The sequence below is a fragment of the Oryzias latipes genome, chromosome 23 (assembly GCF_053564925.1).
Source record: "Oryzias latipes strain Hd-rR chromosome 23, Olatipes_Hd-rR_3.1".
NCBI lineage: Eukaryota > Metazoa > Chordata > Actinopteri > Beloniformes > Adrianichthyidae > Oryzias > Oryzias latipes.
In genome coordinates, this window is record NC_136259.1 from 14,844,362 (window position 1) to 15,132,719 (window position 288,358).

Consider the following 288,358-nt stretch of genomic DNA (forward strand, 5'->3'; position numbering starts at 1 on the left):
CTCCCAGGTATGCCTCTGTTTAAGAATCGACACACACAAGTGGGATCAGGTGTTTAAAAGTAGAAGAAAAGGACAGACAACTCACTTTTCATACTCTGACAATGCCATTGTGCACTTTGTGACATACTATACACACCAGTTTCAAGAACTTGTATGTGTAGATGTTTAAATGTAGAGCTGGGTTGGAGAAAAAACAATTTAATTGATCTTTATTTTCCTTATATTTATTAATCTTAAAGCAATTATTGCATAATATCTGGCAAAACATGCGTTAGTCTGTTTTTTTTAATCTAAAAATGATGAATTTTAATCTTTAAAATTGAATCTTAAAGTGACACCATCTGGGTGGGATGTTTTATAAGGATTCCTATTGTTTTTGATTGACAGATGAGCACTACATTATTTGTATGTGTTCAAATACCCCTTTATACCCGTGCATGCATGCAGTCCTCCCCATAGAGCTCTGCAAACAAGCACACCATCCTCATCTGCACAAATATGCAAACAAATCGCAGACCACTTGGCTTTGTATCCGTCTTCTAGGTTGCTTCACTGGATCGAGCTGCAAAGTTTCTTGGAAAACTCTGTTTGTTTGAATCTATTTCATGTGGATGTGAGGTCAGATTAGAGAGAAATAAACACAACATACAAAAATATACAAACAGAAAGCTGGAAAAGAGGACAATAATGGTTGAAAACACACAAAAAAAAACTGTCAGTAAACCTTGCGCCCACAATGTGTTTGGCCTCTTCCATGCCCGGATCCTGGGTGTCCGAGTGTGAGCTCGCATACACACTGATGACTCCACACTAGCTTCTCCAGCTCTGACTCAGTGTCACTGATGTACCAAGCTGATGGCAACTCAGTCAGCCGCCATGGCGGCAAACCTCCCACAGAGTGAGCTGTGAGGGTATAGAAGGACAGATTCCCGAGGCAAGTGTCACTTGTTCACTTTTAAGATCCTTTTAGGCGAAACATTTGATGCAGCTAATGCCAGGAAACAAGATTAAATCTGCTGAGATGAATGGGTCCCTGAGGATTTAAACCACCAGTGGGTGCTTGGGTGAATAAGCCCCCAATTTTCCCCTTTAATGCTTGAAAAACTGTTTACTTAAGTCTACAAGGTTTCCTTCATTTCCTAAAAAGTAAATCTTGAGAGGGAGATCTTCCAACAGTCTCTTAAGCTACGTTCACTCGCCCTCAGCAACACATGTTCAAGCACCTACTTTTAAGGATAAGTCTGTGTAAGAATGTTTCAGGCTTCTGTGTTCAAAACTCTAGCCTTCAAGCTTAGCCATCCAAGTTTCTGCAACCATTCTTGGGCTCTACGACCATTGCACAGGCGTTAAAAGTTTAGCGCCGACCGCTAAATTGACACCCCCAAGCTAGCAAAGTTAGCAAAAAACAAAATTATTTAGAAAGTTTCATTTGAAGAAGCGACCCCTTCGAATAAAAAGTCTGTGTAAATGAGTGTATATGTGCGTTTCAGACTTCTAAGTTCAAGACTCTTGTGTTCATGCGTCGCTACTCAAGTTTCCGCAACAGTTTTTGGGTTCTAGATACTCAACACACAGCCACTGAATGCACGTTGAAAGCTAAATCAGTTAAACTTTGACCAGTCAATGATTTGGGGTTGGTAGTGGCGTCAGGATGGCGTCCATTTTAATTTATGGAAATGCCAACCGTTGGAACATTGATCACGAAGGAGAAATTACTAATTGCATTTTGTGCCTTGCTGGAATACTATGACACCAAGTCTTTCACGTATCGGAGCAGAGCTGTGACAGAAAAAAACCTGGAGAAAAATTCACGAGATTCGTATCATTTTGACATTCCACACCAAACCTCTTCAAACTGTTGGACATTGGACATGTGCTAGCAATGTCCTAACAATAGAAAAAGAAGGAGAAGGTGTCACTGCTTCTCCAATGTGAACTAAATGTGCGTTCTTGAACGTGCTAAATACGTGTTCTTGGGTGGGTCTGTATCTTTTTTGTTATCAGATAATCTGAAATTAGCCTCTAATCTCATCCTCAACACTTTTTTGGTTAATTTCTGAACGTTTTACGATTTTTATTACACAGGAGAAAACATTGGAAGAAAAACAAAAAAAACGTAATACTTATTCCAGAGATGGTTCAGTGCAGCAGAAGGACTTGATGAGCAATTCACCAACAGATGAGAAGCCTGCAGGAAGTGCACAGACTGTTGCATAATGTTTGGGAACCCAAGGCTGGTGGAAAATGCAAACTACGATATGGAGATGTGCAGAGTTAATTGGCTGCTTTGTTTTTGGGCTGTGATACAGAGAATCTGTGTGTGTGTTGTGGTTTTTTTTGACCATTGGGTTAGGGATGCCAACAGTGGAAAATAAATCCAAGATGTTCCTGTTAACAGAAGAATGTACAAAAGCTTGTTATTTTCTAATAACAAAGTACTTAAGTGAAAGTTGGATGTGTGTGAAGTCATTTTTGATGGATATGGTGACATTTAGAAAAAAAAGTCAGTCGGTAAAAGGAAACGATAATGCCCTTAAACTGTTGCACATAAGTGTTTTATTTAGCAAAAAAAGTCAATACTCGGCTTGTAGATAGTCACGGCTGCATCTTAAAGGGAGTACAGACGTGTCTTGCTGTTCCTTTGATTCTTGTGCAACCACCCTAAAGGACGTCATGAAAATGGAAAGTACCATTGTTGTGTGTGGCAAGTGTGTCGTGAAGTAATAATAAAGATAAAGTAAGTTACATGCACTTCTCACCTATGATGCTATCGTATTGGGGCATTGCGGCACACTTTAGTAAGGTGTGACTGATGACCCCTTAATTATTGTGCGCAACTGCTACTAGCACGGTGTGTAAATGAGATACATAAGTAGAAAAAATGAATACCTGTGTCTTGCGTACTTCACCCTTACCCTTGTATGAGCAAGTGTACACTACTACCTGGTGCTTGATCACTGAGCGGTCCACGATCGTGATATTTTGTTTGGGGCACCTTCGTGCCCTGTACGGGTTTGTCGATTTCCCCCCGCAGACAGACCGTATCCACCAGTAAAGGCTGATTTCCACTTCTCTGTCTGTGGCGCGTCTCCATTGCATTGACGCAAAAAAAATATATGAATAAAAAAAGAATGTTCATTATCTTAACCAGATTATTTGCATCACCTCCACCATGTCTGACATCCGTTTCTCCTCACTGCAGGCTTTAAACAGGTCAGAGTTTCAAAATAAAAGCTTCTTTTGTACTTTCAAAATAAAACTTTATAAAAGATTATTTTATCTTTAAGGTGGCATGCTCACGCGATAAAACACATTGACGCCACGGATGACACCGTGGACAAATAAATAGGAATAAAGGCAAGTCTGACTTACTGGCGGACTTATGTCTGACTCTCATCTTGCTTAATGCACCTTATAGTTCGCTGTGCCTTATTTACTGCAAGTTCAAATATAGACCGGTCATTGACGTTGTGCCTTACAATCCTAGATTGCCAAAAATACTGTAATATGCAAAGACCCAAGAAATTAAGAAAAGAAACGGGGGATCATTCCGAGAAAAATAAAGTACAACAAACAAATAAGATTTAAAAAAATCCTATAATTTATGAATTAGCTTGCATGCTGGATCAAATCAAAGTATCGTATCTACTGAGTATTCATCAGTTCATCTCACTACATTGTTACCCCAGTGTCCACAAACACGCTAAAGGAGGCCAGTCTGACGGTGGCTGAGGGCAAAAATCCATTTGGTAACTGAGTCATGCAAAACAGAAGGGCAACACATCAGTTTAAAGGCCGGCAACGCGGAGCCACAAACACAGAAATATGCTTTCACTCAGAAACACACACTTACATAAACGTGCACAACCAACACAGCCAATCCCACTTCATTCTTAATGAATGCTTTCATTATGCCTCTATGGCCACTACTTAGAGGGTCTTGTAGACTAATGATACCCCATTTGCACTGTTCTAAACTCTGACACCAAAGACGGTGGCAGTAAATCTCTGCTGCATGTTGCGCTAATTAATAAAGCAGCGCCAGACTTTGTGTCTCTGGAGAAATTCAATGATGTCAAAAGACAAACCTTCAAAGTCAAAGTTGATAGTTGTAACAAAGACGTCTGGGAGTGGGTTTTTTGCTGACTGAGCAGCAGAGCTCAGTGGGTATTTTGGATGTGTTTATGCTTGTGAATGCATGCACACTTCAATCTTGAATGCGTGTGCTTGTTGCCTCGGGCTTCCAAAGCCTCCAGCACCCCTCAGTGGGAATCCAGCCTCGTAACTGCCGAGGTCAAAGCTTGATGACCTCCAGACTACCAGGGGGTTAAAGGTCCTCCATCCTTTAGGGAATCGGCTGCAACACCCGGGACCTACAGGCTTGAGTCAACAGACGTTGACTTTAATAAACCAAAGTTTAGACTCCAAAAAATGACATTCCTGTTGGTTTCTAGTGGCTAACACTGATTGCACAATATGCAGCACGAGGGATGGGATCAGACTCTGAAATCAGGCTTTTTTTTGTAACTCTTCAGGTTAATTTAGGTTGGTTTTTACCTTCAAATGCCAAATGGAAATAGCTGAGCTGACCAAATTGAAAACAGACGTTCACATGTTTGTCATGTTTGTTGGCAAAATGCTAATCAATGATCAGTACTTTCAAATAATCTTGAAGAACTGCGTATCATTTCCAGGAAAATGTTGATCACTACTTGTGTGCACTGCATGTGAAATCTTTCATAGGACGAATTTGAATTCCTCCTCTACTCCTTCAGCTGCTCCCTATTCCTACATTTATCCCACCAAGCAGAGAGATTTGGAAAGATAGTGTTTTCAAATTCGGACCACTCAATGACGTCATGAATAGTCGCCGGTCGCACATGTCTAGCGCATAGCTGCCAGCGCTCGGAAAATACACAACATCGGTTTTACAACTCTAAAAAGGGGAAAACGAAAAGTCAACACTTAGATTTAAATATAAACTTCTGTGCTGTTCTCCTCCCTGTGCAACACGGAGGAGCCAGAGCAGTAGGGGCTGAAATCGGATTCTACAGACCAGAATTAACGAATTGGTTTTATTGGTTAAAAATACTAAAACTTTTCCCATGGTACTTGTGCGTTAGCATCCTGGTGCTATACTCTGCCACTTATTGATAGCATTAAAAAGTAAAAGATAAAAATAATTTTAATTTTTTAAAATGATTGTTACTTTGTAAAAGTTTTAAGAAGGGCCGCCAAATATTACCAAAAAGTGTTCTTTTACTATCAGATTCTTTTTTCTCTACTTAAGCCACAAACACTGTTTGTAAGATGCACTAAATATCCTTTTCAAATAATGAAAAACGGAAAGTGCATCTGACGCATGAATTCTTGTCATTTCTACTGCCCTGGTACTAACTTTCTGTGAAACACAAGGCTCCAAAATCTGTCCAGATGTTTTAGTACAGCTTTGGTACGAAGCCACGTGGTTTGATGAATTGTTGGAGCATTATGGGTACTGTAGTCAGGAGCCTGGAGGGGTGAGATATTCTGTGCTTCAACATAATGAAGTGAAAAGGAAAAGTTTTGTATTTTATCTGTTTCAACTTTATTCATTATTTTTGTGAATACAGTTTGACTTATCTGTTGTTTTCCTTCTCTGCAAAGACTGATTATGCAGATAAAAGACATGAACACAGTTCACTATAAAACTTCCCATCAATTCTTCTGACCAATCACCTGTCTCTTGGTCCCTAAAGGTATTTTGGGTACTGTAGTCATACGGCATTATATTACTGTTTTGTTTTGATTAATAGACTCCATATTCCTTTTTTTGGTATAACAAAATACATCTTTCATACTCAGTTTTTTTATTTTTTTTATTTTGTGCTTTATGATCTTATGACGGATTTCCACCCAAAAAAAAGTAATATTACAAGATTTAAATTTGTAAATATACGATTTTCTTTTTGTAAATGTAAAAATTTAAAGTCCTAAAACTGCTACTTTTTTCTTGTAAATATGTAAATTTAGTAAATGAAAAGGGCAGAATAAAGTATCCCAAACGTGTCTCTGAACTTCGTATTTTACATATGAAACTTGAGTCGCCAAAAGGTTCAGAATTTCTTTATTTTTGAAACCTATCCAGAAATAAGACTTCACATATTGCTCCACATCCTTCATCTTAAAGCAAGGCTTGATGAAACTTTAGTGTTTTTTTCTCATTAATTTATTACTTTTTTCTCGTAAATCTGCGTGTTTTTTAAAGTCGCAAAATTTACAAAGTGAATTTTTACGTGAATTTGGTTTTGAGCTGTTTAAAATTTTTGGTCAGTTGAGAATCATACAGTTTATGCGTATTTTTCGTGGCTTATAGGCAAAGTACGCAAATCTTACGCAATTGTGCGTTTGATTTTTGCTAGATACGACCGTACCATGTATGTCTAACGGACATTCCACGTATGTTCCACTGATGTATAACTTTTATATTGCGAGTAGAAAGCACTTATCATGTTAAAATTATGTAAATGACTAATGAATTGCATACAAAGAGTGCAATAATCATGCACGGTTCCTGTTCTACATTGAAGCCATACATCACCCCTGATTATGTCGTACTGTTGTGCGTCCTGAAGCTCTGATACTTCCACCAGTTAAACTGATTGGCAGGGAGAAGCATCAAAGACAGATGCAGCTTTTAGAGCATGGATGCAATTGACCAGCTTCATGCTCTGCGTTGATTTATGTGTTCTTCGCGGGGTTTATTCGTACTACTTTCATGGTTTTAATGTGGTGATATATCTGGGAAAATTTCACCTAAAGACCACAAGTTTTCAAACTTTTTCCACTTATTTTCACATACCACCAATTTCCATCAGTGAAATATGCACAAAATGTGCCAAGTGGGTGTGTGACACGGCATTTTGTCGGTGTGCGTTCACACTGTTGCAGAGCAGCACCAGAGTTCACTTGCAATTGGGACTAAGACCCTTGCATTCAAGCCATTTCGGGTTGTTCAAATGTCTTGAACGACCTTCAGCTGTCACAGTCCTGACACATGAAATGCAACCGTTTAAAAGGCACCCCTTGCAGTTTTACTTTTGCCCAATTCAATTAAATTAAGCACAATTTCAATATTTAGTCAGACACTAAATGGGTTGGCTGTTGGTTTGATGGATGGGCGCCTCTTGCCAACAAGCTCCCGCTCTCACATAAGGCCATACATCACGCCTGATTACGTCTCACTGTTGTGCTCCCCGAAGCTCTGACACCTTCACCAGTTAAACTGATTTCCAGTGAGAAGCATTACAGACGTTGTCCTTCAGCTTTTAGAGCTCGGAAGCGATTGAACAGCTTTCTGCCAATCCTATTATGGCCTTTTAATGTTGTTACCACTTCTCTTAAAAACCACACTCGCAACCGGTTAAAACACTTTTGTTTTCTCCTGTAGAAGCAATCTGTCACTGAGGAGTTGGAAAACTTATGTTTCAATTTGCACTTGAACTAAGACCACCCTGGAGATGTTTTTGAGTAGCCGCTTGATGCAGCCATCCAAGCGGAATAAAGACACCATTCACCGACTTTCTGGCCCGATTACTGTTGACTTAGGGATGGGAAGGGGGCGAAAACATATGCTGATTTGGATGCAACCTTCGGCCCTGCCTGAACGCATTTAAATGCACCTTCTGAGTAATTCAAAATAACCCGATTTAGAAATGCTATCCATTCCATACGAATCTGATTAAAGCACATAATAGAATTCACCAAATCTCTATTAGGAAGACAGAGATGAATGGCCTCATTTGATCTTTGAGCTGACTTCTCTAAAACTCGATCGTGTCTGTTCGCATACATATACCTGTGTGAATTAGTCTCTCACCCCTCCTTTTTTCCCCCTTCCCTGAACGCTAAAAGGTGGAGCTTATGGCCTGTTTTACACACACCTTTGAGTCACAATAGATACAGAGCAAATCTAATCATATTTGGACAAAAAGGGAGTTTTTTTAATTGAAAACCAACATAAATAGTAAATAATCAAAAAAACCTGAAAAAAGTTTTATATTGGAAAACTGCTGGTTTCTCCCCAACAAATCCAACTTAATCTCGATGCACATCAAGTTGCCCGGTCACATGTCGAAAATACATCTGGTACTAGTCTACAGTGACACCTTCAAGCTAGCAAAATTAACAAAAAAACAATGTATTTGGAAAATTTGGGTTTGGAGAAGCAACCGCTTTCATTGAAAAGTTTATGTAAACCTGTGTATATGCGCTTTTTGAGCTTCTGTGTTCAAAACTTCTTTTCAAATCTTCCAACTCAAATTTCCATGACCATTTTTGGGTTCACACTTTGACAAATCAAAGATTTTGGATTTGCAAGTACGTAAGGATGGCGTCTCTCTCAATTCACGGAAGTTCCAAACGTTTGAAAATGGATCATGGAGGAAGAATTTAACAGTTGCAGTTTCTGCCTGGCTGGAATTCTTTGACACCAAGTCGTTCATATTTGGGAATAGAGCTGTGAAAGAAAAAGCCTGGAGCGAGATTTGCAAGATTTGTATCGCTTCAACATTTCACACCAAGCCTCGTTTCAACTGTAGGTGGCGGACATGCGCTAGTAACCAGTAGAAAAAGAAGCAAAAGATGCCCCTCCCTGGTTGTCCCGTGTTTACAAAGCATTACTCGAAATAAATATTTATTGGGACATTTGATCCCACACATACCAATAATAATGCATAATATTCAGCACCAGCTGTCCAACCTTTAAGGATACTACTTAAAAAAGTTGATCAAATGGTGAATTTTTGTTTATGTTTATACTTAGAAAATACCAGTTTTATAGACCATTTACCTATAAAAATTGAATAGTTCCTAAACTAAATTTAGGGAAAAATTCAAGCTTAAACCAGCTGCAGATATTATACAGAGTATGAATATAAACACTACTGTGCAGCTACAGTCTAAATCTAGTTTTATCAATTGAACTTTTATCTTACAAGGGTTGGACATAAACAAAGGGTTAACATTCACTTGAGCATGATTGGTCAGTTGAAACAGGTGTGCTAATTGATAAAGAGCCACACCTGATGAGCCTGAAGACGAAAAACAAAGAAAGATGGTCACTAGAGATTTGTGACAGATAAAAATGTAAACACAAAAGTTAAACAACGTGAGCATGCACGACATTGGTTATATCCGAATTCCCACACTAATCGCTAAACCCTAGAAGACTATTTGCGGCGGAAATATGTAGTTCTCTGGATTTTAACGCAATTCAGACACCATGCTCACTACTTTTTTTACTTTTAAATATGGTAAATTATGATGTCATCCATATTTACGAAGACTTTTTATAAAATCCACTGTGTTGTAAATAGTTGATGAATAGTTAGTAGAAAATACATGTAAATGCCTTTTTTTCAATTTAAAAATTGTTCACCAAACGTAATGCATTGTAGATTTTATTCACCAATCTAGTGTGCATCGATGCACACTGGTTTTCTTGTAGAGACTTCCGGGAAATTCTAGGGAACTCGATTTTGGAATTGTAGATTCCCCGAAAAAAAGGCAAACCCCTTATAGTGTGCATTGAGAAGTGAAGAAATTTGGACACAACCAGGCATTTTAAATTTGGCTGACGAGAAGTCAAACACTAAATGAGGTGGCTGTTGGTTTAATTTATTAATTCATTTCCTTTTTAAGTAAATTTCTTAAGGAAATCTTACGCAACTTGCATGATGCATGTGCAAGTTTTTGACTCACAAATCACTAATGAATTGACAGCACAGCACAATAATCATGCACGGTACGTTCTACGTTGATTTACGTGTTCTTTGCGTGGTTTATCTGTGATACATCTATGCAAATTTCATGTAAACAACTTTTCTCACTTTTTCTATTCATATTCACGTGTGACCAATTTTCATCCGTGCTACATGGCTATGTTCAAAATGTATGTAGTGCCTTAATTTAGTTTTTTTTTTTTTTTTAACTTGTCCTGTCCAACAGTTAGGCAGGCAGGTGAGAGCTGAGGGCCTCTTGTGTTGGACATATTTTACTTTAACAAGAGGGGTTATTAATCTTCAGACAAGCCAAAGGCCTGACTGAATAAACCCCTTTTGTAATTGAGGCCAAACTTTATTAATTTCAACCATGTTTGTAAATCTTTGGTGTTGGACCGGACGGAAAATGAAAGAAGGGAAGAAGAGAGAGGGATGTTAGGGGGGGGGGGGGTAAGACCATGAAGCAGCATTGAGCAGACAGGTTTACTGGTTGTTTATCATTGCGGTAAGGTTCAAATGTAGTACAAAAAGGGCGGGGCCTGTTCACACACACTCAAATGTTATCAACACACCTGCTAGCTGCAAAAATGTCCACATGTCAACATGTACACAAAACAGATAGTGTTCACACGCATACTTATGCCTTTAAACCAACTAGTGTGAAATCTTTCATTCATTCAATCATGCAAACTATTAGTGCAAAGGCGAGCTAACACCTGTGCTCAGGTGAGTGTTTATGTTCTTCTAAAATGGATGGTGATAAATAATAGACATTTTCTGAAAACTAAAAGGTTTGAAATATTTTACCTATATATCCCAATCCTTTTACATTAAAAGTTGCTTTTAATGAGAAAATGTATCTCGCTTAATGTTTATATTTGGTTCCATTTTAAAGCCAATCTGTCACGCAACTTTATTTTAGGTCAAATGGCTTTAAAAACCCATTTGACTTATTATAAGGACTTTAAAAGTTATTTGGATAATTTTATTAGTTTTAAATCATAAAACACTGTATGTTCGCATCAACAGAGGTTTTCACACCATGATTAAAGAGCAACTTGTTTTTAGATTCAAATATGACAAGAACCTTTGCTTAATGTTGCTTAATCTTTGGGTCAAAGTTGTACTTTAAATTTTCAAGAAACAGCCGTTAAATCTGGTCAACATCCATGTGGGTCACACTAAAAAACGGGGGCTAATCCTGGAGCTCAGCGGGATGTGGAGTATCAATTGTTGCCGCTGTAGGTACCATAACCGTTCGGCCTGGTTCGGGGTCCTTGGACTAATGCTGACGTATCATTATGTGATTGGCTGTACGTTGGTCCGATGACGTGTCAGATAGTGATTGGTCTGGACAAATAAGAAAATATTATGGTCTGTTGTAAACAGAGCTCCGACATAGAGTGAGGTTGTCTTCTTTATTATGCCTTTATTATTGTTATGATTATTATTGAATGCATGTTCGCTTATAGTTTTTTAAATCCGTGCGCCCAGTGCTTTATTATTGGCAGAACAGACCCGGGAGAACAACATTTTGTCCTGCTAACAACATTTTCAGGCACGGCTGAACTTAAACTGGAATAACAAGCGGATTGTGGCAAAATGTCTTTATAAAAATGACAAAGAATATTGTCAGACACAATTTATGAGGGAAAATAACTTTAGGTTACAAAAGGGAACGTGAAATGAAAATTTGTAGATCCCGAGCAGATCTCGACGCTACGTAGTTTGTCCAAGTGGGGTAACCGTAGTGTGACATTTCCTTCAGTTGTAAGGACCCCGAACGGAAGTTCCAGGCCGAATGGTTATGGTACCTACACCGCCTAACAACTCTTTGTCACTCAGCCTACCTCACCTTTTTTTAAAATTCTTTTTATTTTTCACAAACGTTCCCTCACGTTCCCATTGGCTCACACCGTCCCCCTCTGGCAGCAGAATGATGTCCTCATCTCCACAGACAAGCCCGTCATTAACCTGCATATTTAGAAAAGACACTTTATAAATAAATCAAACACTGCGTGACCTGTTGTATGTGACGTTAACTCCGGCGTTTGGAGGCCAGCAGAATTCATTTCAGGGCTTCAGTATTTATTTACTTGAGCCGTGAGGAGCCACGTCATTGGTAATTTGTGATGAAGATTGCTTCTCAGGCAGCCAGTAGAGTATGTAAACACAGCAGTCTGCGCTGAAGAAAGCATATAGAATAAATTAGTGAGCATGAGATCACACGGATGCGTGTTTACTCTTCCAAATTAGGTTAAATCTTTCCATGCTAACTCCCAACTTTTTACCAACGTACTGTAATAAAAAAAAAACCACTTTCTTCATGAATTAGATTCCCGACTTTTTTTGTGTAGGAACCTAAAATGTGAAAAAGATTTCCCCCCCAATCCACAACTGTTAAAGTGAATGGTAAAAAATTGAGGCCAACTTCAGCCTCGTTCGACTTTTAAGGCACTACGGATAAATACAAAAACAAAAAGGTCACTAAAACTGGTATTTTCTAAATATAATATCAACTGTGAATGTACTGTAAATTTATTAGCACTACATACACAAGTGCTAATACATTTTTTAAAATTTGAGAAAAATGTTAAAATTTCGTCCGTCGAGGGTTTCAGCCGATGGGTCTATACATGAATTCGGTTTACGTGGTTTATACGCAACTAGTATGTAAAACTTACGCAACCATTCATGTCTGACAGATTTTTCAGGAATGTACCACTGATGTATAACTTTTATGTTGCATTTATGGCGCACAAATCAGAGTAAAATTACATAATAGACGCACAAATCACTAACCAATTGCATATAATCAGTGCAATAATCCACAACATTTTACATATATTCATGTATGACCAATTTTAATGATGTACGACGCACATGTCCCATTAAAATGACATAATTGACTGATGAAATGCGCACAACAATCATGCACGGTTCATGTTCTATGTAAATTTACGTGTTCTTTGCGTGTTTTTTACCCCGTACTTCTGTCATAGTTTTAACGTTGCTCATTCGTGATACATCGGTAAATGATTTCATGTAAACAACTTTACTCACTTTTTCCTCACATATTCACATTTGACCAATTTTCATCTGCGCATTATACCTATGTGCAAAATCTATGTAGTGGCTGTGTGCATTATTATTATTATGGCGTGTGGGAACAACTGGCACAATCCGTCCATATTCGACTAAAGACACTTTTTGTCAGCTTAATGCAGATTTCTTTTATTTTGAAATTGAACGCTTTCATTCTGTTTCTCACTGACTCTTTCCTGCAAAAAGAAACTTTCCAAATTTGTTTGTTTTTTGTTAACTTTGCTAGCTTGGTTAGTTTCAATCTAGTGGTTGGCGCAGCCGTTTTAAGAAAGTATTTTCGACACGTGGCACAGGCTTTACCAAATCCTAGTCCCTGATTGGTCAAAGTTTCACCATGTTAAACTTGAAACGTGCGTTCAATGGATGCGCATTTTTTACGTAGAGCCGGAATACTATCGTAGAAACAAACTTAGTGATGCAAAAACACGTGGATTTACATTTTACCTTTATGCACCGTGTCTCTGAGTCTCATTCAAGCTGCATTTAGATAAAGCTTTGCAATTTTTTCAATTCCCCAGCAGTTTTTTTCCCCTCTATTTTTATCCACTAATGTTTTTAAAAAGTAGTTTGCCTGTAGCCTGAAGAAAAACAAAAACCTAATCATTTTTTGCAGGTTGATGTTAAACTGTGAGGATTGTGCTGAATTGTTTCAACTGTTTTTCTTGATTTTTTTTCTGTTTTCAGGCTCATTCTTCTGCTGTGAGTCTCACCTGCTTTCATTTGCTAATTATCCACAGCTGTCCCAACACGCACTGATCATCCTCAGTGTATTTAAGAGTCTGGTTTTCAGTTCACCTGCTTTGTCTCCCTTTTAGCTTTACGTTTGAGTCAAAAAACTTTCCTGATTTCTGCCAGTATTATGAGATCAGATGATGGAATCATTCTTGAGTTGGAAAGAATGGAAAAGTTGACACTTTTGGTGAACAAAAAATGTAACGTAGTATTTTAGGATCCTTTTTGACTCATGTAAGTCAAAGGCGCCTGAATTACTGAACATTTTCTTACAAAACAAATATATACAACATAGAAAATAAATCCACTAGATGAAGGATGTGCTCCTTCTTTTCATTTCTCTTTTGGAGGATTTGCACATTCATCCATGTACAAAGCCTTTTTGCGTGCACTGCTGCATGACTGCACCCAGGATGTGGCAATTTAAGCCTGACTGCTTCTGCATTGTCTCAGCAAGAAGTGAATCTGCAACACATACTGTATAGGTACACATCATTCAGAGCAATACTGTATCCAGGAAATGCCCTGTTCTTCAAATGTGGCGTGCCAGCTACATGTGAGGGGGATCCTAATGAGCAAAACAACAAGAAGCTCATGAGTCATTAAAGACCCACACTGATAATTGGGTTTTTGGGGTTTAACATGTTCTTGTGCCAAAGTTTATATGATCCATCTGGATATAGTTTACTATAAAAGGCTTAAGAAAAGCATGACATAGTCTCTTTTAAGCTTAATTTTCCTTTTTGAATTCATTTCCATTTTTAAATGGACAAATATAATGGATATAAAGGATTTGACAAAATAGTTGAAAATCCTTTAGAGAGACATCCAGCTTTTGAATACAGCATGGAGTCTTCTAACCCCAGGGCCTGTTTTTATGAATCTTTCTTGACAGCTTTGGCTGCTGCAGCCTCGCTCTTTATTTATCTCTTCGGTGTCTTGTCTGGTCATTTTCTAACTTTACCAAAAGTATGAATAAAATAACTGAATCTATCAAGTTAGTCATAACTAGGTCGAAACTAAACGTCAACTAAACACAAATACACTTGCATGAATTCTGATGTCTCTCATGGCAGCAGACAGAGGCCGGGGGATTCCGACTTTCTTCTCATAACTCCTACAGCTCTACGTCACCATGGAGACGATGGTGATGTAGAGCTGAGTCAGCTATGTATGTGGGCTAGCATGCAGCTGACACTTATGCAGCTCGACAGAGAAGCACAGCCCCTGCAGCTAGCATCAGATGTGATGCCGGAGATATGAAGGTAATTACTGGTTTATGTTAACTCGCACTAGTCCTGCACGATCTAAACCTCCCACTTCACTATTACTCACTCATTAAAATGTGAAAAACTTTGGTTAAGAATATCATTTGAATGAACAATAAGGAGGTTGGGTTGCTTGTCTAAAGCGACAAACTCAACATATTATAAAATTTTAAAATAAAAGCTTAAAATATTAACAAATTTGAAAACTGTTAACATTTCGAAAGAAGTTGGAGCCTGTAGGAGATTGAGAAGAATTAATTTTTCTGATGACCTGCTTGGGTTGGGTCTGAAAATAGATGTGAACTCTGGTATGAAGGACAATTTAAAAATAATTTTTCTTCAAAATAAAAGTTTGGGAACAAACATTGACTGTATGAGAACCGGACTGAGTGACTCCTCCCCCCAGGTGTTCCAAACAGGAAGTAACCGTTGTTTCCAAGAAGCCAAGGTTCTGTAGACTTCTATTGAGAAATAAACAGTTGTTCTCAGCCATTCCATTTGTCACAATAACTACTCTTGCTTTGGTACAGTTTTAATAACATTTTCTTGATAATCGTAGTTGTTTTTTCCCTCACAAGTTATAGACTGCCTTAAAGTATGTGGCCTCATGTTGAACATTTGAAATGTTTGACAGATTCTCCCGAGCCCGCTTTCAAGTGGTAAGGATGTTGACACCCAACAAGCTCACTGCTGATTGGCAACAGTAGTTGCCATAGAATTGATGACTCCAACCAACGATGTCTGGGTGATATGACACCTACTCTGTCCAGTTCTCTTATACAGTCAATTGTAGCCACATAGAAGCCTGAAGCGTGCGTATCTAATATGTGTGTTTACATAGACTTTTTATTGGAAGTGTCCTATTAAACACGCATTTGTGAGTCTGATGTGAATGCAACATCTCGGGTTTTGGTAAAACGCTAACGTGGCTAATGTGTGGCGTGTTACACTACTCATAATGATACTGTCAGCGCAGTTAATAAAGTTTGACTGACTGATAGACTTGCCTCTGACTCTTGTGTCTCCCCTAATGTGCCCTATAGTTCAGTGCACCTTATATATAACATCAGTTGGAAAATAGACAATTCATTGATATTGCGCATTATATTCCTTATAGTGCGGCAATACGGTACCCAAAGCCTTGATGTGCAATACAGCCAAAGATACTAAGAGACTTCAAGTGACTTCCTTGAAACTGCTTTTTTTTAACTGAAAAAAAAATAAATAAAATAAGTTCACCAACTGATGACACTGTCATTTTAGATTTAAACATTTGTTTCACAAGAAAAGAAGTTTCAAAGTCTTTATTTTAATGAGCCACAGTCCTCATTAAAGGCTCATTCTTATCCAGCTATGAAGCTAAATGGACATGATGAACTCCCTTTCTACTTTACCACATCATTATCACAGATTATGAGCAAATCAGAACAATTACTGTGTGAATGACCAACTGCCCATTTTCTGAAACTAAAGCGACCTCATTATTTGTCTTCCATCCCCCACAAACTGCGACAAATCTCACCTGTAAATGTGTCGTACGTTAAAAGAAGCAAAAAAGTAACAGACTACATAAAGTGCTGCCTATTTAATTTTTTCACTTTGAGTGTGAAATTGCACGTTGACATGAGTATTCCTTGTTGGTTATCTTTAATTATATTTATTTTCTTTGAATGTGCAGACAGGCATTTAACCCCAATTTGAACCCAAACGCAGACCCCCACCCCCGGTCTCAATGTCCATATGATGCGGGGCAGCCTGGGAAACAAAAGAGAAGCTTGCAAAGCCTGTCTGAGCCGTCCCTTTGTTTATATCCCTGCAAAGTTCCGATGTAAAGATCGTATCTTTGCGTCAAGGCAAATTAATACCCCCCAGGCGGTGGTCACAGATCTGACAGGTCTCACAAGGATGGACTCATGAAGCTGATCCAAAGCCATGAGCTCATTTTTAAAAGTGATTTGTTTCAATGCTTTGAAGGTACATGTAAAACCACATATTTAGGCCACTTCTTTGGCTATGAGCTTGAAAGATTTATTCAAACGTGGTCATTGTGGTCACATCATACGATCACCGCAGAGGTTATAGGAACTTGGCTCAAATAAGATCTGATGCAACATATCTCATCCACAGAAATTATCTGGATAGCTTTTCATGCTATTGTCAAGCCAAATTAAAAAGAATCTGTATGTTATGTGAGATGAATTCATCACATTACGTCCCTATTAAGCCTTACTCACAACTGTCCTTGCGGGTGGATATAGGATGTCTGTGGTAGAAAAACAGGCAATCCTGTACACACTAAATATTAAGGTCGTTGACCACCTGGTAAGCGGTGGGATAGCTCAGTTCACTGAAAACTGATTTGCTGTGGTGACCCCTGACATATGTGCCAAAAAGACAACTTGGTAAGCCTACGGGCATGCTGCCAGCAACAGGTCCTACAGGACACCTAAACAAGCAAAAGTGAAATAGGTGAGATGCAGGTGTGTCGAATCTTTCATTTTTTTAAAACCCCCTACATCCTGCACTAGGAGCCAGTTAGTGCTATTCACGAGATAAGTGTACGTTTCTAATGTGCAGCCTGACAGCCAGAATTGAGGATCTTAGACAATCTGAGTGTAGTTTGTGCGGATGACCTACAGGCGTCCTATGAGCACTCAGGTATTACCTGCACACCCTGTGTGCGCAGCATTTGCGCTGTCAGTAAGGAGCGGGAGTGGGAGTAACTTCCATTATCCCTACAAATACTTCACAATACACTTACCACAGGCACTCGTTCCACTTTCATGACATACCTTGAGATGGCCGTATGAGCCTCGAGATCTGCAAAACAAATCTGCACTCCCCTTAACCCACGTGCTATCCTATGCACTTTAACGTTGGGAGTTGGGTCATCTAGACCCACTAGACAGTGCTCTGGACCTTTTTTCTTTATTGATTTGTGATCTTTACTGGTGTCCATGGATTACATGAAATCTTTCCACCTTTATCCACCTTTGTCATGGTAGGGAGAACACGTCAATGTAAGGGTGGGGTCATCTAAGATGGCACAAGGGTTACGATGCGGCCGCTCGTCTAGGGGGGGGCTGTGTTCCAGAGGTAGAGTGGGGAACGGAGGATTGCTGGTTTGATTCCCACCTTGCCCGCCCATGTGTTGAAGAATCCTTGGGGAAGACACTGAACTCCATCTTGCTCCTGGTGGTAATAGGTTATTGTTTGATTTTCTTTAGTTCGCAAGGTGCTTTATAAATAAAGTTTGATTTGATGATCTGGTATTTTTGATAATATACCAGTGTTGGAATCCAACATTTTTATTTAATAGTTTTATACAAGTTTATGCAATTCTGCCACCAAACGAGCAGTTTTTGATGCCACGTCACTATTCTATTCAGTATACTCCACTCAAGTAAAGCAAAGTGAACCAAAGGAGGGTGGGAAGCATTCCTCTCCCATTACATTTGTTTACACTCCCAAAAAGCCTATAAAATATGATTAGATTATCTGTTGTCGTCTAGGTTTTTTAATTTTAGACAAAAAAGTCCAGATTTATTGTATTTGGACATCAATCTGTCACTTTTTTTAATCATAACAGTACAATATTCTGACGGATTGCTTCATTTCAAACAAATAGCTTGGTGTCCCACTGTTTGACGGCAATTCTGACCAGCTTGCACACGTTTATGCAACGCAGAAAGGCCTCTCTGAGGAATGCAGATTAACGAGGAGAGAGGCTGGGTTGCAGTGGCTTTGGCGACAGGGTTCTCTATCTCTGTCCCCCTCTCCTCAACCCCCTGGAGTCCCACAAAACTCAGTCAGGGCCCCACTTGGAAGCAGAGCCCTGGTCTTAATTCATACCACACGCATGAAATGGGCATGCAAACACTCTTCTTTTTCGTTTTTACCGTGTCAAAGACACAGTCCTCTCGAGGCAAGTACATAAAACCTTTTAAGTGCAAGCCTGTCCATGCATGGGGATAATCCCTGATAGTTTCCGAGCAGCAGGGACGTATTTCGTGGACAGCTGGGGGATGAATCACCAAAAGAGAGAAGCACTAATAGGACTAGATGAGAGGTGGTAAAACACTAGAAAACGCAGGAAAAAGAGCTTTAATATTTGTGAATAAGAGGTTTAGCAGTGGAAGTGCCCTGGAGCTTAATGGGTTCTTCATGTCAATTACTATTTGTTACCAGAACATACAAAAGTAGGATTTGGGAAAGCTTAGCTCAGGTGAGTGTTTCTGCTCCAGAAATAATGGAATACATGTAGATATTTGAATTTATTAACAATTTAATTTCAAAATAAGACTTGATTTTAATGCTGTAAAGCCCACAACATCTAATAAAGCACATAGAATTCAACATTTTTTTTAAATTAATATACCTTTTAATTAAATACGCACCCTAAAAAAGCTATTTTGTTTTCAAATGAGACATAGAGGGTATCAATTATGCTATGTTGTGTGATTTAAGTTTTTGCTCACAAGTTAGTTTAAAATGCAAAAATATTGACATGAGTGTTCAGAAACAAGACTGTCTCACATTTGATCCACACGTTCTTTAACATGGTGTAAATGTTTTATAAAGAATTCTTTATCAACAAATGTTGCATTATTTCCATATAGCAAGAAGTCATTCAAAGAAATGAATAGTATGAGCATTCTTACTGTAAAGTTGTGAAAATTAGCTAAACCTTTTCCCGCCAAAAGTGTTTTTGAGATTTCATGGAGGCAGCCATTTTGAAATGAGCGGGAAACAAACTTCTGCTGCCCCTAAAGGAATGATGAAGAACAACGGGGAACAAAATTTTATTAAAGTTCTAGAAATGTAAAAAACAAAACACAATTTTGCAATTATATTGTCTCCATTAAATCATAATTATACAAATGGACACAAACCAAATCAAGTGATAAGTCATACAAAAACACAGCGACAGAAAAATACTTTGATTTACAGCAGATACACGGCTCTGGCACTCATCATCTATCAAAGGAGACGTCGGCGTCTTATTCAGGCTATGGAGCGGCGAGCTCCTTACGCGGGAAGTGGCTACGGATTGTCGTGTTTCCATTAAGCAAATTTATTATCGCATATACAATTTGCGTATTTTAATAGTTAATTGAAATGCAGCTTTTTACGTTTTTAAGGAAAGTTTGATTTGTCATCATGAGATATGGGTCTCAGAAATGTATCAAATTCAAAACAAATGGTTATATAGCGTTAAGACTCTGCCTTAAGTGTCTAAAAAAGTGGGGTGGCATCCTAAAGTAATGAGAAGTGAATAAGGGAAATAGAGGTAATGTTGGAACATGGTTTACCAGTACCCATGACCGCTGGGTCCCCGGTTCCATTGAGGCTTTTCTTAGGCCCTCCATCCCTCCTCATTCCTCAGCAAGCCCACATGTGTTTTATTAGCAGGCAAGCTCGTTGGACTGTAAATTCCAGTGAAGGGCTGGCCTGAGGAGAAGCACAGCCCAAGTTTTAAGAAAAGATCAGGGCATTTTTCACAGGAACCAGTTATTCATTCCCCCCTTTTTTTTTTCGTTTTTTTTTTCGTTTTTTACTTTATATTTTGCGTAAAATTTCAGTCTTGTGTGTAAATCGTTCCTTTATTTTTTTTGATTTACCCATCCGGTTTTTCTTAGACTCTCATAATTCCTGGTTTGTCCGTTCTCCAAACTTTTTTTTTCATTCGTCTGACTTTCACCCCCTCTTCACTACATTCCGGTGACGGTCGTACCGTGTTCTTGCCTCCATGACTCCAAAAAACCGCCGCATTCCCACAAGGGCAAACATTAGACAAGAGCTGCGGCTTAAACAATGGTTTCTGTTTGCCTCAGGACAAAATAACTCTACCCCCCCCCCCCCCCCACACACATACACACACAACTGCCAGCCCTCCCCTTCCTGATGCAAGCATGCACACACTCCTACACAAGCACTCAGACACACACTCACGCCTCGCTACCTATCGCCAAATTTATGTTGGCTTGCTAATTTTCCAGCCTTTCTCCCCACCATCAACATGACAATCATGATTAAGGCGTAACATGGCAGGTCATGGCCTGAGCTGCCCCCTCTACCGCCCCCTTAAAGAAAAAGAAAAACCCTGTCACCCTTCTCAGGGTGATAACACAAACTGAAGGAGCCTTTAAGGGGGAATAATGTGATTAAATTTGATGTTGTTGCAACTCTTCAGCAGACAAAATGACATTTGAAGTCTCTCCTTTGAGTTTCCTTATCAGTCACTTTCCTTTTTCAAGATATTTTTTGTGTTGTTTTTTTTTGCTGTTTTTAACATGTTCTTGTTGTCATTTTTCTAATGATGGAGGACATTTCTAAAGACAATTAAGCTCAAAAGTTCATTTCTGAGTATTTTACTTCAAATCACTTTGAATCAGGAGCAGATGAAAAAATGCAGTTTGAAAGAAGTCAAATTTTTGGTGTAGAACAGTGTTTTTCAACCTTTTTTGAGCCATGGCACACTTTAACCTTAAAAAAAATCCCGCGGCACACCGGCATCCAAAAAAATAGATAAAAAAAAAAGCTCAGTCTGTATTGATCTACAGCCGCTCCGCAATTTCACATGCATTTTTGTGATAATTGTTGCAGAAAACCCTGGAAGCTGCAGCTGTTTTTTCTAAAAGATTTATTAAAAATTCAGTCAAAAGATTCAAAAACTGTTTGATGTGTGTTCGTTGTTTTAAGACGTTAAGAGGAGAGACTCATTGTGCGCTAAAACAGTCACTTTACTGTATCATGGGAGATGTAGTGCCCGTAATCCGCCGACCGCAGAAAGACCAGCGTCTTTGAGCTTCATGGTTTTGTTCACTTGTTCCAGTCTGATACCAGATTCTGTGGAAAGCTACACCGCTAAAGACGTGCTTTAGCTGGTATTTTTGTTAGAACAGAGACTTTTTTGCGCTAAATCGAAACAAGGAAGTGAATACTTTAACCACTTCTGATTGGTCAGACTGATGACATGTGATTAAGCCTTCAAGAATGGTTGGTGGAGACAGTTAAAGGGGCGGGACTTTTCCTTACACACTTATAGCTGCAGCTAAATCGCGGTATCCTGTTATTCTTATCAAAATATCTTTAATAGAATCATATAAACACAAAAAAAAATATTTTATGATATTTCATATTCTTAACTTCTCAGTGTTTTATCAGGGCCTGTTTGGATGAACAAAGAGCTGATTTCCTGGAGATGGTAATTGCTTTTAGATCAAATAATGAGGGCAATTTCTCACGGCACACTTGACCATCTCCCACGGCACACTAGTGTGCCGCGGCACACTGGTCTAAAAACACTGGTGTAGAACATATGGTGGACGGGTCACGACCTCCAGGCTCTGCTGCATTCTGAATCATGCACTTGCAGACTAGGATTCAGATTCATGTATGTATTTGTTTTCCTCATCTGAGCTGGTATCTGACTGAAAACTGTACGGCTGGAGAACTCCAATATTGCTCCCCATTTTTGTTGCCCCGGTAATGTTAGGTTGGGTTTGTGAGAGGGCTGTAATCTAGCGAGAGTGCATGTAAACAAAGGGATCTTGGGAAATAAGCACAGGCTTACTCCACACCAACTCAGAGGTAAATTTCTAATGAACTACTGCCGCTCCACAGAGACTGTCCTCGGAACAGATTTTTGGATTTGGGCTAAAAACGGCAAAATCCTAATTATAAGACCTCCGGGAACGCTTTTAAAATGGATCAGAAGATAATCGGAGTGGGATTCTTAAAAAGAAAAAAATTACCGATGATTTCATGCTAAATTAATGATTATTTTGGCTCACCTGTCAGTTTAGACCCTAAATCCGGCATGACCCTACAGGACGTCAATTTTCTGGAGCAAACCATCAAACCATTTCTAGAAGTGAAATCAACTCAATTATATTTCTTTAGCACAATATTACAACAATAGTAATCTCAATGGGCTTCATAATTGCATAAGAATATGAAATCTGTCATAAAATTCAATAGGTAATTGCTAAACCTAGCTACACTGGGCATCCCTGCCCTTAGACCCTCCTTCTTGGTAAGGAAAAATCCCAAAAAAGGGACCAGACGGATAGATGGACACATGGTCCTGGTCATCTGTTGCCAAAAATAGTACCTGAGTTGTCCCATTTTTGGTTATCAGCATAATAAAACATTTAACCTGGAGGCACACTTTTGTTTCACAAACCAGGCATTAGGTTAAAAGGCAGAATAATTTGGGGTTACTTAGACCTTACTGGAATTCCTTTTACTGTAATGGCCTTACTTTTTTAAGTGCATGGAAGGGAAAAAAAGTGGCAGAACCTTCAGCAATTTGTTGCAGTTTAAGAACAATTAGTTACAAAACTGGATTATAGCCCCCCCCCCCCATCAATTTAAATGACATTAAAAGTAAATTCTGTCACCAGATTGGGCAGGTTGACCTTTTTCACAGCTGGTATTCATGGAAAAAAGGCTGTGGAGAATGGAACATGTCTTAAAGAGTTTATGAGTGGTGACGGCATGGTGTTCTGCAGTTTCATCACCTTTCTATCAGTAGGCCTGTTTCCCATTATAGCCCAGCTCTCCTTTTTGCCGCTTTGTCCTCAGCTGGCATGTCTTTTACCACAGAAAAACAAAATCTTCAGATTTAACCCATTGCTTTAGCTCAAAAATGAAATAAAAAACCATTAACATTCTTGCTAAATAACTTTTATTTTTTATTTTCTTTTGTTTCTTTGAGGAATGGTGCTTTCCACATTAAAAAGTTGGCAATGGGAAAAGGGCACGCATGCAGATGTAAAGGTAGGAAATCCGCTGGCAAATTCCTTCAAGTGCTTCCAAGTTGAACTAAAAGGTAAAAAAATGTTATGCACAAGAACCTTTTTTTCTCTCTTTTACTGTATATCAGAATTCCTATAGGAGTAAAAGTCATATATCAGTAAAGTATCATTTTATTTGTAAAAGCATTTGTAATGCGTTCTCAAAGTATTGTAATGTGAGGTTTATATCGTTTTAACTCACTTTAGCAATTTAGGTTCTGGTGGTCAAAATATATCTTACTTTTTAAGAAAACGTCTAACTCAGGGGTCGGGAACCTATGGCTCTTTGGATGGTCAAAGGTGGCTCGCAGACAAATCTTTATTTATACTTTTTTTTACTTAGACCAGTCCTTCTCAGGTGCGATGCGATGCCAAGGGGGGCGGGTGGTAGTAGTGGTGCTTGGAAAAAAAATAAATCTGCACCGCTATCAATTAACTATCATCTATTATTTCACAGAGTTTATAACAGCCTAAAACCTGCGATCCGCCGTCTCTTCAACTGTGCGTCCCCGTCTCTGAGAAAGAGCGAGAAGGTGCAGCGGGATGTGTGAGGACGAAAGGGGAGGGGGGGGAGGCACAGACAGCAAGGTGAATAGCGCAGGGATTGTCAAAATTTAAAACACGCTGCCCGTCAGATACTGCAGCGTGGGAGTATATGTTTGGCTCCACGTCTGCATGTGAGCAGTCTCTCACATCTACAGAACATTCAGACCAACCTAAGATCACGTTTAAAGTCTCCACGCCTGCATGAAGCTGAAACTCACCACGTATCAACCAGACTAGACCATCAGCAAAACCACGCAGCACCAGAATTTGTAATGATGGTAAGAAATACTCATCATTTATTAGTAACAGCATAAAATGTTATTAAAAAAGAATCCACAGACTTATTGTACTTTAAAAGTGTTGAAATTACATCAAATGCACACATTCACTTGTATATTTAGTTTTAAACATATTGTAGCGGACCGAGTTAAACTGGTGGCTGTTGGGTTATGTCCTAAATTCCGGAGTTCATTGAATGCACCAAGCAGAGATCTGATTGGCCCTCAGTTCTGTCACTCAGCCTGTCTTTAAGGACTTTGGACCAATGGGGCTCAGCTATGGGCCAAATAAGGTATATGGGAGGGCTGTGGCGGCAGTGAAGAAATATAAATTTGGGAGAAGCGCTCTCGTCCCGGTGGGAGAGATTCAAGAGTTGCTGATTTAATTGTACGGCGTTTGTTGCGCTCTACAGTAACCAGAATAAAGAACCCTAAATGAGGTTATGTCTCAGTGTGGGAAAGAGACAATTCATTATTGTATGGCTCTTTCGAAATTACATTTAAAAATATGTGTCGTTTATGGCTCTCTCGGCCAAAAAGGTTCCCGACCCCTGGTCTAACTGATCAGATCTTTTCAATGTTTTTCTTCACATGTTTCTGTTGGGAGCTTTTGTGACACTTTTTGTCAATTTACTGTACAGTGATCCCTTGCTATAACGCGGTTTACTTTTCACGGTTTGGCTACTTCACGGATTTGCATCGTGCATTGTGTTCTGCATTCTAATTGGCTAAAAAGTCACTCCGCTTCTTCTCTACCTGTGCGTCAATATGTACTGTAATGTAATGTACAGGTACGTAAAACAGCTTGCCAAATTTACAACACGTACGTGAAAATTCTCTTGCAATTTCGAGTTTCTCTAAAACCCATAGAAAAAGAGCAACAACAACTGCCTATCACTATGTTCTTCTCCGCAGAGCGGAGTCAGGATACAGTGGCTCAGTCTGTAGAGCAGTGAAATACACCTGAGTCACTATTTGTCCGACTGTACTTTGTATTTTTTTCATAATCATTTTAAATTTTCTCCCGTTTAATCCAATTACTCCGGTCGCGGTGGGCGGGGCTAATCTCCGCAATTTGAAGCCGTCTGTTCACATTGATGATTAAAATTATTATTTGACAGTACAGTACAGAAGATATTTGTTAAAAAAAAAACGTTTCTAAAGTACCTTTATTTGTGAAAAAAATGCTTGAGCCTGTAAAATGGTCTGTTCTTTCTTTTCAATGTATAATGAGTATTTAATTGTATATTAATTGTAAGAAAAAAATAAAGGTTTCTACTTCACTGATTTTGCATATCACTGGTTCTTTTTGGAATGTAACCCCCACGAAAAACAATGGTTTACTGTATTTTCCACATTTAAAAACTGTGGAAAATACACAATAAAAACTGCCCTACGAGCTGCAAAGAAAGTCTAGGGTTATTGTGATTATGCTAATGCAGTCAACGTGTAACGGTGCGGGCAATGTTTTTGACGTGTTACTAGGGCCAAAACACATATATATATATATATATATATATATATATATATATATATATATATATATATATATACTTTTTTTTTTTTTTTTTTTTTACTGCTCCTCGTTGAGCAAACTCGCCTTTGTTTGCAGCCATTTTCACATCTGCACTTTGCGAGAAACAGGCAGGCTGACCTTTCTCCCAACAACCGAGAAAGCAGACAGATAGGGCAAATATCCAGATTTTCATAAAAATAGATCGGCTAAAACAACAAATTGAAATTAATTGATACAATGAATTTATCGCCCAGCTCTACGTGTTACTACCTAGGTTGGGTGTTGTCAAAAATAAGATAACGTGTAGCAGTGTCGGGCAGTGTTTTCTCATGTGTTACTAACATGGTTGGGAGCTACAGGTGTTATGATTACGCTTACGTGGCTAACATGTACCGTGTTACAAACGGGTCTAGGAGTTTTAATAAAGTCTGACTCTTTTGTCTCGCTTATTGCGCCGTGTGTCCAAAAGCGGAACATTCGTTGACAGTGTACCTAATAAACCAGTGTGCCCTATAGTGCGGAAAATGAGAAATTGAAATTCTAACACCTAGCTTCTGCTGTCGGATGGAGTATACTCAACTTCATTAAACGTAGCTTTTTAATTTTTGTCTCTCTGGAAGTCCAAAGCCGTTGGTACCAAATGCATAAGTGGATATGTTGAGTCCCCTCTCAGCCCTTTAGTGCTCTCTCGGATAATTTAACACGTGAACCAGCAAACCCACCAAACCGACGCTCAAGCTGAGAATCAATCGATCGCATGTTTTTAGTTCATACCAGACTGCTGCTCGCGGCACTTCTGTGCCAACAGTATCTGGGCTTTCCACACGCTAAGTTGACTAACAGTAAGTAAATAATTACACAGTTAATAATGGGATTTATACACTGAAATAACACACAATACAGCCACAAAAAAAAGTTAAACTTTACCAGTTGGAATTTTTTTTTGCAAACCAGAGTGCATCTCACACATTTGGGTCACCGGTTACAGCAAGAGGGCTGAGTGTGTGCGTCTCCCTTAGAGCTAGATTTCTAACAGCTTGTGTGTAACAGACACTATTTCCCATCAGTCACAGTTTTCTTTCATAGGTCAGTAACTCCTCACAAAGTTTTCTCACAGCTTGACTCAGAAAACACTGTGAGAACAGTTAAAAATGGAATTGTGTCACTTTAGATGACTCTCTGACTTTTTTGAAAGATGATTTTTTTTTAAGTTCAAACGTCTACGGATAAAGCCTGAAGTTAGCAATCCTCTCATTGGGATTTAATAAAAAAAATATAAATGACAATAAAAAATACAGGTAGTTGGGAATCAAAAGAAGAGGAAATCATGAAGCAGCTTAAGCTTCCTGTTAGAACAGGGGTCGGGAACCTATGGCTCGCGAGCCATATATGGCTCTTTTGATGATCACATGTGGCTCGCAGACAAATCTTTAATTATACTTTTTTTTTCATTAGACCAGTCCTTCTCGGGCGCGATGCGATGCCAGAGGCGCGCAGTAGTAGCGGTGCTTGGAGAGAAAAATCTGCGCCAGCGCTATAAGTTTACAATTATCTATAATTTCACAGAGTTTGTACCAACTGGAAACCTGTGAATTGCCGTGCCTAAAAGTGCGCGCTCCCGTCTCTGAGAAAGGGCGCGCAGTTGCGGGGACGGGATGTGTGAGGAAGAAAGCAGGGGGGTGGGGCTGAGGTGTTGTGGGGACAGGCAGCAGGTGAATCGCGCAGGGATTGTAAAAACGTAAAACCCGCTGCCCGTCACTCACTGCGGCGTGTGAGTGTGTGTTTGGCTCCCCGTCTGCATGTGAGCAGTCTGTCTCACATCTACAGAACATTCAGACCTAAGATCACGTTAAAGTCTCAACGCCTGCATGAAGCAGAAACTCACCACGTATCAACCAGACTAGACCATCAGCAAAACTACCACGAGAAATACTCATCATTTATTAGCAATAGCATAACAATGTTATTAAAAAGAATCCACAGACTTATTGTACTTTAAAAATTTTGAAATTAAATCAAATGCACACATTCACTTGTATATTTAGTTTTAAACATATTGTCGCGGACTGAGTTTAACTTTGCTGTTGGGCCGCGTTAAAAGTTCTGGAGTTCATTGACCGCATCAAGCAGAGATCTGATTGGCTCTCAGTTCTGTCGCTCAGCCTGTTGTTAGGTAGTTTGGACCAATGGGGTTCAGCTATGGGCCGAATAAGGGAAATGGGAGGGCTGACGCGGCAGTGAGAGAATATAAAGTTGGTAGAAGCGCTCTCATCTCAGCGGGAGAGATTCAGGAGCTGCTGAATTAATTGTACGGCGTTTGTTGCGGTCTGCAGTAACCAGAATTAAGAACCTTAAAAGAGGTTAAGTCTCCGTGCCTCAGTGTGGGAAAGGGACGCTACATTATTGTATGGCTCTTTCGAAATTACATTTAAAAATATGTGGCGTTTATGGCTCTCTTGGCCAAAAAGGTTCCCGACCCCTGTGTTAGAAGCACATTTCAAAACAAAATTGGTGTTGGTTCAGTTCACTAGTGAACCATTAGGGGGCTTGCTGGAAAAGCAAGTATGGTTCTATTTAATGCATTGGTTTATATGAGAAGTGGACCAGGTGATTGTGATGTCACCCATGGAAAATGGCTCCAGTTCCGAAGTCAAATCCAATGTCACCATGTTAAAGCTTAACTTTAGTAAGCAGTGATTGGTCCAAGTCGGTTTGAATTTCTATGGCAACCACTCTCACCAATCAGGAGGGAGTTTGTTAGAAGTCCACACCCCTACCACTTAGAAGCGGGTTTGGGGGAATCTGTCGAACGTTTCGACTGTTTAAGGTGAGACCACATATTTTAGAGGCCTCTGATATGTCACTTTAAAACTTGAATAACTTGCGGTAAAGAAGAAAATATGAAAAAAAATAAAGAAATAGCAAGAAGATGTTAAAAAGGTAGCGGAGCAACAACGTTTATTCCGACAAAAAGAATGACTGACTGAGAAGTAGCTGTTTATTTCTCGATAGAAGTCTATGGCATTTTGGCTTCTTGGAGCCAGCGAGTACTTCCTGTTTGGAACGTGAAAGTGCAGGGGGCACTCAGTCCAGTTCTCCTCTACAGTCTACGATTCAACTCAATGATTAATGGCACAATTTTACAATGGGTGTGAAAATCTTGGCTCCCAAAAAAATCAACACAACTTTTCAAAAATTCATATTGACAGTGAAATTGCTGACAAATAAGGGTGAGGACTTTTTGATTGACAACTTAAAAGATTACAGTTGACCAAGATGGCGATAAACACAGAGCTAAAGAAATGCACAGGCCTAAAGCAAACTAGTGGCTCATGAGACAACAGTTTGTCCATATATATGTAAATAAACCACATGTACCACTGTATCCGCTGGATAACTCAGTTGGGCTGGCACCTATAAAATTGGGGGTTCAATTCCTGTGCGCAATGGGCTTCATCCAGTGTGGGTCCTTGGGCAAGATCCTTTGCGCTACTGCCAGGTATGTAGCAATAAGGGGGTCCAAGTCTGGGTCTCCCTCTGCCAGTCCCTAGCCTGGATAAAATGCAAAGTAAGACATCCTGAGACAAGCTGATTCACTGTGACGACCCCTGATGAGATATGCCAAAAGGTGAACAACAACCATAAGTACCCCAACCTCAATGTGGTGGAGGGGTGTGAGAGCTCCAGTGATCCCAGGAGCTAAGCTGTCCTGGGCTTATGCACCTGATAGGCTCTCCCATGACAGACAGGTCCTAAGTGAAGAGCAGTTCAGATCCCCTTTTATATGACGTTCCCTGGGTTGGTGTCACCAGGGCCCCACTCTGAGGCTAGGTCTGGGATTGGGGGGCTCACTGGCTCTTCTCACAGACCGCGGTTGGGTCCATCTTGAAGAGATGAAATGGGATACTTCCCCATGGGTCTTACAGTTTAACCCTGGAGCACCATCGCTGGGTGATTTTTTTCACCCGAGCAAAACTATTTACATGAATTTCAATATGTCGCGTGTCAAATAGTCTTTTAGGATTTTTTTTGTTCTCAAATTCCTAATTTTTCAGTAAATTTTGAGGCATGTTATTAGGAACTTCCTATGTGTTTCTTTTTCATTTCGTTACAAATACCACAGTTGAAAATTAAAGAAAACCACTGTAATTTATCATGTGTGGTCATGTTTTGATCTATTTTTTTATGATGAGTACTTTTTGTTGGGTACATTATATCGGGTAAAAACTACCCGGCAAACATGATGGTGTAACTTTTTATAGAGAGAGTATTCTTGGGTTAAAAGGAGCCGGTGCAACGCTGTGGCGGAGAGGGCGTGTCTCACTGGGCGGAGGCCTCGGAAGACTCAGGACTCGATGGAGAGACGACGGCCAGGGAAATCCTCGGGGTCCCACCAGAGGAGCTGGAGGAAGTGGCCAAGGGGAGAAAAGTCTGGGCATCTTTGCTTACAGTACTACTGCACAACTCAGTCAAGGATAAGTGGGAAAAAATGAATGGATACAAAACGTTTTCTTTTTTTAAATGTCCTATTTTGTCCATTTTATTTATGCATATTAAATAAACAGATCAAGTTAAGGTCAAAATACTGTCTAAAATGCACATTTTCTGCAAAGATCTAGTCAATAACTGTATTATTGATGTGATTTTGCCTAAATGAGATGACAAATACCAGTTTTTTTCGACTTGTTGCAGAAACGTTTTCCCATTGACTCACATGAAACGTGCATAACAGTGGTTGAACGTTAAGTGGTCTTTTAATAACACGCTGTGCTTCACAGCCATTTTCTCAAATACAAATTAGTGATGCTCTACATGACAAATTATTATGTACTAACATGTGAACCCTCTTCAAATGACATTTAGCACTTGATTCCCACGGATGTCCGCTAATGTCTTCTTTCACTCCCCCCTGTAACAGATATTCCCACTCCCTCCTATGACCCGCCACCTTATTATCTGTAGGGCTTTGAGGTGAGGAGGATGTGGTCCGCTTAAGTGGGATTTACCAATGCTTTCCCCAAAACAAAGCATGTAAACTCCAGAATTAAAGCCTCGCACCGTCACATATCTATGCATATATGTCCAACAGATTGAGTTTGTTGGCAGACATGAGGAATCGAACTTTAATTTCATTTTTGAAGGTTGACACTTTATGAAAGATCCACTTCTCATCTTTTGATCTATTTTAAAAGAATTTCCCAGTGGTCTTTTAATTATGATTATGCCGTTTTTAGCGTCACACTTGCACGTTTTTTTCCAACTGCATTTTTTTCAATCTGCTCGAAACAAATAGGCTGAATTGCAAATTTTAGATGAATTTTCTTCATACGAGTCCTCCATGAGAATAATTGCCTCGAACATGTGGAAAAAATGCCATAAAAAACGTTTTTTATTTGGAGTGGGTCTTGAAACGGGACATGAAAAGCCAAGAAAACACCAAATCAAAGCTAAACGTGTATAATAGGTGTGTATATGAAAACAGAAGGGCAGTGTGTAGAAATGACTTTGGGAAAAATCTCATTATCTGAAGGGGTGCCACATTCCAGTCAACTGCAGCAGCCGTGTGTCTCCTGTTGTGTGTTTAAGGTGCTGCTAAAGTAGCCATTATCTGCGGTTTTGCTGATAGTAGACGTCCAGTGAAGCTAATTACAGGCTGGCCAGGTCCAAGTGAGTCAGCAAGCTTTGTTGAACTAAAGTGAAATGGAAAAAATAAAAGGTGAATGATAGTTGAATTCTCTTTGAAATCAAAATGATTTCATGTTGATGATATTTTTCCAAAACCAAGGTGAAAATGGTTTAACACATTCAGAAAGCCATCACTCACTCCCACTAGGGGAAGTTCAGCCGTGGGCAGAAGGACCCGTTTGACCTCCTGGTCGACTAAACGATGGCAGGAGTGAAAAATGTCCTGAAATGGACAGATGTGCAGACACCAAAAGGAACAAATCATCCTAAAATACCATGAGAGATGGATTTACAGACAGAATATGAGGCGGAGGAAGGTGGGGAGCTAAATGGGCGAGGATGTCCCCCGTAATGACGAGTCAGGTAAAAGGGGCTGTTACAGACTCCCTGTGAGGCATTTTCCTCACCACGATGGATTCTCAATCACTCCTGCTGACTCAAAATGGCCTGAGGACGGCCTTTCACGGATACCAAATATTTGTTAGTGTGTCATGAATGATTCTGAAAGTAAAGGTTTTGACAGGAGAACTTCCCACAAACATTAACAGTAGACGATAAGAAATAAAAAAAAGTTTAAAGACTCAAAAAAACGTGTTACGGGTAAAGCCTACAGGTGAATATGGGCTGTCTGGTCGAAAAATGGGCAGAGCTGCAAGTGGTCTACAAAAAATATCAAGTCTCGATGAGTGCATTAATGTTTTATTTACATCAATACACTGCAGGCGGCAGTCATATTGATTGCATATACAACACACTAGGGTAAAGTTAGGGTTCTTGGCGTGACTAGCCTGACTCTTGGAGTTTAGAGTATGGTTTGTGTTGGCGTCCTATGGCCACTTAATCTATGTCTATCTATGTCTATGGCAATGGCGACAGTAGTTGCGATAGATACGATGACTCAGAGAGACTCGGACCATTCATTGTCGACTGGTTTCAACATGGCGGCGCCCGTATCAGGAAGCAATGGTACTTCCTATTTGGGAGCACGTCCATTGTTTTTACGGTCAATGGCTTTAACTTGGTTAATTTGTGACATAGCTGTGAAAATATCACAGAAAGACCACAACGTTTCTCACTCTTACCACGTATATTTACTTATGATCGATTTTCATCTGTGCAAAATATGCAAAATGTACATAGTGGCGGTATGACATCAGGAATTGTACGTTCAGTTTTATCTCCACAATAGAGACAAAAAAGGAATTGGAATAGCAAGTGTCCACTTTGTTTTTCTATTTATACATTTTGGATCATGCTCTATTTAGCAGGAACCCGTGGGAAGTGTTAGCTTTATTGTTATGTGACAACTGGAAGTCTGTCTCAGTTCTCTCTACATTTCATACATGACTTACAATAATAGGGACTGTCTAGGAGGGAAACCATACATATCTGAATTTCTGCCCTGAAGAAGCGGCGGTTTTTCCGAGTTCATCCCACCGCACGAATCTGGCTCAGAACCAGCTCTAATTGTTAAACAGATATGAATAAGGATACAGCTGAATGACCAACATAAATGAGCCTTTGCCTACTTTTTCTTTTTTCTTCTACCCTCTCTTCTGTCATGACTTGGACAGAAGAGTTGTGAAAATGATTATTTTTTCCCCCTTGGCTCAAGGCTCCTGCTGCGTCTCTGAGTAAGTGTTGTAAACTGCAGTTTTTGCAGAATCCTTCGGAGAGCAGTAATTCTTGCTTCCAGTGGACTGTGAACACTCCGTCTCGGCCCAGAAGAGCAGTTTGGTAAGACTAAGGAAAACAAAAACACCAGAGAAAAAATACTTAGCAAAGTCAAGAGACATAAAAAAGGAGAAGAAAGGTATGAAATGTCAAAAATGAAGGAAGAAAGTTTTTTTTTCATAGCTTAACATTTAGTAGTCAAAGTATAAGGCGGAAGAGTAATCATCTTCAGATCAATAATGACCCTCCTGCTGATGCAGATGAGATCATCTCCTTGATTAGGAAAGCAGCTCTGACTGATAGCAGATCAGACTTCACAGGTACAGCCTGTTCTGATAACAAACGACACTGCAGTGATGCAAACTAAAACACGTTGGGGTTTTTTCTTCTTGTGTTTTTAAACTGTAACGGCTTAAATTCCTCAACACAAGCTGCGATGCTCAAACCCTATTCTGCTCAGGGCTGATGAAACGATTATAAATAGCTTAGTTGGGGAAAACACATGGGTCATATTTAACCTTTAGAGTGCTATTTTATAACACATAAAACTTTATTTATGTTGGACTATTTATCCAAACAAAGTACTGAGTGTTGAACCGAAATTATACCATGGTCCGGGTGAATTCTTTATTCTGATTGGCTGGTGCATTAAAAAGTGATAATGCACAACTAAAAAAGAAGTTCTGGTCACAAAGTTTAAATGTTCTATACCACTGCTCTGGCTTCTTTAAAACAACCTTTAGCTTCATCATCTGGACAAAAACAAGCAGTAAGAGGTGAACTTTCTCTCTGAACTGATGCTTTATTCAACCCATCGTGACGATCAGCATGAATATATCGCGTTGCTTTGCCGCGTTGCTTTGCCGCGTTGCTTTGCCGCGTTGCTTTGCCGCGTTGCTTTGCCGCGTTGCTTTGCCGCGTTACTTTGCCGCGTTGCTTTGTGCCGGACCACGAAACAAATTAGTCAGCTTTTTGTGAAAAAAGTGATCCAAACAGAAAAAAAAACCAAGACTAAAGTACCAAAAACTGATTTTGAAGTGTGCATTATCAGAATTAATGCAGTTTGCTGGAATAACATTAATTGCGTAAATCGGGTAAAGAACGTTACACTGGAGCCATGGCTCTGGTGTCAAAGGGCTAATCACTCCTAAAGTTCAAACTTTTGTAGAAAAAAAACAAGTCCAGTCTTATAGAACAAAAACAAAGATCTACTTGCAATCAAAGATTGTGCGTAGATTTGAAGTGACTATTCACAGGTAATTTGGGCGGGGTTTAGGGTTAGGGTTCAAATACGCACTGCAGCATTTTGGCCTCACAGATTAAGGGGCTAACATGAATTCCCATCAGTTTTTCTGCTTGGTCACACGTAAATACGTGCGAATAACGTAACTGTCAAGCTAATTGCATTCCATACAAGGGGGCACAGAGGAGATGGATCGACAACAGTCTAAAGCCAAACAGGATGCACTCCACAATCCGCTGTTTAAGAAAAAAAATTGCACGGAAAAAGTCAGCGAAATAATGAGACCCTGAAAGATGAACTGCGATACAATGAAGGACCACTGTAATCCGCTCATAGGTTACTGTACTACCAAAGCCACGCCTCCTTATAACGCCTCCTCATAGTGTTTGGAGAAAAAGAACGGTAGGCCTAAAATTGACCCTTCCATTTAATTCTGTAGATTCCAGAATGTCTGAAGTGCAGAGATACAGTGGTTGACCGCTGATCGGAAGGTTGCAAGTTCAATTCCTGCCTCACCGGCCCGTGTATCAAAGTGTCACATGGGTAAGACACTGAACCACCCACCTTGCTCCTCTGGGTGCATTGGAGCAGTGCCACCAACTAGATTTGAACCAGGGCCTTCTTGCTGAGAGGTCAGAGTACAAACTACTGCACCACCATGCAGTCTCACAGTATAGGGGAATTCCCATAGACCACTATATTCATTTAAAATGCTACACCTGATAACAAGAGTGCGTATATTTGCTGTAAATTGAGCCAGTCAACATAGAATCAAACCCTGATGGATCGGTTTTCCAAAGGTTTCAAGCAGTGAAGTGTACTTAGAAGTTCAGTGTGACTATTGCTCTTTTTTTTTCATTTTCACATTTGTTTTTTCATTTTCACATTTCGAGAAATTTGAGAAGATGAAAGCTTTTGGGCTGTTTGAACACACTTGTGACTTTCGCCTTGGGGGCTGATCTTTCGCTGTCTTTTTTTTTTTTTTCCCTTCGTCTGTGTCGCCCCCAGTCTGCGTGATCGTCTGGAATGGCAGGAATGTCACACATCACCCTCGCAGCCGCGGCAACCACCACGGTAGCCACGCACTCTGGACTTTATGATTTGTCGACAAGTGGATCGTCAGATTTGAAAGCACCGAGACGTCATAAAGGTTTTCGGTTACGATTGTAAGATAAAACTAAAAAAGAAAGAAATGGTGAGGTTTTGATAAGTATCTCACTTTGAGAGCACTTTCTTTGGCTCCATGTTACAACCAAGACTCTTGGACTGGGGTCAGCAGACGAAGGTCAGATGTCAGTCTGTTTATCTAATGAGAGATAAAGACCGATGGAGTTACAACCTCAGAGTGTGATAATCCGTGTGGTTATGGCATCAAAGAAATGGGTTTTCCATGTTTTAATGCTTAGCGGAAATGGCAACCCATGTGTGGAACCACATCTGCTTGTGTTTAAATCCCTTTGGCACAATCTTTATATCATTTTAACTATATTTGCTGTAAACAAAAATGGATCCAAAGGTTTCTGCTACAATCACACACTTGGCTAAGAAACCTCTCGATTTATTTTTTTTCAGATGTTTCTTTCTTTGATATGACCAAAGAGGCCACCCAGCGTCTGTGAGTTGTTAATCTTGGAATCGTGCAGAGGAAATGTAGTTGTTTTTTTTTATCATTCTGCCTCCCATCTGAGAGGACTGAGAGAATCATTGGGATTTCAAGGACCACTTTAATATTAGAGGTGTGGACAGAAGGCTCACGTCTCCTTGACGGAGTCAAAAGAAGCACAGATGGGAGATAAAAATTTGGACGGAAAGATCCTAATTACAAAAGGAAGAGGTCTTTGGGGAATGTGGAAAAAGAATCAAGTGACATGTAGTTATTTCAGAGGAAGAAAGACAGACTGCGCGGGACAAAAAAAAAGGAAACCAAGGGTGTATTTGACATTTACTACCTGTGAAAATGCTTTACACATTCAGCTCTGCCTTTTTATTTTAAGTTTTTCCTTGCTGTCCGTCCTTGTGTTTTTCGCATTAGTTGTCTGTTTTTATGCTGTAAAAGCATCAGTTGCCATGACAGATGAAGAAACTGCAATCAAGCTCAACTCAAGCAGATGAAGAGTCTTTTTATATTTTGTTAACAAATTCGATGAAACCCAAAAGAGTTTAATGTTGCATTTCCTCAAAAGACCACTGAGAGGTTGGTTTTTAGTCAGTGGCTGTATATGAGAACTGGACTGAGTGACGCTTCCCTCCCTCGCGTTTCAAACAGGAAGTACCTGCTGGCTCCAAGAAGCCAAAATCCAATAGACTTCTATTGAGAAATTAACATCCGTTACTCATTCTGTTTATTAGAATCACCAATCTCACTCTGTAAGATGTTCTCCAGAATCCAAACTTTTTTCTGTAAAAATATTTTCAGCAGCAATTCAAATTATGAACTGTCCAACTGCCCAGACTTCCAAAAAGCTCACTCCATTATTGCTGAGTGGTTGCTATAGAAATGTTGACTTGGACCAATCACTGCTTACTGACTATTTCTGGTTCTAACATGGCGGCGTCTGTAAAGCAAAAAGACTGACCACTGATATGGTATCAGTTCACTGGAGCCGGAAGTCAACCATTTCTACAGACGACATCACACTCACTCAGCCCAGTTCTTATAGTCTATGGTTTCATTCAGGAGAATTATTTTTAACCCTATTTTCCACATTATAAAGCACATTTACATTAACAATCTTGATTCTTAAAAAAGAAAAAAAAGCAACAGTGCGCCTTGATATCTGGTGTACCTCATTTAAAATCTATTCTGGTTCTGTTTAATGATGTCGAAGCAATTTTGAGAAAATCACTCCGCCAAAATGTCAGGCATTACTAACAAGGTTTTGGTTGTTTACGACAAGATTTAACGTCAACGTTGTCCCAGTATTGTTTATTTTAGCAATATCTGGTTTTTACTACTACTAATACTAAGACGCTTTGAGAATTACAGATATTGTGAATAATGTGCTAACGTGGCTAATATGTAGCAGTGTTTTATTTTCTTATGTCTTAATAACGAGGTTGGGAGCTACAGATAGTAAAAACGCCAATGAGGCTAACACTTCTAATGCCTCTTATGATATATTACAAACAAGTTCTAGAATTACTGTGAACACAGTTAATGTCTGACTGACTGATGGTTTTATCTCTGACTCTTTCGTTTCGCTAAATGTGCCTTATAGTTTGATGTGTTTTATACCTTACATAAGTTCAAAAATGAACCTTTCATTGATGATGCATCTTTTAGTGCAGAAAATGGTAAATGGCGTATACTTATATAGCGCTTTCTACCTTCTTACGAAGGCCCAAAGCGCTTTACAGTCACAGTCCCATTCACCCATGCACACACACATTCACACACTGATGGCGGCTCCGCTGCCGAACACTGGCGCCAAACTCCCACCAGAGGCAAGGTGGGGTTCAGTGTCTTGCCCGAGGACACTTCGACACATGGGCGTGCAAGGCGGGAATCGAACCTGCAATCTTACGATCATGAGTCGACCGCCCTACCGCTGCCCCAACCTAAAATACAGTACTTGGATCGTGTGCACTGACAGGAATAGCCACACAATCGGGCCTTGTTTATGGAGATCCCAGCAGTCTTTGTGTCAGCGCAGAATGAGTTTTAGATGAATGAATGAGGAAGAGGGATATCCGTATGACTGCAGAGGAGTCGCACAGGGAGACATCAGAAAGGTAAAGTTAGAAGAAGCCGAGGAGGAACAGCCTTTGGGTGTTCCTCAACTATCTATCAAGACAGCCAGAGCTTTGCCAAGAATGTCCTCCACGTTAAAGAGAGCGCTCGCCAAGGAGCGACACTGACAGGCTGGAGAGCGAAAACGGACCGCAGATTTTCTGATGTGTGCGAGAGTTCATCTTGCAGACTCTGAGACACAAGTGGGTTGAAAGACATGATGAGTGGCAGCACTTAACAGTCGTACTGACAGGTAGAGCAGTCAGGTAAACACAATGTGACAGGCAAGGGAGGGGATTTCAGAATGACTTCTAGTGAGCTGAAATCAGAAACGATGACTTTGTGAGAAGATGTTTACATAAGTTTGTATTTCCCACGCTTGTAATACAGTACAGCCAAATCGAATTTTTAAAAATTAATTTGTATAAAATTTAAAGCACTTAATTTTATTAAAATGGCATCATTTGCGGGGGGAAAAAGTAATTCAAAACAGTTTTTATTGTCTTTTACGGAAATTAATTTTTGCAAAATATGACAATGTCTTCTACTGACGTTTTTTTGTCTGAGATAAGAACTTGACTGGTTATAAAGAAATAATAAGTCATTATAACCACGTTATATAAGTAAGTTAAGTAAGTAATATAAATGAGATGAATAAAGTTTAGCCTAAATTATAAAAGGGGTTTATTCAAATATACAGCTATTGTTTTAAAAGAATTATAACCCCTGTTGTAAACGTAAAATATGTTCAACAGCTCTCATCTGTTTACTCAGCTGTTGGACAGGACAAGTAAAAAAAAAAAAAAAGACTGTTAACGCTAAAACAAACATGGCGTATGGCGTATACTTATATAGCGCCTTTCTTCCTACAAGGACAAAGCGCTTTACAGTCACAGACCCATTCACCCAGTCACACGCCCATTCACACACACATTCACACACTGGTGGCGGCTCCGCTGCCAAACACAGGCGCCCGCCTACCCCCAGAGGCAAGGTGGGGTTCAGTGTCTTGCCCAAGGACACTTCGACTCATGGGCGTGCAAGGCGGGAATCGAACCTGCAATCTTACGATCATGGGTCGACCGCCCTACCGCTGCACCACGGCCGCCCTACATTCAACATTAGTCAACATTACTGTGACTATGCTGACCTTATAACATGGAAAAGAAAAATGACATTTTGACACTGCTACATGTTGGATGCATGTAAAACTGATACCCCTGATAACAGATTGTTGTGACTATGCTAACGTCCAACTTTGTTGGTAACCAGTAAAAAAACAAAAACACAGTCTGACACCGCTACACGCTAGCCATGTTGGCATATTCACAATGACACCCAACCAAACATTTTGAAATGTACCTTTCTAAATTGCTTTGACATCAGTAAACCCAACCAGAATGTATCTATATTTAAGGAATTTCAGATTATAAGACACACTGTCATATATATTTTTTCTTTTATTAAGGCTTTTAAGTTCACCTTATGGTGCGGAAAATACAGTACTAAAATCTGACATTTACCGTTGATTGTGAAGAATAGAATTACTGCATTCCAAAAAGGAGATTTATTATTGTAATAAAAGTGTACAAACATTTATCACTTCATGTTAGACTCTTGAGGCCTTTTTTTAAGGCCATGCCTTCGCTGTGGACTGTATTTCACAAACCTCTGCACATCTCATTTTTAAGTTTACCATTTTTTTTATGCTTCAAACGGCTAACGGAGAGGACGAAAGTGGAAGTTTAATAAAGAACAAAAGAGAGGAAACACAAGAAGCTCAAGCGAACAGCCAGCAGAACATGCTGAAATGATCAGATAGACCTTTCGGCAGACATCTTATCAATCAGAGACAGAAGACCGCAGCATCCGCGAGTGGGTGGGAGTGTTTGTGCGTCTCTGCCAAAGACGGAGGAGCGTGCGATGTGATGTGCTGAAAGTTGTTTGTCCTCAGGCTGAGGGCGAACGCTGCGGCGTTCACCCAGGACAAGACGCAGATGTGGTCGCTGGGACCTCGGGAGTTCGGCACTCGTGCGTTCAGGGGTTTGCAGGTCTGCAAATTTGATAAAGATCTGGCAGATTCAGGGCAGCTCTAAACCTTGGCAGCCGAACAGAGAGTGCGATTGCATCTGTGTGTCTGCCTCCGAGTATGCGAGCCGTCTTGCTGAAGACGGTCTTCAGACCGAGAAGGAAAAAACAAAAGAGAAACAATGATCTTTATACATCTGGAAACACACATGCGGCCGAGGTTAAGCTGGCTACATATTTCATTTTTCCCCAAAAAAGACCTTTTAGGTAAAAATGATGGACTCAATGCATTGTTTTCGATTGCATCTCTCAAAAGACACATCAAAGTGCACGACTCTCATGATCAGACAAATTCATCAATCATCCAGATCCTGCCAGATACTCCTGGAACCCCTTTGGAAGTAGATCACCTTGATAGTAAAAGAGATGTTTTATCTAAGAGGTTTAGGCTCCATTTCAGAATTTATGGTTTTATTTACGACACAACATGAACCACATTTTGGCAAAGTCAGATTTTCATAGGGATGAATTATTGAAGAGAATGGTTGGGGGGTGGGGTAAATTATCTTGAGAAAGTCAAGTATGCTGAATATATTTATAAATTCTGGACGCTTCAGCTTTAATGAATGCGCCTCATCTTTAAATTTAAATGTTTTACATCAGTAGACATTGAAGCATCATTATATATGTGCTAAAAAGCTGAGTCAGGATTTCTGGAGCTCATTTTAGCTGTCATTCCAAAAAAAGGGACGCCATGAAAAAAACTAAATAAAGCCTCCTAATATCACCAGTCATCTCAAGATAAAACTTCACATGTCAAGTTGGTTTAATGGTGTTTTGTTTTAAAACCTGTCTTAGCATGTGGTGGCTGCAAGTTTGGAACTTGTCTGCTGAGGTGGCTTCTTCTTGCCTCATTAATATCTGCCTTGTTGGAACTAAAGCTGGTTGAGAAAGGCTTGAAAGAGCTACATTTGACCTTTAAACGCAATATGTACAGGCGTAATGGATAAATAACACCCTTAATGACAAAATTAGATGAATAAATCTTTGATTTGAAGTGGGAAAATATTGACGGTAATGACTGTGAAGTGATAAATGTGCTAAAAAATTCAGCTGGGATGCCGCAGTTTGAGCATATGGAGGTAGCCCCATAGGATTCTGCGAGTTTTTGGGTTGTTTACGATGGGAACGGTCGCATCTTAACCCCTTATATCGCATTTGGGTCAAAATGGACCCATTTTCCACATTCAAAGACAGGTCCATTTTGGCCTGAACACAATGTAAAGGGCCCGTACACACCGGGACGAATATTCGCCAGACGTTATTCGCCAGCATTTTTCGCCACGTTTTTTGTGTTCACACTCAGGCGATTTTCGCTGACGATGAGCCGAGCGAACATGCAATTTCATTTCCTGACATTAGATGGCGCTTAACGTAAAACAGAAATACTCCTGTACACAAGGTGGCGCTGCACAACTTTACGCTTCTTAAAGTCGCTTTTCACTCAGAAGAAGAGAGCAAGTATTTACGCGCTTGTCAGAATCATACAATGAAAACATGAATATTTCAAGCACCATTAGCTCCAACTGGTGCTTGGTTCGGGGATATTTTAGAATGTCCGTCATTATTTCTTCGCTGCTGTGTAGACGCCACTTGGCGTTTATCTTCTTCGCTGGTATGTGTGCTCAGAAAGGCAGTTTGATGTTTGGGCGCCCCCAAGTTGTGTTTTACTGTGACTTCAGAAGCTCCACAAATGTGCAAAAGCGCCGTTCTCATTGGTCGTATAGTTTTCGAAGCGACGCGTCAAACCAAAAAAACGAACCGAGGCGTTTTTTAAAAACTGACGCTTTGACGCGTTTCGTTTTTTCGCGTCGGTGTGCACACTCACATTGGTGCCCTTTGTTTAGTCACGAGGCGTTAAACGTCGGCGAATATCGAGGGCGAAATTCGTCCCGGTGTGAACAGGCCTTAAGGGTTAAAGGGAGAACAGGGGTGTCTTGGAGTTCCCTTGAGGCTTGTACGGCCACCTTCAGGAATGTTGATGGAAAAAGGAACATACCAGTAGATGCTAAATGTATCGTGAAGGATTTGTAAGTGTGTCTGTATAACATTACACGTTCAGCAAGCGGTCTATGATCTTAAGATTTCGTGTGGGCCACCTGTGTGCCCTGTACGGGTCTGCAAATGTTCCCGCCGCAGACATGGGGTGCTTAAGGCATTAGGTTTGGGTTGTTCGGGCAGATGAAGGGTCGTAGACAGAAGTGGCAGCATCTATTGCTTCGTACACACCGGGTATGTTTGGCTTGTTCGAGAACGCGCTGAACATGGGTTTTTAAACACGCTCTTAGCATACAGTGTTCACACTGGACGGTCACTACCCAATATTAGCGCATGCACTTACAGAAGAGTCTTGGTGTTAAATGTCAAAGCAGTGCGAATCTCATGAATCTTGCTCCAGGTTATTTTTCCCCGATCTATGAAAGATCAGTATCGTATGGTTCCGGCCAGGCACAATCCGCAATTATTAATGTCACTACCAAATCTGAGTCCCTGATTGGACAAAGTTCAACTGGTTTGACGCACGGTCAATACCGTTTTTTTTGCACGTAGGCCATGAACGTGATGGTTTGTAACGCCAAAGCCTAAAATAGGTCTTATACGTTTGTTTGCATAGACTTTTCTTTAAAAGGGATTGCTTGAACACTCGTTCCCGAGCCCGATGTGAACGTACCATAAGACGGTTGTGTCTTGCAGTTTCCCTGAGGCTCGAGCGGCCATCGCAAGAAACGTCGTGAAAATGGAACAGACCATTGTCGTGCGTATTGTAATTGTATCAACAAGTATTCGTAAGGCTCAAGTTGCACATGTTGCCTTTAGTCGAATGCCGCCTGTGTCCCCCATACAGGTTTGCCCATCTTTTGCAGTTGTGTCTAAGGCTTTACCATTGTCTGCTGGTCCGTCTACATATGAGTTTGATTTTTTTTGGCATTCCCACTTAGATAAGTGCAACCTCCTGTTGCCCCAAAGCCGAACAAGCTAGGACATCTGCGTTTCCCTTTTTTTTTCCGTGTCTCTCTTGCACTTAGAATTCAAAAATTGCAGTCACATGTGCGACGGAGACCCTTTGCTTTCAGGAACAGACACCTTCAGGAACAAAACTATTATCCACGATTGACTAAATTCGAAAAAGAATGTGTATAAAAGAAAAGAAGCAAGTAAGTGATCGCTGCAGATGGGGGATGGAGTTTAAAAAAAAAGAATGACAGACAGGGTTAAGAGAGGTGAGCTCCCCATGTATTTGTTTGCATGTGGACGTATGAGTGTCTGTGCATGCATGAATCTGTTTGGCCCCTGAAGATTGATTGCTTTCCGAGGATAATCTGTCCCAGACACTTTCAAGCCCCCCCCCCCCCCCCCCCCCTTTTTTTTAGCTCGTTCTTCATGGTGCTCCTCACCCCCTGGGTGTCTCCTCTTTCTCAACCCCATGCTCTCCATTAAGGACTTTACCTTACATTTTTTATTTTCTCCTCTTATTTTGAGCAAACACGTGTTTCTAAAGAATAAAAATAAAAGCTCCAGACAGTTTGCAGGTAAATCCGATTGGTTTTTCATCTAGACTTCAACATCGTCTCGTGAATTTATGACGGCTAACGTGGCGGACCATCTGTACTGACCATGGAAAAACGAAGAAAAAAAAACATCTAATAGACGGAAAGAGAGGCGTTTTCTCCTCCTTTCTTCATCTTCTTTGCCCTTTTCACCCTCTCAGCAATGAAGGCATAAAGAAGACAAGAAAGCGGATTAGAGAGCTCCATCAGCTCTGGCAGGTCCGTACATCAAGTGGTTATTTCTTCATCATTGTGGAGCCCCTCTGTCTGTCGTAACTTCTAGATTTTCTTCTTCTTCTTTTTTTTTTTTAAAGGTAAACAGTAAAGCAGAACTGCAGACTAAAAGATGACGCTTTGGGGAAAACTCAGGTAAATATGATATTAAACTTACCAAAATTGTGGTTAAGATGAGATTTTCATGCAGTCATAAAATCACAAAAGAAGTTTTCATTATAATTTCTGGAAGAAAGATGTTTTTTTTGGGGGGCACTTATTTCATTCAAGTAAGATAATTGATCATTTTTTTGTTGCTTTTTTTTACTTTGGGGAATTTACCACAAGTTTGAATATTCTGATTGATCTGAGTGGTTTATTTAAGAAGACTTTTACACATACTGTTCTCATTGTCCTCACATTATGCAAAATTATCCTGTTCCCCACTATGTGTTATTTGTTCTATACAATGGAATGGAAATGGATTCTTGAAATGGATTCTACAACGCTGAATGTTCCTGATAGTTCTGTACAGAAAAGACAATGGGAAGTGGGAATTTTTTTTCTTTAAGGTTTGTTGTTTGAATAAGGCCTGTTAATATCATTAGCCAGCTAGCTTACAGCCCCTCACACCCCCAACCCAACATTTGCGGTGCAAAAAAGTCCAACAACGTTGGATTTTTCATCGACGTCCCAAATAAGGTCTTTTTCCAGTTGCATTTTTTTCATCTGCTCCTGATTCACAACAATTTGAATAAAGAAGTTTATTTTTCTTCATATATGTCTACCTTCATGACAAAAATGCTACAAAAACCTGTTAAAAACACCATTTTCATCACATTTCATCACCTTAAAAATACATAAAAGTGTTTTTAGACAAATAAAAATGATTTGACTTTTTTTTTGCTTCTGAAATAGTTAATTTTTTTAATTGAGCTTTACTTAAACATAAAATAATGCAAATATGGATAGTGCTGGCTTAATTTACCAGTAGGGTCAGTCAACTCCGGGTTATTGTTAAAGTTCCTTTAAGACCGGGACTAACCACTGACTGTAAATGAGAACTGGACCGAGTTCATGTGATGCCACTTATAAAAAATGACTTACTTTCTGTTCCAACAAAATTAATTCAATTTAGTCGCCACTTTTTTCCGATACGGACGCCATCATGTTGGAGCCAGATGTCATCAACAAGCAATGATTGGGGCAAGTCAACATTTCTATGGCAACCAGTCTGGTCAATCAGGAGAGAACTTTTTTAAGTCCCTGCTTAAACAGAGGCTTGGGAAAATCTGTCAACGTATTGTTGTTTATCAATAGAAGTCAATGGGATATTGGCATTTGGTACCAGTGGGTACTTCCTGTTTGAAACGTCACGGGAGGGGTCACTCAGTCCTGTTCTCATAAACAGTCAATGATTCTAAACTAACTGTGGTCCGCCAGAACTACCAGTTTGCTTGTTTCCTGCATTTCCTGCATGGACTTAGGTCAATGAGAAATGAGTGAGGGACAGTAGGCTAGCAGGAGAGCATGTCAACAGAGAGCTCTCAGCAACTGAAAGGGTAAGGGGGGTGGGGCTGCTCTGCTTCAACAGGCCCGCCCACAACTCAGAGGTAAATTTCTTACGAACTACTGCCGCTCTGCAGAAACTAGAAAAATGACACAGGTTTTTTTGTTTTGGTTAAAAACGGCACAAAAGATCAAAAATTGATCGGAGTGGGATGTCAATGCTCATTTGTTAACCCAAACCATATTGGTGACCATATCTTTCTCCCTGCTGGACTTGTCCAAACCTGATTGGACCCAAGGAGGGAAAAACCTCATCCCACGCTTAATTTGGACAAATTTGAATAAATCTTGCAGCACAAGGGCTCAGTCTGGGTCATTTTTCAGGCTCTTTCAAGGAGAGTTAATCCAGGTTGAAGGTGATGGCCTGCGACACTAAGAAGCAGCCACCCAGTGACACGGACCACCGCACAAGTAGAAAATACCCATGTCAAATTTCAAAATAAACGTCCTGGCGGCTGTGTGGTGTGAAACTTTAAAATGTTTTTTGTAAGAAATCCGGAAAAGGCACCGTTCAAGTTGGAGCCATAAAATGAGATGAGCTGTCAATGCATGTGTGGTGGATAGAAATGTGAATATAATATAATATCTACTTCATGTGAGGAATGTTTACTCATGAGCTGGACCTGCAGGACGGTTTTAATCAGTGAAAAAAATCAGAAACATGGAGAATAAGCCTCTCAGCTTTCAAACCACTGTGTTCTCCATCTTGGATCTGGTCTATTGTTTCTAAAGAATCTGTCACTAATCAGCGTTGAGCTTCAAGCCTCGGTTCAGCCATTCTTCCCCATGCTGGATGGTAAAACTTCAAGTCAAAAGCGATAAACATCACAAACACTTTTGTTTACTTTCCAAAGCAGATCTCAAACATATGGATGTAGTGCAGTGAATCCACTGACATGCAGAGCTGGGGGCCTATGGGAAATAGATGACTTTCAGATTTAGACTTTCTTTTAAATCAATGACCATGAAAGGTGTGTGTGAAGTTTTTCAATCCCTGCTGTCAGGCTTCCTCACATTAAGTAGAGACTGTGGATAAATATCACATTTCTTTCCACCACTCATGCATGGATTGCCCGTCTCTCTCCACTTTTGGCTCCATCTACATCTTGTTACCATGGGAACAGCCTGACAACCAATTCAGAATGACTTGATTGAGGCTCTATAAAAGGAACCCCGTGAAAATGTTTTTAATTTTTTTAGAACAAAGTGATGATGTAACACAAATACGACCAAAGCTGTAACGTCTTCTTTAATACAGTTTTAAATTTTGTGTGATGGTCCTAAAAAAAAAACCAAATCTCTCACATGGTAAAACAATCTTTCTTGCCCTTATTGTGACTTTGCCGGTGATGCCCCACCTCCAAATTATTTTATTTTTTGCAGTAACTTATTAAAATCAAATACCCTAAACGTTTTACTTACATTTGGTTGCATTTTAATAACGTTAATGGAGCTACTGCCTTTTACCATGCACAAAAACGCAGACATAAAGGGGGAGGTTTGTAAAAAATAGGACTAAGGAATAGTTTTGGTGTTCCAAATCAAGCTTTTCCCACTTTTTAAACACAAAAAGCATTCAACATAATGTACATTAGGTATACAAACAAAACCCCTCACTACCGATATTCTGTTTGATAACAAACTGCATCCACTGCTTCCTGGTGAACATACCGTATGGTGACAAAAGAACAATTCCATTCCAAAAAGTACTTTGAGGAATGATCTACATTGAAACAAAGTCACATTCTGAGGTGTGGAGGAGGTAGAAACAGTTTCAAATTACGCATGATGATGCGTGCATGATCAGAAAACACTAAAAACGCAACCACTTCACCTCCTTGGCCTTCCGTAAGGTGGGAGTATTTGAACAGGTTTAAGCGCAGGAACCTCCAAGACAAGTATTTAACAAAATAGAATTGCACCTAAAATGAAAGGATTGGCTCTCAACACAAAGAGTCCAAACACCCGTTGGCCATGCCCACGGTGGGCGACGCCCTTCCATTGTGGGTGGAGTTTCGGACTCAGATAACAGTCTAGTGACCCAGGGAAGCGAGAAGAGGAGGGGCAACAAACAGGTGCTTCCCAAAGTCCATAGTCGCGCCATGTCACATCGATGGACGGCGAGCAACTGATTCACAGCGGCGCGACGAAACAGCAAAACCACAACTAAAGGTTAAACTGGTAGTAAACATCGGTGCTACAACTACGACACTCAAAACAGCGCTCCTCCCTGGACCAACCGTGGGCCGGGTGGGTGGCTGCCTGGAGTGCGGAGCGGGTCTCCCTTGGGGGGTCCTGGCTCGTACCTGGGGTTGGGGCGGGGGGATGCCCGGAACTCCTGGGTGGTGATGGGGTGCTCGTCTGGGGCTGTGGGCGTCCTTCTCCGGTGGGGCCCTGCGTTGGGCTCTCCCGGCGCAACGGGGGGGCTGATTTCCTGGTTGGGCTGGGGCGGCGCTCTCTTTCCCTCTGCGCCTCCCTGCTCTCTGGCTCTGGGGGCCTCGCGGCGGTCCTGCTGGCCCTGGCCTGGGTGGCGGTCTTGGTCGCCCGGGGGGCGGTTGTTCCCTGCCTGTTCCCGTGTGGCGTTGGGGGGATTCCGGCTGCCGCTGCTGTTGCGGCGGGGGTCTGGGGGGTGGCTGGGCGCTCCTCCTTCTTTTCACATTCCACCATCCATTTTAGAAGAACTTAAACACTCACCTGAACACAGGTGTTAGCTCACCTTTGCACTGATAGTTTGCATGATTGAATGAATGAAAGATTTCACACTTGTTGGTTTAAAGGCATAGGTATGCGTTTGTGAACACTATCTGTTTTGTGTACATGTTGACATGTGGACATTTTTGCAGCTAGCAGGTGTGTTGATAACATTTGAGTGTGTGTGGACAGGCCCCGCCCTTTTTGTACTACATTTGAACCGTACCGTAATGATAAACAACCAGTAAGCCTGTCTGCTCTATGCTGCTTCATGGTCTTACCCCCCCCCTCTCACTATCACCCCCCCTCTCTAACATCCCTCTCTCTTCTTCCCTTCTTTCCTTTTCCGTCCGGTCCAACACCAAAGATTTCCAAACATGGTTGAAATTAATAAAGTTTGGCCTCAATTACAAAAGGGGTTTATTCAGTCATACCTTTGGTTTGTCTGAAGATTAATAACCCCTGTTGTTAAAGTAAAATATGTCCAACACAAGAGGCCCTCAGCTCTCATAAAAAAAAAAAAACAGCGATGCAAAACGGTGGCGCCAAAAATATGGGCACCAAAAAAGCGGCACCGGTTGAAGCAGCTTCACAAGGCGAGAAAAAGGATTCAGTCGAGAAAACGGTTAGGACCAAGACACACCGCGCTAAATTTTAATGTGCCTTTTGTACTTTATACTAAAAAACAGACTGAACTTTGATTTTAAGCTTTAATTTATGTTTCTTCAACATTTATGGCATTAAAGCAACTATTTTTGGCTAAAAAACAAAGATCATAGTAAATTTTCCTCTTTTTTGACTGATCTGATCATTGTTTTATAGCCTGGACTTGGATTCTGTCCTATATCTTGGGTTTGGTTCATGCTTTTTCCCTTCTTGTGTATAATTTTTTATCAACTCTTAGTTAGAGTAACACATACAGAATAGCTGTGTGCGCTTATGTCTATGGGTCAGAGGGAGGTAAGGCCAGACAGTGCCGTCCCACCTGTATCGCTCTCCCATTGCTTGACTGCAAGTTGGGGAATGTGTCGTCTGATATTTTGTCCTCAGCACAACCTGTGAGGACGCAGAAAGTAATCCAGCAAGCAGAGAGGGCGAGTCCTGATCTGATCAACTCGGATATCCAAATGGGAGGAACCCTTAAAGAGAGGGTACTGCCACTTGCTCCCATCTCATAGGTGTGTAATTTGCAAGGCAGAAGTGGCGTTTGGTGTCAAAGTGGGCTCCGACAACGGATTCCCAGCAGATGCAGGAAATGGGCATTAGTTAAAATTTCGGCTCTGTGCTTCCTCTCAGGGATTTCATCTGCAGCTTAGAGTGCATCTGCTGTTTAGCTGTCGACTTCAAAGCTTGAATGAAAATCTGTAAATCTTTTTAGTAAATTGCACTATTTAAAGTTTGTTTTCTGCTCTTTTTTCATTCTTTGGGAACAACGATGAGCTGCAACCATAGTTACACGCTTGGGAACCATTTAGTGGTTTAAGCCCGACCCAATCCAACACCTGAGTCCCGTCCAAGTCTTCCCAGTAATCTTTTAATTCTGATAATGTCGGTCTTAGCCAAAATTTAAGATACCTGTGTTGTTTTCTAGGACTGTGGTTCTGCAGAGTTCATCAAAAATTTCCCTCTGAGTTGTGTGTAGCGGTTGGGCAACTCCGCTCTCCTTCCTCTCCCCTTTGGTGAGAGCTTGGAGCAGGGGGCGCATTTTCTGCATCACAAATAAGCTTTTTATCATTATTTCATTTTTTCATCTCCTCTTAAATCATAGTGATTTGAATAAAGAAATACTCAGAAATGACATTTTACGCTACTTTTTTCTTAATATATGTCCATCATCAGAAAAGTGCCGCAAGAACATGTTAACCCTATCTTGGATGACCCCACCCTTACTTTGACGTGTTTTCCCTACCATGACAAAGGTGGATAAAGGTGAAAAGATTTCATGTAATCCATGGAAACCAGTGAAGATCACAAATCATTGAAGAAAAAAGGTTCAGAGCACTGTCTAGTGGGTATAGATGACTCAACTCCCAATGTTAAAGTGCCTAGGATACCACAAGGGTTAAAAAACACCCGATTTTCACCAGTGTTGGTAAAAACTCTATCTCAGATTGAAATCCATAACCTCCCAGTCTCAGGGTGAAGACTCCACCACTAGGCCACTTGAGACGTAACTAATCACTGGAGCCATTCAACGCTAACTGCTCTATCGCTTCTCTTTTGTTGTTGAAGGGAAAAATAGTAATTGGCAGTGTGAAGCGCAAATTCAGTTTTTCCTTCCAGTCACATCTGTTTTTTATTTTGGGGGTGGGGGTGGCTTCAAACTTTGAAAACTTTGCTTCTTATTCCCAAACTAGTAGATTTTATTTTGAAAATTAGTTTAGCAAATTACCTAACATCTTTTTTGTTAAATATAGAGCAGTTGCAACCTTGGCAACAAGACGATTATTATTTTTTCCCTCACAACAATTTTCACAGTGACTGCTAAAGTTGCCCGTCCCTGACCCCCTTCCCTTTCAACGAATTAGAGGACCTTCTTATATTTCAAGCCAAAACCCTAGAATGAGCAGCATTTTGAAATAAATTTCAAATATCCTCTCATTAAATAACCTACTTGACGTCAACCAGGCTGAATTTAGAAGTGTCTCCACAGAGACGGCTTCTGTCTTTGTTGTTAAATCCTCTGTCTTTGTTCTCCTTCATCTTTCTGCAGCTCTTGACACCATAAATCACCTCAGCGCTTCATCAACTGGACGTCCTGGACAAGCTTTAATCCTACTGACCTCGGCAAACTTTTAAAGCATCTTGGCAAGAGTACAAGTCCAGCTCACTGCATCTCCACCAACGTTCCACAGGGAACTGTTCTTGATCCCCCTCTGTTCTTGACTTATGTCAGCTCTCCAACTTCCATCATTCTTTCAGATGGTTTTTAATTTTTTGGGCATTTTTGTGTTGTTTTCTGACTTTTTTTCTTGCTTTTTTAACTTCTTGGGATCTTGAGTGATCATTCCACAAACTTCTGGAAAAAAAAACAAACAAAAAAAAAAAAAACTCCAATCTCCTTCACTTCAAACCTGCTAACTTTTCTTCCCAAAAGATTAAAAGAATCTGAGATTTAAAATTTGTCTAGCCCAACTCTTTGTACAGACACCTAGAGCTGCGTTCACATGTGGGCATATAGCGTATGCTCTCAGCTCTATTCTGATGTGGGTTGTACACAAACTGCAATTATTAATCATAAGAAAATGTTATTTTTATTTTTTAAACAGTTGACACTGCCAGAAATGAAAAGGGACACCATCCATACGTCGCTACCAAATCCGAGTCCCTGATTGGTCAAAGTTCAACTGGTTGAACTTTTAATGTTCAGTGGGCGCGGGTTTTGTACGTAGAGCACAAAAACAGTCGTAGAAACTTCCAACTTGTGAACGGGAACATTTTGAACGCGGAAGCCAAAAATGCGCATTTACGCATGTTTTGCATCAGAAGTGGTCGCTTGAACTTGCCGAAGGCAGTGTGAACAACTCTGACTGACATTTCTAGCAGGAACACCAGCTTGTAGAGTCAAGCCTTTGCACATTATGAGAAATTGTGTTATGTATCTGATTTATAAAAGTTACTCTTAACATGAAACATTGTTTTGTCATTTTATCCTTTTTTAGGCTTCCTTCAGCTGTTGTTTGTTTACAAACATCCCATTAAACCACACTGACAGAAAAAGAAGAAGAAAAAAACTGCAGTTTATTGACCAAAGTTGACAATTCACAAAACGGTTTAAGCCTCACAATCGGTTGTTTCTTCAGTGTTTGGCCTCAGCTTGTAAAGACTTGAAATGAATAATCACCAATTTGACTTCACCTTTTTTCTCTCTGAACGACACAAGAGAAATTGGAATTTCCCGTATTTGATTGGCTAAATAGTTCTGTCATTCCTCATTTTCCTGTCATTTAACCACTCGGTTATTATTGTTGTTTAGATAATGTCTCTAGAAGTGAATGACTTAGGTGAGGCGATTACTATATGTATAATATATAGAAAAACTTTTTTTAAAGAAAAAAACACAAATATGATGAAAAAACGAAAAAATATTTTGGGGGAAAAAACATCTTGAATCGGTTTTGTGAAATAAATTAAGGAAAAATCCATTTACTGAAATTAGTTTTTTAGATTTCTCATTTGCATAAATTGGGATTTTACTTTTGATTTAATTTTTAAATTTGGTTGAGTAAAATGTGATTATCACACTTGCTTTCTGTTAACAGTCACAACCACTATTTCAAATTTACTCAAATATAAATGTTTTATTATTATTATTTGCTGAAATTTAAAAAGAATTCTGTACACAAGAATATTATTTAAGCTCCTTTTTATTTGATCGTTTTATCACTTTCTTTGTTTTTTCTATCATGATTCTATTCTCCAACATTTCTCACTTCCTTACTTCTTTTTTTCTTTTTCTTCAAGCTAATATTTTTAGCTTCCTCTAACTCGCCTCTAGTCTTCTAATTTATTTTTTACCTTGACTACTAACCCTGTTAATTTTCATCTCACATATTAACTGGTTATTATCTGCATTTTTTTTTATTCCCTATTTGTGTAGTTTATATTAATCCTTGTGCTATCCTAGGCACTTTAACATTAAGAATTGGGTCATCTAGACCCCACAAGACAGTGCGCTAAACCTTTTTTCTTCATTGATTTGTAATCTTCACCTTTATCTACCTTTTCCATGGTAGGAATAACATGTTAATGTGAGGATCGGGTCATCTGGACCCCATAGGATAGCACAAGGGTTATAAGAAAAAATAAAAACTACAAAAATAATGGCAGGCTGTGAAAGATGAAGGAACTTTTGATTAAATGGCACTTACAGTTCAATCAACTTGGCCAGTAGTTACTTGACATCATTGCTTGACCATCAATAATGGCCTGAAAAAAGATGCCTGAAAAATTCTGGGGAGCAAAAATCCAGCAAAACCAAAAGCGGGTTGATAAAAAACAGGTGAAATTTTAAAAAGCAATTTAAAGCCCAACATGGATTTGGCTCCAGGACAGACAAGCACAAGTTCAGCTGGGAAAACGTGTTGCAACAAGTGATACTCCTGAAAAAAACAAACAAAAAAAAAAAACACACACAGAAAGGTAGCACGGTTTCTGCATCACTAAAGCACCATGCTCTGCAGAACAATTCTCTTCTGAGATTTTAAAGTTAATTTGAAAATTTAGTTTTTTGCTTGTTCACCATTAGTAGCAGAAATTGACAACAGCAATATACATCCATGCATCTTCCTCCACTCATCCGGGACCGGGTCGCGGGGACAGCAGTCTAAGCAAAGATGCTCAGACTTCCCTTCTCCCCGGCCACTTCCTTCTGCTCCTCTGGGGGGACCCCTCTGCATTCCCAGACCAGCCGAGAGACGTAGTCTCTCCAGCTTGTCCTGAGTCTTCCCCAGAGGCCTCCGTCCAGTGGGACATGCCCATAACACCTCCTCAGGGAGGCGTCCAGGAGGCTTCTGGACCAGACACCTCAACTGGCTCCTCTCAATGTAGGGGACAAGCGGCTCTACTCAAAGCTTTCTGTGGGTAACCGAGCTTTTTACCCTATCTCTAAGGGAGGGCCCTGCCAGCCCACCACTTGCATTCTGCACAGGATCTCCTCTCTGTGGTTTGCAGCCGAGTGTGAAGCATGATGAGGGTCAGCACCGATAAATCTGAGGCCATGGTACTTGGCCGGAGAGAGGAAGTTTGTCCTCTCTGGGTGGGTGGAGTGCACCTGCCCCAGGTGGAGGAGCTTAAATATCTTGGCGTCTTGCTCACAAGTGAGGGAAACAATTTATAATAAAATAAACAAGAAATTAAAATTTTTTTAAAAATTTGTAGTCAAATTATTCCCTGTGAGTTCTCCTGAGTTAAAGCAGTTCCTAAGCCTGGATTTAATAATTTTGAACCCCAAAGCTGCACTATCCTTAGGAACCCAAGTGTTAGTTTCTCATGAACTGGTCTTAAAAAACCTCCACATCTGACTGTAAAAGCTTCAAAGTAAAAGTCTGTTTATTTATAGTCATTTTATAGTTTGAGTGACTAATTTGGGAATATAAACCACAGTATCATCAGCAAAGAATGCTTTTACTTAATACTCTTATTTCTTGTAGCTTAATGATTAAAATGTTGGGTTAAGGATTTATTTTTAAATCTCTTGGAAGTACACAAATACACATTAGATTTATTAAATCATGAAAGCTTGACGCCTTGATCCTCATGTGAAATAAAATGTATGGTTCAATCTATTTTTGCTGGTGAGGCATATGTTTTGTTTTGTTTCCTGGCTGGGTTTGGGGTTTTGTCCAGGCAAAATTAGGTTCTCAAGGTAATGTATAGATGGCACGATGTAATTTTAAACCAAGAGTAGTCAAAGGTCAATAGATGAGCATGGAAGTCACACAATTCCTTCAACCTTGAGAGTTTTTTGGTAACATATCAGAACAGGAAGCCACTCTATCAATCACCGCCAAAATAACTCTTTTTCTTCCTCGGGCGCTGAGGCCGACCCAAGCCGTGGTGCAGCTGCTGCAAAGTGGCGTGCTCATATTTTCATTCCTCTCTTTCCATGAACGCACATCCTCTGCAAAAGTGTGTGCAGCTGGGATTTAGTCGTAAAGGTAATTACAGGACTCAGGTCCGGTTTCAAACACTTTTAAAGAGAGGGGCTGATGAGGATGAAAAGGTGGACACAGGATGTATAATCTCCAACAATTTGCTCCACTTGAAAAAATATGTGTGCTTATGTTTTTTATGGAAATTTGAGACCCCCTCAAACTTTAAATAAGGGTGCTGTCTGCAATACAGCTTTTTATTTTATACTTTCTACTCTTTTCAGAATCTTATTTTAGGGCAAAAGCATTAAGTTTACGCCTTAAGGTTAGAGGAACTCAAAACTACCTTTTTTGAAGCACTGTTCCAAAGTCCTACTTTGTTCTTTAACTTTGATTTAACCTTTTCAGGTTTTTTTGAGATGGTATAGTTGGAAAAAAATCACTTGCCGTTTCTGTTTGTTTGGCTGCTGTAAAATCCTACAACAGTTTTTTTTAAGACTGCCTCATTTAAATTTTTGACTTTCACATTTTTGTCACCAAGTTTTTATTTCTAAAACTGAGGAAAGATTTTGAACGAGAATCAAACGGTCAACATTCTGAGTGTTGTGTTTTTGTAACAATGTAGACCCAAAAAAGCATCAAACCTGGTGTCTGAGGCACGAAAACCTATGAAAAACAATTAAGCCAATTAGGTTTTTCATATTTCTTTGTCCCAAAAATGGAACGTACCATTGTTGAGTGCGTGGTAAGTGTAGCATGAACTATTGGTGAGAATAATGTAAGTTACACACACTTATGGCGTATGGGTGACGCTGTTGTACCGTGCCCTTATGCTGCGCTCTATGCATTGGTAAGGTGCACGGACATTACCAGCTCCTCCCTGACTGGGGTGTTCACTTGATATATAAGTGCACACAAACTACACAAACCACGCTCTGACTGTCTTCTTAGTTTCTAACAGTGTTCATGTCGTTCACTGCACGCTCATTGAAGAAAATGTTAAGAAACATTTTCTCTCTAGTGGCTCACTGAGTCTCAAAATTTTTGTGCGGTCCACCTGCATGTCCCGAACAAGTTTGCCCATTTTGTTATCTGCAGACAGCCCTTATCCACCCATAAGAGAGGTTGTGACTAAGAATGTATTCAGAGTGGACATATTTGGTTCACTTAGGTTGAAACAGAGTTAATTTCACCGATAATCAGGAACAACTTTTCAGTTTGAATACCCCCAAGAGGACCCTGGTCCAGGACCAGGAACCGCTCTCTGGATCATTTTTAGAGATGGTCTTGGTTGGTTTCCAGTCGGAGTGAGCTTCGCTTCGATTTGAATTTTATCAGTCTGAATAGGCTCTGTGCTCAGAGTGGAACAGCTGGTCCAAACAGCCACCATAGCCGGGTATTATGAGATATAAACACAGTAGCGGAGAAACAATGAGGCACGGTAACTCATTGAAAGTTAATCGGATGAATGCTAGCTCATTAAAACAACCTTCAACATGAAGCACTTTGTTTCTCACACTGATATGTCACACTTATCAGCGTACCTTCTTAGCAGTCGTCTCCTCGGTAACCGCCTTGCAGCCTTCCACCGTCATTCCAGAGAGACATACAGACATTGAAGCATGGTCAGTGAAATATAAAGTCTGAGTAACCCTGGTGCTATCCTAGGCACTTTAACATTGGGAGTTGGGTCATCTAGACCCACTAGACAGTGCGCTGAACCATTTTTCTTCAATGATTTGTGATCTTCACTGGTGTCCATGGATTACATGAAATCCTCTTCACCTTTATCCACCTTTGTCATGGTAGGGAGAACACGTCAATGTAAGGGTGGGGTCATGGGATAGCATAAGGGTTAAGTGAGCAATCTCGATAAGATTTGCAAAGCGTAGGACTTCCATTACCATAATCTGTCTCTCTTTTCTTCGCCCCGCCCGCATAATGTTTGGCCAAGTGCTCAAGACATCTTTAGTGCTTTTTTTTTAATGAGTCCGTTTGACAACAGTCTGAATACAGACCAGGCGCAAGGTTCAAGATTCGATCCGGACTACCAGACTTTTCTAGTCTGAATACATCCCAAGGCTTTACTATTGCACAGTGTTGCATGTTGGTGTCAAACCCATATGAAAAGCCGCCAATCTCCGCCTAAAACCAGCTGATTCCCAATGGTCGAGTAAACAGTCGCAGACTTACAGTACGTCGTAGAGCCTCTGACTTTTGTGCAAGCAACATTGTCGGTTATGGAGGATAAAAGGAAATGATTCAAAGTTTAATTTCACTTTTACTAACCAATGTAGGATTTCTGTTTGAAAGTGTGATTAATATTTCTTAAAGTTTGCTTTGTATTTCCAATCAACATGAATGGATTGCTGGTAAACATAGTCCGGCGCTCCCTGAGCAGCAGAGAAAACGCCGTTAAAAATAATGAGCCATCGCTCCTCTCTGCGAGCTGCCACTCGACGGGCTGTTGTAGTACAGAGCCCTCAGTGTACCTAGGCGGGGGTTTAACAGTTTTTCTTCCCCCCCCCCCACCTTCCACCCCTCCTCACTTTTACAGTGTGAGAAAAATTCCCAGTTGAAGCAAATAAGCTGTAAAAGCTGGTGTGCAGTAGTTAGCCATGATCCTGCTCCTCCTGTCCCGGAGAGTGTTAAAACTATTCGGAGGGTCACAAACGGGCCAGGAAATTAACTCTTTCCACGGAAGGACGGCATCCAACAGCCGTCAACAATCGGTCCTCTTGTACTTTAGCAGCCAGATGTCTCATGACTTATTTATTTTATTTTGAAAAGAAAGAAAGATGAAAAAAAAGAAGAAAAAAAAGCTGTTTTCAATTTGTGTTTTGTGCGCAGGCCAGAAGTGGAATTTGCCTTCTAGTTACAACCATCATGTTCTAATTTAGACCCAACCAAAACAAGTTATGGTTGGTTTAATGAACTAACCTAAAGAAAGAGAGTGCATTCAATCTTTACAGCTTTAGCTGGCAGATGACCCAAATTCTGTTTCTGCGAACGCATCACTCCGACATGAATGCAGCTGTCGATCAACTCCGTTGCACACGGACATCCCCCCCCCCGCCCCTTTTTCTTTCCCCTTTCCACTCGTCAATAAAACTGCAGGGATCAGGTCAGTGTGTGTTCCACATGCAGGCTTCTCACATGTGGAACACTAACCGGGGCACGGAGAAACCTCTAGGCTGCAGAGAGGTCCAGCACTGAATGACAAAAAAAGAAAGAAAATTTGCAAAAAGACAAAAAACTTTAGTAGAACTAGAGAAAATAAAACATTTAAAAACTCTTCTAGTATATATTACTCCCTCGAACCCCTCCTAAACTCAATGTGCAATTCCAAAGTGTTAACAGAATAAGTCCTGTAAGCTCTCATACACTGGAATCTGTAGCCACACATACATGTCAGCAACACATTCATGAAAAGTACTTTGCTGTTGAAAGCTGTTAGTGTCACATTTTTTCCTGAAGGTGATAAAAATGTATCACGACAAGCAGTCTGTACACAGAGACTGCGATTTCTGAGCAATGCTTGGCCACGCCCCCTGCAGCAAGATGGCTGAGTGAACTGAAGAACAACAAACACACTGCTGACCCATCAGCCTACTTCCATCTTTTATTATGGTCCTTGTAGTCCTGATCTGCAGGGGCCATCACGTTCTCGCAACTCTTTTGTACTGCGCCTGTGCATGTACATTTTGCGCCATCCACATACTCAAAAACTCACCAATGAATTTTGGGCATAGTGAACAACTCCACCCCCAAAAATGATGACATGGCGGATCAAACTTGTTCAAACGATCTTCATTTCACACATGTCACAAGGTTAACCACAACCGAAGGTTTGTTGACCTTTGACATAAGGAAGAGGACACCATCTTGAACAAAAACACACCTTTAATACCAGTTACAAATTTAAGCTCCTCCGACGGAATTCAAAGCTACTTGGGGAAAAGAAGGTTGGTTTTAAATGATGTAGATATTGAACAGCATTAGCATGGCTAGTTTGGAAAAGTGGCGTTTCCCCGCTACGCGCACATTTTTTATCGGAATATTGTGAAAATGTAGTCATGGATCCCTGGCTCAAGCTAGGCGAAATAAAGACATACGGTGTGAACGTGTTAGGAATGTGGCCGTGGTAAACAAAAAAACCTCTGTTGTCAAGGAAATCCAAAAATCTGCTTTCAACGATTCTTCTAAAAATTACATAAATCTGCTTGTCACCCTCAGGCAACAGATAAATGTAATGGTTGCTATGGAGTTCAAACTAACAGAAAAGCTGCCATTTTGAAAAAAGGCGTGTTGTCATGGACAGAGTAGTAAGTGTGGCAGGGGTGGATAGAAAGGGTGAGGCGTGTGAAGCAGCTGACATTTCTGGTTTAATTCTTTAATTTAATTCTTTTTAACTTCAAGAATTTGTCACTTTTAAACTTCATACAAATGACTGTCTTTCAAAGTGCTTGATAAGGAGCTCGTCTTCTAAAACTAAAATCAATGAAACCACATATCCACCACAAATCAGGCACGAACACTCCAAAAAACAAATAAAAAAACAAACATTTTGAGAAAGAATAAACCCTTCCTGCTTTATTTTCTGTATTTTCCTCAGTAACTCACAGACTCTGAGCTAAAGTAGCTGAAAAGAAATCATATTTTAACACCTTCTGCAATATTTTAATGCCACGTTTGAACCTGTACAAAATCAGACTTCATGCATTTTACAGCAGCGAAGCATGCCTAAGGTTTGCCAGCTGACTTCCTTATGCAAATACATTATTTTTTATGCAGGGGTTGCTCAGGATAACATGAAAACCTTGGTTCAAAAAGGTTTGCAGTTCCTAACAACAATAATTTATTCACCTTTTCAGATTTTCACAATAAAATACACATCAGCCAAAGTTCCTAACATGTCTCTTCTCCATCTTGTGATCAACTGATGGTAAACTTACTTATGGCCCTTGACCTATTTATTTATTTTTGTGTTCAGTGTTTACTTTAAGCCTTTCAGCTGCAGAGATGTCAAATAATATGTCCCATTTGCCGCTGAAGTGGGTCGGCGTTTCTCCACAGCCGGCCGGAGCACGAATCAGAGGCGAGATCTTTCGCAGCGACGTGTCTGTGTGAGAAATTGATTTCTGATGCATAAACAGCCTCTCAGCTGCCGTGTGGAGTCATATCAATTATCCTCAAGCCACACGTGTTCCTGAAAACAAAAAGGTATCAACATTTTCATCTAGTTACATTTAATGTTAGTCTGAAAATACATGTAATCTTTACATTTTTTAGCAGAAGTGACTGATTTTCTGCCTGCATACTAAAGTCATTTTTAACTGGATTTCAACATAGCAAACACCAATATCCAACTTCCGTTTGTCTAGGAGCAAAATAGTTTGAGGAATGTGTCTAACTATTTTTGTATGATTTTTGGTTCACCTTTACCTTCCAGATAGGATGACAGAATACATGAATTCCAGTCCAGCAATCAATATCTGACTGATGTCCCCACCTAGTGGTAGCTTTTTTGCTTTACATTATCATCATTAACTCGGGCTGGCAAACCTTGCCTGGTTTCCTGCTCCTTGCACTGCTTGCTGCTGAATTACCTGGATCACATATCAGTTAGGATGTGGAATCACTTGAGCTGGCAAATCAGCAGCAAGGAGTACAGGAAGAGTTGGGTAAAATGGGCGGGGTTGTGGCTCTTGAGGACCCCGTCCAATTTGTGCTCCATGACGTTTAATGAGATTTTTGAACGTCTTTTGCAGCACTTAGAATTTAAGGGATCAAGCTCAGCTCCTGGAAAACAGCCCAACTCAAAAACACCCCTGTTCTCTGCCGAACCCGGACACGTCATTCAGATTGCCAGCGTGTTCCTCATTCCAGAGAAGGCATTTGTTCTAGCTTTGAATCACTTCAATTCAATTCAATTTTATTTGTATAGCCCAAAATCACAACAACAGTCGTCTCGAAAAAAAACAACAAAAGAAAACGGCGTTTGTTTCTTTTGTGGATCACTGCATCCGACACTGCTGCAATGCTAATGTGAGGCGTAGGTGCAGCTGCTCTTTGCACCGTTTCATCCAACCATTATCCAAACCCACTTAATTGCTTAGCAACAGAGTTGCTAGAGCCTATCACAAACTGTTGGGCGAAGGCGGGGTACACCCTGGACAGGTTGCTGTGCTACATAATTACTTGCACTTAGATGGAGCATGTTTTTGGACTGTAGGAAGAAGCTGGAGTGCCCACAGACAAGCCACGCCTGCACAAGGAGCGCATGCAAACTCCACACAGAAATGTGGGATTTGAACCAGGGTCACACTCTTAACACTTCATCTACAAATATTCGCTTCATCTTTTGTTGGTCTCTGGATCCGCTTTAGCAAAAAATTGTGTCACTAAAACCAAACATACATCTAGTTTTATTGATGTTTAAAATGTTTTCTTTCAAGAAAACCTTTTCTCCTTTTTTACTTTTAGAGGAAAATCTGTGCATAGCAAATCAGAAAATTTAAGAACTTTCTTTTTGTTTTGTTTTTCAATTGTGTTTAATAGAAACTGGATTGAGCTTACATTTATTTCCATGTGTGTTTTGCTTTAACTCCTGATGTCTAGATTCAGAAAGATGAGTCTGCACTACAATAATGTAGTGAAAAACACTTATTGCTAATTGATTGGCAAAGTACCATTTAATCCAGGGCTTCCCCTAATTTAGCATAATCTCAGATGGAAAAAGGACTAAAGAATATTTTTCATATATATTTTTTAATGGGATATAAAATCTGGCAGAAAGGGGTTAATTTTTACCTATTCATTATTTTCTTTTTAAGTTTTACACCGATTTGGTTGTGGCTATATATTTTGTCTTACCTAAACCTTCTCCTGTTTTACTGTGATTATAAGGGAACTATTGTACTTTGTGTACTATTATTTTTTTTATTCCAACTTCTTTTAAACTCCAGCGTCTCCTGCAGCAAGACTGCATTTTTATTGTTGTTTTTTTTTTTTAACATTTTTTTTTTACCATGTTTAAGCTTTGTGTTTGAAAATCAATTGTGGAGTCCCACAAGGCTCGATACTAGGGTATTTTGCAAATTCATAGATATACAAACAAATTCATTTGCCATGAACCCCAGTATTGAGCCTTGTGGGACTCCATGATTGTTTTTTTTAGATCAATGACTATTATCTCATACATTTATATAATATATTTATAAAAAAAACAAGTGTTTTTCAACGAGTTCTTATTAAGCACTTTGAGATACAACATTGTATAAAAAGTGTAAAACAAACTAAGTTGATTTTATAGTGTTGCACATGTTCACAAAACCCACAGAGAAACAAGGTTCCTGACTTTTATAATTATTGTTTTTAAAAAAAATTTTTTTTAATACATATTAGATGGATTTGTGCAGTTATTGTCATACTTTCATTAAGAAAGAATACAAATAAATTAAAAACAAACTAAATCATAGATTTAAATGGAAAATTAAAGATCTTTTAATGCCTTTTACATTTTAAGGAACACTTCAGTTTAAAGTGTCGGCCTTCATGATCTCTCTGAGGCAGACGGTGGCGTAACAGGCCGGGTTCAGGTCAAAGTTTAGGGTCAGAGTGAGCGCTCCATCCTGGCTGCCGTCTGCCCTCCGCAGCTCATACTGGAGGTTGTGTGGGACTGCCAGCAGGGGGCGGTAGCAGCCAGGTAAGTTCAGTTTCAGGCTGCTGACTCGGAATCGGCAGTCTGTCAGGCCGTCTCGCGCCAATCTTTCCTGATACCACGTTGCCATGGCATTTTCAGGGTATTTCACAGTGTTTCCTGGCATCGGCAATAAAAGCTGGCAGGAGAGGAGGCAGACACTTTAGCAAAAAAGTTAAACAAATTCAGTCAAAGGATAGCCCAAAAGCATCCCTACTTGTTCCAGAGTAAATATGCCCCCTTGCTCCTCCTGGGCTGTCACCACGTGGATCTGCAGAAGCCGAGACAAAGAAAAAAAGGTCAACACTCTAATTTATGGGAGCATGCAGGAAGGGCTTCACCCCCCACCCATCCACCCAGAGGGATAAAAGGGTTAAAAGCAGCAGATAAACTTCTCCCTTTGCAGCCTGTTGGACACAAGGGCTGTAAATTTGGGTTCAGATGACACACGGACGCGTGACGAGGCTCCGGAGAGACTGCCATGACATCACACCGCCCTCCTCCTGCTGGAAGCAGCGCTTAATGCCAAACATCTGCACTCGATCTTTCTCTCTTCTGCCTAATATGACACGATGCAGGAAAACAAATGCTAGAAATAACTAGTACAGTCTGTTCACATCCAAAATAAAATCATTCATCAGTGATGGATAAAAAGGTGGTCATCATGCTAACGCCAGTAATGGAAGGAATCCATTTCTTGTAGTCCAGGTAAGATTTGTGGTTAAAATTTACTCCAAAATGAAATATTTCATTTACTTTTCTTCATATTTTTCATAATTCCCTCTTATTTCCACTTAACCGACGTAAGAAATAAAATACATAAAGGTATTTTACATTTAGATAAGTTAATTTTGCATACATTATAGAAATATTTTGTCGTTATTATCCTGATGCCTAGAAATGTCCATTTTCAAAGCTGTTAAAAATGTTTTTAACATGTTCTTAATAATCAAATGTGTCTGAAATTTGTTTGAAAATAGTTAAAGCAGTAGAAGCCAACAATAATTTTAGTTCTCTTATTAATATATATACCGTAATATATAAATGAATGAGACTTTAGAGTCATTGGTTAGAAAATATCCATCATGGAGTCCCGCAAGGCTCAATACTGGGGTCCATTGTCAATTAATCATTTTGTATATACAGTAAACCCTTGTTTTTCGCGGGGGTTACGTTCCAAAAAGACCCCGTGATAGACAAAATCCGTGAAGTAGAAACCTCTATTTTTTATGCAATTATTATACAATTGAATACTCTATTATACGTTGAAAAGAAAGAACAAACAGGCTCAAGCATTTGTTTCACAAATAAAAGTACTTTAGAAATGTTTTTTCAGCGAATAACTTCTGTACTGTACTGTCAAATAATAATTTTAATCATCAATGTGAACAGAAGGCTTCAAATCGTGGAGATTAGCCCCGCCCACCACGACCCGAGTATTGGATTAAACGGGAGAAAATTTAAAATGATTATGAAAAAATACAAAGTACAGTGGGACAAATAGTGACTCAGGTGTATTTCACCACTCTTCAGACTGAGCCGCTGCATCCTGACTCCGCTCTGCAGTGTTTTCTTCTTCTGAAGCCCACGGTGCAGCTGTGTTTGTTCAGGAGAAGAACATATTGATTGGCAGTTGTTGTCGCTCTTTTTTCTGCTTTGCAAAAAGATCCTTATACACTGACATGCTACCATCAACAGAATTTGCACGAACGTAATGTAAATTTGGCAAGCTGTTTTACGTACGTGAACATATATTAAACTGCAACGTTATTGACGCACAGGTAGAGAAGAAGCAGAGTGACTTTTTAGCCAATCAGAATGCAGAACACAATGCACGATGCAAATCCGTGAAGTAGCGAAACCGTGAAAAGTAAACCGCGTTATAGCAAGGGATGACTGTATACCAACTTGCAATGGACCCCAGTATTGAGCCTTGTGGGACTAAACAGTTAATTTCTTTTTTGTAAGATTCCTCTAATGTTTTTAATTACAAGCGTATTTGTTACTGAGGTAATTATTGAACCCTGTACGTCAATTTTCTCCACTCGACACTCATCATTAGTGTTTTAATAACAGTCTGTATGGTCCTTTTTATTTAAGGGAAAGTCAGAAAGAAGGAATAAAGGAATAAATACAGTTTTAGTTGTTGTGATTGAAACAAATTTTGCAGTAAATCCAAACTGTCTATTGTTTCTTTAGTGGAAGCTGATATAAGTAGGGACTCTCAGGTCTTACTTTTGGTGAGGTAGCGTCTCCAGATTCCTTTATTTCCTTCTCTTCTGTCCACACCAGGTCTCCCTGTTTGACTCTGTGACCCAGAGTAGACAGCCTATGTGCCACTGCTTCATTCCACACCCTGAAAACCACATATCCCCATAGTTATTGCAACTAAATAAGTAATGAGTGACTAACACAAACTGGAGCTATTATTGCACGTCGTGTCACTAAAAGTAGTCATTTGGGCAAAAATTGGATTAATTCTGTGACTAGAAAGAGCGTTGCAGTGCTGACTGAAGCTGACCTGCTGCAGTAGGCATGAGGGTAGAACACTCTCATGCCGTGGGGCAGGCTGAGCCACGCCTGAGCACAACCATCCGGACCGGTTCCGTACCGGTTCATGGCCCGAAGCATCAAGCGCTCCCGGGGTTTGGATGAAGGCATCAGCGCCAGAGCCTCTTTTGCGTTATCTAGGGAGGGTGGAAGCAACGGCAAACAGCATTAATGATATAAATGTAACATTCGCATCAACTTCATCCATTTCCGACTGAAAAATGTATTATTGGTATCATATTGTGAAATGTTTGAGCAATCCACTATAGGAAATAACATAAGATCTAACCGGGGGGGAAAAAACAAAAATTTCAACCCCAACTGAAACAAATGTGACTTTATGTGATTTTTTTTTTTTTAATTTTAATTTTTTTTTTTTTTATCAGAGAGGTGGGCGTGGCTTGTCCCCAAAAAACCTGGTTATTAAGAAAACCCCATTCTTAGACATAATCAGTAAAAAAACGTCTTTGTTTAACCCTTGTGCTATCCTAGGCACTTTAACATTGGGAGTTGGGTCATCTAGACCCACTAGACAGTGCGCTGAACCTTTTTTCTTCAATGATTTGTGATCTTCACTGGTGTCCATGGATTACATGAAATCTTTCCACCTTTATCCACCTTTGTCATGGTAGGGAGAACACGTCAATGAAAGGGTGGGGTCATAGGATAGCACAAGGGTTAAAAAGTACGTTTCAGTTTGACAACTTTATTAAATCATTTTCAGATTAATAAAAAAAAAACGATTCTCACTTGTTTGGAGGAAGAGTCGCTTTGCCTGGTTTGGAGGATCCATGGCGTCCTCTGGAGTGAAGAAGAGACGCACGGCATTCACCTGACACACAACAAGGCACACTGTTGAAGGCCGAGCTGTTTACCAGCAGCTTGAGTCAAAGGCCGAATCCGAATTCTTCCCCTAACCTTGTAGGGAGGGCTCTGTCTCCCTCCCTACAAGGTTAACTTAGAAACCATTTCTTCATGTGGGTGTGCTCTGAAGAACAGATGCTTATATCTAAATGTAAGTGATAACTTTTTGCTTTAGTGTGACTTTTTAAAGTTTTAGAACCGATGTCATGGATTTTCCGAGCTATGTTAGTGCGTAGCTGACTGGCCACTATTGATGACATCATCGAGTGGGAGTGGCGTCCGAATTCGAAGAGACTATTTTTCTAAGGGGGGTGTCCAAATTCGAGGGCTGCATCTTTCAATGACTGCGGCCTTCCCAGGGGACGTTGGCCGCGGCCTTCGGGTAGGCCGGATGTTAACAGCTGGGAATTTGGACGAATCCCGCCTTTAGATTATTCCAGTAAATTGGTAAATGTTCTGTCGCCTAGCAACAGAGAAGAGTAGTGAACCAGGTATGAAGCTGAAAATTTTCCAACTTTTAATCTTGGAGGTGTAAATATAAAAAGGTCTAATTATCTCCAACTCCGGGTTCCGCTTCACAGTCCGCCATTGTTGTTAGAAAATCTCCGGGTTCGGCCGCAATGCATCTTGGGATATGGACAGCATAGAAGGATACACCATACCAATCCTTGAAATCAGAAAAAGAAGGCGTGTTCGTTGGCCGCATTTGAAGGAGTCGCTGAATTTGGACAGTCTTGTGGCGGCGCTCTGATGTAAGCGGCCTACAAATGGAGCCCAGGAAGAACGCAGCCTTCAAATTTGGACACAGTCAGTAAATCTCTGTATGGAGGGCTACATGTAGGGCTAGGGAGAAGAATTCGGATTCGGCCAAAGTCTCTTACCATGTCTTCCTTCAGCAGAGCCAGTCCTACTTGATCGGACTGAACCGTCTGGCAGCTGCCAAACCTCTGCGGTCCGTAGTAATTGACGAAGCCTGTGGTCTGAAAGCACAAGACGTGTAGCATTAGCTTATCAATGTTATGGAACTGAGGACTTTAAATTTAATAATAAATTGTAATGTTATATTGATTGATTTTCTATAAATCAGTGTCATTATTAATTTCTTTATAGACAAAAATGACTCATTAGGTATTAGTCTTTGTCTTGAATTGATATTAGTCATTTAAAAATATAACATATATTTGAAACTAAAAGATGCACTTTGAACCATTTAATTTCTCAAAAATAAACTGTGCCCTTCCTAATCCGGTGCTGCGTTTGTGTGAGTTTTGATTCCTACTGACCTGAAACAGATTTGTATGATGCAACACAATTTGCTTGGAAAACTTCACATCAACTCCTCCGACCAATCGTCTGCCTCTTGGTCCCTTAGAGCATTCTGGGTAGTGTAGTCAAACCACATTGTCTGACTTGTTTTTTTTGCTTTATGTACCCTATAAATATAATCTGGTGCCTCTCATGCATGAAAATAAACCATTCATTCTCCATTTCTTAATATTGCGCCGTATAGTCATTCAAAAATCTGAATTGTACGATACTTGTAAACATCAAAAGCTGCACTTTTACTTCTTTTTTGTTTATTTCTTTTGAGTTTTTTTTTAAACTAATATCAGATTTAGTTTGTAACATCACCCCTTTTAACTCCTCAAACCTAGCCTTAAGCTGTAAATGCATATCAGCTGATTCTGTTGCGGAGAAAAGCAACTTCGTGCCATTATGCTACACTTTACGTTAGTAATGTGTTGCATATCCGTCAAAATCAGTCACAATCCGCTGATTCATGTTGACTGTATAATCGGTTGAAGAGTTACGGTGTGTAATTTCTGCGACATTTCCTGTGTTAAAGGGTTAAAGAAAACAGTTGTGAAGGAGGTTGTACCTTGACGTTCTCCACCGCTTCCTTCACCAGCCCTTCCAAGTGTGCATCTGCAAAGCTGGCGGTCCGGTGCGGCTTGATGTTCCGGACCACCAGGTCAAAGTGGTTCCCCCGCAGTCGTCCCAGTTTGAGGGGTTCACCCACTTTGTGCACGTGTGACACTTTCATCCCCCGCATCTCGAATTCTATTGACTTTTCTTTCAACCTAATGACACATGACACCTACATTTGGGTTTTGGTTCATCAATTCCGGCACTCGGACCGTCGCCTGAAGGACCGCTACCTTTCTGGCGAGACCTTCTTGACCACCATGGACTGGTAGGTGACAGCTCGCTTGTCCTTGATCCCCGCGTAGGTAAAATCGGAGGGAAGGACCCCCAGAGCAGCCGCCATGTGGCTGATGGCCTCCAGGGTCTCCAGGTTTACCTTACGAAGTGTGAACGCTGAGTGAACAGTCAGGAGAGAAAAATTGGACTTTCAGTTACGCCAACACAAAAAACAAAACAAAAAAAAGCTGCTCCTTCCCTGACACAAAGAAAAAATAAACAAATATATACCAGAATAAAGTTTTGAAATTCTGAGAAAATTACAAGATTAAAATCTTGGAATTGGGACAAAAGAAAAGTCAAAATTTTACAAAAAAATAAAAATAAAAATTATCAGAAATGTTTCAATTTTACCAAAATAAAAACAACTAATTATTTAAAAAAAAAAATCAATATGATGACGGTGCTGGTGTAAAAGTAGTTTTAAAAATTAACATTTTTATGAGAATAAAGTCATAAAAAAAGAAGTCAACATTTATAAAAATAAAAACATGAGAAAACTTAAATATTATGAAAATAAAAACAAAAAATGTTCACAAAATTTATGACGAGGTCTTAAAAGTATTTTATTCTCAAATTTATATGAGAACTAAGTCCTAAAATTAAGAGAAAAGTCAAAATTTTACAAAAATAAAAAGTCATTCATGGTCAAATTTAATAATAAAATAAAAGTATGAGCACCAAGTCACAATTTTGTGACAATATAGCCATAAAGAGCTTTAAAAAAAAAAAAAAAAAAATCACATTTTTATGAGACTAAAAATTCCTCACTGTGCCAATTGAGGAAGCACTGGGCATGTGAAAAAAGTCGTATATAAGGAAAAAAATAAAATTTCTATTGAGAATAAATTCTTAAATTTATGAGCAGGAAGTCAAGATTTTATGGAGGGGGAAAAAAAATCAAAATTTTACAAGAATAATGTTGTGAATTCATACTTTAAAGATTCTCAATTTTACAAAGAAAAAGTAATTCCTTTTAATAATAAAATCTTACATTTGGATTTCAAATTGTTTCAAATAGAAATAGAAGATTAACCGTTTATTTTATTTAGCAGACAATTTAGAGAGAAGATGAGAGTCACAAAACCAAGAATCCCACTGAATCAGATTTTTTTGTAAATGTAAAACTTTTTTTTTTTAATCGGGAATTTACAATTTTATTCTCATATTATTCTATTCTCTTATTTATTTATTTTTACTTTTAAAGCAAAAACAAACTTCTTTTATATTTTGTGCAATAATTTTGATCAAACAATAGTTAAATAAAAGACTATTTTAATGATGGATGTATAGGTTTAAACCTTGTGGATTCTGAAACCATCTACCAATGGGTGGGTTGAGAGTCCGACGCTTTACTGTCCTTTTGGCCATGAGCAAGACATCCCCCCCTAAACCTCTAGGTCACTTTGGATACAAGTAACTGCTAAATCTAAAATTAATACTTTATTAAGATCAGAAGCCACCAAATATCTGGTAATACAGCACAGATTCATCCCATCTTTGGATGTTGGAACCCAGTTGAAGTCATTTTTGAACTTGGATTTCTTTGGATTCATGAAGAGTCGGATTATTTGATTGAAATAAAACATTTTTAATCTTTTTTTTGCATGTTTTCAGTGCAAAAAACCAACCTCTTACCGGTATAAATGTCCTCTGGTTCCTCTGCCGTCCTCTTCCTGGGCCTCCCATGCTCTCTCAGTCGAACAGAGATGGATGTCCTCTGATCCTCACTGAAGCTCTTCGTCTCCACCAGTTTTCCAAACCTCCGGTTCAGGAAGCGGTGGACCTCCGTCCTGTGCTCCTTGTCGTTGTCCACTTCAAACCTGTGGGTCGATCCCGGCACTTTGGCATCGATGAACCTGAAGAACTCCTCTGCGTCCTCCTCCCCGGTCAGCCGGGAGAGCTCCCTGTAGTCCGGATCCTCCTGGACCCTGATTTCCTGCCGGCTGCTGATGGTCATGAGGAAGGGGAAGCGCTGCCTGACAGCTCGGTGGACGTTTGCTCTGTGCTGTTTGTCCTGGAAGGATCCCAGTGACAGCTCCAGCAGGGCGGCTGGGTTCTGACCTCTGAGGGCTGCAGCAAACCGCTCAAGTTCTCCACTGACAGATGGACCGAGAACATCATCTAAAGCAAAACTGTGTGAACCTGGGGAGGGGGTTCCTGGTGGAACTCCAGGGTCACGTGAGCAAAGGTTCCCCTTTAGATCTGAACTGGGTTTGCTGTCAACTGCGCATGCTCGAGCCGCTGATGCTGTTTTGACGTTCAGGCCGTTGACGTCGATCTCAGACACCTCGAAGTCTTCGATCAAGGTCTTGATGCTCCCGAGGAATCCCGCGTGGGTTGAGATGAAGCACGTGGGAACCTTCACGTCACCGCTGCTTTCATTCATTCTCTCCTCCTTGTGAGTTTATATGCAGCGAAAATCTAACAGGAAATAAAACCGAACTCAACATGTGAAGGACGGGTCCAAATGACACCGAATTAATAATTATGCCGAAGAAATGGACCCAAAGACCCGATAAACGGATAGTGGAGAAACTTACCTTCACTTTGGGTAAAAAGAGTCAATTCTGTTTGAATTAATTGCATAACTATTTTCAAATTGTAGGAATAAAACAAAACAAGAAAGATAAAGTCTTCAGGATAGAAAGGGAATAGTGTAATTGCGCGCCTGATAAACGTGCTGCTTGTAAACATTCGGATCGCTTCCGCGTCATGTGACTTACCACGTGACATGCCTTAAAGAGGCCGCATCCCTTTTTGTTTCAATTATTGTTATTGTTAATGATTTTTATTATTTTTGTGGTTATTTGACAAACTTTATCTAAAACTAAATTGATAAAACATTTTTAACAAGTCAAATTTTATTTGTTATTTATTTATTTTCTAATTTAATTGATTTCTTGTTCACTTTTTTATTTTTTTGGGCATTGTTGATTGCTGCTAATCCAAATAATAAACTAAAATGATAGATAGATAGATAGATAGATAGATAGATAGATAGATAGATAGATAGATAGATAGATAGATAGATAGATAGATAGATAGATAGATAGATAGATAGATAGATAGATAGATAGATAGATAGATAGATAGATAGAAAATTATGATCCAAATAGGGTTTTAGAAAGACACATCCATCCACCCAGCGGTCACAGGGTTGCAGGGGTCAACTACTGTTGAGTTAAAGGTGGGATACATCCTGAACAGGTCACCAATCTGTTGGAGGGCCACACAATCACAGTCACACATGTCAACAATGGACCCATGACCTGTGTTTTTGGACTGTGGGAGGAAGCTGGAGTGCCAGGAGAAAACCCACACATTCACAGGAAGAACATGAAAACTCCTTATAGGAAGGTTCCCGCTGGGATTCAAACCACTGTCTCCCCACTGTGAGGCAAGAACTCCCCAAATGAAAATTTAGCCTCCTTTTTCTTTCCACGTATCTGACGAGAAGATTAACTGAATAGAAAAAAAAATCTTGTTAGCAAAAGTGATTTGATGCTGCTAAGAAAAACTCCTGTGAACCCAAAACTCAGCTGTAAAAGTTTTTATGTGAGGATTGTGACAGTTTAGGGGCCTGTTTCAGAAAGGAGGTTCAACGAACTCTGAGGTTAAACTTGAACTCTGAGTTGGTCAATCGAGAGATTAACAACTCTGAGTTTTCTGTTTCAGAGAAGCTGATCCGAGTTAGGTCAATCAATTCTGAGTGGACTGATTCGGAGGTAAGCGTCCGCACCGCGACTATAAGAAGCCATTATCAATGGAGCGCAGATATTACGAGTCACCATGGCAACCGTGGAAAAAAAGAGGTCTGCGTATTTTTCGCCAGCTGAACTTGACGTGCTGCTGCAGAGTTACAGTGAATATGAGCACATATTCCAGAAGACAAGCAACACCACTGCATCTGCAAAACAGAGACAGTTAGCGTGGGAAAACATAGCTGCTCAAGTTAATGCATAAGTTTGCATTTAAATAATTGTTATAAAATATTGGCTGCAATAACTTTTTAAATAGCGTAAGGTGTGAAATAAAAATGGAGATATTTAGGTGTACTTTTGAAGTGTTATTCCTGGTGTAAATGCATGAAATGCTGCATAGTGTACAGAACCAATCTGGGGGAAAAATGCATTTAACGTCGGTAATGTTTAGAGGACTTTTTTTTATTAACCTTCCCCTCTTGCAAACGTTAGTCAGTTTAATATTAATACATGCAATTGTGTTTTTAAAAGTGAACTTTTGTCTACCCTTGTATTGATCAAGGTTTATATGGGATTAAGAAATTAAGCAGTACTAGCAAATTGTGTTTCCAAAAAGTAATTGTTACATTAATCTAATTCAATGTCCCTGATTTCATTTTCATGTAGATGCAATCCTGCAGGAATTAAAAGAACATGGCAGCAGCTAAAAATGAAGTATAAAAACATAATTCAATCAGGTCAAATTTGAGCATGTCATGGATGTAGGCTTTGTTGACAATATTTGACATATGAAACATCTACATAGCAATAGATATCTAATGTTGTTTTCATTGTATATATGTAATTGATTGCAACGAAAAACGGTAACGCTCAAACAAAAACTTATGGGGAAATGACAAAAAATCGAGTCTAGGTCTCAAAATCCTCGCACGACGTAAATGTAATTCTCTACGAATTAATGCAGCCTCCTCGTCTATTGGGTCCTCCAAAAAAGGACAAGCCATTCTTGTCACTTGTCTCTGTGTGACGGAAATGTGGGCAATGAAGGTTAAAGCAAAAAATACCGCTTCGTCTTTAAAAAGGGGAGGGGACCGGCAGAAACCTTGAGTTTAGGGAATAAAACTTGCTCCCGACCAGGTTAGGTTCACAGCGTAAGTAACCATGGACACTGACTCCGAGTTAAAGTTACCTCTCTTTCAGAAACGGGTTTGACTTCCTCTGCTTTCTCTGGTTCAACAAACCTCCCATTCTGAAACGGAAAACCCAGGGTTTCCCTGATTTCAGGGTTAACGCACTCAGAGTTTACACTTAACCTCCTTTCTGAAACAGGCCCCAGCTTTAGTTATATTTGTTTTGTTGTCCTCGCCCACGAAAACAGAAACATCTCCATCATTTGTAGTCACAGCTGGAAAAAAATAAATAATCATAAAAAGGTACTTTGAAAAAACATGCACATTGTCTCATTTTTACTTTTCTAAATAATAGTTACCATTGTTGCGGTTTTACAGTACGAAGCTGTGATGGCGACCAATGTGTAAAAAAAAAAAGATTTTTCACACAAACTAAGGCTTATTTTTTGCCTCATCAGGTCGCTGTGACGCCTGACTGGTGCGTCTGCGGTGCATCTCATGAGTCTGTTTCACGACCAACATCGTCTCCGGTCCATCGCTTCCCTTCCCATTTTGGAGGAGAGGGTTGTTCTGGCACCCCCGTGTCATCAGCATCCCAAAGTTGGGCAAATGTCAGACCCCCGGCCCTCTAATTCCTCACCGAGTCCTTGTAAAATGCAGGTTTTGTGTCATAAAGGATGTCATGTTTTTGTTCTTCCAAAATTATTAGCGGTGTTATCTGTGGTGTTAACGTATCACAGGGTCAATTTACCTAAAATATAAAATAAAATTGTATAATTTTTTATTTTGGAAAGTACAACAAAAGTTTTATTTTGAAACCCAGACCCGTTTCCTGTTTCTCAGTCTTTTTGCCGCAAAATCGACACGACTGGAAATAGAACTCCCGTGTAAAGCTTGCATTAAGATGCGAAAAGACGGATATAAGGCGCGGACATGATGGGGGCGATGTAAACATTCTAATTGATTCACGAACGTTATGGTTTATTATTTTTGTGTGTGTCAGCACTAAGAGGACGCATCGCAGATGGCCCAATGTACTGTAAATCAGGCACGTGTAGGGATGGGCAGATGAAGCTTCATGAAGCATTGAGGCCTTTCACCCAATTGCTTCACTTCAGTGCAATGCTTCTTGAAGCTTCATTTGCTTTAGTTGGACATCTACTGGACTGGAATGTTTGGACATTGATTTAGTTCTGTATGCTGTTCCGTTTCCACAATGACTGGTTGCTGTAAAGCAAAATCTACAGACCCACTCTAAAGAAAATTGTGTTTCAGGTGGTTTTTAACATGTTCTTGTAGAATTCTTTTCATGCTGGGGGGCATATTTAAAGAAAATTAAGCTAAATTTATTCAAATTGTTGTGACTCCATTCCGATGCCTCCACTTGTAGAGGACTAGATCCATGCACGTCTTCATTTTCCTCGTCTGAGCTGCCATCTGGATCAGAACTATTCAGATGCTCATCAATTTTGTTGCTGCTGTAATTGCCGGTGTGAGGGGCTGTAAGCTAGCGGTAGAGCACATAAACAGAGGAATGTCAGGAAGTAGGGGCGGACTTACTTCCAACTAAAGGTCACCCCCACAACTCAGAGGTGAATTTTAAATGAACTCTGCAGAATCTGTGTCATAGAAAACGGCACAAGTTTTTAGATTTAGGCTATAAATGAAAAAAGATCACTAAGAATAGATCAGCTTTTAGAATAGATCAAAAGATGATCGGAAGTTCAATTTCCGTCTTAATCTGTGTCCTACTTTAACTTTCAAAAAACATTTTTTGATTTTCTGTTTATCTGACCTCTCTTTCCTTGGAACAGGCTGCAAGACATGAGGAAAACAGCGGTTCGGAAATGTGAGGAATGTATTGCAGGAACTAATGAGTATTTTAGACAAAGCTGTTGCACAACTGTGCTGCTTCCAAAAACCCAGGGGTTCATGTTTTTATTTAAGGCTTTACAAGAAAAATTGTTTTCAGAGTCTAGACTGGAAGAAATGAGAAAGGAGCTCTGAATCTTTGGAGGGAAAGTTTCTTTCCTGGCAGATGAAATCTTGGCATCAGATCTGTTTTCTCCGTGCATATTAGTTGCACAACTTCCTGTGAACTGCTGGAGCACAATTGACTGTACAATCTGTCTGAAGGGCTCCAGGTTTAAGTCCCTGCATGAACAAAAAGCACATGTGGAAGGGAAAATGACAGGATTTGTTTGACAAGTTGTGAAGACACTTTTTAGTTAAGACAAAGAAAAATCATGTGTAGTAACAAGCTGTTGCATTTTTGGTTGTTATTTTTTGTAAATTTCTCCTCAAAGTGACATAAAAAGCAACAATAGAAGTCCTTTTTTTGTGTCATTCCCCCACCAACTCCCTCTGTTGCACAGAATTCCTCCGTGCCTTCATGTCGAACAGATGTGTGAGGGCCTGCCAAAGATCCTGTGGATCAACTGCTGCCAACGCTGACGCAGGAATTTGAAAGCACTGAGGACGCTTTATGAACGGCGTGCTTTATGAACGGTGTGCTATATAGGTCCATGTGGATGTTCTCCACATGTCCAAAGGTTCTCCGTTGGGGGAAATACTCCAGCTTGGGAACATTTGCAGTAACATATGAGCCCTGTTTTTTTTCTTCATGATCTGGTGTGGGATGAGGAGGAGGAGGAGGAGGAGGAGGAGGAGGAGGAGTGGGATAGGACATTGTGTAACTGTATACCCCGAAGAAGAAGAGTCATGTGACTATCCTCGCCCTCTGAGGCGTTTGGAAAAAATGTGTGTAGAAAGGCTGGATCAGATGTTCAATCCACTTCGCTGCAGCAAAAAGGAAAAATACTGCAACAACGTTTTGCACAACTTTGTGTTAAGGTTTCAGTCTGAAAACGTTCTCTAGTTTGGATTCAACAAGTGTTGTTACATTTGATTTTGTCATATTACTTCGGATTATTACAGATTATAAACACTCGGTGGGATTATTTTGTCAGATGTTAGTGAACTGAAGGTTAAAGGGTGAATTTTTCGGTGCCAAACTCCAAAATGGGCTGTTTTCTTTGGGCAAAGATTTATGTTTAGTGACAATTTACTGGACAAAAATCTGGTTGAACTGCCTGAATCATAACTGAAAACAATTTAGTTCAATTAAATTAATTCAGAGGATCTGTGTTTTTTTTTAATGTAAGCGTTTTATTCAGTTATACTTCATTTTATAGTAATTTTATTTGCTATGTGAGTTCCTTTTTTGCACCATCAGCACATCAGGTTTGTCTTCTCCACAGCTGCTTTCTGTCTGTTCTTCATTTCTCAAATTATTTGGTAACTTTCTGTCGTTTTCATCTCTGTGTGACATTTTGCTTCCCTAAATCAGGTTTCAGATCATTTATACAATCGCGTTTCTGCTTCCTTGTGCTTGATTACCCCACATACCCTTAAATGGTGTAACTTCACCAAAAAAAGAAAAAAAATCCCCCTGAGATAACATTTTGTGTTGTGTCTCGTTGCTACATAAATAAACTGACCTAAATGGAGGCCGTGAAGCTGAGATCACATCTGGGTTTGTTTAGAGGCTGGATTGTATTCTCATGTGCTCTGAAACTGGATTAAAAATCAAAGAGGCACACCAGTGAAAAACAGGGTTTTGGTGTTTTTTTTCTTTATTCAAATTGTTGTCAATCATAGATCGCATTTACTATGTAGAAAATACGCTGGGCGGGCCACAAGCTCCCTGCTCCGCCCCATTCTGACGACTAGATCCACCAACGTCTTTGTTTTCCTCCTCCAAGCTGGAATCTGGCTCAAAACTGTACTGCTGGATAGCTCCGATATCGCTCGCCTTTTTTTGTTGCACCGGCTGTAAGATAGCTGGAGGGCATGTAAACTGAGAGCTCTGAGTTATGGGTGATGGGAAGAGGGTGCCAAGTTACTCCGTGCCAACAGACCCAACCTCAACACAGAAGCAAATTTCAAATGAACTACTACCACTCTGCAGAAACTATATCCTAAAGGCCTGTTCACACCGGGACGAATTTCGCGCGCGATATTCACCGACGTTTAACGCCTCGTGACTAAACAAAGGGCACCAATGTGAGTGTGCACACCGACGTGAAAAAACGCCACGCGTCAAAGCGTCACTTTTTAAAAAACGCCTCGGGTTCGTTTTTTTTGGTTTGACGCGCCGCGTCTAAAACTATACGACCAATGAGAATGGCGCTTTTGCACACGTGTCTGGAGCTTCTGAAGTTACAGTAAAACACAACTTGGGGGCGCTCAAACACAAAACTGCCTTTCTGAGCACTCATACCAGCGAAGAAGATAGACGCCAAGTAACGTCTACACTGCCGCAAAGAAATAATGACGGACGTTCTAAAATATCCCCGAAAACGCTCCTGATACATTTTCAGCTCTTGTACCAGTCGATAAAACTCCCCATGTTCTTCTCTTCTCGTAATTATGGGATGTACCCAAAATCTGCGTCTTTTCCGGCGTCTTTCATCATTCAACAGAACAATAATTTCTTCATCGCTGTAACTGGTGCTTTAAATATTAATGTTTTCTTTGTTTGATTCTGACAAGCGCGTAAATACTTGCTCTCTTCTTCTGACTGAAAAGCGACTTTAAGAAGCGTAAAGTTGCGCAGCGCCACCTTGTGTACAGGGGTATTTCTGTTTTACATTAAGCGCCATCTAATGTCAGGGAATGAAATTGCATGTTCGCTCGGCTCATCGTCAGCGAAAATCGCCTGAGTGTGAACACAAAAAACGTGGCGAAAAACTCTGGCGACTAACGGCTGGCGAATATTCGTCCCGGTGTGTACGGGCCTTTACTTTGGCTAAAAAACTGCCTTATGATCCTTAAAAGACCACATGGGAATGCTATTAAAATAGATCAAGAGGATCGGAGAGGGACTTTAGGAGACATAAGGAAAATAAACTCCAGAGATATTTGTCTCATGGGTAAATATAGCTTTAAATGTGATGTTGCACATAAAAAAACAAAGAATGATCTTATTTTAAATCATTAGAGTTTGTTTACTATGTAAGTTGCTAAAAACAAACAAACCCTGAAAGTTTTTTATTTTTTTTTAAAACTTTAAAAAAAAACCTTTTCTCTCACATATTTCATTTAAAGTTATAATAAACTAATATAACAGCAGCATCTAGCCACACAGCTTCCCACGCTCTATTAAAAATGTTCAGACGTTTGCTGACATGCATAGCATTCCAATACTAATGACCACAAAATCATGGTCAAAATTATGACCACTGTGGGGGATTATGTAATCTAGGATTCAATCTTCTCATAAAAGTTGTTTTTCTTTATTTATTGGTTAGATTTGTGCTGTTTTTACCTTTTTCCTCTTTGAAGTTTTCCAGGTTAATGTTATTGGGTTTTACTTTGTGGGGAAAATGCGAGGAAAATAAACACAACATATTTATTTTCAAAAAAAACCTCAATCCGTTCACATGAAAGTCATTTCCCCAAATGATTAGTTTCTCAGAGAAATTCCCAAACTGCTCATGAATTTACATGAAAACTTGTGAAAGTTCAGGATTTTCTGCTTGAAACTTAACAGACATGCAAGATCATTGTTCTCCACGGTGGTTACTAAATAAGAAAAGAGAGAGAAAAAAGATCAATGTTGAGAATACCACCTTAGTTGTGAAAGGGTAACTACCAGCTAAACGTTGCTTTAGTGTACATGGTCTCTGCTCTTGTTGTCACAAACAGCCTGCACCACAATTCCCCTTCGGGGAGATAGGGAGGGGATTTCATGATCGGAAACAGTCTTCTCACACTCTCCACCCATCAGGCCCCCTTTAAACTCCTCCTGCAGTCTCCCTCAGTCGCTCTTGTCTCAGTGAAAACCCTCGCTGCTGCAAAAACAAACAGGAGAAAATGGGAAAAGTGAGCATCTGGTTGAAACGGAGCTATGTGGGATTGACATGTTTTATAATGGTACGTTGTTTTTGTTTTGTTCTTGTTGCTCCACAAAAATGTGATTTTATTATTCTATTGTGTAGAATGTATATGACTGCTGGTGGATTTTCTGTGGGATTTGGAAAACCTTTGTAGAATTTTCTCACTTATTTTTAAAAGTACAAATGTAACCCAGCTCACATGCTGAAGAATGGAAGTGAGTTAAGTAAAAAAAACACCAGAGAGGTGAAAAAAACTTCTTACATAAAAATAAAATAAAAACAGGGATGGAAATCCAGGAAATGTTTTCCAGGTTGGTTATAGCTCACTTGAAAAGAGAAGAAATACTAGAAAACTAGAAATATTGTTTGGCAACGTAAAACATGTAGCTTCATGTTTACCTCTTGGCATTATGTATTTATTGTCTGGTAACTTACAAACCAAATTTGGCCTTTTGTGTCAAAAGAAACCAAATAAAGGGTTAAAAAAGAAACATTTTGAATTCCACTTAAGAAAAAGGAGTCAGTGATGTACACAAGGGTGGAAAAAGTGTGATTTGTCTGGCCTGAATGTGTTATTTTGACATCTTTAATGATGCAACACTTCAGCAATGGATCCTGCAGAGGGATGAAGATGCAGCATCTGTCAGAAATTCCTGTTTCAGTGCTGCGCTTGACCTTTCAGTTAACTATGTACTAATTCCCTCCCTACACCCTAACTACTAAAGGCACACAACCACTTTTGCACATATTGCACAGATGAAAATTGGTCATCCCTGAATATATGTGAAAAAGCAAGAAAAGTTGTGGTCTGTACGTGAAATTTTCTCAGATGTATCACAAATGAACCACGCAAAGAACACGGAAATCAACGTAGAACATGAACCACGCGTTGTTTATATGCAATTCATTATTGATTTGTGCGTCAATTTGAACGTGATATGTGCGCCGTATAAAAACTATAAAAGTTATACATCGGTGAAAAATCTGTTAGTCTTGCATGAATGCAAGAGTTTTGAACGCGAAAGCCCTGAAGTACCCATTTACACTCATTTAGGTAGACTATTCACTGGAAGTGACGGAGGGTGATGTGAACATAGCTTTGCAACAGAGAATTATAAATCCTCAGACACACAAGGAGTCTATTTGTATAAACCCCTTTTGAACCTAAGGCTAAACTTCATTTATATCAATTATATAAATCATCTTAGTTTTATTCATCTGAACCCAGTAGATTAATCAATAATCTTTGTAAAATGATTATATTTATTAGGTTTTTATGTCAGGAAATCTGTGATGTCACAAGACAGCACGCTGAACTAAAAGAAAAGAAAAATAGAGAGAGTGGGATAGCGAAGATGGGGGATAAGGGTACAAAAGGGAAGAAAATTGGTCAAGAAGTTAGTATTACAGGAATGACAGGAAACGTCTCTGCTGCCATGTCTGAAACTGACACTTAACAACATCCTAGGAAAGATTTCTGCAGCAAGTATAAAAATTGGACATGTGTTTTTGATAAGCGTCTAGCTCCACTGATGAAGAACTCTTGTTATATGTAAAGAGGTCATCGCATTATTCTTCATTGCTGCCTGGTCTTAAAAACGATGGCAAAATTCCGTCCAGTGTGAGCATAGTTACTACTTTTGGGTAAAGAAACGCCTGGATTCCTCAGGCTCCATCAAGATCTTTGCGAATATTTTCTTAGCTGCACATGCCTAAAGTGTTGAAATCTGGTGTTCCCAGCCAGATTTGGGGAAACAGTGTGGGACAAACGAGACTCTGGGTGGTTTTTGGTTTTAAAAAAAACAGACATTTGCTGTGTGGACGTTTGTGGACGACTGAGATAGGAAAAAGCATGTTGAAGCGGTGTGAGGCCATATGTCATGGTTCCTGCCCACAAGTGCGTTTTTATTGTTCCCAAAAGTTTAACAACACTAGGCAACAGCCAACTGCAGATGGGGCAGGAAATGCCATCTTTTTTTTTTTTTTTTTTTTTTTTTACAGTGACAGGTTTAATATTTTTTTCAGAGTACAGATGTTGAACTGAACATTGTTGCCTCATTGTTGTTGCAGATCACCTGTCTCGTCTTGTGTGGATTCACTCTGTTCAGCCATGGAGTCATGTCCAGAGAGGAAGAGGTAAAGCTAAACTACTAACAACTAAATAACTTGATTCCCTCAAACAATCACAAACCAAGTTTTTCTTAAAAGCAAATATTTTACTGCCAGATTGGTAAGTTGTAATTGTAGTAGAGAATATTTTAGCAATAAAGAGGACAAAAAAAAACAAATTGAGAACTTTTTTTTGGCATTTTTTTTAACTTGTACTTAAACTTTTTATGGTTGTAAAAAAAAAAATCACTATTTAATTATCTAATGCGCTTTTCCCTGCATGCTTTCCCCTTCAAAGTAAGAGTAATATTTCAATATAATTTCTTGAAAACCTATAATTTTTGAAAATATATAATTATGTACGAGAAAATATGTAAATTGAGACCATTGAATTATATTTGGCTTTTAACTGAAGTTATGACAGAATTGTTGTAGTCACATGAGTCTCAGTTCTTGTTTACTTCCTTGTTCCTTGGGAACACTTCTAGATCGTAGACCCACCAATTGATATGATATGCTATGACAAGTCTGTTTTTGTTAAACCTGTTATAGATAAAATACAGTAGAATGTTTTTTTTCTAAGAATATGTTGTTTAGATTTAAATTTGTTTAGTAATTGGGTTGGTTTTGTGAAGGGGAGGGGCCAACCACCTATAAAAGAGGACTTCTTTTCAAGATGGAGAGTCTTTGTGTTATGGGTGACGCTATCCGATCTGTAACGGCAACCCAACTGGTCCACGCATTTGCAAATCGCGCCATTTACCCAATTTGACTGCAATTGGAATTAGATTAGCTCCTAATATTTGTTTATTTTTTGTGCGTTTGTTGTTCCAAGATTGTAGAAATTGTCATTCATGGATAAGTAAATAAAATAAAATAAAAATACAAAAAAGATCAGCTCCCAGTAACACCTCCCGGCAGTTTTGTCTTCTTTATGATTGTCTGAACCATTTAAACAATGGATTGCTCCATGATTACACGTAGTTACATATGCATTTACATATACCCGTATATTTTTGTCAAAGCAATCAGAGTATGCTATCCCACAACTTTTTTGTTGCTTTTTATTATTAATAATCTGCCGTATTCTTGCGGTGCTTCTCCTAGACAAAAGCAGGGAGTTGTGCAATCCAAGGCATGCTAATGTTGGGAGTGCGGTCATCTGGAACCCACAAGACAGCGCACTGAACTTTTTTTGTCAATGATTTTTGATTTTCACTGGTGTCCATGGCAGACAAGTAATTCAAGATTCAAGATTCAAGAAGAACTTTATTAATCCCCGAAGGGAAATTTAGTTAAAGTAGCAGTACTAAGGAAAAGGGGGGGGGGGGGGGGGGGTAAAGACAAACACAGACACAAAAAATACAGAGAGTAGAACAGGACAAAAATTGAGTAAAATACAATTTGAAAAGTGTAGTCTGTGACTAGAATTTTCATGTACATCCGAGTCTGCCAGATGAGTTGTGGAGTCTAATGGCTGATGGCAGGAATGACTTCCTGTATCGTTCTCTGGCACAGCGAGGGTGTATGATCCTGCCACTGAAACTGCTTCTCAGGTTGTCCACCTCCCTGAAGAGGGGATGGGAGGGATTGTCCATGATGGTCCCCAGTTTAGCCAGTAGTCTGTCCCCTCTGTCATGGGAGGAATAACACATGAGTATCAGGATGGGGTCATCTACATAAGATAGCACAGGGGCTATCAAAATGAAATCTTTGAAAAGCTCCTTTTGGTACCAAAATTCCTTATAGTTTATCTATGAATAATATTTTTATCTTTTTTCCCATAGGAAATTAATGGGACCAAGCCATTACACATGATTCCTGAAAACCTAGAGACAAAATGCCTCTTTCTTCTAAAAGGAATCTACTTGAAGCTTTAAAACATTTAAAAGCTCCATTCACTGTTCAATAATAATATTAAATAAGCTTTTTTTTGCTGTTTAATTGCTTGAAATAATTAATCAGTGATTGATATTTAAGAGACGGGATGATTGTAAAACGCAAATAATGCTGTAGGTGGTACTTAGAGAGATGCTAATGCATTTAAGCTTGGATCTCTGAAACTACTGCAGATGAAAGAATAAAATGTGACTTTTTAGCTAATTAATCCGTTGTAACATACAAAGAAATCAAATATCAAGCGCCACCAGGTGGTAATTAATAGAGTATATGAACAGCTATGTCACTTTAGTGAAACCTGGAGGTGCATCCATTTTTAAATTAGGTATCTTAGCAACAGCTGAAAAATGTAATATTGCTTTCAGCCATAAGAGGCAATTTCTTTGAAGGAATTGCAAATGTGTGTTAATAGATGTACTCTGACCATAAAATAAATTAGGGGAATTAGAAGCATTTTTGTGCATGCAGGAGCGGGTTGGGTAGTCATTTCTGATAGCGTATAGAGCCAATGACTTGCGATACAATGTTGGTTTTTGAATAGTAATGGTTTGTTCTTCTGACAGAAGGTTATCATTTAGATCAATAAAACTCTCTGTACTGCATTATCTTTCTGGGGCTTTTACTCCCCTGGATTAAATGGGTTCCTCTTGTTTCATCTACAGATCGATAACTCATCCAGCGCTGCCATAGCCGTGCACATGTTCTACATTTTCTATGCTGCAAGTTTCCTGTTCAGCATCTTTGGTTTGTTTGGGATCTTTAAGAGGAAGACGTGGGCTCTTATAGTGGTAGGAACAAAACAAAATATGTTCCAGAAGGACTAAACTGGCATTTCTGACTCACTTCTTCTGTTCAGTTCACAGTTGGAATCATCATTTGCTCCCTAGCTAGTCTACTAGTTGCCACCGTATTAATGATTGGACAATCAATGGTATTACTGTAATTTTTTTTTTGTTTTTGCACATTTTGAACCACAAACATGGCCATTAACTCTTCTCACCGTGACCCTTTTTCTTTTCGATTTTCCATCTTGCCGTGTTTGCAGTTTCCTCATTTCATTAAGGAGGAATATCTAAGCATGCTGCCGCTGACTAATGCTACTGAAAGTGCTAGAGAACACCTCGATCATTTACAGAGTGAGGTAGGTAACTCCATTTAGGTGTGCCTAAAGCTACGTACACACCAGGCATGTGATGCCCATTCTTGAAAGCTCCAAAGGCCTTGTCACACAGCCATGATGTACATTTTGCACATATGAAATTTCATTCTTTCATGGTACATGCGTGATGCACATAATTCATAATTTCTTGTGTTTATCGTTCGTCAATGTCCGCACAGTTCCGTTGAGGGTTTCGGCCGATGAGTGAAATCAGTTTTGAGCTGTTCAAAATTTTTGGTCGGTTGAGATTTATGCCGTTTATCCATATTTTAAATATAGTTTATACGCAATAATTACATAAATCTTACATAATTGTGCGTTATTATTGCAAGATGCACAAACATTTATGGCTTTTCACGGCTGTATAGCTAATTAACTTTTCACTGGCGCACACATCACATTCAAATTACGTAATTGATGAACAAAGGAAATTGCGAATGAATTGCATATAAACAGTGTAATAATTCCATTCGGTTCATGTTCTACGTTCATTCACGTGTTCTTTGTGTGTTTTTTTTCGTACGTCTTCCGTGGTTTTAACATGGTTTATTCGTGATACGTCTGTGAAAATGTCCAAAAAACGTTTCTCACTTTTCCCACGTAGATTCACGTGTGACCAATCTGTGCAGCATGCACAAAATGCAGGACTTGAAGTACTTTTGATTCTTGATTGGGCTTTTAGCTTGTGGTGTTCACACTGGACTGTCGCAAGTATCTACAGTTGGAAGAGGCTGTAAAATGTCGAAGCGGTGCAAATCCCAGGAATTTTGCTTTTATATGAAAGACTTGGTGTCAAAGAATTCCGGCTGAATCACAAATCACAGTTATTAATTTCAACTTAATCATCAATTTTTAATAGTTGATACTTCCGTGTTTTTAATAGGACACTACCCATACATCCCTACCAAATCTGAATTTCTGATCAATCAAAGTTCAACTAGTTTAACTTTTGACTTGTGTTCAATGTACATAGAGCCTGAAAACCGACTTAAAAACTTGCGTAGCTACATGCGAATGCGAGAGTTCTGAACACAGAACCCCAAAACGCGCATATACTGCGTTCATTTAGACTTTTTCTTCGGAAGCCGTCAGTGGAACATATTTCTGAACCCGATGTGAACGTAGCATTACAGATGATCCTGACAGGTTCTCTTCAGATTCTTTACTTCTCTTTTAGTATGAGTGTTGCGGAATCGAACAGGGCTACAAGGAGTGGATGGAAGACATCCCGCGTTCCTGCGTGTGCATTAAATACTCTACATACCCATGTGTAAGTTCTGGTGATGTTGTAAGCTTTGGGACAAATGTATAATCTAGCCCTCAAATTGAAGCGATCCTGAACCGATTCCACACTGTTTTGTTTTTTACTTTTAAGTAAGGAAGTGAACTACATCACTACTATTTTGGGACATTTTCTATTTGCAATGAGTACTTTTAAAAGCCTTAAGGTGGTAAAGATTTGGATTAAATTCATTTTTGTCGATCCTTTTTGACAAACTATCGTAGACATGTTAAGAGAGACAGCACTGTGTGTAAAGAGTTGAAGACCCAGTCCGGTCTTTATCTTGTGTCATTTTAGCTGGTGGTGAAGGACATATATATATATATATAATATAAATCTTAATTTGTGTTTATGAGTATTTCTTTATTGAAATTGTTGTGAATAAGGAGGAGATGAAAAAATGCAGTTAAAAAATCCTAGTAGGTGATGTAGGACCTACTTCTTCAGAGGAATTGGCCTTTAAAGATTTATCTTGACCATGTTTCTCAGCTCATCTATAAAAATTCTTCAATTCTCTCCAAGTTCAGTTTTAAAACTGAATAAGCTACTGTAAAAAGTCCTCTAGATGAACCTTTACAGTCCATTTACCCTGAAGAACAAAAATCAAAATCTAGGATGAATCTGAATCTCCACTGACAATGGCTCATCTTACATTTTTGTCCCCCCTCGTCCTTCTGTTCTGACCCCTAGCACAGAGTTGTACAATGTGCTGGCCTCCCACACAAAGGAGTTTTCAGTCCCATTTGGTTTAATTCTGGGAAGAAGCAGTCTGTTACTGAACAGGCTTGTCTGTACAATGCGGACAAAGCACAGATGGTCACTGATATTATTCACAATGGCCAGTTTAGTGCTTCTGACGCTACAGAGGACAACTTCAGTCAAACATAGCTTATTTATGGTATATATATATATATATATATATATATATACATATATATATATATATATATATATATATATATATATATATATATACAAGGAGCATACATTTGAACAAAAAATCTGAAAAAGTTGTTTGGCAACTTGAATGAATTGAAACATTTTCAGTGCAATAATAAACTTCTATCTTCTATCTATTTTAGGTGGCTACTCCTAGAAACAGTACTCTTTATGAGGACACAGATCCCCCTGTGATGATTTATGCTCAGGTAATAAAAACAGATCCAAATGATTATTTATTTATAGATTCAAATTTACTTGCTGCTGTTATTGTCTGAATACTTGTTTTATTTGAGATGTTTTTGTCCAGCAAAACGATGGTAGGTTTTGTTAAGTTTGCTAAATTCCTTGACCCAAATTGCCTCAATAAAAAAATGTGAAATTCTTACTTTTGATCTGTTGTGTAACAGCAGCACATTTAGAGATTTAAAAAAAAAATGTAATACATCATTTCTGACTTATTTTACCTGAAAAAACAACACAACATTTCGCCATGAATTATTAGACTTTTTAAACTTTTTTATTTAATTAGTAAAAAGGTTTTGTCACATGTCTAAATTTACCTGTTTGTACCCAATCGTCAAATTTGCAGTTTAAAATGCTCAACTCCTGGTGTTTATTTCCCTTGCTAATTTATTTGACATCTTGCAATCTTTTTTTAAAAAAAAGTTATGAAGCATTAAGTGATGCAATCTCTTTTTTTTCAGCCATGTCTCCCAATCTTGCTGGAAAGTGTTGACGAACTTATAAAAGGAACTATTGGCCTAATAGTGGGAATCACGCTATTATGGGTACGTATTTTCAGTGTTGGCAATTCAGTGTTGTCATAGTAATAAAATAATGATCTAAAAGTGGATGTAAACGGTTTTGGGGTCAAATGAGCTTTTTGTATCTTTAAAATGTAAAGAAAAAAAGAGTCAGTTGACTCAGCATTATGTTATATTACTGTCTGTAAAACATCAAAGTCATGTTGGCTTTAATTGGTTTGACACTTACTGCTATAGATTAATTAATTTATGTATTACATCACTATTACATCACATTTTTATTTTTTCAAATAGAAGGACTAACTTCGTTGTTTTCTAGAAATAAAACCTTTTTCTTGTTGTCCAATGTCTCGCAGGGGCTGTCAGTTGTCTTGTGCATTGTCATCTTGTGCCGAATGAACCGGAAAGAGGAAACGCCCAAAGTGGTCTACAGTAAAGAAGCCAAAGCAGGAAACTACAGCTCCCTTACAGAAGCTTGAAGCACACTTGATGATGTAGTGTTAAATGCAAAAAAAAAACAAAAAACAATCCTGCCTATTGAGTCTTTGCAAAATGTTTAATTTTGTTTAAGTTTACAAAAAAGTGATTGTAATCACCAGTCAATCTCTCATATGCATTTTAAGGATATTTTGAATTGTAATTTGAAATTGAACATTTTTTTTGTTATAATTATTTCCTTTAGTTATTAAACACAAGAAAAGCGATAACATATGTCAATTAGTAAAATGACCAAATGGTCAAGAGATGTTTTAGAAAAACATCCACTTTAACTCATTTAAAATATACATCAGGTGGGATGTATGAAAATCAAAAGTGTAATAATAGGTTTGATTTTTATCCTCGGTGCCTTCATTTCCTGCTTTACAGCTTTCATTATAAGGAATATATCACTCCTTTTTTTTACTTTGTACAATCTGTAGATAAACACTAAAAAAATACTTTTTAAATTGTGTTTTTTTTCAATTTTTACTTTCCTTTGTGAAATTCTACTGAGTTGTTATGTTTGCATTTTATTACTACATTTAAGTCTATTTTAAAACAGATTGTGAAACTTTGTTTTTTATTACTTATTCACTTAATTCATTAAATACAAACTAATCAAACATCCATTTTAGGAGCTATTTTGTTTTTTTGAGACCAACTTTATTAAAAGAATATGCAAAAAAACTGCAAATGTTTCTTGCTCTGATGCTGTTTCTTCCCATTTATTTAACTTTTGAAACTCGAATAAGAATAATAAAATTATGTGCAAGATCAGCAAAAAAGTAGTAAGCTTAAATATCCAGTCATAATTACCTAAATTCAGTAACCAAATATAACACCTGCAGTATTCTTCTTCCGTGTTCCAGCATTGTGATGTTAGTTTTGCAGCAAAGGAATATTTAGGAAAGATATGCTCAAAAAGATTTCAGTTTCTGGTGTTTTATGGTTGTTGCTTGCATGGATCAAACGGAGGCCTTTTTGTCACCACCTAGTGGCTGGATTGGAAAATGGATTAAGAAATAAAAGCATTTTTCCTTGCAAAATCTTATGGAAAAGAGTATTTGTCGCCACCTACTGGCTGGATTAGGAAATGAAAACGTATTTTCTTTCAAAATCTAATAAAAAACTTGAAACATAAAATTATTACTGCTTTTTATATTAAAAAAACACAAAAGGAAGACAAGGAATACGAGTCACACTTTATTTTTGCTATTTACACATATACAATGAGTTTCCACTCATATTGTATAACAGATTTAAAAAAAGAAGGCGTGGATGACAAATAAAAGAACACTTCATCACAACAGACAGATATCAGGCAATAATGGTGAAAGTGCACAAGTAGACACTGGATCTGCTTTTCTGGATGAAACTCATTTGACGTTGCATCAGTCAAGGAGAGATTTCCACGGCGGGAAGCGCATGCAGCAAGTTCTAACGCAGGTAAAGGGGCTTAAAGGCTTCCGTGGTGAGAGCGGCGTCAGCTGGGGGGGGTTCTGGGTCTCGGCTAAAACGGCGTTGACTTGCTTTCTGGGAGACTCAGTGACCCCTCTGCTGCGGCCCTGCCAACATCTCCCCCAAACCTTGGATTAAAACACGATGATATTGACTGCATGTCTACTAATGTGCAGCAAAAGAAACAGCGACTTCATCAAAATAAAGAAAATGAAAATGTATATTTATTTATACGATGTGCTTACGGAAAGGGCTAAACGTTTTGGTGTCACAAGGAGACATGTGACTCCTTCCTTTGTATAACCTGAATATTCATGAAAATACATTGGTTTATGATTATATTCCAGTAAAATTGTAAACAGTATAAGAGAAATATGCTACATTAAGGATAATAATTATTACTATCTTTAAAGGAGTAATAATCGCGGTGCTGATACATTTAAAAATAGCTGAGCCCAGATCATCCCCCAAAAGAAATCTCTTAATTTTACAATTTCTGGTTTCCATATTAAAACTAATTTAAAGGGTTCACTAATTTGACATAAAAAGCTTGGAAGTGTCCAAACTTCCTGAATAACGTGTTTTCTGCGCTATAAGGCACACTTAAAAGCCTTCGTTTTCTTCAAAAATGACAGTGTGCCTCAAAATCCGGAGCGATGTCGAAGCGATTTCAAGAAGCAAATGGCGCTCATGGTTGGGTGTTATCATGAATACGCTAATGCGCTTACATGTAGCGCTGTCAGACTGTCCATTTTTTTAAGTGTTACTAACAAGGTTGGGAGTTGATGGGTTTAGTGAACACGCTAGCATGGCTAATGCCTTTAATGTGGCTACATGCTACAAAGGAGGTCTGGAATTACTGTTAACGTGGTCAAAAAAGTTTGGCTGACAAATTTATCTTGGACTCTTTTGTTTCACTTGATGCACCTTATAATCTCATACACCTTATAGTGCAGAAAATCCTGTATTTTGATCTTAATCCTATACACAACCATCTACACCCAATTTATGATGTAGGGTTTGTGCGTGCAAACATGTGGAGGGCAGAGGAAGCAAAATGTAATAAAATCTACAGATTGCAAACTTTTGTTTTTCCATGGTTGTTGAAAGTTTGACAGGACCTAACCACAAACAGCAGCAGGAAAAGTGGTGTTGGAGTATCTGCAGCCAGCTCCGAACACTTGGAAGGGGTCTCTTTAAGTACAGTGAAACAAAAACAGTCTTTACATGAAGTGCAAATATAAATGAAAAATATCACAGGAAAATAATATAATGAATAAAGCAGTTTTCCAGTGCAAAGTAACGTCACTTTGGTAGATTTCTGAAAAAGCTTAAGGAGTAAAATCCTTCATATTTTCATATCAACTCGCAGAATTCATGCTGATGTCTACAAAGACAATGGTTGTGTCCGAATTCCCACCCTAACCCATAACTATTAAAAAACTATATAGTGCGGCACTCTGTGGTGCCTTGAATTTAAAAAGCAATTCGGACACCGTGCTCACAACTATTTTTTTGTTAACGGCGGATGTGACGGCAACGATTTCACAAAGTCAAAATCTAATTAAAATTTGCGTTTTGTGACGATTATTTATGAGTCCACACTTTTCTGAAGATCAAAACGTTGATGGTTTATTAAAACAATACATTTTAATACATTTTTTTGGTTAAAAAAATGTTCAGACGCAATGCAATGTGGTCTATATTCGCCGATCTAGTGAGCATCGACGCACATTGGTTTTTCACAGAGACTTCTAGGAAATTTCCAGGGCACTGGATTTTTTAAATTGTAGAATTGGACAACACTACAAAATGCCGAACGCACTATATAGTGCACTATATAGGGGTAGGGGTGGTAATTCGGACAGACCCAATGAAGTACTTAAGCAAACTATTTTTAGCTTATTGCAGTGCCCCCTTGTGGTCAAATATTCCACAATTTATTTTACAATAAGTTTGTTACATTTTTTCCTGATAAAATACATTCAACTTCAACATTTACTGCCTCCAGATGACTAATTGGTCTATAAGAACAAAAAATAGATAGAAGCAAAGGGGGTTAAAAGGTCTTTGCTTGGGTGGAAAAAAAGCAAAATTAAGGTAATTTTGCATCTTACACAAGGTTGAAACCATGGAGTAGTGTGTCTCACCCTGCACTTCCTAAATTTGCTTGGCATTATTACAATTTGGGCCTTTTAGAATTTTTCTCCAATCCAAGTGGCGCAGTTGTTCCTAAATGGTTGAGTGGAACGTGCATTTCAGGTTGAGAAAAAAGTTTGCTAAATTAAAATAAAAAAGTGTGTAGTAAGACATAACAATGGAAAGAAAGAAGAATAACTGGACAGGATTTGGGCCTATTGAAGACAGAAGATATACCCAAAAACAACCCAGGAGCAAAAAAATATATGGAAATCATCATTTAACCCTAATATTGTGTTTAGATCAAACTGACCTGTTTTCCCACTTGAAAACGGGTCACTTTGACCTAAACACAATATAATGTTTAAACATGAGCAAATTTGCTGCACTGGCTATTTTTTCACAGCAGTAATACTAAAAAAGAGTATTATGGTGTTGATTTATGCATGTAGATTACATTCGACCATTAATTACATGCATTAACTTAAAATCATAGTATATACCGCTTTAGGACAAAATAGCCAGGTTATGGTATAGAGCATCATATGCATGTTCAAACCAGGTATACTTGTTTTTCAAGTGTATTAAAATATACTTCAAAGTGGTACTAAAAAGCACCAGGTACATATCTGTTTGACTGGAGTAAAGCCAGAAAGTCCTGTTTCCTTTTTATCTGACCCATCAGCTTGATGCTCATGACGAGTAAAATGATCTGAGGATAGAAGCAGAGCGCACAATCGCAACAGTTAGTTTATCGTCCACACCTGGGAGACAACTCCTTTTCCCAGTTTACCAAGATTTGTTTAAAGCAACAAGGTCTGCCGATTCAGTGTATCGAACCGTTTAAACTCGATCACACAGGCGAATGGAACACCTACCCAAAAAATGCCACTTCCAAACTGTATCGCCATCACCAAGGAGAACGCTAACTTCAGCTCAGAAACATAAATTGGCAGGCAAGACTGTGGAAGAAGAGTAAGCACATGAAAAACAGTTACAGAGTAAATTTAATTCCCATTTCAGTTGTTCATTTTGGAAAGAAAAATTGCTTTATTTTTTGACTCAACACTTGCTTTCATGTTTTAAGCTAGAACAGGAAATTGCTAAATGGTAGCACTAAATTTCAAGGTCAGACAGCCTCTACATACATTTTGCAAATATTGCAAAATATATAATTATATACAAAATATAAACTTGGTCATGCTATGTGAATATATCTCGAAACGTGACAAAAGATGCCGTCTTTACGTAAAACTTGCACAGATGTATCACATATTAAGTACAAATAAACCACGCAAAGAACATGTAAATCAACGTAGAACATAAACTGTGCGTGATTATTGTACTGTTTATGTGTAATACATTAGTGATTGGTGCGTCAATTATGTAATTGAATGTGATTTATACCATGGTCCGGGTGAATACTCGATTCTGATTGGCTACTGGGTGTACATTAAAAAGTGATATACCACAGGTGAAGAAAGAAGTTCTGGTCAACTAGCTTAAATGTTTTGTATCACTGCGCCGGCTTCTTTAAAACAACCTTTTGCTTCATCATTTGGACAAAAACAAGCGGTAAGAGTTGAACTTTCTCTCTGAACTGATGCTTTATTCAACCCATCGGAAAGATCAGCATATATATATCACAGAATCTTGACTGCAACGGTGGTGCGGCGCGACGCCGACTATTTGTTACGTGGTGCGGCGCGACGTAACAAATAGTCTGCTTTTTGTGAGAAAAGCGATCCAAATCGGGAAAAAAACAAGAATTAAAGACTAAAAATATTATAATATTTATTGCTTTTGTAAGTGACCATGGTACACGCGGGTTATTGGCCTTCGGAGTGTGCATTATTACTTTTTAACGCACTTCGCGGAAGCAAAGCGTCAGATGGTTCAGGATTCCATGGCGTGCGTTAAAAAGTAATAATGCACACTTCGTCGGCCAATAACTCTTACATATGCACCCATGTGCAAATTTGTGTATGCGTATGCATCTCGCAAAAAATTACGCACAATTGCAAAATATTTACATAATAATTGTGTATAAAATACATAAATTTCTTCCAAAGTCTTAAGACCTGATTCATAGGTTAACTGGTCGCTCTAAAAGGTGTGAATGTGAGTCCTGCGAAAGACTGGCGACCTTTCGGCCAAAGATAGCCGGGACAGTCTCCAGCAACCCCAAAAGGGATATAGCAGGTTTAGGAAATGGATGGATGAATGGATGGATGGATGGGTAGATGGCGTGTAAAAACACCAAAGTTAACGCCACTGAAAGCTGCTTTACCTCTCGATAAATATATTGGTTCTTTGGAGCTCCAATGGTAGCACTGCCTCTCAGGCGAATCTGGTGACGGATACAAAAATCAATAAATATATCAAATAAACACATTAAAAGCCCGAAAAATTGTTGTTGTTTTTTTTTATTCATACCAATCTGAGCCCCATCTAATTTGTAAATATCTATCAAGCAGTATCAGCTGCTTAACAGTTCTGCTGACTTGTTTTTTTTTTGCTGTTCAGTGCTGGGTCTGTTAAACACAACAGTCCTTGCTAAAGCTGGATCACATTTCAGTCTTACTTTTTTCATATGCAAATATATATTTCTAGGTGGAGCCTAACCTAAACGCTTGGTTGTATTGCTCTATAGCATCAACTCTTCTGCCACTAAACTTGCACATGACTTTATAATAACAATAAATAAGGAAAAGACAAAATATCAGAATCAGAAGTACTTTCTTGTTCCCACGCGTGGGAAATGTGTGCGTTACAGTAAACATAAGATAAAATAAAATCAATAAAATAAAACAACAAAAATGTTGCAGAAATGTATACAATAAGGTGACATATATGACATATATGTCGAGACATATATGTCATATATGTCTCAACTTTTGTCCTATTAAGAAAAGTCTTACAGTACTTACACATTTTCCTGGATACTGACAGTTACAGGAGGGAGGGATGGAGGAGCCCCAGTCTTTGTAGCCGTCTACAAGACCACAGCATTCAAACTGTGGGCCATACACACAAGACACGGATGTTAAGACAGACATATATGTAGATTTAACTAAATAACATTTTTGGTTCTCCAGATGAAATAAGTTCATTATTTTCTCTTAAAATATTGTTCAAATAATGTTTTTTGTGTGTTTCTATTTTTGTTTTGCGTTTACTTTTAAAGACCCACTCCAATTCAAGTCATGTTTTTAACATGTTCTTGTGAAATTTTTCTTATGATGGATGACACTTATAAAGAAAATAAAGCTAAAAATTGCATTTCTGAGTATTTCTTTATTCAAATCACTGTGAATCAGGAGCAGACGAAAAAATGCAGTTGGAAAAAAAGCTTATTTGTGACACAGAAGAAAACGATGAGCGGGCTTAAAGCTCCATGCGTTTATTGATTCTGGCTAAAAACTGCATAATCGTAATTAAAGGCCACTGGGAACTTTGAAAATAGATCCAAAGATGATCAGATCAGGTCTTTAATGAAATTATTCATCTAAAATTGTAATCTAAAGTTGCTTACCTCCTCTTGAATGCTGTACAGCAGCGTCCTGTTGGCTTTGCTTGTTGCACTGAGTGGCATCATGGCCAGTAGTTTGGATTCTTCGCGGACGACACGTTTCTATGACGATACAAACCACAAAGAGAATTTTGCACACAAAAAAGGCTTTTTAAAAAAAAAAAAAATCAATCTTTAGAGGTTTGGCATCGTACCTCATAAACATCCTGGTAACTCAGAGCAGTTCGGATAATTATCGTTTGACTGGCCGCGGCCATCCCAGCCGCATACTGCACAGGCAAACACGGGTCATTTATATTTCCTCTCAGAAGCAGACCGCGAGAAAAAAAATAAGGCTCATTTTGAATAGTTTGTTTTTAGTTTTACCAGAATCAAACACCATCTTTTTCCTTTGCAGGCTCCAAACACGCCGATCACAGAGAGCAGCAGGCAGCCCACCTCCATGACGTACATGGTCACGATAGAAACACCGGACACCACCTGACGGGAAAAAATATTAAAAACTATACTGAACCGAAAATACAAAACAGCCCCAAATTGTTCATAATTAAATAAATAAATATGACCTTGTGCAATCACACCATCAACCACTAAATCTCCCATAAATATATGAAAAAATCATGAAACTGTGAAAAACCTGCGCACAGATTTTAAATTAGCCATTAGATTATTACATATACCGTATTTTCCGGACTATAAGTCGCCCTTTTTTTCATAGTTTGGCAAGGGGTGCGACTTATACTCCGCAGCGACTTATATTAGAAATAAATTGAAATAAATACATTGTTAACCCTACTGTTATGTTCATTTGTGAGGAACAGAGATGATGTTCCTGGGTCAATTTGATGTATGAGGTATGTTAAGTGTTAAGAGTATGTGTAGTGACTCAGAAAATCAGCAAACCTTTTTTTACAGTAAGATCTTGAAGGCTAACAACATAATATTCTATTTTCCAATGATTTCATAGATTCAGAAATGCAATAAAAATGACAACTGTTTCTACAAAAACAGGATGAAAACAGAGTATTAGTTGGCCAATGATGCTTCATGAAAGGAATAAATAAATAAGTTTGAGAAAAAATTACTGTGAAATTATTAGATAAACAGTCTGCTATGATTGTGTCATATAAGGTTGTGAAAGTTAAAATGCGACTAATAGTCCAGTGCGACTTATCTGTGTTTTTTTCTTCTTTATAATGCATTTTTGGGCTGGTGCGACTTATACTCCGGTGCGACTTATAGTCCGGAAAATACGGTATTTCACCTTGTTTTAAAAACCTGTTCATTATTTTAAAACAGCATTTTAAAATGTTCATTTTTAATCATGTTTAATATTATTATAATTCTATTGCTTTTTTCAGAAACTCGGATTTCAAAATAAATATTTTCCAAAGTAGCTTAGTTTTGATTTGACATTGCTGTTTTTCAGAATGACTTATTTATTTCATAATGCGCTTTTTCAGCAGAATTTGCTAAATAGAAAAGAATATGTTTATGGGAGATTTATTGGTGGTTGTGTGTTTGCACAAGGTCATATTTAATTTTTTTAATTATGGACAATTTGGGGCTCCATACAGAGCAACCCACCCCCCTTACAATCTTTTGAAACAATTTTTTGTGTGTGTCTGCTCCTGATTCACAATGAAATCACAATTAAATAAAGAATTACTCAGAAATACAATTTTAAGCTTAATTTTCCGGATATATCTCTTCAATTGTCATGTCAATGTCAATTAAATTGTCAAAATGCCACAAGAACATGTAAAAAAATATGATTTTCATCTGAGCGGGTCTTAAACTTTGTATATAAGTCTTGGAGGTCGTGTCTTATACTGTACGTCTTTGCATGTGAGACTAAAGTGGGATTCATATCCGCGTCTCAAGTCTCTATTTCTTGACTGAACTTTTACTGTCTACTCTGTTTTATATCTAAAAAATACCAAGTAATCTTGTTTTTAGTTGTTTTAGATTCACTGTAAAATCTGTATTTACGGCAAAGTTTCTCATCTATTCCTCAAAATCTACCTTATTTGGATAAAAAGTAGTAAATTACAGTTTTGTTTGTAAGCTCTTCCCCTTTGCTTCTCTGACTCGTCCAGAGAAACAACGTCTAAAAATGCAGTCATTAATAATTCCTCGCCTCCGCTGCTTTCTTTGAGCTGTTTGCGACTATTATCGACTCTGAAAACGATGCGATAGCCTTACTTTCCCATTCTGGATCAGGTCCCTGTGCCAAACCACCGTCATTCTCAGCATGAAGAAGCAGAGCGCCTGAGGAGAAAAGATGCAAAAACAACGTCAGCATGCAATTCATAGGGGAAAAAGTCTGCAAATCATGTCATGCTGGAGCCCGTTCTCAGAGTAAAATGTAAACTTTTAATTGAATTATAGGTGAAATGTGTCATTCTTGAAGGAGCATCGGTTCGTTTACTGAGCAGCTGCAGTGTTATGAGTCAAAACAGAGCAAGGCCCACCCTGCAGGAAGCACATCTGAGGCACAGCATGTGAATATAAGCACTAGAATGGATATTAGAGGCAACAAAAGAGGATCACAAAGATGATCAGATGAGTTATTAATAATAAATCACACAAAAATGTACTTTATCATCATTTATTTATAGTCAGAATATTAAAAAATCCAATAAAGATTGCTTATTAGTCTTTGTTTTTTTTTTACAATAAATGTAGCTTTTTAAACTATTTTTTAATAATTAAATAGTAATTTAAAGACTAACTGTAGCTTTTGTGATGAATATCCACAGTATAAACAGAGATCAGCTGGGCCTTGAAGTGAACCTCCATGCAAACCCATCGGAATGTACCCACCATGTGCACTGCGTTGGCAAAGATGAACGGCCGCTTCAGGCTCGTCTTGTCCGCGACCACGACCACCGAGCTCTTCTGCATGATGCTGCTCTGCCAGCCCACGAGAGGCTCTTCCCCACGGCCGCCACGCACCTGAGCTGGAGGATGGAAGGGCATCCGAGCTCCGGATCCGCAGCAGCAGCCGCACGCACACGTCACCGGTGCGCTGGCTGTGAGGCCTTCGAGGACACTCGGAAAGGTTGGCACCGACTGGCTGCACGTGGGATGCCCACAACGGAATTTTTGAGCGAATAAAAAGAATTTGACTCGTGTTTGGATCTATTACATGCAATTAAAGCTTAATTACTGTTAATTAAATCAATCAAACACTAAATAAAATAAAAAATTTGTATCTGCAGACATATTATGACTCGTTTTCAGAATATTCACTTTTTTAAAATCTCAAATCCAGTCATGTCAGATGTAAAACCAGATTTAGTCGGATTTTAATTGGTACGGGGTGCAGGTGAAACATTGTGTGTGTGTGTGTGTGTGTGTGTGTGTGGAGGGGGCTAAGGTGTACTGAAAGTTTGGGGTGTCCCCTCCGATGCCCCAAAATTCTCAGAAAGCCGTGCTACATTTTTTGTTGTTCAAAGATTTTCCTGACATGACCATTTGTACTTAACGGGTTAGGGCACGCCCCCTTATTTGTGTGTGTGTGCGTGTGTGTGTGGGGGGGGGTCTTTCATCAAATTGTGGATTTTTCCGGGGAAGTGGCAGTCACTGGATATGGGGGGTGGGGGGCACTGTCCCGCCAGTGCATATATCCGGCCTTGAACATGAGTGCAGTTCCACATCTCTACAATCGGAGATGGGCAGATTAGTCAAACTTTTTAAAGTCTCAGTCTGATCCTCTTTTGATTGTTTTTTATTTATTTATTTTTTTTTACAGTTTTTTATTTTATTTAATTAAGTTAGAACAATTCATATTAATCAATGTCTGAGCAGGGCTACAACATAAATATGCCAGAATTTACATCCCCAGTACTCTAAGAAAATCAATTTTTTGGACACAAAAATCCTTTTTTTTAATTATAATTGTAGCTTAATTCGCACTTAGCACAAATATAAAATAAATAGTAATAGTAATAATAAATTATTAAACTAATTATAAAGTGCATCTAGATTATTTATTTACTTAATGCTTTTAAACTTCAAGGCTGCAAAAACTGGAAAACCAGATAGTTAGCATTTGAAATCATTTTGATTTGCTCTGATTTCATTTTAGTATTTCAAAAAATGTTTTATTGGATTTGATTTTCTTTTTTTAAGTTTGTATTTTTTTAGGTAAAGTCTCTGCTTTTACCTCGTCAGATAAAAGCTGCGCCTGTTGTTTTGTCATGTTGTGGAGAAGTATTACACTGTAAAACTACATGAAATGGAGAGGTAAACTCATAAAGTTAAGCCCCATTCACTTTTACTTCCTTATACCCTCTGATAAAGGAAGCTACATCAACATTTATTACAGGGAAACAAACTTTTCATCTGTTGAGCTTGTTCTGTGGTTTTTTACTACATTTCCCACAATTCCACAGGAGCTACAAGGCAGGGCCATAACTGGAGAACAGGTGGGGCAGGTTTGTGTTGTCACCACACAAGCTATGTGGAGAGAAAGAGAAGGTTAGAGGAGAAAGTCGGAGCGTGAGAGGAGCAGGTGTCCCAGAGGATCATAACTTCCATCTCCTGACTCCTTTTTAAAAAGAAGATCCTGGAACCCAACATGAACTCACGAGGACCCAAAAGGATGTGAATTCATGCCGTGTTCTGCCGAGGGCAACAAAGTAAGTCAACACCTGAGCTAAAATGAGAAACTGAACTGAGTCTGTTCTGTCCTACAAGAGGAAAGGGGGGAGGTCGGATCTGCCTGGGGGGCGTACGGACGAAGGAGGACAAAACTGGAAAGAAAATCCCACATGTGGGGTTTTTTTGTTTTTGTTTTTAAAGACTGATCCTGTTATAACCTTTTTTGATTTGAATTTTTTTTTTTTTTTTTAAGACGGCAACTGAATTTTTGTCATTTTGTAAAAAAAAATAGAATTATTAAATTCTATTTTTTGCAAATTTAAGCAAAACACATGAGGACTTCCTAGTCTAAACAAAGTTGCTGCTGGGTGCACCACCTGCTCAATAACTGGAACTTTTTTCACTTGAACTGCAGAGTTGTCTGTCAAAACTCATAAAGAAAACACAACATTATTTGACCTTAAAGGTTAAATATTCAAGGAGCAAGAAGGAACATTTCCGTCCCAAAAAAACCCTCAAACTTTTAAAGATCTACCATGCAGGAATCGGGGCCAGAACACGACGACTCCTTCGATTTTCTGTTCAAGATCATTCTGATAGGAGACACCAACGTTGGGAAGACCTGCGTGGTCCAGAATTTCAAATCTGGGGTGTTCTCCGAGAAACAGCAGAACACCATCGGGGTTGATTTCACCGTCAGGACGTTGGACATCGAGGGCAAGAAGGTCAAGGTTGGTCTCCATTGTGATGCGTGGTTCTGTATGGACATGGTGACCTATGCCCACAAACTGTCATTCATCTTCTCAAACGATTTAGAGGTGACGCCTCCTTTTGGTTACAGCGCACTTTGGCTCCGCCCGAAACAAGTTAAGTGAGCCGTTTACCTGAGGAACCTGTTGTTCGGGTTCTTCTGCCTGAGCTGTCTGTGCAGACAAAGAGTAGAACGCCCCTTGAACTCCTTCCTGTTGTTCTAAAAAAGGAAGTTAGCATCATGATTAGTTCTGCATTCACTTTTCTGAAAAGCACTTTCTATCGATCAAAACTTAGTATAAGAAAGGAGCTAAAATGGGTTTTACGGAGTTCAACTTTTTTTTTAATGCTCTCACCAATAAAATATTCAAACAAGAAAGACTCCGCAACGCAAATAAATAAATCAAGCAATTCATGACTAATTATCAAACTTAAACCTGTTTTTCAAGTCATAAAGTGCATTAAGATGAATTATTTATTTCATCTTAATGCCCCTTTTTTATGAACCTCAAGGCTGTAAAAATTGATAAAAGGAAGCTTTTGGCTTCATTTGGCTTTTCCGATGTTTGGTTTGATTTGATTTCCCTTTTTCAATCACAAAGTAAAGGAGGAGTAAAGGAGTGAAAGAAAATCTTTCTTTTAAAACATCTTACAATGATTGTTTTTACGTGTTAAACATATAATAAATTAAAGATAAAAAAAACACATTAAGGTATCAGAAATAACTTCAGGAAATTGTCTGTACATGGTCCCATTAAGCCTCTTGTTTCTAATTTATACACTTAAAATTCTCAACTCATTTTTAAACATTTGAACATGTTTATGATACTTCCCTCTGTGTTATTCCAGATCCTCATTCCACTGACAGAAATGCACACACTTTCTTGTGTCATCATAAGCAGTTATTGTGACAGGTCTTTTTTTATTATAAAAAAAAACAATCTACAGTATGTACTGGTTTATCTGGAATGTTTGCAAAGCCAACACGTGAGAAAAACGAAAAATATATTTTTTAAACGGACTGTTAGTCATACATGTAAAAGGATTGATATAGTTAAAAATATTCTAAATAAATGTTGTTTCTGGTTTGGTAAAAGGAGACCCTGCATGGTCTCTGGTGATTCTGAAGTAGTTGCTACGACACCAGAGAGGTTGGTTCAGTCCTTGGGGAGTTTTCTCAATGACAACACAAAGTTCTTTGTATTCTCCCCATCGGGGCCAAGACAACTGCTCTCCTGACACTTTCCAGTGTTCCTGTGCGCAAATATTGAAGAGTTTCTTGAGTGCTGGTGTAATGCTGTGCTTTGCTCAGATGCAGGTTTGGGACACCGCTGGTCAGGAGAGGTTCCGAACCATCACCCAAAGCTATTACCGCAGTGCACACGGCGCCATGATCGCCTATGACATCACGCGACGGGCGACCTTTGACTCGGTGAGCCACTGGATCAGGGAGGTGGAACTGTATGGGGCGGCAAACGTGGTCCTGGTGCTTATAGGTGAGTGGGAACTGGACTTTTCTTTGTCTGTTTTTTCAAAACCCATTTAATCCAATTCAGGGTTGCTGGAGCCTATCCCAACCGCAAAGGCAAGCTACACCCTGGACTTCTAACACATACACAGCCCTGCGATGGACTGGCAACTTGTCCAGGTTATACTCTGCCAATGCCCAACAGTAGTTGGGATAGGCTCCAGCAACTCTGTGACCCCAAAAAAGATTAAGTGGGTTTAGAAAATACATGGATGGATGGATTATCACAAATCTGATCTTCTTGCTAGATTGCACTAAAACTTTGTGGATCATAGAGTTTGGAATCATATGAGGGCTTCATGGAATACTTTTTAACAATTTAGAGTGGCATTTTAAAAAACAACACCACAATATCGTACATGTAAATGCTATACTACCATTAGTATCTTATTTGATACACATATTTCTGAGACCTCTGTCCCTGTGTTTTTCAACCTTTTTTGAGCCACGGCACACTTTAACCTTGACAAAAATCCGGCGGCACGCCAGCATCCAAAAAAAAAAAAAAAGCAGAAACTCATAGTCTGTATTGATCGACAGACCCCCCCCCCCGCAATCTCACGTGCATTTTGTGATAATTGTGGCAGAAAAAGCAGGAAGTTGCAGCTGTTTTATATAAAAGATGAAATAAAGTTAGAACATTTAAAAACTGTTTGCTGTGTGTTCCTTGTGGTTTTAAGACGTTAACAAGGACGACTCATTGTGCGCTGAGGCGCTGTCCCTATAACCCAATGCATTATGGGAGATGTAGTGTGAAAACTGCAGCAAAAATGCAGAAAGACTCTCGTCTCTGAGCTTCATTGTTTTGTTCACTTTTTCCACGGTCTGATACCAGATTCTGTGGAAAGCTACACCGATAAAGACGAGCTTTAGCTGGAATTTTTGTTAGAACTGAGCGACTTTTTGAGCTAAATTGGAACAAGGAAGTGAGGACTTTAACCACTTCTGATTGGTCAGACTGATGACGTGTGATTAAGCCTTCAAGAATGATTGGCGGAGACAGTTAAAGGGGCGGGACTTTTCCGCAAACAACTTTAGTTGCAGCTAAATCGCGGTACCGTCATTCTTATTAAAATGTCTTTAATAGAATTAAATAAACACAAAGAAAAAATAATTTCATTATTTTTATATTCCTAACTACTCAGTGTTTTATCAGGGCCTGTTTGGGTGAACAAAGAGCTGATTTCCTGGAGAGGGGAAATGTTTTTAGATCAGTTAATGAGGGCAATTTCCCACGGCACACTTGACCATCTCTCACGGCACATTAGTGTGCCGCGGCACACTGGTTGAAAAACACTGCTCTATCCCTAACCCTTGTGCTATCTTAGATGACCCCACCCTTACATTGACGTGTTCTCCCTACCATGACAAAGGTGGATAAAGGTGGAAAGATTTCATGTAATCCATGGACACCAGTGAAGATCACAAATCATTGAAGAAAAAAGGTTCAGAGCACTGTCTAGTGGGTCTAGATGACCCGACTCCCAATGTTATAGTGCCTAGGATAGCACAAGGGTTACCATGATTAAAACTTTCCTTAAAAATCAATTCTATAAAACTTGGTCCATGTTTTATGCCATCATCATTTCATTTGGGGATTAGCTTTTCCTACTCATTTTAAAACGGCTGCCTCCATGACACTTTTGGCGGGACAAGGTTTATTTTTCTAAAGTTTATGATGGGGAAAACTTATTTATTGTTATTCATATTTATAAATGACTACCTACAGCATTGAAAGAATGAAAAAGCTGTTTAGAATTAATTCTTTATAATACAGCTACAGCGTTTTAAAAACATGGATCCAATTTGAGACCATGGGTAAATAAGGGAATTTTTTTTCCTGGACACTCATGCTAATATTTACTAAACCACCCAATGTATCATAACTTATATTATCTGTATCTTCAAATTCTATAATTCAAAATTGTATTACAATTTTTTTGGGTTACAAAAAAAAAGTTTGAATTTAAAAATTTGAATTTTTTGTCTGTTCTTTAATGTAGCTGGCTTTACAGGGTAAAGTGTTTGAAGGTCAACTTATAAAAGAAACATAATTATTTAAGAAATGAGGTTCCTGACTTGGTTGAATATAGTTTTCAATAATTTTGAAAAAGTACAAATAGACAAAAAGTAACATGCAAATAGTCTAGCCCACAAACCAACATTTGCTGCTGCTGTAGATGTGGGATAAACATTTAGAGTCAACTTTAATTCCCAAGGGTTTTTCCATAATGTTCTAATTAAAAAATGTTTTGGCATATTTAATTGCAGACATTTCTGTTTCCTTCTGTCGACTTTTAGGTAACAAATGTGATCTGGAGGAGGAACGGCAGGTCCGGTTCCAGGATGCCTGCAACCTGGCAAAAGAGATAGGCATTTTGGCGGCTTTGGAAACATCAGCAAAGGTAATCCTCAACGCAAGTGTGAGACGTAAAGAAAAAAAAAAAGGTCTGGATTTGTTATTTGTTTGGCATGGCTCCCGTCTTTTTCCAGGCAAGCCAGAATGTGGAGGAGGCCTTTGTGATGATGGCCAGGGAGCTGATGTCGAGAAATGGCCTTCTGTTCCAGCACGAGGACATCAACGGCCTGCCGCGGATTCTACTCCAAGCCAACTCTCAACCGGTTGACCTCAACACTGCCGCCTACACGCCGCCGCCAGAGAAGAAGTCGTGCTGCTGAAAAATGGACAATGAAGTTGAAAGAATCATATCAAGCTTTTTTTTTATAAAACGGTGTGCGTGTTGCAGAAAGCCGCACATCCTTGAAAAATGTTGCATAACCAGTACAGGTACAGGTGCGTGTGACTTATCTGACAGAACCGAGAGAAAGTGAATAATGTGTGCCGGAAGTTTTCCTGAAATTCCTACCGTCCCAGGAGATTGACTCTTGAAGACACTTTAAATCCAAATAAACTTATTTTAGACTGAGTTTGAATCGAAAGCACATATGCTGGGATCAGATTCAAGATTCCAAGACATCAGTGCATTTATTTTATCATAGTTTTTTAGTAACTTTGGGGGTTTACAACCAAATCGTTGATTGTTTTTTTGTTTTGTTTTTTTGTAAAATGATGAGTATTTCCTCTTGGATAAAGTCCTACTAAAGTATGTTGCTTTTTTGTGTCACCTTGGAGGAAAAACAAGCTAAAGAACTGAATTATACCTTCTGGTTTGACTTTGTTCTGTTACAAAACAGCGTTAAAACATCATTTCTTCAGGCTGTGAGAGCAGAAAGTGTTTTTTATTTCATTTTAGTATTTTCTTTTTAAGTTGTCATCCCATCATGATGAACTGCATTGGTTTGGGCAAAATGATAGAAGAACACAAACACATTTATTTTGAGTGGAGTTACTTTGTAGAAACACTAGGGGGCAGCATAAAGTAAAAATAATCAAGTTTGGAAATTAAAACTTGTGTAAAAAGGGTTTTTTTTTTTTTTGTAACAGCATAAGTATACAAAGTACTGGAGAGGAAAAATATTTTTAAAATGTCCTTTTAAAACTCCAATGAAGATTGTAGCTGTAAGAGGAAACTCGGTTAATTGAGCCTAAACAGAATCTGAGGACAAATGAAATTTCTGTTGAAGTCTTTTATTTTTCTATTAATAACATTTAAAGCCTTTTAATAAACTGATGTGTTTTAAAGGAGTTGAATTTGAGAAGTTTCTAGAACATTTTCATATCACAAACTGACAGGAATCAGTATGTTTTATCCCTTCTGCTTCCATTCAGGGCACGCTTGTGCAGCATTTTACCGCTGTCTGTCGCTCAAAGAAATTGATTCTCAGACAAAAATAAATTTGACTTTATTTTCTCAAAACCACGCAGGTCACCTCATACAATAACATAAACCCAGAACAAAGGATCACTTAAAAGCTAAAAGATGAATATCCTGATTTTCAAATCTAAATTACCCTAGTTTCCACACTATGAGGCGCACGAAAAGCCTTCATTTTTTTCAAAAAACAACATTGTGCCCTGAAATCCGGAGCACCTTATATATCGATTTATTTTGGTTGTGCTTAGTGACGTTGAAGCGATTTAGAAAGGTACAGAACGCTCTGTCAAAATATTTGGTTGGGTGTTATGTGAATATGTTTACGCGGCTAACATCCAGCGGTGTCTGACTATTTCTTCTTATGCATTACCATCAAAGGTTGGGAATTAGCGTAGTCACAGAAAAGTTTGTTTTAGAGGTATCATCCCGTTTTGTTACGTGTTCTAACAAGGTAGGGTGTTATTGTGAATTAGCTAATGTGGCTAACGTGTATCGTGTCGGGGTATGTATTTTTTTTTACGTGTTACTAACAATTTTAGGAGTTAGCGTAGTCATAGTAACCCTTGTTTTAGAGGTGTGCGTTTTTTTACGTGTTGCTAACAAGGTAGGGTTTTATTGTGAATATGCTAACGTAGCTAACGTGTATCGTGTCGGGCTATGTATTTTTAGCAGAATCGCAGTAACGCTTGTTTTAGCTGTATCAGTTGTTTTTTTTTACTTGTTGCAAACAAGGTCGGGAGTTACTGGTATTGTGACTACGCCAACACGGCTAATGCTGCTAACATGGCTAATGTGTAGCATGTTACTCTGACTCAAACCAAGGTTACTGTGAACGCAGTTTGTCTCGCTTAATCCGCCTTATAGTTTGGTGGCCCTTGAAAATAGACCATTGATTGACGGTGCGCCCTATAGTATGAAAATGTGGTACATTTAAAAAAAAAGCAACATGTCCTCTACATAACTCCTAGCACTCTGAAGAAAAGAAATAAAATTAAAAGTAGTTAAATATGTAAACAGACAGGACTGGGAATAGTCTTGTGTAAAATAAAAGAAATAATAGCGCCATGTTCTTGTGCTTTATGCAGAATTCTATAACAGCATAGCCATTTTTAGTAAAAAGAAAAACTTTCAACTAAAGTTATTCCTACCTAACTTTCTAGACAGGAAAGATCAGTTGGGACATGCTTTTCAGATTCTTATCGCAAAAATACACTCAAACTTGACATTTCTGAAACATAAAATCCCAAGATTAACCTTTTATTGAGCATTTTCACCTATGGAATTTAACCCTCAACTATTCTAACTCAACCTGATGATTTCGTACGGGCTGGGCTCTTTCTTCTTTATGGGCTGTGGTAGAAGTATGCCTTGCCCCTCAGCCATTTCCCCCATCACCCCCTGGACCTCGTTTTCGGACCCTCCATGCTCTGCCGCTTCATTATCGATGCCCTCTGTCTGTTTGTCGATGGGACATTCCCCGTTGTAGGTCTTGACGTAATCTTCCACCCGCCAGCCCCTGAACTCTGCCGGATGGGAGCAGAACAAGCCCCTGTAGGAGACACCGGGATGGAGCTTGAGCCAGTAGACCAGGTAGTGGATGTTGTAGTCACAGGTCCATGGGTTGTTGTCAAGGAGGAGGGTCCGCAGGAAGTAGAGGTCCTCCAGCACGCCGTACTGGAAGTACCTGAGGCTGTTGTTGGACAGGTCGAGGTCGTGTAGGTGCAGCAGGCCTGAAAAAGCAGCTGGAAGAAAAAAATAAATAAATACCGGTAAATGCCTGTAAATGCGCGTTTTGGGGCTTCCATGTTCAAAACTCTTGCATAGCTATGCAGGTTTTTATGACCATTTTCAGGCTTTACATACAAAATTTGCACCAGCACCACAAGGAGTCAGAAGAGTTTAAAATATATCGTAAAAAAAATACATACATTAAATTAAAAGAATATACTTTTTGATATTGAAAATAAAAATTAAATATTAATTTTTTGACATGTCTTTTTTATGATTTCTTTTTTCTGTGAGTGTTTTTCAATGTTTCGTTGTTTAAAAGAAAAAGTAGCCAATTTGCAAATTTTCTGTTCAAATATGCAAGAAAGCGGCAGGTGAGGCACCAGCAGTCTGTGCCTCCCCTGTGCCGCACACAGCTGCAGCATGCGCTTTACTGTTTCGGTCTTTCTATCGTAGTGAAATGTTTTTTAATTACTTCATTTGCTTATTTCTCAACAACTGTCTGATTACATTGGTGCTAGTTTGGGACTCCTTGAGCCTTTTTTTATCTCCTAACAATGCACATTAGAAATACACTTGGTGAGGCCCGCAGTACGCATGCCTCAAGGCAGAGGGCGCTGGTGATCCAAGAGAAAATAACACCTCGGCCAAAAGAATCAGTGGTACCAATTCAAGTGCATCCAGTTATTGTTTAGCATCATTTTCTAAATGGAGGATTATGTGTCTAAACTTGACAGGTTGGGGGGGACACGTCACTGGCAGTGATCTCCCTTGAGACAGAGATTTTTAAAACTGAAGAAAGAAAAGGAAAACTTCCACAAACAGGTTGTCCATGTGTTTCCTGAAGGAGCGGCGCACAGACTTCATTTACAGGTAAATGTAGGTTCATCATAACAAACTTGGTGATTTTCTTTTTTCAATACAGTTTGCAAACAGAAGACAAATGTTGAAATGAAATTTTGTACAACGCATTTTAACTGTCGCCAGGAAAATGTTGTAAATCTGACTGATGATGTCAGATCCTCTCTGCATGCCAGCTGAACCAGGTTGAACCTTTGACCAATCAGGGACTTGGATTTGGTGATGTTGGGAGTGGATAATGAAATTCACCAAACTCAGAGCATAGCCGGTTTATCTAGTGGACCCTGACCCAAAGACGAGCCTGACGACGTTTGTTATTCAAATAAAGATAAACCAAGGCCACTTTTGGTTATCAAAATCATTTCGCACCAAGCCTCTTTCAAGTGTAAATAATCAAACTTACAGCTTTGGTGTAAAAACAGAATCTGTTTTCTTTTTTTATATCTCAAAGAAACTGTTAAACTATTTTGCATTTTAAGAGCAAATCAGAACTTTAAAGGTATTTTATTACCATCTTTAGTATGACAACATTCCCTTATCAAAAAAACAGGTAACTTATTAGAAAAGATGAGAAATTAAAAAATATATATATTTATTTATTCATTTATTTAACAGGGACAGTGCACATTAAAAGCATGGCTGCAATGCCCCAGAATTAGCCCAAAGGCTATTTTTCATCTATGGTCTCCTGACAGGTGTTAAAATTGTCAGTAACATGCTGTATAGGTTTGGCAACACTTGGCACTAGCTCACAAGCTTAATTCTTTTATTTTAAATAACTAGAGTATTTCAAAAATATGTTTTAAAAAATTCTTTGGGCTGCAGTAGACGGTAGACACCAGCTGGCATTATTAGGTGAATCTCGTGCCGTTCAGCAGAGCTAATGAACTCCAAAAAAGCTTCCAGACCCGCCATACTCCTTCAGCTGTGGCGTTTCGTGGGCGTGATTGGAAAGCGGAGGCTGTTTGTTGCTGTCCAGCAGCCTCTGGGCCAGCTTTCATCTTTGCGGAGCGGAAGAGAGGAGGACAAGCAGGAAATGGGAGGAGTATGCGGATTATATTAAGGTGGAAACGTTTGGCAAGAAATAAAAGATTTAAAAAAGGGGGATGTCATTTAGTTAGCTTTTAGATGACAGTTATGTAAGACAGAAAAGGATATGAGGATGTTCTCCTTTCTTTTCAATCCTTTTTGTCATGAGATGAAAAACCAGGAGTTTTTGACCACTATATTAAAAAAAAACACCCGTTATAGCTTGAAATCCTTTCTTAAAGCCTAATTTATGTGAGGATAAAAGGGATTTGGGCTTTGAAAGTGCCACATGAAAGTTCTTTATGTTTTGTTTTTGTTTTTAACTCTGACACAATTGGCTCTGAAAATGATTTAATTCCTTCTCTTCCCAGTTATTATCCCCCCCAAAAAAAACTGCGGGATGTAAAATTAAATTAATAAAATGGATGGATTTACTTCCCGTCTGACTAAACAAAACCATTGTTCCCTCAAAAACCCTCAAATATTTGGCTAAACAATCCCAGATGAACATCTCAATCCATTAAGCTTCTGTTCTTTTGTGTTCTAAGAGGACATATTTTCCTATCTGATCTTTTCTTTCTTTCTTTCTTTCTTTCTTTCTTTCTTTCTTTCTTTCTTTCTTTTTTTCTTTCTTTCTTTCTTTCTTTCTTTTTATTTGATGTAAATGATTTTAATCAAGTGTAAGGGGCTGTTATGATCACAAAGAGAACATGTTTGTCATTTTCTAATTTTTTTTCTCCAGAATTAGGGGTGCAACTTATTGCTTACATCTGTGCAGTACAGCAAAGCTACAATGATTTCCCCTCCAGGCAGGAAGTTATCAGTCTCTGCAGCAATGAATAAACAGTTTTAATGGGTTTTCTTGTTGATGAAGCAAAGACATTCAAAAGTGTTGACAAGTGTAATGATATATTTCCATTTTTTTGATTGGAAAGAACCTCAAGTTGCTAAAATAAGGTTTGAAATAAGCCATATCTATAATATCCTTGGATCGTCACAAATGGAGAGAAAAACCCTTTATGCGGTGAGGTAAAGTGATTAAGTAGTCAAAAAAGTGGACTATGTACAGTTTGTTTTCTTATTAAATCTGATCCCACTCCTTTTTTTGTTACCTTCTTTGGTTTTCCTTCTGTCTCCCTCTGAATCTGTGCTTATGGTCCTAAAGTCTTTCAGAGTTTTTTATTTTAAGTTTTTTTGGGACAAGCTCTACATTTTCCTCCATCTTTATCCGCAAATATCCTTGTAGGAATTCCATCAATCCATTTTCTAAACTCGCTTAATCCCTTTTGGGGGTCACGGGGTCACTGAGACTATCCCAGCTACTGTTGAGTGGAGGCGGGGTAGATCTTGGAAGGTTTGTCATTCCATCCCAGGGCTTTTGCTGCAATTACTACTTAATGTCAATTCAATTTTATTAATATAGCTCAAAATTGCAACAACAGTCGTCTCAATTGGCTTCATACAGGTAGTGTAAAAGAACATGCAATAATATACAATAGGCAATTGCCAAACTAAACAGACCAAGCTAAACTGGGCATCCCGGCCCTTAGACCCTCCTTTTTGGTAACGAAAAAGCCTATAAAAATGGATTCTGGGAAAAAAAGAAGAAACCTTAGGGGTGTCCACATGAAGGAGGGATCCTCTCCCAGGATGGACAGGTCTGTAACTATGTAGCCACACAGGGGGCCTACGTCTGGGTCTTCCTGTGCCGGTCCGAAGCCCGAATAAAATACAGGGTTGTGTCAGGAAGGGCATCTGGCGTGAAAATCTCTGCCAAATCACCTGTGACAACGTATTTGCCGTGGCGACCCATGAAGGGATATACCAAAAAAGTAAACAATGTTTTTTCTCCAAATCTTAGATTATTTAGTGTTTCACTGCAGTGGAAAGCAGGAATGTTCTCTGTTTTTTAGAAAAAGATGACAGGCTAACATGTGGTGGTCGCAGTTGCATGAAAGCAGTCTGTATAACACGTGTTGGGGGAATAAAAATCCCGACTGAAAGGCTGTACAGCTCAGAGGAGAGGAAATATAAACTAAAATCACAAGTGCTCTCCATCCCAAAACACTGTATTCACCTCTTTTTAAAGGTTTGCTATCTCTAAAAAATAAAACAGGGAAGTCAGGAAAATTTTTTAACAGTGGCATTTTTTTGGCACAAAATTGGACGTTAATAAAAATATATATGTATATATATCGAAAACATTTGCAGATCTTTTTGGACACAAAAAAAGACGTTCTACCATTGAAGTGGCTAATTAGTAGCCAATATTTTGTTAAAAGTGGATAGACTACCTGTACTCAATTGATAAATATCAAATGTATCCTTTAACATTTGATTAAAAGTCTTTATTAAGCAATCCTTCTATTTTCAATAAACTAAGCATCACATGATAGGTTGTGGATGAATGGCTGGATGGTTACCTGTGTCTATTTGCTGCAGGTTGTTGCTGCTGAGGTTGAGCGTCTTGAGGTCTTTGGACAGAAGAAACTGTTTGGGCCTGAGATGTTTGATGCCATTCCTGGACAGATCGATCTTGTGCATTTCCGACGGCATCTCAGAGGGGATGTAGCTCATATCTGAGGAGGAGGGGAGACAAAATAAAAATAATAAAATGTAACCCTGACATTTTCAATAAAACCACAAGAATAAGGGGGGGGGGGGGGGGGGGGGGAGTATAGAAGTTTAATATAAGAGCGTTAAAATCACATTTGATATCTTTCAGCACAGAAAATACTGATGTTTTTAAGTAAATGTCGACACAAATATGTAGTCACTGGTAGATAGATTTACAGGTTTTTGTGCAGGTGTACAAGATGTGAGCTTTGCATCTAGAGCCCGGAATTGAACATGTCTGGATCTTAGATGATTTCAAGATGTCCTGTGGGTTGTATCTAACGTTTAACATTTCAAGATGGAGCCAAGGACGACAGCATGTTCAACAATATTTGAGTTATGTGTCAATGGGGAGGTTCCCCCCCACCCCCTTCCTCTTAGTTCTTTCCAGCCTCAGACACACATTTGTCTAAAGGCTATATGAGCGGTAATGGATGCAACAGGCCAGAGTGTCCGATTCCGATAACAGACTATAAAGATTCATTTTTATGTGTAGGTAACAGCAGCATAAAGCAGTGCAAAACTTCAAACCTTCAGTGTCAAATTTACCACTTGTCTCATGGCTCTAAAAGAAACGGCGTCTCTGTAACCGTAATTAAAACCTGTTTGTTTTATCTGTCTTTATGTTAGACTTTAGAGAATTGTATATGCTGTGTAGCAGATGTATTTACAGACACTCACTGTATACTTAGCGCTAAAAAATGCTCACAGACACATTTTCGAAGCAGATGTTGCAGTCTTCACGCACCGTCTTTACTGCCACAGATGTTGCAGCCAGTTATCATAAAGTCCCGGGTGTCGTAAATCAGTTCCGGAGGACTATTAATTGCGTGCACGAAGACAGCACACGCAGGAAATGTTGAGACTATTGTTCTCCGATGGGAATGAATCTGCAGCAGGCAGAGAGGCTCGTTAAAGTTTGAAAAAAGGTTAGACTTTACCAGACATTTTGGCTGCCTTTTTGAGGCCATTGGTCAACTGAAAATCAAGCCTTTTTTGTGGGAGTTTGAGCTTTCCTCAAGCCCTACAACACATGTCAAACTCAAGGTCCGGGGGCCAAATGTAGCCCGCCATGTCATTTTATGTGGCCTGCAAGAGCATGAAAGTTTTCTTGAAAGTTTTCTTAAAATATAGATGTTTTTTAGTCGATTACATAATATTTATGTGTAGCTGCTGTTGTATTTATTCAATGTTTGGAGGTCTCAAACCATCAGTTTGATGACAATCCAACAGTCCGAAGAAAGGCTTCTTCCCCTCATTCAGGTTATGGAGCCTCTTCCGCGAAATTCTCTCTATGATTAAGGGATTTTCTGCACTATAAGGCGCACTTTTTTGAAAATCATACTATGCCTTATCCGGGGTGCCTTTTATATGGATTAATTCTGGTTGTGTTTGCTGATGTTGAAGTGATTGTGAGAGGTTGGGTGTTATTGTGAATAGACTAATGCGGCTAGCGTGTTGCAGTATCGGACTTCGTTTTTTGTTACGTTACCAACAAGGTTGGTAGCTAACATAGTCACATTAATATTTGTTTTAGCTGTATCAATCTTTTATTTTTTTTACGTGTTGCAAACGTTATTTGATAACGTGGCTAACATGTAGCAATGCCGGACTACGTTTTTGACGTTTTACTAACAAGGTTGGGAGTTAGTGTAGTTACAGTAACGTTTGTTTTAGCGGTATCAGACTGATTTAAGATTGGGAGTTACAGGTATTGTGTATACATTAACACGGCTAACATGTGTTGCAGTGTTGGAATTTGGGTTTTTTACGTGTTATCAACGAGCCTCAAAGTTAATATACTCACATTTGTTTTAGTGGTACTAGGCTGTTTTTTTACATGTTGTAAACAGGGTTGGGATTTACTGGTATAGTGTTTGTGCTAACACTGCTTTTTTACGTGTTACTAACAAAGTTGGGAGTTAGCATGGTCACAGTAAGTAAGTAAGTATAAGTAAGTTTAGTGTAGTCATTGTAACATTTGTTGTGTCCGTTTTTTCGTTTTTTACATCACAGGTATTGTAAATATGCTAACGTGGCTAACGTGTAGCACGTTACAAACAAGTTCTAGGCTATGTCGGAATTCCTTCATTTCTTACTATATGTTCGCCATTTTGTAGTTCTGTCCAAATCTAGAATTCCAAAATCGAGGGCTCTTGAAATTTCCTGGAAGTTTCTATGAAAAACCAGTGTGCATTGATGCTTGGCAATTGGTGAATATAGACCAAAATGCATTGCGTTTGAACAATTTTTGCCAAAAAAAACTGTATTTAAATGTATTATTTTATTGAACCATCAACGTTTTAAACTTCAAAACTGGTTCATAAATGGTCTTCAGAAAATGCTCACATCAGTTAGATTTTCACTTTGTGAAATTAATAACGTCATTTTGAAGTTTAATGATAATAACAATGGTTTGGCTCTATAAGGTGCGCCTTACAGAGCAAAAATACAGAAGATTCCCTGTAACTGTGCTTCCTGTTTTACTTAGTTTTCAATTCATTTTTTTATATATGTGAAAAGTTGTAAAACCTTGTCACTCAGGGGCTCAAAGGAAAAGTCCTTCAGGAGAGTAAAAGTTAGATAACATGTCAGGAAAACTAAGCTTTCCCATGTTGGACAGTCTTCTTGCTGAACCTGCTGTACTCATTACTCAGGAGAACATCTGTTCTTCCTGATTTCCCCGTCCAAAAAGAAAAAATGTTACCACACTGCAAATCTATTATTTGTTTTATAATTTTTTTTGGCCTCATAAAACCCTGTCACAGTCATCATATGATTCATTTCAGATTTTATATGCCGATAAAAAATATATGACCAACAATGAAACCTTATTTCATTGCTGCAACATATAGGATCCACGTCCCGCCTAGCACATTATGCTGATTCCATTAAAGAATAATTTGTTGTGCAGGCTATTAATCTGGATGCATTACACTGACAGGTTGCAAAAAACACGTGGAGTGAGTTACACGTCTGCAGGCCTCACCGCAAATGATTATCTTTGACTTATGGTGTCATTAGCTCTTCCAGGAACTTGGAAACCTGATTCCACGTTGGAGAAGGTGTTACATTAAGCACCATTATGTTCAGACAAGAGTTTTTATTATTTATTTTTTTCTTGCAAAACTAAAACAATTCTGCTGAGATCGGCTTCATATCTCATAGTTTTTTACATTTGGATGTAAACGCCCAGAAATTCTTACCTTAAGTTTTAGATTTTCACCAAATGGACTATCATCAACCTTTTGCTCTGACCAGCCCTTTAAAAAGCGTTCTTTTATTTATGAATTCTTTATATTAAATTATGCAGATTTCAAGTTTTGTTCAGGGTTTACTACATTTGGTATGCCTAATACTTGTCTTTTGTCTGAGAACTGTGTCAAATTAGCTGCGGTTTACCAAAAAAATTGGAAGAAAACCAGCCCCCAAACCAAAAAAGAAAAAAAAGAACATTAAAAACATGGGAAGAAGAAAAATGCACATGGCCTTAAAAGGAGTTTTATGACAGAAATATGTTTCCAATCATGTTGATGGGAACAAAGCTTGGTTGGCTTTGCTGCTGTTCCCAAAATTTATAATTCTTAAAACTTTTCCCAACGTTTCCAGGGTTTTTTCACACAAAAAAATTGATTAAAGTCACTTTTATGGCGGGGAGTCTCCAGGTCAGCCATATTGTGTTATGCTTTTGAACAATGATGGATCACCTTATGCGATCTGTTCACCTATGATGGAATCTACAAAGTCTGTCCGCGTCTTTTTTTTTGTGCCTTTTTCTTGAACAGTGCATCCTGGGAAAACACATCTCCCACTTCTGACCTCAATCCCATTTAAAATACTAATGACTAAGAAAACTGCAGTTGCATCATGGACCTCCAAACTTGCCTTTGCCAACAAAAAGTAAGGGAACATCTTTTACTGGATGTGGGGAAATGAATTCCATAAAGTTTCATCACATTTGTAGTAATGTCACACTTGTTTGGATGTGTTTTGAGGGTCTGTGGGGTTGTTTTTTGATCCAGAATACGTGAAAATCCAATTTGGGCACTCTACATGTGAGGGTTGTAAGGTTAAAAGCTTAGCTTTTATACTTTATATCGACATTATTTTAGTCCAAAACAGAAATTCAAGGCCTTTGAGACTTAAGTTTGGTTGAGTCCCCACATTTGTGTGTGTAAAGGCCCGTTCAGACCGGGACGAATTTCGCCGGCGATTTTCGCCGACGTTTAACTCCTCGTGACTAAACAAAGGGCACCAATGTGAATGTGCACACCGACGCGAAAAAACGCCACGCGTCAAAGCGTCAAAAAAAAAAAAAACGCCTCGGGTTCGTTTTTTTTTTTCGACGCTATGCGTCGAAATCTATTCGACCAATGAGAATGGCGCTTTTGCACACGTGTCTGGAGCTTCTGAAGTTACAGTAAAACACAACTTGGGGGCGCTCAAACACAAAACTGCCTTGCTGAGCACACATACCAGAGAAGAAGATAGACGCCAAGAAGCGTCTACACTGCCGCGAAGAAATAATGACGGACATTCTAAAATATCCCCGAACCAAGCACCAGTTGGAGCTACTGGTGCTTGAAATATTCATGTTTTCTTTGTATTATTCTGACAAGCGCGTAAATACTTGCTCTCTTCTTCTGAGTGAGGCGACTTTAAGAAGCGTAAAGTTGCGCAGCGCCACCTTGTGTACAGGAGTATTTCTGTTTACATTAAGCGCCATCTAATGTCAGGGAATGAAATTGCATGTTCGCTCGGCTCATCGTCAGCGAAAATCGCCTGGGTGTGAACACAAAAAACGTGGCGAAAAACGCTGGCGAATATTCGTCCCGGTGTGTACGGGCCTTTAAACTGAGGCCTAATGTGGAAAGTCAGTGTGGTATTACGGATATTTCCGAGCCAAAGCTTGAAGGATATCTCGAGATCTTTTGGGTAAGCGCAGGTCATGATGTCAGGCAAAGGTGTGTCTCAAACGCAAGGTTTGGGACTCGATCTGGAGCAAATTAAGCAGACTTGATCCGGAACAAAGGAGTTTCCCAGTCTGATTACACGCTTAAACAAAACTCAAGGGTAACGTAAAGATGAAGTAGGTGAGACGGAGGCACGTCATACAGAATTTTCTGTTGATTTCAACCCCCAAAATTCTGCGGAATGCACAAGGAGCCAATTGGTGCTGTTCAAATGATATGAGTGCTCCTATCGACTAGAAAGTAGCGTTTGGGCACCATATAAGGCAAATTTAATCTGTGCAACTCCATCTGGGTTGCATCTCTGTTGCATTGACACAAAAAGTAATCAATCAGAATGTTTACATCACCTCCATTACGTCTGCGTCTCATGCCCGTATCTTCACAATGCAAGCTTTACGCAGGAGTTCTATTTCTAGTCTGTTGACGTGTCAATGTCGCTACGAAAAGAGAAAAAGAAAAAGCTAGTTTTTCAACGTGTACTGTAGAGTCCACACAGAGGTTCATTTATTTGTAAGCTTTAGGTTGGAAATGTTAAAAGACACTTCCATTTTGGTAGGAAAAAAAAGACCTCCTGTTAAGGCTAAAAATCTTTTGCAAGTGAACCCTGGTGAGTATAAGAGCAGTCTGAATGCACACAGGCTACTCACTCAGAAATAATTACACAGACGAAAAAAGAAAAATAACAATGAAAGTCATTTCTACCAACTTAAAAAAAGAGAGAAAAGAAAATTTAAAAAAATGTCGGATTCTCCAGCTTTTTCTACTTTCCTATTTTCTGAACAGAATCCAATGCAGAACTGATTAGAATGAATAAACTTTAAAAAAAAATTTGACTGTGAACCCATCCAGCTACAACAACAGGTTTTGACATTCTCTTGGAAAAGATCTTAAAAGCTAAGAGGTATTGATAATATCATGTTTTCTCTGGTGAAACGTGCCCAGAAATGAGCCCCCTGGCTTTTTTTGTTTTGTTTTGCATTACCTCATTTCAACCCAAAGATTTTCAAGACTGTGTCATATCACAGCCCGCCAAAGTCATCCGTTCACATCTGGAAGTGTTTACTCTGCAAGGCAGACCAGATGCAACCTGAGAAGATGCACAGGGATAGCAAAATAATCTACCTGTGATCAAAATTTCACAGCGCTAACACTATTGACACAACAACAAAACTGCAAAAACCAAAGAAAAGGTTCTGCACGGCGCAAAAGATGCGGAAAGCATGCATAGTCGCTGCAGGACACAGACCAGCATTGGTGCATTATTTATAGATGGAAAGAAATAAAAGGGGATTATAAAAAACAGAGGGGCCTTACAGTGGTTAAGATAAAGACATGATTCAAACGCTTCTTTGCAGGGGAAAAAATAAGTGGAAAAACACGTTCCTAAAGCTCAAACACAGGAGCTGCATTGTGCAGTTGTGACTTGTAACTCAATGAAGAAGTTACTCTCTGTTCTGGGATGAATCTTTAATCATAGTGACATTCTTTAAGTGATCATAGCTTTATGGGAGAACCACAAAAAGGAGCCAATGTGTTCTGATTCTAAATGACATTTTTATCAAAAAAAGTGATAGGAATTGAATTTTCTGTTAACTCTGTGACGCTACGTTCACACCGCCCTCCGAAACAAGCATTCAAGCGACGACTGGCAATGAAAAGTCGTTGTGAACGCACATTTCAGGATTCCGCATTCAAAACTGTTGTGTTCCCGTATAGCTAAACACATTTTTCTGACCGTTTTTGGTCTGAAAAAAGAACACACATTGAAAGTTAAACCAGTTTGAACGTTGACCAATCAGGGACTGTCATTTGGTAGTGATGTAAGAATGGAGCGTCCACTTCAACAAATGACCAAAATGTTAATTTATTTAAATTAAATGTTTTTTAAACCCTTTAATGAAATATAGATTGTATCAAATATGCTGCATTGGATGATATGGTAAGTTTTTGCTCACAAATATTGACATGAGTGTTAAGGAAAAAGTGCCTTACTTACCCACTGTCTCACATTTGATCCAGACATTTTTAACATGGTGTAACTGCCTTATAACTAATTAATTATCAACAAATTTTGCATTTTAAATGAGCTGCAATATCCCTGCCCTATGTGGGACGATGATGAACTTCAGGGAAGAAAACATTGACTAAGATATACACAATGGGTTTTAAGGAAAGTTTGCATCACGCAAGTGAGATAGGGGATTTCAGAAATACGTGTATCCAAAATGAAACAAATGGTTAAATAGGGTCAATCAAAAGACCAGATATAGAAGCTGTAGGATCATAAAAAAGTAACAAAAAGCTACTTTAAAATCTAAAATGGAGCTTTTTTCCCCTTCTAAATCCATGTAGGCCTTTAAATCATTCAAAAGTTTATTACAAAACCTTTTTTAAATAAAGCAGCTTTGCCCAAACATACAAACCAAAGCCAAATCAAACTGATTTAATCAAATTTTGCAGTATAAAATTTTGAGATACACTTTTGATAAGAAATAAAAACAAATATGGAGTAATTAGGCTGAACTTTTCCTCCAAAAGCTGCTGCAAGACCGGACTTTAGTTTAAACCTTCAGAGCATAAGCAGCTCTTTCCGTTCCACTGAGACTCTTGAAGCAAATTCAAACAAAACAAACAACATTCTGCTCACTGTCTGGCTGCAACCAAAACATTACACAGCCATTTTTAAACTTTGGCGTCCAAGCTTCTCTGGAAGCACGAGGCACTGTGCTGTGGACTGCAATGCGCCTTGTAATGGGTAGCGATGGTAGAAGATAGTCAGATTAAAGACCCACTCCAATAAAAACTGTGTTTTTGGTGTTTTCTTGTGATTGAGGACATAAATAAATAACAAATTATGCTTAAAATGTCAGTTCTGAGTATTTATTTCTTCAAATCGCAGTGAATCAGGAGCAGATGAAAAAATACAGTTTGAAAAAGATCATATGTGTGATGTGTAAAATATGTTAGGACGGTTACAAACTCAAAAGATGACAAAAATGTCTGAAACTATGAAAGAAAAGTGGCAAAAAAAAACTCCATCAGAGTCCTGACTGCTGATAGCTTGGGGATTTTATTCAAATTAGAACATTTGGTAACTCACTTTTGTTGCTGCAATCCATCCGAGGCTGCGGAAAGTACTGCACTCTGCATAAAGACATGGCCTCCGGGTTCTTTTTTATTGATGGGAGCGTCGCTGGTGGATCCTCTTCATCCACAGCTTTAGTGCCCTCATCACACAGCACATCCGCCTTAAGCGTTTTCAACTTCTCGCCTTTCAGAGAAGCCGGCTCTGCACACTTGGCGTAGTTTCCCAGATTGCGGTTGCTAGGCACCTGCAGGAACCTGACCAGACCGTCCAGAGGACACTGGCAGCTCCAGGGGTTGTCATAGATACGGAGGTAGATGAGGTGTGGCATGGGGACCAGGACCTCCTCAGAGACAGATTTCAGATTGTTATGCTGGAGGAGCAGGGTTGTGAGCTTGGAGAGGCCGCTGAAGGCGTGATCCTCAACCATAAAGATGGCGTTTTGCTGGAGATCCAAGCTCTTCAGCTTCTTGAACTGGGCAAACATGTTGTCCCTCAAAACCTGGTGGGAGAAGCATCGACAATTGGTTTAACAGAATCACCTACAAGACTTGTATGAGGTAACACAGCTGAATTGAAAGTTATCTGGTGGTACATTTCTCTGTGCTATTTTTCCAAAATCATTTCTGGTCATCATCTCTGTTGTTAGAACCCATGCTTCCACTCCATGTGTCATGGAGTGGAAGCTCCATGTGTCATGGAGTGGAAGAGTTTTTTAAAGAGATGGAAAAGTGGAAGAAACAATCTGATCAGGTGGATGGTTCCAAATTTGTGTATGGTATTTAAAAATTGTGTATTCATGTATGAAAAACCAACATATTGTGCAGTCCTGCTTTCTTGAGCTCATTGAATTCTAATTAAAGGTGTTTACTAGTCTATTTTTAAGGTAGTAAATCCATACTACAAAGAAGATAATATAACCAATGTGAACTATAAGATACAGTAACTTTAAAAATTAAAGTTTACAAAGTTATGTGCCTTTAAAGCTCAGACTGCCCCTTTCATATGATCTCGTGCACAATCATCAAAAAGTAAAACTGTCATTTCTTTACTTCGATTGATCCATAAGTAATCTTCTTTATCTAATATTTTACTGGGAAAGTATTTCGTTTGGACTCATTCAGCACCTGTAGCACACGCGTGTTGCAGGGCAGCCCAAACCCGCAATGACTGCGTCTGATCCGGCCTCCTGAGCATCAAAAAGAGGCCAGGTTTACATTCACTCGGAGATAATTGGGGTCTCATTAGCGGCCGCAAAACTGCAGTAAACATCCTCAGGAAATGTTCCTTCTCCGTTTTTGCAAACAGATTTGTCTGGGCGGACGATAGTCGATCATATTTGTGATGTGGTGGAGCTAAGTGTCAGCGGAAGTTTGTGAAAGTCTTCAGACAGACTGACATTTCATTGGTCAAGGAAGAGTTCACAAAAAACTTTTCAAGTGCATTTCATTATAAACCAGTTAGAAAGAGATTTACAACCTAAACAGACGTACACATACAAAAACAAGGAGCTTCTTGCATTCATTCAAGTACAAGAAGTAACTCTAAAATCTAGGGCTGCGTATTGACAAGAGTCTAGGAAATACAGATATAGATAGGAACCACAATACACATGACGACACAATATATCCCAATGCTGCGGCACAGGCAGTATATCACAATTTTTGAAGGAACATTAATTCAAAAAAACATTTTCTGAATACTAATACATCTTTGCTATGGTTAAAATTGGTAAAGCTTCAAAAAGTAATCCTAGTTATAAGTAAGAAGCAATTTGTTTCTAAAGCCCTCAGTTGCTTATTAATAATACATAAGATATTTGTAAAACATCTAAATTTGCTAATAAACGTATTTGTAAGGAGCTGATTAATATCTATAAGACATCCATAAATGTCCCATAATTGGCTCATGAAGTCTTTACAAATGCTAAAGAAATGTTTAATAAATGTTCAATAATGGCTTTACCAATGGTTGTCTTTATAAGTTAATCCTGATGAAGCTGTGTTTGGGCCGAAAAGCGATTCGTGCAGCAGAGGCGGCCAGTTTGAATGTTTAATTGATGTACAGAGTAGACGTGATCTGAGTTCCTGCAGTGCGATTTGGGCGCTTACTCGGAATTCCAGAATTGAAGAATCTAAACTTTGGCGAAGACGATGTATCGCATGAACCAAACAGGGACTCGGCTTTGGACACGTGACGTTTTCAGTGACACGATCAGCGAGTGCAGTTCTAATCCCAAAAGGGTGAGAATGAAGTGGTTTTTGTCCTTTACATATATGATATTTTTCTTATTCTTACAGTAAAAAGATTTTTTAATTTTATTCTTAATTTCATTTTTTCCCTCCACGGACTCATGCGAGACACAAAGACGCCGCAGACAGCGGCTGTCATTCAAGTTCAGCGTACTGGGAGAGTCTCTGAATGATGTCATGAACCTAGACATGGAGACGCATTTACTGACGCTTTAGTAGCATCCTTCGTGTTTTCCACGCATCGTAAATGAGATATACACAGACACCGCTCCATGTGATCAGGGCTAAAGACATCTAGCAGTAGCTCCTCCCACACACATCTGGGGGAGCAGGTTTTTTTAAACAGCAGTGACTTCGCCGCGCGGCCCAATAGAGACAGCCAACAGGAATTTGACAGGCCAATCACATTTGAAGTGAACGCAGCTTAAGGCATTAGTAAAACTACTACAAATGCCAACATTTTTATTAAGTATCCTATTAAGGCTTATGAACAGATTACTAAGGCTTGTTAATGTTCTATAACCAGCTTATTAAGGAATCCTATTATTAGACTGACACTGCAACTTTATCCCACAGACGAGTTGCTTTTACCCACGGAAATTCTGATTGCTTTAGGTAAATTATGAAAAGTTGTTTTAAAAACTCTGTTTTTGTTTCCACAAGAAAATATATTTTAGCATAAAAAAAACAAAGCTTAAAGTACCCTGACCAAAGAAGTTTTTTAAGTAGGATTAAGACAAATGAAGGGGTTTCCAACTCTGCTGAAATGTATTTTATAAATTTAGCAAATGGATGCTGGAATAAACGACCAAAAAACAATCAACAACAAACAATCTGCAACATGCCAATCTCTCTATTTCTGGTAAGACTGCACAGACGCCATTGAATTGTAAAATAACAACTGCAAGTCTAATAAGTGTATAACTACCGCAAGGTGATTCTCGCAAGATCTTCTGGTTGTTTTGGTGCAGAGTTGTTGAAAAACGCCTGATGAGCTGCCAACTAGTGCTCAGGGGTTTAAGTGAAAGACAAAAGTTAGATGCTCAGCTTAATGTTTGTCTTTAAATATTTGATTATAACATTTCTGCAGCTTTTAAAGTGGATTCCAGGATTGCCAAAAAATAAAAATGTTCCAGCTTCCCTTCTCTTGCAGCAAATACCTTAAACTTGTTTCTAGAGAGGATGAGGTGTTGAATATCTCTGGGCCAATTCTGCATCACAGAGGTCAGCTGCCTGCCCTGGCAGTCCAGGTACTTCTCTCCGGCCTCCGTGTATTCCGTACACTCCTGAGTTTGACGCCTCATGACACCGGCTCTGCCCCTGCCACGCACTATCCCCTTCAGTTTGCCCGCTGGGCCCCTCTCCCCATCCTTGGACCGGGGGCCTTTCCGGGCTTCAGCAGAGCAGATGAGCAGCAGGAGCAGGAGGGAGATGATGAAGCGCATGATGAGGGCTAGAGGAAGAGGCAGCCAGGGGGTTGGAGAGAAGGGACACAGGAGGCTGGTCAAACCTACGGGGATGATGGAAAAATCATCAGTGAATGCAGAATTGCTTCAAATAAATTTCGTTTTTTGAAATCTTTTTCCTTTACTTCCATGTTAGAATCATTCGTAAGAACATACAAACATTTAAAGACCCACTCCAATCATCGCTGGATCTATTTTATAAGCGTTTCCAGTGTATTTTTAATTATGATGATGCAATTTTTAGCCCAAAAAAAAAAGAAACTTGTGTCGTTTTCTAAGACATAGGTCCTGCATGGCGGCTTTTAAACTGTATTACTACAGTATAAAATTAAACACATTTTAGCTAGGTAAAGTTTTTGTTTACTTCTGGTTTTGAAAGTATTCTCTTTCCGTTAAGCTTGGCTGGCAAGTGCAAAAAAGCAGAAGAAGAAGAAAAAATGAACGAAAGCGAGCAGCTGTTAAAGGAAAGGGAAAACCTTTAATACCAAAAGTGATGCAAAAACTTTACCTTTCTAAACAGTGTTATCAAAAAAGGTTATTGTAGTATTGAAAAAATGCTTTTGGACAGTTTCAAGGTTTTATTTGTAAAAAAAACAGTAATAAATAACTTTAAACTTATAAAACTTTAAAAAACTTTAAAAAATCAAACACAAATGGTTTTATATTAGGTCCACTTTCTGTTAGAAGCCGTGTCTCTGCTTTTATTGTTGTGTTTCTGGATTTGGTCATTTGTAACAGGATTGTTTTTTATGATTTGGTATTGGTAGTTTGCACCCGGATTTGCTGTTGTGTTTCTGTATTTGTTCATTTGTTCTGGGATTTGTTGTTGTTGTATCTTAAATGTAAATGTGTCTTGCACCTCTGGGCCACCCTACAGTAGAATCACAATACAACACTATAGATTTCACAACACAACACAGAATAACATGCCACAATTCGTCAAAACACTAAAAAATTTAACTGACATCACGAAACAATAACTCATAACAGAATAACTTACAACACAAATACTCACAACGCAATAATTCACAACATTAATTCACAACATGAAACAATAACTCACAACACAACACTTGAACTCACAACACAACACTTTAAATCACAACACATTGTTTCGTGTAGTGAGTTAATTGTAGTATGTTATTCTGTGTTGTGTTGCGAAATCTAAAGTATTGTGTTGTTACCCTTCTGGGCCACCGCACATACGAGTAGACACAGCCTGCAGGAATCAAAAGTTGAATGAATTTGTCGGTTTTTACCAGTCTACAGAGGTTAAAGTTTCTGAATATGCTGTTATGACTTTTCACATACAGTATATTATTGTAACTCCACCCGTGCTGGATCAGCACCAATGTAGCTCCAAACTATGACTGTGTGAGAACTGGACTGAGTGACTCCTCCCTTCTGGCGTTCCAAACAGGAAGTACCTGCTGGCTTCAAGAAGCCAAAATCCCATAGACTTCTATTGAGAAAATAAACAGCTATTATTCAGTCATCACATTTGTTGGCAAAACCAATTTTGCTCTGATTGCTTTTTTACCATGTTCATACTATACCTTATTTTTTCCACAATATTATTTCTTTATTGTAAGTTATTTAAGTCATAAACTGGCCAACAGATGCCTAAATAAAAGCATGTGGTGCCCAGTGGCCCTCACCTCAAAAGGTAGTCGTAGGTAAGACATCACACTCAATCAGTCCATTTCTCTTATGCAGTCAAAAGCAAAATAACAGCTTTGTGTTTGTTTTGCTTTTTTCTCAGTTGGAAAAAAGCCTCAACCAGCATTGTAGCCTAATCACTTACTATTACACATTCATTCACAGAAGCCAAATGATCTCAAATAAAATGCATTTCACTTGAAAAAAGGTTTAATCAATTTTATACAGACTGAATATTTTACATCTGACACTGAAGCAATCCCGATAGAAAACTCAAGAGAGGGGCTACAGAAAAAAATGAAACACCCTGCTTAAAATGTAAATGTGCAAATCAGTGAAAAACTAGACTAAAATAGATTCAAACATTTGTGAACATAACAAGAATTTGGAGTAAAAAGAATAAAAAACACAGAAAACGACCCTTTCCGAAATTTAAAGGTGATTGCATCATTTCACTACATATTACACCACCAGTGACATCATCTGATGACTTCACTGATGTCATGGTTTGACGTCATATAAAATCAAATCATGACTTCATGTCATGATATGATTTCATATGATGTCATATGAAATCATATCATGACTTCATGTCATGATTTGATTTCATATGATGTCATATGATGTAACATCATCTGTAATGAAGTTTTGTTAAAAGTTTATAAATACACCTTAAAACTTAAGATTCTGATCAATTTTTGTGCCCAGGTTTTCGTGTATTGCAAAGAACCAAAGACCAAGTTAAAGAAGAGTCTTCGGTTACAAAGAACCTTTCTTGTCAAACTGTGATTAGAAACCTCAATTAATAGTACCATGGAACCATCAACAAGCCGTGCTGTCCGAAAAACCCTAAAGAATTTAAAACTCAGCAATTTGGAATCTGTTGTGGAGAACAAGGCCACTTCTGAGTTGATGTTTCAGCCTACTCGTCCTAAAAAACGAGACACTTTTGTGGACTGGTGTGACATTGACGGAGAGTGTGATTACTCCCCCCTTTCTGACGATCATGAGGATTTTCCTGACGTGCCAGAACCTCCGCAACCAAAAAGACAGCGGGATTGGGAAAAACCCAAGCCCACAATCTGCCGTCAAAAACTGGATAAGCCGACTTCAACATCTGAGTCAACCTCAGTGGAGAACGCAGGAGCACTTCAAGTAGAGAACGCTGCTCTGAAAGGGGAAGTAAAGCGTCTGAAGGAGCTTCTCCGGCAGGAAGATCAGAAGCTGACGGACTCTGCTCTGAAAGCTGATCACCGTAAAGTAGAGATGAGCCACAAGAAAGAACTTTTAGCAAAAGTGGAAACCTCTTTGAGCCACCTGACAAAAGAAAGGCAGCAATGGGAGGTAGAAAAGTCCTCTTTCATGCAAGAAATCGCTCAGCTAAAGACGGCTCAGAAGGAGACCGATTCTAAAAAAGCCTCCAAGCAAAAGAAAAGGATCGTCCAACTACTCCGTCTGACGGACGACCTAAAAATGCAGCAAGAGCGTCTTCTAAATGACCATCAGTTGGCATTAACAGAAGCACAGAATCAGCTGGCTAAAGAAAGAGAAGACTGGCAGAGGAAAATGGCTGAATTAAGAAAACCTTGTGAGGAGGATAAGGCCTCCAGGACAAGGATGGCAGAACTACAGGGTCAGATTGAACACCTAAAAATGGATCAACGGAAGAAAGATGACATGCTGCGGGAAGCTGCTCAGAAAGCTGCTCAGCTTGAAGAACAGATGAGCCGAGAAAGACAACATTGGAAAGAAGAAGAGTCCTGTTACATTGCAGAAATCAAAGAGGTCATGTCCAATATGAATGAAATGCAGACCGAGATGATGGATTGTGAAGAGTTCTCCAAGAAAAAGGTCTTCCGGCTCCAAAAACAGAATGAGTTCCTAAAAAGGCAGATACGGGAGGAAGGTTTGGAGCTTACCAGAAACTTTGAAAGAGAGAAAGGTAAGCTGGATAAAGAAAGAGAAGGATGGAAGAGAGAAAAAGAATCCCTTGTGAAAGAATTGGCTGAATTAAGAAGAAATTGTAAGGAGCTCAAGGCAGCATGTTACCAAACTGAAAAGACCTTTTTGGAACAGCTCTCCAATAATGAGAAGGCCATGCATAAATTAAAAGAAACCATCAGAGAAAAAGACGCCATCATCAGCAAATATGAAGTCACCTTGAAGGAAAAGCTGCAGCAAGAAGACCAACGGCTTCAGATGGCAAAACAGGCCCATCACAAGAACAAGTTGGACCGTGGTTTGAAACTACAGCAAATGGGAGAAGAGCTGAAGCAAGAGAGGATCCAAACAAATCAAGCCAAACTCAGCTTGGACCTGGAGGTGAAGGAGTCCACCAAACTAAGAGCTGCTTTGGCCCAAGTCCAGAGAGAACTTGAAGGCCAGCAGCAGCAGCTGGAAGAAGAAAAGTCCAGCCTTTCACAACAAGTCGCTCACCTCAAGAAAGTTGTGAAGACGAAAAAGAAAACCATCAGAAAGACTCAAGAGGACTTCCAGATCCAAATCCATCAACTGCAGCAGCAGGTGGACGAGCTGAAAAAGAAGACTTCAAAGAAAAGTCTTGGTCAGAGGTTCCTGAACCTGTTTAAAAGGTCCCCGACCACAGCTCCGGATAGAAAGCCTTCTTCCTGTAACACCCCCGCCCCCCCACGCACACACACCAAGCCCCCCCACAACCCACACAGACACAAAGTCCCCCCACAATCCCCTCCCCATTTAGTCTTTAGCCCTTTAGCAGCTTAGATGGAGTTATGATGTTCTAAGTAGAGCAAACTGTAGGAAAAGCTCCAGTGTTAAAGGGTTAAACATTTAGTTAGTATTTTACTGGTAGGAACTAGTGTGGCTTTTTCTATTCTAAATGTGTAATTTGTAAATATTTATTTTCTATTCTCTTTTTTTATTCTATTGCAATAAAGGTAACTTTCCACAACAGCCCTTTTAAGTTTAAGCTAGGTTTACTTTAACAGTTTTGTTTTAATTTTTATTTTAGTTTTTCATTTTGTTTGTTTAAAATAATTACTATAAAAAATATTATATTAGTGACAGTGCAGTTCTATTTTTCTCGATGTCAGGCAATTGTGTGGAAAGTAACCCACCCCCCCCTTAATGCCTGACACTCAAGTCTAAACAGGGTTTTCTCCAGGTGCCCTGGTTTCTCCCTCTGTCAAAAAAAAAACCCCAAACCCTAGTCCCCTAATACTTAAAATAAATAAATAGATAAAATAAAATAAAAAAATTAGCATTGCATTAAAGGTGACTTTCCAAAACAACCCTTTTAAATCTAAGCTTCTAAGCTATGCTTCCTTAACTTCATTATTATTTTAGTTCTTCTTTTGTTTGATTAAAAAAACTATTATATTAGTAACAGTGCAGTTCTCTTTTTCTCGAGGGCAGGCAATTGTGTTGTGGAAAGTCTCCCCCCCCCCTCCCCAATGCCTGACATTTGAGTCTAAACAGGGTTTTCTCCAGGTGCTCTGGTTTCTCCTTCTGTCCAAAATAAATCCCGCAAATTCTAAATCTCCTACATCTTTAAAGTAAAATTTCAAAGCAAGAAATATATTTTAAAAAATTAAAAAAGAAAAAAGATATTGTAACTGCAACGAGGGTGAAACACTCAAAAAGGTTAAAGGTGTCAAAAAAAAAGCGTCAAGACGCCAAAAAATCAGGTCAAAAGTCGCCCAAAGCACAAAACAACATGACAATTGTGTAACGCAACAAAAATACACACATGCACAAAATCACCGAAAAAATGTCGAAACTGTAATCGCAAAAATGACGATGACGGCAAAAATGAGGACAAAAATTCCCCCTCCTTGAATGCCACCTTATCACGGTGGATGGGTTTGCGTGCCCAAGAAAATCCCCATTTGATAGCCCCAGCCTGGGCCTATTGATGTTAAGGGATGGGCCAGACTAAGAGCAATTCACACAAAGAAAGAACAATGACTTGAGACATTACTAATGCAGGGTTGCTCATTCCTGCTCCTCCAGATCTCCCAACCTGCCTGTTTTCCAGCTCTCCCTGCACTGCTTCCTGCTGGTTACCTGGACCAGATGTGTTCATTCAACCAAAATGTGGAGACGTCTGATTAAGCCAATCAGCAGCTAGCAGGACTTGGAGATCTGGAAAAAAGTCAGGGTGGTAGATCTCCAGGACCAGGAATGAGCAGCCCTGAGTTACCAAAGCCTTACTCTAAACGAAACAAAGCCCCATTGAGCCTCAGTCACAGCTATCCTTACAGGTGGCAACAGGCTGTCTGCAGGGAAAAATGGCAAAATCTGTCAAATCAGTCCCGGCCTGAAACTGCAAACAGAACCCAAAGTAAAAATATTTTCAAAGCAAACGGTCAGGAGTGAGATTTCTCACCTGTGTGGATGTTGCTTCACTCTGAGATTTTGTAAAGTTAGAACAGTCCCATCACTAAACAAGCAGAATAAGAAGTAAAGCTCTTTGCTGTGCATTTTTGAAACACATACGTACGGTGGCTGAGAGGTGCAGGAAATGTGTACATTTAAGATAAAACAACAACAAATCCCAGTACAAATACACAAATCCAGAAACAGAACGAATGAAAGCGGAGACACGGCTTTTAACGGAAAGGGAACGTCCTGAATCCCAGAAGTGACGTTATATAAAACTACTTGTGTGTTTTTTTTACATTTATTTATTACTGTTTTTATATGGACATTTGAGATACATGAGACAATCCAAAAGCATTTTTAAAATTGTTTACTACAATAAAAATGACAACATTGTTTATTAAGGTAAAGTTTTTGCATCACTTTGGGTATTAAGGGGATTCCCTTTCCATTAAGCTTCCAAAACACGACAGCAGAAGAAGAAAAAATGAACAAAAGCGAGCAGCTGCTAATGGATAGGGAATTCCTTTAATACCAGAAGTGACGCAAAAACTTTACCTTTCTAAACAGTGTTTTCTTATTTTTATTTTATCGTAGTAATACAATAAAAAATTGCTTTTGGTTTGTTTTATGTATTTATAATGTCCTCATATATAAAACAGTAATAAATAACTTTAAAAATCAAACACAAATGGTTTTATATGACATCCCTTTCTGTTAGAAGCTGTGTCTCTGCTTTTATTGTTGTGTTTCTGGATTTGGTCATTTGTAACAGGATTGTTTTTTATGATTTGGTATTGGTAGTTTGCACCCGGATTTGCTGTTGTGTTTCTGTATTTGTTCATTTGTTCTGGGATTTGTTATTGTTGTATCTTAAATGTAAATGTGTCTTGCACCTCTGGGCCACCCTACAGTAGAATCACAATACAACACTATAGATTTCACAACACAACACAGAATAACATGCCACAATTCGTCAAAACACTAAAAAATTTAACTGACATCACGAAACAATAACTCATAACAGAATAACTTACAACACAAATACTCACAACGCAATAATTCACAACATTAATTCACAACATGAAACAATAACTCACAACACAACACTTGAACTCACAACACAACACTTTAAATCACAACACATTGTTTCGTGTAGTGAGTTAATTGTAGTATGTTATTCTGTGTTGTGTTGCGAAATCTAAAGTATTGTGTTGTTACCCTTCTGGGCCACCGCACATACGAGTAGACACAGCCTGCAGGAATCAAAAGTTGAATGAATTTGTCGGTTTTTACCAGTCTACAGAGGTTAAAGTTTCTGAATATGCTGTTATGACTTTTCACATACAGTAGATTATTGTAACTCCACCCGTGCTGGATCAGCACCAATGTAGCTCCAAACTATGACTGTGTGAGAACTGGACTGAGTGACTCCTCCCTTCTGGCGTTCCAAACAGGAAGTACCTGCTGGCTTCAAGAAGCCAAAATCCCATAGACTTCTATTGAGAAAATAAACAGCTATTATTCAGTCATCACATTTGTTGGCAAAACCAATTTTGCTCTGATTGCTTTTTTACCATGTTCATACTATACCTTATTTTTTCACAATATTATTTCTTTATTGTAAGTTATTTAAGTCATAAACTGGCCAACAGATGCCTAAATAAAAGCATGTGGTGCCCAGTGGCCCTCACCTCAAAAGGTAGTCGTAGGTAAGCCATCACACTCAATCAGTCCATTTCTCTTATGCAGTCAAAAGCAAAATAACAGCTTTGTGTTTGTTTTGCTTTTTTCTCAGTTGGAAAAAAGCCTCAACCAGCATTGTAGCCTAATCACTTACTATTACACATTCATTCACAGAAGCCAAATGATCTCAAATAAAATGCATTTCACTTGAAAAAAGGTTTAATCAATTTTATACAGACTGAATATTTTACATCTGACACTGAAGCAATCCCGATAGAAAACTCAAGAGAGGGGCTACAGAAAAAAATGAAACACCCTGCTTAAAATGTAAATGTGCAAATCAGTGAAAAACTAGACTAAAATAGATTCAAACATTTGTGAACATAACAAGAATTTGGAGTAAAAAGAATAAAAAACACACAGAAAACGACCCTTTCCGAAATTTAAAGGTGATTGCATCATTTCACTACATATTGCACCACCAGTGACATCATCTGATGACTTCACTGATGTCATGGTTTGACGTCATATAAAATCAAATCATGACTTCATGTCATGATATGATTTCATATGATGTCATATGAAATCATATCATGACTTCATGTCATGATTTGATTTCATATGATGTCATATGATGTAACATCATCTGTAATGAAGTTTTGTTAAAAGTTTATAAATACACCTTAAAACTTAAGATTCTGATCAATTTTTGTGCCCAGGTTTTCGTGTATTGCAAAGAACCAAAGACCAAGTTAAAGAAGAGTCTTCGGTTACAAAGAACCTTTCTTGTCAAACTGTGATTAGAAACCTCAATTAATAGTACCATGGAACCATCAACAAGCCGTGCTGTCCGAAAAACCCTAAAGAATTTAAAACTCAGCAATTTGGAATCTGTTGTGGAGAACAAGGCCACTTCTGAGTTGATGTTTCAGCCTACTCGTCCTAAAAAACGAGACACTTTTGTGGACTGGTGTGACATTGACGGAGAGTGTGATTACTCCCCCCTTTCTGACGATCATGAGGATTTTCCTGACGTGCCAGAACCTCTGCAACCAAAAAGACAGCAGGATTGGGAAAAACCCAAGCCCACAATCTGCCGTCAAAAACTGGATAAGCCGAATTCAACATCTGAGTCAACCTCAGTGGAGAACGCAGGAGCACTTCAAGTAGAGAACGCTGCTCTGAAAGGGGAAGTAAAGCGTCTGAAGGAGCTTCTCCGGCAGGAAGATCAGAAGCTGACGGACTCTGCTCTGAAAGCTGATCACCGTAAAGCAGAGATGGGCCACAAGAAAGAACTTTTAGCAAAAGTGGAAACCTCTTTGAGCCACCTGACAAAAGAAAGGCAGCAATGGGAGGTAGAAAAGTCCTCTTTCATGCAAGAAATCGCTCAGCTAAAGACGGCTCAGAAGGAGACCGATTCTAAAAAAGCCTCCAAGCAAAAGAAAAGGATCGTCCAACTACTCCGTCTGACGGACGACCTAAAAATGCAGCAAGAGCGTCTTCTAAATGACCATCAGCTGGCATTAACAGAAGCACAGAATCAGCTGGCTAAAGAAAGAGAAGACTGGCAGAGGAAAATGGCTGAATTAAGAAAACCTTGTGAGGAGGATAAGGCCTCCAGGACAAGGATGGCAGAACTACAGGGTCAGATTGAACACCTAAAAATGGATCAACGGAAGAAAGATGACATGCTGCGGGAAGCTGCTCAGAAAGCTGCTCAGCTTGAAGAACAGATGAGCCGAGAAAGACAACATTGGAAAGAAGAAGAGTCCTGTTACATTGCAGAAATCAAAGAGGTCATGTCCAATATGAATGAAATGCAGACCGAGATGATGGATTGTGAAGAGTTCTCCAAGAAAAAGGTCTTCCGGCTCCAAAAACAGAATGAGTTCCTAAAAAGGCAGATACGGGAGGAAGGTTTGGAGCTTACCAGAAACTTTGAAAGAGAGAAAGGTAAGCTGGATAAAGAAAGAGAAGGATGGAAGAGAGAAAAAGAATCCCTTGTGAAAGAATTGGCTGAATTAAGAAGAAATTGTAAGGAGCTCAAGGCAGCATGTTACCAAACTGAAAAGACCTTTTTGGAACAGCTCTCCAATAATGAGAAGGCCATGCATAAATTAAAAGAAACCATCAGAGAAAAAGACGCCATCATCAGCAAATCTGAAGACACCTTGAAGGAAAAGCTGCAGCAAGAAGACCAACGGCTTCAGATGGCAAAACAGGCCCATCACAAGAACAAGTTGGACCTTGGTTTGAAACTACAGCAAATGGGAGAAGAGCTGAAGCAAGAGAGGATCCGAACAAATCAAGCCAAACTCAGCTTTGACCTGGAGGTAAAGGAGTCCACCAAACTAAGAGCTGCTTTGGCCCAAGTCCAGAGAGAACTTGAAGGCCAGCAGCAGCAGCTGGAAGAAGAAAAGTCCAGCCTTTCACAACAAGTCGCTCACCTCAAGAAAGTTGTGAAGACGAAAAAGAAAACCATCAGAAAGACTCAAGAGGACTTCCAGGTCCAAATCCATCAACTGCAGCAGCAGGTGGACGAGCTGAAAAAGAAGACTTCAAAGAAAAGTCTTGGTCAGAGGTTCCTGAACCTGTTTAAAAGGTCCCCGACCACAGCTCCGGATAGAAAGCCTTCTTCCTGTAACACCTCCGCCCCCCCACGCACACACACCAAGCCCCCCCACAACCCACACAGACACAAAGTCCCCCCACAATCCCCTCCCCATTTAGTCTTTAGCCCTTTAGCAGCTTAGATGGAGTTATGATGTTCTAAGTAGAGCAAACTGTAGGAAAAGCTCCAGTGTTAAAGGGTTAAACATTTAGTTAGTATTTTACTGGTAGGAACTAGGGTGGCTTTTTCTATTCTAAATGTGTAATTTGTAAATATTTATTTTCTATTCTCTTTTTTTATTCTATTGCAATAAAGGTAACTTTCCACAACAGCCCTTTTAAGTTTAAGCTAGGTTAACTTTAACAGTTTTGTTTTAGTTTTTATTTTAGTTTTTCATTTTGTTTGTTTAAAATAATTACTATAAAAAATATTATATTAGTGACAGTGCAGTTCTATTTTTCTCGATGTCAGGCAATTGTGTGGAAAGCTATGCTACCACCGCACATACGAGTAGACACAGCCTGCAGGAATCAAAAGTTGAATGAATTTGTCGGTTTTTACCAGTCTACAGAGGTTAAAGTTTCTGAATATGCTGTTATGACTTTTCACATACAGTAGATTATTGTAACTCCACCCGTGCTGGATCAGCACCAATGTAGCTCCAAACTATGACTGTGTGAGAACTGGACTGAGTGACTCCTCCCTTCTGGCGTTCCAAACAGGAAGTACCTGCTGGCTTCAAGAAGCCAAAATCCCATAGACTTCTATTGAGAAAATAAACAGCTATTATTCAGTCATCACATTTGTTGGCAAAACCAATTTTGCTCTGATTGCTTTTTTACCATGTTCATACTATACCTTATTTTTTCACAATATTATTTCTTTATTGTAAGTTATTTAAGTCATAAACTGGCCAACAGATGCCTAAATAAAAGCATGTGGTGCCCAGTGGCCCTCACCTCAAAAGGTAGTCGTAGGTAAGACATCACACTCAATCAGTCCATTTCTCTTATGCAGTCAAAAGCAAAATAACAGCTTTGTGTTTGTTTTGCTTTTTTCTCAGTTGGAAAAAAGCCTCAACCAGCATTGTAGCCTAATCACTTACTATTACACATTCATTCACAGAAGCCAAATGATCTCAAATAAAATGCATTTCACTTGAAAAAAGGTTTAATCAATTTTATACAGACTGAATATTTTACATCTGACACTGAAGCAATCCCGATAGAAAACTCAAGAGAGGGGCTACAGAAAAAAATGAAACACCCTGCTTAAAATGTAAATGTGCAAATCAGTGAAAAACTAGACTAAAATAGATTCAAACATTTGTGAACATAACAAGAATTTGGAGTAAAAAGAATAAAAAACACACAGAAAACGACCCTTTCCGAAATTTAAAGGTGATTGCATCATTTCACTACATATTGCACCACCAGTGACATCATCTGATGACTTCACTGATGTCATGGTTTGACGTCATATAAAATCAAATCATGACTTCATGTCATGATATGATTTCATATGATGTCATATAAAATCAAATCATGACTTCATGTCATGATTTGATTTCATATGATGTCATATGATGTAACATCATCTGTAATGAAGTTTTGTTAAAAGTTTATAAATACACCTTAAAACTTAAGATTCTGATCAATTTTTGTGCCCAGGTTTTCATGTATTGCAAAGAACCAAAGAACAAGTTAAAGAAGAGTCTTCGGTTACAAAGAACCTTTCTTGTCAAACTGTGATTAGAAACCTCAATTAATAGTACCATGGAACCATCAACAAGCCGTGCTGTCCGAAAAACCCTAAAGAATTTAAAACTCAGCAATTTGGAATCTGTTGTGGAGAACAAGGCCACTTCTGAGTTGATGTTTCAGCCTACTCGTCCTAAAAAACGAGACACTTTTGTGGACTGGTGTGACATTGACGGAGAGTGTGATTACTCCCCCCTTTCTGACGATCATGAGGATTTTCCTGACGTGCCAGAACCTCCGCAACCAAAAAGACAGCAGGATTGGGAAAAACCCAAGCCCACAATCTGCCGTCAAAAACTGGATAAGCCGAATTCAACATCTGAGTCAACCTCAGTGGAGAACGCAGGAGCACTTCAAGTAGAGAACGCTGCTCTGAAAGGGGAAGTAAAGCGTCTGAAGGAGCTTCTCCGGCAGGAAGATCAGAAGCTGACGGACTCTGCTCTGAAAGCTGATCACCGTAAAGCAGAGATGGGCCACAAGAAAGAACTTTTAGCAAAAGTGGAAACCTCTTTGAGCCACCTGACAAAAGAAAGGCAGCAATGGGAGGTAGAAAAGTCCTCTTTCATGCAAGAAATCGCTCAGCTAAAGACGGCTCAGAAGGAGACCGATTCTAAAAAAGCCTCCAAGCAAAAGAAAAGGATCGTCCAACTACTCCGTCTGACGGACGACCTAAAAATGCAGCAAGAGCGTCTTCTAAATGACCATCAGCTGGCATTAACAGAAGCACAGAATCAGCTGGCTAAAGAAAGAGAAGACTGGCAGAGGAAAATGGCTGAATTAAGAAAACCTTGTGAGGAGGATAAGGCCTCCAGGACAAGGATGGCAGAACTACAGGGTCAGATTGAACACCTAAAAATGGATCAACGGAAGAAAGATGACATGCTGCGGGAAGCTGCTCAGAAAGCTGCTCAGCTTGAAGAACAGATGAGCCGAGAAAGACAACATTGGAAAGAAGAAGAGTCCTGTTACATTGCAGAAATCAAAGAGGTCATGTCCAATATGAATGAAATGCAGACCGAGATGATGGATTGTGAAGAGTTCTCCAAGAAAAAGGTCTTCCGGCTCCAAAAACAGAATGAGTTCCTAAAAAGGCAGATACGGGAGGAAGGTTTGGAGCTTACCAGAAACTTTGAAAGAGAGAAAGGTAAGCTGGATAAAGAAAGAGAAGGATGGAAGAGAGAAAAAGAATCCCTTGTGAAAGAATTGGCTGAATTAAGAAGAAATTGTAAGGAGCTCAAGGCAGCATGTTACCAAACTGAAAAGACCTTTTTGGAACAGCTCTCCAATAATGAGAAGGCCATGCATAAATTAAAAGAAACCATCAGAGAAAAAGACGCCATCATCAGCAAATCTGAAGACACCTTGAAGGAAAAGCTGCAGCAAGAAGACCAACGGCTTCAGATGGCAAAACAGGCCCATCACAAGAACAAGTTGGACCTTGGTTTGAAACTACAGCAAATGGGAGAAGAGCTGAAGCAAGAGAGGATCCGAACAAATCAAGCCAAACTCAGCTTTGACCTGGAGGTAAAGGAGTCCACCAAACTAAGAGCTGCTTTGGCCCAAGTCCAGAGAGAACTTGAAGGCCAGCAGCAGCAGCTGGAAGAAGAAAAGTCCAGCCTTTCACAACAAGTCGCTCACCTCAAGAAAGTTGTGAAGACGAAAAAGAAAACCATCAGAAAGACTCAAGAGGACTTCCAGGTCCAAATCCATCAACTGCAGCAGCAGGTGGACGAGCTGAAAAAGAAGACTTCAAAGAAAAGTCTTGGTCAGAGGTTCCTGAACCTGTTTAAAAGGTCCCCGACCACAGCTCCGGATAGAAAGCCTTCTTCCTGTAACACCTCCGCCCCCCCACGCACACACACCAAGCCCCCCCACAACCCACACAGACACAAAGTCCCCCCACAATCCCCTCCCCATTTAGTCTTTAGCCCTTTAGCAGCTTAGATGGAGTTATGATGTTCTAAGTAGAGCAAACTGTAGGAAAAGCTCCAGTGTTAAAGGGTTAAACATTTAGTTAGTATTTTACTGGTAGGAACTAGGGTGGCTTTTTCTATTCTAAATGTGTAATTTGTAAATATTTATTTTCTATTCTCTTTTTTTATTCTATTGCAATAAAGGTAACTTTCCACAACAGCCCTTTTAAGTTTAAGCTAGGTTAACTTTAACAGTTTTGTTTTAGTTTTTCATTTTGTTTGTTTAAAAAAATTATTATAAAAAAATTATTATATTAGTGACAGTACAGTTCTATTTTTCTTGATGTCAGGCAATTGTGTGGAAAGTAACACCCCTCCCCCCTTAATGCCTGACATTCAAGTCTAAACAGGGTTTTCTCCGGGTGCCCTGGTTTCTCCCTCTGTCAAACCCCCCCCCCCCCCCCCCCCCCCCCCCCCCCCCAAAACCCTAGTCCCCTAATACTTAAAATAAATAAATAAATAAAATAAAATAAAAAAATTAGCATTGCATTAAAGGTAACTTTCCAAAACAACCCTTTTAAATCTAAGCTTCTAAGCCATGCTTCCTTAACTTCATTATTATTTTAGTTTTTCTTTTGTTTGATTAAAAAAAATTATTAAGTTAGTAACAGTACAGTTCTCTTTTTCTCGAGGTCAGGCAATTGTGTTGTGGAAAGTCCCCCCCCCCCCCCCCCCAATGCCTGACATTTGAGTCTAAACAGGGTTTTCTCCAGGTGCTCTGGTTTCTCCTTCTGTCCAAAATAAATCCCCCAAATTCTAAATCTCCTACATCTTTAAAGTAAAATTTCAAAGCAAGAAATATATTTTAAAAAATTAAAAAAGAAAAAAGATATTGTAACTGCAACGAGGGTGAAACAATCAAAAAGGTTAAAGGTTTCAAAAAAAAAGCGTCAAAACGCCAAAAAATCAGGTCAAAAGTCGCCCAAAGCACAAAACAACATGACAATTGTGTAACGCAACAAAAATACACACATGCACAAAATCACCGAAAAAATGTCGAAACTGTAATCGCAAAAATGACGATGACGGCAAAAATGAGGACAAAAATTCCCCCTCCTTGAATGCCACCTTATCACGGTGGATGGGTTTGCGTGCCCAAGAAAATCCCCATTTGATAGCCCCAGCCTGGGCCTATTGATGTTAAGGGATGGGCCAGACTAAGAGCAATTCACACAAAGAAAGAACAATGACTTGGGACATTACTAATGCAGGGCTGCTCATTCCTGCTCCTCCAGATCTCCCAACCTGCCTGTTTTCCAGCTCTCTCTGCACTGCTTCCTGCTGGTTACCTGGACCAGATGTGTTCATTCAACCAGAATGTGGAGACGTCTGATTAAGCCAATCAGCAGCTAGCAGGACTTGGAGATCTGGAAAAAAGTCAGGGTGGTAGATCTCCAGGACCAGGAATGAGCAGCCCTGAGTTACCAAAGCCTTACTCTAAACGAAACAAAGCCCCATTGAGCCTCAGTCACAGCTATCCTTACACATGGCAACAGGCTGTCTGCAGGGAAAAATGGCAAAATCTGTCAAATCAGTCCCGGCCTGAAACTGCAAACAGAACCCAAAGTAAAAATATTTTCAAAGCAAACGGTCAGGAGTGAGAATTCTCACCTGTGTGGATGTTGCTTCACTCTGAGATTTTATAAAGTTAGAACAGTCCCATCACTAAACAAGCAGAATAAGAAGTAAAGCTCTTTGCTGTGCATTTTTGAAACACATACGTACGGTGGCCCAAAAGTACGGTGGCTGAGAGGTGCAGGAAATGTGTACATTTAAGATAAAACAACAACAAATCCCAGTACAAATACACAAATCCAGAAACAGAACGAATGAAAGCGGAGACACGGCTTTTAACGGAAAGGGAACGTCCTGAATCCCAGAAGTGACGTTATATAAAACTACTTGTGTGTTTTTTTTACATTTATTTATTACTGTTTTTATATGGACATTTGAGATACATGAGACAATCCAAAAGCATTTTTAAAATTGTTTACTACAATAAAAATGACAACATTGTTTATTAAGGTAAAGTTTTTGCATCACTTTGGGTATTAAGGGGATTCCCTTTCCATTAAGCTTCCAAAACACGACAGCAGAAGAAGAAAAAATGAACAAAAGCGAGCAGCTGCTAATGGAAAGGGAATTCCTTTAATACCAGAAGTGACGCAAAAACTTTACCTTTCTAAACAGTGTTTTCTTATTTTTATTTTATCGTAGTAACACAATAAAAAATTGCTTTTGGTTTGTTTTATGTATTTATAATGTCCTCATATATAAAACAGTAATAAATAACTTTAAAAATCAAACACAAATGGTTTTATATGACATCCCTTTCTGTTAGAAGCCGTGTCTCTGCTTTTATTGTTGTGTTTCTGGATTTGGTCATTTGTAACAGGATTGTTTTTTATGATTTGGTATTGGTAGTTTGCACCCGGATTTGCTGTTGTGTTTCTGTATTTGTTCATTTGTTCTGGGATTTGTTGTTGTTGTATCTTAAATGTAAATGTGTCTTGCACCTCTGGGCCACCCTACAGTAGAATCACAATACAACACTATAGATTTCACAACACAACACAGAATAACATGCCACAATTCGTCAAAACACTAAAAAATTTAACTGACATCACGAAACAATAACTCATAACAGAATAACTTACAACACAAATACTCACAACACAATAATTCACAACATTAATTCACAACATGAAACAATAACTCACAACACAACACTTGAACTCACAACACAACACTTTAAATCACAACACATTGTTTCGTGTAGTGAGTTATTTGTAGTATGTTATTCTGTGTTGTGTTGCGAAATCTAAAGTATTGTGTTGTTACCCTTCTGGGCCACCGCACATACGAGTAGACACAGCCTGCAGGAATCAAAAGTTGAATGAATTTGTCGGTTTTTACCAGTCTACAGAGGTTAAAGTTTCTGAATATGCTGTTATGACTTTGAATATGCTGTTATGACATACAGTAGATTATTGTAACTCCACCCGTGCTGGATCAGCACCAATGTAGCTCCAAACTATGACTGTGTGAGAACTGGACTGAGTGACTCCTCCCTTCTGGCTTTCCAAACAGGAAGTACCTGCTGGCTTCAAGAAGCCAAAATCCCATAGACTTCTATTGACAAAATAAACAGCTATTATTCAGTCATCACATTTGTTGGCAAAACCAATTTTGCTCTGATTGCTTTTTTACCATGTTCATACTATACCTTATTTTTTCACAATATTATTTCTTTATTGTAAGTTATTTAAGTCATAAACTGGCCAACAGATGCCTAAATAAAAGCATGTGGTGCCCAGTGGCCCTCACCTCAAAAGGTAGCCGTAGGTAAGACATCACACTCAATCAGTCCATTTCTCTTATGCAGTCAAAAGCAAAATAACAGCTTTGTGTTTGTTTTGCTTTTTTCTCAGTTGGAAAAAAGCCTCAAGCAGCATAGTAGCCTAATCACTTACTATTACACATTCATTCACAGAAGCCAAAGGATCTAAAATAAAATGCATTTCACTTGAAAAAAGGTTTAATCAATTTTATACAGACTGAATATTTTACATCTGACACTGAAGCAATTCCGATAGAAAACTCAAGAGAGGGGCTACAGAAAAAAATGAAACACCCTGCTTAAAATGTAAATGTGCAAATCAATGAAAAACTAGACTAAAATAGATTCAAACATTTGTGAACATAACAAGAATTTGGAGTAAAAAGAATAAAAAACACACAGAAAATGACCCTTCCCGAAATTTAAAGGTGATTGCATCATTTCACTACATATTACACACCCAGTGACATCATCTGATGACTTCACTGATGTCATGGTTTGACGTCATATAAAATCAAATCATGACTTCATGTCATGATATGATTTCATATGATGTCATATGATGTAACATCATCTGTAATGAAGTTTTGTTAAAAGTTTATATATACACCTTAAAACTTAAGATTCTGATCAATTTTTGTGCCCAGGTTTTCATGTATTGCAAAGAACCAAAGAACAAGTTAAAGAAGAGTCTTCGGTTACAAAGAACCTTTCTTGTCAAACTGTGATTAGAAACCTCAATTAATAGTACCATGGAACCATCAACAAGCCGTGCTGTCCGAAAAACCCTAAAGAATTTAAAACTCAGCAATTTGGAATCTGTTGTGGAGAACAAGGCCACTTCTGAGTTGATGTTTCAGCCTACTCGTCCTAAAAAACGAGACACTTTTGTGGACTGGTGTGACATTGACGGAGAGTGTGATTACTCCCCCCTTTCTGACGATCATGAGGATTTTCCTGACGTGCCAGAACCTCCTCAACCAAAAAGACAGCAGGATTGGGAAAAACCCAAGCCCACAATCTGCCGTCAAAAACTGGATAAGCCGACTTCAACATCTGAGTCAACCTCAGTGGAGAACGCAGGAGCACTTCAAGTAGAGAACGCTGCTCTGAAAGGGGAAGTAAAGCGTCTGAAGGAGCTTCTCCGGCAGGAAGATCAGAAGCTGACGGACTCTGCTCTGAAAGCTGATCACCGTAAAGTAGAGATGAGCCACAAGAAAGAACTTTTAGCAAAAGTGGAACCCTCTTTGAGCCACCTGACAAAAGAAAGGCAGCAATGGGAGGTAGAAAAGTCCTCTTTCATGCAAGAAATCGCTCAGCTAAAGACGGCTCAGAAGGAGACCGATTCTAAAAAAGACTCCAAGCAAAAGAAAAGGATCGTCCAACTACTCCGTCTGACGGACGACCTAAAAATGCAGCAAGAGCGTCTTCTAAATGACCATCAGTTGGCATTAACAGAAGCACAGAATCAGCTGGCTAAAGAAAGAGAAGACTGGCAGAGGAAAATGGCTGAATTAAGAAAACCTTGTGAGGAGGATAAGGCCTCCAGGACAAGGATGGCAGAACTACAGAGTCAGATTGAACACCTAAAAATGGATCAACGGAAGAAAGATGACATGCTGCGGGAAGCTGCTCAGAAAGCTGCTCAGCTTGAAGAACAGATGAGCCGAGAAAGACAGCATTGGAAAGAAGAAGAGTCCTGTTACATTGCAGAAATCAAAGAGGTCATGTCCAATATGAATGAAATGCAGACCGAGATGATGGATTGTGAAGAGTTCTCCAAGAAAAAGGTCTTCCGGCTCCAAAAACAGAATGAGTTCCTAAAAAGGCAGATACGGGAGGAAGGTTTGGAGCTTACCAGAAACTTTGAAAGGGAGAAAGGTAAGATGGAAAAGGAAAGAGAAGGATGGAAGAGAGAAAAAGAATCCCTTGTGAAAGAATTGGCTGAATTAAGAAGAAATTGTAAGGAGCTCAAGGCAGCATGTTACCAAACTGAAAAGACCTTTTTGGAACAGCTCTCCAATAATGAGAAGGCCATGCATAAATTAAAAGAAACCATCAGAGAAAAAGACGCCATCATCAGCAAATCTGAAGTCACCTTGAAGGAAAAGCTGCAGCAAGAAGATCAAAGGCTTCAGATGGCAAAACAGGCCCATCACAAGAACAAGTTGGACCTTGGTTTGAAACTACAGCAAATGGGAGAAGAGCTGAAGCAAGAGAGGATCCAAACAAATCAAGCCAAACTCAGCTTTGACCTGGAGGTGAAGGAGTCCACCAAACTAAGAGCTGCTTTGGCCCAAGTCCAAAGAGAACTTGAAGGCCAGCAGCAGCAGCTGGAAGAAGAAAAGTCCAGCCTTTCACAACAAGTCGCTCACCTCAAGAAAGTTGTGAAGACGAAAAAGAAAACCATCAGAAAGACTCAAGAGGACTTCCAGGTCCAAATCCATCAACTGCAGCAGCAGGTGGACGAGCTGAAAAAGAAGACTACAAAGAAAAGTCTTGGTCAGAGGTTCCTGAACCTGTTTAAAAGGTCCCCGACCACAGCTCCGGATAGAAAGCCTTCTTCCTGTAACACCCCCGCCCCCCCACGCACACACACCAAGCCCCCCCACAACCCACACAGACACAAAGTCCCCCCACAATCCCCTCCCCATTTAGTCTTTAGCCCTTTAGCAGCTTAGATGGAGTTATGATGTTCTAAGTAGAGCAAACTGTAGGAAAAGCTCCAGTGTTAAAGAGTGAATCTTTTAGTTAGTATTTTACTGGTAGGAACTAGTGTGGCTTTTTCTATTCTAAATGTGTAATTTGTAAATATTTATTTTCTATTCTCTTTTTTTATTCTATTGCAATAAAGGTAACTTTCCACAACAGCCCTTTTAAGTTTAAGCTAGGTTTACTTTAACAGTTTTGTTTTAGTTTTTCATTTTGTTTGTTTAAAAAAATTATTATAAAAAAATTATTATATTAGTGACAGTACAGTTCTATTTTTCTTGATGTCAGGCAATTGTGTGGAAAGTAACACCCCTCCCCCCTTAATGCCTGACACTCAAGTCTAAACAGGGTTTTCTCCAGTTGCCCTGGTTTCTCCCTCTGTCAAAAAAAAAACCCCCAAACCCTAGTCCCCTAATACTTAAAATAAATAAATAAATAAAATAAAATAAAAAAATTAGCATTGCATTAAAGGTAACTTTCCAAAACAACCCTTTTAAATCTAAGCTTCTAAGCTATGATTCCTTAACTTCATTATTATTTTAGTTCTTCTTTTGTTTGATTAAAAAAATTATTATATTAGTAACAGTACAGTTCTCTGTTTCTCGAGGTCAGGCGGCAATCGTGTGGAAAGTAACACCCCCCCCCCCTTTAATGCATGACATTTGAGTCTAAACAGGGTTTTCTCCAGGTGCTCTGGTTTCTCCTTCTGACCAAAATAAATCCCCCAAATTCTAAATCTCCTACATCTTTAAAGCAAAATTTCAAAGCAAGAAATATATTTTAAAAAATTAAAAAAGAAAAAAGATATTGTAACTGCAACGAGGGTGAAACACTCAAAAAGGTTAAAAGTGTCAAAAAAAGCGTCAAAACGCCAAAAAATCAGGTCAAAAGTCGCCCAAAGCACAAAACAACATGACAATTGTGTAACGCAACAAAAATACACACATGCACAAAATCACCGAAAAAAATGTCAAAACTGTAATCGCAAAAATGACGATGACGGCAGAAATGAGGACAAAAATTCCCCCTCCTTGAATGCCACCTTATCGCGGTGGAGGGGTTTGCGTGCCCAAGAAAATCCCCATTTGATGGCCCCAGCCTAGGCCTATTGATGTTAAGGGATGGGCCAGACTAAGAGCAATTCACACAAAGAAAGAACAATGACTTGAGACATTACTAATGCAGGGCTGCTCATTCCTGCTCCTCCAGATCTCCCAACCTGCCTGTTTTCAAGCTCTCCCTGCACTGCTTCCTGCTGGTTACCTGGACCAGATGTGTTCATTCAACCAGAATGTGGAGACGTCTGATTAAGCCAATCAGCAGCTAGCAGGACTTGGAGATCTGGAAAACAGTCAGGGCGGTAGATCTCCAGGATCAGGAATGAGAAGCCCTGAGTTACCAAAGCCTTAAGGCCCGTACACACCGGGACGAATATTCGCCAGGCGTTATTCGCCAGCGTTTTTCGCCACGTTTTTTGTGTTCACACCCAGGCGATTTTCGCTGACGATGAGTGGAGTGAACATGCAATTTCATTCCCTGACATTAGATGGCGCTTAATGTAAAAGAGAAACACTCCTGTACACAAGGTGGCGCTGCGCAACTTTACGCTTCTTAAAGTCGCTTTTCACTCAGAAGAAGAGAGCAAGTATTTACACGCTTGTCAGAATCAAACAAAGAAAACATGAATATTTCAAGCACCAGTAGCTCCAACTGGTGCTTGGTTCGGGGATATTTTAGAATGTCCGTCATTATTGCTTCGCGGCTGTGTAGACGCTACTTGGCGTCTATCTTCTTCGCTGGTATGTGTGCTCAGCAAGGCAGTTTTGTGTTTGAGCGCCCCCAAGTTGTGTTTTACTGTAACTTCAGAAGCTCCAGACACGTGAGCAAAAGCGCCATTCTCATTGGTCGAGTAGATTTCGACGCGACGCGTCGAAAAAAAAAAACGAACCCGAGGCGTTTTTTTTTTTTTTTGACGCTTTAACGCGTGGCGTTTTTTCGCGTCGGTGTGGACACTCTCGTTGGTGCCCTTTGTTTAGTCACGAGGCGTTAAACGTCGGCGAAAATCGCCGGCGAAATTCGTCCCGGTGTGAACAGGCCTTTACTCTAAATGAAACAAAGCCCCATTGAGCCTCAGTCACAGCTATCCTTACAGGTGGCAACAGGCTGTCTGCAGGGAAAAATGGCAAAATCTGTCAAATCAGTCCCGGCCTGAAACTGCAAACAGAACCCAAAGTAAAAATATTTTCAAAGCAAACGGTCAGGAGTGAGATTTCTCACCTGTGTGGATGTTGCTTCACTCTGAGATTTTGTAAAGTTAGAACAGTCCCATCACTAAACGTGCAGAATAAGAAGTAAAGCTCTTTGCTGTGCATTTTTGAAACACATACGTACGGTGGCCCAAAAGTACGGTGGCTGAGAGGTGCAGGAAATGTGTACATTTAAGATAAAACAACAACAAATCCCAGTACAAATACACAAATCCAGAAACAGAACGAATGAAAGCGGAGACACGGCTTTTAACGGAAAGGGAACGTCCTGAATCCCAGAAGTGACGTTATATAAAACTAATTGTGTGTTTTTTTTACATTTATTTATTACTGTTTTTATATGGACATTTTAGATACATGAGACAATCCAAAAGCATTTTTTAAATTGTTTACTACAATAAAAATGACAACATTGTTTATTAAGGTAAAGTTTTTGCATCACTTCGGGTATTAAGGGGATTCCCTTTCCATTAAGCTTCCAAAACACGACAGCAGAAGAAGAAAAAATGAACAAAAGTGAGCAGCTGCTAATGGATAGGGAATTCCTTTAATACCAGAAGTGACGCAAAAACTTTACCTTTCTAAACAGTGTTTTCTTATTTTTATTTTATCGTAGTAATACAATACAAAATTGCTTTTGGTTTGTTTTATGTATTTATAATGTCTTCATATATAAAACAGTAATAAATAACTTTAAAAATCAAACACAAATGGTTTTATGTGACATCCCTTTCTGTTAGAAGCCGTGTCTCTGCTTTTATTGTTGTGTTTCTGGATTTGGTCATTTGTAACAGGATTGCTTTTTGTGATACAGTATTTGCACCCAGATTTGCTGTTGTGTTTCTGTATTTGTTCATTTGTACTGGGATTTGTTGTTGTTGTATCTTAAATGTAAATGTGTCTTGCACCTCTGGGCCACCCTACAGTAGAATCACAATACAACACTTTAGATTTCACAACACAACACAGAATAACATGCCACAATTCGTCAAAACACTAAAAAATTTAACTGACATCACGAAACAATAACTCATAACAGAATAACTTACAACACAAATACTCACAACACAATAATTCAAAACATTAATTCACAACATGAAACAATAACTCACAACACAACACTTGAACTCACAACACTTTAAATCACAACACATTGTTTTGTGTAGTGAGTTAATTGTAGTATGTTATTCTGTGTTGTGTTGCGAAATCTAAAGTATTGTGTTGTTACCCTTCTGGGCCACCGCACATACGAGTAGACACAGCCTGCAGGAATCAAAAGTTGAATGAATTTTTCGGTTTTTACCAGTCTACAGAGGTTAAAGTTTCTGAATATGCTGTTATAACTTTTCACATACAGTAGATTATTGTAACTCCACCCGTGCTGGATCAGCACCAATGTAGCTCCAAACTATGACTGTGTGAGAACTGGACTGAGTGACTCCTCCCTTCTGGCGTTCCAAACAGGAAGTACCTGCTGGCTTGAAGAAGCCAAAATCCCATAGACTTCTATTGAGAAAATAAACAGCTATTATTCAGTCATCAGATTTGTTGGCAAAACCAATTTTGCTCTGATTGCTTTTTTACCATGTTCATACTATACCTTATTTTTTCACAATATTATTTCTTTATTGTAAGTTATTTAAGTCATAAACTGGCCAACAGATGCCTAAATAAAAGCATGTGGTGCCCAGTGGCCCTCACCTCAAAAGGTAGCCGTAGGTAAGACATCACACTCAATCAGTCCAGTTCTCTTATGCAGTCAAAAGCAAAATAACAGCTTTGTGTTTGTTTTGCTTTTTTCTCAGTTGGAAATAAGCCTCAACCAGCATAGTAGCCTAATCACTTACTATTACACATTCATTCACAGAAGCCAAAGGATCTCAAATAAAATGCATTTCACTTGAAAAAAGGTTTAATCAATTTTATACAGACTGAATATTTTACATCTGACACTGAAGCAATCCCGATAGAAAACTCAAGAGAGGTGCTACAGAAAAAAATGAAACACCCTGCCTAAAATGTAAATGTGCAAATCAATGAAAAACTAGACTAAAATAGATTCAAACATTTGTGAACATAAGAATTTGGAGTAAAAAGAATAAAAAACATACAGAAAACGACCCTTCCCGAATTTTAAAGGTGATTGCATCATTTCACTACATATTACACCACCAGTGACATCATCTGATGACTTCACTGATGTCATGGTTTGACGTCATATAAAATCAAATCATGACTTCATGTCATGATATGATTTCATATGATGTCATATGAAATCATATCATGAGTTCATGTCATGATTTGATTTCATATGATGTCATATGATGTAACATCATCTGTAATGAAGTTTTGTTAAAAGTTTATATATACACCTAAAACTTAAGATTCTGATAAATTTTTGTGCCCAGGTTTTCGTGTATTGCAAAGAACCAAAGACCAAGTTAAAGAAGAGTCTTCGGTTACAAAGAACCTTTCTTGTCAAACTGTGATTAGAAACCTCAATTAATATTACCATGGAACCATCAACAAGCCGTGCTGTCCGAAAAAACCTAAAGAATTTAAAACTCAGCAATTTGGAATCTGTTGTGGAGAACAAGGCCACTTCTGAGTTGATGTTTCAGCCTACTCGTCCTAAAAAACGAGACACTTTTGTGGACTGGTGTGACATTGACGGAGAGTGTGATTACTCCCCCCTTTCTGACGATCATGAGGATTTTCCTGACGTGCCAGAACCTCCTCAACCAAAAAGACAGCAGGATTGGGAAAAACCCAAGCCCACAATCTGCCGTCCAAAACTGGATAAGCCGACTTCAACATCTGAGTCAACCTCAGTGGAGAACGCAGGAGCACTTCAAGTAGAGAACGCTGCTCTGAAAGGGGAAGTAAAGCGTCTGAAGGAGCTTCTCCGGCAGGAAGATCAGAAGCTGACGGACTCTGCTCTGAAAGCTGATCACCGTAAAGTAGAGATGAGCCACAAGAAAGAACTTTTAGCAAAAGTGGAACCCTCTTTGAGCCACCTGACAAAAGAAAGGCAGCAATGGGAGGTAGAAAAGTCCTCTTTCATGCAAGAAATCGCTCAGCTAAAGACTGCTCAGAAGGAGACCGATTCTAAAAAAGCCTCCAAGAAAAAGAAAAGGATCGTCCAACTACTCCGTCTGACGGACGACCTAAAAATGCAGCAAGAGCGTCTTCTAAATGACCATCAGCTGGCATTAACAGAAGCACAGAATCAGCTGGCTAAAGAAAGAGAAGACTGGCAGAGGAAAATGGCTGAATTAAGAAAACCTTGTGAGGAGGATAAGGCCTCCAGGACAAGGATGGCAGAACTACAGGGTCAGATTGAACACCTAAAAATGGATCAACGGAAGAAAGATGACATGCTGCGGGAAGCTGCTCAGAAAGCTGCTCAGCTTGAAGAACAGATGAGCCGAGAAAGACAGCATTGGAAAGAAGAAGAGTCCTCTTACATTGCAGAAATCAAAGAGGTCATGTCCAATATGAATGAAATGCAGACCGAGATGATGGATTGTGAAGAGTTCTCCAAGAAAAAGGTCTTCCGGCTCCAAAAACAGAATGAGTTCCTAAAAAGGCAGATACGGGAGGAAGGTTTGGAGCTTACCAGAAACTTTGAAAGGGAGAAAGGTAAGCTGGATAAAGAAAGAGAAGGATGGAAGAGAGAAAAAGACTCCCTTGTGAAAGAAATGGCTGAATTAAGAAGAAATTGTAAGGAGCTCAAGGCAGCATGTTACCAAACGGAAAATACCTTTTTGGAGCAGCTCTCCAATAATGAGAAGGCCATGCATAAATTAAAAGAAACCATCAGAGAAAAAGACGCCATCATCAGCAAATCTGAAGTCACCTTGAAGGAAAAGCTGCAGCAAGAAGATCAAAGGCTTCAGATGGCAAAACAGGCCCATCACAAGAACAAGTTGGACCTTGGTTTGAAACTACAGCAAATGGGAGAAGAGCTGAAGCAAGAGAGGATCCAAACAAATCAAGCCAAACTCAGCTTTGACCTGGAGGTAAAGGAGTCCACCAAACTAAGAGCTGCTTTGGCCCAAGTCCAGAGAGAACTTGAAGGCCAGCAGCAGCAGCTGGAAGAAGAAAAGTCCAGCCTTTCACAACAAGTCGCTCACCTCAAGAAAGTTGTGAAGACGAAAAAGAAAACCATCAGAAAGACTCAAGAGGACTTCCAGGTCCAAATCCATCAACTGCAGCAGCAGGTGGACGAGCTGAAAAAGAAGACTACAAAGAAAAGTCTTGGTCAGAGGTTCCTGAACCTGTTTAAAAGGTCCCCGACCACAGCTCCGGATAGAAAGCCTTCTTCCTGTAACACCCCCGCCCCCCCACGCACACACACCAAGCCCCCCCACAACCCACACAGACACAAAGTCCCCCCACAATCCCCTCCCCATTTAGTCTTTAGCCCTTTAGCAGCTTAGATGGAGTTATGATGTTCTAAGTAGAGCAAACTGTAGGAAAAGCTCCAGTGTTAAAGAGTGAATCTTTTAGTTAGTATTTTACTGGTAGGAACTAGTGTGGCTTTTTCTATTCTAAATGTGTAATTTGTAAATATTTATTTTCTATTCTCTTTTTTTATTCTATTGCAATAAAGGTAACTTTCCACAACAGCCCTTTTAAGTTTAAGCTAGGTTTACTTTAACAGTTTTGTTTTAGTTTTTCATTTTGTTTGTTTAAAAAAATTATTATAAAAAAATTATTATATTAGTGACAGTACAGTTCTATTTTTCTCGATGTCAGGCAATTGTGTGGAAAGTAACACCCCTCCCCCCTTAATGCCTGACACTCAAGTCTAAACAGGGTTTTCTCCAGTTGCCCTGGTTTCTCCCTCTGTCAAAAAAAAAAACCCCAAACCCTAGTCCCCTAATACTTAAAATAAATAAATAAATAAAATAAAATAAAAAAATTAGCATTGCATTAAAGGTAACTTTCCAAAACAACCCTTTTAAATCTAAGCTTCTAAGCTATGATTCCTTAACTTCATTATTATTTTAGTTCTTCTTTTGTTTGATTAAAAAAATTATTATATTAGTAACAGTACAGTTCTCTGTTTCTCGAGGTCAGGCGGCAATCGTGTGGAAAGTAACACCCCCCCCCCCCTTTAATGCATGACATTTGAGTCTAAACAGGGTTTTCTCCAGGTGCTCTGGTTTCTCCTTCTGACCAAAATAAATCCCCCAAATTCTAAATCTCCTACATCTTTAAAGCAAAATTTCAAAGCAAGAAATATATTTTAAAAAATTAAAAAAGAAAAAAGATATTGTAACTGCAACGAGGGTGAAACACTCAAAAAGGTTAAAAGTGTCAAAAAAAGCGTCAAAACGCCAAAAAATCAGGTCAAAAGTCGCCCAAAGCACAAAACAACATGACAATTGTGTAACGCAACAAAAATACACACATGCACAAAATCACCGAAAAAAATGTCAAAACTGTAATCGCAAAAATGACGATGACGGCAGAAATGAGGACAAAAATTCCCCCTCCTTGAATGCCACCTTATCGCGGTGGAGGGGTTTGCGTGCCCAAGAAAATCCCCATTTGATGGCCCCAGCCTAGGTCTATTGATGTTAAGGGATGGGCCAGACTAAGAGCAATTCACACAAAGAAAGAACAATGACTTGAGACATTACTAATGCAGGGCTGCTCATTCCTGCTCCTCCAGATCTCCCAACCTGCCTGTTTTCAAGCTCTCCCTGCACTGCTTCCTGCTGGTTACCTGGACCAGATGTGTTCATTCAACCAGAATGTGGAGACGTCTGATTAAGCCAATCAGCAGCTAGCAGGACTTGGAGATCTGGAAAACAGTCAGGGCGGTAGATCTCCAGGATCAGGAATGAGAAGCCCTGAGTTACCAAAGCCTTAAGGCCCGTACACACCGGGACGAATATTCGCCAGGCGTTATTCGCCAGCGTTTTTCGCCACGTTTTTTGTGTTCACACCCAGGCGATTTTCGCTGACGATGAGTGGAGTGAACATGCAATTTCATTCCCTGACATTAGATGGCGCTTAATGTAAAAGAGAAACACTCCTGTACACAAGGTGGCGCTGCGCAACTTTACGCTTCTTAAAGTCGCTTTTCACTCAGAAGAAGAGAGCAAGTATTTACACGCTTGTCAGAATCAAACAAAGAAAACATGAATATTTCAAGCACCAGTAGCTCCAACTGGTGCTTGGTTCGGGGATATTTTAGAATGTCCGTCATTATTGCTTCGCGGCTGTGTAGACGCTACTTGGCGTCTATCTTCTTCGCTGGTATGTGTGCTCAGCAAGGCAGTTTTGTGTTTGAGCGCCCCCAAGTTGTGTTTTACTGTAACTTCAGAAGCTCCAGACACGTGAGCAAAAGCGCCATTCTCATTGGTCGAGTAGATTTCGACGCGACGCGTCGAAAAAAAAAAACGAACCCGAGGCGTTTTTTTTTTTTTTTTGACGCTTTAACGCGTGGCGTTTTTTCGCGTCGGTGTGGACACTCTCGTTGGTGCCCTTTGTTTAGTCACGAGGCGTTAAACGTCGGCGAAAATCGCCGGCGAAATTCGTCCCGGTGTGAACAGGCCTTTACTCTAAATGAAACAAAGCCCCATTGAGCCTCAGTCACAGCTATCCTTACAGGTGGCAACAGGCTGTCTGCAGGGAAAAATGGCAAAATCTGTCAAATCAGTCCCGGCCTGAAACTGCAAACAGAACCCAAAGTAAAAATATTTTCAAAGCAAACGGTCAGGAGTGAGATTTCTCACCTGTGTGGATGTTGCTTCACTCTGAGATTTTGTAAAGTTAGAACAGTCCCATCACTAAACGTGCAGAATAAGAAGTAAAGCTCTTTGCTGTGCATTTTTGAAACACATACGTACGGTGGCCCAAAAGTACGGTGGCTGAGAGGTGCAGGAAATGTGTACATTTAAGATAAAACAACAACAAATCCCAGTACAAATACACAAATCCAGAAACAGAACGAATGAAAGCGGAGACACGGCTTTTAACGGAAAGGGAACGTCCTGAATCCCAGAAGTGACGTTATATAAAACTAATTGTGTGTTTTTTTTACATTTATTTATTACTGTTTTTATATGGACATTTTAGATACATGAGACAATCCAAAAGCATTTTTTAAATTGTTTACTACAATAAAAATGACAACATTGTTTATTAAGGTAAAGTTTTTGCATCACTTCGGGTATTAAGGGGATTCCCTTTCCATTAAGCTTCCAAAACACGACAGCAGAAGAAGAAAAAATGAACAAAAGTGAGCAGCTGCTAATGGATAGGGAATTCCTTTAATACCAGAAGTGACGCAAAAACTTTACCTTTCTAAACAGTGTTTTCTTATTTTTATTTTATCGTAGTAATACAATACAAAATTGCTTTTGGTTTGTTTTATGTATTTATAATGTCTTCATATATAAAACAGTAATAAATAACTTTAAAAATCAAACACAAATGGTTTTATGTGACATCCCTTTCTGTTAGAAGCCGTGTCTCTGCTTTTATTGTTGTGTTTCTGGATTTGGTCATTTGTAACAGGATTGCTTTTTGTGATACAGTATTTGCACCCAGATTTGCTGTTGTGTTTCTGTATTTGTTCATTTGTACTGGGATTTGTTGTTGTTGTATCTTAAATGTAAATGTGTCTTGCACCTCTGGGCCACCCTACAGTAGAATCACAATACAACACTTTAGATTTCACAACACAACACAGAATAACATGCCACAATTCGTCAAAACACTAAAAAATTTAACTGACATCACGAAACAATAACTCATAACAGAATAACTTACAACACAAATACTCACAACACAATAATTCAAAACATTAATTCACAACATGAAACAATAACTCACAACACAACACTTGAACTCACAACACTTTAAATCACAACACATTGTTTTGTGTAGTGAGTTAATTGTAGTATGTTATTCTGTGTTGTGTTGCGAAATCTAAAGTATTGTGTTGTTACCCTTCTGGGCCACCGCACATACGAGTAGACACAGCCTGCAGGAATCAAAAGTTGAATGAATTTGTCGGTTTTTACCAGTCTACAGAGGTTAAAGTTTCTGAATATGCTGTTATAACTTTTCACATACAGTAGATTATTGTAACTCCACCCGTGCTGGATCAGCACCAATGTAGCTCCAAACTATGACTGTGTGAGAACTGGACTGAGTGACTCCTCCCTTCTGGCGTTCCAAACAGGAAGTACCTGCTGGCTTGAAGAAGCCAAAATCCCATAGACTTCTATTGAGAAAATAAACAGCTATTATTCAGTCATCAGATTTGTTGGCAAAACCAATTTTGCTCTGATTGCTTTTTTACCATGTTCATACTATACCTTATTTTTTCACAATATTATTTCTTTATTGTAAGTTATTTAAGTCATAAACTGGCCAACAGATGCCTAAATAAAAGCATGTGGTGCCCAGTGGCCCTCACCTCAAAAGGTAGCCGTAGGTAAGACATCACACTCAATCAGTCCAGTTCTCTTATGCAGTCAAAAGCAAAATAACAGCTTTGTGTTTGTTTTGCTTTTTTCTCAGTTGGAAATAAGCCTCAACCAGCATAGTAGCCTAATCACTTACTATTACACATTCATTCACAGAAGCCAAAGGATCTCAAATAAAATGCATTTCACTTGAAAAAAGGTTTAATCAATTTTATACAGACTGAATATTTTACATCTGACACTGAAGCAATCCCGATAGAAAACTCAAGAGAGGTGCTACAGAAAAAAATGAAACACCCTGCCTAAAATGTAAATGTGCAAATCAATGAAAAACTAGACTAAAATAGATTCAAACATTTGTGAACATAAGAATTTGGAGTAAAAAGAATAAAAAACATACAGAAAACGACCCTTCCCGAATTTTAAAGGTGATTGCATCATTTCACTACATATTACACCACCAGTGACATCATCTGATGACTTCACTGATGTCATGGTTTGACGTCATATAAAATCAAATCATGACTTCATGTCATGATATGATTTCATATGATGTCATATGAAATCATATCATGAGTTCATGTCATGATTTGATTTCATATGATGTCATATGATGTAACATCATCTGTAATGAAGTTTTGTTAAAAGTTTATATATACACCTAAAACTTAAGATTCTGATAAATTTTTGTGCCCAGGTTTTCGTGTATTGCAAAGAACCAAAGACCAAGTTAAAGAAGAGTCTTCGGTTACAAAGAACCTTTCTTGTCAAACTGTGATTAGAAACCTCAATTAATATTACCATGGAACCATCAACAAGCCGTGCTGTCCGAAAAAACCTAAAGAATTTAAAACTCAGCAATTTGGAATCTGTTGTGGAGAACAAGGCCACTTCTGAGTTGATGTTTCAGCCTACTCGTCCTAAAAAACGAGACACTTTTGTGGACTGGTGTGACATTGACGGAGAGTGTGATTACTCCCCCCTTTCTGACGATCATGAGGATTTTCCTGACGTGCCAGAACCTCCTCAACCAAAAAGACAGCAGGATTGGGAAAAACCCAAGCCCACAATCTGCCGTCCAAAACTGGATAAGCCGACTTCAACATCTGAGTCAACCTCAGTGGAGAACGCAGGAGCACTTCAAGTAGAGAACGCTGCTCTGAAAGGGGAAGTAAAGCGTCTGAAGGAGCTTCTCCGGCAGGAAGATCAGAAGCTGACGGACTCTGCTCTGAAAGCTGATCACCGTAAAGTAGAGATGAGCCACAAGAAAGAACTTTTAGCAAAAGTGGAACCCTCTTTGAGCCACCTGACAAAAGAAAGGCAGCAATGGGAGGTAGAAAAGTCCTCTTTCATGCAAGAAATCGCTCAGCTAAAGACTGCTCAGAAGGAGACCGATTCTAAAAAAGCCTCCAAGAAAAAGAAAAGGATCGTCCAACTACTCCGTCTGACGGACGACCTAAAAATGCAGCAAGAGCGTCTTCTAAATGACCATCAGCTGGCATTAACAGAAGCACAGAATCAGCTGGCTAAAGAAAGAGAAGACTGGCAGAGGAAAATGGCTGAATTAAGAAAACCTTGTGAGGAGGATAAGGCCTCCAGGACAAGGATGGCAGAACTACAGGGTCAGATTGAACACCTAAAAATGGATCAACGGAAGAAAGATGACATGCTGCGGGAAGCTGCTCAGAAAGCTGCTCAGCTTGAAGAACAGATGAGCCGAGAAAGACAGCATTGGAAAGAAGAAGAGTCCTCTTACATTGCAGAAATCAAAGAGGTCATGTCCAATATGAATGAAATGCAGACCGAGATGATGGATTGTGAAGAGTTCTCCAAGAAAAAGGTCTTCCGGCTCCAAAAACAGAATGAGTTCCTAAAAAGGCAGATACGGGAGGAAGGTTTGGAGCTTACCAGAAACTTTGAAAGGGAGAAAGGTAAGCTGGATAAAGAAAGAGAAGGATGGAAGAGAGAAAAAGACTCCCTTGTGAAAGAAATGGCTGAATTAAGAAGAAATTGTAAGGAGCTCAAGGCAGCATGTTACCAAACGGAAAATACCTTTTTGGAGCAGCTCTCCAATAATGAGAAGGCCATGCATAAATTAAAAGAAACCATCAGAGAAAAAGACGCCATCATCAGCAAATCTGAAGTCACCTTGAAGGAAAAGCTGCAGCAAGAAGATCAAAGGCTTCAGATGGCAAAACAGGCCCATCACAAGAACAAGTTGGACCTTGGTTTGAAACTACAGCAAATGGGAGAAGAGCTGAAGCAAGAGAGGATCCAAACAAATCAAGCCAAACTCAGCTTTGACCTGGAGGTAAAGGAGTCCACCAAACTAAGAGCTGCTTTGGCCCAAGTCCAGAGAGAACTTGAAGGCCAGCAGCAGCAGCTGGAAGAAGAAAAGTCCAGCCTTTCACAACAAGTCGCTCACCTCAAGAAAGTTGTGAAGACGAAAAAGAAAACCATCAGAAAGACTCAAGAGGACTTCCAGGTCCAAATCCATCAACTGCAGCAGCAGGTGGACGAGCTGAAAAAGAAGACTACAAAGAAAAGTCTTGGTCAGAGGTTCCTGAACCTGTTTAAAAGGTCCCCGACCACAGCTCCGGATAGAAAGCCTTCTTCCTGTAACACCCCCGCCCCCCCACGCACACACACCAAGCCCCCCCACAACCCACACAGACACAAAGTCCCCCCACAATCCCCTCCCCATTTAGTCTTTAGCCCTTTAGCAGCTTAGATGGAGTTATGATGTTCTAAGTAGAGCAAACTGTAGGAAAAGCTCCAGTGTTAAAGAGTGAATCTTTTAGTTAGTATTTTACTGGTAGGAACTAGTGTGGCTTTTTCTATTCTAAATGTGTAATTTGTAAATATTTATTTTCTATTCTCTTTTTTTATTCTATTGCAATAAAGGTAACTTTCCACAACAGCCCTTTTAAGTTTAAGCTAGGTTTACTTTAACAGTTTTGTTTTAGTTTTTCATTTTGTTTGTTTAAAAAAATTATTATAAAAAAATTATTATATTAGTGACAGTACAGTTCTATTTTTCTTGATGTCAGGCAATTGTGTGGAAAGTAACACCCCTCCCCCCTTAATGCCTGACACTCAAGTCTAAACAGGGTTTTCTCCAGTTGCCCTGGTTTCTCCCTCTGTCAAAAAAAAAACCCCCAAACCCTAGTCCCCTAATACTTAAAATAAATAAATAAATAAAATAAAATAAAAAAATTAGCATTGCATTAAAGGTAACTTTCCAAAACAACCCTTTTAAATCTAAGCTTCTAAGCTATGATTCCTTAACTTCATTATTATTTTAGTTCTTCTTTTGTTTGATTAAAAAAATTATTATATTAGTAACAGTGCAGTTCTCTTTTTCTCGAGGGCAGGCAATTGTGTTGTGGAAAGTCTCCCCCCCCCCTCCCCAATGCCTGACATTTGAGTCTAAACAGGGTTTTCTCCAGGTGCTCTGGTTTCTCCTTCTGACCAAAATAAATCCCCCAAATTCTAAATCTCCTACATCTTTAAAGCAAAATTTCAAAGCAAGAAATATATTTTAAAAAATTAAAAAAGAAAAAAGATATTGTAACTGCAACGAGGGTGAAACACTCAAAAAGGTTAAAAGTGTCAAAAAAAGCGTCAAAACGCCAAAAAATCAGGTCAAAAGTCGCCCAAAGCACAAAACAACATGACAATTGTGTAACGCAACAAAAATACACACATGCACAAAATCACCGAAAAAAATGTCAAAACTGTAATCGCAAAAATGACGATGACGGCAGAAATGAGGACAAAAATTCCCCCTCCTTGAATGCCACCTTATCGCGGTGGAGGGGTTTGCGTGCCCAAGAAAATCCCCATTTGATGGCCCCAGCCTAGGCCTATTGATGTTAAGGGATGGGCCAGACTAAGAGCAATTCACACAAAGAAAGAACAATGACTTGAGACATTACTAATGCAGGGCTGCTCATTCCTGCTCCTCCAGATCTCCCAACCTGCCTGTTTTCAAGCTCTCCCTGCACTGCTTCCTGCTGGTTACCTGGACCAGATGTGTTCATTCAACCAGAATGTGGAGACGTCTGATTAAGCCAATCAGCAGCTAGCAGGACTTGGAGATCTGGAAAACAGTCAGGGCGGTAGATCTCCAGGATCAGGAATGAGAAGCCCTGAGTTACCAAAGCCTTAAGGCCCGTACACACCGGGACGAATATTCGCCAGGCGTTATTCGCCAGCGTTTTTCGCCACGTTTTTTGTGTTCACACCCAGGCGATTTTCGCTGACGATGAGTGGAGTGAACATGCAATTTCATTCCCTGACATTAGATGGCGCTTAATGTAAAAGAGAAACACTCCTGTACACAAGGTGGCGCTGCGCAACTTTACGCTTCTTAAAGTCGCTTTTCACTCAGAAGAAGAGAGCAAGTATTTACACGCTTGTCAGAATCAAACAAAGAAAACATGAATATTTCAAGCACCAGTAGCTCCAACTGGTGCTTGGTTCGGGGATATTTTAGAATGTCCGTCATTATTGCTTCGCGGCTGTGTAGACGCTACTTGGCGTCTATCTTCTTCGCTGGTATGTGTGCTCAGCAAGGCAGTTTTGTGTTTGAGCGCCCCCAAGTTGTGTTTTACTGTAACTTCAGAAGCTCCAGACACGTGAGCAAAAGCGCCATTCTCATTGGTCGAGTAGATTTCGACGCGACGCGTCGAAAAAAAAAAACGAACCCGAGGCGTTTTTTTTTTTTTTTTGACGCTTTAACGCGTGGCGTTTTTTCGCGTCGGTGTGGACACTCTCGTTGGTGCCCTTTGTTTAGTCACGAGGCGTTAAACGTCGGCGAAAATCGCCGGCGAAATTCGTCCCGGTGTGAACAGGCCTTTACTCTAAATGAAACAAAGCCCCATTGAGCCTCAGTCACAGCTATCCTTACAGGTGGCAACAGGCTGTCTGCAGGGAAAAATGGCAAAATCTGTCAAATCAGTCCCGGCCTGAAACTGCAAACAGAACCCAAAGTAAAAATATTTTCAAAGCAAACGGTCAGGAGTGAGATTTCTCACCTGTGTGGATGTTGCTTCACTCTGAGATTTTGTAAAGTTAGAACAGTCCCATCACTAAACGTGCAGAATAAGAAGTAAAGCTCTTTGCTGTGCATTTTTGAAACACATACGTACGGTGGCCCAAAAGTACGGTGGCTGAGAGGTGCAGGAAATGTGTACATTTAAGATAAAACAACAACAAATCCCAGTACAAATACACAAATCCAGAAACAGAACGAATGAAAGCGGAGACACGGCTTTTAACGGAAAGGGAACGTCCTGAATCCCAGAAGTGACGTTATATAAAACTAATTGTGTGTTTTTTTTACATTTATTTATTACTGTTTTTATATGGACATTTTAGATACATGAGACAATCCAAAAGCATTTTTTAAATTGTTTACTACAATAAAAATGACAACATTGTTTATTAAGGTAAAGTTTTTGCATCACTTCGGGTATTAAGGGGATTCCCTTTCCATTAAGCTTCCAAAACACGACAGCAGAAGAAGAAAAAATGAACAAAAGTGAGCAGCTGCTAATGGATAGGGAATTCCTTTAATACCAGAAGTGACGCAAAAACTTTACCTTTCTAAACAGTGTTTTCTTATTTTTATTTTATCGTAGTAATACAATACAAAATTGCTTTTGGTTTGTTTTATGTATTTATAATGTCTTCATATATAAAACAGTAATAAATAACTTTAAAAATCAAACACAAATGGTTTTATGTGACATCCCTTTCTGTTAGAAGCCGTGTCTCTGCTTTTATTGTTGTGTTTCTGGATTTGGTCATTTGTAACAGGATTGCTTTTTGTGATACAGTATTTGCACCCAGATTTGCTGTTGTGTTTCTGTATTTGTTCATTTGTACTGGGATTTGTTGTTGTTGTATCTTAAATGTAAATGTGTCTTGCACCTCTGGGCCACCCTACAGTAGAATCACAATACAACACTTTAGATTTCACAACACAACACAGAATAACATGCCACAATTCGTCAAAACACTAAAAAATTTAACTGACATCACGAAACAATAACTCATAACAGAATAACTTACAACACAAATACTCACAACACAATAATTCAAAACATTAATTCACAACATGAAACAATAACTCACAACACAACACTTGAACTCACAACACTTTAAATCACAACACATTGTTTTGTGTAGTGAGTTAATTGTAGTATGTTATTCTGTGTTGTGTTGCGAAATCTAAAGTATTGTGTTGTTACCCTTCTGGGCCACCGCACATACGAGTAGACACAGCCTGCAGGAATCAAAAGTTGAATGAATTTGTCGGTTTTTACCAGTCTACAGAGGTTAAAGTTTCTGAATATGCTGTTATAACTTTTCACATACAGTAGATTATTGTAACTCCACCCGTGCTGGATCAGCACCAATGTAGCTCCAAACTATGACTGTGTGAGAACTGGACTGAGTGACTCCTCCCTTCTGGCGTTCCAAACAGGAAGTACCTGCTGGCTTGAAGAAGCCAAAATCCCATAGACTTCTATTGAGAAAATAAACAGCTATTATTCAGTCATCAGATTTGTTGGCAAAACCAATTTTGCTCTGATTGCTTTTTTACCATGTTCATACTATACCTTATTTTTTCACAATATTATTTCTTTATTGTAAGTTATTTAAGTCATAAACTGGCCAACAGATGCCTAAATAAAAGCATGTGGTGCCCAGTGGCCCTCACCTCAAAAGGTAGCCGTAGGTAAGACATCACACTCAATCAGTCCAGTTCTCTTATGCAGTCAAAAGCAAAATAACAGCTTTGTGTTTGTTTTGCTTTTTTCTCAGTTGGAAATAAGCCTCAACCAGCATAGTAGCCTAATCACTTACTATTACACATTCATTCACAGAAGCCAAAGGATCTCAAATAAAATGCATTTCACTTGAAAAAAGGTTTAATCAATTTTATACAGACTGAATATTTTACATCTGACACTGAAGCAATCCCGATAGAAAACTCAAGAGAGGTGCTACAGAAAAAAATGAAACACCCTGCCTAAAATGTAAATGTGCAAATCAATGAAAAACTAGACTAAAATAGATTCAAACATTTGTGAACATAAGAATTTGGAGTAAAAAGAATAAAAAACATACAGAAAACGACCCTTCCCGAATTTTAAAGGTGATTGCATCATTTCACTACATATTACACCACCAGTGACATCATCTGATGACTTCACTGATGTCATGGTTTGACGTCATATAAAATCAAATCATGACTTCATGTCATGATATGATTTCATATGATGTCATATGAAATCATATCATGAGTTCATGTCATGATTTGATTTCATATGATGTCATATGATGTAACATCATCTGTAATGAAGTTTTGTTAAAAGTTTATATATACACCTAAAACTTAAGATTCTGATAAATTTTTGTGCCCAGGTTTTCGTGTATTGCAAAGAACCAAAGACCAAGTTAAAGAAGAGTCTTCGGTTACAAAGAACCTTTCTTGTCAAACTGTGATTAGAAACCTCAATTAATATTACCATGGAACCATCAACAAGCCGTGCTGTCCGAAAAAACCTAAAGAATTTAAAACTCAGCAATTTGGAATCTGTTGTGGAGAACAAGGCCACTTCTGAGTTGATGTTTCAGCCTACTCGTCCTAAAAAACGAGACACTTTTGTGGACTGGTGTGACATTGACGGAGAGTGTGATTACTCCCCCCTTTCTGACGATCATGAGGATTTTCCTGACGTGCCAGAACCTCCTCAACCAAAAAGACAGCAGGATTGGGAAAAACCCAAGCCCACAATCTGCCGTCCAAAACTGGATAAGCCGACTTCAACATCTGAGTCAACCTCAGTGGAGAACGCAGGAGCACTTCAAGTAGAGAACGCTGCTCTGAAAGGGGAAGTAAAGCGTCTGAAGGAGCTTCTCCGGCAGGAAGATCAGAAGCTGACGGACTCTGCTCTGAAAGCTGATCACCGTAAAGTAGAGATGAGCCACAAGAAAGAACTTTTAGCAAAAGTGGAACCCTCTTTGAGCCACCTGACAAAAGAAAGGCAGCAATGGGAGGTAGAAAAGTCCTCTTTCATGCAAGAAATCGCTCAGCTAAAGACTGCTCAGAAGGAGACCGATTCTAAAAAAGCCTCCAAGAAAAAGAAAAGGATCGTCCAACTACTCCGTCTGACGGACGACCTAAAAATGCAGCAAGAGCGTCTTCTAAATGACCATCAGCTGGCATTAACAGAAGCACAGAATCAGCTGGCTAAAGAAAGAGAAGACTGGCAGAGGAAAATGGCTGAATTAAGAAAACCTTGTGAGGAGGATAAGGCCTCCAGGACAAGGATGGCAGAACTACAGGGTCAGATTGAACACCTAAAAATGGATCAACGGAAGAAAGATGACATGCTGCGGGAAGCTGCTCAGAAAGCTGCTCAGCTTGAAGAACAGATGAGCCGAGAAAGACAGCATTGGAAAGAAGAAGAGTCCTCTTACATTGCAGAAATCAAAGAGGTCATGTCCAATATGAATGAAATGCAGACCGAGATGATGGATTGTGAAGAGTTCTCCAAGAAAAAGGTCTTCCGGCTCCAAAAACAGAATGAGTTCCTAAAAAGGCAGATACGGGAGGAAGGTTTGGAGCTTACCAGAAACTTTGAAAGGGAGAAAGGTAAGCTGGATAAAGAAAGAGAAGGATGGAAGAGAGAAAAAGACTCCCTTGTGAAAGAAATGGCTGAATTAAGAAGAAATTGTAAGGAGCTCAAGGCAGCATGTTACCAAACGGAAAATACCTTTTTGGAGCAGCTCTCCAATAATGAGAAGGCCATGCATAAATTAAAAGAAACCATCAGAGAAAAAGACGCCATCATCAGCAAATCTGAAGTCACCTTGAAGGAAAAGCTGCAGCAAGAAGATCAAAGGCTTCAGATGGCAAAACAGGCCCATCACAAGAACAAGTTGGACCTTGGTTTGAAACTACAGCAAATGGGAGAAGAGCTGAAGCAAGAGAGGATCCAAACAAATCAAGCCAAACTCAGCTTTGACCTGGAGGTAAAGGAGTCCACCAAACTAAGAGCTGCTTTGGCCCAAGTCCAGAGAGAACTTGAAGGCCAGCAGCAGCAGCTGGAAGAAGAAAAGTCCAGCCTTTCACAACAAGTCGCTCACCTCAAGAAAGTTGTGAAGACGAAAAAGAAAACCATCAGAAAGACTCAAGAGGACTTCCAGGTCCAAATCCATCAACTGCAGCAGCAGGTGGACGAGCTGAAAAAGAAGACTACAAAGAAAAGTCTTGGTCAGAGGTTCCTGAACCTGTTTAAAAGGTCCCCGACCACAGCTCCGGATAGAAAGCCTTCTTCCTGTAACACCCCCGCCCCCCCACGCACACACACCAAGCCCCCCCACAACCCACACAGACACAAAGTCCCCCCACAATCCCCTCCCCATTTAGTCTTTAGCCCTTTAGCAGCTTAGATGGAGTTATGATGTTCTAAGTAGAGCAAACTGTAGGAAAAGCTCCAGTGTTAAAGAGTGAATCTTTTAGTTAGTATTTTACTGGTAGGAACTAGTGTGGCTTTTTCTATTCTAAATGTGTAATTTGTAAATATTTATTTTCTATTCTCTTTTTTTATTCTATTGCAATAAAGGTAACTTTCCACAACAGCCCTTTTAAGTTTAAGCTAGGTTTACTTTAACAGTTTTGTTTTAGTTTTTCATTTTGTTTGTTTAAAAAAATTATTATAAAAAAATTATTATATTAGTGACAGTACAGTTCTATTTTTCTTGATGTCAGGCAATTGTGTGGAAAGTAACACCCCTCCCCCCTTAATGCCTGACACTCAAGTCTAAACAGGGTTTTCTCCAGTTGCCCTGGTTTCTCCCTCTGTCAAAAAAAAAACCCCCAAACCCTAGTCCCCTAATACTTAAAATAAATAAATAAATAAAATAAAATAAAAAAATTAGCATTGCATTAAAGGTAACTTTCCAAAACAACCCTTTTAAATCTAAGCTTCTAAGCTATGATTCCTTAACTTCATTATTATTTTAGTTCTTCTTTTGTTTGATTAAAAAAATTATTATATTAGTAACAGTACAGTTCTCTGTTTCTCGAGGTCAGGCGGCAATCGTGTGGAAAGTAACACCCCCCCCCCCCCTTTAATGCATGACATTTGAGTCTAAACAGGGTTTTCTCCAGGTGCTCTGGTTTCTCCTTCTGACCAAAATAAATCCCCCAAATTCTAAATCTCCTACATCTTTAAAGCAAAATTTCAAAGCAAGAAATATATTTTAAAAAATTAAAAAAGAAAAAAGATATTGTAACTGCAACGAGGGTGAAACACTCAAAAAGGTTAAAAGTGTCAAAAAAAGCGTCAAAACGCCAAAAAATCAGGTCAAAAGTCGCCCAAAGCACAAAACAACATGACAATTGTGTAACGCAACAAAAATACACACATGCACAAAATCACCGAAAAAAATGTCAAAACTGTAATCGCAAAAATGACGATGACGGCAGAAATGAGGACAAAAATTCCCCCTCCTTGAATGCCACCTTATCGCGGTGGAGGGGTTTGCGTGCCCAAGAAAATCCCCATTTGATGGCCCCAGCCTAGGCCTATTGATGTTAAGGGATGGGCCAGACTAAGAGCAATTCACACAAAGAAAGAACAATGACTTGAGACATTACTAATGCAGGGCTGCTCATTCCTGCTCCTCCAGATCTCCCAACCTGCCTGTTTTCAAGCTCTCCCTGCACTGCTTCCTGCTGGTTACCTGGACCAGATGTGTTCATTCAACCAGAATGTGGAGACGTCTGATTAAGCCAATCAGCAGCTAGCAGGACTTGGAGATCTGGAAAACAGTCAGGGCGGTAGATCTCCAGGATCAGGAATGAGAAGCCCTGAGTTACCAAAGCCTTAAGGCCCGTACACACCGGGACGAATATTCGCCAGGCGTTATTCGCCAGCGTTTTTCGCCACGTTTTTTGTGTTCACACCCAGGCGATTTTCGCTGACGATGAGTGGAGTGAACATGCAATTTCATTCCCTGACATTAGATGGCGCTTAATGTAAAAGAGAAACACTCCTGTACACAAGGTGGCGCTGCGCAACTTTACGCTTCTTAAAGTCGCTTTTCACTCAGAAGAAGAGAGCAAGTATTTACACGCTTGTCAGAATCAAACAAAGAAAACATGAATATTTCAAGCACCAGTAGCTCCAACTGGTGCTTGGTTCGGGGATATTTTAGAATGTCCGTCATTATTGCTTCGCGGCTGTGTAGACGCTACTTGGCGTCTATCTTCTTCGCTGGTATGTGTGCTCAGCAAGGCAGTTTTGTGTTTGAGCGCCCCCAAGTTGTGTTTTACTGTAACTTCAGAAGCTCCAGACACGTGAGCAAAAGCGCCATTCTCATTGGTCGAGTAGATTTCGACGCGACGCGTCGAAAAAAAAAAACGAACCCGAGGCGTTTTTTTTTTTTTTTTGACGCTTTAACGCGTGGCGTTTTTTCGCGTCGGTGTGGACACTCTCGTTGGTGCCCTTTGTTTAGTCACGAGGCGTTAAACGTCGGCGAAAATCGCCGGCGAAATTCGTCCCGGTGTGAACAGGCCTTTACTCTAAATGAAACAAAGCCCCATTGAGCCTCAGTCACAGCTATCCTTACAGGTGGCAACAGGCTGTCTGCAGGGAAAAATGGCAAAATCTGTCAAATCAGTCCCGGCCTGAAACTGCAAACAGAACCCAAAGTAAAAATATTTTCAAAGCAAACGGTCAGGAGTGAGATTTCTCACCTGTGTGGATGTTGCTTCACTCTGAGATTTTGTAAAGTTAGAACAGTCCCATCACTAAACGTGCAGAATAAGAAGTAAAGCTCTTTGCTGTGCATTTTTGAAACACATACGTACGGTGGCCCAAAAGTACGGTGGCTGAGAGGTGCAGGAAATGTGTACATTTAAGATAAAACAACAACAAATCCCAGTACAAATACACAAATCCAGAAACAGAACGAATGAAAGCGGAGACACGGCTTTTAACGGAAAGGGAACGTCCTGAATCCCAGAAGTGACGTTATATAAAACTAATTGTGTGTTTTTTTTACATTTATTTATTACTGTTTTTATATGGACATTTTAGATACATGAGACAATCCAAAAGCATTTTTTAAATTGTTTACTACAATAAAAATGACAACATTGTTTATTAAGGTAAAGTTTTTGCATCACTTCGGGTATTAAGGGGATTCCCTTTCCATTAAGCTTCCAAAACACGACAGCAGAAGAAGAAAAAATGAACAAAAGTGAGCAGCTGCTAATGGATAGGGAATTCCTTTAATACCAGAAGTGACGCAAAAACTTTACCTTTCTAAACAGTGTTTTCTTATTTTTATTTTATCGTAGTAATACAATACAAAATTGCTTTTGGTTTGTTTTATGTATTTATAATGTCTTCATATATAAAACAGTAATAAATAACTTTAAAAATCAAACACAAATGGTTTTATGTGACATCCCTTTCTGTTAGAAGCCGTGTCTCTGCTTTTATTGTTGTGTTTCTGGATTTGGTCATTTGTAACAGGATTGCTTTTTGTGATACAGTATTTGCACCCAGATTTGCTGTTGTGTTTCTGTATTTGTTCATTTGTACTGGGATTTGTTGTTGTTGTATCTTAAATGTAAATGTGTCTTGCACCTCTGGGCCACCCTACAGTAGAATCACAATACAACACTTTAGATTTCACAACACAACACAGAATAACATGCCACAATTCGTCAAAACACTAAAAAATTTAACTGACATCACGAAACAATAACTCATAACAGAATAACTTACAACACAAATACTCACAACACAATAATTCAAAACATTAATTCACAACATGAAACAATAACTCACAACACAACACTTGAACTCACAACACTTTAAATCACAACACATTGTTTTGTGTAGTGAGTTAATTGTAGTATGTTATTCTGTGTTGTGTTGCGAAATCTAAAGTATTGTGTTGTTACCCTTCTGGGCCACCGCACATACGAGTAGACACAGCCTGCAGGAATCAAAAGTTGAATGAATTTGTCGGTTTTTACCAGTCTACAGAGGTTAAAGTTTCTGAATATGCTGTTATAACTTTTCACATACAGTAGATTATTGTAACTCCACCCGTGCTGGATCAGCACCAATGTAGCTCCAAACTATGACTGTGTGAGAACTGGACTGAGTGACTCCTCCCTTCTGGCGTTCCAAACAGGAAGTACCTGCTGGCTTGAAGAAGCCAAAATCCCATAGACTTCTATTGAGAAAATAAACAGCTATTATTCAGTCATCAGATTTGTTGGCAAAACCAATTTTGCTCTGATTGCTTTTTTACCATGTTCATACTATACCTTATTTTTTCACAATATTATTTCTTTATTGTAAGTTATTTAAGTCATAAACTGGCCAACAGATGCCTAAATAAAAGCATGTGGTGCCCAGTGGCCCTCACCTCAAAAGGTAGCCGTAGGTAAGACATCACACTCAATCAGTCCAGTTCTCTTATGCAGTCAAAAGCAAAATAACAGCTTTGTGTTTGTTTTGCTTTTTTCTCAGTTGGAAATAAGCCTCAACCAGCATAGTAGCCTAATCACTTACTATTACACATTCATTCACAGAAGCCAAAGGATCTCAAATAAAATGCATTTCACTTGAAAAAAGGTTTAATCAATTTTATACAGACTGAATATTTTACATCTGACACTGAAGCAATCCCGATAGAAAACTCAAGAGAGGTGCTACAGAAAAAAATGAAACACCCTGCCTAAAATGTAAATGTGCAAATCAATGAAAAACTAGACTAAAATAGATTCAAACATTTGTGAACATAAGAATTTGGAGTAAAAAGAATAAAAAACATACAGAAAACGACCCTTCCCGAATTTTAAAGGTGATTGCATCATTTCACTACATATTACACCACCAGTGACATCATCTGATGACTTCACTGATGTCATGGTTTGACGTCATATAAAATCAAATCATGACTTCATGTCATGATATGATTTCATATGATGTCATATGAAATCATATCATGAGTTCATGTCATGATTTGATTTCATATGATGTCATATGATGTAACATCATCTGTAATGAAGTTTTGTTAAAAGTTTATATATACACCTAAAACTTAAGATTCTGATAAATTTTTGTGCCCAGGTTTTCGTGTATTGCAAAGAACCAAAGACCAAGTTAAAGAAGAGTCTTCGGTTACAAAGAACCTTTCTTGTCAAACTGTGATTAGAAACCTCAATTAATATTACCATGGAACCATCAACAAGCCGTGCTGTCCGAAAAAACCTAAAGAATTTAAAACTCAGCAATTTGGAATCTGTTGTGGAGAACAAGGCCACTTCTGAGTTGATGTTTCAGCCTACTCGTCCTAAAAAACGAGACACTTTTGTGGACTGGTGTGACATTGACGGAGAGTGTGATTACTCCCCCCTTTCTGACGATCATGAGGATTTTCCTGACGTGCCAGAACCTCCTCAACCAAAAAGACAGCAGGATTGGGAAAAACCCAAGCCCACAATCTGCCGTCCAAAACTGGATAAGCCGACTTCAACATCTGAGTCAACCTCAGTGGAGAACGCAGGAGCACTTCAAGTAGAGAACGCTGCTCTGAAAGGGGAAGTAAAGCGTCTGAAGGAGCTTCTCCGGCAGGAAGATCAGAAGCTGACGGACTCTGCTCTGAAAGCTGATCACCGTAAAGTAGAGATGAGCCACAAGAAAGAACTTTTAGCAAAAGTGGAACCCTCTTTGAGCCACCTGACAAAAGAAAGGCAGCAATGGGAGGTAGAAAAGTCCTCTTTCATGCAAGAAATCGCTCAGCTAAAGACTGCTCAGAAGGAGACCGATTCTAAAAAAGCCTCCAAGAAAAAGAAAAGGATCGTCCAACTACTCCGTCTGACGGACGACCTAAAAATGCAGCAAGAGCGTCTTCTAAATGACCATCAGCTGGCATTAACAGAAGCACAGAATCAGCTGGCTAAAGAAAGAGAAGACTGGCAGAGGAAAATGGCTGAATTAAGAAAACCTTGTGAGGAGGATAAGGCCTCCAGGACAAGGATGGCAGAACTACAGGGTCAGATTGAACACCTAAAAATGGATCAACGGAAGAAAGATGACATGCTGCGGGAAGCTGCTCAGAAAGCTGCTCAGCTTGAAGAACAGATGAGCCGAGAAAGACAGCATTGGAAAGAAGAAGAGTCCTCTTACATTGCAGAAATCAAAGAGGTCATGTCCAATATGAATGAAATGCAGACCGAGATGATGGATTGTGAAGAGTTCTCCAAGAAAAAGGTCTTCCGGCTCCAAAAACAGAATGAGTTCCTAAAAAGGCAGATACGGGAGGAAGGTTTGGAGCTTACCAGAAACTTTGAAAGGGAGAAAGGTAAGCTGGATAAAGAAAGAGAAGGATGGAAGAGAGAAAAAGACTCCCTTGTGAAAGAAATGGCTGAATTAAGAAGAAATTGTAAGGAGCTCAAGGCAGCATGTTACCAAACGGAAAATACCTTTTTGGAGCAGCTCTCCAATAATGAGAAGGCCATGCATAAATTAAAAGAAACCATCAGAGAAAAAGACGCCATCATCAGCAAATCTGAAGTCACCTTGAAGGAAAAGCTGCAGCAAGAAGATCAAAGGCTTCAGATGGCAAAACAGGCCCATCACAAGAACAAGTTGGACCTTGGTTTGAAACTACAGCAAATGGGAGAAGAGCTGAAGCAAGAGAGGATCCAAACAAATCAAGCCAAACTCAGCTTTGACCTGGAGGTAAAGGAGTCCACCAAACTAAGAGCTGCTTTGGCCCAAGTCCAGAGAGAACTTGAAGGCCAGCAGCAGCAGCTGGAAGAAGAAAAGTCCAGCCTTTCACAACAAGTCGCTCACCTCAAGAAAGTTGTGAAGACGAAAAAGAAAACCATCAGAAAGACTCAAGAGGACTTCCAGGTCCAAATCCATCAACTGCAGCAGCAGGTGGACGAGCTGAAAAAGAAGACTACAAAGAAAAGTCTTGGTCAGAGGTTCCTGAACCTGTTTAAAAGGTCCCCGACCACAGCTCCGGATAGAAAGCCTTCTTCCTGTAACACCCCCGCCCCCCCACGCACACACACCAAGCCCCCCCACAACCCACACAGACACAAAGTCCCCCCACAATCCCCTCCCCATTTAGTCTTTAGCCCTTTAGCAGCTTAGATGGAGTTATGATGTTCTAAGTAGAGCAAACTGTAGGAAAAGCTCCAGTGTTAAAGAGTGAATCTTTTAGTTAGTATTTTACTGGTAGGAACTAGTGTGGCTTTTTCTATTCTAAATGTGTAATTTGTAAATATTTATTTTCTATTCTCTTTTTTTATTCTATTGCAATAAAGGTAACTTTCCACAACAGCCCTTTTAAGTTTAAGCTAGGTTTACTTTAACAGTTTTGTTTTAGTTTTTCATTTTGTTTGTTTAAAAAAATTATTATAAAAAAATTATTATATTAGTGACAGTACAGTTCTATTTTTCTTGATGTCAGGCAATTGTGTGGAAAGTAACACCCCTCCCCCCTTAATGCCTGACACTCAAGTCTAAACAGGGTTTTCTCCAGTTGCCCTGGTTTCTCCCTCTGTCAAAAAAAAAAAACCCAAACCCTAGTCCCCTAATACTTAAAATAAATAAATAAATAAAATAAAATAAAAAAATTAGCATTGCATTAAAGGTAACTTTCCAAAACAACCCTTTTAAATCTAAGCTTCTAAGCTATGATTCCTTAACTTCATTATTATTTTAGTTCTTCTTTTGTTTGATTAAAAAAATTATTATATTAGTAACAGTACAGTTCTCTGTTTCTCGAGGTCAGGCGGCAATTGTGTGGAAAGTAACACCCCCCCCCCCCCTTAATGCCTGACATTTGAGTCTAAACAGGGTTTTCTCCAGGTGCTCTGGTTTCTCCTTCTGTCCAAAATAAATCCCCCAAATTCTAAATCTCCTACATCTTTAAAGTAAAATTTCAAAGCAAGAAATATATTTTAAAAAATTAAAAAAGAAACAAAATGTTGTAACTGCAACGAGGGTGAAACACTCAAAAAGGTTAAAAGTGCCAAAAAAAAGCGTCAAAACGCCAAAAAATCAGGTCAAAAGTCGCCCAAAGCACAAAACAACATGACAATTGTGTAACGCAACAAAAACACACACATGCACAACATCACCGCAAAATGTCGAAACTGTAATCGCAAAAATGAGGATGATGGCAAAAATGAAGACAAAAATTCCCCCTCCTTGAATTGCCACCTTATCGCGGTGGAGGGGTTTGCGTGCCCAAGAAAATCCCCATTTGATAGCCCCGGCCTGGGCCTATTGATGTTAAGGGATGGGCCAGACTAAAGGCCCGTACACACCGGGACGAATATTTGCCAGGCGTTATTCGCCAGCGTTTTTCGCCACGTTTTTTGTGTTCACACCCAGGCGATTTTCGCTGACGATTAGCCAAGCGAACATGCAATTTCATTCCCTGACATTAGATGGCCCTTAATGTAAACAGAAATACTCCTGTACACAAGGTGGCGCTGCGCAACTTTACGATTCTTAAAGTCGCTTTTCACTCAGAAGAAGAGAGCAAGTATTTACGCGCTTGTCAGAATAATACAAAGAAAACATGAATATTTCAAGCATCAGTAGCTCCAACTGGTACTTGGTAAGGGGATATTTTAGAATGTCCGTCATTATTTCTTTGCGGCAGCGTAAACGCTACTTGGCGTCTATCTTCTTCGCTGGTATGTGTGCTCAGCAAGGCAGTTTTGTGTTTGAGCGCCCCCAAGTTGTGTTTTACTGTAACTTCAGAAGCTCCAGACACGTGTGCAAAAGCGCCATTCTCATTGGTCGAATAGTAACCCGCGTCGAAAAAAAAAACGAACCCGAGGCGGTTTTTTTTTTTGACGCTTTAGCGCGTGGCGTTTTTTCGCGTCGGTGTGCACACTCTCATTGGTGACCTTTGTTTAGTCACGAGGCGTTAAACGTCGGCGAAAATCGCCGGCGAAATTCGTCCCGGTGTGAACAGGCCTTAAGAGCAATTCACACAAAGAAAGAACAATGACTTGAGACATTATCAAGGTTGAAGTTTGTTCTGTCAAAGCTTTACTCTAAATGAAACAAATTTGACCCATTGAGCCTCAGTCACAGCTATCCTTACAGGCGGAAACAGGTTGTCTGCAGGGAAAAATGGCTAAATCTGTCAAATCAGTCCCGGCCTGAAACCGCAAACAGAACCCAAAGTAAAAAAAAATTCAAAGCAAACGGTCAGGAGGGAGATTTTTCACCTGTGTGGATGTTGCTTCATTTTGAGATTTTCTAAAAAAAAATGGGGCAGAGTTAGAACAGTTCCATCACTAAACGTGCAGAAGAAGAAGTAAAGCTCTCTGCTAAGAGTTTCTGAAAACACATACGTACTGTGGCCCAGAAGTAGAGGTGCAAGACACTTTCACCTATAAGATACAACAGCAACAAATCCCAGTACAAATGAACTAATACTGAAACACAACAGCAAATCACGGAACAAATGAATGAGTCCTGGAACACAAAAGCAAATCAGTGTGCAAATGACCAAATACTGAAACCCAAAAACAATCCCTGGACAAATAAAGAAATCCAGAAACACAACGAATGAAAGCGGAGACACAGCTTTTAATGGAAAGGGACGAGATATAAAACGAATTGTTTTATTTTTACATGTCTTTACTACTGTTTTTTATGTGAACATTTTAAATACAGGAGACAGTTCAAAAGCATTTTAGGGAATTCCTTTAATACCAGAAGTGACGCAAAAACTTTACCTTTCTAAACAGTGTTTTCTTATTTTTATTTTATCGCAGTAATACAATAACAAATTGCTTTTGGTTTGTTTCATGTATTTATAATGTCCTCATAAAGAAACAGTAATAAATAACTTTAAAAATCAAACACAAATGGGTTTTATATGACGTCCCTTTCTGTTAGAAGCCGTGTCTCTGCTTTTATTGTTGTGTTTCTGGATTTGGTCATTTGTAACAGGATTGCTTTTTGTGATACAGTATTTGCACCCAGATTTGCTTTTGTGTTTTTGTATATGTTCATTTTTACTGGGATTTGTTGTTGTTGTATCTTAAATGTAAATGTGTCTTGCACCTCTCGGCCACCCTACAGTAGAATTACAACGAAATCACCAAAAAATATGCTACAATTTGTCAAAACATTAAAAAATTGAAATTGCAGCACTTGACAATAACTCACAAAACAATAATTTACAACACAGTAACACGCAACACAACACAATAACTCATTACACAAAACAATAACTAACAACACAATAACTCACAACACAATAACTCAAAACACAACACAATAACTCATAGGTCCCATCATGCAGCACTGTTACTGTGACCCCGCCTACCTTTACAAACATCCCCCACCCGGGACTTCTTGCTGCTAGGAAGCAGCGCTAACCACTGCACTTCGGCTGTACCATAGTGCAGCAGAATGAAAGTAAATGACATTTCAGATTGATTGAAAATATTTCCATTTCTTTCTATTAGAGTTCAGATTATAGTTGGTGATGCCACAGTTGTCAAGGGGGGAAATTTTAATTGGCACTTCATGTCATAAATGTCGCTGAGTTCTGGTTTACTCGTTCTTCCGTTAGTTTACAGCCCCTCACAACCTAGTGTTTCTTTTTGTTTTTTTTGCAACCTTACATAAGCGGTGCAACAAAAAACAGCGAACACTATTGATGCAGTCCAGTCGTACAGTTTTAAGCCAGATTCCTGCTCAGACGAGGAAAACAAAGACGTACGCTACATAGATCTAGTTGTCTACCAGCAGATGCATCGGAATGGAGCGGAGCAGGAAGCTTGTGGCCCCGCCCAGTTAATTTTCAATGTAACAAATACAACCATTTTCAAACAGCATTTCTTCTGATTCACGACGATTTAAATCAATAAATCTTTAGAAAAAGCTTCATTTTCTTTATGTGTGTCCTCCATCGTGAGAAAGATGCTAGAAGGACCTGTTAAGAGCACATTTATGATCAGAGTGGGTCTTTAAAACTAAATCACATCATTCCTAGAACCCAAAAATGCAATGCTGAGAATTGCAGTTGACCAAAAAAAAGAAGAAAAGCAGGATTGTTGCACTAATGGGAAAAGCAGATCTTGCACGGATTTTTTCAGGTGGTTTGTTGAAAGACGTCTGCAATGTCAACAAAGGCGCATGTTGAAGGCATTAGAGGTGATTTACCCAGAGTGGACTGGGGGCTGAACTAAAAAGAATGGAGGACAAGAGATGGGAATTTATGGAGGAGCCTTAAAACCTTGTTTGATCTGCCCAGCTTCAACCAAAAAATAGTAAGAGATTCTTTTAGTGGACGGAGCATTTTAGAAGGCACTTAGAGACCTTTGAGACATTTTTGCAAATAAAGAGAAAAGGTTGAAAACCTCTACAAATGGAGGAAAAACCTGTTTTTCTGCAGCCGTTGCCTTCCCAATGATTTCCACCAATATCTAATGTCCAGCATTAGGACTATTTGTGTTTCCTGGCATGGGATCCTTTGAATGACATGGTCTAGAAAACCCTCAGAAAGACACAGACTGACTGTGCCAAACCCAAGCCCTCCTACTGTTTCCCAGTCTGGAACAGTGGAGTGATGGTTTTATTCCACTGTGAATAACAGACCGAACACATATCATTACACACTTTCTTTTTTTCTGGGCCTCGTTCTTTGACTTTGTCGACTGCATCAATTTACTTAAGCATGAAAAAAACTTCCCAGTTTGTGTTCCTTTACTAAAGCCATAAAATCATCGCCAAATGCTGATTATTTGCAATTCATTGGTAATAACAGCAATCATACTATTTGAGAAAAAAATAAAGGCTTATGTTACTGTTCGTGAACCTCTGCAGGGGTCAAAGTTCACTCTTTTAAATCAGTTTCAGTCAAAATGTGTAAAAAACCTGAAATTTGCTTTTTAAAACTAAAACTGTGATTGATCCAGATCATAAATATAAATAATTGTTGTTTCCTTTTCTTTGACACAGTTTTCTTATATTTTTTCTGTAATCTTTGCCACTTCTACACAGTGGTTAAGTGTAGCCAAAGGCGACTATCTGCTAAAACTATTTTTATTTGGAAAGTTTACGTCATTTCGGGGGTTAGTTTCGGTCGAAAACGCTAATTGCTAAGGCTCTACGGCCTTTGAACCAGCAAAGCTTCGCTAATTAGTTTGGTTCCGTTGAGTCAGCTGTGTGCACTTAACACCGGCTGGAACTTTTTGCTGGAGCTTCAGTTGCTTTGATAAGGCTGCAAAGGCTTTTGTTTTCCAAACCTGCAATGATTAAGAACAGTGCCATCTGCACTGGAAACTGTGGTTATGACCCATGAGCCGCCGGGTCTGATGTTTTAAAGATTTCAAACATCTGTGAGGATTTCAGCATTCTTATTTTATTCTTATGAGTAAAATGAAGACAAATGTAAAAACTCCTTTGGGAAGAAAGTTTTTACGTGGATAGGGGGCATTGCTTTTGTTTTTCTTTGTGTTTTTCTACTTCATGTCTGTATCAGAGTGGGACCCCTATGTTTTTTGTCTGTCTGCACTGATCGTGTTCAGGTGTGGTGCTGGAAAGGTGTGGCTCTCCTTGGATCAGGGCTGATGGAGGCAGCCTTTAAAAGCACCGTGTGGACCTCCATCCCTCGAGATGGGAGCAAAGCTGACGACATACCTAAATTCCTGATAACAGTTGATCCGAAACGTTCAGTGACACCACAAACTTAAGCCTCATTTCTATTATCAACAAATATATCTGACTGTCATCAGCGTAACTGTAAAGTATTTTCTCAGAAGGAAGGAGGTTCCAAAATAGTGCTCTGGGGAACCCCAAACAATAGTGGAGCATTTTAGGAATTACATTCAGAAATTTGAAAGTTCTGTCAGCCAGTTATGATAAACTGACCATAGACCCCAGACAAATCATTGAGTGCAGACAGTGAAATCTTCATGGTTTATGCCATCAAATGCAGCAGACAAATCCAGTCAAATAAATAGTAGTGAAAGTGGCATTTTTTCTAATTACTCTAAAAGAAACAGTTACAATAAAATTTTAAATTGTACCCGACCTCTCAAACATCAAATGCATTCCCTCTTTATAGTATTTTATCCAGTTTATCATCTCAGTTTAAGAACAGAAGTTGGTACAAACATGTTCTTAGTCACAGTAAGTCACTAAATATAAAAACTTCCTTTCCATGGTCTTTTTAGTTAAAAAATTTAGTGTTTAAATACAATAATTGTCAATTGTATGACTCAATCTGATTAGAAAAAGATTGAAAAAAGACACATAAAATCGCTGCCTTTATTTAAAAAAAAAAACTAGTCTCAGGGTTACATTTTTTTTAAACTCTAAAAAAGTATTGTTGTTGAATTACAGTCTTATTTTTAATGTTTATGAGATGTAAATCCTTCTCTGACCCCACTGGGTTATTTGACCTCACTAGACCAGAGGTCACACACACTGAACTCAAACACAAATTTATACCACATTTATCACATAGACAAAGACAGAAACATAGTGGAACAGCTCATTTTGGGCCATTTCAAAGTAATTATTTAGGGGAAACTGGTCCAAGTTAATATGTTGTAAGTGTTTGTGACTATATGCACTGTTTAGTGGTATAGTTTGCTTGTCGTTTTACTTTTTATTAATATATTTTTGTATGACCGAAAGTCCTCCACTGTTCTGTCTGCTTCCTGTTTTCTGTCACAGCTGGTTTCAGTTTCAATCACCTCAGCTGCTTCCTGTTCCTTTCATTACCTTCAGCCTATTAAAAGGTGAAACAGTCTGTGGGAGTCTTCTGTTAAAACATGTCTTAGTGTTTGCTTTCAAAGTCTCTGTCTCATTTGTCTGTCACTACTGCTGTTCTAAATGTTTTCCATGTTGTTATATCTTGAAGTCTGAGTATTCCATGATGTCTAGAGCCGATTAGGCAAGGCTGATTTAATTGTGAAGACCCCTTGATGCATTAGCAAGTGCTTTAAAGAGATGCAAAAACATAGCAATTAAAATAACATGCAATAAATGACCAAGTTCAGCGTTTAAACAAAAATGGGGAACTTTGTAAAGAACATCTGAGCTAATAAATATAAAAACCGTAGGAAAAAATTCAATAAGCAAAAAAAAAGGAAAATTAGCAGAAGAACAATAAAAGGGAGTCTTGTTTGGATTGATGTAGTTCTGCCCCAAAATCAAGTGCTTTAGAAATTTCCCAGAGGTCCCAGTGTAAATTGATGTTCATTAGATTGGCAAATCTGGACCACAGTGCATTGCATTAGAAGTTTTTGCAGAAGAAGTTTTTTGTGCAAAAAAATGTATCTAAATGTTTTTTTTGAACAAACCAATGTTTTCATCTTCAGAACTCAGTGGATTTATAAATTGTCATCGCAAAAGACTCACATCGATTTGATTTTTTTACTTCGTGAAATCAAAGACATCATTTTCACCTTTAAAAAACAAAAGAAAAAAGAAAAAGTAGTTAACTTGGTGTCTGAATAGCTTTGAAAATCCAGGGCACTAGATAGTCTCACACTATAGAGTTTTTTAGTAGTTAGGGAGTTCAGACATAGCCCAAGTACCGTAAACAAATCGATGATGGGAAATGAGGGCAGGCTTTGCCCACAACTCACAGACAAATTTTTAGTACTGCTCCATAGAAACGATGTCCAAGAAATGACATTTTTGGATTAAAAACAGAATAATCACAATCAAACGATCTCTGGGAACACTTTGAAAATGGATCATAATTTGACTGGAGTGGGACTGGAATTTTTTGCAATGTTAGCGACGAGGAAGTGTTGTAAGATTTGCGTATGGTTGTTACCGATCAGGTTTCCGATTGGGCAGCGACATAAAATCCCACAAAACTGGCAGCATAGCATTAGCATTCCACGCAATTAGCAAAAGGACGCTCACGCACAAGTAGCAAAATAAAGGTCCAACAGGACAGTTGGCACCCACAAAGGAAGTGCATTCTCTGAGGAAGCTGAAATAACCTCGGGGGATGGAAAGAGTTCATAAACACAAGGGTCAGTGTGTTTCGGAGGAAAAAAAAAGGTAAAATGAAAAACCTATTGAGCTTCCATTCATTCTAAGCTTCATGCACAGTGGAGTTGTCAATCAGTGAGGCATTTAATTCAAGTAATTTAAATGTCAGCGTGTCTTTTTTTTTTACGGTTTTCCCCTCCAATTGGGAGAAGTTCCATGCGCGCGTGCCAAAATGGCACATTTCAGAACAAAAAAGAAAGTAAAAGGTCAAAAAGTAATAAGACATAGATTGCAAAGAAAAGGGGGGAAAAGCAGCGGGTGAGCCAGCCGTGAGGAAAAGCATGTTCTGTGTTTTGTGTGGAGCCAGCAAGAGAGAAACCTCAGACATCCATGAGAGCTTAATTGGAACCAGACGAGTTCACCTCCGCAGCTGGGAGAAAGGACTTAAAAAAATTAGAGAGTGTCATTTTATTTTGAAAAATATATATAAATCAAAAGTACAATTTCATAAAGAAATAGTTTTTCTTTGATGGAACAAAGACATTGTGCATGTCTAATGTCGAACTTTTATGGAAAAAAAATTGCTTTCTATTAACTTCTGGAGTCCAAACGTGCAGTTATTTGTGTGCATGCGAGCATCCTGACATCAAAAACCATTAAATCTTCTCATTTATTCTGTTTACCATTGCATGCAAAATGATGAGTCTGGTTCATTAGAACCAGGGAAGTATAAAGCTTGTCCTGCAATGTTTCACAGAGCACTCAAAGCTCTGTCAACTACTTCTGGATTATTTCCAGATAGATGTGGGTGGTAACATGCAAGCACACACTACAAAGCACTCTGCTCAAAAAGCATGGCAAGCTGAAAAGGCAGAAAATCCAGTGAAAGGAACTTGTGCACTTTGAAATCAGAGTAAACTTGCAAGTCAAGCAAGTTTTTAGTCCCCCCCATTCGTCATGTCGGGGCAGAATTCCAGAGTTAAACCACATGCTCCCGCAGCGCCGAGCTACAGGAGTTAGGGATTTGACTTGAACTAAAACAAGAGGGATTTCTTTTTAATTTATTTTATTATTTTTATTTTTTTGAAAGAAAACGGACCAAATGCCTCCAACAGCTAGACAGTAAAAGGAAGCAGCTGCTTGGGTTTTCTGAGAAGATTTGTATCCTTTCACCCTAAAAGTTTGAAAAGGTGACAAACCCCAAACATAAAGGGTTCTCTTAATATTCAAGCGAACATAAGAAACGCTAAGTGGATAAATAAACCTCCTACTGTGACAGAGCTTAACCTGGGATGGCAGTAAAGTCTCAACCTCCAGCTAGTAGCATAACAAAATAAAACATTGAAAAGTAATGCATTTAAGTGCTTCTGTTGGAGGAAGTTGGAGTGTAAAAACATTCTGTTCACATTTTATCAGCTCAGAGTTTGTTCTTTTTCAGTGGCCAGAGATAAGATTACATGTTCCCATTTGTTTAAGATGAATAAGAGAACTAAAACACACCAATTCTATCTTCATTATTGGAATTTTAGTTTTTTTATCAGCCTTGCTCTGCAGAAAATCAGCTGAGATCATTGAACCAAAGTCTGAAATTTAATGTTTTTTAATGAAATATTCGGTTTCCTGGGTTTCTTTGCACATTCCCCATTTTAATTTATATATGGTAAGTGTAAAAAATTAAATTTTTATTGCAGCAAAACAGTATATTTTTTACAAGAAATCTAATGTGCATGGAGCCATCTTGGGCATATTAGAAAACAGTGCAAAAATAGAATCAGCTGGAATGTTTGCACCTAAACAATATCTCAAATTGCTGTCCTTCTGTTTAATGTTAAAGTTTTAGTCCTACCCGTAAAGGGTGAGAATCTGTCTGGGGTTCTTCCAGTAGAACCTGCAGATCTCCAGTTGGTCCTGTGTCCCAGGCTCCTAATCCTGTCATGAGCGCTGCATCCACGCCAAGAATATCGGCCTGGCTGCCTTTAGAGCTTGGACTGGCGCTCTGAAGAGAGTGGCTGCTTCTCCTCCTCTCACTTTCTCCCTCCCTTCTTTTTCACCCGCTCATCCCACTGAGTGTGAAGACGGAGACAAAGAAAGACTGCAAAAAAAAAAAAAAAAAAGGGATTCTCATAGGAGCCACAAGGCGGCCTCCGGTGTAGCATTACACTTGAAGGGGGGAAGCTGAACACATGTGGGAGGGCTGCAGTTCTGTGTTGGTCTTTGTTTCTCCAGTGGATTGAATGCTGGATGTGACCTGACGGGAGTGAAAAAGAAAAGCAGAGAGCTGTCTTGTAAATGTTTTGTAACTCAATTGTAATTACCGGTTTGTTTTTTTCCATGATAAAAAAATAGGAAAAGCCTTGGAGATTAGCTCATTTTTAATGCAGATGTGGTAGATTTAGTCATTTGATCTGTTTTATGTTCAAGTGTAAAATCTGCTTTTGCAATGCTTTAATAAAATGGGCTGGTGGCCAGAAGATTCCCTGGACTTTGTTGTGTGCTCTCACAATTATTTGTGCAAAACAAAACAAAAAAAAAAGCTGCTTATTGATGAAATGATTCTAAGAGGTTCACAGTGCTGTCAAAAGGTTTGTTTGGGTGTCACTATAAAGCACAGCTAACATGTAGCAGGGTCAGATTATTATTTTTTTTGGCCTAGAGTACATTTTAAGAGAAGATTGTTCATATTATGCATTGAAACAGCTGCATAAATATTTGTTGTATCTTGTTCACAACATACTTATCTCCTAGATATTGTGAATACTAAGCCTAACCCCAATAAAAAGTATTGTATTCATATATATTATGCCTTTTTAGACTGTTGACCACTATACTTTGAAAACAAAAAAAACCCTTGTGCTATCCTAGGCACTTTAACATTGGGAGTTGGGCCATCTAGACCCACTAAACAGTGCGCTGAACCTTTTTTCTTCAATGATTTGTGATCTTCACTGGTGTCCATGGATTACATGAAATCTTTCCACCTTTATCCACCTTTTTCGTGGTAGGGAGAACACGTCAATGTAAAGGTGGGGTCATAGGATAGCACAAGGGTTACTGCACAGCACAGGTGTCTTACTGTTTGGTTCATTGAATATTGTATGATTATTCATTAATTATCCTTATCCATGGCAGGACGATTATGGACTTCCAGCTGGGAATAAGTTGACGCGAGATCATATTAACTTCAAGACACAGAAGATGAAAGTAAACCTAGCGGCACAACTCCTGAGCAGTTCTACTGCCAAAGCTCTGCGGCTGGCAAACACTTTGGGGCTTCCAAATTTCAGTGATGATGATTGCATTGCAACAGCAACTTTCATTGAGGCAATTTTGAAATATCCTGGTAATGAAAAGAGAATTGTCTACAAAAATTTCCAGTATCAAACTTTACAATCATTGCTTTTTTTTATTTGCAGATGTTTGATACTTTATTAGACATCTTCAATTCAAGAAATTTGCAGTGTCCTGGCTACAAAAAACCCATTAGTGAAAAAAATTGGGAAAATATCATTTGTCATTGAAAAGCCCCGGAAGGAACTCCAGTTCTCCACTCCTCGCGCAGGTATCTGACTTCTTCATCAGGAATTAGTTCATTTTTTTTTAACTCATGCTGTTGGTTCTTTATTATGATTCTGTTCCTCCGATAAAGAATACTGTTCATGAATTAGGAACACGGTTTATACAATCCTTAATTAAAAGAAATTGCTTTTTAGAAACTGATTCATTGTTGGTCATCTTATTTAATATTTTTTTTTCAGATTTATTTTGTTTTGTTTTGGGTTTTCTAATAAACATCGAAAGTTTGTTGGCTTTGGTGCCCGAAGTCCTACAAATGCAAAGTTTTTTGCTGACGTATAAACTGAGCCAGGATCACCAAGAACTTTTCTTCAGTGCCATTCGGAGGGCAGGTACAAGAGATACAATTTGGTGTGTGAGTGAGTCTCTTGAGATGTGAGATTTGGGCTCTGCAGTTCGTGCAACTATGTAAACATCACAGTTATTGTCTTCTGACTGCATCAGTAATTACTAATCGCAGTGAAAGCTGGTTCACGGCAGTGTCGAGAGTTCCATCAACAATTACTTTGAGCACAGTGGAGTGGATTCTGTGTAAAATGCTCTCACTTTCGTTTGGTTCAGTTGCAGAATATACAAGAATAATTTGTATTATATTTCGATGGAGTATTATTATGTTTTTGCAGGAGGCTGGAATAATAACCCAACATGTAGGCAGATCAATGCCAAATTCCGGCGCCTTTTGGTTCACAGCGGGGTGAAAACTGGTACAAGAGGCAACATCGCCAGTCAGGACAACACAATGTGCCTGAAGGTTTCCAAGACATCGATGACCAACCTGGATGCTCCGTCACCTTTTGTGGAAAAATCTATAGTGTTTGAACATGACTACAGCAAATGGGTCCTTCCTTTGCAGTTGGAATTCTTGGTCAATATTGTTGCCTATATTGCTGGTTTCGTGGTTAGGAAGGTTGTGTCTCAGGTCACATGTGATGAGTGTAGGGACTGTTTGGTGTCGTACCCTACAAGTTTCCAGCGAAATGAAATGTATCACCTGCTGAAGCTGAAAGACAACGGGGAACTTGTTATACCATATCAAGGTGTTGTGGATATCCTGGTAGGGGCAGAGAAAGCCATCAAGCGGTCTCAGAATATACATTCAGCAAGGCGCATGTGCCCTGTGCAGGTGATCATCAATGTGGTCAAGTCGGAGTTTGGTGCTCTCTATACTTTAAATTGACAGCTTCACTTCACTGTGAAGGTATATATATATATATATATATATATATATATATATATATATATAAATATGCCACTACCTCTAGACTTATTTTCAAAACTAAAGAAACTTTTTGCCAGGTTCATGTGGAACAACAAAAAAGCAAGACTCTGTTTGACATTACTATATCTTCCCATAGACAGAGGGGGACTAAAAAGTCCAAACGTTGAATGGCACCACTGGGCTGCACAGATTATATCTATAATGTTTCATTTTACAGCCAAAGACACTCCCCATAGGGTTGAAATGGCATCCCAGGATCTAAAGCTGCCCCTCCCATTATTTCTTAATTCAAACACCTCAAAAAAGCTACGCAAAGAGACAAAGAACCCAATTCTGAAACATATGACACAAATATGGTTCAGAGTTCTAAATTACATGAACCAAACTCTACCACTATCACAATACAGCCCAGGGTCTTTCCACCATCCGGGACTTATATTTTCCAGATTCTGATGTTATGATGTCATTTGAAGAGTTAAAAACTAAATATGAGTTGTGTATAAAATAAATTTCTCCAGGTCAGACACTTTATAAGAAAAACACAGAAGACCCACAATAAACCACCATGTTCACTTTTAGAAAAATTCATGGTGAGAGACAGTTCCAAAAAAGGCGCCATTTGTGAGTTTTATAATCTGTTTTTGTCCAAATAAAACGAAAGTTCACAATACAAAGTAAACGCTTGGAAAGAAGATCTCCAAAAACAAATTACAAATGAGGAATGGGAGGGTGCTTCTGCTGCAGCTCAAAAGGTGTCAATTAACTCAAGGCTAAAATTAATACAATACAAATGGTTAATGCGTACATTTGTAACACCAGGGGATTTAAAAAATGTATAACAAAAATATACCAGATGTTTGCCCCAAATGTATGGAAATGAAAGGAACATACTTCCACTGTACTTGGGAATGCTAATGTATACAAACATTTTGGGAAGAAGTGAAAGTCACAATAGAGAAAATTACTTTAACCCTTGTGCTATCTTAGATGACCCCACCCTTACATTGACGTGTTCTCCCTAACATGACAAAGGTGGATAAAGGTGGAAAGATTTCATGTAATCCTTGGACACCAGTGAGGTTCACAAATCATTGAAGGAAAAAGGTTTAGCGGGTCTAGATGACCCAACTTTCAATGTTAAAGTGCCTGGAATAGCACAAGGGTTAAAGCAGATCCCACTGGAGCCAACGTTTTATTTTTGTTTGGTATATTTCCAAAAATACATAACTGCAACAAAGGTTAGGAGGTCGCTTATAAATCTCAGCCTGATCTATGCAAAAATGTGCATTGCCAAACGCTGGAAAAACACTTACAGTCCAAGCATAACCCAATGATTCCAACAAATGCTGTCAGGAGTCCCGTTAGAAAGAATTACATATATTTTAAAAGACAAAGTAGAAGAATTTGAAAATATTTAGCAACCTTTCATACATTTTGTAAAGAATATGGATCCTTTAGAATAGAACGTTGATTGTTACTTTTGGATGGTACAACAGACCTCTGTTTTTTACTTTTGTATGTTCTTAATTTTAAGTTTATATTCTTAATTTTGTCAATATCTAAGGAGAGGCACTCTTGTTCTTAGGGTGGGGGGGGTGGGGGGGGGTTAAAATAAGACTGCGAATAAGAGAAAGCATTACCTTAATACTGTTGATAAAAGTTGCAATTTTTGTAATGGCTGAATCGAGTGAAATGTAAAATCTGTTTCTGATATTTTTTATTGCATTAAAAATTTAATAAAAAGAATGTGGCAAAAAATAAGTGTTGGCCGCGTCAGCATGAGTGTGACGTCACCCATTGAAAATGGTTTACTTCCGACTCCAACCAAAGCCAATTCAGTGGCCATTTTTTTGCAATTCGTACATTGAGCTCAGGAGAATCTGTCAAACATCTTGGAACGTTTGACATTAGACCACCTGCATCTATTGAGGCATCTAATTGTTCAGTTTATAACTTGAATAACTTACACTATAAAAACGGTATTTAAAAAAGAAGGTATCAGAAAAGAATGATTATTTTGACAAAAATAATGACTAAGTAACATCTGTTTATTTCTCTATAGAAGTCTATGGGATTTTGACTTCTTGGAGCTAGCAGGTACTTCCTGTTTGGAATGCAAGGGGGGGAGGAGTCACTAAGTCCAGTTCTCAAATACAGTCAATAGTTGAAACATGTCCACTGACAGACCTAAAAAGATAAAACATCAACTCGTGCCTATTTTATTGAAGTTCTACATAATTGGGCACTTTTAGCTCTTTTCTAACAAATCTTTGATGTTCCATTTAAAAGCTTATCTCCACATCCTGTGCCTTTTCATGGCAAACCTCCAAACAGGCTGCAAATCATGTGTAAACACAAACTCATTTGTAACTCTTCAAGGAAAAAAAACTGTTTTAGAGTAAAATGTTGATCATTCTAAAGGCAATACCTCACAACAAAGCTGACCTGCATGAATCCTTTTTTGTTTACTATCCTATAGATTTTCTCTGTTTTTATATTCTCTCCCTGTCTGGGGGTGTTTTTGTCCATTTCACTTCTTTTCCATTGATTACAGGGATTGTAAATCCAGATAAAATATGTTATCAGAGGCTCTGCAGGTCATTCATGATGGTTTCCACTAGCTGTTCCTGCTTCCAGGTCATTCAACTCCAATTTCTATTAGTTAATTCCAAGATGTGTTTTCGGAAGCAGAATGCATGTGTCTACTTGAAAGATCTAAGCTTTTATGAAGTATTTTAGAATAAGTTGTATGTCCAGAGTTCCTCAGGGCATCCAATCAATGTGGTAGCAATATCTGCAACCTTTACAAATTTTCAGATTTTGCTTACTTGAATCTGGCCCTGCAATAGACTGGCAACCTGTCCAGGGTGTACCCCACTTTTCCCTAAGTAGCTGGGATAGGCTCCAACAACCCCATCACTCTGAAAGGACTTCAGCAGGTTCTGAAGATGGATGCTTCAGAATCAATACCCAAGATGGAAGACCAGTCCAGACTAATGGTCAAACTTTCAATACCTGACTGTGAAACACTGGAAAAACTCCCTCTTTATCTTTGCTAAAATCCTCAAGAAATCTTGGGAGTTTCCTCCATTTGGTCCACATTTGTTCGGTGGATTAGTGCAACCACTAATTCACCGAACAAATGTGGTCCAACCACTCCCGGTGTGCGCACTGGAGTCTCGACCCCGCCGGATCCGGATGGTGGTCCCGGAGGTCCAAATGCTCCCAGGGCAAGAACCCTGGTCCTGGGGTGGGATCCCTTATGTTTCCTCTTGATCAGGAGGAGGTATTGCTAACCACCAATCTATCTGCCCTACATGCTCACATATCATCAGAATGTCAGAATGTGAATTACAGTGATCAGTTCAGCGGTTAATAGGTTAGTAGATTAATCGTTTTGTGGGATGAGGTTGAAAATGATGTCTCAAACTTAAGAGAAATAGGAAAATTACAGGATTCTAAGAAGGGATTTTTCTTGATATGTCATAACATGTCACAACAAACATTATAAAGACAAACGAAGGCAGGAACTAGTGCGAGAAAACACAGATACCGGCCAAAATATGTGACGAAGACTTGTGGAGCAGTAGCCTGAAAGTGATTAATTCATTAATCATATCTGGAGACTTGATGAGTCATATTTAGTTTGGGGGAAAGCAGATTTCAGCTCAGTTTGTCTGCATTTTTCTACTTCAGTTCATTATATTTGTAGTTTTGTAGACAACTGCTGCAAATCCTCTGGAAACATCCGTAAACTAAAATGCTGCTCACACACGCTAATATAGTCCGTAAGGCTTTGTCCATGGTCTTGAATTGAAGCTTGCATTGCCAGGATGCTGAGGAGCATCACCATTCGTCAGTGGTTTTTGTTTTTCATTGTATTTTTAATAAACAGCAGCAGACATTTTTGCGGTTTGGACTTTTTGGGTAAAAAAATTCAATTTATTTCAAGAGTTTTGTCCCTTTAGACTTCCTGTAGTATGCAAATATGTCAACATAGATTGCAGCAAATGTGTTTTTTCTTTCTTTTGGAGAACATTATGATTGATTATGTGGAAAATAATTATGTTTTATATTAAAAACCTTTTAATCTTTTGATCTTCTTTTCCTTAATTAGGAAATGTCTGCTTTGTACATCAACTGAGTGGATACATCTACAAAAATAAAATAATTAGAAAATGTTTCACTGGGGACAACAATTTCCCTTCAACGTATCAAAAAATATATTTTTATGCATATTGGCTACTTGTTTGCATTTAAAATAGGTTTAAAACAATTGAAGCAATAAAAACTGATTTGAGTCTAATTCTAAATGCTTTTATTGTGAAAATACATGTTTTCCACATCTGTCAGGTTCAAAACCCAAGCTTGCATCAAAAAGAACGTCCAAACTTTAAAGAAAGATAAAAACCTCAGAGTGGCAGACAAAGGGTTAAAATCACATGATCCAGAAGGGGAATTACAGAGAATTTACCAGAAATCCAACACAAGGAATGTCTCCCGCTGAGCAAACCATTCAAGCAAATCTAGTTTTTGGTTTTCTCCACCTTGTAATAAACGTCTGAATATGAAAACAGGAGAGTTTTGCCTGATTTTAAGTCTGAATTCCCTGCTGCTATTAAAGAAAAGCTAACTTTCTTCTTTACACTTTTAACCAAGAAAAAATTGCAAATGTTCTTGTCATACCATTGGGGGGGAAAAAACAATTTCTTTGTTTTTTAACCAGTAATAAATTAAAAAAAAAAAGAGGATTTAACTGATTGAGATTCAGAATTCAACAGATAAAGAGCAAGTTTCTAAAATTTCTAAATTCTTATTTCTACACTACAATAAGATGCTTACAAAAACATTAAATTAAGAATGGTGAGTGATTTTCTAAGACCCCAAACGCCAACAATTTATCTTTTCAATATCATTTCAGCTTCTTTGCCACAACTGAGAGCTTTTTCCAACAGGATTTTATCATCTGCTCCTAATAAAGATACTTTATTGTTCCCAGCTTGGGAACTTTGGTTGTTGCAGCAAAGTGCAGTGATTCATCCCGATTTCAATTAAGGAATACTTAGAAATTGACAAGGACCACAGAATGGCGAGGACTCAGATGCAGAGTTCTTGGAAAACTTTTATTCCTGAGAACCTGAGATAGGCGTAGGGTTTGTTAAACATCTACACATGATAATCAGGCACAGGACAGAGGGAGACACAGACCATAAATACATATGAGGAGGGACAGCACAGGTGGGAACGATCAGGGATGATTAGGACAACAGCTGTGGGGAAAACAGACATGAACAGGAAAGGGAAGAACTTTCAAAAGAAAACAGGAAGCGAGACACGAGGACACAAATGTCAGACAGGAACTTGACGAAACATGACAGAAATGTAATTTTAAGATTAATCTTCTTGACATATGTCCTCCATATTGAGATAAATGCTACAAGAACATGATAAAAACACCATTTTCATTGAAGTGGGTCTTTAGTATCACATCACAATGATGGAGTTTGTAGCTAAACCCAAAGCTGTGTATGTCTATCAAACAACAACTAGCCACCACAAGAATATGTTCCGAGTGAGAAAATAAGGAACTCCCCTTTTTTTTTTTTGTGGGGGGGGGGGCATTTTGGTACATTTATGGTTTTAGTATGGAGACAAAAAATGTGGAACTTTGTGCGGTTTGTTCTGAAATGTAAAACTCATATTTTGGTAATCTGGGTTCTCCGATTACAAACCATGGACCCATAATTTTCCAAATACGTGCGACCAGCCACAAACTTTTTTTGTTGGTGGCACATACCTTAAAGATGGGTTACGGTTAGGATTACAGCTGCGGTTAGGGTTAAACCACTAAATTCTTCGTAAGCACAGCTGTTTCTGCAGCTCGCCGCTCGTCCAGCGGCTTAAAAAATGCAGAGAACACATTTCACACACCAAGGTGCGTGACAGATAATGGGACTTTGAATTAAAGTTTAATTTTAAATATGAATTTTAATATGATTTTAAATAAAAATATAAATATTGCATTTTTTAATGAATATTGTGCCAGATAGCAACAAAAAATTGGTAAATTTTCATAAAATAAGTTTGTCCTTTCAAAAACGAATCTACAAAAACTTTTGATGAATTTACCAATCATAAAAAAAAAGTGTTCTTGTCCTTGAAGGATCAGAGTTTTCTGTATTGTAGCTTCCCTGTATTCTGCAGCCCGAGTGCTACTTCCTATTAATTTGTTTTTTGCATCAAGGACTACTCCCTTAGAAACACAACTGTTTCCACTGACTAAAACCCAAAAGCAGACAAGAAATAAAAAAAGAAGTTGTGGATCCAGCATATCTAGCAATAAAATCCAACTGAGCCTGCTTTCAGACAGAACCACCAACCACAAAAATTATAGTCTGCCCTTGTGGTTTTGTACAATCCTGAAATGAAAGAGAAACAAAGGGAAGAAGAAGAAGTGGGAAACTTTTGGATGAATGATTAACTCTGCAGCAAGGAAAGAGTTTAAAGAATAATATAATACATCCAAAGATGCTGTGCATATAACATTTAAAGAATTACAGCAAATTACTCCAAATTTTATTCATTTGAATCAAATTTCAGTGCTAGATGAAGACGTGCAGAAGTGCATGGAAACGCAATGCAACATCAAAATTTTAATGCAGTTTTCAAGTTATTTATAAAAGTACCCCAATATTAGTATTATTTTTGACAAAGATTACAAAATCATCAATACAAGATTCTCTAAGCACTGCAAAAATAACAAAAGCAATATTTTTGAATGAAATTAAAAGCATTTTTTGAAAAGGCCCATTTTTGATTCTTTGATTTATAACGGCCTTATAAGTCTTCTGCCCCCCTCTAGCCCCCCATATAAAATGTTCAAGCTCTGCCCCGAGATAAATGCTAACTTTAAGACAGTTATATTGTTTCTACTGATACTGAAGACAATAGAAGAGCTACACGGTGCTCTGTCAAAATGTTAGGTTGGGTGTGATTGGAATTGTTAGACGGTTTATTTTTTAATGCTGCAAACAAGGTTGCAGGTCAGCTGATTACAGTGCAAATAAAGCAAATAGAAAATAACCATAAAATGATGTATCAGTGTAATACATGGCTAACATCAACTGAGTACTGTCCCTATCGTGTAATTCATATTTTAACATAAAAATATCAATGTACCACTATTTTTAGAGATTTGTTTGCCAGTTACTGCTGGCTATTATTATCATTACTATTACTATACCAGTCTATGGTTTGATTTTTGGGAAATCTGCAGTAAACAGGTCCTGTGTAGCCCTACTACTACTCAGACCCCGTAAAATAGCCTCTATCCTCAAAATCCCTGCTCTAGAGTTTAGTAGTCTCTGGGGAAAAAGCTGTTCCTCAGTCTGGTGGTCCTGCTCTTAACGCCCCGTTGCCTCCCGTCTGAGGGGAGCAAGGAAAACAGTTTGTGAGAGGGGTGAGTGGGATCCTTCATGATGCAGGAGGCTCGTTTCCTGCATCTGGTTATGCAAATGTCTGTGGTGGCCAAGATGACAGGAGGCTCTCCACCAAGCTCCTGTAGAAGAAGGTCAGGACTGAGCTCCCCATCCCAGTGCGCCTGAGCCTCCTTAGAATATAGCAAGCAAGTAAGTGTATTTATAAAGGACAGTTCATACCCAGGGCAATTTAAAGTGCAGTACAGTATACAAAATTATGACAGGGAATTTAAAACGAGTTTCTAAAACATAAGCAAAATCATTCAAATTGTACAAATACAGTGATTCCTATTTTAAAAAACATTGCTAAACAGAAAAAATTATCAGCCTAGAACCAAACAGAGACTGTTCCAAATCTTGGATGAAAAACACTCCCATGTTTAGTTTTGACTCTTGGAACCTGGAGAGGACGTCTGCCTGAGGGTTTGCAAATGGGTCATATGGAACCAGCATATCAGAGATGTACTTGGGCGCCAGGCCATAGAGAGACCTAGAAACAAGCAAAGCTGTTTTAAAAGCATTGGAAGCCAGTGTAGAGAGCTTAGAACTGGACTGGTGGGGTCATATTTCCTGGTTTTTGTCAAGACTCAAGCTTCAGCTATTTGATAAAGTACATTTAGAGAGCCCAGTGAGAAGGCTATTACAATAGTCCAACCTACTGGAAACAAAAGCATGGATTTGTTTTTTCCAAGTAAGGTTTGGACACAACCTTTTTAATTTTGGTGATAACACTTATTTTTTGATTTTGCTGACCAAGAACAATCATTTCAGTTTTGTCTGAGTTTAGATGAAGGAATTTATTTTGCATTCACACATTAATTTGTTCAATGCAGCTGCAAAGTCATTTTATTGGACCTTGTTCACCCGCTGACAATGAGACATAGATCTGAGTGTCATCAGCATAATTATGACAGGACACACGAGGCACAAAATGGAGACACTGATGTGCCCTCCTGATCAGGCAGGAAGTGTTGGTGCTCCAGGTGAGGTCGTGGGAGATGTGCACGGCTAAATACCTAGACTTTGAAACTATTTCCACCGTGGCCCCTCCAATGTGTAGGGGAAGAGGGAGGTGTAAATCTCTTCTGACATCTGCTAACGCATCATCACGAGAAAACGAGACACTAGATCTTGTTATCGTGAGATAACGAATTTCAGTATGTCATGATCATAAGATAATGAACGATAGGTTATCCTTTTTGTTTTTACTTTTCAGAAGTCCGCAGCAAAACAAAAATTTGTCAGAGAAAATGACTGAGCCGCTGTCACCAACGCCCCGACATTAAATTTGCGCACCGGACAATTGCCCGTATTACCTGTGCCTAAAACCGCTACCACTATTTGAGAAGCACTGCATTAAAGCAACTTTCCTTCATTCTGTCATGCTGCCTCATCATCACACTTTATTGTTTCTGGAAAGACTGTGTCCCCCCCACCCACCCTTTATTTTCGAAGCACCATTCAGACTCCTGAACCGTTTAAAAATACTAAAGAACATACATTAAGCAATGTTGAAAATAAACAGCATTTTATTTCCCCAATAGAAACTTAATGGTTATGACACAGTCATTCTTTGTTTTTTCTTATACTGAAAAATACTTTGTTGTGTAAATCTGACAGTTTTGACTGTTCCCTTTCTATATTTTTAGTTACCAAAATAAAGCATTATGAATTTGCTTTGGTTAAAGCAACTATGAGATACAGTTGCAGTGCTTAACATTGCGATCATTAATTTAAACTGAATTTGACCATTTTTATTACAATAGAAGACATATCGAAATTCAGATAGAGTTTTTTCAAAGTCATATTTAAAAACAAAAAGAAAATATGTTTTGGTAAAATATCAGGATATGTATCGTATCACCAGACTCTTGCCAATACACACCCCTACTGGATGGGTTGGTTTTTGCCAATAAGGAGCTTCAGTAACAGCTTAGCTCGAAGCTTTGAAGCTTGACGCCTACATGGTTACAGAACAATGCATGAGAGGTGCAGGCCGGAGTGACTGCAGGACACTTGTTACCAAGAGTAAAAAAAAAAAAGGGTTTTCTAATAATAACAAGATGGTAGATGTTGTTACTACAAGAAAACAATGTTGTTATCACATGAAAATGGGGTGAAAAAAGAAAGGCAGGTAGTTCATGTCTTCCATAGATGCTGTCTTTGTTGATATAAAAAAAGAAAACCTAATTCCCTTCAACATTTGAGGCGTTTTCTTAACTTAGTGTTTGTTTGTTTGGTTTGGTAAAGTCCTTTTTTGGCTCTGTTTAAATTGTGCTTTCATATTTCTAAATGTTGTTGGTTTTGCTTAATGGATCTGATTCGCAGCTTTATTAGTCATTAGTCAAACTATTTGACTTTAGTTAAGAATCCTATTTAATGAATCTAATGTGACCCAAGTGTGTATTGTTTGCGTCATCGCAAAAAACTCTAGGTTTATGAGAAACAACAGTTATTTTCTACTAAGATTTACATACATTTAAATTTTCTATTTTTCATCGCATTTCATTATTTCTGTATAGTGTTTGACATGCCTGATGGTTTCATGCCCCGTAAGAGCACCACTGATGCCATTTTTGCTTTGAGAATGTTGATGGAAAAGTACAGAGAAGGTCAGAAGGAGCTGCATTGTGTGTTCGTAGATTTAGAGAAGGCGTATGACAGGGTGCCGAGGGAGGAGCTGTGGTACTGTATGAGGTCGTCTGGAGTGGCAGAGAAGTATGTCAGAGTAGTTCAGGACATGTATGAGAGAAGTATGACGGTGGTGAGATGTGCTGTAGGTCAGACAGAGGAGTTCAAGGTGGAGGTGGGACTACACCAAGGATCAGCTTTGAGTCCTTTTTTGTTTGCTATGCTGATGGACAGGCTGACAGACGAGGTAAGACAGGAATCTCCCTGGACAATGATGTTTGCGGATGACATTGTAATTTGCAGTGAGAGTAGAGAGCAGGTGGAGGAACAGCTAGAGAGGTGGAGGTTTGCTCTGGAAAGAAGAGGCATGAAGGTCAGTCGTAGTAAGACAGAATACATGTGTCTGAACGAGAGGGATCAAGGTAGAAGCGTTAGGTTACAGGGGGCTGAGGTGAAGAAGGTGCAGGAGTTTAAGTACTTGGGGTCAACAGTTCAGTGTGATGGGGAGTGTGGAAAAGAGGTGAAGAGGCGAGTGCAGGCAGGTTGGAGCGGGTGGAGGAAAGTGTCAGGAGTGTTGTGTGACAGAAGAGTGCCAGCAAGACTCAAAGGAAAGGTGTACAAGACAGTGGTGAGACCAGCTCTGCTCTATGGGTTAGAGACGGTAGCAGTGAGACCGAGACAAGAGGCTGAGATGGAGGTAGCGGAGATGAAGATGTTGAGGTTCTCCTTAGGAGTGACCAGGTTAGACAGGATAAGGAACGAGTACATCAGAGGGACGGCTCATGTTGCCTGTGTTAGGGACAAAGTCAGAGAAGCCAGACTGAGATGGTTTGGACATGTTCAGAGGAGGGATAGTGGATATATTGGTAGAAGGATGTTGGAGATGGAGCTGCCTGGCAGGAGGGCGAGAGGACGGCCAAAGAGGAGATACATGGATGTCTTAACAGAGGACATGAAGTTGGCTAATGTTAGGGTAGAAGATGTCCATGATAGAGTGAGGTGGAAAAGGATGATTCGCTGTGGCGACCCCTGATGGGAAAAGCCGAAAGAGAAAGAAGAAGAAGTTTGACATGCCTGATATTTTTCCATCCACAATCAAATCAAATCAAACTAAATCTGAAATTCTAAGCTGGATTTCAGCTTTGTTGTTTCAGTGACAGAACAGCAAAAAGCTCATTCCTGTTTTGCCAAGTCAGTTAATCAATACATGTTAGCTAAATGAGAGAATAGACCATTACGTGATACTGAGGAAAAAACAATCCTAAAAACTGGCTAAATGGATCAGTAGAAGGACAATGAAAGAAAAAGAAATTTCAAAGTAAGTCATCATCAGCATAAATTTAACCTTTTTTCATGTTTGGATTAAAAGGAAAGCAGCCAGCCAGTTGTGGACTGTTTCAACCCAGATGCACTGCAGCTAGCAGAAATGGTGGTTTATCCTGAAGATCTGGTGAACAGATACAGTTAAACGCTTCCATCCTCCATTAGGGAACCCCCCCGGGAAAAACAATTTGGAGACAACAGACACAAATGAGAGAAAGTTTCCCAGACTTCTCCAGTGAAATCCGAAATATTTACTATCAAACATTGACCAAATGTAAGAAGAAAAAAAAAACAACAAACAGAAAAAACTGTTATCTTTTACCACAGTTTGTACTTTTCTCTAAGCAGTAAGACGATCTGATCCTGTGGGTTTATTTGGTCTCTTCTGTCACGTAGAACCAGCGTAAACTTTTTATTATCCTTATTTTAACTCCTAGATGCTTAAACCCCAAATCCACAAAAGGCAGTGAAGTAGACGCAGAACTGTCTTTTCAATGGAAACAAAGGGTTGTAACTGAGTTCTAGTCTGCATTGACATTTATAAATGTTCCAGGTTGAGTTGCTCCTTTGATTATAATAGACATACACTGTGTCTGGAACCTTTTAATCCACTAAATTTCTGTTTTTAAGACTGCAACCTTATAAAAACTTCCTTTTCCCTTGAGAATGCTAACCTCCTGTTCTGTTTTGTTTTTAAACCTGGCAGTAATTTATATTTTTTACCAACTGCCTCACTGTGCTCAAGTTTTTTAAACAAAGTCAAACTTTGTGGATATTTTAGGTCTCTTACCCTGCAGGAACTTGCCCCCCCCCACCCCACACACAACCATTACACTTTAAATAAACAGAACTTGTGGCAACTTTTTTACAAGAACTGAGTAAAAGCATCTAATTTAGAGATGCAAAATATATGCACCAGGAAAATAAACCTACTATGCCTCAATACAAATGATAACAGTGGATTTTTTTCTTCGATTTGAAACAATTGTATAATCGTATAGGGTTGATTCGATTAACAGCTTGCCTAAGACTGATCGATCTGGCCTGTACCACAAAATGCACAATTTGTCTGTCAATCAACAGACTCTGATAAAGAGCGATAGTTGGATGGTGCAGAAAGTGCAGGAGAATTAAAAAAACATGACTCAATGATGCTTTTATTAATTTTCTTTGGGGATTAAATGCAAGAATTCATCGATGTTTAGTCTTTTGTTTATTTAATCATTTCTTTTTAATTAAATTTAATAAAAACCACATGAAATCACTTTAATCTGTGGTACAAGGCACAGGTTTCAAAAAACTAAAATAAAACTTTTTCTTTGTCTTTATCAATATTTATTTTACATCAACACTCTAAATGTTTACCTAGTATTTTTTTTTTACTTCAGGCCATCAGCCAACAGCTTCCCGCTAGTCCTATATTTTTCACTTGTTTATTTTTCACTGATAGCTTCAGTTGCCGTATTTATATAAGAAGAACACTTATGTAAGCATGATACTGCCCCGAGCAGGGATGATAATCCACACGCACCGGCATTTTATATGTTTATTAGTCATCTGTTTCTCGCCAGTGATCACCTTCTTTCTGGTTATCTATGGAAGCCCGAAAGGGACAACCTGTGCTTCCCTTTGTGTTCCATAAACCTTAAACTTTAATTCAAAGCGTGTTTTCTTGTCTTGTGTGCAAGTTAGTTGAGCTAACTTGCACATTAAAAGCCTTTATGAAGCAGATGCAAAATTTACCCCTTCGTGCTCATCTGGTTTCTCTGCCTGACCGCTGCTGAAGGCTTTCACTGATCAAACACTAGTACTCATTAGGGTATCTAAGGAAATGTTGCGATATTTAATTTGGTGATTCTTGCATTGATTTAGAATGCTGTCAAGACAATAATTATTTAATTATTTATGAGCGTCTGACTCTTGTTTTCCAAGAGTTTGTGGAAAACAAATTGCCTCTTCATTTGCTATTAAAAAACCCAATTTTTTGTCTTATTTACCAAGCTCCTCTTTTAGCAGATTTATCTCTTATTTCTGATTTTAAGAGAGCTTTATATGGAAGCCCAAGATACAAAAAACTTGTACAGTAACCTCTAAAAGATCTGACTTCATTCCAAATAAATCGGCGGATCAGATGAAATGTGTACAGCTGTTGTTGGCTCGCACATCTGCCTTCAACTGGAGATAAACCCACAGGGCAGCACAGACTTGGCTGTCCAGAACCGGGTTTTCCCTCCCGTCTTCCAGGAACCATGCGAGTCAAATGAGTTTAAGCTGGAGGGGGTCTTAAAGTTTTGCCTGCTGACAGACTGAACAATGACTCGGATTCTCTAAGGGGGTTTCTACAGAGATGACATCAGCCTCAAGAGTTTGCCAGAAGCACTTTTCCCGTTCCAAGAGATTCATGTTTGAAGCAGTTCTCTACGTTCAGCTCTGACGGTACCGGGCACCGACAGAGAAAACAAAAGTTTGATTTGGGTACATTACATTCAAAACGGTGTGGTTTTCTAACCATCCCACTGGGCACGAGATGTTTATTAGATAACTAAAGCCTAAGTGACAACTGCCCTAACAGGTGGATATGGGCTCTCTGCGGGCAAAAAATGGATTAACCTGTGCCTTTTTGGAAATTACCAAATCCTTTTATCCAAAGCTGCTTCAGAGATTTTATGAATGTATAAAAATGTCTTTTTAATTCAATTCTATTTCGTTTATATAGCCCAAAATCACAACAACAGTCAACTCAATGGGCTTCGTACCGATGATTGTAAAGTAAACACAAAATCACAAGCATCATGAATACATGGACTAAACTACACTGGGCCTCCTTGCACTTAAACCCTCCTTCTCGGTATGGAAAAACTCTTTTAAAAAAATGGATTCCAGAAAAAATAGAAGAAACCTCGTGGATGTCCACATGAAGGAGGGATCCCCCCCCAGGACGGACAGGCGATGTACCAGAACTCTTAGAGAAGAATTAACAAGTCTAACTCTACAACTACATGTTCAAATAGTCCAGTAGGTGGGCTTCATCCAGATGGAGTTGGGGGACGGTTGGGGGCGCAAGACGAGGCAGAGGCAGGATCCACAACAAAGTATGGGAGCAGTAGTAGAGACGAGGTACACGGTCACGTAAAGGGGCCCAGACAAGCCAACTTGAACCTGGAATCACTCTGGAGTGGGAAAGAGGGACAGTACATGAATCACACTGCACCAAACAGAGGCATGGAGAACTAAATGATAAATGAATGTTCAAGAACAGAGCAGAGAGGGAGAGTAATAGTACACAAGAACAGAGGACAGAACCCCAGTGCACCATACTTTCCTCAGCTTCAAACTTCTAGCAGCCTACTAACAACAAATTGTTATTGTTAGGTTTAATTTAAAGATGGCTGAATTTTAACAGTAAGGTAAATATTCTCTGAATACTAGCTAGTCTAGCAATAAGCCAGAAACGTGAATTCAGAACCTTTTTTTCTTAACTTTTTTTGCAGAAAAGTTTGACCCAGCTTGGAAAAAAAACCCTGCATGCTGTGTGTCAATTAGTCTTTACAAAACAAAAGCAGACAAATTTATTTTTAACAAAAATTGTGGTTTTTAAAGCGACAGCCTCGCCCTCAGCGGTATTTCTCTCATTGCTCTTTTGCACTGTTTAGACTGCTGTTATTCTTCTTATTATTACTGTTTTTTTTATCTATCCTTATTTTATTATTTTATAAGCTGCTGGCACTGTGGGGCGAGAGGAAAGTAATTTCATCTGTGCTGTATGTCTTGTGTATGCAGCATATTTGACAATAAAGCTGACTTTGACTTTAAATTTTGACTTTGTTGAACATTGAACAATGTTGCAATAAAGTCTTGATTTTGCCACCTCAGGGTTTGAAAATGTAAAAAAACAAAAACTTTTTATAGCTGTTAAGAAGCTCACAGAAATGAAGTTAAAAAGTCTCACCCAAACTTCTAGCCTCGCCAGCTGACACACTATGCATCATCAACATCTGTTGTGGATTGGTAAGCCTCAGTCACTCTCAAAAGCTTCATGAATCACATGGCAGGGATTGCAACTGATGGGAAACGGCGATGAAAAACCCCTGACCAACATATTAAAGCTGCATGTTTCAGCCTTTTTAAATAACCCTTGTGCTACCTTAGATGACCCCACCCTTACTTTGACGTGTTCTCCCTACCATGACAAAGGTGGATAAAGGTGAAAAGATTTCATGTAATCCATAGACACCAGTGAAGATCATAAATCATTGAAGAAAACGTTTCATAGCACTGTGTAGTGCGTCTAGATCAGCGTTTTTCAACCAGTGTGCCGCGGCACACTAGTGTGCCGTGGGAGATGGTCAAGTGTGCCGTGAGAAATTGCCCTCATTAACTGATCTAAAAGCAATTACCATCTCCAGGAAATCAGCTCTTTGTTCATCCAAACAGGCCCTGATAAAACACTGAGAAGTTAAGAATATGAAATATCATAAAATTATTTTTTCTTTGTGTTTATATGATTCTATTAAAGACATTTTGATAAGAATAACGGGATACCGCGATTTAGCTGCAGCTATAACTGTGTGAGGAAAAGTCCCGCCCCTTTAACTGTCTCCACCAATCATTCTTGAAGGCTTAATCACATGTCATCAGTCTGACCAATCAGAAGTGGTTAAAGTATTCACTTCCTTGTTTCGATTTAGCGCAAAAAAGTCTCTCTGTTCTAACAAAAATACCAGCTAAAGCTCGTCTTTAGCGGTGTAGCTTTCCACAGAATCTGGTATCAGACTGGAACAAGTGAACAAAACCATGAAGCTCAAAGACGCTGGTCTTTCTGCGGTCGGCGGATTACGGGCACTACATCTCCCATGATGCAGTAAAGTGACTGTCTTAGCGCACAATGAGTCTCTCCTCTCAACGTCTTAAAACAACGAACACACATCAGTTTTTGAATCTTTTGACTTAATTTTTAATACATCTTTTAGAAAAAACAGCTGCAGTTTCCAGCGTTTTCTGCAATAATTATCACAAAAATGCATGTGAGATTGCAGAGCGGCTGTAGATCAATACAGACTGAGCTTTTTCTTTTTTTTTTTATTTATCTATTTTTTTGGATGCTGGTGTGCCGCGGGATTTTTGTCAAGGTTAAAGTGTGCCGTGGCTCAAAAAAGGTTGAAAAACACTGGTCTAGATGACCCAACTCCCAATGTTAAAGTTTAAGAAGTTTATTGGGCTTCATAAGTCTCAAAATAACTCCAATTTCTTTCTTTTTTATTTTTTTGTTTTTTTTTGGCCTTGTTAATTTAGCCACAAATGGTCATTTTCAGAAAAAACAGATGGGCGAATTTTCATAAAACAGTCTGCCGGAGCCTGGCACAGCTCAGAGGTTCACACAGCTGCGCTGCCGGAAACCTTTCAAAGTTCATTTGAAAACAGGCAAAAAAAAAGGAAAAACATCTGAACACCAGGTGATATGACCTGACTTTATGAGGGCTTGTAAACTCCAGTGAATGTCGAGCCTTTTTTTATTTCCATATTGGGGTAGGATCACCCCGTTTTATCTCGTTTTTGTTGCTTTGGATTGATTTTTTTCCTTTTTTCTTTTCCTTCATGCATGGGAAAATCCTGTATGTGCGGGATAATAGCCAAACAAAATGACATTATCTGGGAAAGTCAGTCGTTTTGCCTGATGACTTTAAACGGCTGGTTTGATCGTACAGAAAATCAGGTCTGAGGAACGGGAAAAGCCATCAATGTAATGACTCTTAAATCTGTGGCTTTATTACTGCAGACTATAACGATAAGGCTTGTTCATGCAAGAGCCTCTATGTAAGGGAAAAATTAGCACTTAAGGAGTCTAAAACTAGTAATTCAGCTATTTAGGAAATGATTTTTAAACAGGTTTAAAACACCCAAAGTATCATCAGTTCAATACAAATCTTTTTGAAGAAAGGTCTCAAACAGAAACTGAGTATTTTATACTTCATACATAAGAACACCCCCCAGCAGCTGTTCCAGGGAGTGAGTGATGACTCCTGCAGGGAAAAAGGCAATGGGTCAAGAGCAGTGTTACATCATCATCACCTAAGTCTCTTCAGTTCAGCTCAGTCTGTTTTTAATTTCTGCATGTAGGCCTCCCAGCATGTCCTCCAATCCAGCTGGCATTTGATGCCGCCACACACAGGGCAGGCAAACTGGAGCACAGCTCTCTGCTTCCCTCTGCTGGATGACTAATGTGTGTGGATGACATAATATGACAGCCTAAAGCTATTTGATTACTAAAATTACAGCGCCTTAGACATGACTTTAGAAAAAATTATAAATTGTTCCCTCAAATTTATAAATTGTTGCCACCATTTGGTATTCTGTGCGCATAAATTAGTATTTTGTGGCCACAAAGTAGCATTTTAATAGTATTTTGTACTAGTATTTTAGTAATATCAGCTGCTATTGCTAATTTGTGACCAAAATATTGATTACTATCCACAAAATGCTAATGTTCCACATAAAATACCAATATAATGCCAATTTGTGCACACAGAGCACTAATTCATGCCAAAAATTGTACAGTTGAGGGAACATTGTAGTTTAGTTTTTTTTAATGTCATTTCCAGGGCATGTTGGATTGAAATTTATTCCAAATATATTCTATCAGTGTAAGTCAGGTCTCTGCAGGCCCGTCAAGTTCTTCCATACCAACTTCAATCAGTCATCATTTTATGGATCTTCTTTACTGCAACAAAACTAAATCACACAAAGTATTTTGGTCTGGTTTCTTGTGTAAATATCTGATTATACTTGATTCAAGACAAAACTAACATACTTAGAACTTTTTAGTAAGACATAACACTTTTTGGACAATATATCTTGAGTCTTTTGATCTTAAAAACATCTTATTTTTAGCAAACGCACTGATTTTTTAAACAATATTTTACTCAAGTTTTATTTGTGAATGGTAAGCTGTCTTGTTTCATGATATGATTTACTTCTTTTGACTCACAGCAGTTCAAATATATTTAGCAATGGCAGAACAAGAGTTTGAAAATAAACACATATTTATGTGTAATTTTTAAAGAAATGTATCTCAAAATGAGTCATTTTAACATGTTTGTGCTCTAAAAAATAAGGATTTGGGCTGTTGTAGCATTTAAATAAGATATAATTGGGGGAAACTGTGTAAAAATACGTTCTTTTGTGTAAAACCTCCTAATTTTTAAAGATATAAAACTATTTTACTGACCAATACGCACTTATTTAAAGATATAATTCCGATTAGCAGACCAATATACCAAAACATGAGTCTTTATAGCAAGTTTAAAGATTTAATTTAATCTTTTGGTGTTTTATTTTAAGACATCTTACCAGAACAAAGTCAACTGGTTCTATTTAAAAAAAAAGGCTTTAGTATCAATTCACCATATTGTTACCCTTAAACAGCTGCAATAATTAAATCTATATCTGTCTAAAAACTCACATTTTTGTTGATCCTAATTTATGGTTCTTTAGTTGGGAATTTTTGCATTTATGTAGTAAAGTTAATGTCCTTGCAACCTCTTGCATAGGTTTGCACTTTACAATTTACTAACTCAGTTAATTGATAAACAATATGGACATAACACTTTGACAAGAACTGTTTATGTCTGTGTGTGTGTGTGTGTGTGTGTATATATATATATATATATAGTGTTTCCAATTTAACAATTTAACCTTTAGGCTAACGTGCTACACGTATTAGGGTTCTGTTCATTTATTTATGTCTTTTTTAGACAACGCGCAGCGTCGTTGTCATGGTAACGCGCTACAACTAGAGGGTAAATCTCTGCCTGCGTGTGCCTGTCTCGTCAACTCTTTTAAAAGTTGTTTGAGGTCGAACTTCAAGCAAACGGAGAAGCGGAAAAGTCTTGTAGGCGTGAGTATAAACGAACAAAATTAACCTTTAAACTTTTACTTTCGTGTTTTTTTGTTTTTTGTTTTTTTTTGTTTCAAATCGGTAGCCACTAGCTTAGTATGCAAAACCGAAACGCTCGTGCTCAACTTTTTCTTTTCAAGCTAACGTGGCGTTCGTAAATGTGCCTGAACAAAAATTCAACCGAAAAAATATCCAACCGTCCGGATCAAATCAATGCACATAACAAACTTAAAATTTATACTCATCATTAACCATTTTTGCTCTGCTTTTCTACACAAATTGTGCGTGTGACTAAGCACAGATATCTCTTAGCAAAAAGTAGTGCACCCAACGTTTATTTTACTAAATATCTGTAAGTATAGCAAGTATACTACACCATGTATACTTCTGAATACAAAATAAATTGGAACATTCCATGTTTACAGTATATAGATAGTATAGAAAAATAGACTTCAAGTACACTGCCTCACTTTTATATACCAAGTATACTTCCTATAGACCCCTTTTTACTACAGAATAGTATTTCTGGTAATGTGTTGTGCATTCTCTGTTGAATCATATGTGTAGATTTATAGAGTTGTTTGCTTTCCCTTAGAGATTCTGTTTGAGGATCAACAAGATAATAAGCCTCCAGGCATGGAGGAACAAGGGAACACTTCTCCACCTCATCCATCTCTCCAGGAAGATCAGCCCTCTGTCAACGTCGCTGTCTCTGCCTGTCCTGCTTTTCAATATCTTGAAGAGGTAAGGAGTCATGTCACTTTCAATCAGATTGTTCAACAGTGACAGACATATAAAATCGTTTTAAATGACATATTATGTGCCAGAGAAGTCGTTTGTCTAACTCTGATTTGTAAATGCAAAGGAAATTCTGACCAATAACTTTTTTTTTATATTTAAAAAACAGCTTAATTTCAAGCACAACTATTTTTTTTATTAAAGTAACCAGTACAGACAGTAAATAGACATTAAAATAACTTTCCAACAATAATGTCTGTCGCTCTTTGAGTAAACATCTCATTCACTTATCTGTTAAGGGCATGCAGCACCTCATCCTTCCTATTTACAGGCTTCTCTACTAGACCGGACACACTTTAAAATATCACATGCTAAACTTACATTTTTATGTACACTTTTTGTTTTCATAGCAGAAGACTAAAAGCTGATCAGGCATCAGGGAGTCTTTAAACTACGAAAAAAACTGAACTCCATTCAGCAAGAAAAAACAAAAACAAAAAAAACTTAAATTTCTCTCGTATAAAAAGTGCATATTTTTGGTTATGACAAATGGAAATGCATCGTAGAAAACATCCATGTGAACCAAGAGTGGTGAAGAAGGATGACAGTTTATATACAGTCTTCATCAGTACCATCAATAATTGGACTTTACTGCATTTGCACTATAAAACCTTTCAAAAACAAAATAAATACTGTACACATCCTTAGATTGAATCCTCTTGTCTTGTCTTTGCCATCCACAGTGTGTTTAAAAAAATGGTATGATGCTGTACAGTTTTCAAACATTAGGTAGCAGTATTGTACAAACAGTGAGTTAGCCTACAGATAAAGAATGTTATATGACATCAAGAGGTGTGCAGTAGAGATAGTCGAACTCGGAATAAGGTTAGAAAAACACTTGGAACTGTTTAATGTCATGATCAGTAGCTGCTGTCAGGAACAATTTTCTAGAGAATCAATAATACAGTGCGTGTAGCACTCACAGGGGGAATCTTTTCCGGCAGCACGCTTTATATTGTTTGGGAAGATAATCCATTGGCAAGCTGTCTCTGTTGTAGTTTAAGCTAGTGGCACCAGAATGTTAACTTGTGATCAGCTTGCAATGAAAAAATAATGTAACATTTGGACTCTGTTCACAGCAGGATGTCTTTTCTGGATTCATTTCATATCCCCGAAAAAAGAAGAAAACATATCATCCACTCTCATATACCTCACTTGGGTGGTTGCTGTTAATTATGGAGTCATTTACAGCGGAGAAAATGATAGGTCATTAGTTTTTACCGCTGGAGTGTGCTGCGCCGCGACTCAGCTGGGTTTATAGCAGGAGGCAGCAAGTGTAGAAATGTCACAGATGGATGACAAATTGCTCGTGTTAACCTCACGTGTGATATTATGGCCCTTTGTGGGAGGCTGGCCTTTCACACTGCATGTGTATTTTCCTATTGTCATCCTTGTTCACAGGTCATTCTCTTTTATTGTGAAAACCAACCTCGCTACGGTAGAAAAACTCCTAAAACATTATGATTTTTAACAATCCTTGTTGGTACTGCTTTTATTGGCTTCTTTTGCTGTGGAAACATGTACAAACGTAATTTCTTTTTATTTTTTAAACTGAAGTCAGAAATGTTATCATATCCACCTAAGGAGCATAGTTTTTAGGCCGTATCATCATCTTGACAGTTTTAAAGGCCTGCCTGTAGTTGGTAGGGTAGTACTCGGATGACATGTTGTGCCACGTTCCCCAGAAGATCCCATTCCGGACTCCTTTGTACCTCTTGTGGTAGTATTTCCCATTCAGATTGGCCGACATGCAGGCATCAAACCACCAGCCGGAGCTGTAGTAGGCGCCGCAGTTTCCCGAGGGGTACATGTCATTGTCCAGGTCCGGCGTGGAAAACAACTTCTGGTCGTGGTTGAAGTGCTTGTTGAAGCTAATGGCGTTACCGGCAGTCCCGCTGGAACCAAAAAACGCACATGTCAATACTGCTTCGCATGAATTTAACTCTGGACAAACGCCAAACAAATTACCTGTATCCGCTTATTGACAGTCGGTAGTGTAAGAATTCGTTAGCCACATAAAACTGGTCATATTTCGCATATTCCCGAACTCCTTCAAAGTCCTCCAACTCGATACGCAGAGTCATATCTTTGGCTTTGGTCAGCAAGTGGATGTGATCGTTTCCTAGCCAAAACTCTCCTCTGGAAGACACAAAAGAACAACAAGAAAACATTGTGTTACAAAGGTTAAAAACGGTTTCGTTTTAAAGCTTTTTTAAAACAAGTTTTATTAGTTATGAGAGTAACAGGGAAGCACCATATACTATGTCCAAATTCCCTCTCCCTAACTATTAAAAGACGATAGTGTGAGACTAAATGGTTAATATAACATTCCTAATTTTCAGTATGACTCTTCATAGGAATTTAAAACTCAAATCAATTGAATCAACCCCCCTCTAGTTATCCGACCAGATGGTAGATTCCAGATAGGCACTAACAACATTTTAAATCCAAATAGTCAGCTTTTCAAGCTGATTTTTTTGTAGTTTTCTTTTTTTTTGCTTCACAACTTAAAAAAATGGGACAAAAACTGTCAGCAGTAATAAAAGAAGACATCTGCACTTTGCAGAACTAAGTTGCACAAAGAAATAGGTGTCTGTGTCATCTTTACCTATAGGAGATCAGCAACGAAGGAGAAATGTAGCAACCTCAAACACAGCATTTTAGTGTAAAATGCTGGACTCAGGTCCTGTTATCAGTGCTGCCACAGCAAAGCAGTTTATTTTCATTCAGGTCCAGTTAACATTTCTTGAAATGCTAACCCTTAACTCCCCATGATGCCCATTATTTCATAGATGAGGGGTTTTTGTCACAAACTTTTCAGTTGAAGCTCAGCATCTGTTGCTAAAGGTCAAAATGTGACCTGCTCTTTGAGCTCCAGCTTTCTCGTCTACAGCGCAGGTTAAGTATTTTGACCTTCCTGTCCCTGATTTATGCAACGCAACAGCCACTTTGGAGACGAAGGAAGCATACCTGAGGTTCCCAAAGCCCTTCTTGTACTCGGCCCAGGTGCGGTTAAAACTGACTGAACCATCAAGGCGCTGCTGTATGACCGTCCAGCCACCTCCGTAGGACTCCATGTTGCAGAAGACCTCAAAGGTGCTGTTGCGGGGGTCGGGGGTCACCCGATAAACGCCGTTTTTCCTTGTTTCCAAAACATTGTAGTCCGAACAATCCCGAGGAGCTAAGATGACTGCAGGTTGGCACATTGATAGACAAAAAAGAAGGCAGTTTTAGATAGATTTTACTAGGATTTAATTCTATTGTCATTGGTTTAAAGACCCCATCCAATCATCAAGCTTTTTAGCCAAAATTAAAAAAAAATGTCGTTTTCTAGAGCATAGTTTTCCTCAGAGCGGCAGGAGCTCTTTAGAAATTTACCTCTGAGTTGTGGGTGGGACTGTAGAGAAACCCTGCTGCACTTCCCGTCATCCATAGCTGAGTAATCTGTTGACATCCTCTCCCACTAGCTTACAACCTCTCACAACCCCAACCTGACATTACCGGTGCAACAAGAATGGTAAGCAACATTGGAGCTATCCAGCCATACAATTTAGACTCAGATTCCAGCTCAGACAAGGAAAACAAAGACGTACATGGATCTAGTCGTCTACAAGAGGATACCTCACAATGGAGCTTGTGGCCCGCCCAGCGTATTTTCTATGTAACCAATACAATCTTTTTCATATAGCATTTTTTTAGTCTGCTGCTGATTCACATGGATTTAAATAAAGTAATATTTAAAAATACAATTTTAAGCTCAATTTTATTTATATATGTCCTCCATCATCAGAAAAATGCCACAAAAAATGTTAAAAACACCCCAAAACACAATTTATATCGGTGCATTTGTCTTTAAGAAGGGTACGTAACAAATACAACTTCTGAGATTGAAGAACAAAATAATATAATGGGTTCCAACTATTACGCAAGTCTCAAATGTGATTTCACTTTGGGGGAATGCAATCAAATTCAGAAACTGCTGCGGTTTTTTTAATGCGTGACTTTATAGGAAAGACACAGGAGGGAAAATTAAACAAGATGTCAAAACCTCCTTTTATCTCTAAACAGTTCCCTTTGAATAAAGATCTTCCTACATATCTTTGATAAAGAGTGAGAAATCAAATCTTTTGGGGTTTTTTTCATCCTCTTTTGACCTCTGCCTGCCCACTTATTATTCTAGCTCTTTCTCCTGTCACCTGTTTCCCACTGCAGGTCATCCACTAAACCCTAAAGCCAAAGTCTAAAGGTCCCCCATGTGGATAAGGGGGGGGGGGGGGGGGGGACATATTTTCTCTTATTCTGCAGCTCATGTCTAAATTGTGAAAAGATGTAGCTCACCTTTCTTGAGTTTGCTTCATTCAACATTTATTACTCTTCTTAATATTTGAAGTGGGGTTTGATAGAGGTGTAAATCTCATCCATGCAGGAAAGTTGTGACAATTTTTCTTTAAATTTTTTTTTTGTTTTTTAAATCAGTGACTTGGAAAACTTTCGCACTGCAGATCATCAGTTTGTTAGCGAATTAGCCAAAGGCGTAAAGCTGTCCTTGTATTTCTCTTTTACCTTTTGGCATTTACATTATTGTCCTATAAATTCTTTCAGCGTCCCCCACACCTCGAGTGTCTAACTGCATGTTAACTTCACCCCTCCTTCTCTGTTTGTCCTCAACCTTCTGCGTGAGCGGACAGTCTCGTTTGTCGGAAGCCACCTTGGGAGCTCTGGCACTGAGCCCAACCTAAATAACTCTAATATCGCTCACTTATGGATGTCTAAAAGGATGCTGGCTGATTGTTTGACTGCTTGTTAACTGAAATTAGAAGCTAATTTGTCTTCAACTGCTCTAGAAAGAGAAAACAACATCGCTTTTGCTTCTTAAAGTCCCCCAAAGCTACTTCGGTTACGGTCAAATCACAAAGCTCTGTTGTGGATCTGAACTTTATATACAGTATTTTCTTTTGATCACAACAGATTCCTGTGATATCTCAAGCTACTTTCACATCGTCCTCAGCAACGCATGTACAACCAACCACTTTCAACAAAAAGTCTATGTAAATCTGCGTAAAAATGCTTTTTGGGCTTCTGTGTACAGAACTTTCCGTTCACATGTAGCTATGCACATTTTTAACAATGTTTTCGGGGTGGACGTCCAAAATACACGTTCAAAATTAAACCAGGTCACACTTTGACCAATTAAAGATTCAGACTTACTAGTGATGTATAGATGTCGTCCCTTTTAATTCACGGAAGTTCCAACCGTTTGACAATCGATCATGAAGGAGAAATTAACAATTACAACTGAATAGACCTGTGAATGAAAAGTGTGGAGCTTCGCCATTTCCCACCAAGCCTCTTCTAACTGTAGGTGGCGGACATGCGCTAGTCAGCAGTAGAAAAAAAGAAAAACCAGGTGGGAACATACCTGAAATTACTTTTAGTTTCGTAAACTACAACATCTCATTTTAGCTTAGACTCTGATCAATTTGATATTTAGGAACGCTTTTTTTGTGTATTTGCAAAACAAAGGTGTTATCATAACACCACAGAATTAGAAGGTGTAGTAATATTTGGACCTGGAACAAAGGCTTTTTGTGGCAGTTGGAAGACTTCATCAAAAATCCCATATGTTGCAGGAAGCAACTTTGCAACCAAATTAGGTTTTTAAGATGCCGTTAAACCGTTTGCTGCAGCAAGTAGCAGGCTCATTGCTTTCCCCTCTTTTTTGCTGAGTTCCTGACAAATGAAGCTGTAAGATGACGGGTCTGACAGATTCAGTAACATACTTTTAATAATGACTTGTTGAGAGTCTGGACTGCATACCAAGCTGCCGGCTTGAGTTATAAATGTGCATATGAATGCCGGGAGGGGGGGGGCACTGCTATCAGGGATGTTAGCCTTATGAAAAGGAAAGAAAAGGGATAATGTGTGGGGAAGTGGTCATTTAAGATATTCTGAAAAAAACAACTTCAGTTTTTTGGGTTTAAGAGACAAAATCTAAAAACTAAAGTAATGCACCAATTTGACAAAAAACTAAACATTTATTTGAATCTTTTTGAGGTGATTCCTTTTTACACAGCAACATTACCGTATTTTCCGGACTATAAGTCGCACTTTTTTTCATAGTTTGGCAAGGGGTGCGACTTATACTCCGCAGCGACTTATATTCGAAATAAATTGAAATAAATACATTGTTAACCCTCCTGTTATGTTCATTTGTGAGGAACAGAGATGATGTTCCTGGGTCAATTTGATGTATGAGGTATGTTAAGTGTTAAGAGTATGTTAAGTGACTCAGAGAATCAGCAAACTTTTTTTTACAGTAAGATCTTGAAGGCTAACAACATAATATTCTATTTTCCAATGATTTCATAGATTCAGAAATGCAATAAAAGTGAAAACTGTTTCTACAAATACAGGATGAAAACAGAGTAGTAGTTGGCCAATGATGCTTCATGAAAAGAATAAATAAATAAGTTTGAGAAAAAATTACTGTGAAATTATTAGATAAACAGTCTGCTATGATTGTGTCATATAAGGTTGTGAAAGTTAAAATGCGACTTATAGTCCAGTGCGACTTATCTGTGTTTTTTTCTACTTTATAATGCATTTTTGGGCTGGTGCGACTTATACTCCGGTGCGACTTATAGTCCGGAAAATATGGTATATGCACGGCCAAATATCAGGAACTGGTAGTGTAGGACCCTAAACTGTTGGAGAACCTAAACTGTTGGAGAACCTATTGTTTAATGAAAACAACTTGCCAAGAACAATTAAACTCAAAAATTAGCCCATACAACAGAGGAAGAAATAAAAAGGGTGACAAAGTGGATTCACCCAACTACCCAGGACCCAGCTGGAGATTCTTTTGCGCAGTGGCAGTTCTCTCACCCCTTCAGACCACACCACGTTAGACCGGCTCAGTGGCCTTGTGGTAGAGTGTCCGCCCTGTGACTGGAAGGTCAGGTGTTCAAATCAAGGCTGAGTCATACCAAAGACTCTAAAAATGGGACCTAATGCGTCCCTGCTTGACACTCAGCATTGAGGGGTTGGTTTGGGGTGGTTAATCCACCAAATGGTTCCCGAGCGCGGCTGTGTCTGCAGCTCACCGATGGGTCAAATGCGGAGAACAAATTTCACACACCTAGGTGTGTGACAGCTAATGGTACTTTGAACTTTACTTTTAACGTTACAACACGCCAGATAAAGGTTTCCCCGCAGCCCTTCTTGAGCCGTGCCAGGGCTACTCCTCTTCATTTTTCCTGCTGCTGAGCAGAGTTTCTGGAACCGCTCCTCCTCATGTTTCTAATCTTTGAAAGGTACCGACTGCTCCTCTTCATGTTCCCTGTACCTGTTGATGGTTTGCCGACCGGCTGGCCTGCTCGTTCATATTCTGTGTACCCTGAAGAGGGTCGGCAGGATTGCCCCTCTTCATATTTCCTTCACTGTGGAAAGTTGATGGGACTGAGAGTTGCCAGGGCCGCTCCTCTTCATGTTCCCTCTACCAGTGGATGGTTGTGGATTGTCTTGCTCTTTCAATGGTTCTTTGCCTGAGGATGGTTGGGGGGATTGCACCTCTTCATATTTCCTGTCATTTGTGTGGGTTGTCCAGACTGCTCCTCTTCTTCCTTGTCTTTTCCTGAGAAGGAAGTCACCATGTTACCCCCTCACCCCAGTTGGGCAACAAGGACCTGATCTTTTTTCTGGTTTTTAGTTCATCCTGGTCAGGTTATCTTCGTCACCTCATTTTTATCTCTCCCCTGTGCCATGCTTTTTTTGTTGTTTGGGGGTGAGCTTGTTTTACATTCCTGCCACCAGGCCCAGTCTCTTGGACTGTGGGTCCTACATCCACCGGTTCCTGAGTGCCAAATATGGCTGGATGGATTGTTGCATAGATTATTTTGTGATGAAGAAGACCATTTCAGCTCATAATGTCTCAGTCATACTCCTTTCAAACATCCAGATTGAGCGAAAAAGTAAGAATAAGATTTAATACACGATTTTCAACCGGTTCAAGGTTTTTTTGTTTTAATGAACTGTAGTTTCTGCAGGATGCTGTGGAACAACGTTTCCTTCAGCTCCCATACATGACCCAAAATGCAACACTACATCTATTAAATTATAAATGAAAAAGAAAACATCAGGGCAGTTCTGGGCAGGTTTCATTATTTTCCTTCAGAAATTCAAATTCTAAAATGTTTCATTGGTGCAGGTCCAGGTTGATATTAGACCTGTTAAAGATCCACAACCTTTTTAGGTCATTTGAGTTTCAGGTGAGTTCTTTGGATAGTTTATAATCAAAACTAAAGGCGACAGACTGAAACAGCCTGGCAGTAAAGAAAAGACCTTTTTGCACTAAAACTGGTACAAAGTTGACCTAAATACATCTTTTATTTATGCTACATGACCTTTTTATTTCAGTTATAAATACCACAAAATGTGTATCTTCTAATTCAAGAAAGTTGTTTCTGCATTATTTACTCGCTTTAAACTTCACATCTTGGATTTTTTTTTTGTGATTTCTTTATTTTTTCTGATATTATTTAAGAGTTTTATCCACTTTCTTTTTTAATTATGCTCATTTTTTCCGTCTGTGCCATAATTTTTGTAGATTTGACTAAATTGTGCTGTTGGTTACAGACCTTTTGACCGCTGTAGTTGTAAAAATAAAGGTTATGACTGATCTCTGCTGGGCTACGCAACATTTCTTATTACTTTATGCTAAAGCTTACAGTTTGAAGGCTTATATTAAGTAAAAGTGCAATATGTTTTCTATTCAATACATTTTCTATTCATATGTGATCCAAATCATCGAGAACATGGAATTTGTTCCTTAGTTCTATCTGTTCTAGTGACATTGCAGGTGAAAAACGGCTATTAAGGAGGGAAAAGCTCTTTAGAATCAGCGTTCCTGTCACTAATTATTAGCTAAAATCCTTTAGTGACACCAGCTGCTCCTGGTTTCCTGTTGAACTGACTTTAGACTTGACTGAGCATCACTTCCTGACCTGAAGCAGAAGCTGTTTCCGCCTGTTTCGACTTCAGCACCTAGGATTGATGTTCAAAGTGTTGTTGACCCAGCGTGCAATCCATGAGCAGAACACAGTCAGAAGATCTTCCTACACGGCAGCGTTTCTTACCGGCATCAAATAATTAGTGCTCACATTTACACCGGAGCTTGAAGGGGGCCAGAGGGAGGTCAGCCAGAAAGATTATGAAAGAGTCCGTTGAAGTTAAAGAAGAAGATCAGAGAAGATGGAAGGAAGTGAACAGTTTTTTTATGTTTTTTGAGGGGGGAGTGCCGAATTTGTGAGAGAAGCACAAAAAAAACAAGGGATGGGATGCCAGTGTCGCAGCTAATCTCCTTAGAGCTCACATCTGTTCTCCACATAAAAAGCTAGAGAAAGCATCACATTGGAATATTATTCTGTTTGTGGCTGAGAAGTGGCCTGCATTTCTCCTGCCAGCTTCCACATCCATGTCTCCACAGATCTGCATTTGAAGCTCTTTCCCATGTTGACAGCAGAGCAAACTGTGAATATAAACTATTTAAATGTTTGTGCAGCGAAAATAAAGGCGACTTTTCTCATTACTTGCTTAATCTTTTGCCATCATTTAAAAATTGGAAAAAAATCCTATACCAATTAAAAATCTACTCAGATGAAAATCACGTTTTCAGTGTTTTTAACGTGTTCTTGTAGCATTTTTCTCATGATGGAGGACATATATGAAGAAAAATAAGCCTAAAATTGCATATCTGAGTGTTCAAATCATTGTGAATCAGGAGCAGACAAATAATGCCATTGAAAAAAAGATTGTATGTGCGACAGAAAATCTACTACGCCAAGCCGCAAGCCCTGACATATCCACTTGTAAACGGCTAGATCCATGTACATCTTAAATTTCCTCGTGTGAGCTGGTATGTGGCTCAAAACTGTACAGTTGGTTGGCGCTGATATTGCTCGCCGTTTTTGTTGGGGTTGTGAGGGACTAAAATCTAACATGAGCGCGTGTAAACACAAAGATAATGGGAAATGAGGGTGGGCTTAATTCACACCAACTGTCCTGCCAACAACTCGGAGGCAAATTTCTAATGAACTTGCCTTTTCTTTTCTTGCATGCTTACCGTGGATGAAACTATTATTGGAAGAAACCTGTCAAAATTGTCAGCCTGAACAGTTTCACTTCCCATTTCCCAGAAACTATTGTGAAACTCAGACTTTGTTTTAGTTGCAATAACAAATCTGTTGACCAGATAAGACCAACATGGAGCCAACATTTTATTTTTCTGTTATCCAAGCAGCTGGCCTCTTCTTAAACTTAAGGAAAAAAAAGTGGAAAGTTCTCCACATTGCATGATGTAATGGTACAAATACAAAAGAAAAGTCTTGCATTAAGACTGCTGTGAAATGAGGGAAGAAAGCTTACATTGGGGGCTGTTCTGGACGGCACACTGGGTGTTGCAGGTGGAGCTGAGCCTGTTGACCGCACCAGTGATGTTCTCCACCCGCCTGTCCACCATAGTCTGCACATTTTCCATGTTGAGCAGGTTGAGCCCCTCCAGACGACCTTGCAGAACCGAGATCTGGCTCCTGGCGTTACGCAGGCTGACTGACATTCTATTGAGCTTCACCTGGGAGAGGCCAGAAGAAAGGCAGACGTTTTTTTATGGTTTTATTTTTTTGTTTTGGCATAGACAACAAAAGCAGGTGGATTAACAGACCCCACAGGGGTGTGTTTGTCCAGACAATTGCCATTTCTGAATAGAATTGTTGTCTGTGCGGCGGTTGGCTGTCTGCCAAAGAGGCTGCGAGAAGCAAATCAAGACGGCTCGAAATTTACCACAGTTTTTTTGGCCAATGTCTTATACTGATTCTCCACCCAGTAACATGAATTCTCCCTGGTGGATTGAAGCCAGCTCAGCCTTTACAGCCTTCATAACTTTTTGGTCAGTTTACATTCCAACTGTGTGCCTAGAAAAATAGCAACATAGAAGAAAATCCCAGCTTGAGTATTTATAAACGAAATATGTTTATATCTCATTGCTGCAATCAGTTTCTTCGGGACTGATAACAGTGTCGGATTGGAACTGTTTCAGTTTAATGGATGGACATTAAATAGTGCAAATATTCTTTGAGGAATGTGCACAGCCTACTAAAGTATGTCATCTGCAGGATTTCTTTGAGACATGAAACCTACATGCCCATGAAGTTTTATGCAATTAAGAATTAACTTCTTTTACTCATAACCTTTAGCTCCTTACCTGCATTTCCTGCAAATCCCTCGGGTTTGGTCTAGCTTTTCCCTCCACACCAGCTCCGTGAATCATCCCATCACCTCTCTCCTCTTGGCTTGACCCGCTTTGAACCCCGTTACCGATCCCGTCCATACTCTTGTCCTTCAGAGTATCCAGTTGAGTCAAGACCTCCGTCTGTCCCTGGTCTGCTTGCTGGTATCCAAACGCCCCCGAACCCCGTGTCCCACAGCACTCCTGGTACCCCCTTTTTAGCTTGTTCACCACCTCCTTCAGGCTTTGCACCTCCTTTAGCGTCTTCTCCAGCAGCCTGAACTGCTTGGGTAGCTGGATGCTTAGGGGAGGAAGAGTGAGCTGATAGGGGCAGTCCTCCCCTTCCTCAGTGCCGACCCCAGAGCCGCCACACTGGCCCGAGGGTCGAAGTTTCACGGGGCAAGAGGTAGGGGTGCCAGCCTCAAATCCCGGGTTGTAGGATCCTTTCATGTCCCATCGCTGGTGAGAGTTGACTGAGAAGTCAGCAGCTCCGATAGGCGACAGCGCCAAGGTGACTGCCAGCAGGAAACTGGTACAAAAAACAAATGTCCTCATTTTTTTTCAAATAAGATTTCTCCAAAAGAAACGCGTTAAAGAAGAGAGCGCTCGTGCTACCCGGTACTGCCCTGGCTATCAACTTGCTGTCTAAATTGGTTTCAGTTGTGTTTGTGTGGGTGGCTGTAGATTGTAAGAATGTGTGGATTTAAGGATCTTTTTTGGCGCACAAGTATTTTTGTGTGTGTGTGTGTCGGTGAGCGTGTGTGCATGAAGTGCAGCCTGCAGGAAGAAGTGAGCGCAGGGGATCTGGCGCTGCCTCAGATAGCTGTGTCATTAATATCAAGACGAGAGAGGGAGGAAGGGAGGCAGGCAGAGAGAGCGATGGGAGAGAGTGCTGAGTTTAGGAGGTTGGGAGGGGCCGTACCACTGCGCACTGCAAAACACATCAACGGCAGTGTAGAAAAAAATAAAAAAAGTACAGAGATGTAAAGATTGTAGGTGGATGGAAGGACGACAGAAAGAGGATGTAGAAAAGGCAGTCGTGGTTTTTCTTCCTCATCCATCCATTTCTCTGAATTTGTGACCTGGAGCGCAGAACCTATCCAGTCAGCTGACATTAGGGTGATGCTTTTCATGCTTCGTTGCTCAGTGAATTTGAGTGTCTATAAAATTTCAAGGCCACATGGTGAACCTCTTCAGTCCTCACAGGCTGGCTGGATCATTTCTACAAATACTGACTGTTGAACTGTTGAAATATATTCATGGAAATTAATCAATTCATTTTAACCAATCATGACACAAAATTATTAAAACAATCTATCAAGATGAAATCCTGTTAGGCTGCACTGTTTAAGTTGATCATTGTAAGACAGTGGTGAGGTGTGCTGTAGGGGTGACAGGACTTAGAGGTGGTGGTGGGATTACATCAGGGATCAGCTCTGAGCTCCCTTCCTGTTTACAGTGGTGATAGACAGGCTGACAGATGAGGTTAAAATTTCCCCTCTCACCCTTCAGCGGGTGGTTTCTTACCAAAGCTCGGGTCCTCTACCAGTATCTTAGCTGTTGCTAGCACTGCGCTTTTCTGGACTGAGAGGTCTGAGGTCTTTCCAGGTATCTGTTGTATCCACTCCTCCAGCTTGGGGGTTACTGCCCCGAGTGCTCCAATCACCACGGGCACCACTGTCACCTTCACTTTCCAGGCTCTCTCCAGTTCTTCTCTGAGTCCCTGGTATTTCCCCGGTATCTCATGGCCCTTCTTCTTGATGTTGTCATTAGTTGGCACTACCACATCCACCATAACGGCTTTCCTCTGTTCTTTATCCAGTACCACCATGTCTGTTTGGTTTGCCATTGCCATCCTGTCTGTCTGTATCTGTAAGTCCTACAGGATCTTTGCTCTCTTATTCTCTACCACTTTCAGAGGTGTTTCCCATTTTGACTTTGGGGTTTCCAGTTCATATTCTGCACACATGTTCCTGTATATTATTTTAGCATCTTACGCCTTGCAGTTATGTGCCGGATTGTTTCAGGTGCCTCTTTGCACAGTCTATACCTTGGGTCTTGTCTGGTGTGGTAGATCTGAGCCTCTATTGCTCTGGTGCTCAGGGTTCCTGAGCTGCCAGGATGAGCAGTTCAGTGCTGTCCTGTAGGCAGCCCTTTAGCCATTGATAGGACTTCTTGATATCAGCCACTTCACTGCATCCTCTGCTCTCCATTGCCTGAGACATTCACTGAGCACACTGCCAGTTAAGGCCTTGAGCTTGATGTATTCATGCAGCTTGGATATTTTATCTTGGATAAGGCTTCCACGCTCACTAGTCTTTGACCTCCTTTCTTGCAGCTAGTATAAAGTCTCAGGGTGCTGGATTTGGGATGGAACCCTCCCAAATCCATCCTCAGAGAGCATAGCAGCCTACCTGAATAGAATCCAGTAACCATCACAGTGGCAGACATCCAAGAAAGAGTATCAGATATAAAAAAAACTGGACATCACCAGATCCTGACATAATGCATGCAAACTGGCTAAAGAAACTCACTGCACTCCATGAGCACCTGGCCTGTTGTTGCTCACTGTTTAGCATATCCCTTAAGGGGTTGCCACTGCAAATCAGCTTTCACTGATTCACGCAGATAGTTTGGCAGACATTTCTACGCCAGATGCCCTTCCTGACACAACCCTGTATTTTATCCGGTCTGCAGACCGGCACAGTGGGATTCCCTCTTGGGCCCTCTTGTGGCTACATAGGTAGGCAGTGGTCCCTTGTGCGGGGAGGGGTTAAAAAATTAAAAATCGCTACGACACACCTGTGTCTCACCTTCTTGCTTACCCCCGCGTGTTTTTTGAGTGTTTTCCGCGACATGTCGCTTACACAACTCCCGTAGAAAAAAAAATGTGCATGAACATTTTGACTCTGCAGTTTCACTGACGTTCTATGACCTTCATATTATTTGGGTGCCACCGGTTTACCTCATTCAAATTTGGCCGTTTTTTGGCCTGCAGACAACCTATATCTAGCTGCAAGGGCAGTTACGACTTAATATTTCAAGTTTTTATTGCAATCTTAGTATTTTTATGAAGACAAATTTTCCTGATATGAGTCATGTGCAAGACAGGAAGTAACACGCTGTAAGTTGGAATTTTCTTTCGTAAAAAACATTTTCTTAACAATTTTTTCTCAAATTGCACCTTCTTACTTGATAAGGACCTCTTCCCGAAAAAAATACAAAAATCCTCAGAGGCCATCAGCCAGAATCATTGTTGACACCACTTCTTGTCATGTGACAGGGAAATTAAATTAAAAAGTGGATGTGGAATTTTTTCCTCTGCCAGATGGGGTGAAAGTATGTAAAACTAAAAAGCATTTTCAACCATCGCCTGTCTTCTATCTGTTCAATTATAACTGTATATTGTCATGGAATATGTTTCTCTGTCTCCCCTAAAGGGAGACCCTGGAGGTTTCTGAGTTGGAATTGCACCACTGTTGCCTTCCTTTAGGTTCCTGCAGGGAGGCGTGTGTGAAACTAACTGAATTATAGCCTCATCTTCACTGCTGCTGATAAGATTATCCATTTCAGCGGCTGTGGGGTCCGCAGTTAAACATTTGTGAACCGCTTTAGTTTTTTCAAATCCAAAAAAGCAGGAACCTCTTATTGATAAGCGACTCACTCACGGCTTGGTTTGGATATCTGCTGATGTGCTGGGGCTTTTCAGGCTTTAGGGTTGTCATGCAAGTTGGCATAAGAATTGAGCGTCTGATGGACCATCATGTGGGAATGATCATGACAGCATCTGAAATGAGCTATCTCCTCCAGTGACTTCCTCCCAGAATCACTCAGTCTTGTTTTTATCGTTCTGTATAATCATTAACGGGGTGCAGGCTATTTGTTGCAGTTCATTAAGAGAGTTGTAACCACAGGACAGGTTATTAAAACATTTTCCAAAAGTTTTGTTGGCCCATTTTTTGGTCTAGGGATAGATTTTTCTGCTTGGGTTCAGGGACAAACCCAAATTCTTTTACTACTCAGTACTTAGTGCACTATATAGCAGTGGTTCCCAACCACTGGGCCGTGGTGACAAAACATTTCTACATTTTTTCCCTTATCTGATTCTAAAGTAAGTTTTATTTTGAAAAAAACAACTGGAATTTTTCTATAACACATCCCACTCATTTTGGACACATGTCAAGTCGCTAGATCACATGATGAAAATCCTCCTGGTACTTTCTTAAAGCGCCTACTCCGACTGCTAAATTGAACCCCCCCCCAAGCTAGCAACTTTACCAAACAAAATATACATTTTTGGAAAGTTTGTTTTGGCAGAAAAGAACCAGAGAGGAAACAGAAGAAGCATTTGACTTGAAAATATAAGAAAACTGCATTTAACAGAAAAAAAACTTCAAATTTATTGAGACAGTTGTTCTCACATACCATAATAATATTGCATAATATTCAGTAAACGACTATCTAATGTTATGAGGATGTTGCTAATAAAGTTGTTCAAATTGTGGATTCACGTTCATTATTATATTTAGAAAATATCCGTTTTAGTGAAGTCCATGCGAAAAACTACTGTGCTTCAGTGCTCACCATTGGTGAATGACGATTTGAACGATTTGTGTATATATATACATATATATACCTGGATATACAAATATATATTACGTTTCAAATATATATATATATATATATATATATATATATATATATATATATATATATAATTTTTTTTTTTACAAATCATCCAAGTTTTTGTGTATGAACACATAGTCGATTCATAAATAGTAAAATGTTCGTATTTATATGGTTTTTACTGCAACAAATGGGTGATGTCATATTTGCCCTTCACGAAAAAGAGTTGTGAGCATGTGATTGCGTTAAAATCCAGGGCACTAGATAGTCCTACACTATTTAATCTTTTAGGGGTTAGGGAGTAGTAAAGCAAATGGGACACAACCCCAGACAGGAAGATAATGCAGCAAAATAAATGACCTAGACAGTGATTCAATTTGACTGTCGGCTCACCTCCAACACAAAATGTCAATCAGAGGTCATCAGAGTAAACAGACACTTTGTCACAAAGATCTCCTTATTCAATTTGCGATAAAGGGACTGCCTCTTTTTCTCATGTTCCAGGAGGTTTCTGGTCTGGAATCAATGTGCCGTGTGCATAAACATCCTTTACAAGTCTCTTCCTCCGTCCAGAGAAGGTCGCCACACATAAGCTTCATGCAGTCACCTTATAAAACCATTCCATTGCTTCCACTGCAGAGGAAAAGTCTTGGCGGCGAAAAAGAAGATAGTGTCGATCCACTGTCAACCACACTTCCACAAAACATAAAACGCTCTGGTTTTTAGAGAATTAGGCCCCATTTCCAATTAACATTTGAAGATATGGGGATTACTGTACACCAAATATCTTTGCTTATTTTGCTAAAACATAAAATCTTTATAAATATCTTTTTTTCTCATCCGTGGGTTCTTTTTTTTGGAATTTGCAATAAAAAAAACGTACTTCTGGAATTGAAAGTTGTCTCTATTGACCCAAACAATAACACAATCATGATTTATCTTTGGGTGTGTTTACGTCATTATAATAGTTGCTGCACAGCACAGCTCTGAGATATCATCAGGGCTGCAGTTCTTTGATACAGGCGAAGCCATTGCTCATTACTCGCCACTTTTACCTGCCTGGCTCGCAAGATAAGAGAAGAAGCATCACCTGACCTCTGATTACCTCCACCCACAAAGCTCCAAGACCAGGAAAATCAAAACGATGATTTCCCTTTAGTCAGATGTATTTTTTTTCAATCATTTTGCCAGCTTTCAATAATTCAAGAGTCATAACATTTTATTTACTTGAAGTGTCTCTCAGGGCCATTTTTAATAAACTGTCCCCCTTTTAGGCTGCAAATAGTTGGGCAGATGAGTTTATACATACTTTAAATGTGTTAGATCACAGCTGGATATGTTTTTTTCTCTCGTCTCATTAGATTAAAACCCTTTTCTGGGGCATCTAAAGCTCTGTTTTCTTCACGCACGAAACATTTTTTTCCTGCAACAACAAATAAACTTTATGCGCTGCACAGCAGAAACCTGAAAATGGTTCAAAAACTTCAGGCTGTTGTAAAATCTCAAGAAACAATTCAAAGTTTGTCCCGTTGAAACTCAATTTTTCCACTAAATCACATCATCCATCTGACCAGTAAGCACTTTTATTTACTTGGCTTGTTGTGGTTACCTTCTCGAAAATTTAATCTTAAAAATTGTCAGGAGTTTTTTTTTCATTTATTATTAAGGTTATGAAATATTCATGGTGAGTTCTGATTCTAGCAAATGATAACTGCTGGGAAAAAAAAACCCACAAAGTACCGTTATGACCTAAACCTTTGTTTTTCTCCCCTTTTCCTTTTTGTGTTCTGCAGATGTTTACAGAAGGCAAAATCAACCAGGCGACTTTATCCAAACTGAAAGGCAACTACAGACTTCTCCATGACAAATGGAAGCGGTACGATTTCATGCTTCTGCTGATAAGACGAGAATAAATATTTGCAGTAAATATCTGCAAAGCGGTGAAATGTTTTTAATCATTTTGACTGCGAAAAAGCCTGAAACAAACAAAAAACTTGTTTAACTTAGTTAAATTAATTGGATTTAATTCAATTTACAAGTCATTTAAAAAATAAATTGTATGGGAGCTTGGAGAAGAAGGTGTCAGTATATACATTTCTTTTTTTAAACCTATGGAACAAATTAAAGGAATAAAAAGAACAGGGACTTTGTATGTAACAACCATCATTTTGACAAAAAATATTCAAATCACATTTTTTTTTAAATGTCAAATTAGCCTCTAAGATCCCAACTTTTGGCAAAAGAACTATTATTGAATAAATTTACTGCTAATAAAGATTGGAAATCAGGGACGGATACCTCCAGGCCACGAGGGTCGCTTTCTTGCCTGTTTTCTAACCTTATCGAATTGGTTGGACACACCTGCAGCACGGGACTTGTGCCTTTCTAACGACTGGACTGAGCATCCCCGTACATCATAATTACGTGCAATATATATCATTCTTACAAACACGTTATGACCCACTCACCGCACCGCACACACACATCATCATCGAAACTCCATTTTAGTGAAGCTCCTTAAGGATCCTTAAGGAAACTGCTAGATGCACCCCCTCCTATCTATGACACTCTATATGCTCGGACAACCCGCAGCTGAGCAAACAGATTTGAGCTGAAGGCCTCTTGTGTTGGACAGATTCGATTGCTACAATAGGCGGTCATGAATCTTCTGACACACGGGGTGTCAGAAGATTTAAACCCTTTTTGGATTTGACGCTAAACTTTATTTATATTAATTATGTTTGTATGCATTTCTTGTTGGACTGGGCGGAAAAGAGTGGGATTTTAGAGATGGGCCACAGTGTCTTTAAATGCATCAAACCCTAGAAAATATGTATCTGAGGTGATCTGGATACAATACAAAATTGTATGTTGACTTCCTTTAACATCTTCAGATGTTAATTTTGACATAAAAGCTTAAAATGTCGTGTTTTTTTCTTATGGAAAAACATCAAACGTTTTATTGTGAAGGTGCTTCAGAAAGTTAAAAAATGTCCCAAGACTGGCGCCTGAAGCTGGAGTAGTACTAAACACTCAGACTCCAAGCAGACTTGTGTCATTTTGTTTATCCAACAGTGCCCAAGAATCTGAGCTCAAACTCCTGTCGGAGGCAAAGAGGTGTCGGGCGGAGCTGGAGAGGCTGCAGGTGGAGGTAGAGAGCGCAGAGGAGCAGAGCAATGTTGAGGAGCCTGACAGTGAGGTCAGCACGCTGAGGGGACAGCTCCTGGGGGCGTACAACACACTGCACGCTGCCAAGGAGAGAGAGCATAAGACTCAGCATGAACTGCAGTGGTAAGCTACACACACACACACCATCATCATCATCGAAACTGCTGATGCCACACATTTATATCTTTTTCTGTGAAATGCTGAATGAATCAAACACATGCATAATAAACACGAGCACATCCATGCAGAGACCCATAAGTGAGAGGAACACAGGAGGACAAAGTGAAACCATAGAGTTGAGCAGAAAAGTGATGCTTGACAAGTGTAGGGTTTTTTTTTTGATACACAGTTGCAACCTGGAGTGATCTCCATGAGGCAGCACCTTTTTCTTTATTGACTTTCGAGAGAGGTGAAGGTGAAAGAGTATTAGACACGCACAAATGCACAAACGCTCATAATATCGGTCCTGCTTGTGCGTTGTTCCACGTGGCAAATTTTATGCCACTTCAATGACAAAAAAAAGAGCCCATTATAGAGGCCATATCATGCTGTTTTAAAGGTGATCTTAATCTTATAAACATTTACGGCAGGGTATAGTTTTGTGTTTGATCATTCATTCTAGAATCACGTTTAAAATCCTCCTGCTTGCCTATAAGGCCTTACATGGCCTTACATGGCCCCATCCATGGCCCTCTCAAAATCGCTTCAACATCTGTAAACACAAACAAAAAAACGCATTGTTGCTTTAGGAAAAAAATTTAAGGCTTTTAAATATGCGTTATAGTGCGGAAAATACTGTATAAAAAAGAAATATGCTTCCAGTCTTTTTGGTTTTTTTCAGCAGAGTCCTGGCCGGTCGAAATGCCTACAGATTTCATTAGTTTTGTGGCAAACCCAGCTTTACGTGTTTCATTTTAGCTTCTTTTTTTGTGAAATAGTGCAAATTACTTGTCCAAAAGAACACCATCCTATGTTTTTTATACTGTGTTTTACATATCCATCCTTTGATGGGTTCATGTTCTCCCACCAATCCTTTTCTTTCTCTCCCATGAGCCTTTTTTCTCATCATAGCCTGTTTCTCTGCTCTCTACTGCAGGTTTTTTTTTTTTCCCTTCCACTTCCAACTCTCTCAGCTGCACTTACCCAAAAGGTCAAACACACCCACAGAGATGGAAAAGCACGCACTCGCTCTAGGATCTTCTCTTCCTCAGTACACTTTGTCAAGTGCCAAAGGGAGGGTTGCTGGAACATTGCTTGGCAGCATGATTACATGTTGTCCACCAGAGTTTTCCACACATTTTTTTAAATTATTTTTTTAACCAAGTGGTTTCTTAGCTTTAAAAACATTCGGGCTTAACCAAGTTTCGAAAATTAAATTGAGAGGTTTTCAAAGCAATTCAGTGAAGTCGGAAACTAGTATAAAGGTATATAAAAGGCTGTGAATCATAAAAAAAATAAGTAAATTCAGGGAAAAATAATAACAATCTCGTTGTCAGATGTTTTTTGTGTATTTTAGTTATAAAACAAAGCTAAAGATGTAATAAAATATGGTCAAAAATACAAATAAAGTTGCCGTGAAGTAGTAGCAAACCTTATTAACTCATTCTCACTTTGCTTTGGACTCTACCTCTGCAAGATTAAAACAGCTGCTGCATACAAAGCCCGCGCTGTGGCAAAGGTACGCTCTGTAGGAGGCAGAGTTATTTTTTTTTTTTTTTTAACACTGTGGCCCAGCAGTTATTGAAATATTCAATGCAAACTACTTGCAGTGCATTCTCTGAGGATGCAGTCGTACTCTGTAACAGCGAGCGAGCGTGTTATTTATGACAGCCTTTTGTCCCCGGCTGCTGCCTCATATCGCCCTTTCTTTCATCCTGAACTCTTTCTCCTTCCCTCCTTCCTGCATCCTCTCTTTATGTTGCCAGTCTGTGTGAAGACAGGCAGATGCTTTCTATTTTAAAAAATAAAATAATTCTCTGTCTTTTAGACAAACAGCCTCTTAAGGATTTATTTTAAAATCCTGCATTGCAACATCCCTGCAGAGTTTTTTTCTTCTTTTAAATCTATTTTTATTTTAAATCCACTACATAAACTTGTCAGGAAGATTAATATGATTTGCTTTGTAGAATGTGCCGATATGGCGTTTTATTATGATGGAGCTGGCTCGGAATTATTATTATTTCACGCAAACTGAAATCGACGGCTCCAGAAGCATCTGCTGCACGGAGATGAAAGATGTTTGTTGAAAGTGCATTTCTGCTTTTTAAGTAACTTTTCCAACTTAGAAAAGCATTGGTTCAATTCTTTTTATGATTCAGTTGATGGGAATCTGCAGAGTAGAGAAATTCTAAATATACAAATGGTGCTGAATGTTTGTGGATTCCTCTTTCTGTGAATCAGGAAGTGATTTTTTTATCTTTTCTGGGGTGGGGGGGATCTTCTCTTACGGTGCCTAAACTTGCTTCTGCTTCTTGCCGAGCAGGCTCCAGGAGGAAAAGAAGCATCTGGAGGCAGAAATTCAGAAGAAACCAGCTGTAAGTTTCAGTTCCATAAAAGATAAATCTGATTTTTTTTCATCTGTATTCTCTCTTTAAGCACACCCCTCTTTTTGTTTTCTTACAAAAACTAAGGATGTGACCATATTCATTTACTATAGTGCTCTTTATAGGGAATTTGCCTTTTCCACAGCCCTGGAAATTTCCCACAAGTCTCTAGGAAAAACTAGTGTCCACCGATGTAGCAAATATAGCCCAGGATGCATTAATCTGATTATATGCTTATAAACACAAAAAAATAAAAATAGCAGGTTCCTGCTCTGAAGTACATACGACTCAGACATACAACTCTCAATTTTTTCAAATACATTTTCTTTTATGATTGCCCTAATACTTTGTTGTAGTTTTACGTATTTTGTAAATGTACAACTTTATTTTAATGAATAACCCTAACATATAAAATGAATAACCCTAACATATAAGACTTTGTTTTCACAAAATCCTGACTTTTCCATTTTTTATTTTACAACCTTATTTTTGTCATTTTTTTATTTTTACCTAATAATTTAATTACTTTATTACTCAAATATATTTACCCTTTTCCCACATAATTGTACAACCTAATACTCAAACTTTTTTAAATTTCTTTTATTTTATAGTTGCCCTTATACTTTGTCATAGTCTTACCTATTTTGTAAAAGTACAACTTTTATTTTGATTAAAACCCTAAGTCAGTTTTTAAAAAAAGCGTGGCTTTTTCCTTGTAAAATTACGTTTTATTTTTTTTCTTTCATAATTTTTTTGACTTTATTTTCACAAAATTGTGACTTTTTAAAAAATACTTTCAAAGCTTTATTCCATCCATCTATCTTCTTCCGTTTTGTCCCTTTCGGGGTGACGGGTCTGCCGGACCGTATCCCGGCCGGTTGTGGGTTAAGGCAGCTTTATTCTTATACATTTTTATTTATTTTTTATGTTTTTACAATATTCCTGTAAAATTGTGACTTTTTTCTCATGATTTTATGTCTTTATACTCGTAAAATTTTGACTTTTTTTCATACTTCTACGACTTTATTCTAAAATTTATATATATTTCTTTTATGATTGCCCTAAAACTCATTGGGCCACCTATTTTGTAAATGTATAGCTTTGTTTTCTTGAAATAACTACATTTTTTCTCAAAATTTGACAACTTTATTTTTGTAAAATTTTAATCTTTTTCTCATAACTTCTTCACCTTATTCTCATATTCTTTTTAAATTATTTTCTTTTATGGTGGCCCTAATACTCAGTCATAGTTTTACCTATTTTGTAAATGTACAACTTTATTCTTATAAAATAACTCAATTTAAAAATCAAAAGGGGGCTTTTTCCACGTAAAACATGTTTCTTTTCCTTATAATTTTAAGACTTTATTCTTACAATATTTTGACTTTTTTCACAATTTCACCGCTTTATTTTTGTACATTTTTGCATTTTTTTTCTTTCATTTTTTTTAAAGCTTTATTTTTGACTTTCCTCATTCCTTTAGCACTATTTTCTCATATTTGTGCATTGATTTTCTTTCATGGTGGCTCTAATACTCTGGGTACAAAGTGGAAACTTTTTATTATTCCATATAAAATGATAACAAAATTAAAAAGTCATCCAGTGGGACATCAGTCCAAGCATCTGCTGAAAGCTCTATGTCTGTAGTTCTTTGGCGATGGTTCAGGGCTAATTAGGTTTGCATTGCTTTAACTATTTAAGTTCTTTTTAAGTTCATCACGTTGTGGAATATCATTTTCAGTTCATAATAAAGATACACCACATTAGCTATTTTAGCCATTAGCATCAAAAATCTGCTGAGGGAAATCCTATTAGAAGCACCAGCCTGTTTTGGGTTATTATCAGAAAGAATTGGTTTATCAAGCAGTAGAAAATCTGTCGTTAATATTGAAAGGGAAGGTAGATGTCGAACTCTGAAGAAATAACTGAGTAAATCAGAACGTCATTTCTACTAAAAAATGTGGCCGAACTGTTGAGCAGAAATTTGAACTCTGCGGCAAAAATCTTCCCCCAAACAGAGCAGTGGAAAAAAAAGAAAAGGTTATGTAATATTGAATGTGCTGTGACCGCATTAGTATCATGCCATTCCACCAACAGCTGAACATCAAGTGTTGAAGTTCTCTCTCATTCTTTGAGAAAATAAGGATTGTAACTTGTTCTTCTTCAGGAATCTGACATTGTAACAGAGACTCTAAAGGACAAATATGAAGAACTGAAGGAAGAAGTGGCATTAAGACAACAGGAAATCCGGTAACGCATCAAGAGATGATGAACCGGGATTGTTTTTTCAATTTATAATGCATAATTTTGGCTTTCTGTTTCATAAAAAAAGGGTTTTAAAAAGCAAAGTTGATCTAATTTGCCCCAAAGTCAAAGGCGTTGTTGTGTATCTCCTGCGTTCACAGAAACCTGATGAAGGATCTGGAAGCTCATGAACTCGCCAAATTAGAGGAACAGAAGGAGCTGGAGGAGAAGAAGCAAACCATAGAGCTCAAAGAGGTCTGTGGGAAGAAAAAAAGAGCTGGTGGAGCCCACAGCCTTTTCACCATTAATAAAATAACAAATCATCTGCCTTCTCATGTTTGTGTGCACGCTCCCTCCAAGGCTGAGAAAGCCCAGCTCCTCAGCAGACCTGACCAGATTTTTAAGGAGGCGGAAAGGAAAAGCTCCAGGTTGGAGTAAGTACGTTTAACTCCATTGTGATGCTCATGATCGAGAAGCGCTGTAGTGTCATGAACACCTGGAATAACAAAGAGTTTGATAAAAGACCAACTCTGATCATCTTCAGATCTACTTTAAAAGGGTTCCCAGTTTTTTTTTAATGTGATTATGCCGTTTTAATTTGGTTTTAGCCTAAATCAAACAGCTTTTCATTTTCTAGGACATAATCTCTGAAGAGCGACAGTAGTTCACTAAAATCTTGCCTCTGAGTTGTAGGCAGGACAGTTGGTGCGGAGCAACCCCACCCCCCTTCCCATCACCCGTAACTAAGATAAGGCCTGTGTCCAAATTTGAGGGCTGCATCCTTCAATGGCCGCGGCCTTCCTGGGCGACGTTGGCCGGGTCCTTCATCGAGCGGGTAGTCCGGATGTGAACGGCTGGGATTTTGGATGAGTCTAGCCTTTAGATAATTCCAGCTGTTACATCGGCGAATGTCTCGTCGCCTAGCAACCGTGTGTCCCAAACAAAGAGGAGTAGTGAACCGGGAAAGGAGCTAGAAATTTTCCTGGCTTATGTAATCCAACTTTTAATCTTGGAGGTGTGATTATAAAGAGGTGTAAATATCTTGAACTCGGGTCCCGCTTCACTGTCCGCCATGGTTCAGCTGCAATGCATCTTGGGATAGCATAGAAGGATACACCAGACCAATCCTTGAAATTAGGAAACAGAAGGCCGTATTCATTGGCTGCATTTGAAGAGGTTGCTGAATTTGGACAGAACTTATCGCAGCGCTGTGATGTAAGCAGCCTACAAATGCAGCCCAGGAAGAACGCAGCCCTCCAAGTTAGACACAGCCATACACTCTGCCTTGCTGGCTTACAGCCTCTTTATACCCCAACCAAGTGCAACCAAATGGCAACAATATTGGAGCTATCCAGCCGTACAGTTTAGAGCCAGATGCCACCGCAGACGAGGAAAACAAAGACGTCCATGGATCTATTCATCTACAAGTGGACGCATCAGAATTTTCTACATAACAAATATGCTTTTTTTTAAAACAGATTTTTTTTGTCGGCTCCTTATTCACATCGACTTGAATAAAAAGAATACTCAAAACGCAATTTTAAGCTTAATCTTCTTAATATACTGTATATCCATAAAAATGCCACATGAACCTGTGAAAAACACTAAAAAGACTATTTTCATGGGAGTGGGTCTTTAAGACATTGGCAAAAAGGTGACATGTGGCACTATTTTTCCCCAATTCTGTCAAATTGGATGTTCAAAGAGAATTTATTCCCGTGTTCCCGTGTGCCTCAAGTCCTCCATCATCGTGCCGGTGCCAAAAAAATCATCCGTCTCGTGCCTCAATGATTACCGGCCGGTCGCTCTGACACCGGTGATCATGAAGTGCTTTGAGAGGATCATCCTGAACCACATCAAGGACATCATCCCTGCTACTCTGGACAGTCATCAGTTCGCTTACAGGGAGAACCGATCGACAGAGGACGCAGTCTCACTAGCCCTGCATGCTACCCTGTCCCACCTGGAGCATCCTGACACCTATGTCAGGATGTTATTTGTGGACTTCAGTTCAGCCTTCAACACGGTGATCCCGGACAAGCTGACACTGAAGCTCCACAACCTGGGTCTGCCTGCCTCCCTGTGCCTCTGGATCAAAGACTTTCTCACCAACAGGCCCCAAGTGGTGAGAATCGGGGACTCAACATCATCCACTCTGATCCTGAGCACAGGAACACCACAGGGGTGTGTCCTCAGCCCCGCCCTCTTCACTCTGTTCACCCACGACTGCTCCGCTATTCATTCCACAAATCTGGTTTTAAAGTTCGCCGACGACACCACCGTAGTGGGTCTCATATCCAACAATGATGAGACTCACTACAGAGAGGAAGTTCAGCACCTGACAGGATGGTGTGCTGACAACAACCTCATCCTGAACACCTCCAAGACCAAAGAGATCATTGTGGATTTTAGAAGGACTAGAAAGGTGGCACACACCCCCCTCCTCATTAACGGGGAGGAGGTGGAGCAGGTGGACCACATCAAGTTCCTGGGAATCCACATCACATCTGACCTCACCTGGTCGCTGCACACATCCCACCTGGTGAAGAAGGCTCAGCAGAGACTCTTCTTTCTCAGGAAGCTTAAAAGGACTCATCATCCTTTCATCACAACTTCTGGGGAACTTCTACAAGGCAACCATAGAGAGCATCCTCTGTCTGAGTGCTACGGTGTGGTACGGGAGCTGCACCGCTCAAGACAGGAAGGACTTGGCCCGGGTGGTGAAAACCGCACAGGAGATTGTGGGAGGACCTCTCCCACAACTCGACTCAGTGTATGACAGCCGGGTCCGACGGAAGGCTGGTCGTATTGCTGCAGACCCCACCCACCCAGGACATAACCTGTTTGTACCTCTTCCCTCTGGGAAGAGATACAGGAGCATCAGAACTCACACAAACAGACTGAGGAACAGCTTCTTCCCAAGAGCAGTGAGGTCCATCCACCCCCCCCCCCCCCCACACATCACACAACTGGGTCAACGAAACCGCCCCCTCCCCCCAGACTTAACATAACCCACTAACCCCTGTCAGCACACAGCTGACAATGCTCTGACTCTATTTTAAACTGTGTGCAATATTCATGCTGTATGTGCAATATCCATTCTAATGTGGAATACCCACTCGTGCAATATTCACCCCACTCTACTGTACAGTATTTAAGTATTTATGCCTTATATAGCTCCTTATTCTTATTTTATTTTATTCTACCTTTTTTATATCGAGAGTTGCTGGAAAAAATTTCATTGTGCTCTGCAGAATGATAATAAAGATTCTGATTCTGATTCTGATTCTGATTCTTATTCAAATTTTGTGCTCAAAAATGTGTGCTAAATGGACAGGCTAATTTGAAATCTAAGTAATCTGCTCTGTATTTAGATTTACGAATCATTTTACTTGCAATACATCATGATTACAAAACATTGCCACGTTAAATTTTTTATTTTAGATGTGAAATCCCAGTTTTCCATGCATTCGCTGACACAGGTATGAGTATTTGTTGTTGGAGGAATGTCAAAACTTGCAGGTGTATCTTTTTTGTAAGTACAGCTGGAGTGAACTCTCTTCTTTGTGTCAATTTCAAAAAAATGATTTATCTTGCCTGCAAACACTCTGGAACATTCTGTGTGAGCCGTCAGAGCCGTGGCTTGTAATTTGAAATTTACAAAGCTGTGGGATTCTGGTGGGGGGGGGGGTGAATATAAAAGATGGATGCGCGTGCTGTTAATTCATAAGAAATGAAGTCTTACAAGACAGTCGATTTCGCCCCCCCCCCTCATTCTTTATCTGTTCACTGTCTTTTCACTAAACCAAAAAGGGCCGGGCGGGTGAAGATGGAAGCCCTGAATGTTGAGTTTTCAGAAATGGAGCAGCAAGCGAGCGCCCTGAACGAGGGGAACCGGTCCCTCAGGACCACGCGGGACGATCTGAAGAAGGAGGTGGAGGGTTTGAAGGCCAAAGTCGAGGCCAGCGAGGGGGAGCAGCGGCAGCTCCTGAAGAAGCAGGAGCTCCTGCGGGAAGAGGTGGCAGAACTCACCGGAAACAGGTGCAAACCTCTGTGATGAAAAAGGGCAAATCTGAAATATTCCGCTCTGAAATAGATTCTTTTATTTTTTCAATATTTTTCTTTCTTTCTAGAGGCATGCTGGAAATGAAGCAGCGAAGCCTCACGAGCGAGAAAAAGCAGGTTTACGAGAGCAGATCTGTGCAACTCAGTGAGAGTAACAGGTATGAAATCTGACAAAAATCCTCACACACACAAGCTTTCCTAGAAAAACAAAAGCTGTGTTTACAGTTTGTGTTCCCCTTGAGCTCTAAGACCGCGCATTTCCCTCTTCATAAAAGCTGCAGCAGTTAGATTGCTCCTTGCTGCTCTGCGTTGGCTTCAGTATCTCATTGCCGCTTTGCAAAGCTGTGAAGCAGCCTCAGATTTCATGTTTGTTTTACTCACCTTTTCTCCTTAGCTTGTATAAAATACCAACATGAATAAATGTATTGTTAGGGATAGACAGAAACCTCACACTCTTTCATTTTTAATCAACCATATAGTTTTAAAGCACGAGAACAAAAAAACAGATTTTTCTTTCTAAAATGTTTACGTTGAAGCATTCTAATAACAGAAATCTGTACACAGAGCGCTGTGATGTCTTTTTGGAAACACAGAAGAAAAACCACAGCGGCAGCCATGGTGGTGGTAAATATTTGATGGCTTCCTTTGGTTTTCCTCAGGCACATTCAAGCCCTCAAAAGGATGGAGCAAGCGCTGACCGTGGCCACTGAGCAGCTGGCTTTCAAAACATCCGTCTATCATGAGCTACAGGCACAGGTGACTCCAGAAATGCAACGTTTTTCCATATATTTTAATTACATTTTATGTGTTGAAAATGATCAAAGGTTATCACCCAAGCCCTTTAACTGTTTTTGCGCTTCTTTTTTATGCGTTATTATTTTTTAGATTTTGGAAAGTCTGGATCGTACAAATGAAAATCATCTTTTTGACATGCTCTCGTAGCATTTTTCTGATGGACATATATTAAGAAATTAAGCTAAAATTGTAATTTCTGAGTATTTTTTTCAAATAGCTGTAAATCATGACCAGACCAAAAAAAAACCTGCTGTTTAAAAAAGATTGCATTTGTGACGTAAAAAGTACCTGGGGGCGGGCCACATTTCAAGCATCCACTTGTAGACAACTAGATCCATGTCCGTCTTCGGTCTCCTCGTCTGAGCTGGTATCTGGCTCAAAACTGTATGGCTTCTATATTGCTCGGCATTTTTGTTGGACCGCTAAGGCTAGGTTGAGAGTGTGAAGGGCTGTAAGCTAGCAGGAGAGCGTGTAAACAGAGAGCTCATGAAAAAGAGCTTATTTGTGTTGTAGGAAATACGCTGGGCGGGGCCACAAGCTCCCTGCTTTCAGCAGTGGGGAGGGGGAGGAGGGTTGCCAACACCCACAACTCAGAGGTGAATTTCTGATTAACTACTGCCCCTCTGCAGAAACTATGTCGTTACGTCCACAAACATGCAGGTCTAGGGGTGCAGTATGAGGCCGGAACAGTCTCCTATTTCAGAAATGCATACACTCTGATTCACAACTGTAATTTAATGCAAACATGCAATAGAAATTTGGAAATGCATACATGTTTTGCAAATGCACACCCTGTTTTTAACAAACACACGTGTTTCACACATGCAAACTAAATGGTTCACACATGCACAATAAGTGTTTCTCACAAATGTTTCACAAAAACACAATAAATGTTTCAGAAATGCACAAAAGATTCACAAACATCATTTTTAGGTACACTTGTAATATGAACAGATCATTTTCAGATTGGCTGAAAGCGACCACACCTGCTTTGCTGATGAGTTTTAAAACTAGCTCAGACGTACATGGATCTAGTCGTCTACAAACAGATGCATCAGAATGGGGCAGAGCAGGGAGCTTGTGGCTTGCCGTACTAGCTTCTATGTCACATCAACTAGTTTTTTTCAACTGCATTTTTTTTTTTCATTTCTGGGTCTTGATTTACAAAAATTTTAATTAAGAAAAATAAAATACTCAGAGATGCAATTTTAGGGGAAAAAAAATTAATATATGTCCTTCATCATCAGAAAAATGCTACAAGAATATGTTAAAAACACCAATTTCTTATCAAATAAATTTGATTTCATGGATTTAGTGCTGCTGGTGTGTTTTCCGATCCTCTTTGACAACTTGTCACAGTTGAACCTGACAACTCGGGGGACGATTGGAGTTTGATGCTGTTCTGAAAATGTTCTGACTGAATTTGGTTACAGTGCAAACATCCCGTTCGCTCCCTTTCGAGCAGACTCACAAACCCGGCTTAAATCAGATGAAAGCCTGCATGGCTTGATAAAAATTTGAAGAGGCATTTGCGTTCTGACTCCTCTGAATATTCAGTTAGATGCTGTTCCTCAAAGAGAGGCCACAACGAAGCAAAGGATGGAGCTTCAGAAGGACGTGGATGCTCTCAAAGTCAGCCTCAAAACTCAGGTGAGGGTTTGGTTGTTTAGAGTAAAAGATTATATTTATTTTCTGGCATCCTACAGAAAAAAACTGGCACAAACAAGCCATAACTTCCCCAGTCTTTTAGTTTTATCTAGATATTCTTGGCTTTTTTCTTTTTACTGGAGAATCATCTTTCCATGCAAGCAGCTATCATTGACGGAGGTGGAGAGCCAGAAGAAGCAGCAGTTTGAGATAATTCATGAGCTACAGAAGGACTCAATGCGTCTAAGGCAAGAACTCCACCAGCTCAGATGTCTAACCCTCATGAAAGCTGAGCAGAAGGGCCGGGAGCACAGAGAACTGCTCAGGGCGAAGGTGATTAAACAAAAACACAAAAACAAGGGGGATTTAAAAACTACCGGTAATCTGACACCATTTGTTTGCTTATCATATATTCTAAATGCTAGTAAGGATTTATAATAGTTGTATTTGAAAGAATTTGCATTGATGCATACACACGGAAAGAAGAATGATGAGGCTGCAGTTTTTTTTACCTACCTGTAATTGGTTTCTCCACAGCAACTGAGGGAGCAAATCCAGCAGGAGCTCAGGGAAAAAGACCTCATCATTGAAGAGCATGAGAAAGTCAACACAAATCTACAGCAGAGGTATGTGTGTGTGCTTATTCATGCTCCATCCCATGTGTTTGTCTTGCTAAATGCAGTATTAAGGATGTTTAATTCATCGGTCACACTTCAGGGTTCAGACTCATGAACGCAGAAACCAGGAAGAAGTTTCATCACATTTGCAAAAGCATGCAATGAGCCTGCATAAAGCTTTATATATTTTGTGTCCACAAAATGCTAATTTATGTCCACAAAATGCTGGTTTGGGTGCACCAAAGACTACTGTAATTTGTATCCACAAAATATGAATTTGTGCCCAGAAAACACTAATTGTCCCCACAAAAATACTAATTGTGTACACAAAATGCTAATTGTGTAGACATAATGCTAATTTGTGCACACAAAATACAAATTTTTACTTGATCAAAACTAATCTGTGTACACAAAATACCAATTTTTGCTGACAAAATACTGATTTGTAGCCACAAAATACTAATCTGTGTACACAAAATACTAATTTGTACCCCCATAATATTTATTTGTAGTCACAAAATACTACTTTATGCACAAAAATACTCATTTGTGCCCAGAAAACGTTAATTTTTGCCCAAAAAAATACTGTGTAAACACAATGATAATTGTGTAGACATAATGCTAATTTGTGCACACAAAATACTGGTTTGTGTTCAGAAAGAACTATTAGGCCCACAAATATACTAATTGTTTACACAAAATGCTAATTGTGTAGACAAAATACTAATTTGTGCACACAAAATACCAAGTTGTGTACCCAAAATGCTTATTACGGAGAACAAAACATTAATTCGTGGCCAATTTAAGGGAACAATTTATATAATGTTTGAAAATCAAGTCCCAAATTTTAGCAGTCTTCACATCTCACATTATGTTGCCTAACATCGTAGGTTTAAAGTAAATCAGCCACTGTGAGAAATGAACAATAAATTCTCTGATCGTTGGAAAAGTGACTGTGATGTGAAAGCAATATTGAATTCTCTTGAAGTGTGAGGCACTCATGTGGAGTTAGGATTAAATTAAAGCAGGAAAAGGCTGGCCCAGCTCACAACAGAGAACGATGGGACGGAAAGCTACAGCTAAGTTCATTAGTAGCATCCCAGGCAATTTCAATTTGAGGGGAAAAAATGAAACTTTTGATATTTGATATTAGAAATATCTGCCAGGCCTTTAGGGGTTCTTTCAAACACTTTATGTTAAGGGTTTTTCATTAACAAAAAAAAAAAAAGATTGAAACCATTTTTGGTAGAGAAATGTAATTCTTTGCTTAAATTTGTTTTGTTTTTTGCATTTACTGGCAACCCTTCTTTAACTCCAGCTCTTCATTTGTAAACATTTTCAAACAGTTTGTAATAATTGGTAAAATCTGTACTTAAAAAAAAAGATTCAAATCACTGAAATCTAATGTTTTACACAAATCTTTTGAGCCAATAAGCACTGATAAAGTGTAGTTAATACTTTTATGTAGCAAACACTCAATTCGATGTCCTCCTGCTTGTTTAGTAAACACAAATGATCTTTTTTCTTCCTAATAGGATTTCGGAGTATTCTAATCTGTGTGCAATAAGCAAGGAAGAGAGGAGGCGGTACTTTGATCTGAAACAGTCTGTCACTCAAACAGTTCAGCATTTGACAGAACAGGAAGAATTCTTGAAGAACCAGCTGTCGGGCCAGTCCTTTGCTTTGATCAGCATCAACAGGTGTGTTCGTGGTTTCGGTGTATTTCTGTATTCCTGTAATAAAACTGCCAGAAGATAGAGATAAAACAAAAAGTTCTACAGTTAAACAAAAGCGTCTCATGTTCCCAATGTGTTTGTATTTCAGGACAGCCAACCAAGCTTTTGTCAAAGTCTCTGTCAGCAACAGCGAGAGGAAGAAACTAAGCGACGGCATTGCTAAGGTCCACAAACTCACAAAGCGGGAAATTGTTTTGCCGTTTTCCAAAATTGCCACAAAACAAGCCAAAAAATAATAGATAAATGATGCCAGAGCAGTTGTTGCAAACCAACAAACTGTTATTTTTAACATTTGTACTTATTTTCAGCCAAAAAAAAAAAACTTAAAGCTTCATTTTTAATGTAAGACTTGATCATTTTATTGATAAAAATACCAACTTTGTTCAGTTTAAATCCACAGCTGTGTAAAAACGTTTCTGTAACCAACCAAAACCAGTTTTAGAATTAACGTTTGAAAAATAAATTGATATTTAGTCAAATACTTTTTGAGTTATAGAAACTAAAGTGATTACCGTAATTTCCGGACTACAAGCCGCTACTTTTTTCCTGCGCTTACAGCCCTGCGGCTTTTTCAGTGACGCGGCTAATTTATGGATTTCATTGACAGCCGCCGTGTATGTACTTTTGAACTCAGTGAATAGTTTGAACTCTCTATCCAACTCCAAGCACAAGGCATTTCTTTTCAACACACCTCTTGGCAGCCAAACAGCATGGACTTGGCTTCAGGTCTTAGACACTTCAGTCATGGTTCAACAAAACGAAACACGCATGCCCGGCCGCATCCCAGAATCCTTTGGGGCCATTAGACCCAACGTGCACGTGATCGCCGCTACAATATGATGAAGCTTTCAAGTTAAAAGCAATCGTTAAAAGCAGCGTAAAAAAGTCCACCATCACCAACGGGTTTGGAAAAGCCGGTTTGCTGCGTGACGGAGAGAACAGCGCATGGAGTGAATTTACACTCCATTTACGGTTTCTAAGGAAAAAGCGGAATTTTGCTTTGAAAAGCTCACAGCCTCCGTGTGAGTTGGAGTCATCTTCTCCTGCTGCTCTTATAGAGCTTCGGGGCCGATGGCAGTCTGATGGCTCCCACACGTAACAACGCATCCGCCCCTCATACACAAAACGTACAGTATTAAGTCCGATTGCTCCGCACAGACACGATTTGCTCGGTCCACCGGCGCAATGGGGACGAAGTGCTCCTCCTTGAAGCCGCCCTGGCCAGAGGTGTCGGAGTAGATAGGAAGGGGAGACAAGGAGCGCGCGGGGCGGGAGCGGAGCGCAGAGGCGTCCGCGGAGTGCAGAGGCTTCTGAATTCTGACACACGCGCCGCACTGAGGCGCGCGTATCGCGCTGAGGCGCGCTCTTTTCAGTCGCCGCTGCTGTATTTTACCGGTGTGTTTTTTAACCAGCCCTGTTACTCCCATAACGCTGCCGCGACACAAGCGGAAGGAGAGCTGTACCCGTTCACCCCTCCATGCACTGCTGATACTTGCTCATTCTTAAACACATACAACAGTATGGCGAGCCGGGCGTTGGCCCCGCCTTTAGCCCCTAAGACTCATGGGAAATGTGGAATCGCGGATGTAAATTTCCTCATCATAACTGAGGGATGTAATGTTGATTATATGGTTACTGTTTGTAATTTTATGTATGATACCTAGATTGTCAATAAGTAAAAAAAAAAAAAAAAGAATGAAATAAAAACACCATAACTGAGGAACTTGTGAACAGAATACAGGTCCATGCTGTTTGACAGATGTCGATACACTCAAATGCATGGGTCAGAGGCAAAGCTGGCTACACCCACAACATACTAATGAACTGCACTCTCTCTGGGATGCCGGCCGTGATCTGTCAGGATGACTATATCGCCTAACACATGCGCGGCTTGTACTCTGACGCGGCTTGTGTATGTATAAAATTAATTAAACACGTAAAAATGGGTGGGTGCGGCTTGTAATCGGGTGCGCTTTGTAGTCCAGAATTTACGGTAAGTAGTTTGGTTTTGATATTTTGAGATTTGATTTAAGGGCAAAGAAAGATTTGGGCGTTCTACAAATTTTTTTTTAATAGTTTTTTTCATTTCTATTCTAATTTTTAAATTTCTTTGTTTTTAAATAATTTTAAGCTCGTGTATCTGACCAACAAAAAAAGAATGGTTTGAAACATGAAAGTCTTGGTTGTTTAGTATTATCAGTAAACTAAATGCAGTAAATTAATAAGTCAATATTAATATTCTCTTGACTACCTGAGAGTTGTCCAGTCAATTTTTGTTTTTCAAATCCACCAAAAACTACCATTCCCAGAGTTCCACCTCTTTCCATTTTCTATCATTAAAAATTCCCCAGATGTCCTTTGTAGACGCCAAAAGACGTTCATTAAGTAGTACGCTGCTGTTGGAAGATATTCAGGACAGTAGTAAGGAGAACCCTTTGCCTTCCAAACTGCAACAATTCTTCAAGATACTGGTCAATTCTTTTTTGAAGGAATTTGACTGGAAGGTTGTTCCCAGCATGTTGGAGAACAAACCTTGGATCTTCTTCTCGTGTAATCCCCGGGACACTTCGTGATGTTGCGATCAGGTCTCTGTAGAGGCCATTCCGTCACTTCTAGAACTTCTTGGTTTTTATGCTGAAGATAGTTCTTAATGACTTTGACATCATTCTTTTGCAAAAAAAATCCAGGGCCAATCATTTACCTCCCTGATGGATTTGTATTTCTTAGCATTGAGAACACCAATAATGATGACCAAATCTCCAACTGCAGAAATGTAGATGTTCAAGAAACCTTCACCATGCTTCCGTGTTGCCTAAAGGCTGTCATTGTTGTACCGTTCTCAAACTTCTTTCTTCTACAACCAGATGTTTCAAATTTTGACTCATCAGTCCAGATCACCTGCTGCCATTTTTCTGCGCCCCTTGTTCCTATTCTTTTTGTGAAAACTTGAGTTTCTTGGTCTTGACTCCGCATCCGAAGTGCGACTTTTTGGCTGAAACTCTTCCAAGACGACCAATTTCGGGCCAAACTTCACCAGATGGTGGATGGATATACCCAAGTCCCAATGGTTCCTACCGGTGCTAAGCTTATGGCACTGCTGGACATCATCTAACTTTTTTCACACCTATTTAAAATGTTTACACAGCTTGTTGAAATGTGTTCCTTAATTTTGTGAGCAGAATTTGACCATCAAGATCATAGCTGCTGTTCTCTGTCTTCGTCCAAAAGACATCTGGTAATGGAACGGGAGAGTGGAAATAAACAAACTGTTCATCCCAGTCTTTTTATTTCTTCCTCTTCTTTTCAATAACCTGACATCCTGCAGCTTGCCTGGAAGCAACACCAGATCAGTCAAGAATGTGAGGAAAATGAAGTGGAACTGATGAATCTCAGAGAAGTCATCAAACTGCAAGAGGAGACGCTTTTAGAGATAAACAAGAATCATAAAACTGCCAGGAGGCGGCGTGGCTTTCTGTAGGTTCATCATTTGAAGTTCTTGGAAAAAACCACAGAGAAATAGCTTCTTATAAACCACATTCCCCCTTCTTGTAGAGCAATCCAACTCTTGGAACAACAGGAAGTTGTTTCGGACTACACTCAGCACATAAAGCGCCAGGAGGTTGCCATTGCGAGGAGCAACCAAGCTCTGGAGACGGTGGAGAGGAACATCAAAAAACTACAGCAGGAGATCGACGAGAAGAAGAGACACATTGACCTGAAGAACAAGGAGCTCCATCAGAAGAAACAACTTGAGGAGGAGATCACTGTGCTGCAAATAGAGGTAATAAATCTGAGGTTTTTGAAAAAACAAGGAACCTTTTAGCTGAAGGAGTACAAACAACTCAACTCAACATCGTGCTAAAATTATTGCGAGAGCATTCTCAAATGTACATCCTTGTTTCTTGGAACACTTTCCCACTAAAACTTTTAATCTGCATCAACATCTCTCTTTCTCAGTTGTTTCTTTTAGCAGATAGAAAAGCTTCTCTTAACAGTGGCAACTCTTGCCTAGCTGAAAACAAGATTGACAACATTTTAAGCCTTAGTAACAACTCCCCTTATAGGTGGATGTGGGCTGTAAACGAGTTAGAAAAATGACATGCAGGTGACCCGCAGGAAATAGCAAATTCGTAGACCGCTTGTAAAAAAACTGTTCATGCACAATTTTTTCTACGTCGATGCTGCGGGGAACAGGTCATAACAACTGTGACTAAGACTTTAAGCAGAGTTGGCTTAAATGGAGGATTAATGCAAAAAAAATGTTCATGTCTTTCTTTGTTTTTGATCTACTAGCATATAAGTTAATCAAAGCACCTCCAAACATCCTGCAGCTACTCCAACCCCATCACGTTACTGACACGTATTTTTCAACTTTTTGGTGATTTTGCTTCTCGCGATTTTGCACCAGAGTTCAGCAAAGCCAAATAAAACCGACTATTTGAGGTAACAACCTCTGGTGCTGACTGAACTGTCCAGTGTGAAACCACCTTTGGTGGCTGGGACTCTTCTCATGACAACACAGGTCGGTTTACAACGGGCGTTTATTTGCACTTCTGCAGGTCATCACACTTCTTGTAGGACATTGCGTGAAAACGATAACAAAACATTATGCACATTTGAGGAGAAATAAACACTTCAAAATGACACAAAAACAAGCAAAACAAATACCTTGTTTCCGCTTGTCAAGAAAAAGAGTCTCTTTGAGTCCAAGGTTTTCTTTTTTGCAGCTCTTTCTCCCAGCTTGAACTCCTAATTTCTGCAACCTTGTGAGCAAAAGACGTGCTCACCTGCGGCCAACATGAAAGACTCAAATTCTTGCGAGAATAATTCTATTCTTCTGAACATACTTCAAACAAAGTTTACTGTACACTCCAAAGAAATAAAAATGAAATCCCCATTTATTAAACATTTCTCAAGCCATGAACTTCAATAAACTATATAATTTCAAGCTGCATTTACAGTGGCGATCCAGGACTTGGATCGAAAAATAAATAAAAGCAAAAACTTGGATCAGTTTGTGGCTAAGTTAACTGTTGAGTTCTCCAAAATTTCCACAATGTAATACAAACTAATATTACTTTCCTGCGTGACTCTGCACATGGTTCTGCTAATGAATGCAGGCTGACCATGAACGATTCTGCTTCTCGCCAACAAGAAAACAGACTCCCATCAGAACGTGGCTCAGCTCCCACGATCCAAAACTCAGTTGGGGAACTGTCGGAGCTTTCCTTCTTAGTTCGCCCATATTTCTTTAAAGATTTCCTGGGAATTTTTTTCGACAAATATGCTTTTGTTAGCATGAAAACATTTCTGTCAGACCTTCTTCAACATGGCTTCAAGCCACTGACCAAAAAATGTTCCCATCATTAGCTCCATGGTTGTTTGTTTTTATGTGTAAGTTATTACGTTTTTAAACAATAAAAATAAACTTTAGCCTTAAACACATTAAGTTGAAATGAATTGAAGCCTTTGTCAAGCCAGAAAGTCGCTTTAATCTGTGACCATTGTGAAACTATTTCAGAGCCTCATACATGAAAATACTTTTCAGCAGCTCCAGTATCCAAACGATGTTGGATGATTTTTTTCTACTTTGATTAAATATGGCATCTATATGTTATAAATAAGAGTTATGAAAGTCATGTTTTTATTAAATTTAAAGCAAACATTGGTAAATAACAAACTCAGTATTCTTTTTTTTTGAGCCCCTCTTTACGTCAGATTGTTTCTCCGTTGTTTGTTTCAGAAGAAATGCGTGAAGTCTTGCAAGTTAGGAAAAACACAAAACTCAGATTTGAGCCAAAAGCCCTAAAACAAGATGAAATCGCTAATAATCGTAGTAAAAATCTCCAAAAAACCTCATGTCGCAAGGTTCACAGGGACAGCTGGAGCTAACAGAAGTGATTCATTAGATGAGCTCAGTCCAGATCAAGGCAGCTGCTGCACAGAATACTTAGAACTGATGCTGCTCTGGATCACAGTAAAGCATGTAATTGTGCTGCTGAAACTAACCTCTGATCTTTGACATTTGTGCTCAGGTCAATAGCTCCGGCAGCGGCAGAACTCTACCAGAGATAAACAACTATTCTCTCCTTTCAGTGTTTACATGCAAAAATAAACCAAACTGGTGCAATTTTTCCCCAGATACGTACTATTTCCATCAACATTATTTCGTGAACTTGGGTTTTTTGTATTTTTATTTTCGCTATTCATTTGACCCAGTTTTGCCTTTTTATAAATTCCTGTTTTTATGTATTCTTCCCATTTCTGACTGGTCTGGTGTTTGGTTCAACATACCAGTTTTTTCTTTTTCACAGCATATATACAGTCGTCCAATTATATATTTGACCCCAAAATATAGGCCTGCACAATAAATTGCATATGTATCGTTATCGCAATAACAAGCTGTGTAATATACATATTGCAAAAGTCGGCGAAAACTGCAATGAATGGTTACCTTAGATGTGCCAAAATAATCTTTTGGCGGCTTGAAGTATTTTTACAAATCAAATAAAACCTTTTATGCATTTGACTTATCAGATGGACGCCTCCACGTTGTTGACCAATCGGATGGAGCCCTTTTATTTACTTATTTTGGAGCCTTTTTATGTTAGATGTTTGCCTCCTATGTAAACGAGGGTCATTTGGAGAATAATTGAAGTTGTGTTGACTCTTATTTAAATTAAACTGCTGCAGTAAAATGGACATGTTTTTGGTTGTTTTGCTATTTGTTCATATACCGCAAGTTATATCGTCATCGCGAAACTGATCACTAATATCGCATGTTGCGAGTTTTCCTCGCGTCGTGCAGCCCTACCAAAATACATTTTGTTTGGTTGCTGTGACCTCTCTTATTGTGTTTCCTGGACTCAAAAACAACACTGTTGTGCTGTGAGCCTTTAAACAATTTAGTATAGATGATACGTCTTCAGGGATCATAGTATTATGCAGTTGGGACTGCCAGCATGTTGACCCTAAAACACCTCAGTTATAGATATAAAATGTTTTCGGTCAAGTCCTCAAGTGCTTTTTTGATGTCTTGTGAGTCATAAGGCACTTGGCTTTTCTTCAGGGCCACGGTTGACTCTGTTTTGGAAACAATTTCCCATAAAATTATGTTTTAGGACGGTGCTCACTGTAGAGCGCTGCAATCATGGAATGGCGTAAACTTATATAGCGCTTTTCTAGGCCCAAAGCGCCTTACAGTCACAGACCCATTCATTCACCCATTCACACACACATTCACACACTTCCACCAGAGGCAAGGTGGGGTTCAGTGTCTTGCCCAAGGACACTTCGACTCATGGGGGGCAAGGCAGGAATCGAACCCGCAATCTTTTGATCAGAGGTCAACTGCCCTACCACTGTACCACGGCCACAACCTGTAACTGTTGGTGTTGTCCCAGAACCGGAAAAATTATCCAATTAAATTAGGCCGTAAAATCCTTTAAGCTCAGGCTGATTAAGGCGACTGTGGATGGCGATTCATTTGTATGCCAACCCTGGTAGTTAATGACTCATCCAGTGGACCGATGAGAAGAACTACATCTAAGGGAATAAGTAACATAAACAGTGTGTAGCTCATGTAAAGTAGCAAGGTGTGAATCTGATGAAGCACAAATAACAAAATATGTGGAAAACAAGTCAATATTAAGAGAAAGGAACTCATTAGTAAACAACAGTCAGTGGAAGACTGAGACAAACCAAGTTCCTACTTTGTGCTTGTCCTTCTTCCTGGTTTTTGCACATTTCTAGCGATAGTGAAACCAAATAGGCACATCCATCTCTTTTCAGAACCCACTTAATCGCTTTTGGGGTTACAAGGTTGCTGGAGCCTATCCCAGGCACTGTTAGGGTGGGGAACTCCTGGCCAGATCGCCGGTCCATCGCGGGGAAAAGCACATACAGTAACAGCAAAAACTCCACATGATTTGGTGTGCATAATGTAGAGCAACAAAGGCAAACAAAAATAACACACAACACAATGAATCTATTATATACTATGATTGCCAAATAGAGTTTATAAATTTATTGATAATTATGTTTTATTTAAGTTTTTGTTGTTGTTTTTTAGTTTTAGATAGTTTCCATAATCCGGTTCTCAACATTCAGGATTGAAATGTTTTTGATTTTTCAACTAATTTTAGAGCCCATATAGTGTTTATTTATTAACGTAAGGCTTGATTATAAAGGTCTGCCTTAATATTTTTGCGCTAAATAACTGAAATATTTTGTTTCATATTGATCTATGGCAGCTCATTAAAACATATCAGTTTTTGATCAGGGAAGGGCTGGACTGGATCTAAAGCTACAACTAGAGATCTTATTGGATGTATTAAAATATTCAAGTGCAACTATACGTTCTTTTTTATGCTTTTTTCTTTAGAGGAAAAAATATGGGAAAAAACAGATTTTGGAAGATAAATGGGGGGAAAAAAATCAGCAATCCTAGTATATTTGTTTGTTCATCCATGTGTTTATTCAATATTTCTCATTTTTCTCTTAAAAAAAAAAAAACAGCAAATCTTTTTCTAAGCCAGTGTTTCCCTTGTCCGCCTGGCCTCCCCAGGTACAAAAAAGTGAATCACAGGCATCTCTCCATTTGCAGGAGAATTACCACATCTATTCATTCTCCCTCTGAATGCATTCTCTGTATGAATACAATCTCAGTGCAACTGTGTGGGTGATTTATCATATATATTGTCTATTTGTATTCATCTGCAACCAGTTTATCTGTTTATTGCAGACAGACCTCCCTTCCTTTGATGGGAAATGTTGACAAAGATGGATTAGGCCATCTGTCAAGACTATTGAAGTCCAATATTCTAGGAGTGGGGGTTTCATAACTCAGAGGAATTTTAATTGCAGTTAAATAAACAAGTTGGGGTCCTGAATTTACTATGTATTTATATAATGCTGTGCTGTTGACATCCAATACTGGCTCGCATGCATCAAATGTTCACTTCTGACTCCTAAATTTCCCTTGAAGTGTTGTGTAATGACTGCAGCGTTTGGGTTTTGTGAGAAAGCGTGCATGTATCATGTATACAGAAAGGAGGAGAAAAAAAAGAGAGATCCTGACAGACTGCAGGATCCCTGAGGTGATGAGTCACGTTGTTTGTCTGCCCCTCACTTGAATCTTTGTCCAACCTGTCTGAAACTTATCACTGAGGGAAAATCCACACAGCGAACTGCATCCTGACAGCATGTGTGTGCGGGCACAGAGGTTTGTGTGTAAACGAGTCAAGATGGAAAGAGGAAAAAACAGAAAGCGTGCAACCGTCTGACATCTCACATTGTTAAATTTGACTTGTGTCACGTATATGATTCCTGTAAAATGCTTATATTTGCTTTTTAGATGCTTAAACCCTAATGGAATCTTCTAGTTACGGTTTGGCATCTTGCATATACTGTCACCTCGAGCTTTATTTTTGTTTGTTTCATCTCTGCTGCTAAGTGGGTTCAGGGTCATGGGGGCATCCATCTGCACCATGATTCCCAGACCCGGCTCCGTCAGCTTTTCCAGAAAACGTTTGCCAGCAGAGATACAGTCTTCCCAGTCAAGCAAGAAAGTGTCTTTTTGCAGTTGGGCAAGCCTGTCATGTCTTCCCGGGATGCCATTCTCAACAGATGTTCAAACCACCTTTCTTTGATCCTCTTGAACTGCATTCACGATTTGACTAAATCATTATTCGGTCTCACCTCCACCCCTTTTTACAACAGACCATAGGTTCTGTGCTTCCTCCACTTGGAGGAGTTACTCTTCCTAATCTCGAGAAAGTAATAAACATTTTTACAGCTAAGAATTAACTGAAACCCTAAGATTTGATGGTTTGGATTTTCATGCCAGCCGCTTCACACTCCAGACCTGAAGGTCTGAGCTAGATTGAATATGATCACATCATCTGCAAAAATAGAGATTCTGGGTTCCAAAGCTAAACTGCTCCACCAAATGACTGCCCCACGAAATGTCCATTAAAGTTTAGACTGTTCTACAGATGAGATTCAGTTGGGCTCTGCAATGGACTGGCAACTAGTCCGCGGTTTATTCTGACTTCACCCAACAATGGCTGGGATAGGCTCCAGCAACGCTGTGACCCCAAAAGGGTTTAAGCAGGTTTTGAAAATGGAAGATGATATTCAGTTGTTATCCCCTACATCTCATGACTCAAGTACAAAGTTCTAGTTCTTTAGAAGTATATTTTAATAAAAGAAATGATGTCTGTGAATATGTAAATATATTTATTTCATATGTTTACATTTTTTTCAAACGGTAATCAGTAGTATTCCTCTCAATTTGTCTTTTTCTGTGCATAAAGTACTTCATTTATTCAAAGTACTTATTCAAGTTATTTTCAATAATTTAGGACATTTAGTAGGAATAAATCTCGGGACTTTATTAAAAGGTCTCCAGCTATTCTGTTTTTACATATTTCTGTTATTCATTTAGCTTAATAACCTTAGTGTTTTAATTATTCAAACTTTTGTGTTATTCATTTATTATGAGTTTTTTACAGTTCAATCATTGGATGTGGTGTAAAACAAAAGCTATTGTTTAGTGGTGTGTAAATTATTCACCATTCTGGTCATTGTGTTTTTATAGACATTGTGGTAACTGATAACCAAGCTAAAATGATGCAAATGACATGCAAATCCATAGTCGACATGGAAACTGTCACATTGGCAGTGTTTTACAGCACTCACAAGCTGAGAAAGCAAGCAATGATTTGTAACTGTCAGATGAATAAGGGGGGGGAGGTAGGCAGGCAGAACTGAGACGCTGACACGGAGACAGATAAATAAAAAAGACAGGAACGTCAGAGGGAAGGCTGGCCGCAAAATGAATGCGAGCAAGGGCACCTCAAAGAGAAGGAGAGACGAGAGGGAGGTTAACAGAGATGTTCTGCGGCTCATCCATCATGCAGTGTTTAACAGACTTTGGCTGGTTACAGGGTCAGGAGAGAACACAGATCAATCTGTCTCCAATCAGATTGGTGTGTTAGTTTAGGCTGTAGCACCTAAAGAGCGTTATCTGGATTTTGGAGTGCTTTCACACTGAGCTGGTTGGTCCACACCATTGACTGTATATGAGAACTGGACTGAGTTAGTCACGTACCATAGACAAATGGCTTACTTCCGATGTAGGAACTAAATTCATTTGACATTTTTATGCAATATTGATGCCACCATGTTGGAACCAGGTGTGATCAGTAAGCAGCGATTGATCTGAGTCAACATTTCTATGGCAACTACTCTTGCCAATCTGGAGCAAGCTTGTTGAAATTTCACAAAACTACCACTTGAAAGCAAGCTTGGTAGAATCTGTCAAACCTTTTTAAACGTTCAACATGGGGGCTAACAGGCACCACCTACATTCAATCAGGCATCTGATTGGCCGGTTTATAACTTGAAAAACTTTCACTACAGTCTATGGGACTTTGGCTCTCTGAACCAGCGGGTACTTCCTATTTGGAATGTGATGGGGGAAGGGTCACCCAGTCCAGTTTTCATATACAGTCAATGGTCCACGCCAAATCTATATATATATTTTTTAAATAGTTTAATAGTTGTAAAAATTACCTTTTCTCTAAAAGTTAAGGGAAACTAGAAGCTAGAAAAATTAGACACCAACTTTTAGCCTTGCACAGACCGGTTCGTGACCGGTCTGTGATCTCAAAAAGAAAGAAGTTAAAAATAACTGCACTGAGCTATTGTGGAGTAAAAGCATCCTTAAAGCTTTGCAACCTAGTAAAAATATTCATAAAATCAATGTATATATTAACCTGATTTCATCAGTGTGCAAGCTAATTTTGTTTAATTAGACTAACAAATAGGAATGCATCCCAGAGAGAGTGAAGATCACCCTATGGAACTTTTTGAAAGAAAAAAACGCTCTTTGGTTTGTGCTGCCTCGCAAGAGAATGATACCTTGTTGCAGAAAAGCCGTTAGCGTTGGGCATTAAAGCTGTCCTGTAATAGCGATTTCAGGAGCAGTCAACGATATTGGTCCCCTCCGTAAGGGCTCTATTGCACTGAATGTGCCGCCGGCCAGCTATTTTCTGTTGTTTAATTAAAAGGAAGCTTGTGATGGAGAGTGCAGTGAGTGGCTCCTGGAAGTATTAAAGACGAGACGAGGATTGCCACAGATCCGAGTCATATTGTTTCCTCTCTGGGTCCAACATTAGAAAGCTTGGGTCTATATTTTTAGACAACATGCCTCACAAGAAACCTAGCATGGGCTAAGCCCCAGCGCCCAAAACGAAGGTCCAAACTGTCCAACCACAGTAGGATTTATTTGGCCCACAGTGGCTGAGATCACCAGTTTACGTCTGGGCCCCCTGCCCATGTTAACAGCCCTCGTCATGTGCCCGCGCTGCTACCGTACGATTTCTAGCAATTGTACAATGGCAGGGGGCGTGGCTGTCTGAAACCCTTCTATCAGTCAGTTATCGTGCTGCTGCCTTCCTACCACCCGCCTTTCACTGGACTGCCACCTTACGACCTCCAAATGTGCCCAGGCGGCCTCTGACCCATGTCAAATGATCGTCCGGGGGCCGTTTGATTTGAACTTTTTCTTAAAAGCACCTTGGCCAACACGTGACAGGAAAAAATGTGACCCGATTAGTTGCCTTAGGTGGCTGCGCAGTGGCATTTTGGGACATAGGTTGTATAGAACCGGAAAATACGTTAACAAGAGTGTGTTGCGTTGATTTGAGGGCCTTCATTTGCATGACTAGCATGAATTGTGTGGCGTGTTATTTTGAAGTTGAACTCAAATAATTTCCTTTTTATAAAAAAATGTATATTTCTTTACATATACCCTATATGTACTGTTTTCCTTCTACTTTTTGTGTCTCTTGTTTGGTTTTCCATCTCATCTAACACTCATTTTCTCACCCAATGGGCCATCTTTGCTCCCCTCCATTCTTATCTCCCCCTCAGTCTTTTATCAGTCCCTCGCCGGGCACATCTTCCTTTTCGGTCTGTCATCTTTTGACTGTCAGTCATTTCTGTCTGCCAGCATTTTCTTCTTCTTGACCTTCAGTCCGACAAACACCTTGGTTAATCACATATCAGGCCTAGAATTGCAGGTGGGGAGGGAAATTCAGCTTTTTTTTCAACCAAATGCAACAGCTTTCTGCATCTGGAAAATAGAGGCTTGATTAGTTTTATTATTTGTCCTTATAAATAGAAGCGGAAATGTTTTCTTTCTGTATTCAGTGAGTTCCTTTTTCTTCCTCCACATAAAGTGGAATAAACATCTGCTGCCATTGCAGAAGCTGTCAGGTTACAAGGCCGGTACACAGTCCCATCTCCTCTGCTTTTGCTTTCCCTGTCTTCTTCACTTTTTCTTTTTCTCTCTCCAGCCTCTCTGGGCTTCTATTAATATTTTTAATGTATTCTCCCTTTTTTTTCCCCATCTCTCCCTCTTTTGTCCTCGGCTGCGTTTTCCATCCCGTCTCTCTGCTTACTCTGTGCTGCGTGTCATGGCTTCCTGATCATCTCAGGTTTATACACCATATAGACGGCCTTTATCCTACACTGTAAACCCGGATTTCATATCTAATCAAACATTTAAAGTATAATGTACTTACACGGCTCAAATCGATTAAGTTTTGATTGCATTACTAGCAGATGTAAGTATGTTATACTAATTTGTAGACCTAGTTGAGCCAGTGAATAATTTTAAGTGAAATGGCTTCAAATTCCCAAGTTTTAGTGATGCAATGCATGATGGGAACGTGATCGCTGTCACTTTGCCGCCGAGAAGACGTCACTTTGCCGCCGTGTCCCTGCTTTTTGCCGAGAAGACGTCACTTTCTCGCCGCGCACCGGACGGTCCAGTGTCTACTAAAACTCGCCAGAGACGGTAAGTAACTTTGATTTAGCTAACGTTGCTGCTGAATCATTCAACTTAATGTTTCCGTGTTTGTGTGTTGATACAAGGGGATGCTGGTGAGTACTGGGAGGACGTTATCGGTTATCTTATCTAGGTCGGCAGCCATTTTCACCTGCTAGCTAACCAACGTTACAATTTTTTTTTCACTTGGTGCGCTGTTTGTGAGAAGTCCTAGTGAAGCAGTTTGACGTCGATGGACATTTTCATCCGTTAGGTACTTAGCTATCCAAGTAAGTCACTTTTATCACCGGAGGGGCTTTTTATGCGTAACTTTAGAGAGAAAGACGTACTTTTATTAAGTTGAACGGACATCACCGTGACCGTAACCACCTGTTTGGTGGTTTAACGTTAGCTAGCCAAATTGCCTTTTTTATTGCTTGACGCGCTCTTTGTGAACTTGGAAAACTGTCGTTTTAATCAGTCGAACTGGACAATTTCAATCTCTGTAGCGTTAGCGGGCGCCGCCTGGCTTTGAACTCTCAGTAGATTAGAGGCGCCGCAGGCGAAAACCACGCACATTCATGGCGGCGGGGATGGGAGCGCAACGTTATTTACTTTTTTTTCTTACTGGAGGGGCTTTTGTGAACAGTGTAATGCTGTTGTAACTAGTTTAACTAGACATTTTTCCACCTGTAATTTTAGCGTCTTGGTGACACAGCCCGATCCACGCTGAGCGAGGGACACGCACTCAGTGGGAAGAAGAGTGTAAGAGACCACATTGCATTGTTTTTTCCTATTAACGTTTAATGTAAATGACTTTCACCATTAATTGTATTATTGTCTTATGCATGACATGTTTTGCATTAGTGATTATTTTACCTCCAAGTGAATTGCAACACACTCACACCAAAAGAAAACAACCTGGAGGTAGTTGCACGCACAAACACACACACACATTCACACCCACTCAAACTCAGACACACACAGGCTCACACACATGGGCCACCACAAATGCATGAATGAATGGGAAACCCTGATGTGAGGATCCTTAGCAAGATACGTTTTAACTGTTGTGTCCACTATTTTGCAGACCACTGAGCCAACAGACATCAGGTGCCTTTGTCTTCGGGGACTCCCTGTCATTTTGGCGGATGATTCTTCTGCCTTCTTCAGAACATGCTCTGTAAGTTAATTTGTTTTTGTAAATGTTGCAGGTGCATGCTCCTTTTGTCTCCTTTTTAACTGTTAATGAACACTGCCATTAATTTTCAAAATTATTTGATCAGCATCAGTGTCTCCATTAAGTCTCTATTTTATGGCCAAGCAAAGATAGTTTACCCACTTTCAGTCCCAGTCCTATTGAAAAAAATGCTCCCAATAACTAAAGTTGTATGAATCCTTTTACAATTTCCCAATACGTTTTTTAACTTTACTGGCACCAGTTGGAACTTGTGAAAATGTTTTTGGGTCTAAAACTCAAATGGGGAGTTCTGATTGCAATCGATAGGTTCTGGTTGCTCCATTGGGGGGAAAAAATAAATAAATCAGCACGGCTGTGACTCAGAGTGAGTAAACTACATATTTTGGGCAAAGTGTTGCAACCTGTACAGATCTGAATATGGCATTTGATAAAAAAATCGATATTGTCCTTTTAATATAAAATACTTTCAGTGTGGTTTATGTTGTACAATGCTGATCATTATGAACAGTCACGTTATTTTTTTGCACAAAAACCATTTTCTAACTGGCATGTTTATGTTCTCTCCTTGTCAAAATGTTTCTTTCAATGATAGGATGTAACTGACAAGGACTCGTACAGTGAAACTTCAGTGGGAATTCTCTGCCTTGGTCAAGAAAATACCCAGCTCAACCCATCCAGAGTAGGGATCATCTTGGAAGGGTCTGTGGTAATTGATGAACTGTTGAACCTACCACAGGCCTTCTGTGTCCTTTTCGGCCTGATCTATGCCCTACACCTGGACTACCCCGAGTGCATGAAAAACACTTTAAACTTTATTCAGCAAGTAATGCTCAAACTGGGTAAAAGTGAACTGGTACCCAAAATTCAAACTTTGAAAAATCAGCTGGAAGCATAAATCGTGTTCAAAATGGCCCTTCTACTTTTCCAGATTTGTTTGCCACAGTTTGTAATGTTGGACTTTTATGAAAACATGTTTATTGTTGTGTAAGGTTTAGGGTACATGTGTTCTGTGGTTTTTGCACTGATTTTTGCACAGGTTTCCATGACACAGGCTTTAAAAAAATTTCATTTCAATTGAGTTTGGTATTTTAGTTACAATACCAACTAAAAGCTAAAACATTTCCCTAATAGGAGTGTAAGTTACAATACAGTTTTAATGTGATTTGTTGTGATAAGGATGTACACATTATTAACACAATAAGTGTTTTTGATGGTGCTTTGTTTTATGCAATGTTCAGGGCATGAATGACACACATTTTGCCACTGTTTCTGGCTTATGATTCAAAGTTGTTAAAGCAGGGACAATAACCCTGTAACGTAATGCTGTTTTTAAATAAAATAGTAAAAAAAACTTTTGTGTTGCATATTTTTCTTAATTGAAATGTTCTAGTTTAGCAAATGCAATGAATACAAAAGTTTAGTTACTTCAACTTAAAATAGTAAGTGGAGTAAATGTGACAATGTAATTGATATTACTAGAGATTGTAATTGAAATCAACTTGGCATTTAGTATTTTGAACTTAAAATGATAATTCCACCCTTTCATGCATTTAAGTTAAATGCACTCAAGTTTTCATAACCCATTACTTAAAAATTTTAAGGCAACCGGTTTCCTCAAATTTTTTAAGTAAATTCAACTTATCCGGGCTTACAGTGTAGTGAAAACGGGGGCGGTTTGCAATTGAGTTAACCTCACTGCTTGGATTCTGCAGCTATTTAAACAATGTGTTTGTTTGTTTTTCTAAATCTGGAGTCATTGGCTGAAATACTGGACATTAAATACCCGCTCTGATCATCTTATGATCTATTGTTCGAAGTGTTCCCAGTGGTCTTTCAATTATAATGTTGCCGTTTTTAGCCAAAATTAAAAAAAAAACTGTTATTTTCTAGGACATAGTTTCTGCAGAGCAGCAGTAAATTATTAGAATTTTGCCTCCAAGTTGTGTGTGGAACCATAGGTGTGGAGCATCCCCGTCCCCCTTCCCCTCCCCGTTGCTGAGAGCTCTCTGTTCACACTCTCTGGCTAGCTTACAGCCCTTCACACCCCCAACCTAACATTACCGGTGCAACAAAAATGGGGAGCAATCTTGGAGCCATCTAGCTGTACAGTTAAGAGCTAAATGCTAGCTTAAGATGAGGAAAATCCCAAATGGATCGACCGTGTTTCCCCCACTATAAGGCGCAAGGCAAGGCAAGTTTATTTGTATAGCACAATTCGTACACAAAGTAATTCAAGGTGCTTCACAAAACAGAAAAATGCATTAAAATCACAATACATCATAGAAATAATCAACGTAAAATTTACTTTAAAAGAAAAGAAAAGAAAATTTGAAAATTGATTTAAAAATAAAGGAAGGAAAGGAAAGAAAAAGTGCAGATAGGACCTTTCAGTCATATACACGGCTGAACAGAAATGTTTTAAGTCTAGATTTGAACATGGACACAGAAGAGGCCTGTCTTACGACTTCAGGGAGGCTGTTCCAGATTTTAGCTGCAGAATATTGAAACGCTGATTCCCCTTGTTTAGTTCTGACTCTGGGAATCAACAGGAGGCCGGTCCCTGAGGTCCTCAGAGTACGAGATGGTTCATATGGCACTCACATGTCAGAGATGTACTTTGGTGCTCGGCCATGGAGAGACTTGTACACAAGCACCATTGATGACTGATCTATTTTCAAACTTCTGTCATATATAAGGTGGACTGAACTATAGAGTGCATTGAGACAGAAGAGTCAGAGATAAATCCATCTGTCAGACTTAAATATCTGCGTTCACAGTAGCCCAATTCTAGAACTTGTTTGTAACACGCTACACATACATATGTATTTACAAAAACCATAACTTATTGAAACAAGCAAAAAACAGATTGATACGGCTAAAACAAACTGTAACTCTAACTACCAACCTTGTTAGTAACACATAATAACCACAAGGTCCAAAACTGCTACACATTAGCAGCGTTGGCGCATTCACAACACCACCCAACCGAGCATTTGACAGAGCGCCGTGTACCTCTCAAAACAGCTGTGACATCATAAATACAACCAGAATTAATCCTATAAGGCACTACAACTTAAAAGCTTTTTTTGAAAAACATTAACGCTTTTAAGTGCGTCTTTTAGTACAGAGTATACAAGTGGTGGATGCATCAGAATGGAGCAGAGCAAGGAGCTCGGGGCACACCCAGTGTATTTTCTACCTCACAAATGCGCTCCAAATTTCCAACAATTTGTCTTTAATCTCAAAGAAAAATTGCATTTACCTTCAGATTTTCAGAAGTAATTTTTCCTAAAAAGTCGCATTGTTTTAATAAATGAAGGACCCTGGGAGTATTTCAGGCAGGCAACTCTAGCAGTGGGTTTACCTGGTTACTCCTCCCTGAGGGCGGTTCAGTTTAAATAACTCACCTGTTCAGCGTCCTGTGGTGTGCGCTCCATTCCTTCTCCTCCATTTCCTCGAGCTCTGCGTTTGTCACCCCACTCCACCCTTCCACCTGTGAGCTCCATTAGGGGTAGTTTAATACCCAAAGTTTTCTATGGAGATCTTTGATTTATGTATCTGAACGGAGCCTTATGCCAAACTACGAAATATGGAAATAGATCTTCTTTACTGCATGTTCTCTGACTGAAAAATGACTTACCGGTATGTTTTTCTCTCTTTATATATTTGCTTTTTAATTTCTAATTTTTATGACTAATTAATTTACGTTTCAAAGTTAGTATTAATAAAAAATGTAAATTTCATTTTATTTAATACAAGTGTATTCTATGCTGTTATTTTAAACAGAAAATTATCTATCATCCTTTTTTAGTTGTTGAATTGTCGTTTAAATCCAGCGTTCAAAGATGCAAAAAACAAACAAGCGGTCAAAAGTTTTGATTTGTAGCATCTAAGTGGTAAATCCATGTGTCATGTCAGCTCTTCTTGTCTTCCACCAGCTTCCTTCCTTCCTTTTTTTTGTCTTTCAGAAGAAGGGTGTCAGATAAAGGCGTGAGTCTGAACCGCCCCCTGCTCGGCTCTTTCACTGCCTTGCTTTTAGTCTCTTCATCCTTTTGACTCATCTTCTTTGTGCTCCCTCGTCTTCCCCTGCTTCCCCTTCTATTTCTGCTGCCTTAAGGGTTGTCAGAAAAAAAAGAACTTGGTTCCTGAGGGAACTCATGGCTTCTGAAATTTCCGTTTCTCTTATCGCATTTTGCCAGTGACATGTCCCATCTTTGCTCTACATATAACTAAGAAGGTTTTTGCTTTTTCTTTAAATCCCAGGGTACCAAGTATCTTAAATGCTCACAGGAAAGGACTCCCTTTTTTAGACTTCAACATAATCTTTAAACAGTATACCCCCTTTTGTCTAGTTGTATATGAATGTGTTGAGAGATTTCCTTTTTCTCTTTTTATTTCGGTGTCTGCCAGTTGTCAGAAGCCAGCGACAAGACTTTAGAAAGTGTGAATCGAGAGGCTGATTTCACAGAGCTGAAGAGCAAAGTCCCCTCATCTGTGGAGCTGGTTAAGAAAATGGAGCAGGTATTTTGACATTTTTCTGCCGGGAAGGTTTTACAAAGTTCTGTTGGAACTCTTACAGCTGCTCTGTGCATATGTGTGTGTTTGTGTGTTTGTGCACGCAGCTCGAGGGAAATCTAGCGGAGCGTGAGAGGCAGTTGCTGGAAAAAGAACTCCTGGTGGAGCAGGTGACCCGGCTGACGAAGCCGCTTGGGGAGCAGGCTGAGAACTACCAGCAGGACAGCCTCTCGCTGGCGAAGAGGGTACAGATCCATCTAGGAAGAGAGCAGAGGCTGGGACTCATGCACACACACACACACACAACTGTGTGTTTGTAAGCAGGGGTGTATGTTTGCAGCTGTGTGTCTGCAGGTGTGAAAGTGTGTTTGTGTATTTAGAGGCATGTTTATTTGCAGGTATGTGTGCGCATCTGCAGGTGTGAAGGTGTGTTTACAGCTTTGTGTCTGGAGGTGTGTGTGTGTGTGTGTGTGTGTTTGCAACTGTGTGTTTGCAGGTTTGTTTATTTAGAGGTATTATGTGTGTGTCTGCAGGTATATTTGTGTACATCTCCAAGTGTAAAGGTGTGTGTGTGTGTGTGTGTTTGCAGCTGTGAGTCTGCAGGTGTGTGTATTTAGTGGTATGTGCATTTGCAAGTAGGTGTGCGTCTGCAAGTGTGTGTGCTAGTGCCAAGGTGTGTTCGCAGATGAGTCTGTCTACAGGTGTTTGTGTCTTTGAGGGTTCAGGTTAGGCCTGCACAATATACCGCAAATTTATCGTTATCGCAATATCCAGCTCTGCAATATGCATATCGCAAAAGACGGCGAATATCGCAATAAATCGCAAACCCAAAATGTGTTAAAACAATCTTCTAGCAGCTTGAAGCATTTAACGAATCAAATAAATCCCTTTATGCTTTGACCAATCAGATGGACGCCTTCCCATTGTTGACCAATCAGATGGAGGCCTATTATGTTAACCCTGGTCCTGAAGAGCCTCAACCCTGCCTGTTTTCCAGCTCTCCTTAACCAGCTTGCTGTTGATTGGCTGACTCAAGTGATTTCACATCCTGATTGACTGAACATACCTGATTTTGGTTATCATTATCGAGCAGTCTAGGGAGAATTGGAAAACAGACAGGGTTGAGGCTCTTCAGGACCAGGGTTAGCCACCCTGACGTTTGTCCCCCATGTCGATGAGGGTCATTTGGAGTATAATTTTTAAACTGTTGCAATGAAATGGGAATGATGTTTTTGTTTATTTTTCTATTTGTTTATTTACCGCAGATTTATCGTTATCGCAATATTGATCACTAATATCGCATATCGCAAGTTTTCCTCATATCGTGCAGCCCTAGTTCAGGTGTGTGTGTGTGTGTCTGTCAGGTAGGGGTGTGTTTGTGTCTGCATCTGTGTGTCTGCAGGTGTGTGTTTGTGTGTATGTGTCTGCATCTGTGTGTCTGCAGGTAGGGGTGTGTTTGTGTCTGCAGGTGTGTGTCTGCAGGTGTGTGCGTGTGTTTGTGTCTGCATCTGTGTGTCTGCAGGTGTGTGTGTGTGTTTGTGTCTGCATCTGTGTGTCTGCAGGTGTGTGTGAGTCTGCAAATTTTTATATACATATATAATATGTGTCTACTTTATATTCATTCCTGTTTACTTAAAGGAATGTCATAATGGTAAAATACAAAAGCAAAATATTTGTAAAACATACAAATAAAAAATGTATCCCCCCTCCCCTTTTTTTATTTTAGAGAACTTGTAATATTATGTGAAGTGATAAAAGTGGGGGCATTTAGAGGGCAAATTTTAATAGATCATCTGATAGTTTGAGTTTTCTGTCAAGGTGCAAAAATATTATTACTCAAATATAAGTAAATAATGTAAAATATATAAAGTGGGTGTGAACTTTGATCTAGTAACAAAGGACTTGGTGGGTAATTGCTCCCTTCTGATACCTGCCACTAGTGGTCATTTAAGGAACTGCAACATGTGGTAATTCCATGTTAGCAAAACGTCACAAATAAATAATATTTCATTTCTATCCAAAATCTGAATACGCAGAGTTAGAGATGCTGCCCTTTCTAAAAAGAAATGATCCTGTGTGGTCATGTTCCTTCTTGCACCTCATCTATGGACTGAATGCGTAGACCATGAAAGGCTTTTCTAATCAATACTCGTCTTTTTGTTTCTTGTTTCTAGCTGAATGAAGTCCGGACTCATCTGATCGACACCAACCAGCGCATAATGGCGGTTTCTGCAGAACTGTCCGTCAAGCAGGCTGATGCTTCGTGTGAGCAGCAGCAGATCAAAGAGAAGGAAGTCCAGGTCAGAGATCCACATCACCGTGCCGAACAAAAGTCCTCCTGCTTCCCTCAAACCCTCACCGTCTTCAGCTTCCTTGCTGTCTCCTTTCATTGATCGCTGATTGAAGAGAATGATCCGTTCTTCACTCTCTTAGTAAAGCCACAAAAGATGCAACCACATAGAAACAGCTATCCTCTTTGTGGTAAACGGCGTCTCCTTCTATCGCGATTCGCTCCCTTCTAAGAAGAGCCAAAGCATTTTACAGTCCTAACTATCCATGCATACATACATTTACACACCTATAAGCAATTGTCTTGCTCAAGGACGCTTTGACACATGGCAACCAAACCTGTGATCTTCCAATCAGAGGTTGATCGCTCCACCTGTGCATCACGGCTGCCAAAAAAACATCAGCAAATTCTGCAACAGCAGATGCAATCAAAGTGCTAGCAACGTGAAAATGTCCAATAATTCTATGAATATTTAGCGGTTGTGCTAAACTCTGGGTCATTGCTACTCCACAAAAAAAATAAGTCCGGTCTGAAATAAACGTGAGCTGCTTTATGGTCTGATAATGAAATTCTAATGGGATTTTTATCACTTTTTATTTCATATGAGAACCTGAGAAAGGTGAGAAATCTATTGCCCTTTGTAACCATAGCAACCAGTTCCACGAGGCACAAGTTAGGTATTATTAGCTTTGTTAAGTTCCTCCTCATATGAAGCGACGCCTCCATCTGAAGCACTTTTTCTGTGTTTTACCTTTTGGGATTAAAGCTGCAGCTTAATCCATGTCAGCAGTCACTGTTTAATAGAACAAAAAACAGAATCTGTGCTGAAAACTGCTGCCTGTTTGATCAGAAACAGGATAGAAGATCAATCATAAATCATGACTTAAAGCCTGCAAGCAGCCTGTGAGATTAAAAAAAAGTTTAAACCTTGAATATAAACCAATATTTTTAAGCATTTGACGCGTAATATTATACGACAGGATTGTAAAATTGGCTCAAAAAGGCGTAATTTCAATAAGAACAGAAATAAAAGAGATTTATTATGAATTAATAAAGTATCATAACCAGTTAGAGATCTCAAATGCAACTTTTAGCACAAAAATATTGACAATCTGAGCAAAGGATTTTCGTTTTATTCTTGATCTACTACATAGCATTATTTGTTTACTTATTTACCTCAGAACAATTACAAAATCAAAACAATACAGGCAAACCTTTATTGTGGAAATAAAAGGAGAACTGAAAGAAGAAAGTTATATTTTTACCCTTATTACTTATTTATTACTTCCGTTCTCCTCTCTCAAAACAATAAACAAAAAGAAAAATATATAACCGAAAAATTAACACCAACTAATGTGGATTCTTTAGTTTAAAAACGAAATACAGCAATCATTTTTCTTCTTCTCACATGTTCTGCTTTCTCGTCAGGTGGACAGGTATCCTTCCATTCGCTCAAACTATCCCCAACCATTCCTCTTCTGCCGCCGTGCTTGAACCTTGGGGCGTGTCTCTGCTTCCATGCAGTTGGAGTTTGTTGCCGTTTTTCTGATCTGGGTGAACCTACAGGGTTTTGTTGTTGTCAGAAACTGCAGATGTGTGAGGATTCTGAATCCACATGCAGTCACAGTATTCAGGGAGTGTCAGGAGCTGCTGTCCGTCTGCGACTGTGAATGTTCGTTTCGACAGGAACCCGACCATCTGGCTCTGAATGGAGCCACGGAGGGAAAGGAATACAAAGTGATCGATCCTTTTGCTGTGTTTCCAGATGGAGCAGTGCCAGCGTCGGCTGGAGCAGGGCTTGTCACCACATCCCGAAATAGAGGAGGAGTGGAAGAGGAGGCTCCGGGACAAAAGGAGGAGACAGAAGGACAAAGAAGAGAAGGAGAAGGTAAAAACAAAAGAATTTGGGATATTTGAGGAGCAAGATCGACTGGGGTTCTGAGGAAGATGCTGTGAAAACTGTAACGGCCTTGAAATGAACTATTTTCAACACCTGCACACTGGAGATGATTGGCAGAAGAGGGGAAAAACAACAAGGAAAATGGCACAAACAGGAATTCTAAGACGTGTCTTCAGCCCGTCTGTTGCAGAACAGAAATGTGTCTTCACATTCTTCCTCCTGTTTCCATCCCAGCTGACACAGCAACGCTCCAACTCCAGAAAACTCAAACAGGAAGAAACGCTCGTCCTTTCAATCTGCGGTGACACAAAAACCTCCATTCCATTGTTAGACCTCATTAGACTGGTCAGTCCCTTCCACTCCTCCGTTTAACATTCAAACCACACACACACCCTCCAGTTGTCTCGGCCGCGCCCCTCAGATCGCACGCCAGCGGGGGGGGGAACAGCCCATATGCACCAGAGCGCCGCCGTCTCTTTGAAGCCTCGGCGAGGGGTTTGGCCACAGTTCGTCTGCATGCTGTTGTGGGAGTGACAGTCAACGGCAATGGCAGGAGGAAATGTGCAACCGTCCCCCATGGTTACCCGCTGATCCATCTCCCACGCCACAGCGCCAATCAATCCCGCACACAACTGTCGGCGTTCTGTAGAGCGAGTTTGTGCTTTATTAAACAGAGTGTTCTCCTCCAAAGTGGAAATAGACCCTAAACTTAAAGAGAATGCCAGTGATGTCATTGCATTAAGGAGGTTTATTTACCTTTTTAGGAGTTTTATTTCTTAAGATTTTGAAGCAGTTGTGGAAAAGGAAGACTAGTTTAGAGACTCAGTAAAGGTAACCCCTAAGTTTGGGAAGTAAGACTGATTATTATTGTCTGTAATGTTGCTGTAAAAGAAGCTAAACCAACTTTTAGCATCAAAATTTGGGTTAAAAAAAAAAAGCAATCAAGTTTACAGATTTTAATATGACTTTGCAGGAGAAACACTTTCAAATTAAGAGTCACCAACTTCCTGTATGAAGCAGCTTTAAAAACAAAAGGACCAAGAGATGGATGACTTGTAGTTTTAATTAAGCATGTTAAAACTTCAAATGATTTAACGATAACAAATGATACTTGCGGCCTTTAACATCTAAATAAATGGTAAACTTATTTAGAGTTTTTCTAACTTTAACCCTTTAACACTATTCAACCTTTTATGCTGATCAGATGAATCAGCGGACTCTGACGTGGAGAAAAGCAGCTTCGGTTATTCGCAGGTAACGCAGGTTCCAGTGACCTGCTTCTTCTATGTCCACAGCTCGCCGGCGAAGACAAGTGGAGGCATCTGCAGAGCGGGAAACGCACCACCGCCAACATCCGGCCCAACGCCTACATCCCCGAGAACGACACGCTTCCTCTGCCCAAACCGTACGGCGCCATGGCCCCTTTCAAGCCGTCCCAACCCGGGGCCAACATGAGACACTTTGCAAAGACGCCACATGCTTCCACGTGACGGGGAGGTGCTTGCTTTGAAATTCTACGTCAGCTCAGAACTCATTAGAAGTTAAAAACATAAAAAAAGAGAAATGTCTGCTACACTGAGTTCTCTTCTAATTGCTGCGTCCTCCCTGCTTTGCATCCTTGCAACCTCACATCTGGTCCAACTTGTTTCCCTTTTTTCTGTCAAATTTACCGGCAATGTTTCCACTCATCCAGCAGTTACACCGCACCCTGCCAGTGAGACACAGCCGAGGGAACCGGGGGGGGGGGGGTTGGTTGCATAATGTTCACAAGTTTCCCGTTAATTTCAGTGCCTGGCAACCCACCTCCAGCCGCTCGGACTCCTTCTCTCTTATAGATGAATTGATTTTTCCGGGATGCTGAAATATTCCTTGTTTGTGCTCCCCCTCTTCAAAGGTTTTTAAATCTTTGAATAAACAGGTGGGGGGGGGGGGGGGGGTTGTTTAATGCTTTGAGTGATTGATCCAGAAGAGGGAAAGCTTGGGTAACGAAAGAGCATAAAGAATGACGAGAGGAAATGGAAATGAAGCCAGTGGCAGTGAGAAGGGAAAAAAAGGCAAAGGGATTAAAGAGAAGCTGTAAATTGGCTGGAGAGTTCAGAGATGCTAACTTGTGACTGAAAACCAGTCCATTCCCTTTGAAGAAAAAAATTCTAACCAACATGTGATCCTCCCAGCATGTGGCACGCACACAATTTAGTTGAGTGAGTCAAATGAAAGTTTTGGATAAATGGCTGAAAGACGTCTGGATGTCCAGCTCAGGCGGAAACGGTGCTCGTCTGACGGACGCGTCTTAGGAGGAAACCCGCAGGCGGGATGTGTGTGATCCTCCATTGCTGCTGCTGCCAGCTTCCAGATGACCCCCCCCCGACTGTTAGACAGCTCCATAACTGACTGCATAACTGGGTGTGGGGGAGGCAATCATCCGGGAAATGAGTGATTTGTTCATCCTTCAGTAATAGAGGTTAAAAAAAAAGAAAAGTCCCGGACTTTTAGCTGTTCTCAAGAACAGAACAGCTCACTCCTGCCTCTGTTCTGCCCCTCGCCCTCTTAATTACATCAATGGGGGCTGGGATGGTTCCCCGATTTATCTTGGGGCTCCACAGCTGCTCTGAAGCAAATTAATTGGTAACAGTAAAGCTCTGCTGTCCTGTGCTCTACAGAAAAAGGGGGGAAAAAACTCTTTTAAAAAGCTGTTTCTGAGAAAAACGTATTTCCTGGTTTTGGAGTTCAATTTTAGTGGGACAAATATAATTACACATCTAATATACACATAGACAATCTTTATGTGGTTAGGCCTTAGTCACAAGTGCCCTAACGGGCTGATTCGAGCTGTTTGTGGGCACAAAATGGTCAAACCTGTGGGGGGCACGCGGTAGAAACCCGTTGGGGAATATCCAAATTATGGGCCGATCCATCGGCGAGCCCGTAGAGCAAAAAAAATGTTTGTGCACATCTTTTCTACGGGCATGCTGCGGGGGACAGGTCGTCGTGGACACTCCAACAGCACGCAAGGGAAGGTGAGACGCAATCGTGTCGTACCGTTTTTTTTCAACCCCACTGGACGCTGTGTAAGGGCCCTGTTAGTGCTGTTCATGTGATATTTTAACTACCTTTTATTAAACCAGGTAAGCTATTAAGAACATGTTCTAATTTACAAGAACAACCTGGGTGTGACGCACCTACATTAACCATACAAACAATTGATGATGCACTAATCACACACACAACAATGGTACGTTCCATTTTTATGTCAGTCCTTAACCCTTGTGCATCGACCCTTGTTCAGATGACCCCACAAGACAGTGAAATCCTATCCACCTTTGTCATGGTAGGGAGAACACGTCAATGTAAGGGTGGGGTCATCTGGACCCCACAAGATAGCACAAGGGGTAAAGTGGTCGCATGAGCTTTTAGGGCGCTCCCCTCAAGACTCCTGTCTACGGCTCTTCATGGGTCCGGACAACCCAGAACCCACAGCATCCGTAGGAGTGAATGTGACCCGGACTCAACCTCCGTCCCCATTTGTCCTCAAAACGTCCCTGATTTTGTTCTGATTGGATGACTTTAAAGCCTGATGGGACCTGAATGGAAGCGTTCAGCCTGATGGTTTTGTGTTTTTTTCAACAGGTGAGGGTGGCTTCCAGGAAAAAAACTGTTGCTGCAATGAGTTAGCTGCCTGCACTTATTGATTTGATGTTTCCAGATGAATTTCCTGCTTTCGGTTAACACATACATTCCCGCGCCTCTTAGGCTTCGATTTTTTTTTTTTTTTCCTGAAGAGCAGACTAAGTCCCCCGCCCTCATTTGTCATCGGACAGCAAGAGCTTGTTTACTCTGCATCTGAACTGGTAGTCATCCATCAGCTCCACTTGTCCTTAAAGCCTCCTGGCGGAGACGACCCCCCGATCGCCCGTCTCTCCTCTGCGCTCTTCGCCAGCCCTCATTTTTTCTCTAAGCCCAGCAGGATGAGCGTCTGCATCAGAGCCGTCTCCTCCACAAACCTGGCATCCACGTTCTCCTGCTCCTCGAACGGGTTCGGAGCTGCTGGGAGTCAACCGGTGAAGGTAATAAGAAAAGAAAAAAATTCAACCACCTCCTGTCTCGACTTTTAAACGATAAAGGCTGCAGAGTTTTAATCCTCTAAAGGCCTCGCTATCTGAACTGAACAGGATGCACACACATTACCTTGCGCCTCAATATCAGAGAGTGTATTTGCCAGGTAGGTAAGAGGCAGGAACTCGTGTCTGAAGCCAGGCTTTTCTCTGCCAGCAGCAGCAATTCCCTGAGGAGGAGGGCAAAGAAAACACACAGATGAGCTTTCTAAATGATACAAACTCCTGCAGTACAGGAAACGAGTCACCTTTGCTCTTTTTAGTGATAAAGCAGAAAGCAGCCATGGTCCTCTTGGTTTAAGGCATCACCAAATATGCTTCAAACAGCAAAGCATTTTATTAACCTGAATTTCTGTTTTTTTACATCGATTTCTGGGTCATTTCTGCAAAGTGTCAGGAAACCGCCCTCATCTTTAGTGTTAGCGGGTCAAAATTGACCCGTGATTTAACTCAACTTGAAAACAATAAAAGACACTAATATTACTAATTAAAAGTACATCTTTTATCTTACAGTATACTAATCCTTTTCATTATAAAAACTTTGAATTGACTCATATTTTTTATAGTGAGAAAACCTATTATTATAATATCAACAGTGGTTTGAGGAAGATTTCTTATTTCTTCCATGTTTTCAATGTTTCCTGTCATCAAACACATTTACATATGAGTCAAAAACAACAAACGCTACAATAAAATGCACTTTTCAAATAAAAGCTTTTATTATTATGGGAGAAAAGAACTTAAACCTTTATTGCTCTGTGTGAAAAACTGATTGCCCCTTTAGCTAAAGCCTTCCTTAACTTTGGTTTATCCAACCTGAGTTTCAGTTCTCTGGCCACACCCAAACCAGTAATCCCAATCAAGTAATCCCTAAAATAGGACCAAAAGATCCTGAAAACCTAGAGATCATGCTAAAGTCTAAAGACATTCAGGAGCAAATTCATTTTAATGAAACCAACTATATTTGAAATACAACTGCTAATTGAAAAATGAAACCATAAATGTATTTATGAGAAACAACACGTGTCTATAAGGCACATGTGTGTGTGAGAACTATAGTTTGAATTTGAAAACAATACGCTGTCAGACCAAGTGTGTGTGTTTGATTCTTCTATGGGAATGTCTGAGTTCATGTGGTAGAGGGGGGGTGGAGGGGGAGGGAGACCTGTGTGTGTTGTTGAGATATATTTGATCCTAAAAAAAAGCAACCTGCAGCTTTTAAGTGACGCACACAACAGCCAAGATTCTCTGCCGGGCCATATTTGACCCATAACACCGTAAATATCTCTTTATATTTTGGGGATGTTTAAAATTTAATATAGTGGTGTAAAATAAGTTTCAAAATACTTGTGTCTGAGGATTAGATGAAGCCTCGGTCCAGTGCGAAACAGCAAATGGTACTTATTGCATACTCAAACTTCAAAATGTGTTTATTTTGACCCTAACACAAAGTAATGGTGACGTGACCCAAAGTTACCTTATATTTGTTGTGTTTCTCCAGCAGACCCCTGACATAATCTCTGGAAATGGAGGCGGAGCTGACGGGATGATCCCACATGTGGTAGACCCTCTGCTCCACGACCTGCAGTTCCACACAAAACAGTTTACATGTCTGGCATGCAGCCCCTCCTCTCGAAACGCAGCTCCCTGGTGCCTGGGAACAGCTGTCCCTCTCTATTCTGCCAACTGGATCCCAAACGGGTTTTTGCAGACTGGACTGTTAATGAGGGCTTCCAGAGATGCTGCGTTTTGCTGGGCGAGCTGGGGAAATGCGCAACGCTGCTATAAATCCCACAGACGTCACTGAGGTGACTAAAAATAATACGCTTGAAAAAAGAGATTTTGCTCCGGTCTCTTTTAAAAACCTCAGAGAGGTGAGGAGAAACTGCTGAATCACTGTCAGTGTTGCAATTCTCCTATTATCGTTACAAGATTTTCAAAATAAAAGTAGATCTAAAAGAACTTTCTAAAGTAACTACTTTGATAGTAAAACTAAAGACTTTAAAACCATCATAAAGTGAAATCAGAGCTATTTTAACAAAGATCACACAAGATGTTTTTTCTTTTCTGTGTTTTCCTCTAAAATATCAAGACTTAAGGTTTAACGGAAGCGGGGATCATGGATTAGCAGCATCAGAAGAGCTGCGGAGTTGAACCAAGGTACAAATCTTTGAAAGTGGTCAATATGTGCTGTTTTTCTTTTCAGACACACTATGTGTGTGGGTGTGTGTGTTGTAGTTACTAAGCCTCTCCTGCCAAAACTCTCCAAACTTCCATGCAGGAAACAGACCAGAGACACCAAACATTCGACATTCCTCTGATCGTTGACGAAACTGCTGAGAAACTTCCAGGACCCACATGGGATCATGGGATAGAAGTTACACAATAATGTGACTACACACACACACACACACACACACATCTCCACTAACCTTCTCAACACACACACACCAGCTGGTTACACAAGAGTTCTGTAACTGGCTCAAGGCGGGCTTGGGGGAGAGAAACCCAAAAATAACTTCAAACTCTTAATTGGAGCAGAGTAAGAAGATTGGTAAAAGAACAACTGGAGGATGGATTTTCTCCCCAGTAAAAGAGTAGATAGATTTGTTTTTTTTGTCATTGACTGGTGTGATATTCAGTTTTTATGAGCCAATCACAGAGCCTTACCTCCGGTAGTCTCTTCAGTATGCTGAACTTCAGTCTCTCGTTGGCTTTGCTGTTGTCCAAATCTGAACACAAAGACAGAGGCTCATTAATAACGAGTTGTTTTATTTTGAATGAAACTTTTTATGTCTGCTATACGGCAGTCCTCTATAAATAAACAAAATATATCATCACTTTATTTCCCATTTCACCTAGACCTACAGATGTGGGAATGCAATCAATCCACCATCAACTGCCACGTTTTCTTGTTTCACTCGGTTTACTATATTGATTAATTTAAGCCTGATGACATCATATCCTACCAAGATGGTGGCTACCAAAAAACTCATAAAAGTGGCTTTGATTCAGCTGGAGACAGCTGATATGTCATCCGGTCACATCCAATGATCTAAACCAGGGGTCTGCAACCTGCGGCAACCGTGCACCCCCCCCCCCCCACATTGGATGGGGGGGGGGGGGGCACGGGGGGGTAAAACAACGAACAGGTAGAGAAGCGGGGGCGGGGCTTAGACTCACCGCTTATGATTCCAGACAAACTAACAGCTGCTTCCTAATAAAAAATAGTTGTCGTCAATAAAATTAATATAATTTATTGGGTTTACTGTATTTAAAGAGAAAAAAATAGAAAGGAGACTGCATCAAAGTGAATTTGTTTCCATTCTCTCACTCATCTGAACTCTGGGTGTTTGACAGATGGAAAAGTCTATTCAAGGTTGTGGAAAATGGACAAAAGTTCAAAGGAAAACTCACAAGCTCATAAATAATTTAAATAAATAAATATCCTGACAGCATTTTGAATCAATTGAAGTACGGCCAAATGAACTATCGCGATGTATCGGCGAAATGATATTTTCTAATACCCCTAGTGTTGCGGCTCCCTGTGCTTTCATTTCTGAGGGAAACTGATCCAAAAGGCTCTTTGAGTGGTACAGGTTGCCGACCCCGGATCTAAACCAATAAAAGAGCAAACAGTCTGACTTTTAAAATGTGGAAACTCTGGTTGGATTTTAGTTTGTGTTCGTGTTTTGTATTATTAACCCTTTAACATCGGAGCTTTAGCTACGGAGTTTACATTCCTTTAACTACCGTTTACGCAATTAACGTAATTCCATTGTGATTTTGATGCTGAGAAAAGCGGCCTGGCGCTGATATGCAACACTTAACTGTAGTGAAGTGTTTACACTTATTCTGTCACAGAGAAAAGAGGCTATATGCCAATATGCAACGCCGCTTTTCTCTGCAACAGAATCAGCTGCTTTACGTTGATCGCGTAAACGGTGGAAGAGTTAGGGTAAAGTATGTCAAAGAAAGGGTGTTACTTGGGTGTTGTCAGTGGCATCTCCTCTGTTACAGATGTATTGCGTGCAGAAAAAAAGGCGCAAATATTGATCCACTGAGCCTTATTTATTCTGAGTTTGTGTGTTTTTCTGCTTTATTTCTGTCAGAGTGGGACCTCAGCTTTTTTGTGGATCTTTGTCTGTCTCTGATCTTTTTCAGGTGTGGTGCTGCAAGGGTGGCATCTGATTGGAGGCAGCCTTTAAATCTGAATTCATTTCATTTACTTGGGTTTGGTTTATTTTGATTATACTTGAGGTAAAGATTGATTGACAGTTTTTTTTTTACACTCTGCACAGTACTACTTTACATGCTTATTTCCTCTGTAACCTTATGCGGTCGTTGCTGTATAAACCATCTAGTAGGCTATATTGTCATATTTTATTGAGATTTCTTTATTTATACTTACTGTTTTTATACTTTGTTGGACAGTCGTGCAATACATTTCAAAACTTCTTGGTCTATGTATTGGTGTACTTTGTGTGTATGTGCCAAAAGAAATTGATAACAAACCAATGTTGAGTAGTACCACTAGGAGAAAGAAGAAACGTGTACCATCTTTTTGAAACTGACCCAGATAAACAGCGCAGAGCCTAAAGCTCTAAACATGGAAAACGGTAAAGAAAAATAAATGCAACCAGATGTTTAAAGCTTCATCAACGGACTTGACAACCACATGTCTGCTTACACAAATAGTATTCTGCTCTGAGGTCCATGTCCAGTTTGATAAAAGGAAGGCTTCCAGCTCTCAGGAGACCCAAGGGGAGGTTTGTTTTGATGCCGCTCGAACTCTGCTTCAAACATTTCTCCCGTTTTAATCAAACATGTGCGGTCACTGTACGCATGTTCAGTAGTTAAACCTCCTTCAATGATAGACAGGTTTTTCTTAACTGCACAGCAAGAGCCCAGATAACAAGAGCGCATCACGCGCTGCATGAAATACTAACCGACTTCAAGGAAGCTTCAGCGCACTTAGAGTCCATGATTGACACCAAAAGGTGAATGATGTATTTATGTTTGTCCTTTGCCATAACCATGACCACTGGCAGCTGCTCTTCACTTAGAAAACTCAGACTTTCTGTCTTTGTCTATTGTACAGTCTGGTGTATGTCTCATCTCTAAAGCAGTCAAGCTCAACTTTTATCTGCAAGTTGGAAAACATTTTAATCAAGTTAACTAACACATGGAGTGGGAACATTTTGAATGATTAATTTTCTATTAATTATTTTCTATTAGAATTCAGGCTTCCAGTAATCTGGTAACCTCTAATTTGTTTGGCTGTTTACAGAAAAAGAAAACAGATAATCATAAGTCCTTCAAGCTTAAATGGAGATGACAGACTTTTGGTTTTTACCGAAAACAATCACAAAATACAAGAAAAAGAAAAGAACAAATACACTCTAAAAACTCCGCAGTTAAAAATAAGTTAAGCTGGGTTGTTCATTTTTTTTTCTAAACATTTTTTCTGGGTTACTTTAACTCAGAAAAAAAAACAAAATAGAGTTAGGATGAAAGCACTATAAACCAAAAAGAATAGTTTTGCTCCAAAAGTGTGTGTTTACTGTGGAGATGCTTGATGTCATGTTTTCACAAACAGAACTGAAGCTAATTTACTACGTTTCCAGCAAGAATGTGGCTGTTTAAACCGCTATGGAATCTATCAACAACACTTTCAGAGTTTTCAACAATCTGGTCTTCTTGTAGTTGCTGCTTGAAAAGTCAGATCGTTTGAATCCTCAAGAAAAGTCTTAGTTGACCTGTTACAGGCAACCGTCTATCAAGTGTTATGTCTATTTTAATTGCTGCCTGAACGCAGAGCATACATTCTTTATCTACCTAAACAAACACTTTCTTCATCTTAATGTGTGTTCTTTCTTTATTGTAGGAAGTATGTTGAATATTCCATTTTAATAGACATTCAAAGTAATGGAAAATGTCCCCATTTGACTGTTTCACTTAGATTTTATTCTGCTTTCTGTTATTCTACTATCAAGTTCTTATTCGTCTTTACAACCAACAACATTTCACTGTAGTGAGCTGTTTTACATGAAGAGCTTTATTCAGATTTCTAATATATGAAAATCTGAAAGCATTTTTTAGACATAAACGTAATAAAGTCAAGCTTTTGAGGATTTTTGTAAGGCCTCAACCTTTAGTAGGATGCTTAGAGATCTATTTACTAACTAAACTGGTTCATTTCTAAAAATAAAAATAAAAAAAATGTAAGCAGTATCTTTAAAAGGGGTTTTGTGCCAAATCATGGCATTTTCCTAAACTTTCATCTAATCTTAATCTCATTTTGTATTGCTTATCCACAAAGACATGAGACAAACTGGTTTCCAACAAGCTGAGGAGTCCAGGGACCACAGATCTTCTTGGTTACTTATAGGTGAGCAATGAAATGCTGTTTTCCTGCAGGCTTTACTTCAGCAGCTGCTGCTTCGGTTGCATTACTCTCATGCTATATGTAACCCCTGGAGCTATATGTATTTATTTCTGTCAGTAGTTTTGGTGAATACAGCTATGTTCTGCTCTCACTTGCAGCTTGTGAGGGAGTGAAACATCCTTCCTAGGAATCCTTCAAAGTGAGACCAATTTACAGAATTATTACCTTTCTGTTTGATTTTAAATGAAGCTAACTCACATTAGAGCATTACAAGTTAAAAAGGGACAGTTAGCTAGCTCGCTGATGTAAACTAAACACGTGTTTGCTGTTAAATCATGGGAAGGGACTTGCATGATGAAAGAACTGAATACCTGATCTTAGTGACAAGGAACTTACATGTTTTAAATCTAAGCCTTTTTTAAGAAGCCACAAGTTTGGCTTAACTAGATAGAAAACTAGCATTAGCACTGCTATTAGCCACTGTTAATTTTACCAAGTTGGACCGAGTCCAGCTCGCTAAAGTTCAGTTTACCAAACTGGAACGACTGTGACATCATCCAAAGAAAATGGCTGACTTCCGGCTCCAACCAAATGAAGCCACTTCAATCGCCATTTTTCACAATATGGAGGTCCTCAGTAAGCAGTCAGTGGTCTGAGTCAACGTTTCTATGGCAACCACTCTCCCCAATCAGGAGTATGCTTGTTGGGAGTCCACATCTCTACAACTTGATGCTGAGCTACATGAAATCTTCATGACTTGAATCATTTTAAATAAGGAAAAAATGTATATATTTTAAAAATAGCATGACCAGGAAAATGTAAAAAAAAAAAGGTATCGGAGACTAGTTACTTTGAGAAATGACTGACGCATGAACAGCTGTTTATTTCTTAATAGAAGTCTATGGGGTTTTGATTTCATGGAACCAGCAGGTACAGTACTTCCTGTTTGGAAGGGGGGAGGGGTTACTCAGTCCAGTTCTCATATACAGTCAGTGGTAACAACCGATTATCTTAGTGGAAATAACACAAGTAAAGTTCACTCGCTTAGCTGATAAGTTTAAAGCCAATTTGGAATAAGGATTTCAACAAATGAAAGAATAAAAAATATGAATGTGTTGGTTTTTATAAGCTTTTCAACTCAACTTTGTTTTGTTTTCAATTAAAACCGTAAAATGTCTTTCACAGATCAAATTCCAAAGGATCAACAGTCGAGGAGAAAGAAGAAAAAAAAGTCAGAAAAGTCCAATGACAGCTGAGGGGTTCTACACCAAAGAGGTACATCAACAGTCAAGTACAACAAATGTAAAGAATAAAGGCCAACAGAAAAAAACATAGAAGCCATTCGCTTCTATGCTGTGACTGGTTTTGTGTTACTGCAAAGGTTTTTAGAGGCCAAGGAAACAGAAAAAAAGATTTGAACTAAAGCAATAACTGTCTAAAAAGACAAACCATTCGAGACGGCCTCATATTTTTATATTTCAAGCTTCTTTTTGCAGTGTGTGTCTGCCGCACATGTACCTGTCATGAGGCGGGACGCGAAGGTTTCAGTGAGCTGCAGAAAACCGTGATCAATGTACTGCAGGAAGGTGTTGTGAGGGAGGCAGCGGATAGCAAACACAGCAAACAGGGTGTGATAGCCTGGAGACACGAAAGAGGAAATTAAAAGAGCAGCAAATGGGATTTGTTTGTCTGGAAACAGTAAAAAAAAATGAAGTCACTTCATGAAATATTTATCTAAAAACAAAAAGTAGCTTGTTCTTTAAGGGGTTGTTGATCAAGGAAATGTAGATTCAACAATCCTACTCTGAGTTGCAGGATTTTTCCAAAGAACATGTAAGAATTTGCAAAAGCTGAACAGAATCCGGCTGACTTCCATCTCCCCTAAAATGTTTCCTGCTGAGCAGGAGGAGGCTTTTTTCCGCCTTTAGTTTTGGATTCTTTAATTCTTCCAAATACTGACAAAAAAAACCAGCAAACACATTCAAACCTTTGTCATATATTCTATTTTCCCCAAACCTCATGAGTTCGTATTTACATATGTCGGTCATACTAGTGACATAAACAAATGTGGTTCTAGCTGAGATCATCTTAAGTGTGAGACGGGGGGTGGTACCAGGTGGGAGGGGCAGGCAGAGGCCACGCGTGGACTCCAGGATCCGACACATGAAATGAAACACGGACCACTCAGCCGGGCTGCCCTGCTGCATGCTGGAACAGTCGGAAGCAAATGAACACTGAGATTAGTGTCGATGGTCTTTAACGGCTTAATGTGAAAGAAGGAGAACTTACAGGCACAGAACTCGGGAGCCCAGTTTGTATTTGGCCCAGGCGGACTCCAACATCTGACGGATGAGCTCCAACTAAACACAGAGGATTTACTTTAGTGCGTGACTGATTTTGTTTGAATGTTTTTATCTCTATTATCAAGCATTATAACATAAAAATAACACATTTTCTGCTTTAAACACTCACTCCAATCATCTTTAAAATGATTGTAAAAGCTATCCCGGTCGCCCTTCAATCACAAGTATGCCGTTTTGAACCGTTTTTAGGTTTTACATCACACCTTCAAGCTTTTTCCAACGGCATTTTTTTTTGTCTGCTCCCTCAAAACAAATTTGAATTAATATTTACCCTAGAATGCCATTTTAAGCTTAATTAGGATTTTATATGTCCATCAGAAAAATGCTACAAAAATACAAAAACATGTTTTTTTTCAAAGAAGACTTTAACTTTGAAATAAACACTTCTGCATTAGTCCCCACACTTCCCTTGAACATATTTCCCTTAATCATTTCCACTGAAGACAGCAGAATTTGCAGCAAGACCAAGAGCCAGGGATCACATCACATCTGGGCCTGGGGGTGTCTGTGTCCCTGTGGTGTGGGTTCTGGTCCTTGCCCCTGAGCGCTGGGCCTCGCCAAATTCCCAACTGTGGTGTTACAACACTTCTTGTGGACCCCCTGGGTGTCCTCCTCCTGGACGGGGACGGCTGGCCCCTGCCCTGCTCTCTCCTGGACCAACAGTGGGCCGGATGGGTGGCTGCCTGAAGCGTGGGGCGGGTCTCCCTTAGGGGGTCCTGGCTTGTACCTGGGGTTGGGGATGCCCAGAACTCCTAGGTGGCGGGGGGGTGCTCGTCTGGGGCTGTGGGCGCTGTTGGGCGCTCCCTGCGCGGCAGGGTGGCTGCTCTCCTGGTTGGGCTGGAGCTTGCACTCTCTGTCCCCCCCATGCCACCCTGCTCTCTGGCTCTGGGGGCCCCCGTGGTGGTCCTGCTGGCCCTGGCCTGGGTGGCAGATGTGATCGCCGGTGGGGGGTTGTTCTCTATCTGCTGCCGTGCGGGCGTTGGGGGATTCTGGCTGCCGCTGCTGCTATGGCGGGGGTCTTGGTGTGGGGATGGCTGGTACTCTCCCTCCTTCTTTTTACATTCCATAATCCATTTTAGAAGAATATAAACAATCACTTAAGCATAGGTGTTAGCTCACCTTTGCACTAATATTTTGCGTGATTGAATGAAATATTTCACACTAGTTGGTTTGAAGGCACAGGTATGCGTGTGGGAACAGTATTTGTATTGTGTACATGTTGACTTGTAAACATTTTTGGAGCCAACAGGTGTGTTTATACCATTTGGGGGTGTGTGTGGACAGGCCCCGCCCTTATAGACTTGTATTACATCTGAACCTCATCGTAATGAGTATAACCATCCAGCAACTTGTTGCTTTATGCTGCTTCATGGTTTTACCCCCCCCCTTCTATAATCACCCTTCTATCCTCCCTCTCTAACATCCCGCTCTCCTCTTCCCTCCTTTCCTTTTCCGTCCGTTCCAACACAAAAGATTTTAAAATATGATTAAAATGAATAAAGTTTGGCCTCAATTACAAAAGGGGTTTATTCAGACATACTTCTGGTTATGCAGAATATTCAGAACCCCTGCTGTTAAAGTAAAATATGTCCAACACAAGAGGCCTTCAGCTCTCATCTGTTTGCCCAGCTGTTGGACAGGACAAGTTAAAAAAAAAAAGAAATTTGCGTCATGATGTGAGCAAACATGTCAGCGTTCACACCGTACGCCTAGATATGCGCCAAGTTTTTTCCACTGGCGGTCGTCGGGTCAGTTTCTGAACAATAACCGGACGATGAGCTGCTGCTCCACATCCTGTGCAGCAGCGGGAAGCCTCCAGCAGAATCCCCCTTTGACCTCAAGGCAGCAAATTCAATTAGTTTCATTTGTGTAACAGCGAACTGAAAAAAATCCTTTTCATCTTTTTTTCCGGTTACTGACAAGGGATCAAACTTACTAACAACACAACATTAAAGTCGGTAAAATTCTTTTTTTTTTTTTACCCAAGATATTTTGACTTTTCTTACAAATTTGAACTTAAAATATTACAAATATTTGGGTTTTTTATTATTTTCCACTTTGTTTTTTAAATTTCCACTAAATGTTATCAAGGCTGTGATTTTCTTTAAATGAAACACTCAAGGTTCTGCTTTTTTTAAGGTTGTTTTTACTAAAAACAAACAAAATATGTCCTTGATTTGCGGATTCTAGACCATAAATAATTTCAAATGTTTTTTTTGATGTTTTTACAGTCTCTGGGTTGCATTTTGCAATAATTTTAGGTTTTGCTTTTGCATTCCTCTGCTTTTTTTTTGCACATGAAATATTAATTACTACCAAAACAAATCTGCTTTTAGCACAGCTCCTTGCTACTCATTGACTATAATTTGTGCTTAATCAAACTTATTTCCAGTTACTATCATACATTATTCAATTCAACTTTATTTATATAGTCCAATATTACAACATTAGTCGTCTCAATGGGCTTCAAACTGGTAGTTTATGTAATAAAAATGAATCATAAAGAACATGAAGTTATATTTTTCAATAGGTAATGGCTAAACTAAACTACACAGACTAAACTAAACTGGGCATCCCTCTTATTCCGTAAGGTAAAAAAACAACAAAAAATTGGATTTCAGAAAAAAAAGAAGAAAGAAAGAAACCTCAGACCAGAATTTCCTTTTATGTGCCAATATCTGTTTGTCATTTGCCAATAGGTGAAGATGTCTCCCGAAGGTTTCGGCCGACAGCTTTTTATGTGAATTCCGATTTGAATTTTGGTCTGTTGAGAATTGCACAGTTTATGCGTATTTTATGTAGTTTTTATGTTATTATTATGTAAATCTCACACAATTGTTTGTGATTTTTGCAAGATCCGTACGCACATTTGTGGCTTTCCACCAGCGCTCCACGTAAGTTCACTCATGTGCCACCCATGTATAACTTTAATGTTGCATATATGCCGCACATATCAACATCAAATCATGTAATTGACGCACGTATCACTGTTGAACTCCATATAAATATATATATTTTTTTACTTCTTCCGTGGTTTTAATGTGGTTCATTCGTGATACATCTGTGATAATGTCACCTAAAGACCACAACTTTACTTATACTTACTTTTTCCACGTACATTCATGTATGCAATATGTATGTGTACGTGGTGGCTCGGCGACATGACCTTTAAGTTTAGGGTTTGAATATCTACACTAGATCATAAAAACATGGTTTATAGTAAATAATATACTGAGAAAAAAACATTTTCTTTACCAAAGATGGGGTATAATTCAGATCAAAACAGATTGGTAACTTTGTTTCCTTTTTAAAAACAAACTTTAATCTTTTGAGAAAACATAACCACCTAATAAAAAAAAGTGTTTTAAACTGAATTTATATAATTTACATTCCTTATAAATTATTTAATATTTAAGCACTTTAAAATATGACAAATCATGGTTTTAGATTAATATTTAATTAACAATGTGAATTATTTAAAGTTTCTCCAAAATCCAAAATGGTATGCTGATGCAATATTGTAAGATCCAAACACAAATTGTAAAGTTTCTATTTTTTGTGCTTCGAAACTGACAAAATGATGAAACTGAAAGATTCTCTGCAATCCTTCTGCAACTTTCCCCAAAGCTCAAATCTGCACTCAGCAATTAGTCCTAATGAGCCTATAACGAATAAACGGCGTGAAGCTCCTGCTAACAAACCTGCAGTGACCATGGGGACAGAACAACTTCCTGGTTAAAAAACATGAATTGAATACTTTTTAGTTCTGAGAAAACTTATAAAATCCAAAATCCATTATTATCCAGCTGTTTTTTTAGCCTTTTTACATTCTACAAATGAATGTGTAACAGTTGTTTGAATCAGTGAGGCAAGAGGTAAATATCTGTGACAATAATGTGGAGTGGAGTTGTAATCCATCATAGCAGAACTTTGTTGCCTTTTAAAAGCTGTAATCTATTTCATCCCTGACTTCTCCCCTGTGTGGCTGAAACCATTAGTCTCAATAAGAGCCAGAGGAAGGAGGAGACGCTCTGTATTTGCAGACGGGAGAAGCATCTCCTGAATTTAACAGCCTGAAGCCGCATGGTGCCAAGGTTTAACTTTTGTTGCAACTAAAGAGGTTTTATACATCGCAAACAGACTGTTTTTCAATCTGAAGGCATACTGTTGAAATGTTTCCAAACAAAAGGTTTTATTCCACCTGTTTGAGTTCTGCACGTTAGAAAAGCACAATGTGCTTCCTTACGACTAACCCTGGAGTTACACTAGCATTTCTGTAGCGTTGAGTACGTCTCATGACAGTCAGTTAGTTTACATTGTCTCTGTTGCTTCTCTGGTCCACCCCCCTCCTCCTGGTTTGTCCTGCGGTTCACTTGAAGCTCATACGGCCAAAAGAGACGTCATAAAAATGGAACGTACCATTGTTGTGCGTGTGGTAGATGCATCGCGAAGTGTCTGTGATGCTACATCCACATCGGGCTCAGAAACATACATTCAAGTACCCACTTCCACTGAAAGGTCTGTGCAAACGCACATATATGCCCGTTTAGAGCCTCAGCATACAAAACTCTTGTGTCGCTACACAAGTTTAAATTAATTAATTAAGACCAAAACCATTATTCAGGTATTTGCAGGTTATTTTTTAGCCATGTGACTCCTCTGGTTCATCACAAAAACTCAGTCAGCTCAAGACGCTCGTATGAGACTTTTGCGTTTGAAGGAGGTGCTGCCGGGGAGGAGGGGAGCGGAGATGAAGAGCACACCAGTGTAGGTACCGTAACCATTCGGTCTGCAAAAAACATTCGGGGTCCTTTCGACTGAGGATAACGTCACACTACTACGGTAACTCCACTTGGACAAACTACGTAGCGTGGAGAACTGCTCAGGCTCTACATATTTTCATTTCACGTTTCCTATTGTAACCTAAAGTTCTTTTCCTTCATAAGTTGTGTCTGACATTATTGCTTGTAGTGTTTATAGAGAGATATTACTACAACCCACTTTGTAAAAAGATCTGTGGCTGTTAGAATGAACCGGCTGCTCCACACAAGCGGACCATGTCTCTGATCAGAGCAGCTGGAGTCTCGTAGCTTCGCGTTGGCAGGCAGGGAAGGTGCTTTGTTATAGTGTGCGGTCCAGAGAAGAGTTTTGACCGCAGTCCATTCATCTGCAAATAAACGTAATACTAATCGTAATAACAAAAGCACGTTTAGAAGATAATCTCGCTCTGTGTCGGAGCTCTGTTTGTTTACAACGGACCGCATAATATCTTCTTCTATGATAGTATAGTAATTTGTCCAGACCAATCACTATCAGACACGTCATCGGACCAACGGACAGCCAATCACATAATGTGAGGTCAGAATTAGTCGAAGGACCCTGAACGGTTGTTGCAGGCCGAATGGTTATGGTACCTACACCAGCCCGTCGGCTTCCTTGCCGGCTGCTAGAGATTAATTTTACAGCTGTTCCACTGGTTCTTGAATCGCTACGAACCAAAGTTTGTGCCCCTGCACTGAGAAATGGCATCAGCTGACTCTGAAGCGGCTGGAAAATATATTCTTAGAATCTTAGGAAGATAATGGTGGAGAATAATTATCATCCGGATGAATGAATGATGGATGGAACCGGCCTCTTCTATAAAAAGAAGATGCCCTCTTCTCCTCTGATGGAGGAGGAAGCCTGGGCTCCTGGTTTTAAGGCACAGAGTGACACTCCTAATGTGGGTTATAAAGTACGACACGGTACAATCTATTGCTCTGAATTAAAAAAAATATTGAGTAATATACCAATGTTCTTTAATAAATATTTTACAAAGCATCAGACATTTTTCAGAAAGAATTTTGATGAGTTTGTGCAGATTCTGCGGATGTCTCTGGACCCTAACCCCCTCAAACACAGCAGGAAAACTGTATACCTAAAGTTGTGCAGGAACTCTGGAGTCGCTCAGCTGCACTTAAAATAAAACAACCCCTAACACAGATTCTCATGGGTCCGTGTGTCTCACAGAGTTCCACTCAGATGAATAAATCCAATAATCACCTTGCGTGCGTGCGCTGGAGCAAAGCCGAAGCCATTACAGCCGCTCTTATTTCCCCCTCTTTCCGGCTGAGTCTGAAGGTGCAGGTTAAGACTGCAGCGGCATCGACCGATCCGAGCGCGAGCGCCGAGGGCTTTCTCTGATCGTTTTAACTCCGGCATTTGTAAGCCCTCAAATGCGGTGCCGGTCGGCTTTTTCTTCAATTCCAGCCCTGCCCTTGACCTGATTCAGAACTGTTTGGATGTTTATGCTGGTGCCTCTCAAGGCCTCTGATGTATAAGAGAGCAGCTTTGCAGGTCCCAACTGTGTTAAACAATTGACCTGTTGTTTGGTAGGGTAATACAATAAATACTTTGTGTCAAAATGTTAGCAAAGCTCCAAAATATTTATACAAAACGAATAATGAACCTATTATATTTGGTAGAATGAATATAAATGACAGCTATTGTTTGATATTAAAGAGTTTTGAATATTTTATCTTCTTCTGTTGTAGTTTTTTTTATGTTTAGTACTAAAATAATAAAAATTGTGTTTGGTAGAACCTTTTTTTGTTTCCCTGATGCAGTTTGATTATAAATTCTAATATTTATTATTAACTTTTAGACTTTTAGACTAACTATAGTCTATGGGAAAAACACTCAAAATGTGAAACTTTTTCTAACAGAACAAGTACTCTACTGAATGATTTGAGCCTCTTTAAAAACACAAACATCCCATATGCAGCCCGTTTAAAGGACCTACATCATGCAAAATAGGTTTTTAGAGCTTTTAATTGTGTTATAATGTCCATTCCTCACAAAAAAGAATCCCAAACGCAGTATTTTGAGAATTCCTCAGAAATAGTGAAGACCGATTTTGAAGGCTTGCTGTCCCGCATTAACCCAAGAAGGTAAAAATAAATATAAGAGGAAAATCAGGGGAACTTTTTTACTTTTGCCTCAATGAAAATCAAATCGCGCCATAGGATCTCAGATCGCATCTTTACCAGTGACTTAACATTGAAACTGCTGTGCGAATCGCGTTCGGTGTAAACACAGCTTTAGGAGCCTTCAAACTCTTCCATCATCATTGGGAAGCTGCTTGGGAACAAATGTTGGAATTAGTTCTAGATTATGAACGGCATAAGCGTGGCTAGCTTGCAGAAGTGACGTTCCCCTGTTGCTCCTACTTTTTTTATCGGAATATTGTGAAAATTTAAAACATAAATTGTTGGCTCAAGCTGAACGAAAGGATATGACATAGAATATGAACATGTTAGAAATGTGGGCCTGATCAACAAAAAACCTCTGTTGCCAAGGAAATCAAAAGTTTCCTTTTGGGGATTCTTCTAAACATGAGAGAGACTAGTTCATCACTCCCAGACCTTTAAAAACAATGGTTGCTATGGAGCTCAAACCAACAGAAAAGCCGCCATTATGGGAAAAACTTGAAAGTGAGTAGTGTTTAGCAGCTGCTTAGCCAGTGAGGGTGGGGTCAAAGGAGGCCGGGGGGGGGGGGGGGGGGGGGCCTTACAACACTGCTTGCAGCTTTAATTTCAGTTTGATTTTTATTGGGTGTGAGCCCTGATGCTTGAAGGTTCAGAGAAATCTGACATTTTTGTGTATGTTTGCCAAAAAAACACACACAAAAAAAGGAATCAGAAGCTGAATGTACAGAGTTTGTTACATGAACTGCTGCACTAGTGGCATTCATGGCTCCTGTAATGGTTTCCATAAAGTGCACAAAAAGTTCATTCAAATGCAAACCCTTTATTGCTTTCTGAAGTGTCAAACTCCTTTTTTAAAGTGTCAAATTATGTGAATAATTTTCTCAGGAAGGAAAATTAAGCAAAAATGAGCTAACTGTCTTTGAAATGTAAAAAATTTGTTCATTTGCAGTATACTAACCAGTTTGGCTACATAGTTGATAACCAGCGAGTCAATCTTCTTCTTCCCCAGTCGAGGCAGGTGTCTGTTGATGTGCTCTCGAAGTTTGTCAACCGTCTGTGAAGGGGAAACATGAAGTCATTGCTTTTTTTTCCCAGAATGCTTGAGTGTTTTCTGTGCTTTAAGCAAATTCTGGCAAAGAAATCAGCGGGGTGAAGTAAAGTTCGCATAAATCTTCCCCGAGATGACATTATTTCGAAAGTTCGAAAGGTGATGAAGTGCTAAACGATGATGAGGGTGATGTGAGGAGACGAAGAAGAAGCGAGGAAGGAAAGAAAGTGACAAGAGACCAGTCATTCCAAGAATAGCTTATAGACTGCGAGCGTCTGCGCTGAACTCCATTAAATCTCCCTTTTTAAAAAGTGTGCTGAGTGTGCGCGTGGGGGGTGGGGGGCAAGAGATATGAAATTGTCCATCAAACCAACAAAAAAAAGGAGACACCCTCCCAAAAAGGAAAGGAAATCCCTGTTTTAAAAAAAAAAGTGTTGAGTCATCTGAAGCGTAACGGGAACTTCACTTTAACAGATGACTAAGGAAGGAAATAATCTGTTGTCAGCATTTCGCTCCGGACTTTTAGTGGTCCATAAATCAACCTGCGTTAAATGAGAAGTTCACAAGCAGCAGCTGTTTAACTGTTGTATATCAAACCATGCTTGGCACCTCAATTGTGCGATTGTAGAGGTGATTGCTTTCCCAATAAAACCACTTTCTCCTCCATGTGTCTCCACGTCACTTCATCCCTAATAAAGAGAGACAGAATAAAGCAGCAGGTCTGTTTCCCTGAAGCTTTAATTCTGTTTTTGTCTTTCTGGGATCCATATGACAGATTTTAGTGCAGCTTTTATTTCCCAGCTTGTCAAATTTAGCTTCAACTTTGATTTCAGAAATCATTTTTGCTTCCAGAAACTCTTCTCTGCTAGCTTTGGGGATATATGTAAAACCGTTGAGCGACGATGTAAGAACTGGTGTCCCCCCTCCCTCCATCAAAGCCTTCTGCTTTTATCATTAGAATGTTTTAATCAAATAAGGGTAAAAAAAAATATAACTGCTCTGACTAAAAAAATAGTTAAAAATGAAAATGTTTTGGGTGTTTTTTACATGTTGTGGCATTCTTTTTTTCTTTTGAAAATTTAAAAAAATGAAGCTTTAAACTATCTTTCTATGTATTTCTTTGTTGAAATCGCAAATCAGAAGCAGATGTAAAAAAAAAGGAAGTTTGAAAAAGATCGTATTTGTGAGGCAGGGAATACACCGGCCGGGCCACATGCTCCGTGCTATGAACTTTAAGCGATTGGGAGGGAAAATGGGGGCGGGGTTGCTCTATGCCAACGGTTCCGCCCACAACTTAGAGGCATATTTTTAATATGTCCTAGAAAACAACTGTTTTTAAAAAAATCTATTTTGGCTAAAATGGCATTATCATAATTAAAAGGCCACTGGGAAAGCTTTTACAACAGATCAAATGATGATCAGAGTGGGTCTTTAATATTCATAATGAAGGAAATGTGGAGAAATCACTCAATTCTCTCAAATAAATGCATAGGAATGACTTGCATTTCCTCTAAAATGCTCATGAGCAAAAATCTAGACAAGTAGAACCCTGTTACCTCGCAGGAACATCATCAGGTCTTTCATCCAGCTGCTCTTCTCTCTTTATGGTTTAAAAAAAAAAAGCTTCGGCAGAAATCTACCGAGGAATCCTTAATATAAGCGACATTTCTATTTGCATGATATTAAAAAAAATGGATCACTTGAGAAAATTAGTCATGTAGGCCATAAGAGTCCAATCAGACATTCAAACCTTGTCATATCTTAAGAATACTTACAGTAATGAAACAAGATTTTCTATTTTTAACACCGACAGAATCAGTTTTCGCTGAAGATATACAGATATGTAAGGTTTACTCATGGATAAAAGGTGTTTTTCCCACATTTTGGTATCAAAGGCAGCACTTTAGCTGTCATCTGTGCCTCCGCGGTGGGCATTTTTTTCATTTTATTCTGTCATCCTGTGGCAGCTTTCTGCCTATTTGCATGCAAATGCTTCCGTGATATGAGAATTTCCCATTTCTGACATATATTCAAAGGAAAAATGTCTGATTCATCTTTCCATGTTGCTTGGGATTGATGTGAGGTGCAGAAAAAGTCGTGCCCTTATGACACATTTCCATAAAAAATCTCTTTCTTTAAAACTGTTTTCTGACATTTTTAGGTAGGTATTAGTCTCTAACTGAGGAAAAAAATGGAATAACCCTGAGCGTCTTGTGGCAGGTTCTCTCACCAGGCCTATGAGCAGCCTTTGCTGATGGTCTTCCTCCTGAAAAAGTGGCACCAGCTTCTTCTCTACAAAAGAAAAACATGAGAAGAAATGTTTGAGGCTGTGAAAACAGCGGGAGGCCATACGACTGTCACTGCATTGACGTCACTAAACTCGTTATTGGTAAACATTTAGATGATAAACATCTTCTGACTTGTTTACTGCTTTAATTCAAATCAAAAAAGGCGGAAACCCTACTGTGCGACTCTGACATTTGAGTCAGTCCAGAACGCGGTGAACTCTTTAGTTTCTGAACCAGGAATCACGTAGAAATATGAAGACTAAGTTGAAGAGAAGACCTGCCTGTCAGCAGCTTCAAGTCAGACAGCGAGACGTCGTTGTGAGATGCACGAGTCCCACGGCCCTCAAGACAACGCATCCGTCTACCCAATGTGTTTTTCTAAATCTGTGCTGACAGCAGCTCTGTGGATTTGGAGCGGGAGTCGGCCGAGTTAAAGACGTTTAGTTTGATGTTGAGCGTGACGAGGAAGCGGCGGGATTAGAGATGTGCGAGCAGGTTGAACCGATCTGTGAATGAAGGATGCCGGGCTTCACCGGGAGAGGTTTGCTGATTGTGCAAGTGGAAAAGGGGAGAAAAAAAAGGGGAGATGAAAGCAGCGATGGGCTTCAGATTCAGCAACTAAAGGAGCAAGATGATGGTTTTTACAAACCAACCACAGTGCTAAATCGACTGTTTATATGACTGATAAGCAGGTCAGAAAGTTATGTGAGGAGAAAAAAAGACCAAAAATCTGAGAGCTGTGGTTACTCAACAGTAAAAACTATGAAGCCTTTTGGACAGTTTGTGTCAAATCAACTGTTTGGTTGAAATAAATAATGAAATATAATTGAAATAAAGAAACATTGTAAATAAAAACACAGACAAATTCGAGCTACGATTGTGTTTTTTTGTGTATGATTCTTCGTCACATGCATGCATGTATGATGGGTTGACTCATATGGGCGCTGCAGGATTTTGGGTAAATCGCGCCCTTGGAGGGTTGTAGACAGGGTATGACAGTTTTGTAGTTCATAGGACCACCTGACGGGACGTCATGAAAATGGAACGTACGATTGTCGTGCGTGTGGTAAAAGTGTCGTCAAGTATTTGTAGGGTTAATATAAGTTACGCCCACTTATGGCCAACAGATGATGCTGTTGGGCAGTTCCCTTCTGCCACACTCTAGTCGTCCATAAAGTGCACAGAGACGCAAATGCTGCACGCACATGGTGTGCACGTGATACGTAAGAGCCCATAGGAGACCTGTGGGACGTCCACACAAACTACACTCTGATTACAGGGGCCTTCACGTATTACTGGGGCAGTACTAACCGGCACAGGATTTAGGGGGGTTGAAAACACGAAAAATCCACAGTACGCCTGTTTGTCCAGTTTCTGGATTTCTAAAAGTTGGGATGCTCACTAACTTGTATACATCTGCCCTACTTTACCCTTATTTACCCTTGCGTGTTGTATAAGTGTTCACTATGACCCATTGCCTGCAGCATATTCGCAGAAAAAAAGCGTTTGCTCTACAAGTCCACAGAGGGGTCTGTGACTGACATTTTGTGTGGGCGGCTGTCTGAATCCCTCACACAGGTTTGCCCATTTTCTGCCCACAGACTTCTCACATCCGCCCATAAGGGCAGTTGTGTCTAAAACCTGAAGATGGTTTTAGCTAAATGCTAAGTGAAATTGCAAAACATGTGTGTTAAAATCTCAAGTAGAATTAGGAGTAAAAATTGACAAAATAACAGATTCTGGTATAATATTGCCTCTTGTGCTTTGGGTTCTGTGTTTTTTCCTTTGATTTCTTCAGTGCAGGTTGGCTGTGACTTCTCCTGGATGCCCCGCCCCCTCCTGGTATCATCTGGAGATGGTCACAGCTGCCTGGAATCATTTCATTAGTCCTTCTATTTAATGAGGTGTCTCACCATCTATGTGTCTTTTGTGTTTTCCAGTTATCCTGCCAGTATTGTGCTGAGTCAATGTTCTTTGTTATTTTCTGACTTTTCTTCCTATGCTTGTGGTAAGTTTTGGTTTTTCAAAACCTTGTTTTCCACTACTGGCCAACCTCAACATTCTCCCACTGATTTACCTCTTTGACAAGATTAGAAGGGTCTGAAATGTTCATAGTTCAAATCTGAAAGACTTGTGTATTACTTTGTAGGATTTTAATTTTTTTTGATTAATTTTTTAAAGCATTTATTTGTATAATGGAGCAGGAAAATGAGTATTAAGCTCCTACAAACCAGGAAGAATTCTGTCCCTCACAGACCTGTTCCCACTTCTTAAGATGCTCTTTTATTCTCTTGTCAAATATGTAAAAGTCACCCATCTGAACTGGTTATCTGTATAAAAGACACCTGTCCACACCCATAGACAGTCAGACTGCAGCCTCTCCACCATGACCAAAGAGATGTCAAAGGACACCAGGGACAAGGCCGCAATGAACCAATGTACGAAAAGCAATCAACTTGAGGAGAAGAGATCCACTGTGGGTGCAATTACTAGAAAATGGTAGAAATATAAGACCATTGACAATCTCCCTCCAGCTAGAGCTTGATGCAAATCTCACATGTGAAGAAACGGTCTAAAACTACAAGAGGGGAAGCGGTCAATGAGCCAAAGAGGTTCAACCATTTTCCTAGTTTGACAGTAATTTTACGTGTTTTTTTTTTATTAGTTTTGATTTCTGTGAAGAAGTTTGGAAACCTTTTCTTGTCAAATGTGCTAAAAAAAACAGTGTAGTATATTGAATTGTACTGCATATCCAGCCTTTTTTAAGGCAAAACATTGTGTTTTATGTGGTTTATAAAGAACTGTGTGAAATCACATCGTGGAATGAATTAGCTAAGGTTAGAATGGATCCTCCTGCAGTGAAGTCATGACAGAAACAGGAAATATGCGATGGGAGACGGCAGAGGGAAGAACCAAACTCTGCTGTTATGTAACTGTAAACATTCTTGTGTAGTTTTCACTCCTTTCTCCATAAACTCTCCTTTACAGATAAATTCTTCTGCTGGTTTCATTGAACGGATTCTATACAGTCAACATGAAAAGCGCATTTGTATCAGTGTGTGCTGCATCCCTGAATGCCGCTTTTAAAAGTGTTTGTGCGTTAAACTCAACTTACCGAGACACCAGGTGTCCACCATAGAGAGAACTCTGGGAAACAGAAGGAAAGGTTGTGAGAAACATCCATCACTAAAGCGTCACAACAGAAACTATTACTGAAGTCATTGAATACATCAGGGTTGAAAACATTTGAAAACTATTAAAAGTAACTGCAGGCAGGTATGACGTTATTGAAGGCACGAGGTTATCAAACTAAATTCTGATTTGAATAAAATCGGATAAGAACTGAAGTCCAGAAATGTCACTTTAGTACACAAGTTTACTTTGAAAAGTCTGTACATTTGCACAACGCTGTTTGACTAGAAAAAACATACAAAACACATTTATAAAAAAAAAAAGATAAAAATGAGGAAGGGAAGGAGGATGTACAGAGAGAAAAAAAATTAAAGAAATTAGTTTTAAAGATCATTTGATCAATTTACAAAAAAGGCCTTTTGTTAAAGTTGCAACTTTTTTCCAGCAGAAAAAGAAAAAAAAAAGATTTAAAAAAATAGGTTAGTCAGACATTGTTTTGTTCTGAAAATAGATTTTTTTAAGAACCTCAGAAAAAAAAACCAGTATAGTCGGTTGAGGCTTGACATTAAAGCTCCTCATTAAAGAGAAATGTGTAATTTCCTTAAGTCAGTTTCAGGAGTGTGAGTGCACATTTCATGACAAACTCAGGTGGGAGGCAGACCTACTTCTTTGCATTCTCCTCCATGTGATCCATGTGACTGGAGGGTTTTTTCTCAGATTTCTGCATAAAAAAAAACACAACCATGGGATGCCTGAACACATGTTCACTGTTTTTATGCTAAAAGGAGACACCTTATCTATCAGGACTTCAGCGAGCATGTCTAGTGTAGAAAACCAAACAAAAAGCCCCAGAGAATCTCACCAGTTTATCCCATTCGGCCTGAATGTGGGAGGTTCTGTATCTGGAGTGCATCAGAGCATCTAGACTTTTAGTCCTTTCCGTGTTGCACTGCAGCTCTGACCAGAAATTGAGAAGGCCCCTGGTCTGCATCACAGTTTACATACAAACAAATAAGAAAAAAAAACATTTTCTTTAAGCTCAAACTCCAGCTGTGGCCTTACCTTCCCTTTAAAAACAGGTTCGGCGTGGAATCCATTGGTGCAACAAACACAAGGGACATCCAACAGACAACCTGGGACCTCCTAAAACATATTGAAATTTAATTTAATCCTCACAAAAAATATAGTTTCTTTATAACTTTATAGTTTCAAATGAACGTACCTTCTTTTCAAAAATAGAAGAGAAAGGCAAGACTTTATCCAAGCCAAGAAACCTGTTATAACCTATTCTGTACCAAGAGGCTGTGGAGGAAAAGACAAAAATATATATATTTTTACAGCTTCTTCCCTTCCCATTTACATGTAGTTTTTCACTATCTGGACAAATTAGCCGATGCCTCATTGACATTTAATTATCACGTAAAGTCTGAAATTTCCTGGATTAATGTGAAAAGCAGTCATTTCAGAGCAAATCAAATGCAAATGTATTCCATCTTCAACTCCATTATTAACTAAAATCATTCAATCTTTTTATTTTACAATTTAACTGTATTTTCTTTCACCAGAAACACTTCAGTGAGGTTTCTGGAGAACTTTTTAATTATACAGATCTATGCGGGATCACTGGTCTGAAAGGACGTTTAAAAGCTCAACAGACTTAAAGCCGGTTTTGACAATCCAGTCGCACAAAAAGTCGAAAGAGCAGCAAATCTATAAAAATACGTGGTGATGCCCGGGAGGCCGGTGTCCTTTTCCTGTGAGATGCAACTGACCTAGAATGAACTCCTGGATCAGATCAAAGGATTCAATTGTGTTCACGTTGTCGCACACCCACGACATAATCTAGAAGCACAACAGAAACACACGAGATTCAGTTTTTCAGATCATAGATTTTCCTAAACGCTCAACATTACAAAAGAAAGTTACATCTATTTCTGCCTGTATACAGCAGAGACTAAGAGTCAGCAGCAGGTTAGCTCATGTTGGCCTGAACCTTGAGAAATCAATAGTTTTGTTTCAGATGCAGCAAACACTGCAGCTGCTCTTGCCTTTTCCTTTCTTCTGCTGAGGTTAGCTTACTTTATCTAAATCTACCAAGTACCTTAATGGATCTATTTAGCAAATACTTTGGTGGCCCAAGTCATAACCGATAAATACTGTGATTTAAACTCCAAAACAAAACCCTATGTGTAGCCTGAGTCCCTTACTCTATTACCCATTTACTAACAAACAAATGTTTGATTTTGTGAATAGTCACATTTTGAAACATA

The 288,358-nt window shown here is 39.4% G+C and overlaps 8 protein-coding genes and 4 long non-coding RNA genes across 22 annotated transcripts in view; 6 read left to right on the forward strand and 6 right to left on the reverse strand.

The window, feature by feature from the left end:
• The first annotated feature begins 43,831 nt into the window (after positions 1-43,831).
• LOC105357075 (uncharacterized) lies at positions 43,832-51,495 on the forward strand. Of its 2 annotated transcripts, XR_013653654.1 has the most exons (4): positions 43,832-43,957; positions 44,137-44,194; positions 44,290-44,344; positions 51,162-51,495. It is a non-coding gene; the product is annotated as an uncharacterized LOC105357075 (long non-coding RNA). The 2 variants fall into 2 exon arrangements; XR_911095.4 differs by lacking the exon at positions 43,832-43,957 and having other exon boundaries at positions 44,079-44,194.
• An 8,111-nt stretch (positions 51,496-59,606) lies between these two features.
• pus7l (pseudouridine synthase 7 like) lies at positions 59,607-70,748 on the reverse strand. 2 transcript variants are annotated; one of them, XM_020714152.3, is made up of 10 exons: positions 69,998-70,748; positions 68,317-68,476; positions 68,037-68,238; positions 67,039-67,137; positions 66,044-66,125; positions 65,265-65,430; positions 64,979-65,099; positions 62,961-63,014; positions 62,562-62,882; positions 59,607-60,250 (listed from the first exon to the last, which is right to left on the reverse strand). In XM_020714152.3, exons 1-9 carry the CDS (start codon positions 70,746-70,748, stop codon positions 62,577-62,579), a joined length of 1,941 nt encoding a protein of 646 aa, XP_020569811.1. In that variant the 3' UTR covers positions 59,607-60,250; positions 62,562-62,576. The 2 variants fall into 2 exon arrangements, with proteins under 2 accessions (XP_020569811.1, XP_078798071.1); XM_078941945.1 differs by lacking the exon at positions 59,607-60,250 and having other exon boundaries at positions 62,524-62,882.
• Positions 70,653-88,351, forward strand: LOC101158404 (tetraspanin-8). Of its 2 annotated transcripts, none has more exons than XM_078941947.1 (9): positions 70,653-70,760; positions 81,164-81,229; positions 83,764-83,889; positions 83,958-84,032; positions 84,147-84,242; positions 85,438-85,530; positions 86,625-86,690; positions 87,189-87,272; positions 87,605-88,351. In XM_078941947.1, exons 2-9 carry the CDS (start codon positions 81,212-81,214, stop codon positions 87,725-87,727), a joined length of 681 nt encoding a protein of 226 aa, XP_078798073.1. In that variant the 5' UTR covers positions 70,653-70,760; positions 81,164-81,211; the 3' UTR covers positions 87,728-88,351. The 2 variants fall into 2 exon arrangements, with proteins under 2 accessions (XP_078798073.1, XP_023808185.1); XM_023952417.2 differs by lacking the exon at positions 70,653-70,760 and adding an exon at positions 78,972-79,130.
• LOC144989455 (uncharacterized) lies at positions 87,996-88,924 on the reverse strand. The gene is made up of 2 exons (XR_013653653.1): positions 88,803-88,924; positions 87,996-88,719 (listed from the first exon to the last, which is right to left on the reverse strand). It is a non-coding gene; the product is annotated as an uncharacterized LOC144989455 (long non-coding RNA).
• On the reverse strand, positions 88,919-97,954 carry LOC105357076 (tetraspanin-8). Its single transcript, XM_011491045.4, has 9 exons — positions 97,684-97,954; positions 97,063-97,128; positions 95,224-95,337; positions 95,052-95,126; positions 94,861-94,959; positions 94,256-94,342; positions 93,616-93,675; positions 92,204-92,287; positions 88,919-92,037 (listed from the first exon to the last, which is right to left on the reverse strand). The coding sequence occupies exons 1-9, from the start codon at positions 97,837-97,839 to the stop codon at positions 91,933-91,935; spliced, it is 846 nt and encodes a 281-aa protein (XP_011489347.1). The 5' UTR covers positions 97,840-97,954; the 3' UTR covers positions 88,919-91,932.
• Positions 97,955-99,282: 1,328 nt separating this feature from the next.
• On the forward strand, positions 99,283-105,389 carry LOC101158653 (ras-related protein Rab-19-like). The gene is made up of 4 exons (XM_004083011.5): positions 99,283-100,196; positions 101,528-101,711; positions 104,045-104,148; positions 104,237-105,389. Exons 1-4 carry the CDS (start codon positions 100,002-100,004, stop codon positions 104,420-104,422), a joined length of 669 nt encoding a protein of 222 aa, XP_004083059.1. The 5' UTR covers positions 99,283-100,001; the 3' UTR covers positions 104,423-105,389.
• A 141-nt stretch (positions 105,390-105,530) lies between these two features.
• lrrc17 (leucine rich repeat containing 17) lies at positions 105,531-180,516 on the reverse strand. Its single transcript, XM_004083013.5, has 5 exons — positions 180,255-180,516; positions 123,224-123,573; positions 119,827-120,313; positions 111,561-111,716; positions 105,531-107,261 (listed from the first exon to the last, which is right to left on the reverse strand). Exons 2-5 carry the CDS (start codon positions 123,506-123,508, stop codon positions 106,819-106,821), a joined length of 1,371 nt encoding a protein of 456 aa, XP_004083061.1. The 5' UTR covers positions 123,509-123,573; positions 180,255-180,516; the 3' UTR covers positions 105,531-106,818.
• Positions 180,517-202,375: 21,859 nt separating this feature from the next.
• Positions 202,376-261,362, forward strand: ccdc146 (coiled-coil domain containing 146). 3 transcript variants are annotated; one of them, XM_078942143.1, is made up of 23 exons: positions 202,377-202,526; positions 203,124-203,270; positions 221,025-221,107; positions 222,307-222,522; positions 224,882-224,933; positions 227,110-227,192; positions 227,348-227,441; positions 227,547-227,620; positions 231,000-231,227; positions 231,320-231,409; positions 231,911-232,007; positions 233,604-233,696; positions 233,859-234,026; positions 234,231-234,319; positions 235,846-236,010; positions 236,135-236,210; positions 239,372-239,520; positions 239,599-239,827; positions 255,495-255,605; positions 255,707-255,844; positions 257,774-257,899; positions 259,655-259,777; positions 261,085-261,362. In XM_078942143.1, exons 2-23 carry the CDS (start codon positions 203,163-203,165, stop codon positions 261,277-261,279), a joined length of 2,787 nt encoding a protein of 928 aa, XP_078798269.1. In that variant the 5' UTR covers positions 202,377-202,526; positions 203,124-203,162; the 3' UTR covers positions 261,280-261,362. The 3 variants fall into 3 exon arrangements, with proteins under 3 accessions (XP_078798270.1, XP_078798271.1, XP_078798269.1); XM_078942144.1 differs by lacking the exons at positions 239,372-239,520; positions 239,599-239,827 and having other exon boundaries at positions 202,376-202,526; XM_078942145.1 differs by lacking the exons at positions 259,655-259,777; positions 261,085-261,362 and having other exon boundaries at positions 202,376-202,526; positions 255,707-255,873; positions 257,774-257,884.
• Positions 203,439-215,446, reverse strand: fgl2a (fibrinogen-like 2a). Its single transcript, XM_011491048.4, has 5 exons — positions 214,582-215,446; positions 213,747-213,951; positions 206,295-206,514; positions 205,293-205,463; positions 203,439-205,219 (listed from the first exon to the last, which is right to left on the reverse strand). Exons 1-5 carry the CDS (start codon positions 215,158-215,160, stop codon positions 204,904-204,906), a joined length of 1,491 nt encoding a protein of 496 aa, XP_011489350.1. The 5' UTR covers positions 215,161-215,446; the 3' UTR covers positions 203,439-204,903.
• On the forward strand, positions 249,776-252,743 carry LOC110017599 (uncharacterized). The gene is made up of 4 exons (XR_002872797.2): positions 249,776-249,913; positions 250,586-250,648; positions 250,974-251,066; positions 251,677-252,743. It is a non-coding gene; the product is annotated as an uncharacterized LOC110017599 (long non-coding RNA).
• The window catches only part of gsap (gamma-secretase activating protein), a 41,276-nt gene continuing 11,816 nt past the window's right edge, over positions 258,899-288,358 (reverse strand). For 2 of the 3 annotated variants that reach the window (XM_023952487.2, XM_078942147.1), the window contains 15 exons: positions 287,861-287,930; positions 287,311-287,390; positions 287,151-287,231; positions 286,951-287,073; positions 286,754-286,809; positions 286,072-286,103; positions 282,899-282,960; positions 280,579-280,674; positions 272,579-272,649; positions 272,403-272,497; positions 271,808-271,927; positions 266,572-266,633; positions 265,379-265,483; positions 263,975-264,071; positions 258,899-263,833 (listed from right to left, as the gene is read on the reverse strand). In XM_023952487.2, the coding sequence (XP_023808255.1) occupies positions 263,730-263,833; positions 263,975-264,071; positions 265,379-265,483; positions 266,572-266,633; positions 271,808-271,927; positions 272,403-272,497; positions 272,579-272,649; positions 280,579-280,674; positions 282,899-282,960; positions 286,072-286,103; positions 286,754-286,809; positions 286,951-287,073; positions 287,151-287,231; positions 287,311-287,390; positions 287,861-287,930 (1,254 nt within the window). In that variant the 3' untranslated portion in view covers positions 258,899-263,729. The remainder of the gene's footprint in view (positions 263,834-263,974; positions 264,072-265,378; positions 265,484-266,571; positions 266,634-271,807; positions 271,928-272,402; positions 272,498-272,578; positions 272,650-280,578; positions 280,675-282,898; positions 282,961-286,071; positions 286,104-286,753; positions 286,810-286,950; positions 287,074-287,150; positions 287,232-287,310; positions 287,391-287,860; positions 287,931-288,358) is intronic. The other variant, XM_078942146.1, reaches the window with a different exon arrangement.
• LOC110017613 (uncharacterized) lies at positions 265,521-284,890 on the forward strand. Of its 4 annotated transcripts, XR_013653777.1 has the most exons (7): positions 265,521-265,709; positions 265,994-266,061; positions 266,183-266,291; positions 270,224-270,292; positions 270,448-270,488; positions 271,475-271,564; positions 284,755-284,890. It is a non-coding gene; the product is annotated as an uncharacterized LOC110017613 (long non-coding RNA). The 4 variants fall into 4 exon arrangements; XR_013653775.1 differs by lacking the exon at positions 284,755-284,890 and having other exon boundaries at positions 271,475-271,814; XR_013653776.1 differs by lacking the exon at positions 284,755-284,890 and having other exon boundaries at positions 265,638-265,775; positions 271,475-271,814.

Excerpts from the sequence above, each read along its gene's own strand:
- pus7l (XM_020714152.3), bottom strand. The coding sequence starts at position 70,748 with ATGAATGAAAGCAGCGGTGACGTGAAGGTTCCCACGTGCTTCATCTCA. Across the intron at positions 68,477-69,997 it reads ACCAGAGGACATTTATACCG|CGTTCACACTTCGTAAGGTA; the intron begins GTAAGAGGTTGG and ends CTGTTCACTCAG. Across the intron at positions 68,239-68,316 it reads AAGAAGGTCTCGCCAGAAAG|GTTGAAAGAAAAGTCAATAG; the intron begins GTAGCGGTCCTT and ends ATGTGTCATTAG.
- LOC101158404 (XM_023952417.2), top strand. The coding sequence starts at position 79,071 with ATGGGAAAAGTGAGCATCTGGTTGAAACGGAGCTATGTGGGATTGACA. Across the intron at positions 81,230-83,763 it reads TCATGTCCAGAGAGGAAGAG|ATCGATAACTCATCCAGCGC; the intron begins GTAAAGCTAAAC and ends TTTCATCTACAG. Across the intron at positions 87,273-87,604 it reads TGGGAATCACGCTATTATGG|GGGCTGTCAGTTGTCTTGTG; the intron begins GTACGTATTTTC and ends AATGTCTCGCAG.
- LOC105357076 (XM_011491045.4), bottom strand. The coding sequence starts at position 97,839 with ATGCCCTTCCATCCTCCAGCTCAGGTGCGTGGCGGCCGTGGGGAAGAG. Across the intron at positions 95,127-95,223 it reads AAAGATGGTGTTTGATTCTG|TATGCGGCTGGGATGGCCGC; the intron begins GTAAAACTAAAA and ends TTGCCTGTGCAG. Across the intron at positions 94,960-95,051 it reads GTTACCAGGATGTTTATGAG|AAACGTGTCGTCCGCGAAGA; the intron begins GTACGATGCCAA and ends GTATCGTCATAG.
- LOC101158653 (XM_004083011.5), top strand. The coding sequence starts at position 100,002 with ATGCAGGAATCGGGGCCAGAACACGACGACTCCTTCGATTTTCTGTTC. Across the intron at positions 101,712-104,044 it reads CGTGGTCCTGGTGCTTATAG|GTAACAAATGTGATCTGGAG; the intron begins GTGAGTGGGAAC and ends GTCGACTTTTAG. Across the intron at positions 104,149-104,236 it reads CTTTGGAAACATCAGCAAAG|GCAAGCCAGAATGTGGAGGA; the intron begins GTAATCCTCAAC and ends GTCTTTTTCCAG.
- lrrc17 (XM_004083013.5), bottom strand. The coding sequence starts at position 123,508 with ATGCGCTTCATCATCTCCCTCCTGCTCCTGCTGCTCATCTGCTCTGCT. Across the intron at positions 120,314-123,223 it reads TCTCTAGAAACAAGTTTAAG|GTTTTGAGGGACAACATGTT; the intron begins GTATTTGCTGCA and ends TTCTCCCACCAG. Across the intron at positions 111,717-119,826 it reads GATGGATTGCAGCAACAAAA|ATATGAGCTACATCCCCTCT; the intron begins GTGAGTTACCAA and ends CCTCCTCCTCAG.
- ccdc146 (XM_078942143.1), top strand. The coding sequence starts at position 203,163 with ATGGAGGAACAAGGGAACACTTCTCCACCTCATCCATCTCTCCAGGAA. Across the intron at positions 233,697-233,858 it reads AAGTCAGCCTCAAAACTCAG|CTATCATTGACGGAGGTGGA; the intron begins GTGAGGGTTTGG and ends CCATGCAAGCAG. Across the intron at positions 236,011-236,134 it reads GCTTTGATCAGCATCAACAG|GACAGCCAACCAAGCTTTTG; the intron begins GTGTGTTCGTGG and ends TTTGTATTTCAG.
- fgl2a (XM_011491048.4), bottom strand. The coding sequence starts at position 215,160 with ATGAGGACATTTGTTTTTTGTACCAGTTTCCTGCTGGCAGTCACCTTG. Across the intron at positions 213,952-214,581 it reads GGGATTTGCAGGAAATGCAG|GTGAAGCTCAATAGAATGTC; the intron begins GTAAGGAGCTAA and ends GGCCTCTCCCAG. Across the intron at positions 206,515-213,746 it reads CGTCCAGAACAGCCCCCAAT|TCATCTTAGCTCCTCGGGAT; the intron begins GTAAGCTTTCTT and ends GCCAACCTGCAG.